The 235,644-nt window shown below is 44.1% G+C and overlaps 5 protein-coding genes across 20 annotated transcripts; 1 reads left to right on the top strand and 4 right to left on the bottom strand.

The window, feature by feature from the left end:
- Positions 1-14,191: 14,191 nt before the first annotated feature.
- Positions 14,192-46,784, bottom strand: EXOG (exo/endonuclease G). Of its 2 annotated transcripts, XM_001488144.5 has the most exons (6): positions 46,504-46,734; positions 45,156-45,305; positions 41,495-41,634; positions 39,930-40,006; positions 38,013-38,127; positions 14,192-16,069 (listed from the first exon to the last, which is right to left on the bottom strand). In XM_001488144.5, the coding sequence occupies exons 1-6, from the start codon at positions 46,706-46,708 to the stop codon at positions 15,608-15,610; spliced, it is 1,149 nt and encodes a 382-aa protein (XP_001488194.2). In that variant the 5' UTR covers positions 46,709-46,734; the 3' UTR covers positions 14,192-15,607. The 2 variants fall into 2 exon arrangements, with proteins under 2 accessions (XP_001488194.2, XP_003363185.2); XM_003363137.5 differs by lacking the exon at positions 45,156-45,305 and having other exon boundaries at positions 46,504-46,784.
- Positions 46,785-59,317: 12,533 nt separating this feature from the next.
- On the bottom strand, positions 59,318-89,582 carry ACVR2B (activin A receptor type 2B). 4 transcript variants are annotated; one of them, XM_023620727.2, is made up of 11 exons: positions 89,179-89,373; positions 65,978-66,185; positions 65,436-65,545; positions 65,126-65,277; positions 64,901-65,044; positions 64,222-64,365; positions 63,755-63,903; positions 62,090-62,204; positions 61,329-61,467; positions 61,106-61,236; positions 59,318-59,638 (listed from the first exon to the last, which is right to left on the bottom strand). In XM_023620727.2, the coding sequence occupies exons 1-11, from the start codon at positions 89,228-89,230 to the stop codon at positions 59,444-59,446; spliced, it is 1,539 nt and encodes a 512-aa protein (XP_023476495.1). In that variant the 5' UTR covers positions 89,231-89,373; the 3' UTR covers positions 59,318-59,443. The 4 variants fall into 4 exon arrangements, with proteins under 4 accessions (XP_023476495.1, XP_023476494.1, XP_023476493.1 ...); XM_023620726.2 differs by lacking the exon at positions 89,179-89,373 and adding an exon at positions 84,110-84,343 and having other exon boundaries at positions 65,126-65,253; XM_023620725.2 differs by lacking the exon at positions 89,179-89,373 and adding an exon at positions 84,110-84,343.
- A 741-nt stretch (positions 89,583-90,323) lies between these two features.
- XYLB (xylulokinase) lies at positions 90,324-168,587 on the bottom strand. 4 transcript variants are annotated; one of them, XM_070237966.1, is made up of 19 exons: positions 168,439-168,587; positions 166,996-167,078; positions 148,723-148,792; positions 146,846-146,926; positions 144,597-144,683; positions 143,834-143,962; positions 142,941-143,006; positions 141,511-141,583; positions 139,533-139,651; positions 137,835-137,916; positions 134,624-134,664; positions 133,902-134,017; positions 132,985-133,100; positions 132,212-132,285; positions 129,905-130,001; positions 120,432-120,490; positions 118,889-118,976; positions 116,393-116,487; positions 90,324-90,477 (listed from the first exon to the last, which is right to left on the bottom strand). In XM_070237966.1, exons 1-19 carry the CDS (start codon positions 168,493-168,495, stop codon positions 90,460-90,462), a joined length of 1,551 nt encoding a protein of 516 aa, XP_070094067.1. In that variant the 5' UTR covers positions 168,496-168,587; the 3' UTR covers positions 90,324-90,459. The 4 variants fall into 4 exon arrangements, 3 of the variants coding, with proteins under 3 accessions (XP_070094067.1, XP_001488317.2, XP_070094068.1); XR_011426972.1 differs by lacking the exon at positions 90,324-90,477 and adding an exon at positions 110,425-110,823 and having other exon boundaries at positions 111,370-116,487; XM_001488267.5 differs by lacking the exon at positions 90,324-90,477 and adding an exon at positions 110,425-110,823.
- On the top strand, positions 168,494-188,027 carry LOC111768380 (deleted in lung and esophageal cancer protein 1-like). Its single transcript, XM_023620731.2, has 4 exons — positions 168,494-168,715; positions 186,441-186,602; positions 187,476-187,629; positions 187,903-188,027. Exons 1-4 carry the CDS (start codon positions 168,494-168,496, stop codon positions 187,971-187,973), a joined length of 609 nt encoding a protein of 202 aa, XP_023476499.2. The 3' UTR covers positions 187,974-188,027.
- Positions 188,028-191,475: 3,448 nt separating this feature from the next.
- SLC22A14 (solute carrier family 22 member 14) lies at positions 191,476-233,192 on the bottom strand. Of its 9 annotated transcripts, none has more exons than XM_070237972.1 (13): positions 233,126-233,161; positions 232,923-233,010; positions 206,544-206,679; positions 206,164-206,402; positions 205,338-205,441; positions 204,975-205,129; positions 203,780-203,948; positions 198,924-199,044; positions 198,575-198,672; positions 198,090-198,304; positions 196,208-196,316; positions 195,376-195,579; positions 191,476-193,713 (listed from the first exon to the last, which is right to left on the bottom strand). In XM_070237972.1, exons 3-13 carry the CDS (start codon positions 206,677-206,679, stop codon positions 193,554-193,556), a joined length of 1,710 nt encoding a protein of 569 aa, XP_070094073.1. In that variant the 5' UTR covers positions 232,923-233,010; positions 233,126-233,161; the 3' UTR covers positions 191,476-193,553. The 9 variants fall into 9 exon arrangements, with proteins under 9 accessions (XP_070094073.1, XP_070094072.1, XP_070094074.1 ...); XM_070237971.1 differs by having other exon boundaries at positions 206,493-206,679; positions 233,126-233,150; XM_070237973.1 differs by having other exon boundaries at positions 232,923-233,015; positions 233,126-233,150.
- Positions 233,193-235,644: the final 2,452 nt, after the last annotated feature.

Consider the following 235,644-nt stretch of genomic DNA (forward strand, 5'->3'; position numbering starts at 1 on the left):
TAGAGAGTGGCGTGGCTCCCCTCCTTCCTCTTTCAAGTCTTCTCAAATGTCACCTTTGCAGTGAGGCAACCATGACCATCCAATTTCCTACCCTCTTCAGCCCACTGTTTCTATACTTAAATCGGGTGCAGTGAGGTATAATTTACATACAATAAAATTTACCCTTTTTAAATGCATGGTTTGATGAGTTTTGACAACTGTATAAGCAATATAACCACCACCAAAATCAAGATAGCAAACATTTCCATCACACGCCACGAAGTTCCCTCGTGCTCCTTTGTAGTCAACGTCTTCCTCGACCCTAGCTCCTGGCAACCAGTGGGCTGTTTTCCATTCCTATACATTTGCTTTTTCTGGAGAGATTATATAAATGGAATAATTATATAAATGAACTGCAGCCTTTTGTGTTTGGCTGCTGTCACTCAGCATAATGCATTTGAGACTCATCCATGCTGCTCCATGTGTTGGCTTGTCCCTTGTCATTGCTGAGTGATACTCCATTATATGGATGTACCATGTTTGTTTTCCATTCAATAGTGGATGGACATTTGGGTTGTGTACAGTTTTTTGCTATCATGAATAAAGCCACCATGAACATTTGTGTTCAGGTGTTTGTGTCGATATATGTTTTTATCTCTTGGGTAAATACCCAGGAATTGAATTTCAGAATTATATGATTAGTGTAGGTTTAACTTTTTTTTTTTTTGAGGATGATTAGCCCTGAGCTAACATCTTCTGCCAATCCTCTTTTTTGCTGAGGAAGACTGGCCCTGAGCTAACATCTGTGCCCATCTTCCGCTACTTTATATATGGGATGCCTACCACAGCATGGTTTGCCAAGCAGTGCCATGTCTGCACCCAGGATCTGAACTGGCGAACCCTGGGCTGCCGAAGCAGAACGTGCACACTTAACCACTGAGCCACCGGGCCAACCCCCAGTGTAGGTTTAATGTTAAGAAGCTGTCAAACGTTTTCCAAAGTGGTGTTCATTTTTCATTCCCACCAGCCATGAGAGTTCCAGTTGCTCTATGTCATGTCAGCATTTGATATTGTCAGTCTTTTTATTTTTCCTTTAATGTTAGCCATTTGAGTGGACATACCCCGTAATTTTAATTTACATATCCCTGATGACTAAGGATGTTGAACATCTTTTCATGTGCTTATTGGCCATTCTTACATCTTCTTTGGTGAAATGTATGCTACTGATTTTAAGGAGCTCGAAACAAATGCTTTATATACTTACATCATCATTTGAAGGACTAGGACTCCCTGTTCAGTATGAAAATATGCCATTGCTCTGCCATTGGCTTACTGTATGCTCTAAAGAAACTGATCTCCCTGTACTAGTCTCCATTTCCTCATCTGTAAAATGGGCATAACAATACTCACCTCCTAGGGTAGTGAAGGTGTGTAAATTAAGAGATGTAGAAAATTTACAATAATCCCTGATACATAGTAAATAAGTACTTAATAAATGTCCAGTGTGATGATGACAATTATTATTACTAACCCCTATGTGACTTGTTCCTGTCAATACCATTTCCCTCTTCAGAGCCCTGTGTTTCCAACTGTAAATGGTTGGGGACAATCTCTAAATCCCTTCTACAGTAACATCCACTATTTCTTGAATTGTTCTCTGTTTACTTACACAGCCCTTACAGGTCCCTTCTTCCACCTAGGGGCACCCCCCCTGACAGCCACCACCCCCAGGACACTAGTTATACATACAACAGCAGCAGAAAGCTCCCCTACAACTCCTGACCCAGCTCCTCAGTCACCAATGAGAGGGACCTGGAGAAACTAGAAGGACCAAGGGAGACAGAAGAGACTGAGGAAGAGTTGGGAAGGGCAGACGACACTAGGCAAGACCAATGGAAGCTGAAAGGCTGGACAAAGTAATGTGGTCCTGCAGGGACCCCATTCGCTGCCCCGCAGTGACTTGGCATTCTCCCCCTACTTCTCCCTCATGGCCTCCCCCAGCTCAGCTCCACAGCTTAGGGTGGGCCAGGCCCTCCATTAGCCCTACTCTCACCCTGCCTGACCTCTATAGGAAAGCTGGATCCCCAAGGGATCCCCTCCCCCAGCAGCAGTGGGGTAGGGAGGAGGACAGGAGTGTTGGGAAGTCAGTCCACGTGGATCTTGGGCTGGCGCCAGGGTACCACAGGGAGTGAGGAGGAACTGATGAAAGAAGGACAGGCCAACAGGGCCCAGGCCACTGACAGGATAGGCTAGGGGTGGTGACTAGGGGAGCTGAGGGGCAGGGAGGCTGGGAGAGCTGAGAGGGTTATAGGGGCTGGAGTCCTGGAGGTTCTAGAAGCCCAGAGCAGGGAGAATAGGAGGCACTGGGGGACCGAAGTACAGGAAGGGTGAGGGAGGTTAGAGGCAAGGAGAATCGCTAGGCCATCCCACACGCCCTGTCCTTCACTTCCACTAAGCATGCTCTTCACGCTCACTGCCTCCCCTCTGTTGTGGGCAGCTCCACCCAGCCTGCCCAGCCTCCGGGCCCCAGCAAGACTCCCTTGGCACCCTGACAGCCCATGCCTTCTCCCCAGGGCAAGCCACCACCTCAGTGCTGCCCTTACCACCCACCTGCTGCTAGGCCCCGGCCACACAGCTCCCCAAGCCAATTTCTCTACTCCTGTGTGCCCCAGCTGAAGACCACCCAGCCCCAAGGATAAACTCACTAGGAAGCCATGCACCTGCCCCCCCGCCAGCCCTACCTGCCACATCCGTGATCCAGCCACCTTCTCTCCTGTGGAGACTATGATGTTTGCAGGATAAATGAAAGCTGAGAAGTGGAGCCAAAGCCCAGTCAGCAGGGCTGACACCAGCGGTACACCCCAGGAGTGAGTGGGCATAGACCCCAGAGCCACAGGGGTCTCCTTCCTCACTCATTCCCACTAAGTGATGTCAGCCTACACATGGGACCAACTGGGGAAACTGAGGCATCTGTCCATTCTTCCTTTTGCAAACATGTATTGAGCATAAATTTCATGTATTGAGAATTACAGATTCTCGAGTTATAATAATGAGCAAAAACAGACAAAGTCCGTGCCCTCATGTAACTCACAGTCAAGTTGAGGAGACAGATATTAACATCTAAATCCACAGACAAGGGCTGTTTGTACTTAGAAAACTATGTGGGGGAAGTACCAAGTACAATGAGTAAGAATATGCAGGACTAGGGAAGACCTCTGTTGAAGATAGGGCATTTTTGTTGACCTTTGTTGAGGTGGGCATTTCCAGGCAAAGGGAAGAGCAGGTGTGAAGGTCCTGAGGTGGAAAGGACGTGGCCCATTCCAGAAGGGAATGTTGGCCCACGTAGCTGGACCCAGAGAGTGAGGGGGAGCCCAGCCTGGCGAGGCCCAGAAAAGGAGTCTGGACATGACCTTGAGACACTGTGGGGCTGTTGGAGAGGTTTATTGTTGTACGTACTTTTTTTATTTGTGGGGAGGGGCAGGGTTGCTAAATGAGTTTGTCCTTTAGAAAGATCCCACCTCCTGCTCTGAGGGGAATGTTTGTGGGGGATGAGAATGAATGAGGGGAAGCAAGTCAGGTGGCCTCTGTAGGGAGAGATGATGTTGGCTTGGACCAGGATGGGGACAGTGGAGAGTGAAAAAATTGGGAACTATTTAGGATGCAAAATGGTAGAGAGAACATCCAACAGTGCATGAGGAGGCTCCTCTGGTCTCTGGCTAGGACAGTGGGGAAGGTGCCACAAGAGGCCTCCTCAGGTCACTTCCCAGGCTGACCCTCAGACCTCCTACATCTGCCCCAAGAGCACTTGGCTAGCAGGATAGATGATCCAATGGGGAATAAATTCCAGGTCCCATCTCCCTTAATCCTTCCTCCTACATCTACCCTGGGCAGCACGAGCTCCGAAAGACAGCAAGTTCCAAGTACCTGCTGGAGGCCCTCCACACATGCGCTGGTGATGGGCAGGCACGGGCTTCTCTGGTCACTGGGAATGCAGCTGTATGAACTGTCCCCTGAGCACAGAGCACAAAGGCCACTTGTAATTTTTTCTATTAATCAAGTAAGAATTTACATACCACATCCAGTTCCTCCCTTGAGAGAACTTCACCTTCTGCTTGAATTGTTTAAAAAACAAAATAGGGGTTGGGGTCTGCATAGCACTGCCACGTCACTGTTGAGGACACTTGGACGCCTCAGAGTCCAGCCGAGGCTACCAGAAAACAGCACCATTCCTCAAAGTCAAGGGGCGCCTGGGGCCACCACTTGGACTCATTTCTAGGTGACAGTCCTGTGCAGAAATCACCACAGTCCCAGCCGAGAGCACAGGCAGTCGGTGCGGCTGAGTCTCTAGAACTGACACAGCCACCTTACTCTGCGCTAAAGTCAGCCTTGCCCCGGGAAACATACGGGGGCCCTCGCCGGAAAACTGTCACCACCCCAGACTCCTGTTTTCCTCAACATAATTTCAAATTTCATTTCAGAAGCCCTTGGTCCAAGGTCTTTATTGTGGCCAGCCCCCTCCGCGCCAACAGATCTCCTTCCCTTTACATCTCAGGAAGTGGCTGGATATTTTCTTCCCTCCCAGAGGCTCTCGGTGCCTTTTGTAAATTGATGCATTTCCTCCAGGGGCCAGCTTCACGTACCAGGGATCTTAGGGAGAGGAAGCCTTAGATTTAGTTTCAGTTAACCAGCTCCAAAGGGGGGACCAAGGCTACCCACTCACCCTATATTTGCATAACTAAGAAAGCCAGTCAAGTGGCCTTCACTGGACTCCAGGCATTTTCTTTTCAGATCGTCCCTGTACCTGCTACCTGTGGCCACGGCAAGCGGGCTGTCCTGGGCATGAATCCCCAGAGCCTTGAAGAGGCTTATTTGGAGAGCACACCTCTCACGGTGCCCCATCCCCAACCTCAACACAGGCTTTGGTATGAGTGCTTTTCATGTAGAAAAAGGAACGTTTCCAGGTGGAAATCTTCCAAATGTGTCTTCCCCAATCACCTTGTCACCAGATTGTTCTAAGCAAAAACTTTCTCATAAATTATCTTTGCCTTTGGCTGTTCACACACAAAGGTCACATAGTTGTCTGCCTCTGATATCACACATGTAGCTGGGGAAATGGTTTCAGAGGTTCCCACAGCTGGAATCTGCTGAGGAATTCTGACCAAGAAAGGGGAGATGAGGTCATGATGAAGAGGGAAAGGAAGGACAGAGAGAGCGGGAAAGAGCCAGAGAGCTAGAGAGGGAAAGGGGACTCTCTATCCAGGTCATCTCACTCCTTTTCCCCCTTCCATCTCTAAGCTGCAGTTTCTTCAGTGCTCCGCACACCATCACATCCAAGTGAACAGATATAAAATGGTCAACTAGAAGCACCAGAGTATATACATACCAGTATCAATGAGCACATGCAGCACCCAAATCTGGTCTCTAAATACCAATTGTTTCTAAATATCATTCTCCATTAAAAAAAAAAAATAAGTGAAATGACTCGGTGAAATGGCTGATTCATTGCTAGAGCAATACAAGAGAAAATACAAGATGAGCCTGGAACATCTTGTGCCAGAAAGTAAGAGAGTGCTCAAAGATTGATGAGACACGTCAAAAGACGCAGGAGCCAGCTTGAATGGGCCAACTGGTAAGTTTAGAAGGAATGATGGGGCCGAAAATCATCAATGGATGAAAACTAGTGGGTAAAAGTTTGATGAGGAACGTAGTCTCAAAGTATCTCCCCACAATTACTTCTTAATTGCAAAGAGAAGACAGCAATTGTACAGTGGGACAGGCCACCTAGCCCAAGTGATCAAAGACGACATCTCTAACAAATGGGAAAACGGACACTGTATGCCTCCTGATGTCACTCTGAGAAAGACGCAACATCACCTTTGTAGTGATCTTGCTGAAAACGCATAACCTGGAGCTAATAATGAGGAAACAGCAAACAGAATTTGAGCGACATCAGTCCATGAAATAACTGGCCTGAACTCTTCAAAAATGTCAAGTTCAAGAAATACAAAGAAAGGCTGAGGAATTATTCCAGATTAAAGGAGGCTAAAGGAACATGACAACTAAATGCAATGGGTGACCCTGGAACAGGGACAAATAAGACACAAAAGAAATGTGATTGGGGCGATCAATGAAATTTAAATACAGGTTGGGATAATAGTATTACATCAATGTTAAATTTCCTGATTTTGATAACTCTATTGTGGTTTTGTAAAACAATATCCTTGTCTTTACCAATACACATGGAAGTATTTAGGAGTAAAAAGGTAATGTCTTCAACTACTCTTAAGTGATTCAGAAAAAAAATAAGTGTGTGTGTATGTATATATATATGATGTATAGTATACATATAGAATATTGAACATAGAGTGTATTATACACACACATATGTAGAGAGAGAGAAATATAAAATAAATGGGAAAAATATAAATGGTGAATCTGCATAAAGGATGAGAATTGCTTGCAACTTTTCTGTAAGTTTGAAATTACATTAAAATAAAATTTACATAAATAATAATAATGCCCAACAATTACATGGAGCTTACTCTGTGCCAGGCACTATTCAAATAATTTACATGTATTAATTTAATGTAAATTAATTTAATTTACATGTGTTCGTTTAATATTTAAAACAATCCTACAAGGTATATGGTACTATCATCCACATTGTCATCTTCATTTACAGATGGAGAAACTGAGGCACAGAACAGTTAAGCAACTTGCCCATGCCCCCCTACCTGATAAAATGGCAGAGCTGGGATTTGACTCCAGGTTAATCTGCCTGGCTTAAGAGTCTGTGCTCTTAGCCAGTGTGTTCTGTTGCCTCATAAACTGTGCAGAGGCTGAGAATGGGCCCATGGACAAGAACACAGAGGATGAGCACACACTTACACCCACTGAATGGGCTGCCTGGTGCAGAATGGTTGCAGCCTGAGAATCAAAATAATCTTCAGATCTGAACACAGAAAAGAGACTGAGAAAGCAGGCAGTTGAGTTTAGTACCTTAGGTTTGGAGGCCTGGGCAAAGACTCTCCTCCCCAGGAGGTTTCCTATAGCCTCTGGTCCAGTGCTATTTATCCACCCCTCCCACTTCTCTAGAGCTCCAAACTGTTTCTCTTCCTCTCAGCCTTCCCTGCTCCCCCTACCCCCATGACCACAAACTCAGAATTAGGGGTTTCTGGCCTTGGCCTTCTGGTGAACAGTGGTTGGGGCATTAGAGAAAAGAAGTGGGCCCAGATGGAGCAATGGCCCCAAAGCCAGAGTTGAGGGAGGATGACTGAAAGCTGATGGCCACAGGGACTGGAGGAGATGGGGTGAGGAGAGGAGACGAGAGGACTGGCCTTGAGGTGTACCCAGTGGTAAGCAGTGGGTATGCCAGGCCCCAGCACCACAGTCACTGCAGGAGTAGGCTGGGATGGAGGGGCATCCTCCTCCTTGGCACTTTGCCAGAAGGGACTGAGGGAGGTCTGTTCCCTACCACCCCTAAGGAGGTTAAGGCCTCAGGAGCAGAGACAAAGTCTCAAATCCAGGGGCTGAGTGGCAGGGAGGATGTCCAGTTCGTTGGCCCTGTCCAATCCGATGGGAAATGGGGTAGGGGAGGAAGATGCTGACGTCTGAATTCAGAAGCGGAGTGGACCCCCACCATCCCCTCCCTGCTGAAGGGCCTGTCACAAGGCGGCCGTGGCTCACACCTGCTTATCAGGGCTGGGGTGTGGAGAGGGTGTCACAGACGGGAGATAGTGCTGGGACAGGGCTGTCCACACCGGCCTGCTCTGCCTTCCTCATTCACACCTCCTCAGAGGCCCCTCAGCCCACTTATCCCCTGCGGCCTCCACCCTGCTCCAGCATGCTTCCCCGGCAAACCACCCCTGCAGGCTGCCTTTCTTGAAGAGGTGATCTGCCCTGGACAGTTAAAAGACACCAAACAGGGAGTGACCCTGGAGACTGCCTAGCCCTACAACCCTCATGTTACAGATAGGGAAACTAGGAGTAAGGCGATGCCACTTTCCTAAAATCATATTGCAAGTACACATAGGAGCCCCAGCTAGGCTCTGAACCTAGACCAGAGCATGTAAGGGTCTCAGCCTCAGATTGGGGACCCCTGAGGCAGAGTCCCAGGGCCATAGTGAAGCAGGAGTGAGGGGGACATTGATCCCTGAGGAGCGCCAGTCTACTCAAGTTTCAGCCTCATGGAGGGAGAGAGTACACAAACACATCATATTGACCTGGGCTCCACTGACCTTAGATGAGATCCAAAGTCTCCTGCCAGCGTCTGAATGGTAAGATGGCAAGGGGTCAATGTTCCTTCTGAAGTGGTGGGCAGGGAGGGCAGAGAGGTGAGAGGGGCACAAAGCACATAAATCAGGAGGTTCGTGGGAGAAGTCAGCAGCCCATCATGGGTGGTGGTAGGCAACTAAAACATTTGTCCTGCCTAGTGGCCTGAGGAGGAGCCAGTTGGGCCCCAGCTGTGCTGAGGCCTCAGAGGGGCTGGGGAGGCTCAGCAAACTCAAGGCCACTGCCTGCCACTGTCCCCAGGTCCACAGCCACAGAGGTCATTTGGGTGGAAAGGACCTCGGCATTACCAAAGGCAGCACAGCTCATCCTGTGCCTGTGAAGGAACTGGGGCTGAGGGGGGAGGGGAACAGAAATAATTCCAAGATCCTGGTTGGGGGGAGGGGAGGGGGCGAGGTTCCACACCTGCACACAGCTGGAATACCTAATTTTAGCTCTGTTTCCCTGAGGGCCAAACACACAAAAGCCCCTGCTCAGCACTCTCTGCCTGCCACCTCCTTGTTCCCATCTTCGCACCAGGGCAGGCTGCCTCAGACCAGAAACCACACCCTGCAGAGTCTGATGAAGGGTGCTCTAGGGAAACTGCCCTGGAACTCAAGCCTGCTGGAAGCAATGCTCAGTGCCCCAGGGTTATCTGAGACACAGGACCTCTGGTACCGCTCTACTCATCCGGGCCCTACTCATCCGGGCCGGCCTACAAGGGCCCTAGCGGGACACTTACAGACCAACACATGCCTTCCTTCCTCCTCTGAGATGCCTTCCTCACAGCAGTTCTTACTCTGTCCTCAGCTGGTCTAAATGGTCCCTGTAGGGGGACTGAGCCACCAGCTGGGCCCTAGTCCCCATCTTTCCTGGGTCCCTCACAGGGACAATGAGTACATTGTGACTCAAGCAAGACAAGCTCAACTTTTCTGAATTGTTGGTAACTCCAAAACATTTTTTGAGCAAGTATTATTTACAGATCCCTCTGGAGGCCCCGGAAGGGAGTCAACTCCATTATTTCTCTGCCTCCAGGAAGTTAGCAGGGCCTTGTAAGGCTAAGATGAGTAAGTGCACGAATGACTGAATTACAAAGCAAATTAAAATAACTGCAACAACCTTGGCCAGTGGAGGGCAATTAGACTGGGAGCCAGGAAACCTTCATAAGTCATAAAGGCCTGGAGTTTGTTTCCTCATTTGTGAGACGGGATGAACAGCAGCAATTCAAATGGTGGACTGAATAAGCTCTGATGTGAAAGCACTTTGTAAACTACAAAACACTGACATGGTCAAAAGGTTAGTAGCAACAGATATAGTCTTAGGGTTGGGGAGAAACAGAATTGCTTCCACCTGGTCCTGTGCAGAGCTTTACACCATACTAAGATCAGGCTGTCCTTCTACTCAGGACAAGATGACCTTCGTCAGTCACCGTCTTAGTCAGTTCAGGCTACTATAACAAAATACCATAGACTGGGTGGCTTATAAACAGCATAAATTTATTTCCCAGTTCTGGACGTTGAGAAGTCCAAGATCAAGGCGCTGATCAAGATCTAGTTGTCTGCTGAGGGCCTGCTTTCTGATTCAGCCACCTTTCCGCAGTATCCTCACATGACACAAGGGGCAAAGGAGCGCTCTCAAGTCTCTTTTACAAGGGCACTAATCTATTCCTGAGGGCAGAGCTAATCACCTCCAAAAGGCCCCACCTCCTAACACCATCACACTGGAGAGTATGTTTCAACATTCGAATTTTAGGGGGACTTAAAGACTGTCGATGGTAGTCTCTGATAATGCTTCCCAAGAATTCACAGTAACTGGCTACCATTTATTAAGGGTTTGCCAAAGTGCATATGTTATTCAATCCTCAATCTTGCTGGTCATTCTTGACCTGCTCCCAGATGAGGAACCTTTCAGAAGTATGAAGTCAATTGCCCAAGGCTGCCTGGCTGGTAAGTAGGAAGGCAGGATGGGGACCCAAGTGTACCTCCCCACGTGCTGCAGGTGTTCAAACCGTTGGTCCAGCTATGCTATGTGGACCCAGAGATGCAACAAGCACTCTCCCTGTCCCAGAGTGACTTACAGGCAAATTGTGATGAAGACCTATTTCTGCATTGTGCAATCAATTTAGTGCTGTTTTCCATTTTAAAGAAATAGAGTTGAACTTAGAAAATATCAGAGCACATTATCACATGAAACTTTTTGCGTGAGTGTGTGAAGCAGGTTGCCATGTAAAATGAATTTTCTACCAAAGGGAAATTCTCTAGCTCTGTCTCAGACATTCCATGTTTTTAACAGATACAATGAAGGCTTGTTTATCCAATCTGCAACCTCAAAGCTGGGAGGCTTACCTAACATGTCAGATGGCCAAATCAGGATCATCAAGAACGTCAACTTACTTGAAGATGGGTAGAAACTATAATAAAATGAAATCTTAACAGTTGGGCATACACATAATCCCACATTTGTGTTCTACAAATTGACTACGTAAGAGCATGATGGGAAAGTGATGCGACAGTAGATCACGTGAAAAAGACCTAGAGCAGTTAGTTGGAGCAAGTTCCAGATGAACCAATGGTATAGTGAGCAAAGTAGAGTGTCCCTTACAAGGGAGGTCAACCCCTCCACTCAATTCAGCACTGCTATCACTGCATCCTGAGTGCTTTGCCCAGATGTAGCTGCCATACCACAAGGGCACATAAAATCACGAGGAAGGATCTGAAATCCATGAGTGCCTGAGCATGAAATGAGATGCCCTAATACCTTTATGAGCTTCCTATCTCTAAAGGACTATCAGGTGAAAGCAGCTGCAGCCAGTTCTGTGTAGCTTGGAATGGCCATCAGGACCTGTCATTGACAGGTAGGAGTCACTCGGAAGATTTCAGCCTAATTTTATGAAGCTCTATTATAAAGGAAATTGGGTACCTGGGGGCCCAAAGGAATGGGACAAAGTTCTCTCGATATTCACAAGCTCAAAGACCATCTTCTCCCCAGAGGACTCTTGTCTAGGCAACATGTGCTGTGGGAGAGTGAGGGCAAAGGAGGGCATGGTCTGGTTCCAAATCCTGGTTAATCAACAGAATTACCAGTGTTGCTTGCTTAAAAAATATAGATCCCAGTCTCAAATGAGACCTGCTGAATCAAAATCTTCAAGGGTGGGGTTGGAGAATCTATATTTTTTTGAAGCTTACCAGGCAGACTGTTCTAGATTAAGAGACTAGAAATAATAACAAAATAGACAATATGTGAACCTTGATTAAAACTTGGATTTTTTAAAAAAGGATGAAAGATATTTTGGGAACACCTAAGCAAGTTTTTTTTTTAAGGAGCAAACCCAGCTATAGCTGAATCAAAATCCTTTTTTGGCCAAGAAAGTCTAACCTCTGTTGCCAATCTTCCTTTTTTATTTTCTCCCCAAAGCCCCAGTATACAGTTGTATATTTTAGTTATAAGTCCTTCTAGTTCTTCTGTGTGAGCTGCCACTGCAGCACGGCTATTGACAGACAAGTGGTTGTGGTTCTCTGCCTGGGAACGGAACCTAGGCCACTGAAGCAGAGCGTGCCAAACTTTAACCTCTAGGCCATCAGGGCTGGTCAGCAAGTTTTAATAGAGATTTTTAGTACATGATATTCAATTCTTGATACTTTTCTTACATACGATAGTAGTATTCTGGAAATATAGGGTAATGTCTTTATTCTTAGGTGATACAGGTCAAAGTAATAAAAAGTGAAGCGTCATGTCTATAACTTTTTTTTAAATAATGAATTACTTTTAAATGGTTCAAGAAAAAAGAGAAAGCAAATAAGACAAAATATTGACAGAGAGTACATTCATTGTACTCTTCTTTCAACTTTTCTGTAGGTTTGAAATTTTTCGAAATAAAATGGGGGGGGGGGGAACTAAGCTATCTAGGCTATTCTGATGTGAGCCAAACATGAGGCCCACCAGACACGATAACCTCTGCTGTTCCATTGAGCCAAGAGCCTGGAGCCTGATGTCTGAGGCAGACTACGTCTTTTGCAGCTTACAGAGCTAGAGGTTGTGCTGAGGCGGGGTCACAGCTGAGATTCTGAGTCTTGCAGTGCGCCATTAGGCCACAGTGACCCCTAGAGGTACTGTGTACTCAGGGGCAGACCAGACACTAGGCCATGTTGGCATGTTCAAAAACACAAGAGAAGCCCCCCTACCACCATTTCCCCACTGCTATAAATTATATAGGCCCACGTCAAAGTGTGGTTCACCCTGCCTGGCCCTCTCTGATGACCTGAGGGTTGGTCCCTGGAAGTGGGCTGGACTGGAAAAAGAAGCTCTGGATACCCTGATGGATAATCTCCATGAATGATGACATCCAAAAGAGCAGGCTGTATTGAGAGGCTGGGCATGGAGGTAGGCAGGAGCAGGAATTCCAAGGCTGATATGAGCTCACCTCTGACCATCTCCACTAGAATTAATTAAGAGTGAGAATCAAGGAGGAAGGTGGAGTGTGCAGGACGGCGCAGAATGGGGAAGGGCACACAGGGTGGAGGAGTGAAGGAGTGAGCAGGGAACAGAAAAGCAGACCCTGGGTACAGAGATGGGGTCAGCGATGGGCTGCTGAAAGAAAGTTTGAGATTTGTGATGTTGATGTCAATGACATTTATGTAGTCACAAGAATGAGGCCAGGGAACACAGGTGACATGGCAATATTCAGGATCATTCTAAGAGCAGGGTCGCAGGCTGAGCCCAGCTCTGCAGGAAGCTATTCTCTCATGAATAGACTATGTTTCTCCAGCTGGCAGATATTCAAAGGCCTGAAGGAGCAACAGAGGTTTTCAGTTATTTGAAGGTCAAGGTGCCAAGGTGCCAGTGCTAGCAGGTATTTAAGGCACTAGCTCACCCATTCTACCTTTGCCACTTGCACAAGGTCCACCTTTGCTGCATACAATATTGGTGAAACAGCCTCAATCCAGAAACCAGAGCCTGGAGTCTCAAAATAAAGATGTCACCGGGGGTGGAAAGATATTAGGGAGTGAGCTCCCTCACCCACAGATGAGGGCTTCCAGCAGCACAGACCAGCCATTCTCGTACAGCAGCCTTTCTCTCGGACCAGGTACTCCCTGTGAGTAAACAGAACAGAAGGCAGAGTCCGAGGCTCAGCCTAAGAATTTGGCTGAACCCAGACCCAGGGAGGGACCAATTGGATGGTGATATGCTCAGGTTTGGTAATGAGGTGCTTGCATCTTTGATCAGAGGGACACACCTGATACTGCGGAGAGGCCTAGGGATCAGGTGCATCTGAGTCCAAATAACCAGCAGTCCCAGTAGGGGAGGCTGAAGTGATCTAAGCTCTACTCAATACTTACATTTTAAAGTTTGTTTTGGAAGAATTCTTAATGGAAGTGTTGAGACAACAATTCAAGCATCGCTAGTGTATACAAACAAAACGTTTACATATAAAGATTGGGAGACTGCATTTTTTTTTATTATGAGCAGTTATTTCTATTTTTCACAACGAGCAGGTAGCATTTTTCTTAGGAACTAAAAACATAAAACACTTTCAGTTATTGATCTAGAAATAAAGATTCTCCACCATCTAGGCAGAGAGGCAGGAGAGAGAAGGCTGTTGGAAATTCAGGTCAGAAAAAAGCACAGTGACAGGCCTGGGGGAAAGACGATGGGGGCGAGCCTCTAGAGATGGGTGGTAGGTACGCAGGACTTCTCCCACAGAGCCGCCCCCTCAGGCTCCTGGAGACACACTCAGGTCCCACCATCACAACTCCAATGAGGAGAGAAAGTAACAGATTTTTTGGTCACAGTGACATTTTGGTTCTTTGTCCCTGAGAAGGACTGGCACAAGCTAATGGGAAACAGAGTGATAAAACAGAATGGTACTAATCAGGCTACAGAGTTCTGACCCCACCCACCCAACTTTTTTTTTTTTTTACCCAAATAAAGGAGCAGAAGAGGTCAATCATTATCATCTTACCTTTATTGTAAAGCCTCAGCATTTCTGTGAGACAAACACAAAAACGCCACAAAAACTGTTCTTGTAATATCACTTGGAAAGAGAGCAGTGATGAGACACATTTCGACAAGTTCCTCTGACCTATTTAAGATATTTTACTGCTTATACTTATGATGGCCTATGAAAGGATTCTGCATAAACCTAAATCTAGAGATCTGGCTCAGAAAAACAGCCACTGCTTCCTCCAGACATAACTGTCATTGGGTCTTTGGTCCAAAGCACCACCTGCCCTATGCTCCCTGGGTAGCCAAGCAGGCAAAAAGCAAGCAAATCATGGGCTGGTGGATCTGTGGGCACAAACCCTTCTTAAGCTCCATAATCTTTGGAACAAAAAGCTCACTTGGGAAAAAAAGAATGCATCAATTTGGCACCTCTGGTCACTAAAAGAATTGCATCCCTGGAGGCAAGTAGGGCCTCTGATGAACCACACAAAGCACTGTCCTCTTCAAATGCCTGTTACTGTTTCTTCCTAAAGAGCTAAGGAGGCTTCAAGTCAGAGGACACTCTGGCTTGATAGGAGACAGGAAACCAGACCCCTCTAACCCAGCAGGCTCCGGGATCACAGATACCCACATAGGTGTGTTATTTCTGAGTCAGAAGTCTCTGTGTCAAGAAAGATTTGAATCTACCTCATGCTGTCTTTCTGCTCTTAGCCCTGCATGCCTCATACCTTGTGGGTTACTTCTCTGTAAAGGTGAACCTTGGGCAAGGTATCTAAGCCTCAATTTCCTCATGGGTACAGTAAGTACCCACGGTATTTACCTCAGAGGGTCACTGTAAGATAATACATTGAGCTCAGCATACAGAACACACTAAGTGAGAAGAAAACATAATTGTGAGTGCTTCTATATGACAGAAGTGGAGGAAAGGCAGGTCCACAAGAGGAGGAACAAGAAATAAATATATAATACATGTGGACAGGATAATGCATAGAGGATTTCTAAAAGCTCTAAGACCAACTCAGGAGCTAGGGAAAGAAAATGTACAATATTGGGTTCCAAGAAGGCTGACAGATACATCAAACACATGGTACAATTTGGAGACACAAAAATAAAATGCCTTCACATACCATACATCCAGAGGGACACAAACACAGTGTCAGCCTGTGGACACAGTCCTCCTGTTAACTTGACACAAGATCAGCCCTCCATCTGCAGGTGCGACAGTTTCCTTAATAATCAGTTCCCAGGTCAAATAAAATACTGACCAGAAAATTTTAGATTTTTCATCATTTAGGGAGAAATTTTATCTTAAATTTAGAGTTCCATCATTTCTTTAAAGCAAGCCCTCTAAAATACATTAGCTTGAAGAGGGCACGCCTGCTTCACCACAGATGATATCACACATCTTCTGAGATAAAAACTAAGATGGCTTTCTCTCCAGCATTCCTGACTGCTCCTTAGCTTTGAGTTCTTCCAGTTTCTTCTCATAGCGATTCATGAAGTAATCATCTGGTTCAATCCCTGCATTCTTCAAATTTTCCATGACCTTTTCCAGTTTGAGTACTGATCGGGCCCCTTCAATCTTTCTTGTGCTCAGGTACAGAGTAAACTCCTGGAAATCCAGGAGCTTACAGGTGTCTACAGAGCAGATATTCCTGATATCACTAGTTCTATCCAAATGAGGAAAAAACACCAGTCCTGACAACTTCTCCAGGTCCTGAAGGCTCACTTGGAATTCACTTAACTGAGGTTGGAAGCCAATGGCTTCATTGGGCACCACGAAGGCACCTAGTGCCAGAGGTTCAGTCGACACCGGGCTTCTGCGAGCCAGGATCACCTTATAAAGGTGTGAGGGGACTGCCACATTGTCCTCACCAATCACCTAGAAACAAAGCAGTCATATTAGCAATATTAATTTATGCTAGCCAGATCCCAAATTCTTCCCGAAAGACTTTAGATGCATTTCTGAAAATACACTTATAAGCTACCCCACTCCAGCCCAATGAATTTAAATTCAACTGCCAAAGGTAATAATAAACCAAAATATAGATTCACAGAGATGAGCACCTAACAAGTAGATTCTGATCATTCTTTAAAATAAAGCCATCCCAAAGAGCAGAGGTCACCTTCTCTGCTCTGTTTGCAGACAAAGAACAAAGGACTGCCATGAGTGAGTCCTGGATTTTTAATGGACAAGAAAAGCTGTCATTTTCTCTTCATCTCATAATCAGAACTTACGGTACTCTAAACATTCAAAGGTCAAACTGCCAGCTTGGGAACTCCCAGCTCTAGAAATAAAAATATGGCCTTAGTTTATCAAATTCACTAGGGAGCTAAACAAAGAGACTTTAGAGAAGCAGTCAGACACACCACATTGGTATTACTATCTCCAATATCACCTAGAATGTGGTTCATTTTTTAACTAAAGTAAATGTAAATGCTGTCTGCTCAGAGTTTTGCACACTCTTGGGCCTGCTATCAAACAGAGAACTTCTGAATGTGTCACCAAATCAAACACTCTGGAATGGTATCTACACAATGAAGAAGCCAGAGTCAGGGTGGGGCCTGAAAACAACTTGGTTGCCTGTGTAGGATGGCTGTAATAACGAAATAACATTGTTATAAAATCTTTTCAAATTTCCTTCCAATTGGCTTAAAAGCCGTATCTGTTTTCTGAAAAAGAAAAACTGAACATCCATTTCCTTAATGGTCTCCAGTAAAATGACACAATCCAACTACAACACGCTCTTAAGACTACTGCTCCTCCCTGGCCCTTCCTTGGGAAGAGTGGGCATTACTTCCTAATCAAACCTGCCTGCTACATGAAGTCCTGCTGGGAGCTCAGATAAGGCAGAGGAATGAGATCTGCAAAAGATTTTTTTCTGCTTTTCCCAAGCTGCTACCTACATGGCACACAGCCTAAGAACTCCGTGGCCATCTGCTATCTGGCATGCATGGAGGTCCCACTGCCAAGACCAACTAGAGGGATGCAGGGAAGACCGACTCATCCACAGGAATGATTTTCTATAACTGTCTTTGAAGTTAGTGAAAGTGGTTGGTCAGGGTGGAGTTTAAAGTATATGAAACTACCCAACTTACAGACATAAAATCCACCCCACCCCAATAAGCCATTTATGCAACTGGGAAAATAAACATACTCTTCCAGGTGAAAAATATACTGAAGGTGAACTCTATGGAGGTTCACAATTAGTCCACAGATCACTACCAGATGGTAATTCAACGGTGCAACTCAGAGGTCCTATGCCTGGCACTGCTGGAAATAGCCATGCGCTGCTTAACGACGGGGATATGTTGTGAGAAATGTGTCACTAGGCGATTTCATCATTGTGCAAACATCACAGAGAGTGTTTAGACAAACCTAGATTGTACAGCCTACTACATACCTAAGGTATACGGGACTAATCTCAAGGGACCGCTGTCGTATATGTGGTCTGTCATTGACCAAAACATCACTATACAGCACATAGCTGTAAAGAAGGGAAGACACTTTAAAGTGAATGCAGCTAGTGTCTGCTCTCAAGAAGCTTTCCATCTAGAGAAGGGGTCAAAACCCACAGCTTTCATTAGGCAGAATGTGGTCAGATGCCAAGACAGAGCACAAGCAACAGCATTAAAGGGGTGGGTACAGGGGAAGTCAAGGACCCGAAGTGAGGGTACAACTGTAGTCGAACCATAGTTCACAGGAAGGGAGAAGTTTAAATGGGCTCCATGTGTTCCAGGCACTAACTAGGGAGCCATAGTTAAGCAAATTCTTGGTGCCACCTGGTGGACATCCTCCATCATTGCAGCACAGTTCTCAGACACCAATTATGAGGCTTCGAGACCATTTACTTGATTATTTTCTCTCCTCATGGATTCTTTGTCTACAAACAAATAGCAATTTTCAAAAATAATTAATTGGTCATGTCCATTTGCTGCCAACCAGGGTTTCTAATCAGGTTCATTAAATTCCAGCCAATTTTGACATTTTAAGAGTCATGGCTTTACCTCATGGAAATGCACCATTTCTATTAGGTTTTCAAAAACTCTCACAATAGCTAGAGGACCTCCATTATTATTTTTGAGAAACCTCATGGACACAGAAATTCTAAGAACACAAGGTGTGATTCTTCCACCCATGACCTTCTCACAATATTTCAACAAAGAGGAGTAAAACACTATCCCTAGAAATAAAGAGAAAAATGAAAAGTTAGCCACTCACTATCTTCTCTGATTCAGTCTGTTTTGTTCTCAGGAAGTAAACATCTTTAACCTATCTAATACAGGGACCAGTCCTATTTGGAAATTCAGAAAACTGATTGTTTCTTACTTGAATTTAAGATTTAAAATAAAAATCCTAAAATATTTTAGAGCTATCTTCTTCTTTGTAGAAAACTCAACCTACATAATAAATTTTTCCCAATTTTGGGAAAACTGGAAGACTTTCAGCAAATGTTTCTAGAAACTACTATGATACTGAAGGAGAATGGGTCAGTGGATTGGAACCCCAGAGACGTGGTCAAGTCTGGCTTTACCACTAGGCTGCAAGTTACATTCACTGGTATCTTCTTTCTCCTTTCATAAAACAGGTAATAACAATCCCCATGCTGCCTATCTCATAGAAAAGTCAGGAAGATACAAAGACATATTAGTTACAAAAAAAAAAAAAGATTTAAAAATCTGCAAAACCTATGTAAAAAGCTATTTATGTGGTGAATGCCATTCAAAAGATAGGGATGCAATTTCACTTGGTACAAAAGACAGTTCTGCAGAGGGAGAGTATGGAAACATGAGATCAAGCAAGGCAGACAATAAAGTTTCAGGAAAAACCAGGTTGGACACAAAGCCCTGAACAAAGGATCTGAGGGCTTAACATGAACCAAGTCTTTAGTATCAGTAAAGCAACAACAATTCTTTTCATATAAGATTTAGGTATAAAAATACTTTACAAAGGAAATCCTCACTGCTGTTAAATTACCAAAAAGCACTGAACTCTTGTCAAGATTGTAACAAAAACTGGAAATCAACTGGGAGTGACTGGAAAATACAATATATGTAAGCCATAAAGCTGGCACTCATTTGTGACCTGAAGTTAGTTTTCGTATATGCTAGCCTGAGCTTGTTTCCTCCATCCAAGACACAGAAATGATGATTTGCTCCCCGCTTTCCCAACTCCGCACACACAGAGATGGGCCTTCATGCTGACTCAGTGCCAGAAGAGACTGGCAACAAACATACCCAGGCTAAGCCTGCCATTTGTCATGTCATATATACAGCAATTGTGCCTTAAATGAAACATGAAGCAGCATCATGAGGAAAAAATATGTACCTGCTGGAATCAGACAGATATATTTGGTGACATTCCCCTAGTAAGACAAAAAAGGAAATTCCAAAAATAAAACTATTGGACACATCAAGAGACCAAGCCCGTAAAATGTCATGCCAATCAAATGAAAGAAAGAAACCATGATGGTGTGATAAATAGGGAATCCATACCTGAGAGGACAGAGAAACAAGAAAAGTGAGGGAGTCATAAGGCATGGGAAGTCAAGAGCAATGTGGCCAGCCCCTTGTGTTAGCTATAAGGCCTCTGCAAGTGCTTGTGCAGCAGCGCAAACCCTGGGAGACAGTGCTTCTGGCACTGGGGTACCTGCTCTGGGCAAGGGGGGAGACTGCCAAGTCACAGTAAAACAAACACCATCTTCCCAGACAGTCGGTTCTACCTGGAGATTATCTACTGGTAAGGAGATACTTAACCAGTAAAATAACTTATTTTTCAACTGAAACAAGCAGATATGGAAATAAACAAAAGATCTGCCTAAAGACAAAACAGGAGCTTTCCAAAAAAATTACTCCCTGATCACTTCAGGTGATGCCTCAAGATCCCTGCTGGCATGTTTTCAATTTCCTTCCCCTCCAGGAACTGGTGGAAGTTTGGAAAGTAATGCCGTAGAAGGAAACACAGACTGTTAAGTACTTCTAACCTTATCACCACCACCACCACCAGGTTGTAAAATCTGAAGCTCACTTTCTTGTCAGGTCAATTATAATGTTCAGGCCAGAATCTTCAGGTATGTTTCACTTGTCTGGAATCAATATCTTCTTGAAACAGGCACATCAGGGAAAGCACATGGATGACCTCAGCTATAATAAAGGGGGTGATTCTGATTAGAGCTGTCAGATGACTCACTTCTGATAAAATCACTGCTACTAATCTTCCCTTAGGCTCACATTCACTCAAGTCCTATGATGCTGTGTTCCTTTCCTACATATTCTAACAGACATTTCTGCCTGGCTATAAGGAATACTCCTCTTGGCCCATTTTCTGTTCTTATTTTTGCATGCCAGCAAATATCACTTGTAACTGCCCTCCATCCAAACCATCTTCACCTCCTGGCCTTAAGCTTCTATATTTAAAGAGCACAGAATCCCTTTACTATAGACTTTTGAGAGCTTCAAAGAACAATGCTCTGAATGATTGGCAATTCTCAAACAAATCAGACAGACCAATGTTTGGATCTCCCCTTTGACAATTATTACATATATGACTTGGACTTGACCCCTCAAAACCTCAATTTCCTTCGTATAAAATAGAAGACTGCCACTACTTTTCTGTAAGGGCGGTTTCTGAGGACTGATTGAGATAGCATGTATAAAGCTACTGACATACTGTGTGGTATATATGGCTCTCAATAAACATCAGTTCATTTGCTTCACTTCCTCCAAAGTATGCACAAATATGCTTCAAAGCCTAGAGAGAAAACTAAATAAATACCCTTGTTTTTATTAGCTACATTCTCCTAAAATAAGGTTCAGGGTGTAGTTGTAAACAAGCAATAAATATTAAATGGCTGGACCTGAGAAAACAAAACACTTTCCAGGCATTCTGAACTGCCATATATAATTGCAAGACATTCCCTTGGAAACAGGAATTCACAATTCAAACATTTATTCCTTGAGAGGAACAAACTGGTCTCTAGGGCTGGATAAGGCTGTGTCCTCTTTCTCAGCATCACTAAGGACATGGATTTATCCGTAACTGTCTTATTATGAATTACTAGAAAACAGCCTGAACATTTTAGCTGGGCATTCAAGGTTTCTGCCACTGGGCCCCAACCACTTGTTCCTTTCATTTTTGTCTCCTTTCCCACATGAATGTTCTAATCCCACTATCTGAGGAACTTATCATTTCTCAGCACATATCCTACATTTTCCTATCTCCTCCCCTTGCCTAGCTTTGCCTCCCATGTTTATATGTGTTTATATGTGTATGCATACATATAAAATTTTTAGCCCACCTTCATTCTTAAAATGGCAAGCTCTGAGACAATGTTTTCAGTTTAATTTACTAAAGGATCATATTTTGCTTTCATGTTAATAGATATACCAAAGATTCTTAAGTTTAAAATTCCACCTGAAATCAAGTTTGATCTGAAAAATAATGCCAAATCTAACAAAAGCCATATTATTACAGAGAAACTGTTAGTGAAAAACATAAATATATAAAAGTAGATGTCACTTTGATGTGATTCCAAGAAAGATGAAAAACTATATGCCTCTCCAAGGATACAGATTCCTATCAACATTCAACCTTACATACACGTACACAACACACAAACACAGTTAATTGTTTTCTTATGACCAGGGTCTATAAATCTCCTTCTCAAAAAACACAGGAACATTGAAGATGGAGAAAAAATGCCTTCCTAACAGTGAGCCACTAAAGGCAATAGAATTTGTGTACTATGTTCCTTGGGGCTCTCCACCACTATAAAAGGCTAAAAATAAATGTGGTGAACACACATAACAAGCCAAACAGCAGACCGAGCTCTCAAGAATCAACTTGTCATCCAGATCTTGGTTTCTAAATACCAATCTCCCCACCAATAAAAGGAATCATGGCTCCTTAGAGAAATGGCTGACCTCAGAGTTTGGCCAAGATGAGTATGGAACATCACGTGTTATGTCAGGAAGCAGGAAGTGCTAAAAACATGATGAAGACGAGTCAAAAAGACACAGGAGACAGCTTGAAGGAGCTCCTGCTGGCTGAATCTGGGACAATTTGAGGATCAAAAGGAATACTCAGTAAACTGATTAGAACTCAGTGAATAAAATAAAAGCCCATGAGTTCACACTGATAATAAATAGGAAGGAAAAGCTCTTCCTTACAGTAGAATGTCAAGTAATAAATGTAGAAGGAGTAAGAATTAGAAGATCGTCACTTAGCAACTAAAGTAGCAATAGCTGATTCAGGCAAGAATCATCCATGGATGCTAAGACCTAGTGAGTAAAAGTTTGAAGAGGAAAAAAATACTTAGATGGTCTCAAAGTATTTCCACAGATTACTGATTAATTTCAAAGGGGAAAATGGTAACACAGCAGTGAAGAAATCTGGAGGACACCACCTTAATCAAGTGATCGAAGTTAATATCATCAATAACAGGACAAACTGACATCATGTGCATCCTGATGTGATACATTGAGAAGCACACAAGATCAGTGCTAAGGTGTTCTGCCAGAAACATAACTGAATTTAATAAAGAAACAACAGGCAGACCCAATTTGAAGAACATACTACAAAACAACTAGCCTGTATTCTTCAAAAATGTCAACGTCATTAAAGACAAAAAGGCTGAGGAACTAACTGTTCCAGATTAAAGGAGACTAAAGAGACATCACAACTAAATGCAATGCATGATCCTGGATTGCATCCTAAATCAGGGAAAAAAGATGGCATGAAGGACATTATTGGAGCAATTGGCAAAATCTGAATATGGACTGTATACTGCATAATATTCTTATATGTTGAATTTCATGAATTTGCTAATTATAGTGTGGTTATGTGAGAGAATGGAGTATTTAGCAGAAAAGGAACAAGATATCTGCAACTAACTCTCAAATGGTTCAGAAAATAATAAAAATAGGTGTATGCATGGGGGGTACAAATGCTGCAAAACGTTAACAACTAATGAATCTAAGAAAAGATATAGGGGAGTTCTTTCTATTGTTCTTGTAACATTTCTATAAATTTGAAATTATTTCAAAATAAAATGTTAAAAAGTATCAACTTGCTTTGCTAAGGCTGTGCAAAAAACTAATGAATAAAGATTAAAGTGAGTTTCCAGTTTAAGATGACAACCTGAGTCCAGGCTTTTGCTCTTCCCTCCCTTCAAGTAAAAAAATATATATACACAGGCAGTAAACAGGTATAAACACATTCATGAAAGTGCTGAGAATGACAGAGTAGTATATTACTGGACTAAGAAGAGCCCTGACCTTCCGGAAGATGGATATGATGACACTGTTAGACAAAACAAAGAGGAAGGAGCCAAAACTAAGACTTTCACAGCCCCTTAAGTTGTGCTCCACTAAGTAAAGGATGTCAAAAATCAAGATGAGACTGAAAAACCCATCTACAGAATTACTGTGCAACCAACAAAGGTAGCAGGCCTTTGTCCTGCCTCCAGGATGAAACTAAGAAAATTCTTTCTAAAGAAATGGTTTTCAAACCTTAAGGTGTCTACAAAATTGCTCTAGAGAGCCTGTCATACATGCAGATTCCTGAGTCTCACTGCCAGAGTTTTAGGACATTTTCAGACAAGCAAGGACTTAGACATTGCCATCCAATGACTCTTCCAGAAAGAATCTGAGGATGTACTCCAACAACAGGAAAAAAAGGAATCTAAGGAGGGGTGGTGTCAAGATAAAGTGTACCTAAGCTAGGAGTGTAATGAAAAGAAACAACGACAGACGCGCAGCTGACTTAAAACTAACACAGCTTACTGAGTTTGCCAATGATCAGCTCTCAGCTCATCATTCCTTCCTTGAAATGCTTTCTTCACTTGGCTTCCGGGACACCACTCTCCCCTGATTTTCCTCCTACCTCAAAGGTTGCTCCTTCTGTCTCCTTTGCTGGATCCTCCTGTTCTCAACCTCTAAATGTCGGAGTACCCCACGGTTCAGACCTCAGATCTATTCTCCCTTCTATAGTTACTTACATGATTTCATTACAGCATTAAACATCATCTTTGTGCTGACCACTCCCCTGCAAATCTCCACTTCCAACCTCTCCTCTGAGATCCAAACTCATAGCCTGCCTACTCCACTTGTAAGTATCTCCACTTGGACATCAAATAATCTCAAATTTACACAGCCAAAACACAGTCTGCTCCTCTCTGGTCTTCATCTCAGACTAAAAACCTAAGTTTTATCCTTGACTCTTCTTCTCTTACTCTACAACTAATCCATTAGGAAGTCCTATCAGTTCTACCTGCAAGGCACATGCTAAATCAGACCGTTTCTCACCATTTCTACCACCACTATCCTGTTCAAGTCATTATTATTTCTCATTTTGACTACTCCATTAACGCCTTAAGTAGTCTGCGTATTCTTCCATTCTTTACATCCAGCAGCCAAATTGGGCTTTAAAAATGTCATAGATTATACCATCGTCCTGATCCAAACCCTACAAGAGCATCTCATCTCAACACAACCCAGACTTCTTCCCATTGCCTCCCTCTCTGATTTACCTACTTCTCCTCAGTGCACACTCTGCTCTAGTCACACTGGCGTTCTTGCTGTTCCTTGAACATGCCAAGCTAAATCTCACCCGTGTCTTTGTGCTTGCTGGCAAACTCTTCAAACAGGTTACTCCTTCATTTCACTTAGGTTTCTGCTCATTGTCACTTCCCCTTAGTAGCCTACCTTATCTTTCTTTTCCACTCCCACCACAAGCCTTTACCATGTTTTATTTTTTTATATGGCATTTTGTTTATTGTATATCTACTCCACTATAATGTAAGCTCCACATAACATACAGCCTTGTTCACTGCTGTATCAGAAACACTCAGAACAGTGCCAAGTATACAGTGGGAACTTAATAAATATTTGTTGAATGAAAGGAAGAAGGGAGGGAGGAAAGAAGGGATGGAAGGGAGGAAACAAGTAGTCCAAATTAAAACAGAGACCAGAAGGCTCCAAGAATGATGTCTTCAAGACACTGATTTACCTTTTTAAAAAATAGTATGATGGTAAGGTTAAATGATCTGAATTAGAAAGTAAAAGCTTATCATTATGTTTTTCAAAATAGCAATTATAAGACACTGCCACCTTTATTTTCTACTTCTCAGTTTTTTGTTGCTTGTGGTTAATACTTCTCTCTCAAGTGGCAGAGACTTAATGATATAGTATTATATCTACTTCTTTACAGGCCCAAATATTCTACTTATACATTCATAATACTATAAATGCTGGTTTTATATTTTCAATAGACTCAGGATTATAAAACACAAAGACCAACAAGGGCTAGACAGGAAATGTAAAGGGATCAAATAGGCCAGATGAGGATTATGGGGAATTGAAGAACATGTGCTCAATCTATGGAGAAAGTTGCCAACTCTCACCTAGTGAATGGTGCCCATGGGAATATATCCAAGAGTGATCGAGTCATCTCATTTTTTTAAAAGAAGCTAAAATTTGGATTTATGTGAAATCTCCCAATTTAAACATTACCAACTAATTAAAAAACAAGATACTATGTGAACCAAATAAAATATCTCTATGGGCTAGATGTACCCTAGGAGGCCTATGTTTACAACCTTTGCTGTAGGCAAAGCTCAAACTAAAGTGTAGTTAGCAAATACAAATGTAAAAGCTATAAACCTTGATAATATATAAGTGATAGATCAAGAAGTAAAGGTTGAAGTATACTATGTAAAGTATATGATATACAGTTTACCAACAGAAGAACTAAAAATGTGACTAGCAGAGATTAGAACAGTGTGTGAAGTGAGCTAAACAAATTTCATATATTTCACAGAGAAAGCACCAAAAGAGACTGTTAAAAATTGTCAAATCAAAGTTAAGAAATATAGTTTAGCACCCATTACTCTGAGATATAGAAATAACCACCAGAAGAACTAGAAAACTAGCCAGTGGGATTGGGACCAGAAGCAGGAGATTTTAACTTTTCATCTTGTATCCTCTTATGCTATTTGAATTTCATTACGATGTCATGTAGTTCAATGTTTTAAGGTTTAACGGTTTCATTACCATGCACATATAGCTCCATAACAACAATTTTCTTTTTTTTTGAGGAAGATTAGCCCTGAGCTAACATCCCCTGCTAATCCTCCTCTTTTTGCTGAGGAAGATTGGCCTGAGCTAACATCTGTGCCCATCTTCCTCTATTTTATACGTGGGATGCCTGCTACAGAACAGCTTGATAAGCGGCGCATAGGTCTGCGCCCAGGATCTGAACCAGTGAACCCCAGGTTGCTGAAGCAGGGCGTGTGAACTTAACTGCTATACTACCAGGCTGGCCCCCATAACAATAAATTTTTAAAGTTTAAATTCAAGGCTCATTAAAAGATTGTTTGGCAATTACGGCTTCAATGCTATGGGGGAAAAAAAGCATCAAGATTAAACGATATTTAAGTATCTAATTTCACAACTTCTAACAAGATATAATTCATGAAAAATAGATTCAAAAGCTTTACAATTAATAGAAAGGCACCTATCTCTAAGTGTCTGTGGATGAGAAAGAGAAAAAAAAAGAACCTTAGAAATCATAGGTTCATGAGTGTATATAAACTCATGTTTTTTTATGTATAAACATACAAAACACCCTGATTGTCACTTCTCACACCCCCTATTAGCAAGTCCATGATAGTCAAAGCCAAAAGCTCAGAACAGAGATAGAAAGATTGGTGTCTGGGTCAGCATCTAACAACACCCATAAGTTAGGAATCAAAGAATGGCTCTGGTCCTTGCGAAGTCTGCTTAGGCAGCAGCCAGGCCTGGAGCTTAAGTTTTGTCTGCACAAATACAGGCACACCTCGTTTTATTGCACGTCTTTTACAAAATTGAAGGTTTGTGGCAACCCTGCGTCGAGTAATTCGATCAGCATTACTTTCCCAACAGCATTTGCTCATTTTGTGTCTGTGTCACATTTTGGTAATTCTCGCAATTTTTCAAACTTTTTCATTATTATTATATTTGTTATGGTGATCTGTGATCAGTGATCTTTGATGTTACTATTATTACTGTTTAGGGGCACCACGAACTGCACCAATATAAGACGGTGAACTTAAATAAATGTGTGTTCTGACTACTCTCCACCAACCAACCAGCCGTTCTCCTCCTTCTCTGCCCCTCCTCAGGCCTTCCTATTCCCTGAAACACAATATTGAAATTAGGCCAATTAATAACCTTACAATGGCCTCTAAGTGCTTAAGTGAAAGGAAGACTTGTACATCTCTCACTTTAAATCAAAGCTAGGGGCTAGCCTGGTGGCACAGCGGTTAAGTTCACATGCTCCGCTTCAGTGGCAGGGGGTTTGCTGGTTCAGATCCCGGATGTGGACCTATTCACCACTTGGCAAAGCCATGCTGTGGCAGGCGTCCCACATATAAAGTAGAGGAAGGTGGGCACGGATGTTAGCTCAGGGCCAGTCTTCCTCAGCAAAAAGAGGAGGATTGGCAGCAGATGTAAGCTCAGGGCTAACCTTCCTCAAAAAAAAAAAAATCAAAAGCTAGACATGAGTAAGCTTAATGGGGAAGGCATATCGAAAGCCGAGACAGGGCCTCATGCCAAAGAGATAGCCAAGTTGTAAATGTGAAGGAAAAGTTCTTGAAGGTAATTACAAGTGCTACTCCAGTGAACACACAAATGATGAGAAAGCAAAACAGCCTTATTGCTGATATGGAGAAAGTTCTAGTAGTCTGGATAGATCAAACTAGCTACAACTTTCCCTTAAGCCAAAGCCTAATCCAGAACAAGGCCCTAACTCTCTGCAATTCTCTGAAGGCTGAGAGAGGTGAGGAAGCTGAAGAAGACAACTCTGAAGCTAGCACAAATTGGTTCATGAGGTTTAAGGAAAGAAGCCCTCTCTATAACATAAAAGCACAAGGGGAAGCAGCAAGTGCTGATGTAGAAGCTGCAGCAAGTTATCCAGAAGAGCCAGCTAAGATAATTAATGAAGGGGCTACATCAAATAACAAAGTGGATTTTCAATGTAGATAAAACAGTCTTACATTAGAAGACGCCGCCATCTAGGACTTTCATAGCTAGAGACGAGAAATCAGTGTCTGGCTTCAAAGCTTTAAAGGACAGGCTGACTCTCTCAATACGGGCTTATGCAGCTGGTGAGTAAGTTGAAGCCAATGTTCATTTACCATTCCGAAAACCATAGGACTGTTAAGAATGATGCTAAATCTACTCTGCCTGTGCTCTATAAATGGAACAACAAAGCCTGGATAACAGCACATCTGTTTACAACATGGTTTACTGAGTATTTTAAGCCCACTGTTGAGACCTACTGCTCAGAAAAAAAGATGCCTTTCAAAATATTACTGTCCATTGACAATGCACCTGGTCACCCAAGAGCTCTGATGGAGATGTGTGAGATCAATGTTGTTTTCATGCCTGCTAACAACATCTAGTCTGCTGGGCAGGGAGCAAGGAGTAACGTCGACTTTTAAGTCTTATTATTTAAGAAATATATTTCATAAGGCTATTGCTGCATAGACAGTGATTGCTCCGATGGATCTGGGCAAAGTAAATTGAAAACCTGCTGGAAAGGAGTCACCATTCTAGATGTCATTAAGAACAGTTGTGACTCGTGGCAAGAGGTCAAAATAGCAACATTAACAGGAGTTTGGAAGAAGTTGAGTCCAAATCTCATGGATGACTTTGAGGGATTCAAGACTTCAGTGGAGGAACTACTGCAGATATAGTGGAAAGAGAAAGAGAACTAGAATTAGAAGTGGGGCCTGAAGATGTGGCTGAATTGTTACAATCTCATGACAAACCTTTAATGAATGAAGAGTTGCTTCACATGGATGAGAAAACAAGGTGATTTCTTTTTTATTTACTTTTTTGAGGAAGATTGGCCCTGAGCTAACATCTGTGCCTATCTTCCTCTATTCTATATGTGGGACACCTGCCACAGCATGGCTTGATAAGCAGTGCCATGTCCGCACCTTGGATCCAAACCAGTGAACCCCGGGCTGCTGAAGCACAGTGCATGAACTTAACCACTGCACCACAGAGCCAGACCCAAGAATCTAGTCCTGGTGATGATGCTCTGAAGATGGTTGAAATGACAACAAAGGATTTAGAATATTACATAAACTTAGTTGATAAAGTAGTGGCAGGGTTTGAGAGGACTGACGCCAATTTTGAAAGAAGTTCTACTGTGAGTAAAATGCTATCAAACAGCATCGCATGCTACAGAGAAATCATTCATGAAAGGAAGAGTTAACCAACGCGGCAAACTTCATTGTTGTCTTATTTTAAGACATTGCCACAGCTACCCCAACCTTCAGCAACCACCACCCTGATCAGTCAGCAGCCACCAGCATCGAGGCAAGACCCTCCACCAGCAAAAGGATTACAAATCTCTGAAGGCTCAGATGATGGTTAGCATTTTTTAGCAATAAAGTATTTTTTAATTAAGGTATGTACATGGTTTCTTTAGACATAATGCCATTGTACACTCAGCAGACTACAATATAGTGTAAACATAACTTTTATATGCCCTGGGAAACCAAAAAAGTTGTGACTCGCTTTATGGCCATATTCCAACTGTGGTGGTCTGGAACCAAATGTGCAGTATCTCCACGTATGCCTGTAGTCATTCAATAAACGCCTTCTGACAGCAAAAAGAGCAGTGTCTCCTAAATCCAGAAACATGTGGGCTTCTCTAGCAGATTCTTCAATCAGAAGACTTTCCTGATTAGTAGGATTATGATTAGGAAGTCTTTACTTCTCTCAAGATTTTAAAGAAAAAAACACACAAAGACACACAGTAAATGGTTGGGGAGTGAGAAATGAAGCAGAAGGTGAATACAAGAAATATAAAAATATCAAGAGAAATCTAATAGGAATCAATGACAATAATGTGCCATAAACTGAGTGTGATAACTCAGCAACCCTTTGCAACTGAGGTCCATAAAAAACCACAAAACAAAGGAAATCTCCCAAATTGGCCTCACTATTTCATGGAATTGTGTTGTAACGGGTAATCTACCAGCTAGATCACAGTCCAAAGAGCATAGTGACATATAACACTAATATACAGGGAAACTCAGACAGAGGTATTACCCTGAACATGGTACCAGTCTTACTAAGTAGAGTCCAAATCTACTAAGTTTATTCAAAGACAGGCTTCTGCCTAATCTTTGTCACCTTCTCTTCTATTCATTAATGCCCTTGCTCTGGCTACAAAACTCTGTGCCCCAGCTGAGGCTGAGGGCTATGCCAACTTCACAGTAAATGGGGCCATCAGGAATAATGCAACCTGGAGGCCCTGGCTCTAGCTACAGACAGCAATATAACAGCAATTCCTGAACTACTGGCAAAAGAGCCAAAACCAGGTAAGATATTTTAAAATTGCAAGAGTGGTTTAACATTAAGGCTCTATTTGTTCGTGGTAGGAATGTCAAATGGTACGTCCACTATGGAAAACAGTTCCTCAAAAAATTAAAACACAGAACTACCATATGATCCAGCAATTTCACTTCTGGGTATACACACCAAAGAACTGAAAGCAGGGACTCAAACACATATTTGTACATCAATGTTCATAGCAGCATTATTTACAACAGCCAAAAGGTGGAAAACATTCATCAAGAGATAAACAAAATTTGGTATATACATATAATGGAATACTGTTCAGCCTTACAAAGGAAGGAAATTCTCACACATTCTACAACATGGATGAACCCTGAAGGCATTATAAGCCAGACACGAAAGGACAAATACTGTACGATTCCACTTATGTGAGGTACCTAGAAGAGTTACATTCATGCAGATAGTAAGTAGATTTGTGGTTGCCAAGGGCCAGGAGGAAGGAGAATGAGGAGTTACTGTTTAACAAATACGGAGTTTCAGTTTGGGAAGATAAAAATGTTCTGGAGATGAATGGTGGTGATGATTGCACAACAATGTCAATGTACTTAATGCTGTGGAATTCTATAGTAAATTTTGTTATATATATTTTACATCACATAAAAAGACTATATGCATAATTCACTATAATAAAGATTAAATTGGAAAAACATACGATCTATCAATGTTTGACATCTAGATGTTTTAAAAGGCATTCGATAACAGTGAACATGCACAATAAGCTAGGAATAAGCCTAGGTCATTTCATCAGTGAAAGCCTTCCTGAAAGAGATAACTCCTATGCTACTTTACTTTTTGAAATTTGAGGCTTCTCTGTGGCCTGAAGTATGGACAATGTGTATAAATGAGTATTTTTCACCTAATATTTGTCCAAAACTGAAAGACGCTCATTGAAACCTCCCAATATTACTCTAATCCAGTTTCTTTTTGTAGTATTTACACCAGTACTTGCTTTTATGTACGCTGATGCTACGCAACTGCTTGCACACAAGCATAGCAGTTAGAACACAACACTGTGTAATAGTAATATAATAATCCCAGTTTACTTTTTGTTTTAGATTTGCTTGGTTTATCTTTACCCATTTTTTTAACTTTTAATCTTTCTGAGTTGATTAATTAGTTGGCTTTAATTTTCTGATCCAATCTGAGAGTTTTACTTTCAATAATGGAGTATCTTACATTTGCATTTATTGTTATATAATTGCCCTGTCATCTTATTTTAAAGTTTCTTAGTTTTCTATCTTTTGCTATACAGTCTTTGTTTTTGTTTTGCTTTGTTTTGTTAGGGGAGAGAATTGGTCCTACTAGTGTTCACTTTATAATTTTACATATGCACGCATCTTCTCTATTGCCACCAGCTTGATTTGAAACAGTGTGCAGACAGCCCCTATGGAAGACGAAGAAATCAGTCCACTTAGACTGCTGCTCCTCTCTCTCCACTTCCCCTGTAATCCTCTAGTTGCTGTTGGCACATTCTTTGATTTTTATCTTTGTCTATTATAAAATCATTACATTTCATACACTGGGTAGCTTTATTTCAAGAATAATGTCTATTGCAATGTTTTGTAAAAGTAATTATCAGACTTCACTCTATGTTTAAATGGATTCACTGTTTTATAGGCAGTACACTCCTTGACATCAGTTTCAAAAGAATCTTTTCGGACTCCGTAACTCCTCAGACGAGGGAAACAATAGAAAGAATAAACAAATGGGACTTCATCAGACTAAAGAGCTTCTTCAAGGCAAGGGAAAACAGGATTGAAACAAAAAAACAACCCACTAGTTGGGAAAAAATATTTACAAGTTATATATCCAACAAAGGGTTAATCTCCATAATATATAAAGAACTCACACAGCTCAACAACAAAAAAATCAAACAACCTGATCAAAAAGTGGGCAGGGGACATGAACAGACATTTCTCCAAAGAAGATATACGGATGGCCAATAGACACATGAAAAGATGCTCATCCTCACTAATCATCAGGGAAACGCAAATCCAAATTACACTAAGATATCACCTTATACCTGTTAGAATGGCAAAAATATCCAAAACAAAAAGTGACAAATGTTGGAGAGGTTGTGGAGAAAAAAGAACCCTCATACACTGTTGGTGGGAATGCAAACTGGTGCAGCCACTATGGAAGACAGTATGGAGATTTCTCAAAAAATTAAAAATAGAAATACCTTATGACCCAGCCATCCCACTACTGGGTATCTATTCAAAGAACCTGAAATCAGCAATTCCAAAAGTCCCATGCACCCCTATGTTCATCGCAGCATTATTTACAATAGCCAAGACATGGAAGCAACGTGAGTGCCCATCAACAGATGATTGGATAAAGAAGATATGGTATATATACACAATGGAATACTACTCAGCCATAAAAAAGGATAAAATCGTCCCATTCACAACAACATGGATGGACCTTGAGGGTATTATGTTAAGTGAAATAAGCCAGAGAGAGAAAGATGTACTCTGCACGACTCCACTCATAGGTGGAAGTTAAACATATAGACAAAGAGAACTGATTGGTGGTTACCAGGGGAAAGGGGAGGTGGGGGGAGTGCACAAAGGGTGAAGTGGTGCACCTACAACATGACTAACAATAATGTACAACTGAAATTTCACAAGACTGTAAACTATCATAATCTTAATAAAAATTTTTTTTAAAAAAAAAGACAATGCCATAAATGGATTCACTGTTTAAAGTTTTCCCATGTTGTGAATTCTTTATTATTTGTTTCATCTTTCAATTAACTGGATTACATCTAAAGTAACTTTCAGGAAGGGTACATAGGTAGCTATATTTCTGAAGTTTTAACATATTGAGAGATCACCTTTCTATCATTAACTTGATGTGTTAATGACAACAAATCTGAGTAATGAATTCTTGGGTCACATCTTTTTACCTCAACACTTTGTAGATGGCATTTCATTTTCTTCAGGGATCTAATCTTGCTGAGATTTTTTGAGTCAGCCTCCAAAAGAATAAAATAACAGCAGCTAACATTTACTGAACATTTACTATTTGCCAGGTACCAAGCAAACAATGGTCCTAATAACCCAATGAGGCAAATGTTATTATTATCCAAATTTTGCCAATAAAACTGACCAAATGCAAGTATTTATAAAAACAAAGATACGAGCCAGATCTGACATGAAATCTGTGCTTTTCATGACTACAATCACCTTGCCAGTCCTATTATTCTAAGGTAAAGGGATAAACTCCAAGTAGGGCACAAGAAGTTTCTCGTGTGACCTGCTACTGGTGGGACCCTTCTGCAACTTCCTTACTAACTCAAGTACCCTGCCCCATGCTTTGATAAGAGAAGACATGTCAAATTAATATCCTTTTATAATTTAGTCCAAAGGTACTGTATTTTTTAGATATTATTGGAAGTTCTTTGATATAAGAATACAGACATTTCCTGATTTCAGTATAAATGATGTTTCTTTTCCTGTTCTTTTGGTATTATTTCTGATGGTTTTGAAGATGAGAAAAGTAAAAATGTATACTTTCTCTGTCATGATTTCTGGACTCCAGATAGATTGGAACCAAAAGAATTGGAGGCAGAGACACTCACTGGAGGCCTCTGCAATGCTACAGGTGTTCAGAGCTTCAGTAAAATCTAAGTAAAAGTTAAGAAAGAGAATTGATAAAAGTTGTTGACTCAAAGAAATTGAGAGAAAGAGAGAGAGATGACTCCTAGAATGTAAAATACAGGAAAGAAGGGAGAAAGTAATCAAGAATGTAGTTTGAGGCATCTCATTTACAATTCTATATACATTCCTCCCACATGACAGGTGCTTGAAGATTTGCTGAATTAAAGATTTGCCAGTGTGAACATGAATAGATCCTATAAACTAACACAGACATAGAAAATTAATGATATAGGTTCAGAGGCCCAGAATCTGAAAGAAAAGACCTAAGACCAATAAAGCTGTAAAATAAAAACAAAAAACAAAACTATTACTATTCAAAGTATACTCTTCAGGAAGCTGATCTCGACAGCTCTCAACATTTCATCACCATGACACTAATTAGGGTAAGGAGAGCTGACAGGTCCCTTTTAAAACTCTCTTTAAGGCTACTTGAATATGCTTTAATATCATTTGCTGATAAACTATTTAGGAGAAGGTAAGGCTTTTTAGTGGTTAGTTTTATATATTCCAGTGTAAAAAGAATTCTAGCATAGAAAAGATATATTAAAATATATATATGTATTTGTTTCATTCTGAATTAATTGCAAATTTAGAATTTGCAAGAATAGCACAAAGAACACCTGTCTGCCCTGCACCCAGATTTGCCAACTGTTAACATTTTGCCCAACATGCTTTACCACTCTCTTTTGCTTTCCCTAAACCTTTTGAAACTAAGTCCTAGACACATCCTTCACGATGTATTTCCTAAAAGAGAAGACATTCACTTAAATAATCACAGTACGATTTTCAAAATCAGGAAATTTAACACTGATAAAATACAATTATCTCATCTACAGCCCTCAAATGCTGCCAATTGTCCCAATAACGTCCTTTTCAGCAACTTTTGTTTATTTGATCTAAGATCACACATTTTGTTTTCATGACTCTTTAGTCTCCATTAATCTGGAACAGTTAGCTTCTCGGCCTTTGTCCTTTACAACACTAACATTTTTGAAGAACACAAGTCAGCTGTTTCACAGAATGTCCCTCAACTGGAGTTTGTCTGCTATTTCTGCATGATGAGATTCAATGCTATGCTTTTTTGGCAGAAATATCACAGAAGCAATATCGTAGCCTTAGTGCATCACACCAGGAAGTGCAGCTTATCAGTAAGTCCCATTACTGGCAATATTAACCTTGATCACTTTGTTAAGGAGGAGTTTCTCCACTACAAAGTTATCATTTCTCGCTTTGTTACTAATAATTTGAGGGGAGATTCTTTTAACTACATAAATGTCCTATTCCTCATAAAACTTGCACTATTTTTAGCATGCACTGATAACTCTTGTCCGAATCACTTATTACCATGATGGTTGCAAAATGATTTAACTCTTTCATTATTATAAATCTATTAGTTGACATTCTATGGTAAGACGTAGAAGTTCCTTTACACCCATGTATTTATTTACTTATTAAATGTACGGATTCTTATTTAATTGAACAGGTTTATAGTCCATTTTATTTTGATACCAAATAGTCCCAGACACAGTAAGTTGGAGTTCCTTCAAGCTACTTTCTGTGTCCTTTTGACACGTCCCCACGATTTGTTTGAGCACTTCCTTGCTTTCTGGCACAAGATGTTCCATTTTGTAGTTCTCTGTACCATCCAGGGAATCAGCCACTTTTCCACATGCTGAGTTCTTTCAGCAGGAAACGTTTTTTTTAGAAACCAAGATCTGGTCTCAAGGTACACTCACTGCTAGTAACCTATCACCACTTCTAGGCCCTTTCAGCAGAACGAGCTGGCAGATATATAACATTTTTCTAAGTTATATTTTGAAAAATTATATCCAACTTAAGAAAAACAATATACTTTCCACTATAGCATTTGGCCAACACATATTTAACAGAAGTATCCACACAAAAAAACTGTTTAGTGAAATGCTCTTAATTTAATGATAGTTAATTTTTCCTTTTAAACTTTGTATGAATTTTCTTCTACACAGTAAGTTAGTCACATAAATTTTGCAATTTTATGAAAACAAGGCACACTCATAACTGTAATTTGATCACTTGACATTTAGAAGTCAAAGCTAGGAGAACCTCTTTTTCAATGGTAAGAGTAAAGAGAATTTAACAAAGCTCAAGAATAACTAATATTTGAAAAATAAGAGAATACAGGGAGCTTTAAGCTATTTTTTTCTTCTAACATTACAAAAAAATACTAAAATTAAGTTAGCAAGTTGATCAGAAGAGATAAATTAATCTTTTTAAAATACTGACTCCTTTGCCACTCCTTCCCTCCCATAAGAACTGCTGGAATATTCTGAGGGTGTGAGCACCTATGTGAACACTTTGGATACTTACATATCACTGCACATCTGATCCAGAGCGGTTGATAATAAGCAAGTTAAGTGGGACAGAATACACCTTAAAGTTGTTTTTGCTTTCTTAAATCTGTTTTCTCAGGTCACTCAATTTTATCACAGGCTTTCTTAAGTAATCATTTAACCTAACCAGCATCTATTAAATATCTACTTTATTCCTGGAGCTGAGCCAGGTGCTCCCTCCAAATACATCTTCTCTTTGACCTTACTGGGCAGTCCTTCAATCCCTCTCTTTTCACGTACGCTATCACCTGTTCCTCCTCACTTCACTTCATTTCCCACCCTATGTAGATCTCACAGTACATCAGTTCAGCCACCCTCTTGGCAGAATCCTCAATTTTAGACATCAACAATAGATGTCTAAAGCTCTCACACCACTAATTATACTCTCTTATATCTTTATTCTCTCTTTCCTTCAGTCTATAAAGTTCTCAAATATCTTGCATGTAAAAAATCTTCTTTTTAAAAAATCCAAGTATCTAAAAGTTTTCCTCCCCTTACTCATTGCAATCTGGATGTTATCCTTAACTTTTTCCTCTTCTTCATCCAACAAGTTAATTCATGGTTCCTCTTTCTTGTATTTCTCTATTCATCCTCACCGCAACTGCGTGAGTTCAGCCATGTCTGTTTCCACAGGACTGCTGCAGTAATGTCCCAATTCACCTCCGTGCCTCAAACCTCTCCTTCCAACATCCCCGTCCTCACCTACCTCTCTACATAGTGCTGCCAGAATACTTTTTATAAAACCCAAAACAAATAAATTGTCTCTCGTGTTTAAAACAAATCTATGACTTCTCAGTGTCTAAACATGAAAATTCAAGTCTTCATGGAATACAAAGCCCTCTATTATCTGGGCCCTGTCTTACTTGTTGTAGAAATCCTCATCCCTCCTGAGCCACCCATACTTTCTTGAACCATAAGCTCAAGTCTTTATCAACAATACCTAAACCCCAGAACTACGCTGTTGATGACGAATATCCTGTGCTCACACTGTTCCATCTTCTGGAATTTCCATGCTCCCCTCCTGACACATTTTACTCTTACTCACCTGTCAAGATCTAGCTCAAAAGTCTCTTCCTCTGTTAAGTCTTCCCAGCTCACACAAATAGAGCTAGTCAGCCTTTCGTCACTCCACTTCACTCATGTATTTCTCTCTATTACAGCATATCCCAATTTAAGGTAATTCATTAACAGCATGTCTATAAACTGTGAGCTCCTTGTAGGCAATGGTTGCTTTTTAATCCGTCACTATATCCTCTATGCCAATCATTCCAACAGGTGTTCAATAAATACTACTGAATAAATGAAATTAAAAACAGAATACAGAATGAGATTATAATCCCATAAAAACAACATAAGCCTGAATGTTAAAACATGTTCCTACCTGGTAACTAACTGTTTTCTTTCCATCACTTGCAGTGTGAGGTAAGGTCAATGGTCCAGAGACTATCCAAACATCTTCAAACCTCTCTGTCAGTTCTCGACAGTACATTTCTATTCTGAAAAACAAGGCAAAAATATGTATGATGTTCTCAGAAATATATGTAGAGAAGAAACAAACCATATCAACTTCCTAGGAAAGAAACCAAGAATAGTGAATTTAAGAAATTAACGTAAACAAGAGAATACTGCACAAACATTATAAGCACATAAGCAGTGACTGTCCCAGTTTCCTACTGCACAAAAAGACTTAAAAATCACACAATTAAGATAACTATCTACACTTTCCTATGTGCATTTAGCATGCATTTTAAAGCTGAAATTTTGTTTTATTTTCTCTTATTTTTCTATGTCATAGTTCTCAAATAAACTTTTTTCAAGAATTATATATCATTCCAATAAGTTGCTATACCTTATTTATTTAACCATTCCTATTGTGGGACAACTGGAGTTATCCTAACATTTCTTATATAATGTAACACTGTATTAATTCCTTAGGATAAATTTCAAGGGCCAAAATTACTTTATTGAATAAATATTTTAATGATGCTTGATTATATATCAAACTAATATTTTTAATGAGACTGTATCAATTTACTCTATAAACTCCAAAATATGACACAGCAGTTTCACAACAATCTTTACAACACTGGACTTATCACTTAAAAACTGTTTTTGCTAATTTACTAGATAAAAATGGCAAGTAGTTTTAATATGCACTTTCTTATACTGCAGTCGAAGAGATTTATGAGAGATAACAATGCATGTCATCATTCTTCAGTTTCTGTATCTAAAAAGTAAAATCAACATTATTATATCTTATAGTATGTATGCCCAATTATAAGGTAAATTTTTCCTCCCAAAAATATATCCCTTGGTAAAGGAAAATGTTAAATGTTTCCACAGGTATGCAATCAGCCAGAAGATGGAAAGGAAACTATAGGACAAACATCCTAGACCTTGAACAAATAATTTGCAAGGGGAAAAAAAAAGAGGAAGGTAAACCTACAGATTAAAAAAAAAATTAAAGACAATCAGGGAAATTTGAAGACTGATTGTAAAACTGCTAATAAGGAAGTACTATTAAACTGTTCGGGGGCAATAACAGTACTGGTGTTATATTTTAAAAGAGTCCTTATCTTCTAAAAATATTTACTTATGAAATACTTATGTATAAAATTATATATTTTTCACCTGCTTAAAATAATCTGAGCAGGGGAAAGGGAGCGTATGTAGATGAAATAAATGTGGGCCGTGACTAATAATCATTGAAGTCTCTTTTAGTGTGGGCTGCTCTCTTAATTACTTTAAACCACAAAGTACTGTGGGGAAAACACAATAGCCTGAAACAACCTCCAGCAGTACTCGTTTCAGATGCTTAGACAGTACCCCCTGACAGAAGTGCTTAAAAAGTATCCAAAAAACGCAGAAAGTCCAGATGAATTTACAGTTAGGTTTTATCAAAAACTGGTTAATGGTTATGTTTAATTGTACCAAAACTTTTTTTTTTTAAAAAAAAAAGCTCAGCAACTCTTGATTCTTGAAATAAGGAGGAGAGAAAAATATAGTGTTCTCTGGACATATTCAAAAATATTTTATTGCCTCAGTAATAATATTTTGAGTAGCTTCTTCCAGAACTTGACTTCTGATCAGTGGTAAACATGATCAAAATGGCTGGCTATGTTTTGAAGTCTGTACTCCCATAGAAAACCGTACTCCTGAAATATAGCAAAAGAAAAACCTAGTCCAAAGTACGTACCTTTAGTAGTTTAAGCTTTGGAAAAACAAAGACAGAAACAGTTGACGGACACACTAGTACATTCTCCCACAGAATCACATTTTAAAAACTCTCACCCCTCACCTGTTCCAATATCCAGCATTATTATCAAAATTCTGTGGCACAATATTAGAAAGGTAAAATGTTTCAGCCATGGCTTTCTGTGAAAAGAAATTAAAATAGTAACTTGCACTGAAATGTCCTCCTCTTTGAGAGATTTTACAAAGCAGACACAGAAAAACAGTTCCTTATTTATACTTTAGCTCTAGGCAATTACAGTGACTACTTGTTTTGATAAATGAAAGCCAGAGCCATTCCAGGACAGAAAGCTCAATAATGATTATTCAAAATAAGTAGTTTGGTATGCTAGCTTTCTTTATAATTTATAAAATTCAAACCTATGTAGTCTCGAAGAACTAAACATTTCCAATATAAAACTAAAGAGTAAATTCTGGTTTTAAGCCTCTGGCAAAGGGTTTCTTGGTAAAGGTCAACTTTCAAGAATTTTATTAAGTAGGAGAGTACAAACATATTAGTTCAAAAGCGGCAGAGAAAAATTTCTTGTTCTTCTGCATTTCTGGCCACTATGTGTTCATTTATTTCACACTTCTGACCCATAAATACAAGGCTCTATCATTGTATTTCCTTTCACCGATCTATACTGCCAAAGCTACCAATTACCTTCTCTTCAAGCAGTGGCTCTCAACCTTGAATGCATGGTGGAATAACTTAGGGCTTTAAAAATACTGATTCCAGGGTTCCACCCCCCCCAGTTTCTAATTTAATTGCTTTGGGTTACAGGTCTGGCCATTAGGATTTTTTAAAACTTCCCCAGGTGACTACTGAGTATCCAAGGTTGGGAACCACTATCTTAACATTAATAATCACCTACACTTCATGAAATAAATGTAAATGCCATAAAAGACATTTCTCTCCTTTTCTGGCAGATAAATTATCCTAAATTAAAGGAGACTAGAAAGATATGACAACTAAACATACTATGTGATTCATGACTGGATACTGGATCAAAAAAAAGCTGTAAAAGACATACTTGGGACAATTTGGCACACATGAATTGTATATTAGACAATATTATTGTACACATACAAAAATACTTTTGCACATATTTCTTGGTATAATGATACTCTCATCATATATATAAATATCTTCTTTCTTAGATGATACAATCCCTTGAGTGATCTATTTAGGAATGAAGTGTTATGATGTGTGCAATTTACTGTCCATGTTTTAAAAAAAATTAATATACATATATATGCATATGTAAGGTAAATGTATTAAAATGTGTTTGCCGTGCTATCTTCTCAACTTTCCTACAGGTCAAAATATTTCTGCTGTACTCTTTTCAACTTTTCTACATGTCTGAAATTTTTCAAAATAAAAATTAGTAGCTTTAGCTCCTAGTGGCTTTCCAGTTCCCTTTTACACAGCATTTAGTTTTCCTCACTCAACCTGTAACAATGTCTCAGCATCTGAACAAAAAACGGAATTAGAGTCAGGAAGAAAAATACAAAATAGAATATGGAAAGTCTCAAATTTTAAGGTTTGGCTCCTAAGTTCTTAATCTACAAGTCCCATGGGACGCATAATCCCAGCCCCACATTCCCATCCCTCCCCAAAAATATGCCTACAGATGAAAATTTGTTATTTCCTGCTGGAGCCATGTGTCCTCGTGACCACCCACTTCCAACATAGTCCTCGTTTAAGGCACTGAAGGTTGGAGGGATGTTGGGATCAGGCTTGAATTTACAATGTTTTCTGTCTGCATCACCTGAAGAAAAACACACAAAACGGGTAAGCTGTCAGTGGACAAACATCCCTCAAGATTCTCTAAGCAAGGCAAGCTGGTTGCTGCTGGCTGGTATCTCTCTAAGCAGCTAGTAGTTAGTGATTGCATGCATGTCTCAAGTTCCTGGGATAGTTCAGATACTTCATCTGAATTTAGCAAGGCCTAGTCTAGGAAAGAATGCTTTTCATACAGTGTAGCTATCTCATATACTTTTGTTTCTGGCCTTTTAAGTTAAAGGAAAAATGCCCTGGATAGGATTTAAGTAAAAACAATGACCAAATAGCTAAACTGTATAAAAAGCTCAGGTACTAAATAAACTCTTGCTTTTTAAAAAAGACCTCTATGTACTGTATTTTGTACAACTGTATTTGACAAGTTTGTATGTACTGAAATAATGGATATATATAGACACAAAACAATTTGTTCTGGGCAGGAATAGCCTAGGGCAGGGGGAGAGTGTCTCTGTTATCTTGCTTACTGCCTCTTAAGCCATGACAAAACAAACATTTAGGTTATGAGCTCAATCCAGAAATTCCTGAAATAAAACATCTGAGTACCACATGGGAGAGAAGAAATCTCAATTTTATTTATATTCTGATACCTCAAGAATAGTTTGCCACTGTAGACATCAGCAAATCCTAACACTACATTCTCCACTGTCATTAGGACAGATCTTGTTAAGCTACAAAAATTATGAGGAAAAATGGAATATACTCAGGCCGCTACTCAAAAAAGTGTAAATGGAGATCAATGAAGTCACTGATTCCAATGTCATTTCATTCACCCAAGGAAAATTTAAAATCATCAGATCCCCAGATTCAAAGTATCTAATATATAGCTTGTCAGAATCACTTCATAAAGAAAAAAATAACTGGGGGTCAGCCCGGTGGCACAGCGGTTAAGTTTGCATGTTCCACTTCTGCGGCCCAGGGTTCACTGGTTCGGATCCCAGGTCAAGCCATTCTGTGGCAGGTGTCCCACATATAAAGTAGAGGAAGATGGCCACGGATGTTAGCTCAGGGCCAGTCTTCCTCAGCAAAAAGGAGGATGGGCGGCAGATATTAGCTCTGGGCTAATCTTCCTCAAAAAAAGAAAAGAAAAGAAAAAAAGAACTGGTAACACAGCACAAGTATTAGTAAAGTTCTCTAAGTGTCATTACCATTGGAATCGCTTCCTTGTATGCCTGGTTATCTTTGCCTGGTGCTCACTGCCCTTGAAAAAACATTTGTAGGAATTTCCAAAGGTCTAGGATGAAGATGCCTTCCTTGAGAAAGGATGTAAATTTACTTCTGTCAAGTGTCTGGAGGCAAACCAGTGGGGGACAACATTAAACCAAGTTCAGGGCTTAAGGTTCCTTGATCTATTCAGGCTACATGGCTTTGGGCTACAAGTCTGCATCATAGCCAGTCTGTGGCCTCAACTTCTCTGGAATAAGCTTTTTATTTTCCTTTTGACCCTTCCCTGCTCAGTGCCAAGACAACCTTCTATAAGTCCCCTGTGGTAGACAGGCAGATTAATGCTGGTTCGTCCTTCCCCGAGGGTGCAGCTCTCTGGGGTTCCAGGTTAACATATGGGGAGGATATCTTAGACAGTCTACCTTGGTGAGCCTTGAGTCTGGCGTTCAGTCCCCCTCACCCTGTAAGGCTGCAGAACAAAAGAAACGCGGCTTTGGTTTGCCAGGACTGCCCTTACCTTTCTCGATGCTGGCCTTCACCCAGATATTGGCCTGGCAATTCACCACTATCATGCTGGCTCTCTTCCTCTTCTTTCTTAGAGATTTTTTTCTCTATACTTTTTACATACTGAGAATAACATTTCTCATTGTTTTTAGCAGGAGAGTAAGTCTGAATAATTTAGTCTGTCATTACTGAAAACAGAAGACTCTTTACACTGAAATCAAGTAATCACAGGTATCTTGCTCCTGTTCTCAAATAACATTATTTTACCGCCTCAAAAGTACACAGCTCACAGGATTTACAATAAGAAATGCAGTGCTTTCCTCATATGCCTCTGAAAATGATAACTTAAGAGCACGATAAAATTAGTAAAGCCAAAGTTCCTTATATCTTGGGAATATTTCTGTATTTAAAGGAAATTCATTAAACTTGAGACTAAATCAAGAATTTCTCTTGACGTAAACTTATAATCAACTCTCAGGTGCTATGATAAAGTTTACACCTGCATCAGTTTCCCTCCACCAGCAAGCACGTTCCAAACTTCCTGCTATTCTGCTGGTTGGTTTGCACTCTAGAAACGACACATTCACATTTTAACATCACCATTCTAATATACATAAGCATAGCATGAATTGTAAAGCAGAGAAGAAACAATTTGTGGGCCACACAGCAAACTAAAAGGCAAATAACAAAATGGGACTTAAACAACTATAACAAAAGGTAATATACTTAATATAGAAAAGAACTCTGATAAATCAATTCAAAAAAGAATTATCTCAACTGAAAACGGTAAGACTAATCTACAAAAAAACAGTAATTCACAAAATATTAACCCTCACCGGTAACCAATAAACACAAATGAAATCAGCTATTAAACTTGTAAAGCTCAATAATACTCATTATAGGTAAGGGTTGGGAGAGACGAGGACAAAGAGTGATGATGGGAGTGTAAATTGGAATAATCTATCTAGAAACCAATTTGACATTAAATATCAAGATCTGGTCATCTTAATTACAAGAATCTACCAAGACATAAGGACATATGAACAGACTTACACACCTGCCTACCTCTCCAGTCTCATTTCCTATCATATTCTCCCTTGCTCCAGCCACTCTGGCTTTCTTTTAGTTCCCTAAAGGAACAAAACTCGTCACATTGGGGCCTTCAAAGATGCAACGGTGCTTTTTTTTCTGCCTGGAATGCTCTTCTCCACATCTCATGGCCCACTCAACTCCTCTGCCTAGCCAGCCACCCCTTCAGGCTACTTTCTCAGAGAAGTCTCGCTAATCAAAATCAGGTTCTCCTGTTATAATCTCTTATCATATTCTTTACTGTTCCTTAATTACACTAATCCAACTTGCAATCACTTTTCCTTCAGAACAGTTATTATCAATAGTAATTATATATTCACAATTATTTGTTTGATAGGTCAACCCACCCCCTTCCCAACTCAAAGTGCCACAGCGGGATAGAGACCATCTACTCTGGTCACTGATATATCCCGAAGGCTTAGCACAGTGCCAGACACATGGTAGGCACTTAAAAAATATTTGTGGAGGTAATGAATGAATGGTGCTCACTGCAGCAATATTTATGACAGAGCCTCCAATTTGTGTGTGAAGATACAGATCCTCTCAGCCCCTGAGACAGCTGGGAAGGGTCTGGGGCTCCCTGGCTGCCAGGAAGGGTCTATTTATCTAGTAAGCCATACAAACATCATCATTTTCTAAATGCGCGGTAATGTGAAAAAAGGTTGAGATTATCAATAATCCCTGTTCTAAATTTGGAAACATCTTTCATCAATGCCTTTACTTCTAACCACCTACCCATTATCTTGCTTTTGGATATATGTTCAAGAACCCATCTAGGCACCCGCTTTGACTGATCATAAGACAAAGCATGATTAGTGTAACACCTAGTTTCTGTTCCAGTTAAAGGGAATCCAAATTGTTCCAAGAGAGCCTTTTCTGCAGAACCTAAAAATGGAAAAAAGGGGGAAAAGAACAAAAATAAGAAATAGCGACTATTATTAGAAACAAAAAATTCTAAGTAAAGGGAGAGGAGTGAGACTTAACAAAAGACTGACTCAAAAGTCTAATGGACCAGGACAACTCATTTTTGCAAACGCTTACAAAGCAGAGGAAAGACACAACAGGCAAAATACTGGCTTTGTCTATGATCAACTGCATAGTTACATCAAGATAAACTGCAGCTATCTCATTAACTTTTAAATAAGGACCTTATCTTACTGGTCTTTCACATAAAATTTCCAAATCTCTGCCCCACAAAGTACTGTGTATACCACAGAAGTAAAGGAAAAACTCCCGTCACTACTTGTCACTGATATGATTGAACAGGAAAGAGCCTACCTACTCATCACTTTTTAATAGCGAGGGGACAAAAGCACAGTCTTTTAAATTTTTTTTAAAAGATCATTATTCATTGACACTCTTCCTCAATGTTCTGGTACTGAAGCAGACGTGTGCTGCAGCAAGACAGTGGTAAAACTGGTACCGTTTTTCCTAGCGAGGGAAACCCAGCACGCGTTTAACTGGAAGTCAATTTCAGAATAATCCTCTCTTGATGCCTTCTCTAGTCTTCAAGCCATCAGAGGTGTCTTGCTAAATGCCCAGTATCAGAAGGAGCAAGTTAAACTAGCACGTCGGGGAAAGCGTAAAAAGGAGCGTGAATTCATTTTCTTTATCAAATATAAGGTATCCCCTGGTAACGTGATGACATATACTTTAAAGAAGGGCTGGCAGGTATTCTTCATCTGAACGATGACAAAATGAGGACAATTAACTAATCTGATAAAACTATGTTAACTTAGTCATTCATTCATACTTATTGAACGCAATTGTGTACCAAGTACCGTGCTGTGGACACGGTGGAGACTACATTGGACACAGTCCGAGCTCCTAAGGAGCTAACAATCTAGTGGAGGACCCAGACATTAAAACATACAAATCGTGATAAATACTCTGGGGGCAGAAGGAGAGAAAATGAAGATTCCACGGAAAGGAAGTGTACGTGAAGGAGGCAGGCGAGACTCAAGGTGGAGAGAGGAGGCCAAAGCCAGGCAGATGGAGAGCCGCCCGGCGAGGATCAAGATTCACGCCCGAGGAAGAAGTCGGGCCCTAAACCCCGGGAAAGAAAAGCCGGCCCCAGACTTACCGCCGGGCTCCCTCACCGCCAACGCCGCCTCAGCGCCCTGACTCCGGAGGAACTGAACAGCCGTGAACCCGGCTCCCGCGGCGCCCACTACAGCTCCGGCCACGAAGGCACTCAAAAGGTGCCGGGAGCCTCTGAGACGGGAAGCAAAACTTTTGGCAGCCATCTTAACCAAGGCAACGTGCCTTTTGCCACAGCGCATGCGCATACCAGGTCTGAGGTGTGAAGGCCAATCACAACAGCGGGACCAAGACACGCATGCGCAATCTGGAGTCGCCGTGGCCTGAGTCTCTCAGGAGACGCCGGAGGTCCAGAGCGCAAGCTCACGCGCCTCTCCGCTGAGGGCCTCGCGCGCCCCCTGGTGACAAACTTTGAGGCCCAGGAGCAATCCCACCTTCACCCCTGGTCCACTTGACTGGATGATGAGGGAGCATGACATCTTTAGGGCTCAGTAGTGTGCATACATATCCTGAGAAGAAAATACCTTTAGTCTAGGCCCACTTAAAAGGTGAGTAAACCACTTGCGCATGGTTACACTAAGGTCCCTGGAGCCAAGATTCCAACTCAGGTCTGATTCCAAAACCTGTGCCACATTGGCTATCTTGATGACACCTGTCTTTGAAGTCACATGTAATACAAATATTAACTTCTAAAAATAGCTTTGTACCTGCTAAGGAGTTTCTTGACAAGACAGTATGGTGACGAGCCATGGTGGCTTAGGACCCTGAGTGCAAGGGGTTTGGATCCTCACCCAACCACTGTCGGTCCACCTTGGATGTGTTGCTTCACTTTTGTAGGCTTCCGCTTCCTCTCTTTTAAATGGGGATAATCGACCATAGGGTTCTTGCGAGGATTAAAGGATATTAACCATATAAAAGCGTTTAGGGAAGAACCTGGGGCATGTTAAGTGCTCTCTAAATGTTAACCACTTTTGAGTCATTTTTACTTTATCTTGATAGGATATAAAATCCAGATGGCTGAATGCCTGCTGACAAAGGAAGGATATATGCACTCCCACTGACAAATAGATGGATCTTCTTCCTTTTGCAGCGCAATCTCCAGCATTCCATGTGGACTTAGGTCACTAAGCAAGAGGCCATTTCTAACAACCAACTGAAAAAGGGTAGACATTGTTTAGACAGCTTCATGGCTCCATACCCCTTTCCCAGGCATACCTCTCCAGAAGTCATCTTGTATAATCCCCTGGGCCTCTGACCCTAACTGGCTGAGCTAGGTCAACCCAAGTCTTTCCAGGGATTTTGGATCTGGAACTCTCTCCAGGTAGCAAAGGTGTAACATGAAACTCTGGCACTGTACAGCCTTGTTTCCTGCTAAGTAGACAAAGGAGCAGATGCATCTGGTCTTGCACTGAGCAACAGTGGAAGAAATGCTGAGACAGAGGTGAAGGCCTGCATTGCTGTCACCCCAGCTGTGACCCCAACTTCCAAGGCTTCTGAAGCCCAGGCACATCCTGCCTTTCCCTGAGGCTTCTCTGGCCACTTGCCACAGGATCCTTCCAGTAAAGCCCCCTCTTGTTTAATGGTTTCTGTCATTTGCAACCAAGAGTCCTGATAAATACAACCCGGCAACACTGGTATCTGTAGGTTTCAAAGCTACTTCAGCAGCTTCCACCAGAATTTACTAAATACACACATTCACTTAAGAGGTATTTCTCAAGGCCCTCCTAAGTGCCATGCCCCATGCCAAACACTAGAAAGAGAAAGATAAATGGTAGGTGACTCTTCCTCATCCAGATCCTGTACTTGGGAACAACAGTGAACCCCACATTTGGGCCTGAGGTCAAGAATTGGAAGGGCTGCCTGACTTTGTGTAAGTAGCTCCCTCTGGGCCTGTTTGCCCACCATAAAGTGAAGTGACTGGACCAGTAGTTTTAAAACTGTAATCAGGGGGAACCCTAGTGTTCCACAGGGGTACTTGAGGCAGGTTGAATGGCTCTTGTGCCCTCTTCTACTTGCTCACTTGGGCAAGCCTGGTTTTATGCAGCAGCTTCTGTGTCCAGTTTCTTTGGGTGAAAGCAGCCTTTGCTGAAGGAAACATTTTACCAGATGACCCCACGGTCCAAACTTCCAGTGTTTCTAGCTCCAAAGTCCTCATTCAAAAATGTTAGCCTTTTGCCTTTGTCTCCTTCTCTGTGCTCGTCATTAGGGGCACTCACTAATGAAAGGTGAACTTGCTAAATCTGAAAGAGCAAAAAGGGCCCAAAGCTGGACAACTGGTCCCTAAATCAAGGGCCCTTTCATCAAAAGTTGTTCCCCAAGAGCTCCAAGCAGGTTGTTTAATCCTCATAATAAAGGGTAAATAAAAGGCATTAAATAACCCCACTCGAAGGCTTCAAAGCTGGTGTTTCTTCACTTAGCAAATATTAGTCATGGGCCAAAAAAATCTTTTATGTTACTGCAGAAAGCGGTGAGGTGATTTCTGGGATTTTCCTATTTTCTTTGTCAGTTAGTAGAGACTATCATCATCATTTTATTAGCAGGGAACCATGTTTTCATTTCCTGAGATAAGTCAGGAACTCCAAAACATGAGCCCTGGCTTGCTGATTCAGATCTGGAGTGGTGCCCCATAAGTATATTTTTTAATAGCTCAGCAAGTGACCCTGGTACTCAGCCATGTTTGGAATGGCAGGGCTTGTATCCTGCAGGAGTCCTGAATATAACTTACTTTCTAGGCTTCTCTGCTCCACTTACAAAAATATTGCTCAGTCCTATAATTCTGCGAAGTATAGGACTGGGGGTGTGTGTGTGTGTGTGTGTGTGTGTGTGTGTGCAGGATCTTGGAGATCTGGAAAACAGACCCCTGCCCTGCAGGAACTTATCCAGAGTCCTCGTACAGGCCATTTAGGAGAAGCCCCATGTCTCCAACAAGGTCCTAAGCTTGGGAAGGGCAAAAATGGAGGCCTGTGCTGAGCTCCAGCCCTGCAGGATGGTGGGAGACTAGGCAGTCAACCATTAAGAACTGATGTGTACCAAGCACGAACTCACAGAAGTGTTCGAGTTGGCCCTGTAAGTCGGAAACAACATTTTATTTATTTGTAATTCCCATGAAAAGAAACATCAATCCTCTGCCATGTGATTAAGAAAGACAACAGGGTTTCATTATTATTATTATTTTATTTTCATATACAAAAAGATAAAACTTGAAATAGCTCTAGATTTTCCCTCCTATTCTGTTGGGGTGTGGCTGCTCCTTCACACAGGGGGAAAAAACTACATTCACATCGGTTTATTTGAGGACCCAGTGCAGAGTTCAAACAGCAAAACCCCAACTTAGCAGATCTAATTTCAAACTTGACACTCATTTCTAAAATTACCACAGTAAAAAGGAACAAAGATCCACTGCAAATGAATGAACCATATGATACAATGCTCTTTCCAAAATGTCTTCATTTTGCAACTGTAATTACACAGATGTCTGCTTTTGGCCATTTTAGATGTGTGCGTGTATATAATATATATATGTGTGTGTGTGTTATATATATATATATATATATATAAATCAGCACACCTTCAAATCCAGACAGGGTGACAGCAACAAGCTTAACTCTGTATATATATATATTTTAAAACATGATACTTTAGTATATCTTTTGTTAATTCAGTAGTACAAGCTATTTCTGTTCTACAAAATTTTTATTTTATAGCTACAAGGGTGAAAAGTGACCTATTACATATACAAACAATACTTACTGAATTTGAGCCAAAAACTTTAAGTCTTTAGTTTTAGCACTTGAAGAGCTTCCTCACTTCTACAGCCTTAAATCATATACTAGTCACATTTCCAGAGTTTGCAATTACTCATTTTTAAACCGCGAGAAACAGGTGAATCCAAACTTTTAATTACAATTTTTATATACAAGTTAGATAACACAGCTCAATAAGACTTCGCTATCCATCCTAAACCCAACACACACATTCTCCACTAAGTTAGACAAGTCTTAGGGTTTTCCTTCTTTTCCTTACAAATAATGTACAAATTTAGAAGTAGCTGGTAAAACTGATACAGAAGATGGAAAATGAGAGGTGACATTTTCTGTTAGTTCCAAAATTGGTCCTGCAAATTTCGTATTCTGCTGTGTTCTTTAACTGTGTGTCTGTTACATGCAGAAGCTCTTTTCACAAGAATTAACATCAAACTCGATGTAAGTTAAATTTACAGTACTGTATAAAGCTATTCAGATTCAAGGACAAATGTGGAAAAATATTAACAGGTGAAAAATTTGGCCTTTGACACTAACAGGATCACGTCAAATTCATAAGCAGATTCTTTTGTACAGTTGAAAAATGGCATTGTGTGGATTTGTGGTGTGGAACTGAAATCTAGAAGTATGTTTCTAATCTGCGGTAACCCTCACCCTCAATTCTCAAGTACCACTCAATTTTCTTTGCGTTTTTACAGAATTCTAGAAGAAATGGTGAAAAAAAGCCACTGGCATTTTAACAATTCTTCCCCTCACAGGAGTCTTAACACTTTCCCATGAGGTCTCCTAAGAATCTCTGTATGGTCACTGGCTCCCAGACAGCCTTTGACAATGACTTAGACACTTTCCAAATCAAGCCCCAGATGTTGCCTAATCTTTCCTACTCTCATCTCTGTCACTGCTGGTAAAATTTGGATGAGCGCGCTTTTCCCTTACGGAGAAATTATTTGGCTAAACATACACTTAACTCGTGGCAGTGCTCTGAGAAAACCCCACTTGGGCTAAAGCACTTGCAGGGACTGAAGTCAACAGTCCACTGAACAGGGCAGAGACCAAACACCCTGAGGGCTGAGTCCGGACCCACTGGACACACTGACCTTGGTGTCCACAGTCAGCGGGACAGTCCAGGCAGGCAGCCCACGCTTGTATGACTGAGTTACCACTTTTAATCTTGTTCTGCCATCTATGCCCCAGAGACAAAAATTCAGATGTGGTGACTGCTGGTTAATTAAACTTCTTGAACTGGTAAAAAAGGCTCTTTAAAAAATATATATATATTTATTTAAAATACATCAAAATGACAAACAGCCATATCCCGCAAGGCCTAATTTCACAGCAACATATGCTACAGACATCTTCCCAAAATGCACCATGGTAGATGGTGGGTTTTTCAATCCTGCCATTTAAAGGAATGTTCTACATTTGAGCTTTAGTGACTGGAAATGTGTTACAAAGAGCTCATCTTTGGAACTAACTTGTGTGCAAGACCAGCCAATTGAATCACTTTGCCTATTCAGACATGAGAATACTGAAAATGGCAGAATTCAAAGAGGAACATAGGAAGCACCGTTCAGATGACGCTCTAGACCCATCCCACCACAGTGCTGTTAAGAGCTTGCCAGAAGCCCCTTTGTCAGTCCTTGGGAAGAGTTTTACTTTAAAACAAAGAAGTGCCCATACTTGGCAGGGTTCCCGCGTATGTATGTTACAAGCCTGCAGTATTGAGAGGACCCAGATGGTGACATTGTTCAACATGAGGTCTGAGGTAACTGGTTCTTAAAATACCTGGAGCACAGAACTGCATCCAGAAATTACAGCTGGAAAAAAGCAAAAAGGTGGGGTTTGGGGCTAGAAAATACCAGTAGAAAAAAGCTTACAGCAGTTGCTTTTGTGGGGAGCCAGGTGACAAAAACAAAGGCACAACAGAATTACATTCCAAGATGTGGCTAGAGAGCAGAGAAATGTTCTTTCATGGGGAACAGGGAAAGGACCAATGGGCTGGTTCCCAGAGTGCTACTGGATCTGCTGAAACTAAATTTATTCCAAGTATAAAAGGGGTAAAGTGTAAAACTTTACTCTAAATCAGACTGAATAAAAAGCACAGCTGGTTTTAAATGACACATTAGGGATTCTCCTGACAAAACTGTCCCAACCAGTGCACCACTGGGCACAGCAGCCTGAAAAGCCAGCAGGCAGGGTCTGGGGGACAGGCCTTCAGCTGGACCTCCGGACTGGCAATTACAGATAGAAACAATCAGCTTCATTATCCACTTCCCTTAAATCCCCATCAAAAAGGTTCACCCAAATAACCACCCACTCTCTACCCCCAAATAAAAAGCTAACATGAAGGCCACCTTCCTATCATGGCAGTGATGCTGACCTTTGTAGGAAGAGCAGGAAAACCTGTGTCAACACTGCAAAGATGCTCTGCTGCTACAGGGTTCGGAGCTCCCTCAACGGGCTCCTGGCCAACCACCCTCACCTCCAAACTGCCCTGAGCAGAGAGGACAAAGGAGCTGGCAGCTCTCCATTTAATTTGACCACCATGTCCACATACTACCCATTCCACGCTCCCCCTTTCCAAATCATTTCTCAACTGGAAATTCTGTCCTGAAAACTAGATAAGTTGGTCCTAAATAGTTCAGTTTTGTGGATTACTCAAATCACTAAACCCTCATTTCAAATGTTTGTAGCCTATTTCTTATTCTAGTCCCAACCCACCCCAATCTGCACCCCCATACAATTTCTGTTCCCCAAAACACCCTCACACTACCACGTCCTAGGGCAGGAGCTTACAAACGACTTTTTAACCTGAGAACCCTTTATTCAAAAGAAATCTCAGAGGAAGCGCAAATGTAGAACATACTGCAGGCTCCTCTCGCCTCTCCCCATCCCCTCTTGTCCCAACCTGCAAGAGCCGAACTGAAGCATCACTGTCCTACACAGCCACAAGTGGAGTTTTGGCCAAACAAGACCCAGAAATGGACTCCAGTCTGTCAGTGTATCATGAGAATCCACATGGGCACTAAGTAGAAACGCCACACCACTCACACTCCAGTGTACGTTTATCTTGAAAGGTAAAGCTCGTTATTCTGGTTACAAAATCATTCTTATTCAAACTCACTAGACTTTATAAAAATAATCTGTGGTATAAAACAATCTCGACACTGTGCAGAACAATCTGTCAGGTGATATAACTAAATATATATGTAGAGCTATAGGTTTTTTTAAAGTAAAATTTCAAGTGTCGTATCTCTATTATATAACCTATTTTTTTATTTACAATGCTACCTAAAAACATTCCAATGCAAACGTGATTGGGACAGGCAGGGAACGAGCCCATGCCCAACCAACAGCAGAAATTCCCAGACTCAAGAAAGAACTCATCCATTTGCAAAAAAACCCATCCTCACCTGCCCAAAAAGCATTAGATAATGGGTCTTATTTTTCCTAACTGTGAGCTCAAAAATGTAAACTTTGCAAATGAATGTAACACTTTTCTGTAGATGTCCAGAAGAGCGCATGTTTGTATGATCCATTGCATACACACATATGTCCGTGTGTGCATTTCTTTAGCGTCCTGTAGTTGGCTTGCAGTAGCTCTCAGAATGGCCCAGGCCCCAGACAATCCAAAGACACTCCTGGAGACAAAAGGGGAGTGCAGGGCCATCAGCGCACACTGGCATGTAGAGAGTATGCCTTTTAATTCAAGAGGAAAAACCACTTCTGTTATCTCTACGAGCTGCCATAGGAGCAAATAAAATATCACTGGTTTGGGCACTACAGGGATATATGGAGTACCACAATCAAAAAGTCCTGCTTCACTCACACCTGGAAGATACTGTCACAAAGTGTAAAAGCTTGGTAAAAATTTAAATAGTGGTAAATCCTTTAAATTCAAAACCTCATCCAAACCATTACAGTGGACCCAAAATGAGTATAAAACAGGAATACTCAAAATATCCCTAGATAATTTGGACTTTGATGATAGTTTATGGGTCTCCTGGACCCACTCACTGTTTTTAAAATGTGGCTGAGTCAACTGAATTAAATTTAGGAAGGAGTGGTGTTCTAAACTTCCGATTTCTTTTTCCTACAAAACTAAATCATTATCTTAAAAAACTTTTCCAAGCCTTTTAAAGGTTTGGGATACATTCATATGTGGATTGCTGGTTACAAATCAACTACCAGGAATCTTACTTAAAGAACTATGTGTATAACCCTGAATTCATTTAACATTTGCAAATCTAGACTGAGAAGATAAACATCAAGTGAATTACTGGGCCACTTTCTTTACCTAAAAGATTACTGTTGATCAAGACCTAAACTCATCATTACTAGGTTGAACACATTAGCTGCTGAGTATTTTATTAGTTCAGCTTATGTAAACAGCCATTGACCGAGGAGAATTCATGTCACTCAAATGAGAAAAAGCCACCGTGCCCTTGCCTTTCTGGCTGCTCACCCTGTTTGAAGGGTAGATGAATAAATTCACTGTGCTTCTTGGAAAGGTCTAGTACCCCTGAAATGGGAACCATGCCTGGCCTCTCTCCAAAGATGAGCCATTAAGAACCCAACAGGTTACTGAAATAGCTGGTACTAACGATCAAACCAAGTTAACTCCTGGAAAATGCCTTCCAATTTAGATATCGTTCTAGTGAGCCAAGTTCTCAGGAATAATGCCTGACTATTTGACTTCTAGTACCAGTTCTAAAAACTTACATACTTATGTTTACCATAGTACTACAAAACATCAAATCCTTCTATTATCAATAGGTGCTGGGAATTTACAATGCATTCTAAAAAAGGCAAAATTCCATTTGCAAGGGGGCCACCCAGTCCTCCCACCCTGGATAGGATAGCCACTTCCCTGCCCTCATGGCTCAGAGCACAGTGGCCATGTAACAGGCTTTCAGAGCCACATACAGCACAGGGTGGACTTTGAATACACAGCTGGGCTTGCCACCAAGGAAACACCACACACACAGCCCAAGCACCCACTGCAGAGAGGCAGGATAGCAGGGAGCAAGAACATGGCCAATTGGAGAGAAAGGTGACAGAGCAGAAGTAAAAGATCACCTGCTTTGCTTTCTAAACCATGACATGAGAAGCCATGACAAGAGAGTTGGCCTGGACCCTAGGGGCAGTGGAAGAACTATCTCGGTGGCCTGGAGGTGAGAAGCCTTTCCCTTGGCTGAGAAAATGAGTGGGGGGCTCAAGCCTCCTGAAGATGTTCAAGGCTGGACAAGGTCCTTCTTGTTCTGTACAAATGCCCCAAGTCCAGATAAGGTGAATTCTAAGTCAGAAGCAGCTGGCACACACGGGGAAGCCCTCCTCAGGCAGGACTGATCCCTCCGGGCACCTACCAAGAGCCAAGAGGACAGGAAGGCCATGCTGAACAACAAAGGCTGCTGATGCTCACCACTTTCCCTCACAGCCAAGTCTCCTTTTCTCCTAAGATCGGTCCATCTGCAGCCCTCACCCTGAGTAACTCACTCAAAGAAGGACTCCTGATAGGGACCAACAGTCCCAGGAGAAAAGCCAGCTCGTGCCAGGCCCAGAATGTTCTAATGACTATGTCTACGGCCTCCTCTGGCCCCCTTGTCATTAAGAATCCTCTGTAGGACAGTGTGACACAGTGACCTCTGTCCCCACTTGCTTCCTCCTTCTCTTACTCATTCCTGGATTTCTTTGGCTAGGGATGTCTTCCCACAGTCATCATGAGTGTTTTCAAAGAGAACACATTCTCCCTGAAAGCCCATCCCACAGCCAGGAGGCTGCTTGGATGACAGTGCACTAGAAAGGAAGGAGCAAGGAGCCCTGGCCACTTTTCTCCCCCAGCTTGGCCACACTCCTACCCTAGATGCAGCAGCCTTTCCCATGGGCAGAGAAAATGATGCCAGACTCCATTCCCACCAGTCTTCCACCGAGTTTGGAGGAAACAAAAGCAGCAGTTATCTGAGCTTCTCCTAAGTGGATATCACATGAAACCTTTGTGGAGAAGAGCAAAGGCAGAGGCCCTACAACCCAATAAATACAAACCAGGGCTCTAGATGGTTTGCTCCCCAAAGAATACATGACAGCAAACAGCTGATCTGAGGCAAAAGACCCACTCAGGCTCCCAGGGGCATGCTTTGGAAAAAGATCACTCACCTTCTTCTAGCCATGAGCAGCAGTCAGGGATACTGCCTGACGGGTGCATTTTATACCACAGCACCTGGGGAAAGGGCAGCCTGAAGCCCAAAGAACTGGCACAGACTCCCCCGGACTCTCCCTTCTCCCTGGCCACACCAAACAGGTACCATTTCCTGATATGCCATTCTGGTGCCAAGGCCGCAAAGGGGTGCTACAGCAGCTGAGCACAGGGTCAGCAAGAAGGGAGCCCACCCAGATAAAAGGCATGCAGGCCGACAGGAAGGCCTGCCCTGTCTGTACTGCATCCTAACCAGCAGGTCCCACATCAGGGCCACAGCTCAACCCTTCACAGCCAGGCCAAAACTTGTTCTCACAAGAATCAAGCCAGCACACAAAAGAAAAATCACCCAGAGGAAATCTAAAACCAAACGGAGAGTCTGGGGTCTAGAATTCCACACTGGGTAGGACCAGTGGCCTGATCATTCCTGTGGTAAATCAGCTACATTTGTTAGTGCTTTATTTGTTTCTTCTGAGGGTGAAAAGTAGAGATGCCCAGTACTGCCTGAGGAGAAAGCTAAAGAAATTAGATATGGCACTTTTCAATAAATATTTTAAAGCTTCTTAAAGAAATATGTGGAAAAGAAAAGCAACTGCTGTAAGGCCTGTTTTGCTGTTAAAAATTATTCCAAGGGAAGAAAAATACCACAGCACAAAATAGTTAAAAAAAAAAAAAAAAGAAGAAGAAGAAAAAGACAACATACCAAAAACACAAAAACCTGTCCCTGTAACCACCTTGGCCAGCTCACATTTTGACCCACGACGCAAAAACTGAGTTCTGAGAGGGAGGAAAACTCACCTCCCACAGCACTCTGTGCCCAAACACACAGAGAAAAGGATACACCCAAGTGGCAGGCCCCAGACACCGCAGACAGCGTGCTGAGCGCGAAGCAGGCGGCTCAGGGTGCGTGCAGCGCTGAGACTGCAAACTCCAGGGCAGGGCTGAGAACTCCCCACTCCAGATACGCTACCCTAGCACAGACTGCCCGAGTCACAGTGCAGATTCACCAAGATACTACAGGTCTCTTCCACTATCGCTGCTACTAATTTGCTTAAGAAATTAAATCTCAAGTAAAATTACCTCATCCGGGTCTCTAAGGGCCACCGTTTTACCAAGTTAAAGTGGGGTTACCTGTCACTCTGAACATCGACCAGTCAAGTTGAGGGAAACATCTGAACCTCCAAATAACCCAAGAGGAGGCACCCCTCTCCCGTTCTCACCCAAGTCAGCCTCTCCCCATTGCCCACCAACTTGCCTACCTTCAAGATTAAGAGATCCAGTTTTTAAATAAAATCGTCTAAACAAACCAGAAGGAAAAGCCTTTACAAACAAGAGTGATGAATGCCCAGACTCGGCCCAGACAGCCAACCTACAAGTGATGACAATTATTTACAAGGGCGTGTTATCAAACAAACATGGTAGCACTCCCTAGAAGACTCCAACTTTTTCTCTTTTTCTCTATTTCTTTTAAACTTTCTTGTCATAAAAGCCAACTTACATTAAAATATACTTACTACAAGACAACACAACTAATAAAATATATAATAAAACTTACACAAGTAGAAAACTTTGAGGTATTTCTGGTTTGAGGTGGTCTGTGGTCGTGAAGTTTTAATTCTTTTACTTTTCAAAATTTAAACCTCGGAAGCCACATAGCAAAGCGTGTGTGTATATGTGGATGTGTGTGTTTTGTTTAAAAAAAAAAAAATTTGCGTGTTTCATAAATTAAAAAAAATTCAAATGTTGAAACAGCAGCATTAGGAACATTCACTGACTAGAGCAAGGTTATGGCATAATAGAGAAAGGGTTTTTAGAATATGCACCACTTTAAGGGGTCTGGAGAAAGCCGTGCCCATGAGCCACATATAGGGGACATTTATGTCACCACTTGGGGCAGAGCCAGTGCTGCAGGACTCTCAGCGTCTCCAGAGAGGCAGACCTTGCTAGGCCCCACCTAGGAAATCCTCTTACCCTGGCTGTGCAGGGGGCCCCCTGTGGGCATTTCCCTGAACTGCTCCAGGAGGAAGTAACATATTTCAACTTTTCCTCCATTACAGATATTTATAGCATTGAGTCTTATGAAGAATGTACTCACTAAACCATGATGATTTCTACCCTTATATAACCTTAAAATAGGGCAGAAAAATGTTTTGTCCTATGCCCAAGCCCAAGTTAGTGGAAAAAACTGGTCAGGGCCAGCAGGTGGGTGAGAGCCACCTGCTTTTGGACTTTCTCCAAACCTCTCCCTTGCCATTAATGCTCGGCCTCCACACGGTCCTTCCCCTCGATTCCTGGTTACCTGAGAAGTAGCCTCATAGCAAAGGATGCTGCTCCGAATGTGCCCGAGTCCAGTGTAGCTCTGTTCCAAACCCAACCCCCAGCTCCATCCTCCCCTTCCAGCTCCAGTCCAAACCATCCTCATCCTCATCCCAGTTTTTCCTCGGTCAGGACAACACCCGTTAATCCGTGAAAGACACATCTGCTGTTTCTTAAACTCACTGTCTAAAAAGGGAGAAAAACAGAATAAAAGGGAGGGAGGAGGGAGACAAGGGCAGAGGGAAACTCCTCTTTTGAGGAAGGTGTGTTCTTATGTAACAGTCTTCAAAGATTCCTCTAGGTAGAGTTTGCAGCATTAAGTTTCCTAAGACAGGAGATGGGTTTCTTTGTGTCACAGATTCTGAGACAACAAACAAAGAGAAAGCGGGAAAAATGAACCCCAAGAACAGGAGGTGGCTGAGGCTCTTCAGCATGGCGCTGGTTCTGCATTCACAGCTCAGCACCTCAACGCCTGCTGACGTGTCCGCTGTTTGCGATACAGTAGAGCAATGTGCTGGTAAAACTGATCCAATCCAAAAAATAATATTAATAATAATAATTATAATAATTATAATAATAATAAAAAGTCAAGGTAAAATAGCAGCTGCATTTTATGTGTTTGTTGGTGTTACGGGATTTCCAAAACAAAACACAACTTTTTTTCCTTTCCTCTTCAGATCCACTGAGTCTAGAGATCCACTTGTGTCCTGGGCTTAGATGCTCGACTCTTTAGGAGGCAGGTCCACATTGGTGACGGATGTCACCAGGGAGACAAGACAGTCCGAGGTAGTGCCGTTGACCGACCTCCGGATCAGGGACACCCGCTCCTCCACGCAGCCTGCAGACAGGCGAGCCTCCGCATCATGGTCCCAGCACTCCTCAATGGTCACACAGAGCTGGGCCAGGCCCTGCACAACAGGGTAGGGAGAGGAAAAAGACACCCTTGTTAGTGCCCCTCAGTGAGGACAAGCATGGGGACAACAAACTTGATGATGTTGCCAAGGATGAGGCAGAGCCCACCGGTCCCAACCCCAGCAGCAGGCCAATTAGCAGGAGACTGGGGAAAAATGCAGGAATGAGAATGCCTTCGCTTGTGGCACTCACCATCCTAAGCCCACTGGCCTTCCTCCACAGCCCCAAGAGAAGGTCCACTGAACCTCAACATAGGAAAAAGGAGGGGGGACCCAGGCCCCTCCTGGGGCAGACACAGCTGCTTGCCTTGGAGCAGTGATATTCAAACAAAATCTTATGCGAAGCCCAAATCCTGGGCCCAAAGTGCAGCAGTTCAGTCACAGTGGGGAGTGGAGCAGGGTTCTGTCCCCTACAATTTCCCACAGGCCATGGGACACCTCCTAGAGTCCAGGGAACATGGTGTGGCACCTTGTGCTGGAACCAACTGTGTGGAGCCAGGAAAGGCAGCAGAATGGGCAAAATGCACACACCCAGGAGCTCTCTGGCCTGCTCAGCACCAGGCCACACTGAGACCTCTCTGGACCTTGGACTCCTCCTCAAGGAACTGGACCAGCCACCCCAGCATCTCTGCCTTGGGAGACTGAGAAAGTCTGAGGCAGACGATACAGATTCTGGCCCAGCCTTCATCTCCCCATGCCTCAATTTTCTCCATTTGCAGCCCTGGGTCCCAGGGAGCAGCATGGCAGCTGAACTTAGCCTCCAAAGAGTGACCCCTGATGGTAGGTATGGTAGAGTGCTAGCCCCCAGTGGCCTCAAGCCTGTCCTTTTTCTGAGTTAACTCTGGGATGGGCAGGGGGAGGGGCTCAATGGAGCTGAAGGCAAATATCCTTTTAAGATAAGAAACAGTTTACACGGCTGGGGTCTTTAGTAGAGTATCCCCAGAGTGGAGGAGGCCAGATGCCACACAACTCAACCCACATCCAAAAAATGATGAAGGCAGAGAACAGAGAATATTTAATCAGAGCTAAGGCACATGAAGCATTTATGTGACAGGTATCCTGCCAAGCAATTTATTAAATCTATTACTACCCTGAGGAGATACAGGCTCAGAGAAATAAAGCAATTTGCCCAAAGTCACTCTGCTACTGATTGGCAAATCAGCATTCAAACCCAAATGCGTCAGCCCAGGACTAGTGGGCTCCACTGCACAAAGTGATCCACAGGGGGGCAACCTGGACCCTGAGGGAGCTGACTATCAGGCCCCATCACTCTGGGGCCAAACTCGAGGCCAGAGTACTGCAGAGCACTGAACCTCCCCAACACTTCCCTGGTGGGAGGGAGGTAGTGCACTCAGTGGCCTCTGACCTGGCTGCGGAGGAAGGCACTGTCTTGCTGCCTGACGCACCCTTTCTCTCTGCCCCACATCCCACTGGTCTTAGGTTCCTGCCACCCAGGCCCCTCACCGGGTGCTTCAGCCAGTGATCCTTAATGGCGGGCCGCATCTTCTTGTGCACAACCACCTCCTGCAGCTCCTCCAGTGACGGGTGTTGGCCAATCTCTTCCTCAAAGGGTAGCATGTATTCGTCCACCGGTCCTGGGGGTGAGAGAGGGCCCAGCAGGGTTACCCCAAGGTCCTGTTGCTCCCCACCCCACACCCAGGATGCTGAGGGCTCCTGTCCCACTCACCATCGGCAGCCTTGCAGCGGGACACGAGCTCCCACAGCACCAGCCCCATGGCATACATGTCAATGCGCAGGAAGGCGTCTCTCTGGAAGTTGATGGCTCCCTCAAGCACCTCAGGGGCCATGTACCGCCGTGTGCCCACCTACATGAGGACAGGGGAGGGTCTAAGAGTCACTGACCATGCACAAATGCACTCACAGCTGGACACGGAGCCCCATCCTGTGTGCGCCAGACAGGGCCAGAACGGCAGAGGTCAGAGCAGGACACCAACAACGACGGCAATCTTGATTCGCCACGTTCACGGAAGGGTCATGAGAAGTCACGGTGTAAATTATACCTCAATGATAATTTTAAAATATCACCCACTTGAGATAGCAGTAATCTAACACGGAACTGCTGCTTCTTTACTCGAGCAGCACCACAAGGGGCTCCACAGACAATGTGTATTTTACTGAGATTAAGACCAAAAACAAAAGGCAGAGGAGAATACTTAAAAATTAACAGTGAGAGAAAGACTGAGACTACAAAGATGAGCGGCCAAAACTCCAGTCAGGAATCTGGGCTTCTCAGCTGACTGGCCTGGAAGCTCTGCTGCCCTCCAGGCCTTGCTTTCCCCACTGGGAAGCGAGAGCATTGTTCTCAGAGGTCTCAGACAGCTCTGTGCTCACGTGGTGACCCTTGCCCCTGTGCCGTGCCAGCTGAGCAGAAGCGCAGTGTCTATCCCTGGACCCACCCCCCTTTTTGCACCCCCTGAGGCTTGTTACCTGCCCATGGGTGTCCCCCGGGGGTTTCCCTGGCTCAAACCGAACAGCGAGGCCAAAGTCAGCCAGCACGGCCGTGAGGTCACTCTTCAGCAATACATTCTTGCTTTTAAAGTCCCTGTGGAGACAGGTGGACCAAGACAAAGCTGAACATCATGGTGCAACCCACCCTACTCCTGGCTTCCCACCATGGCTCCCAAGATACTGGAGCCTGTGCTCTACAGCCCCCAGAGACCCCAGACCAGGCCATCCCACCCTATCTGGGGAGCAGCGTCGAGTCCAGGAAGCCACACAGGCAGGTAGCTTTAAGACACTCCCCCACACACTGGGGCGAGAATCCCTAACTGCACTTCCACCAGAGCTGTCCAAGAAACACCTGCCCTGCTGGCTGGGCAGACCCCATCCCAGTCCCCACAGAATCAAAGGCCAGCCCTTGCATTCTCAGAGGGGCTGAGGGCAGGCATACTGGCCTGGGATGTGAGTCTTCTGAGAAGAATTTACAATATTTGGAATGTGAGTGAGAACAGAAGTTTAAATAAACTTCCTTGGGTTTCTGTGCAGGCCCAAGGGGCTTGAGCCCACCAGGAAGGCAGGGGCAGAGCAGGGTGCTGGCGCGTGTGCTCAGCTCCACCTTCAACTAACAGAGCCACTTTGGGTCCTCAGTCTCCCCAGTGCCTGGCACAGCCTCGTTGTGAGGATTACACTGGGGACAATAAGCACAATGCCTAGGGCCACCCCTGGCACACTTACTATGAACTACCGTTAGGGTGAACGGTATGGAGAAGTCGACATTCAACCGTTTTTGACCTACAAAAATGGCAATTTCATAGTCATTCATTCTTTGTCATTCACGTTCTTACCATTAGGGGCCCTTCAGCTTTGAACTCTAGAATTCGAGACTCATTCCCCTCCCTCAGAGCCACAGAACCACACTAAACCAGATAAGGCTGAGTCACTTAACTTCGCTGCACTACTGTTCCTTCATCTGTAACACAGGGCTGAGCACCTACCTCACAGGGCAGTAAGGAGCTTAAATGAGCTGGTGTTTCTAAGTGTTAAGAGCAAGGCCTGCCATTTAGTAAGCAGTATGATGAGGAGGTAACACAGCGGCTCTCCAGGTGTAAGCCAAGGACCCCAAAGGGCCCCTGAGACTGTTTCAGGGGATCTGTAAGGTCAAAATTATTTTAATAATAATCCATTATTTGCCTTTTTTAAGCTCATTCTCTCAGGAGTACAGAGTTTTCCAGAGTTTATATACATGTGATGTCATCACTCCGACAGTTAATGGAATGTGTGTGCTCTGACACAGCAAATATCAACAGACATAACCCACATATACAAGTTCTTTTTAGGAGAGTAAAGAGATCCTAACCAAAAAGTTTGAGAACCACTGAGCCAAAGTAATCAAGTCAGCACTTCCTCAAGTGGCCACTAGAGGTCACCAAAACCCAAGATGGTGAGGCCAGGCCGTGCCCAGGACACAGGAAGGAGGGGAAGGGCAGCGCCAGGTGGGCCCAGGTTTTGTTCCCAGTCGCTTCTGACACACCACAGAGCAGCTAGGCATGTTTATGAAATTAGAACCCCCCCCCAACAGGCCTTGCTCTCACCCTCCAAACTCTCTCTGCACCTCCAGGTCAAGTACAGGGAGGGTAACTGCTAACCCAGTACCTGTGGGCGATAGACGGCTTATGGCCCTCACCACGGCACCAGGGCACGTCCTCATGCAGGTAAGAGAGACCTCTTGACATTGTCTCTGCAACATGACACAGTTCGTTCCACGTGATGATGTTCCCCTTGAGGTAATCCGTGAGGGAGCCCTAGAGGAGACAGCACAGAACTTGGGCACAGGGTCTGGGTACAGGACAGGACCCAGCCCAGCCCTGGGAGGGCTGCCTCTGTGGACCAATGGCTGGAAGGCTGGAATTGATATGGAAGGTATATGAGGCTAGGAGGGGTCAGGGGGTATTAATTATGAAGTCACTACTCTTATTCATAAGAACATATCCCAGGGTTAGGGGTTCTTACTGTAGACATTCATGTCCACACGTATGGCAGGGTCACCTTACTGTGGAAGGCCACCACCGGGACAGTGATCACCTCACCTTGGGAGTCTGTTTCCACGGGGCATGGCTCACCTTGTCGTGGAAGGCTGTGATGAGCCACAGTTCCACCTCGAGGTTGGAGCCTCGCTTCTCAGCGGCAATGAACTGCAGCAGGTTCTCGTGTTTCATGCCGGGCGTGCTGAAGATCTCCCGCTCACTCTGCCACGACTGCTTGTCCTGAGGCAGGGATGCAGCTAAACCCCACTGCAGCCACACCACCCGGCAGCAGAAGCACCACCCTCACCCCATTCCCCATCCCCACCCCATCCCCAGCCTTGGCATCTGTAAGGGAGGCAGGCAGAAGACGTGGACTGAGCCAGACGGTGGAGCACAAGCCAATAGTGATCCCTGAGATCACTTAAGGCCAGCACCTGCTTTATAAACGAGGCCACTGAGGAGAGTGAGTGGCCCAGTATCACCTAACAAACAAGAGGCAGAGCCCGGCCTGACATTGTTATGTGTCCTGGGCAACTGCTTGGGATAGACTGGCGTTCAGGGCCTCTAAGCAGAACCTGATGTCAAAACAAAACTTGGAAAATCAGAGCGGACTGAGGTTTGGCAAAGCCCTCCCCAAGTCCTATCATGAAATTTCACCAGCCCCAATGGGGCCCATTTCTCTCTCATCCCACCTATACAGGGCCTGGACAGCCCTGAGGTGGGAAAGCTCAGGCCACAGGAGGGGAGGAGGACCCAGAGCCCCTCACACACACACCTGGAGTGGGAAGATCTTGACAGCCACAAAGTCATTCATGAGCTGCGCCTTCCAAACACAGCCAAAGCGCCCCCGAGCCTTGATCTCCAACAGCTGCAGTGGCTTCAGGCCCACCAGAGGGGACGGGGGTGGAGGTCCAGGGTCCTGGGGGAGACCAGGGCTTAACAGAGTCTGGCCTGGCCTCCCCATCTCTACCCCCGCCCTGCCCCAAACCAGCCACCTTACCTCATGGATGTCCACGTGGCCATAGGGAGGTTTTCGATGCCGGTACATCCAGAAGGCCAGCAGGATGATGAGGGAGAGGCCCCCAATGGGCAGCAGCGAGTAGGCCAGCACCGTGAGCAGGGTGGGGGCTGTCGGGGGTGGCTCGTACGTGACTGGGGGACACACGGAGCCCTGGGTCACACAGCCCGCCCACTCCCGCACCTCCAGTGCCAGACCAGAGAGCCCTGCAGCCACTCTCCACCCAACTCAGGAGCTGAGAGCTCCAGGGCCAAGGAGAGACCCAAGTCTGCTCCTCCCACGGGCCCCTCACCTTCCGGGCCCCCAGCCTCTGGCAAGTGGGTGAAGCGCTCGTTGCAGAAGTTGCCTTCACAGCAGCAGAAGTATACCTGGGGGTTCTCCTCGGTGGCCACACACTCCTGCCTAGAAGCACATAATTTTCCATATACTCCCTCAACTGAAGGATGTGAGACTCTCTGGAGCCCACCCAGCCAAACCCCTGCCCACAGACCAAGAGCCTCACGGGGGAACCCTCGGGGGACAGTGTGAACCCACCTCCCCTAAAGTGGGACCCAAAGTCAGGAAGGGACAGCCAGGGTCAACATTCAGAGAGCCCTCCTCAGGACTGGGGCAGGGTAAAGACAGTTCCAGCAGGGCTGGGACGCTGGCACCATCCCTACTTGTCCAAGCTGTCTCAAGAACCCTTTGTCTTTTTCCTTCCGCCCTTAAATGCTTGGCTCAGTTTCATGGACATCCTGAGACCCACATGGCCCAGGGGGTGGTGTACAGTCCAGCGAGCCCCAGTGGACCTGAGAAGAGAGGTGGCCGGGCGGGGAGGGCACAGGCCACTGGTACCTGTCATAGCAGTTGAAGTCATCCAGCCAGCAGCCCTTCTTGACGAGCTCGATGGTGCCGGAGCTGTTGCGCCAGGAGGCATAGCAGTGCAGCCGCTTGTCCTGCTCGCCCTCGCAGCGCTCCAGGCCGCTCTGGTTGGTGCGCTCCAGCTCCCAGTTGGCGTTGTAGTAGATGCACTCCCGCGTCTCAGCCTCCCCACGCCCAGAACCTGTGCCCCCAGAAATGAGAGACTGCTGAGCACTGCGAAAACCCCTGCTCCCTGTCCTGGGTCCCAGGCCACCCAAGGGAGGCTGGGTGGCAGGTACCAGACCCCACATCACCCATCCATTCAGCACCTCTAAGCTTACTGTGTGCCAGCCAACACCAGCCCCCATCTTATTTTTCCCACTGCAACTGCCCCCAGGCCCAATTAAGAGGGAGAAAGCAGCAAACCTAACACCAAGGAAGGACGGATGGATATGCAACCAGACTGATGACTAGATGCACAAAAAGGGCCTCCACCAACGCCTGAGGCTCGTGGGTCGGGGCTGCTTCCCTGCATCAGCAATTAACGGAGGGACCCTCAAAACCCCAGTGCCCATCAGAGCCACTGTGTGTGTGTGGAGGGGGACCCAGCCCCAGACCTGTCCAGTAAGAATGGGGGCAGAATCTATGTTTTTAAGCACCCCTGTTTGTGTCAGGTGATTCTGATGCAGACCTCAGGCACCTCCGCCTCTGCTATTTCAGCCTCACCCCACACTCGCCACTGTGCCCACCAGGGTGACACTACTGGTGTGTCCCCCACATGCCCCTTCCTAGACTGGATGGGAAGCAAGGACACTCCAGTGCCCTTTCCATACCCAGCTACCACTCCTGGTGCTCTGCAGGGCTAGAGAAGGTCATGAAGAATCAGGCCCTCATGTTCAGGGTAAGGCTCCCAGAGTCACCTTAGGGAACATGTACCCCAAGCAAAATGAGTGCTAGCTGGTGGCTGAGCAGCGATAGCAGATGATCCTTCCAGCTGGGTGGCCCCCAAGAACCCCTGTGGACACTCTCTACCCACTCCTGTGCCCTCTTCCACCCCCTGCACCAGTGCCATCCAGGTGGCCGAACACCAGACCCCCAACTGCCCCTTCAAATATGACCTCAAACATTCACCAAATCCATCTTTCTCACCATCACCTCCAAAATAACCCCCAAGTCCCAGCCCCTAAATCTGCCCCATTGCCCCCAAGATCCTCACAGCCCTGTGAGGGGAAACGGGAAGGAGATGCCAAAGGAGGTTCCCAGGAAACAGATTCTGACTCCTAGACCTGAGGCCTGGGCTGAAGAGCTCCCAAGCCTCCATTTGGGAGTGCCCTGCCATCATTCCTTCACAGGGCATCCCTGATCAAGGGTGGCAGTGGCATTTACAACCTCGCTGCCAGAACTCCATGCACACACCCGAGAGGAAGCCAGCACCTCCAAAAAGCATCCTCCTGTCCTCTCCACACTTCTTGGGCACAGTGTGGGCTGGTGACCTGACACCATCCCTGGCTGGTCTCCCCTACAACTATTCCCATACTAGGAAGGAGGAAGAAGGGGTCAGATTCACCCCCACAGAAGGACAGTTAGCCAGCCCACCAAGAGCCAGGAGCCCTGTTTCACCATCAGCCTGAAAGGCCAGCTGGAGCAGCAAGAAGAAGGCCCTACCCTGACCGGGGGGGCAAAGTGCCCCAAATCCTGGAGGCGTCAAGACCTCCCTCACCCTCCACTCCACCTCTAACAGTGTCCATCATGAGCAAAGAGCTTGATATCCCATGGTACCCCCAGGGAGAAGGACAATGACTGGCTGTCAAGTGGGAGGGGGCCCCCCACCACAGGAGTGGCCATTCTCTAGTCAGACTCTACCCCTTCTGCATCTCCCTGGAGTGATGGGAGGCTCCTTCTAGAGGGACTAGCCAGTGGCAAGCAGCAAATCTCAAATCTCCAGGTAGAACCTAAGGGTTCAGAATCTCACCCAACCAGAATGCCAGTGTCCAGCCATGGCCCTAGCCATCTAATGCCATGGGACCTAGACTTAGACATTAGTAAGAAGAAAAAGAGTGTGGTCCTGCCCACCCAGGCAGCTGGGACCCAGCCTCATCCACAGGAAGGGCCTAAAGGGTCACAAAGGGGCTCATGCAGGGGTACACATGGGCTTCCGCCAGCCAGGCCCTTCATCCAGCATAAGGCTTAAGAGTTAAGAGAAGAACCTGACGGGACGGGGTAAGCATGGGAGACCAACAGCTGAGCAAGCACACCAGAGGCCAGGACCCAGGTTGGCACCTACAATGCCCAGAGGCCCCTTGTCCACTTGCAGCAGCATCCAATGACTAAGTTATGCAAAGCACCCAGTCCAGAATGCACAGGGCCTCCTCTCTCAGCAGGTGGCCCACTGCATCCACAGGAACAATTCTATTGGGAGTCCCTAGAGACTTGAGACTTGTGGGGCCAGACCCCCAAGCCAGGCTGCAGACAAGGGAATTGAGTGCTCTCCCCCGTTCCCTTCTTCAACGCAGTCACCCCACATTGCCAGGCCCTTGAATATGCTTGGCTTCTCGACTTAGCACAAGTGATTACCTCTCGCTGTAAGATGCTCCCCACTTTCTCCTTTAAATTTCAGCTCTTCCCTCTCCCCAGAGACCAGGCAACCCTCTACTTCCACAGGCCCCTGTAACTCCTCCATCACCTAACTTATCATTCTTGTCAACCTGCTGTTATATAAAGGAATATTTCAGACATTCAAAAAGTGTAAAAATAATGTAACCAAAGATAATCCCCAAGAGAAAATAACATAATGAACACTTACGGAAGAAACAAAACATTACAAATGTGCTTGACAACTGCTTTTTAAATGTCAGGCTTCCCCATAAGACTGCAGAGTTGATGAAGGCAGAAGCCTTGAGTGTCTTGAGTGCTAGTTCCGGACACATGATAGACAGACAGACAGATGATAGAAAGATCAATGGACGGACAGAAGAACACAGTCATCTCCTGGCTAGGGCAGGATTTTGAAGGGAGAGGACAACAGGAGGAATGAAATCAGCCTGCAGCCCAAGGCTTAGGGTCCTCAGAGGAGTTTCCACCTCCACCCAGACAACAAGCAACAAGCCCCCTGTGCAAGGCTAGGAGCCCGAACAAGGAAGGTTGACAGACATGGAGCGTGGCCCGAGGCTGGCCCAGCTCCTCTCCAGGCCACTGATCAGGCAGGGACCCCTCTGGCACCATGGGCAGGACCCAAGTGCACAGGGCTGGGAACTCCAAATCTCAAGGCTCTAGGTAGGACCCAAGGGTCCAGGATGTGACTGGACCCCCATCTGGCCAGATCCTCCTACAGGTGACCGAGAAAAAGTCAGTCACGAGTTGGCCAGACTGTTCAAATCCTGGCTCTAACAGTTCCTAGCTGTGTGACCCTGGGCAAGTTACCCAACCACTCCATGTCTCTCTTTCTCCACTTGTGAAAAGGGGATATTAACAGTACCTTTTCCAAGATCAAAATGAGTTAATGCATTTTAAGAGTGGTTAACATAATGGCTGGCATGTTAGCTGTTATATTAGAGCCATACCCATCCCCTGCCACCTATGACAACCCTTAACACAAGCCCCTCTGGAGGGCCCCTTGACCACCAAGTCGGGAGTATACATACCCACGCCTGCAAGAGCTTTGCATTTAGAGCCCAAGGCGGGACCTGGGGAGACTGAGAAACTCCATGCCGCTCCCATACCATACCGGGTTCTGCTGCCAGCTGGAGATGCTGGGGCCTCCCCACTTCCTCCCTCCTCCCTGGCGCTCTGCTTCTGCACACACTCAGCTATTTATAGCCTCTGGCTACACTCCAACCACAGGCTGCCTTTTAATAGACACAGGGCTCCTGCCTACACTCATGGAGCCAGGGCACCCATGCACAGGAGTACCCACTCCCCCGACCTCCAACCCACTCATCCATCTTGGCAAAGGAAGCTGTGCTCCTAAGACAGGGTGCTGCGTGCCCCCTCATACCTGCTGCCTCACAGCCCTGAGGGGAGCATGACTCCAGACACCTGGGCAAGGGGCTCGCTATATCCCTGAGCCACAGCTAACCCAACCACTGGCCTCTATAGGAACCAGGTATATAAGTGGCAGTGTCCCCAAGAGTCAGTCCCTATGTTCCAGGGGCCTACATTTTGGTGGAAAGAAGTCCCCAGTTCTCCCCAAGCCCTCAGTCCAGCCGGGAGAGAGAAACCTCACTCCTCAACATACACCACCACCAAAAAAAACACATGCAGATTCCACTCTAAACTGACATTCCAGGGAGCTGGACCTAAGTTTTGACACTCCAGGACAAGCACTCCGGAGGTCTGTTTCCCCAGTCCAGTCAGCCTTGGACACACCCCTCTATGCAGTGGGGAGAAAAGGGGGAAATCTGACCAGGGTCCTGCCTTTGAGGGACTCCAAGTGCAATGGGGAGAGGGAGGAGTGACGGATGGGTGGAAAAGTGAGGGGTGGTTAAGGCCGAGCCTTGGAGAGAGGATCTAAACCTGGAGTGGCCACGCCTCCCCTGGGGACCCAGGCTCTGGTCTTGGGGTGCGTCCAGCCCAGTCAGCATCTCCCAGAGGAACTGCAGACCCCAGCAGCCACTGGGCCATGGCACTCCACCCTTGGCTCCTGGAGGCCCCTGGGGAGCCCCTGCCCTCTCCAGGGGGGTAGGTACCCAGCCCCAGCCATGTAGGCAGTGTGGAGCACTGAGACAGAAATGCCACCCGCCACCTCAGGCCCCTTCTGCCAGCACACCGAGGAGCCCCCTCCCAGAAGCCTGTACACTGAGAGGTAGCCAAGTGAGAACGACAGAGGGAACCTGGCATTCTCCCTCACTGTCCAGCCTCCAGCTCTGCCCAGAGAGGAGGGGTAACCTCCCCGCAGACGGCAGCCAGGCTCCCTTCCTAGGAGGCTCCTTCCTTAAGCTCCCCAGCCCTCCCTGCTCAGAAGGCAGCCCTGCAGTTTGTTGAGCACCTGCCGCCCCAGCAGGTTCCCCCAGAGGAGCCAAGGAGGGCCTGGAGACCTAAAGGTTAGGGGTCCCAGTGACGGTATCCGTGTTAATGACTCCACCTCCCCCAATCCACACACCAGCATCTTCACCATCCTCCCCACAAGCAGAGTAAGGATGGTGGGGGGTCGGGGGGAGGCTGGGGGAACTCAGAGAATCTAAATGGAAGGGGAAGGGGATGAGCAGAAAGGCTGGTGTGTAAGAAAGACAGAGACACATACACACACTTGAATGTGAAGGCATTGTAGAGTGGAACATATGTACAACGGGGCAGCAAAGAATCCAAAACGTACCCACATTTTGTCTTCGAATTTCTTTTACACACACGAATAACTCGAGTATCTGTTTCTAGCAGCCAAACACAATCTCTGACACATCTGCTTTTTGCCCCCTCACCCATGTATTTGTGAGCCATCGAAATTGATACACACTGACTTAACAAACACCTAGCAAGCACTATAATAAGCATTTTACCAATAATAACTTATTTAATCCTCATGACAACCCTGTGAGGGTCCTTGTTTTACAGATGAGGAAACTGAGGCACAAAGAAGGGAAGTCACTTACCCAAGTCATTTATTAAGCGTCAAAACCAGGCATCAAGCCCAGGCAGCCTGGCTAGAGCACAGCCCTTTACGTGCTCTGCTGCCCCTCCAGCAGCTCTGCAGTGCATTCACACTCGGTGCTGTGCATCAGGCCATGGTACGACCTTACTACAACTTAAGTATCCATCGTCCTGTTGGACTTTCGGGTTATTTATAACGTTTCTGATTTAAGCACTGTCACTAAGAAGCCTCTCGAAGCCCCTTTTAGTGTTTTCTTGGGCTCGTGTGTGGGCATTTCTCTAGGATATACACCCAGAGGCTAGAGATGCTGGATCATAGGGTATGAGCATCTCCAACTCACTAGATGCCATCAAACTGTTCTCCAAAGTGGACGTATCAACTGATTTTCCCAACAGACTACAGCCCCACTGAGCCATGCCCTCACCCCTGACATTTGCTAACTGGATCAGTGTGAAATGGTGTATTATGGTTTTGAGCCCCATTTCCTCATGACTTGTGAGGCTGATCATCTTTTTGCATTCATCAGCCTCTCCTGAGAACTGTCTGTTCACCTCCTTTCCCATTTTTCTGTCAGGCTGCTTTTCCTTTGAGTCGTAGAAATTCTTTAAATATTCTTAATAATAAAACTTTCCTTACTATATAGTAACCCTCTTCATTTGTTCACTTGCTCTTTACCAAAAAGTCTACTTTATCTGATGCTAACATAGCTATATGACATTTCCTGAGGTTTGTATTCTCCCGATTTATCTTTCTCCAACTTTTACTTTAAATGTTTTTGTATTTTTGCCCCATTCAATCTAACACTGTCTTTGACCTAGAATTGAATCCCATCACATTTATGATTAATTCTATGTTTAAATTTGTTTTTTCTCTACTGCTACCACCAGTGGATTATCTTTTTTAACTCCATATCTGATCCTATTCTGGTCTAGAACTTACGCACTCTATTTCTATTCTACCCCTTTAAATTTTAATATGTACATTTATGCTAAAAGCCTAAAGTCAATCAACATCTCTAGCATCCCTCATAGAACTTTAATTGTTCTTACTCCACTACCCCCTTCTAATTTACATTTAATTAGTTTAAAATAATACTTGTGTTCAGTATTTAATCTGTTATTGTGGTTCTTCTTCTCTGCCTCCCAAAGCAGATATTATTTGTGTTTTATAGTCATATTTTCTTATGTGTCACATGTTTATCAGCTTGTCTGCTCACTCATTCCTCCTGCATCTCTCCTCTTCCTTCCAGGACTACTGTCCTTCCTGAAAGACGTCTTCCTTCAGTAAAGACCTTTAGGCAGAGAAGCCTTTGTTTGCTTTTCTGAAAATGTTATTTTGCCCTTTTTCCTAACTGACAATTTAGAAGAGCATGAACTTTTAGGTTGAGTTATATTCTCTCGGTAGTTTGAAAATATTATTCCACTATCTTCCGGCTTCTACTATTGTTGCTGAAAAGGCTGGTATTAGTTTAACTTTGTACATACTCTATGTACGAAGGCAGCCAGGGGGAAAAGACAATCTCTTTGCAGTTTCTCTACAAGCTATGTGTCTAAGCATGTGTTTAAATTTATTTATACTGCTTAGAAGAATATACTTTCAATCTGATGATTCACGTCTATTATCAATTCTGAAAAATTCCTGGCTTTTATCAATTTAACTATTGCACTTCCCCAATCTATGATTCCGAAATTTCTATCCCAAGTATATTAGACGTGCCCATTCCACCCGGTCCCTAAGTCTGCTTTCACATTCTCCAATTCCGTGCATAAGCACCATTGTAGATAATTCCATAGAGCCTAACTTCCAGTTCATTAATTCTCTCTTTAGCTGCGTCTAATTCCTTAGCTCTAAACACTGTTTAGCTCTTCTACTTAATTTATAAATTCAATTAATCTATTTTTTAACTTCTATAAGTTCTATTTTAAAAAACCTCTTGGTCAATTTTTGATATTTCTGTTCTTTGTTATACTTCCAAATCCCTATCTTATAATTCCACAATTTAACTTCTTGAACATCTATTTCCACCATTTGCTATTTCTGATAATTTTTACTCATGGTATCTTGTTTCCTTCTGTCTTTTGGAATTCTGGATACTGACCTTATGTTCAGTAGGGCCTTTCCTGTGGGACTATGTGAGGCCAAGTTTGAGGGGGCAACCGTCCAGAGATCATATATATTTTTGTTTCTGCCAAATTCACTAGGACATTACCAACCTGGAATCACTTTAATTGCTCAACTTTGAGGTTCCCAGAGAATAAAGATGGTATAAGCTTCAACTGCAAGCTCACGTAAGCACGGCACTATGGTTATAAATTCTCAGGGAAACTACTTGCTGCCCAGCAACCTAAGCCAAACAATTTCACTATCCATTTTGTCAGCAAAAGGATGCTTCTTCTAGTCCATACTTCACTGAGGGTATAACTTTGTGGAAGTCCCATCATGTGAGAGCCTCAGTCTCAATTCCACATCTTGTCTCCCGTGCCTTGCACACTGCTACTAAACTCGCATCTCTAAATTATGGAGAGAGGCAAAGTCCCCCCAGGAAGCAACACCTTTAGCTAGTGGAGGTGTACACCTCTAGTTTCCAGCTTCCTCTTGCTTTTCTCTTACTTCCTTATACATGCAGCTATGCATATGCACTTAAAAAGGATATTTATTATACTTTCTCCAGCATTTCTATGTGTCTTACATGGGGAGATTTTTCAGCTGTTTTGTTCACTACTATTGCCAGAAATGGAAGTCCAGGAGCACTTTCCAAGGGTGACAGGAGGAGCTCTATCTGCCTTCAGAAGTCCAGCCTAGGAACAAGGAATCAAGCCAGGTCCCCTCAAGGCACTTCCAACTTTGACTTTATAAACAAGTCCCTGGCACCATCCTCCCATACAAGGTGTGGGGTCCATTCTCTGGAATAATACTTGCCTTTCTCCAGACACCATCATTTTTGAAGAATATTGGAGAGAGAGCTTCTAGGTAAAGGTCAAGGGTTATACACAAATATTACTTTTTCTCCCTCCTGTAATCCCCCTAAAGCGACAGCAAAGAAGTTTTTAAGGCATAAACCCATAAGGACAAAGAGAACGGGAGAGAACCAGAAAAATAAAATTTTGGAGTTGGAAAGCAAACACTCAAGTGGTCAGTGATCATACAGACTCCTAAGCTGGCTGCAGAGAAAGGTGAGAAGCAGTATGATTTGCACAACAGAATCCTCCAAAACTCAGGAATTTGTGGCACCAGCTATCTTTGGAAGAGAGGGGTAAGATGAGTCAAAGACAGAAGGGTTGGTTGGTAAGGGGCAGCCAGATCCTCTGATCTTACTACCACTCACCATGGCTGCAGGCCACCCCTCCCTTGACCCTGCAGAGAGCAGAAGGTTATTTTCTACAGAAAATAAAACAGAGAACCTCTGGACAGGGAGGAGGAGGCACACTTGAGGGTACGGTACCACACTGAAACAAGAGAAATACAGAATACACCAAATATAGAAACCCCTAGCTCTCTTGCCCCTGTGGCTCCCAGAATTTTAGCAGCCAGGCCTATACACATCCCCACCCCCCACCACCAAATAGAAAACAGAAGATATTTCTCAAGAGAATCTAACTAGCTTCAAAAACAGCCCAATGGAATCATCCTACATTTGGCACATTCCACTCACGAGCTCAGAGCTTTCAATCAGTATTCAGGACCATCCCTAAACATGAACAAGTCTAGGAAAGTCAGTTACTTGAAAGACAGAGATAAAAACAGAAAAAAACCAACTTGGAGAAAACAGAGATTATTCAGGGAGATGAGCAACTTCAAAATTATATCAATATCCTCAGAGAGATAAAAGGCAATGCACCCATGAAAAATGAATAGGATGGCATTGTTAAAAGACTAGATAACAAAAGAGCTCTCAGGAAGTACAAATACATATATATGATGGCAGAAAAAATGAAAAGCAACAGAAGGATTAGAAGATAACATTAAAGGGGCTGGCCCAGTGTGGCGCAGCAGTTAAGTGCACACATTCTGCTTTGGCAGCCTGGGGTTCACCAGTTCAGATCCTGGGTACAGACATGGCACCACTTGGCAAGCCATGCTGTGGTAGGCATCCCACATATAAAGTAGAGGAAGATGGGCACGGATGTTGGCTCAGGGCCAGTCTTCCTCAGCAAAAAGAAGAGGATTGGCAGCAGATGTTAGCTCAGGGCTGATCTTCCTCAAAAAAAAAAAAAAAGAAGAAGAAAACATTAAAGAACCTCACAAGAAAGTAGAGCAAACACAGAAATATACAGAAAATAGGAGAAAAAAGAGAAAAGACAAAGAATTTAGAGGCCCAGTCCAGGAAGTCCAACACGTAAATAACAGGAGTTCCAGAAAGAGGAAACAAAAAGGAAGAAATCAAAGACAAGCACAGTGGATAAAAACAGGCCTCCCCACTAAGGAAAATCACTGTGCCTTCACAACACAGCGGGGACAAGAAAACACCCTACAACAAATGTCTAGCAAGAGAAAAATGTCAGCTATAAAGGATTAGGAATCAGAAGGGCTTTGAACTTCCAGTAGCCAACACTTGGATGCTAGAATACAATGGCACAGTGCTTCACAATTTGGAAGGAAAAAGACTTCCTATTTATAAATACCCATACCCAGTTAGCTATCAACGAAACATATAGGCTGTAGTGAGTAAAGCAAGATCACAAAAATGAACCTTCTATTCACCCTTTCTCAAAAGGTACTAAAGGATATGCTCCACAAAAATGAGGGAGTAAACAAAGAAAGAGGATACAAAAACCCAAAAGTCCAACACAGGAGCTAAGTGATAGGTATCTTCAAGATGATGAGTAAAAGACATACAGGGTGACAGCTGGTCCAGGATACAAGCCACAGTCTGCATGTAAACTCTGTTCAAATTTCTGGCTGACCCTTAACTACGCAGGCAGAGAATACATTCCAAGCACCCAAGTAAGCCTAAAAGAACTGAACAGATATTTCAGCAGCTGCCCATCACAGAAGAAAGATTTTTAATTCAGTCATTTTAACTATCTAATACAAAAACAAAGCAATGCTTTTGAGAGGAACATAAACATAACAGAATCCACTCTTTACAATTATCATTCACAACATTCAAATCTAATCTAAGAGTAGATGAAAAATAGGAAAATGTGTCTTATACTCAAGAAAATACATTCAATGGAGATTGACTCTAAGATGATTGGATGTCGCAATTAGCAAAGAGTTTAAAGTAACTATTAGAAGCATGCTCAAGGAAGTAAAGGAAAACATGCTCCAAAGAATGCACCAATAGGATATCTAAGCAGAGAAATAAAACCTGTAAAAAAAGAACCAAACGGAAATTCTAAAATTGAAAATCTGAAATAAAAAATTCACCAAAACAGGTTGAAAGTAAATAGATGGAAATAAGTGTATCACGCCAACATAAGCTAGAGTGGCTGTAAGATGAAATTCTACAACAGGGAGACACCAAAATGGATGACTTACTCCGCTGTTGAAGCCCCACCAATTAGTAGTATTCCCCAATATTGAAACAATTTCCCATAATCATGAAATATCACTTAAAAGAAAAAAACTGGGGGCTGGCCTGGAGACATAGTAGTTAAGTTCGCACACTCCGCTTTGGCGGCTCAAGGTTCACAGGTTCAGATCCTGAGCACAGACCCACACACCACTTGTCAAGCCATGTTGTGGTGGCATCCCACATACAAAATAGAGGAAGACTGGCAAGAGATGTTAGCTCAGGGCCAATCTTCCTCACAAAAAAACAAAAACAAAACTGAAATGCTTTGATTTTTATTGGAAAAACTGTCCACTTCTCAACTTGTGTTGTTTCTCCTGTCTCTTAAAGTAAGCATCCATATAGGCATGGATATATTTCTGGACTTTCTATTCTGTTCCATTGTCTATTTAGCTATCTTGCACCAACAGCTTACCATCTTAGTTACTGCAGCTTTACAATGAATCCTGAAATCCAGTAGGCACACCTTTATCCCCTCAAGACAACCTTGGCTTTTCTCGATCCTTTGCATTTCCAAATTGTTTTACTATGAGGATTAACTAAAGATTAAACCCTAAAGGCTTTTTCTGCACTCTACTGAGATAAGACTATAGCTTTTCTTTACTCTGTGAACATGCAGATTAGATTTTTCAATCATTATATCAACAACACATTTTTGGGATCAAAACATCATGATGTATTATTATTTGTACATATTGCTGGATTCTATTTGTGAATGTTTTAAGGATTTTTGCATCTTATGTCCATTAGGGATATTAGTTCTATTTATCTCTCCTACTCTATGTTCCCTTATCTCTCTTTTATTGTCTTCTTTTCAATTTGAGAATTCTCTATTATTCCATTTTTCCCCTTCATTAGCTTGAAAGTTATAATCTTTCTATCCTTTAGTGGTTATCCAGAGATTACAGCATGCCTTCTTGACTTATCAAAATCTCACATTAGCTGCTAGTTTCACCCTCTTTCCGAAGGACAACGTAAGAACTTTCAGAACAGTTAAATTCCATTTTTACTCCATTCCATATGCTCATATAGCACTGCCGTCATGTGGTTTGTTTTTAGGTGTATTCCAAACTCAGTAACACACTTCTCTCATAAAATAAATGTCTGAATATTTATAATTTTCATTGTTGCTCATTCCATTCTACACCTCTGACCTTCCACCTAGATCATTTTCCTTCTGCCTGAAGAACACCCTCTTTACTTGATATCCTCATTCTTGAATGACAGTTTCATTTGATACAGAACTTTAGATTGACAGTTATTTCTTTAGCACTTAAAGCTATCATTCCATTGTCTTCTGGGTTTCACAGTTTTTGATAACTTAGCTGTCAATACAACCATTGCTCCTTTGATAGCAATGCTTTTTTCTCTGATTGTTTTTTAAGATTCTCTGTCTTTAGTTTTAAGAAGTTTGGCTGTGATAGAAACAGATGTGGAATTTATATATCTTATCCAGGTTCACCAGAGCTTCTTGAATCTGTAGCTTAATATCTTTCATTCATTTTACAAAGTTCCCAGCTATAATGTCTTCTGCCTCATTCTCTGTCCTTTATTTCTGTGGCTCTGATTACATGAATCCTAGACCTTCTCTCTTCATCCTCTATGTGTCTTTCCTGCTCTTCTGTATTACCTTTTTGTCTCTCCATGGTTCAGTCTGTATATTATCTACTGATCTATCTTCCAGTTCACTAATTCTCTCTTCAGTTGCACCTAATCTCCTGATAAAATGATTCACTGAGTTCTTAATTTCTGTTGGTCTACAGGTCAGTTCTATAACAGATTTTTCATTTGCTTGCTTTATATATATATATAAGCTTGGTTTTTTTTTTACTGAGGAAGATTCACCCTGAGCTAATACTCATGCCAATCTTCCTCTATTTTTCAGTATGTGGCCCCTAGCACAGCATGGCTGCTAACAGAATGGTGTAGGTCCGTGCCCAGGAACCAAACCCAGGCTGGTGAAGTGGAGTGCACTGAACTTAAACACTAGGCCACCAGGGCTGGCTCAGTTGTTAGATGTCTTTATAGCTCTCTTCTGAAATTTCCACTTTCATTTCCTTGATTATAGTGAGCACTGCTATTTTTCAGTATGTGTATAACTCCAATCTGGAGCTCATCCAGGTCTACTTCAACTGTGATGTTTCTGCTGGCTATTTATTTTAAATGACCAGCCAGTTATTATATGTGCAAAATTGTTTGTAGAAATAATTTGAGGCCTAGAATGATGTAATATTCCTAGAATGATGTTACATGTGCTTTTGGCAGGCAGCTAAGGGCACCATTAATTCCAGAACATCTTAATCAAACTTTAGAGTGTGTCTTCTTTTGGCTCCCCCTCACCCCTATGCCTTTGGGTCCTAACCCAAAAGGAGGGGTTCACTACATCCACCCCCTGTTTAGAACTGCAATTCCTGTCTTCCTAGCCCCACAAGGCTATCGGATACAAGGCTCAGCCTCTCAGGTGCCCATATGGAAGGACTGAAAACAGACTCAAATGTCAAAGTCCCCACTCAGGGCTTCTGTTCTCACACAGATCCTGGCCTGGTAGGTCTTTACTATCTTCTTAGCTATACAATGCTTTCAACCAGAGAAGTTTTTTTAATTTGTCCATCTTTTCCAGATGCCTTCAGAAAGGTTGGTCCTGATAATCAAAAGAGGAAGTGTCCATATCTAGTTTTCACTCAGCTTTTAGACATACTTTCAGGACCCTAAACGACCCAAAGGGGTTACCTCTACATATACGTAGAAACTGCGCTCACCAGTGTAGATAAGACTGCCCATGGGAAGAGTTAACTGAGAACAACACAGACCCCAAAGCAGAGTCCTGAAAAAGGTAACTTCCATTTCAAAGTGTAACTCAAGAGGAAAACAGAATTTACTTTCAACCAACTTTATAACTTCAGACTGTTACGGCCTGAACTATGTCCCCCTCAAAATTCATAACCCCAGTGTGAACGTACTGGAAGACAAAGCCTTTAAAGAGATAATTAGGTCAAACAAAGTCATTAGGGGAGGCCATAATCCAATGGGACTGGTGTCCTTAAAAGAAGAGGAAGAGACAACAAGAATATACACACACAGAAAAAAGACCATGTGAGGACACAGCAAAGAAGGCAGCTATCTGCAAGCCAAGGAAAAAGGCCTGACTACAAACCAACGCTGCCAGCACCTTGATCTTGGACTTCCAGCATCCAAAACTGTGAGAAAATAAATTTCTGTTACTTAAGCCACCAAGTCTGTGATGTTCTGTTACGGTAGCCCTAGCAGACCAATACGCAGACAGTGCACATCACCTGTACAACGTAGGAAAGGGGACTGGGACATCAGTCATACTAGAAACAGTACCACAAATCCAGTGTCACCTAAATCGAAGAGCAGGACCTGCCAAGTGGGCTTACACAGGGAATCCCAGTAAAATAGTGGTGAAAGAGTAGATAGCATGCTGAAGAAGGAGTCTAGCAAAGCAGGCACCTTGGAGAACAAGTCAGCTCAAACTGTCTTCCCTAATTCTTCAGCCAGTCATGGCAGCAGGTTATGCAAGGGAACAAGGCACACCCTTCAGGCAGGAACTGAAGCTCACCAGAGCCCCTTCGGTCTTGAGAAACTTCTCACCAGACTAGAAATTCTTCTACAGGTTTCTCCGATACCCCCTACCACCACTATCATGACATGTGAAATCAGGATCCTGCCATGCCAAGATCTTGTCAAATACACTGGGCTCACCAGTAGTGGCCCTGTTAAACACAGCTCCTTAAAACCTTCAGCAAGTGCCTCAGTCTCTCTGGAGGGTGGAAGCAGAAAGGAGCATGGTGAGAGAGCACATACAGTCACACGCATGCACTTCCTTCCATCTCAAACCCAGACCAGCACATCCTGCTAGCCCACTGCTTACCCTCCTATGTAAGCAAAGTAACCAGGAGACTCAGACACGGGAAGCAGCCTCTCTGGCTCTCCTCAGACACTAGGCCAGAAGCAGCGAGCACTCTCCCTGTCCCTTCACGAAGTGGGCTATTCCTACATTCTGTAATCTAGCATTTCTAGAGGGGAAGAAGTGCTCAGAGATTGCTGCAGAGGGCCACCTGCCCTCTCAACTGGGTTCTGCCCCCACTGCCGTCACCTGGGTAGCCTCAAAAGAAACAAACAAACCACAGTATAGTCATTTTCCAGTATCTATTAAAATTTAAAACATACATGTCATATGACCCAGAAATTCCTCTTCTTGTCACCTATCCTTGAGAAACAATCTGTATAAACTATATACAATCAGGAAGCCCATCAATAGGAGACTAGATAAAATGGAGTCTATACTCAAACTTTGAAATTTCACACAGCTATTGAAAAGATCGAGGTAGATCCATATATAGATTGCCAAAACATATCTCTGAATTTAAAAAGCCATGCCATGCAACAGCACAGATGCAAGTCACAAACATGGTGAGAAAAGATGGACACAAAACAGTTCATTCTATAAGATTCCATTCACTTAAAGCACAAAAACAGGCAAAACTGACACATGCTGTTAGAAGTCTGGATAGTGGTTACCCTTAGGGGTTTAGGGGGTAGAGACTGGAATGGAGCAAGAGACTGCAGGGGGTGGGAGGGGAGTGGCTAGTTTCTGATTGTTGATCTGGATGCTGATTACATGAGCATATTCAATTCATGAAAATTCATCAAGCTGTCACTTATGGTAATCACACTGTTCTATAGATATTTTATTTTATACGTCACTTAAATGTTGAAAAGAGCAATACAATTTTAGGTAAAAAAAAAAAAAACCCTCTCTATTTCTCTAAATATTTCTATAGATGGTAAAATATCTAGAAGGATATCTACCAACCTGAGAAGGCTCACTTCTGGAAGAGGACTCAGAATGGGGCCAGGAGTGATAAAGGAGACCCCGGTTTTATCTGTAACATCTAAATTTCTGCAATTGAATTTATATATATTATTTGTAAAGCTAAAAATTAATAAAATTTAAAACGAGAAGAGCAGTGATGGCCAAAGTGAACTCTACTGCCCCAAGTACACCCCAGGTGGCTAACCAGGAGACCTGTGGGTGAGGGGAGTTTTGAGACCGGTTTTTCAGGGTAGGGTAGACAAGACTGCATTGCCATGGCTCTCTTTTCCCTGAGTGGCCCTGCAGGACACACTCTCACATGGGGGGTTCACAGGAGGGGCCAGCCAGGTGGGAAAGGAAACCAGAATTCACCTCTTTAAATTTTCTGCCCCTCTATTTTCTAAGCCCCAGAGCAGATGAACCCTGATCCCCTATGTCCTCAGAGCACAGAGATGCTGGACCTCCTTATGCGCCCTGCGCCACAGGGCTCCCCTCTAAGCCACCTACCGCCTAAGCCAGCAGTTCCAAGGGAGGCCCTGGTCTGCCTGGCTTGTGAGCACCTGAAGGGAATGTCAAAACTTACGTGAGAAGGAAATTTCCAAAAAGTACATAAAGTAAGGGTTTCTTAACCCATGGCTGCCAGCCAAGGGTTCTGAGAACTCATGCATGCTTTCTTAATCAATGGGGGGGAAGGGGAAAAGAGGGCTGTCAATGACGCTGAACATTAAAAGGCATTGTCCTCATACCTGAAAACATTGTACACCACTACATAAACCAGAAGAAAAAACATCCTGTCATCAACACTCAAGAAAGTCAGCTTCCAAGTCAGCCTCTTGCTTTCACTGGTTCAAGTCTAAGAGGCAAGGAGGGGCCCCACCCTCTCCTTGGATGGACAGACAACAGCTGGTCTGGTCACATCTTCCGAAACGCTCGGCCACAAATCCCGGGAAGCAGCCTCCTCCATCCTCCAGCCAAGAGCTTGGGTTTCCAACCAGCCTTCCTTTTCCTTCCCCGGAACTAATTTTAGACTCCTTGGTTGTCAGAGGGGAACTGAAATAGTCGGCAGAGGAACGTTTGCAAACAAGAACATGAGCTCACCTCACAAAACACCTCAGCTCCAGCCCAGAAACTGGTCAGAGAGAAGTCCCATTGATTGTACAGCAGGCCAAGCCCCAAGAGAAGGTCCCCCCAGGAGGACCATACATCTGCCCAGTGGGGCAGGATTCCTTTCCAACACCGTCTCAGCAATCACATGTCCATGAATGAAAACACTCAGCTAGGGCTGCCTAAGACACTCTGAACATGTATGTGTACAGCGAGATTGGAAGTACCAGGGCAAAGCACAGAGCAGTCCACAGGCAGGAAGCATGAGTGATTCTGGGCCAGGAGGAGGCATGGCTGGCCCCCAAACAATCCTGGCCTGCGTGACCATCCCAGCCTGCAGTGTCAGTTGGTTTCCAGTACCTATCATTGTCTCACACAGACATCACTCAGAAACAAACAACAAAGACTCAGAAGAAGGCAGCAGCATCTCCTCTCCCCCATCTTCAACACCACCCAGCAACCTGAGCATCCAGGAGCAGCACCACCAGCACCTCAAGGAACAGGGACCTCTTGGGCTGGGCTGGGCTGGGCCTGTGCGTCTGGTGAAGACCAAAAGGAAGCCCCAAACAAGGGGATGGGTGTCTATTCTGGAACAAAGGATGGTGATAGAAGGGGAGGGAAAGGAAAGAAGACAAAGAATTCTGAGAAGGCAACAAAGTTCCCTTTGGAAAGACCCCAAAGAGATGGAAACAGGAAGCCTCAACTCCAGCAAGAAACTCTTTAAAATAAGCACTTCACACAACAGTGATGTGGAGAACTGGGAAACTGAGGATTTCAGGGCAGCTTCCTCCAGCCTAAGAACCCAGTGCAGCAAGCTGTGTCTTGCTGAGTTCAAGATCAGACAAGAGCCCCTCAGAAGGCCGTTCCTAGCAGAGCTGGGTGTCGGTCAGAGGAGGAGTGGAGGACAAACACGGGTGCTGCCAGCCTGCCAGGCCCAACACACAGGCGCCCACAGAGATCACCCCTTCCGTCAGGGCCTGCAGCGCTGGCGCTGGCCGTTCTGCCCACCACACCTCCCCAGGACCCCAGGGAAGCGCGCCCTGCCCTCCAATTCCCTGGGGCCAGGGTAGAGACCGGTGCCCATACCTTTGCGGAGAGGCTGCCCCCCTGCCCTGGCGTCCCCGGGCTCGGGGCTCCAGGCCCACAGCCGCTGCGGCTCCTCGGGGCGCCGCGCGGCCGGCCCGCCCGGGGGAAAGGGCATGCCCGCGTCCTGCTACCACCGCCCGCGCTCCTGCAGGCCGCCGCGGACCGCCCCCACTCCGGCGGCTCCCGGCTCAGCAGACCGGGGCTGCGGGGCGCCGCGGAGGCCCCGGCAACAGGCACTTCCAGACATTCTGCGCGTGCGGGAGGGAGCGGCGCGAGCGCAGACCTCGCGGCGCGGGCGCGGGCAGCAGCGGGCGGGCGGGCTGCCCGGCCCACCCACAACCACCGCCTCCCTGAAACCCGAACCACTGCTGGGAAAACTCAAGGACGCCAGGATTGTACTCCGGGGCCAGCAGCGGGTACTCCCGAAGCACTAATTTCGAACCAAACTCTCACACGCTGAGCAGGTTTATCAGAGCAGGAATCTCCAGCTTCCCATCCCGAATCGGGTGGGAGGGGAGGGGTGCAGACAGTAGCCATTAACCCCGCCTCTCACAAGCGTCTCTTTAAACCGTGAGAACATTCTAGATCAGAAGTTCTCAACCTGAGGTGATTTTGCACGCCCTCTGCCTACGACATTTTTGGTTGTCACGATTAGAAGAGCTACAAGCATTTAGGTGGGTATGCGCCAGGGATGCTACTAAACATGCTGCAATGCACAAGACAGCTCTCACCACAACCCCACCACTCCACCACACCCACAAACACACCTAACAGAGAATCACTGGGTCCAAATTGTCCACAGTGTCAAGGCTGAGAAAGTCTGTTCTAGAACGAGGTCTACCCAGCCAGGACCTGCCTGAGGGCTGTCTATTCAGCGTCATTCTCAAAAGCAGTACCCAGGCCAGATCCCCCTCAGCCTCTAGATCCCAGACTGTGCTAACAGGCCATTATCTGCAAGTGGATCTAAACTCTGACCTGATGTCCCTTGGTTCCCACTTGCAGTATCCTGAGGTCCCAGGCAGGGGGCTGAATGCACAGGCACTCAGGTGACGGCTTCCTGGAGGAGGAGGGGATCAGGCCTGGAATGTGAACATTGGGCAGGATCACAAACAGCAGAAGTAAAGTAGAAGTCATGTCCAGTGGCTAGAACAGGGTAAGTAGAGGTATCAATGTGGTAACAAGCCCAGTGTACCCGCAAAGGCCAGCAAGGTGCCCCTCAGGACTGGTACAGCAGGTATGTGCAGGGCAGCCAGAACTTCACCGAGTCCAATCCAGGGGGCTACAGGTTCCTGGTATCAGCGCAAAACAGCAAGTGTGCATGCATAATGAATGCATGCACACACACAGTCTCTTATTAGTATTTTCCTGGGGAAAGGATCCACAGCTTTCATCAGACTCTCAGAGGGGCCAGTGATACAAAGGACCATGGTGTAGGATGGGGGCTCTTCACTGGGCTCCCTGTAAAGGAAGTTCCTTGGGTGAAGTGCCAGGGGAGGTCCAGGTACTGTTTGGGGATTCTTGATACCCAGAAAGACCCTGCAGGGTAGTACACCAGAGAGGCCTACCCAAGCTGTGGGAGGCCGTGGGGTTCTGGGTCTTATGTTTTCACCCAGCTGTAGGGCCTGGGAAGCTGGGTGAGTTTCTCACACCATCTACCTTGAAAGAGCCTCCAAGAGCTGAGGAGGGTGTCCACTCCTCCCAAAGGGCAGGCCAGCGCGCCAAAAAGGGAGAGCCTGGAGTGCCCAACAGGTACAAGGACAGGTAGCAGAGGACATCCTTCCCTGGGGAAGAGCATCAATGGCCTGTGGCTCTGTGGCCCGTGTCCTTGTCAGCTACCACCACACTGGGCCTGAGGATCACTTCACTCATCACACACACACTTCTCCTCCAAAGCAATGGACATCTCTGGGTCAGAGAGTAGCCAGCCTATGAGGACAGCTTAGGGCAGTTACGGCCTGAACTTCCTGATGGGACAGAAAGGAGGCAGGTCTTCCTTCTCTGCCCGTGGCTCCTGACATTCCACTCAGAACACCCTTCACTCTGCCCCCAAAGGCCCTGATCCGAACCCCAAGTACAGAGACAGATGTCAGGAGTTCTTGTGGGATACACAGATGTGTGTCTGGGATGTCCATTGCAAAGCAAGAGCCAAATGGCACCATGTACCATTATTACAGCACAAATTCCCCCTTTTCTTCGAGGACTGCACCATCCAATATGGTAGCCACTAGCCAAATGTGACTACTAAGCACCTGAAATGGGGAAAGTGTAAATTGAGATGTTCTGTTAAGTATAAAATACAGACTGGATTTCAATGACAATAAAAAAAAAAAGTAATGTAAAATCTCTCTTTTTTTTAAGATTGGCACTTGAGCTAACATTTGTTGCCAATCTTTTTTTTTTTCTTCTTCTTCCCAAAGCCCCCCCTCCCTGGTACATAGTTGTATATTCTAGTTGTAGGTCCTTCTGGTTCTGCTATGTGGGACGCCACCTCAGCATGGCTTGATGAGCAGTGCCATGTCCGCACCCAGGACCTGAACCAGTGAAACCCTGGGCCGCCAAAGTGGAGCACATGAACTCAACCACTCAGCCACGGGCCCGCCCCTCATTATTTTAATATTTATTTCATATTGAAAAGACTATTTTACATACATCAGGCTAAATAAAATATATCATTAAAGTTAATTTCACCTTGTTAGGGACTAAATGCTTATGTTCCCTCAACATTCATATGCTGAAACCCTAATACCCAGGATGAAGATATTTGCAGTTGAGAAGGCAGCCATCTGCAAGCTGGGAAGAGGGCCTCACCAGAACCCTGCTATGCTGGCACACTGATCTTGGACTTCCAGCCTCCAGAGCTATGAGAAAATAAATTCTACTGTTTGTCACCCAGTCTAAAGTATTTTGTTATAGCAACCCTAGAAAAAACAACTGTTTCTTTTTCCTTTTATTGACACGACTACTAGTAAGCTTTAAGTTATATACATGGTTCACACCATATTTCTTTCGGACAGGGCCATCCTAGATCTTCCTTCTACAAGGGCACCGTGTGCTGCAGGAGGTGGGGGTAATTCTAAATGGCAAGCCAGGAGCTTGAAGGACAGGCACTCACGAAGTCAAAGGAACAGGAGGGCCAGCTCTGCCCCGACCTGGGCCTGGAGCAGCTCTTCCCAAAATTCTCACAGGTCAGGGCAGTGGCCACCAGAAGACCAGCTAGGGTGACCACAAGAAATACCCGGTGACCTCAGGGCAAGAAAGCAGGTCGTGGGACTCCAGTCTAACCCCAGTTGCCCCACCTTGCAGGGTACACTGCTCAGCCCTGCCCAAGCCAGCAGCGGGGAGCAGAGAGAAGAGGAGGGGAAATATAGTCCTTCCAGGCGCCCAATCCAACCCTGCCCTGCCTAATCAGGGAGGGAGGTGAGACTGGCGAGGCCAGACTGAAACAATTAGGGAGAAGATTCCAGGTCCGAGGCTGTCCTGTCCTGGAGTCCCCCTCTGCAGGCCTGGGCTTAGAAGACCCCAGGCACCTCTAGGAGGGATCTAGAGACAGTCAGCTGGGCTGCTGCGTGCCTATCAAATCAGCTTGCTGCCACCACCCCCTAGAGACCAATGCCTTCCTTTCACTTCAGAGCTCTCAATCTTGGGAAAAAGCATCTCAAAGCAGCACTTAAAAGCAGAGAGAGGAAAGACTTCAACACCACCACCACTGCTTCTACCACACAGAAAATGGCTCCAAAAGAGCCACGATGTCCCCTCCTACATCGTTCCCAGGTAACAATAAGAAGGTCTCTGTCCTCTAGACCCTGCACTCAGGCTACGCAGCTCCAATCCCCACACCGAGAACTAGCTTGCTTTCTGTGTGGACAGCTGAGCGACGCCACATTGCAAACGACGCGGTTAGAGTAGGGGTAAGGATGGGCTGGAGATCCCGGATCCCCACCCCCGCCGCCGCGCGGGGATCCCAGCCCCGCCCCTGCACGCCCAGCCCCGCCCTTCGCGGGTTTCCCAGACTCCGCGCTGCTGCCACCGCGGGCGGCGGGGAACCCGCGCTGCATGTGTAATAGGGGCTGGGAACAAAGACGCGCAGGACTCCGCTCCCAGGCTGCCGCACACCCGCCGCCCCGACTGCCCCGGGCTTCTCCCTGGAGCTTCAACGCGCAGCTCCGCACGCTTCCCAGGGCTGCCCGGAGCCATCTAAACCGGAGCGCATAGCCCGCCCCTGCGCGCACACCTGCGCGGGGCGCGCCCCAGCACCGCTAGAAGAGGAAAATCAGTGCTTCGGCCTTGGGGGAAAAGCGCTTTTCCGGCGAAACTCCGCGTGCATACAGCTGCACCCACACACCCTCAACCACACACACACGAGCCAAACCCTAGCCCCGCGGGGTCAGCCACCCCCGCCACGTGCTTCCCAGAGGCCAGAAACATGTTGGCTTTTCTTCTCGCCCCACCTCCCTTCCCAGGCGCCCAAAACAAAGCGGTCCTGCGGGGCGGCCGCACCTCGTGTCCTGGGGCCCGCCGCAGGGAGAGCGGGCGCAGTTGGAAGCTGGTGCCAACGGCCCGCCTTTTGGGGAACACGACGCAGACGTCGGTGGGATGGGGTGCAAAGGACTCCGCCGGGCTCGGTGAAGCAGCCCCCTTCGCTTCGCAACACCTAGTGGCTCTGAGGGTCGCGCAGTTCTGCCCCCAGCCGCTGCTGAACCTACAATCCCGCCAACCTTGGATTAGATCTGCCCGCCCCGCTTGGCCACTTTGCCCACTTGGGTTTTCCTCTCTCTCTCTAGGCTCCACGCGCTCGCGTAGCCTGAACCCCGACCCTGGGGCTCCAGGTCCCGCCCCCATCGTGGGGTCGCCCCCGCAAACCCAAGCCCCGCAGGTCGCCGCACAGACAGGATCGTCCTCCCAAGATCCCCGAGCGGGGCGCCCAGTCCCCGCCCCGGGAGGTGTAAGCTGGGTGCAGGTGGCGCGGCGAGGAGGCCGCGGGGCCGCCCTTTGTTGGTAAACACCGCGCGGCGCCCGAGGCCGGCCCCGCGCGCCCTCCCCGCGTCCCCCACGCCGCGCCCCGTCCTTACCCGCGCACAGCGATCCCCAGAGGAGGGCGAGGGCCGCCCAGGGCGCCGTCATGTTCCGCGGCGCCGCCCCGCGGACACCCGGAGCCCGCGGACAGGGCCGCGCGGCGCTCCAGGGGCGCGCAGGGCCCGGCGGCGGCTGCGCTGTCCTTCCCGCTCCTTCCTTAGGTCTCTTCCCCACGCGCTTCCTGCGCCTTCGTCCCCGGGCAGCGTGCAGGCTCCAAGGGCCGGGCGGCGGGGCCGGGCTCAGGGCTGCTGCGGGCGGCGCAGGCTGCGGCCCGGGCTCCGGGGCGACGCAGGGGCCGGGGGGCGGCGGCGGGGCGCGGGCCGGGGCGCGCCCGACTTGGGCATAGCGCGGCGGGGCTGGGCCCGGGCCCCGGGCGCAGGGGCCGAGTCCGGAGGGGCCATGAACGGGGGGAGGGGTGGGGGGAGGGGATCTGAACCGAGTCCAAAATGGCTCCTGAGCCGCGGCCGCGGAGCCGAGCCAGCGGGGAAACCCGGATGTTGGATACAAAGAGGCGGGCGAGCTGGGCGGGGAGGGGGAGGGGGAGGGGAGGCGGGCCCTCCAGCCGCGTGGTCCGCGCCCCCCTCAGGGGCGGGGCCCCAGAGAAACAACAACAAGGAGGCCCCGCCCCCAGCGCGCGCCCTCTGGGAGGAGGCGTGCAAACCGCGGAGCTGCGGGGAGGGGTGGGCACGGGGTACCGCTTTGCCCCGGGACTCCGTGGCCGCCGCACTTGAGATTCTTGCTCGGCGCGCTGGAGCCCACGCTCCCGAACTCGTGCTGCCCTGCAACCCCGGAGTGGGTGGACAGCCCCCAGATTCTGGCCTGGATTCCTTTCTGCGCCTCCGTTAACCCACCTGTGAAATAAGGGCCACAATGAACCATAGGAGAGTCGTGTCTTTATTGATGAACGAACGAATCAGCAGAAAAAGGCTGACTTCTCTGAAATGACAAGTGGTCCCCGACGTCTGCAACCCCGCCCCCCACACACAAAGGGACAGCTGAGGATGCTGTAGTTGGAACCATCCGAGGGAGAGAGCGCGGAGCCCCGTCCAGCAGAGCAGCAGCAGGTGAAAAAGGGCCTCTGACAACTTGCTTCGCCATCCTTACCCCAAGTGGTCGTCAGAATTCCCACCCACCCCCCACTTCAATCTGCACCTCCAATTGTTCTCAATTGTCTCCAGTCCCCACAGTGGAAGATCTTGTCTAGCGAGTGGCCCGGCTTCCCTCCTCATCACCAGCTTCCTCTTTGGGGGCCCGTTGTTCTCCAGAGCTTGAGAGGGTCATGATGGGGCTCCCAGCTAAAAACAGAAAGCCCATCACAGTTCAGGGATGAGGTGCGGGATCCTTAGATACAGAAATTGTCTTCAGGCTTCTCCTGGCTTGCCACATCCTTTCTTGGAGTAGGGCAGGAGCAGGGCACAAGCAGCCGGGGGAAGTGGCGCCTAGAAATCTGAGTTATTTCACTTCTCTGAGCCTCAGTTTCCTCACACAGAAAGCGAAGACATTAGACTCCTGTGCTTTGCAGTTTTTAAATGGCAGAAATCTTCTTCAAACAAAAGCTATGTAAAAGTCCACCAAATAGAATGTATATTGCCTTGACTGAAGTTGAAATGAGTGTTCACCACCCCCAGTTTCCAAAGCACCAGAAACACCTCAGGGACCACACTTTGGAGTCACTACCCAGAAAGATTTCTGGGTCTCTAAAGGTCCTTTCTAGTTTAGGGACCAGCCCCATGGCCGAGTGGTTAAGTTCGTGGGCTCCGCTTGGGCAGCCCGGGGTTCATCAGTTTGGAATCTGGGCGCGGACATGGCACTGCTCATCAGGCCATGCTGGGCCTATGTCCCACAGAGCTGAACTAGAAGGACCTACAACTAGAATACACAACTATATACTGGGGGGCTTTGGGGAGAAGAAAAAAAAAGAGAAGATTGGAGAGAGATGTTAGGCCAGGTGCCAATCTTTAAAAAAAAAAAAAGAAAAGGACAGCCCCACCTTGCCACAACCCCTACAGGTGACCCATTCATTATATAGGCCTCCTAACACAGGATTGAATGCTACTGTGTGCGGAGCAAGAAGCACTGTAGTATGGGACACCTTGGCTGTGTATAAGATATTTGATAATCCCACAGGAGGCTATACTGATAGACACACAATGGCAGGGAAAGCAGCTCCATATCCAGACTGTATCTTTTCTATGGAAGATAAATCACTGCCTCCTCCCTACTGAAAGGTATCAACTATAATCCATGTGCCAACAATTAGATTTCCTGGTTCCTCTCTTCTACTCCACACCAGGTCAGGGATCACAGTAAGGGCTCCCTGTGGTCCAAGTTGCCAACACCCCTCTGTTTTCCACCCTGACATCTCTGGGAACTCCAAATTTGTATATCCAGTTGCCTACTTGACATCTGTATTTGGCAGCCTATCAGGCATCTTGAACTTGACCTAGCCAAAAGAGAATTCCTCATTTTCCCCATAAATCTACTCCTCCCCAAGTTGTCCCTGTCTTAATCAGTGGTACAACCAACTAACCAATTGCCCAAATCAGAACTTTGTGAGTCATTCTTGATTCCTCCCATATTCAGTCTATCAACAAGTTGGCTTCAAAAACATATCCACCCTCCAGCCACTTATTTCCACATATACTATCAGCACCCACATTTCTCATCTGGACCACTGAAACACCAGTGAACTGAAAGGGATCGTAACTGCTCACCTGCTTCCATTCTTGCCTGGCTATAATTCATCTTCCATACAGCAACTGAAATGATCTTTTTAAAATGGAACTCATATCATATTACTCCCTTTCTTAAAATCCTCCCGTGGTTTCCTGTTAGGATGGCTAACAAAACTCTACGTAATCAGCCTTTCCTCTCCCATCTCACCATTATCAGCCAGACACACTGGCCTGCTTTCTGTTCCTCAGACACATTAAAGTTGTTTCTGCTTTAGAGCCCCTGCAATCCCCATTGCCACTGCTGGAATACTCTTCCCCTGCTTCTCCTGGAGAGCTGAAATCCATGTTGTTGAGTTTATGGGATTAGCCTCTGTCTCTGCCAACATTTTGTTCATGAGCCCATTGAGCAAATACTAGGCTGGTTGAAAAAGGTGATGATGGATAGTGAAAAAGCAAGTTTGATTTGGGTTTTCTGTTCTTTTGAACTACAAGTATACTAAATATCAGATATGGGGGTGACTGGAAGCTGAAAGGCAAAAAACAAACAATTGTCCATATAGAACTTATGGCAGGGAGTTCTGCCGTTCAGGCATTCTGTGTGTTAGTGAGGCGGGGTCGGTGAGCCGAGGAGTCGAAAGAAAGATTTCTTAGACTCTCAAGATCTGGCAGTAGTGCTCTTTTATTTAGAGAATAGTGTGGAATAGCATGGGGACAGGGCCCAAGGGCAGTCAGAGCTGCTGCTGCTGCCACTTCTGCTGCCCCTGCTGGCATGGGGACAGGACCCATGGGCAGGCAGAGCCGCTGCTGCTGCCCTGAGTTGAGGTTTAGGGCTAATTTTATAAGGCATGGGTATGTGAGTCATCTCTTTACAAGACAAAGGAAAGAACATGAAAAAAAGTTAAAATGGTATCAGTGCAGGTGGGGTCTGGCCCTTGGGTGATCCCATGACTTTTAGACAAGAATCAAATCGGATTAAGTAAAGGTTAGAAAGGTTAGAAGCCACCACCCTAAGTCAGTTACATGAGATTGCCAGACAGCAACCAACTTAAGTTCTTGCCTTCCCCATTAAGAGTTTCTAGGGACAAGGTCATCTCCCTTCTTCTTCCTGGTATAGAGAGGGAGGCACCTTTTATAGGTAGAGATTTACCTTACAAATGTAAATGTGTCCCAACAAGGGCAAGTTCCACTCCCCAGAGCCTCCTTCCCTGTCCCTGTTATCAAAAGCAATCAGCCCCAAACAGTCCCGATGCCAAAGAGACATATCCTGGGGTGGCCAAATTCAGGTCCCTACAAGGTCATACCCCCCTTCCTTCACAAATGCAAATATCTCTCCAAGGGCAAGCAAATTCCAGTCCTCAGAGCCTGCTTCTCATCTGCAGTTTTTTAAAATTAACCAGCCTAAAATCCTCATCATTAGGACCACTCTTCCCCTACTCTCTCCCTTCCTCAGTGATCAAGGTCGGAAACCAAGGAATTGGGAAGAAACAATTGAGCATCGTACCCTTCAGTATCAAGCTAATGAAAGAAGATGGGAAACTACAGCCTTATAATATGACTTGATATCTGTATAATTAGAAGGCATTTTATTGTGAGAGTTAAATGCATTTATTTGGCAAGATAAACTCTTAAAGTAACCACAATTTGTAATTTTATCTGGAAACTTCTTCACTTAAAAAAATAGAAGTAGTTGAAACTCCCTCAGCTTCTGAGAGGCTCTGGTTAAGAGATATGCTGTAGTGGGTAACTGTGAGAAATATGGGATAATACATATAAACGTATATTAGTGGGTAATATAGGTACAGCAGTATCACGTTAAACTTCAGGGCGTTACCATTCACACTAATGGGGGGTGTGTGTGCAAGGTTTCTTTGGCAATACAATTTCCCCCAAATTTAGTAAACTATCTCTTTGTTTCCAATCTGTTCTATGTACCATCAACAACACTGAGAGTTATTTCCTAGACATAGTTCTCAAACTGTTTATTTCTTTTCTGCCTTGCCCCCATACTTCCTCTCCCCACCCCCTCTCTTTACTTAATGGTGGCTACCCTGAGGTCAACTAAATGAACTGGCTTGAGTGGAAAGGTGACACTCTCTAACTCTCAAGATAGATTAGATTATACTGTACTAATGGAAAATGCTCAAACCTCAATGGCTTAAAACAACAAAATTTATTTCTCACTCAATCCATTGTGGGTCACCAAGCAAGAAGTACTCATTGCAATAACTCAGGGGGAAAGGCTAATGGAGGCTACCTTTTTTTTTTTCCTGAGGAAGATTCGTCCTGAGCTAACATCTGTTGCCAATCTTCCTCTTTTTGCTTGAGGAAGACTGTCACTGAGCTAACATTTGTGCCAATCTTCCTCTATTTTATGTGGGACACTGCCACAGCATGGCCACTGACAGACAAATGGTGTAGGTCTGAGCCTAGGAACCAAACTGGGACTGTGGAAGTGGAATGTGCCAAAGTGAACTGAACCACTAGGCCACGGGGCCAGCCCCTGGAAACTACATGTTGATACATGCTTCTACTCTTGCAGAGACAGGGCGAAGAGAGCATGGTAAATTACCTGCTGGCTCTTAACACTTCTACCAGATTCTGAGATGATGGCAGCTAGGTTAGTGGCTGCATAGTTTTTTGAATACTCCAAAATTCTCACATCAAAACACAGAGCTATGTGAAAAATAAACCAACAAAAAGAAAGTCCATGTACATTTATAATAAAACTAGGTGACAAAGTTTCCCTCAAAATACAGGCAAATGGAGACAAACTATAAACTACCAACAACAACAAAAGCTTCATGGACTAGCATCTGTGTGAGGGGAAGCTGAGGAACATGACAGGGTGTATGAGGTACCCAAGAACCACAGAACCCCAAAATAGCTAAGAGATATTCATTGGAAAGCATAGCTCAATAACTTAAGAACAGTAGGTGAAACTGGGAGGGATTTTCCCCAATTCAATAGCAAGTGAATGCATTCTGTTTTTCTGGTAAAAAACAGAAAGAGCTGGAACCGTGTGCCCCTGTGAACTCTTAAAACTGACCAGCCAGGACTCCCTTTTAGGGCAGATTCCTACACTGAGGAAAAACTGCTTGAAGTAGAACCGAAATTGAGCTGGATAAGATTTTTTTTACTCCATACTTTCTGCCACAACAATAAGAATTCTGGATGAAATATAGGAGGCAACTATTTTTGGACATTGTACAATGCTGTAATCCCTGGGAGAAGAGAAACAAATGAAGTGAGCCTGAGGATTGCTCCTGCTTTCTGCCTGGAGACAAATTCCAGTTCACAAGGTATGGAGCATATCCCAAACAGAGGCTGGCAACCTTGTAAAGTTGAGGACAGGAAGAGAGACTGGAGGTCAGGAAGGCTGCAGCAAATTTAAGGAGCAGAGTACCAGAGGGGAGGGAGTTGCATAGAGAATGCTGCAGATCTGCAGAGGAGTCTCCTTGGGTCTTTTGCTGAATTCTATGTTTCACATACATAGAATGAAACTCCATGAGGTGAGGGAAAGAAAGACAGAAGCACTATAAGTTGAATAGCTCCAAGAACCCACACAGGATAGGGAAGTTCTTGGTTCTAAGCGGCCAGAGTGGAAAGTCCTCATTGAACACCCAGGACACTCAGAGTTGGGACTCAGAGGGTCACTCCATTGTAGTGGAGCTAAATTAGCCCTAGAATAAAGGATACTGTAAACCCACATTACCAAGCCTTGAAATGATCAAACTGAATATAAGTAACTTAAGTACCTACCAGACAAAAGTCTAACACTTTTTAAAGGAATTCAACAGATCTGGCACTCTATGATAAAAAACATACAGTGGCCAATATGTAGTAAAAAATTACTAGACATGAGAAGTAGTAGGAGAATGTGACCCATAAGCAGAAGAAAAATCAGTCAGAAACAGAAAGAAATGACAGAGATGATGGAACTATCAGTAAAAGATTTTTAAAAAGCTATTGTAATATGCTCAAATATTTAAGGGAAATATGAACATAATGAAGAGAGGATGAAAATATTTTAAAAATGGACTTTCTGGAGATAAAATATAATCATTTTTTTAAAAAAGATTAATTGGATGGAATTGATAGCGGATTAAACACTACATAAAAAGAAGATTCATGAATTTGAAGACACAGCAATAGGAACCAGCCCAAATTAAGTATGAAGAGAAAAAAAGACTGCAAAAAAGGGAACAGAGACTCTATGACCAGTGGAACAATATCAAATTGTCTAACACATCTAACTGAAATCCTGAGGAATAAAGAAAAAATATTTGAAGAAAGAATGGCCAAAATTTTTCTAAATTTGATGAAAACTGTAATTCCACAGACCAAAAAATCTCAATAAACCCCAAGGAAGATACACACACACATATACTCTCTCACACTCCCTTTCTATAGATAACATGCAGTGTTATAGCTAACATGCAGTTTATAGTTTAAAAAAAAACCTGTCTCCTAACATCAGGAACAAGGCAAGGATGGCTACTCTCCCCACTTCTATTCAACATTATACTGAATGTTCTAGCCATTGTAATAAGTCAGGAGAAAAAAAATAAAGATTGGAAAGGAAGAAGTAAAATAATCTCTTTTTCACAGATGACATATGTAGAAAATCCTACTTATTCTACTAGTACGAAATTCTACAAAAACTACTAAGTGAATTTAGTAAGATTATGAGATACAACATCAAACAAAAATCATTTTCTATATGCTAGAAATGATACCATAGAGTATTTCTATAAGCTAGCAATAAACCATTGAAAAGTGAAAAATTAAATATGCTTACGTCAGCATCAGAAAACATTAAGTATATAGAAATAGCCAATAAGCACATAAAAAGATGCTGAACATCACTAGTCATTGGAGTAATACAAATCAAAACATTGAGATACCACTTCACACCCATTAAGATGGTTATTATCAAAAACAAAAAACAGAAAACAGAAAATAACAACTGCTGACAAGGATGTGGAGAAATTGGATCCCCTGTGTGTTACTGGTGGGAATGTAAAACAGTGCAGCTGCTGAAAACAGTATGGCAGTTCCTCAAAAAGTTAAAAGAGAATTACCACATGATCCAACAATTCCACTTCTGGGTATACACCCAAAAGAATTGAAAGCGGGCACTGGGACATATATTTGTACAGCAGTGTTCATAGCAGCATTATTCACAATATCCAAAATGTGGAAACAACTGAAATGTCCATAAACGGATGAAGAGATAAATAAAATATGATGTATACATACAATGGAATATTATTCAGTCTTGCTACAACATGGATGAACCTTGAAAAAGTTATACTATGTGAAATAAACCAGACACCAAAGGACACGTGTTGTATAACTCCACTTACATGAGGTACCTTGTACAGGTAAATTCATAGAAACAGAAAGTAGAATAGTGGTTATCAGGGGTTGGGGTAGGAGGAATGGAAGTTGCAGTTTAATGGTTAGTTTGGGAAAAAAAGAGTTCCGGCAGGACATCGCATATGTACTTAATGCCACTGAACTGTACACTTAAAAATGGTTAAAATGGTAAGTTCTATGTTATTTATATTTCACCACAATTTTTTAATGTACTTAAATAACTAAGGAAGAATTTAACAAAACATGTATAGGATATGTACACTAAAAACTATAAAACTTTATGAGGGTAATTAAAGAACTAAACGGAAACCTGTCCCATGTTTGTGGAAATCACTCTACATCAGCACATAAAGATCTTCCTCATTCTTATTTATAGTGTGGATGTACCATAATCCATTCAAACAGTCCTATATTAATGAATATTTGCTTTTATCCAGATATTTTACTATTATTAATAATTTTTCAATAAGTAACCTTGTACAGATATTGCTTTATATGTTGTATTGGGTCTTTTTGCAGGTTCCTAGCAGAATTGTTAGATTGCCTTCCTATTTAGTTTTGTTAAGATGTTGCCAAATCCCCTCCACAAAGAGGAGTGTGTAAAGCTGCACTACTCTCAGCTTCACTATCTCGGTTAACAGAGTATTTTATCAAACTTTTGGATTTTTGTCAACTTTATAGTGAAAAATGGTATTATGAATGAGGTTCAGCATTAAATATGCTTTAAAAGTATTTGCATTTTTCTAGTAACTGTCCATATTTTGCTGCTGCTGTTTGTTTCTGACCATTTTTCTATTGGGCTTCTGCCTTTTTTCTTTTCTAAGAGCTTTTTATATCTTGGGAGGACTAGCCCTATGTCTTTGATGTAAATTGCAAATATTTTCTCCCAGGTTGCCATTTGTCCTTTGATTATTCTTATGGGTTTTTTACCATGACAAAAAAATTTTAATTTTTATGTAGTCAAATATATGAATCTTTATATTTTTGGCTTCTGGATTTTGAGACATGAGAGACGTCCCCACTCCCAGATTATAAATTAATTTATTTATCCATGTTTTCTTCTAGGACTTCTATGGTTTGATTTTTATATTTAGATTTCTGATCCATTTGGAATTTATTCTGGCATATATGAGGCATGATTCTAATTCTGTATTTTCCCATACAGCTATCCAGTTTTCATAACGTTATGTATTAAAAAGTCTATCTTTTCTCTGTGTTTTGAACTGGCATTTTCCTCATCTACTACATGTCCACACAATTATTTTTGTACTTACTATTCTATCCTATTTATCTGTCTATTCCTTAACCAATACCACATTTTAAAAAATAGAACCTTTAAAATATGTTTCATTACCTAACAGAGCCAGTGTGCCCTCACTGAAGACTTTTTTCAGAGTTTTCCTAGCACTTTCTGTTAGTATGTTTTTCCAAATGAACTTTAGCATCACCTTGTCTAGATTCGGGCAACTTGCCCCTCAAAGCTTGGTATTTTTATTTGGATCACATTAAATCTTTGTGATTCTGAGTATCCTTTTGCTCAAGTCTATTTATCTTTCAGGAATGTTTTAAAATCTTCTTCAGGGCCAATCCCAGTGGTTGTGTTAAGTGTGTAGTGGTTAAGTTTGGCATTTTCCACTTTGGCTGCCTGGGTTTGGTTCCCGGGTGCAGACCGACACCACTCATCTGTTAGCAGTCATGCTGTGGCGGTGGCTCACATAAAAAGAAAAAGAAAAAGAAAAGGAAGATTGGTAACAGATGTTAGGTCAGGGTGAATCTTCCTCAGCTAAAAAAAAAACAAAAAAACAAAAACAAAACTTCAAATGTTAGCTCTAAGTATTTTAACTTTTTTGTTACTATTGTAATTGGGCTCCTGTCCTTCACAACACATAGTTCTTATTGGTTGTATACGTGAACACTAATCCTTTTATATTAAAACTTCATATCCTGCCACTTTACTGAGTTTTCTTATTACATGCATTAGTTTTAGCACTGATTCTCTTAAGTATTCTCTCATCCTTTCCTATTATTATGCTTTGGTTCTCTCTGGTCTCATTGCATTGGCTGCTACATTTAATACACTATTTAATGGTAGTGGAGATGGTAGACTTCCTTGACTTATTCCTGAGTCTAGCAGGAATGACTCTAGTGTTTCCCCATTAAGTACATGCTGCTTTATATCATGTCTTTTAAAAAAATCAGAAATAAGTGTTAAATTTTGTCAAAGAACTTTTCAGCAGTTATAATCAAACTGTTTGTCTTCTAAGATCCACTAAAATGGAGAATTGTATTCACTGATTTCCGAAAACCGAAGCATTTGGGAATAAACTGTATTCAGTCATGATATAACATCTTCAATACCCTATTGGTTTCTGTTTGCTGATATTTTATTTGAGATTTTATTGATATTAATTAATCTGCTTATATTTGATAAATTTAATTGATAATTTCTTTGATATTAGTAAGAGATTGATATGTAGTTTCTTATTTTGTAAAGTCTTTATGAGATTAGGTACTGTATCAGTTATCTATTGTTACAATAATGGTATTTACTAAGCAACCACAAACCCTCAGAGGCTTACAGCAATAAAAGGTTTATTGCTCATGTAACTGAGGTGATTCTGATATTGGCTGAGCTAGCTTACATTTCTAGAGTTCAACTGACTGTTGACTGGAGCATCTGGAATGGCCAGGCTCTGCTCCATGTTTGCCATCCTCCCAGTCATACTATTATAGTAATGGTCCTCTTCCATGAAAGAGAAAACTCAACCATGCCAGCTATTTTCAAGCCTCGGCTTGCATCATGTTTACTACCACCCTATTGGCCAAAGCAAGTCACACTGCCAACCCAAGAGTCAGAACGGGAGAGCATGGCAAAGTTGTGCAACAAAGTGAATGGATACAATGAGGAAGGAAGCACCTGGGGCCATTCCTGCAAACTCTCTGTTTTCCCTCATGGCCATAATTATTCACAACAGATGTTAGCTCAGGGCCAATCTTCCTCAAAAAAACAAACAAACAACAACAACTAAAGCATAACTTTTATTCCTTTATTTTTATCAATGTTACACTTTTTTAAAGCTAAGTATATTTCACCTATCAATGCTTTAATTATGTCCCATATATTTCACTACCAACTACTTTCTTAGAAGCTCTGAAATTTTGGTTTATATTTCTCCTTTGCCCCAAGAACAGGTTCATAGAAAATCTTTCTCCAGGTGGGACTTTTAAAAAATGTTTTATTCATTTCTCATTCTATTGTATGTGATTAAAGAAGATCATACTTTTTCTATTTTGTGGAAATCTTTGTGGTATAATAAATGGTCAACATTTGTGAAGATAATAGGTGCTTTCTCTACTATCAAGGTGCAAAGTTCAATATATATTCAGAAGATACATTTTATAAATTCTGTTGGAATTTATAGGTGAGAGGGAAAGAATATCATTTAAAGTTGACAAACCAGTTGAGGCTCCAACATTCCTAACTCATATATCTTCATTGTGAATTTTGGCTTTTAGTATTATAGTGTCCTTCTTTGTCCTGTCTAGTTTTTTCCTGAATTCTACCTTGTCTGATATCAATATCAAATCTTTATGTCTTATGGTTTGTATTTTCCTGGTATATCTTTCCCCATCCCTTTAATTTTTAGCCCTTCTGGATACTTATTTTTGGTGTGGCTCTTGTAAATAACAGACAATAAGATGTTGGTTTGTGAGCCAATCTGAACTCTTTTTTTAAATAAATGAGTTGAGTCCTTTCATTTATTAATTTGACTCATATGCTTGGCCTTATATTTATTGTGTGTATGACACTACATTTACTGGGTTTTCCACTATGTGATCTATTGCCTTTATTATTCTGTCTTTGGGGATAGAGGGAGATTTGCATGTTTATTCTAGTGATTATCTTTATACTATTTATACTACCCTATTACATTTATATAATGCTTTCAGTCCCCCTTTTCCCTTATTTAAGCCTCAACTATTTGATTCATCAACTTTAAATGATATTCTTTGCCTTGCACATATTGGCTTTGCAACAAAGAGCTTTGTTCTGTTCTCTTCCTCTCCCTCTTCTTAATTTTAGTTATGCTACTTTTACCTTATCAAAGCATATACCATTTGATACTATTCCACCCTTGTCTCCACTTTCATTTTGGTCTTAAATCTATAACTAAAGATATTCAGTGCTCACCACTAGTCCTTTTGCTGAAGTTTCCCCAGTCACTTCCTACTTGGATGAAGCTCATCTTCTGGTAGAATCCTAAGAGGTCAGGAGTACAATATTTCCTGAGCACTTTTCTGATTAAACCTTTTTATATCCTTGATATTTAAAGGACAGCTTAGCTGGATACAAAATGCTTAGTTCATTCTTTTTCTTTGAGTTTCTCGAAAATGTTGCTCCATTGCTACCTGCTTTTTGAGAAGTCTGATGCACACCTAATCTTCTTTGCTTTGTAAGAAACTTGGTCTTTTTGGCCTAGTTTTTCTAAGCCAAAAAAAAAAAAACAAAAGTTTTTTTTCTTTACCTTCGAAGTGTAATAGTTTGCTAGGATATATCTCCGTTGGTCATCCTGGGTCAATTTTCTAAGTAATGAGATAGGCCCTTTCAAGATATAGACTCAGGTCTTCTTTTGTTTTCAGAAATTTCTCTTGGGGTACAATTTTAAATATTAACTCTGTTCATTATCTTATCTTTTGGCTTCAGGAGCTTCAATTTTACCTGTGTTAGCTTTTCTTTGCCTATCTTCTTTATCATTTTCTTTCTGGGCCTTTTCAGCTCTTCCTCTATATTGTTTTTGCTGTTTTTCATTCTTATCTTCTACAGGCTTTACTATACTTGCAGTCATTTCTATTTTCATTTGGATACATTGTAATTTAGTCTTCAGATCTATAAGGATTTTATCTTTTTGTTCAAAATCTTTCCCTAGTTTGGTTAAGTTCTCTTTTCACATATGCCTGTTGGTTTTTTAAGTTTTTGAATTTCTTACCTGTGGTACTCTTTCATATCCACAATTATTGGTTTCATCTATTTTAAAATTCATGTTCAAATGTTGTTAGTTTATTCTGTTTGTTCATTTTAAATTTGTAGCATTTTCATTAGCTGAAAGTTGTGATTCTTACTGTATTTTCTTTCAATATTGATACAGTGAGTTTCTTTTTTTCCCCGTTTTTATTGAGGTAACATTGGCTTATCACATTATATAAATTTCAGGTGTACATCATTATATTTCAACTTCGCTGGAGACTACGTTCTGTTCACCACCAAAGTCTAGCTGCCATCCATGACTGCACACATGCGCCTCTTTACCCTTTTGCCCTCCTCCCACCCCCTTCCCCTCTGGTAACCATCCATCTGTTCTCTGTATATGTGTGTTTGTTTATCTTCCATGTGAGTGAAATCATATGGAATTTGTCTTTTTCCATCTGACTTATTTCACTTAGCATAATACCCTTAAGGTCCATGCATGTTGTCACAAATAGCAAGATTTCACTTTTTTTTTTATGGCTGAGTAGCATTCCATTGTACATATATACCACATCATCTTTATCCATCCATCCACTGAGGGACACTTAGTTTGCATCCAAGTCTTGGCTATTGTAAATAATACTGAAATGAACACAGAGGGGTATATATCTTTTCTAGTTACTGTTTTCATGTTCTTTGAATAAATATACAGAAGTAGAATAGCTGGATCATATGGTAGTTCTATTTTTAATTTTTTGAGGAATCTCTATACTGTTTTCCATAGTGGCTGCACCACTTTGCATTCCCATCAGCAGTGAAGGGTTCCCTTTTCTCCACATCCTCTCCAACACTTGTTATTTCTTGCTTTTTTAATAATAGCCATCCTGACAGGCATTGTGGTTTTGATTTGCATTTCTCTAATAATTAGTGATATTGAACATCTTTCCAAGTGCCTGTTGGCCACCTGTATGTCTTCTTTGGAAAAATGTCTGTTCAGATCCTCTGCCCATTTTTTGATTGGCTTGTTTTTTTGTTGTTGCATTCTTTATATATTTTAGATACTAACCTCTTATCAGATATATGGTTTACAAATATCTTCTCCCAATTGGTAGGTTTTCTTTTCATTTTGTTGATGGTTTCCTTTGCTGTGCAGAAGATTTTTAGTTTGATGTAGTCCTATTTGTTTGTTTTTTCTTTTGTTTCCTTTGCTTGAGGAGACATATTTTTAAAAAAAGATACTGCTAAGACCAAAGTAAAGAGTGTACTGCCTATGTTTTCTTCTAGAAATTTTATGGTTTCAGGTCTTACATTCAAGTCTTTAATCCACTTTGAGCTAATTTTTGTGTATGGTATAAGATAATGGTCTACTTTCATTCTTTTGCATGTTTTCCCAACACCATTTATTGAAGAGACTTTCCTTTCTCCACTGTATGTTCTCGGCTCCTTTGTTGAAAATTAGCTGTCCATAAATGTGTGGGTTTGTTTCTGGACTCTCAGTTCTGTTCCATTGATCTGGGTGTGTCAGTTTTTCTGCCAGTACCATGCTGTCTTGTTTACTAAAGCTTTGTAGTACCTTTTGAAATCAGGGACTGTGATACATCCAGCTTTGTTCTTTTTTCTCAGGATTGCCTTGGCTATTTGTGGTCTTTTATTGTTACATATAAATTTTTAAGATTCTTTGTTCTATTTCCATGAAAAATGTCACTGGGATTATGATTGAGATTGCACTGAATCTGTAGATTGCTTTAGGTAATATGGGCATTTAACTATGTTAATTCTTCCAATCCATAAGCATGGAATATCTTCCCATTTCATTGTGTCTTTGATTTCTTTCAACAATGTCTTACAGTTTTCCAAGTACAGGTCTTTCACCTCCTTAGTTAAATTTATTCCTAGTTATTTTATTCTTTTTGTTGCAATTGTAAGTGGGATTGTTTCTTGATTTCTCTTTCTGCAAGTTTGTTAGTGTATAGAAATGCAACTGACTTTTGTATGTTGATTTTGTACCTTGCAACTTTCTGTATTTGTTAATTATTTCTAATAGGTTTTTCTGGATTCTTTAGGGTTTTCTGTATATAAAATCATGTCATCTGCAAATAGTGACAGTTTTACTTCTTCCTTTCCAACTTGGATACCTTTAATTTCTTTTTCTTGCCTAATTTCTCTGGTTAGGACTTCCAATATGATGTTGAATAAGAGTAGTGAGAGTGGGCCTCCTTGGCTTGTACCTGTTCTTAGAGGGAGAGCTTTCAGTTTCTCACCATTGAGTACATTAGCTGTGGGTTTGTTTTATGTGGCCTTTATTATGTTGAGGTACTTTCCTTCTGTGCCCATTTTATTCAGTTTTTAAAATCATAAATGGACGGAGAATCTTGTCAAATGTTTTCTCTGCATCTATTGAAAGGATTATGTGATTTTTATTCTTCATTTTGTTAATGTGGTATAGCACATTGATTTGTGGATGTTGAACCATCTTTGCATCCCTGGAATAAATCCCATTTGATTGTGGTGTACGATCCTTGTAATGTAGTGTCCTCTTCAATTTGCTAATATATTGTTGAGGATTTTTGCATCTATGTTCATTAGCAATACTGGCCCGTAATGTTCCCATTTTATGTTGTCTTTGTCTGGTTTCAGTAATGTTGGCCTCATAAAATGAGTTAGGAAGCAGCCTTTCCTCTTCTATTTTTTGGGAAAGTTTGAGAAGGATAATTATTAAATCTTCTTTGAATGTTCAGTTGAACTCACCAGAGAAGACATCTGGTCCTGGACTTTTGGTTTTTGGGAGGTTTTTAATTACTGTTTCAATCTCTTTACTAGTGGTTGCTCTATTCAAATTCTCTATGTCTTCTTGATTCAGTTTTGGTAGGTTCTATGACTCTAAGAATTTATCTATTTCTTCTAGGTTATCCAATTTGTGTACAGCTTTTCATAGTATTCTCTTATAATCCTTTGTATTTCTGTGGTATCCACTGTAATTTTTCCTCTTTTGTTTCTGATTCTATTTGAGCCTTATCGCTTTTTTTCTTAGTGAGTCTAGCTGAGAGTTTGTCAATTTTATCTTTTGAAAGGACCAGCTCTTACTTTCATTGATCTTTTCTATTGTTTTTAGCCTCTATTTCATTTATTTCCACTCTAATTTTTATTATTTCCTTCCTTCTACTGACTTTGGGCTTCATTTGTCCTTCTTTTTCTAGTTCTTTTAGGTGTAGTGCCAGACTGTTTGAGACTTTTCTTGTTTCTTGAGGTAGACCTGTATTGCTATATACTTTCTTCTTAGTACCACTTTTGCTGCATCCCATAGATCTTGGTATGTTTTCATTTTCATTTGTCTCCAAGTATTTTTTTATTTCTCTTTTGATCCAGTAGTTGTCCAGTAGCATGTTGTTTAGTTGCCACGTATTTGTGACTTTCCACCTTTCTTCTTATAGATAACTTCTTAATTACCTACTATTGTGGTCAGGAAAGATGTTTGATGATTTCAATCTCCTCAAATGTATTGATACTTGTTTTGTTTCCCAACATATGGTCTACCTTTGAGAATGTTCCATGTGCACTTGAGAAGAATGTATATTCCACTACTTTTGGATGGAATATTCTATATATTTCTATTAAGTCCATTTGGTCTAGTGTCTCATTTAAGGCCACTCTTCTTTGTGGGTTTTCTGTCTCGATGATCTATCCATTGATGTAAGTGGGATATTGCTGTGTTGCTGTCAATTTCTCCCTTTAGGTCTGTTTATAGGTGCTTCACCTACTTTGATGCTCCTATGTTACGGGCATATATATTAATAAATGTTATGTCTTCTTGATGGATTGTCCTTTTTATCATTATATAATGTCTATCTTTGTCTCTCATCTTTTTTAGCTTCAAGTCAATTTTGTCTGGTATAAGTATGGCTACATTCACTCTCTTTTGGTTGCCATTTGTTTGGCATATCATCTTCCACCCCTTCACTCTGAACCTCTGTTTGTCTTTAGAGCTGAGAAGGGTCTTTGGAGGCAGCATTCTGTTGGGTCTTGTTTTTTAATCCACTCAGCCACTCTGTGCCTCTTGATTGATGAATTCAATCCATTTACTTTTAGAGTGATTATTGATATATAAGGACTTAATACTGCCATTTTATCTTTTGTTTCCTGGTTGCTCTATGTTTTCCTTGTTTCTTTTCCCTGTGTTTCTGCCATTTCAGTTCATCAATTTCTGTAATGTTTCTCAGTTTCCTCTTTTTTTATGTTTCGTGACTCTGCTCCGAATTTTTGTTTTGTGGTTACCATGAGGTTTGTATAAAAACGATTTCATAGATGAGATAGTGCTTTTTCTGCTGATAGCATCTTATCTGCATACACCTATGAAGACCCCATCCTCTCCCTCTTCCCCTTCTATGTTTTTGTCACAAAGTATCCCTTTTTGTATTGTTTATTACCAAATTGAAGTGGCTATAGCTATTTTTAATGCTTTCTTTCCCTTGAACCTTTGTTATAATTGGTTTACTAACCTATTCTGATATAGAGAGTTGCAATTTTCTGATTCTATCTACTTATCATCTTGATTAAAGTTTTGCATACCTTTGCCTTTTTGTTTCAGGTAGAAGAGCTCTTTTCAAGATTTCTTGTGAGGCAGGTCTAGTGGTTATGAATTCCCTCAAGCTTTGGTTTGTCTGGGAGAGCCTATCTTTCTCCTACATATTTGAAAGATAATTTTGCTGGATAGAGTATTTTTGGCTGACAATTTTTATCTTTCAATATTTCGAATATATCATTTGATTCTCTCCTGGCCTGCAGAGTTTCTGCTGAGCAATCTGCTGATAGCCTAATGGGGGTTCTTTGGTAGGTTATTGTTTTTATCTCTCTGGCCACCCTTAATATTCTTTCTTTGTCACTGACTTTTGACAACTTTAATATAGTGTGCCTTGGAGAAGGTCTTTTTACACTGAGATAATTAGATGTTCTATTAGCTTCATGTACTTGTATATCCAGTTCCTTCTCCAGGGTTGGAAAGCTCTCAGTTATTATTTCTTTAAATAAGCTCTCTGTTCCATTCTCCCCCTCTTCTCCTGCAATACCCATTATGCTTATGTTGCTTTTCCCAATTGAGTCAGATATTTTTCATAGAATTTCTCCATTTTTAAAAAATCTTAGTTGTCTCTTCTTCCACCTAAGTCATTTCTAGATTTCTATCTTCGAGCTCACTAGTTCTCTCTTCCATATGGTCTCCTCTACTTCCAATGCTTTCTACTTTATTCTTCCTCTCTTTTATTGATTTCTTCAGCTCTAGAGTTTGTTTGGTTCTTTTTTAGAGTTCCAATCTCTTTGGTCAAGTAATCCTTCTGTTCATTAATTTTATTCCTGATCTCACTGAGCTGTCTTCCTGAGTTTTCTTGTAGCTCACTGAGCTTCTTCATGACGGCTATTTTGAATTCTCTATCAGTTAGATCACAATCTTCGATGACTTCAAGTTTGGTTTCTCAAAAATTGTCATTGTTTTTTGTGATATCAAGTTACTATAGTTTCTCATGGTGCTTGATGAATTGTTCCTCTGCCAGTGCACTTATAATAGCAAACACCTTTCTTATTTAGGTAAGGCTTTGTTTACTTTGATTCTGAGCTGCTTCTGGTTGTATTTAAGAGCCTGCACTTTCCACCCTCCACTGCCTCTGTCAAAGGTATCATCAGTGCCTTTGGTGTGCTTCACATGCCTCCAAGGTTGCTGATGCCTTACTGCTATGGTGTTGCTGCAATTGTGGGCATCGCCACTGGGGTCACCAGACTGGCAGGAACCTCTGCTGCTTCTGGGCTGCCTGGGTCACAGGTTTCCCCACTGTGGTAGGGAGAGGGGGAGGTTATGGCAGGAGCCAGGGTCACAGGCACCTCCACTATGTCCAGCTTTGGTGGGTCTGCAGGCACTGCTGCTATGAGTGCCACTGCAGCTAGGGGAACCATGGCTGTGGGCTCCACTGTTGTTACCAGGCTTACTGTAGCCTCAGCCACTGATGCTGCTGTGCCCTGCCTACACAGCTGCTCCTGGGTATTCTGGGGGTGCTGGCATCACCACTGCTGGGAGCATTGGGTTCATGGGTGTCACCACCACTGCTGGGGGTGCTGGGGTAGCAGATGCCACTGACATTGACAGTGCCACAGCAGGAGGGGTTCCTGGGGTCACGAGTGCCACCACAGTTCCTGGAGTCTCTAGTCTTGGGTGCCAGAGTGGTTCCTGGAACCTTAGGTCACAGGCACTGCCGTTGCTACCAGCAGCACTGGGGTCGTGGATGAAGCCCCCACTGCTGAGAGGGCCAGGGTCACAGGCACCACCGCTGGGGAAGGGGGAGGAGAGTGGGTCACAGGTACTGCTGTAGTTCCTGGAGCCTCCAGTCTCAGGAGCTGCCATCACTGCTTCTCTGGTTCCATTGCCCCCACAAGGTACAGTCCACCCACCTTCAGATGTATAGACATATGGATCTCTCAGGCATTCTGGTGTGCTGTGCAGAGTCCTTTGTTTGTCTAGGACTTTGTAGTTCTTAATGTCCTACTGGTTGTAACTTAGAGGGGAGAGACAGGGAGCAACTCACTCTGCCATGATGCTGATGTCACTACCCTCTTTTTCCATTTATGTTGATGTATAGGGGAAGCAACAACAGGCAACTCTGGGAGCAGAAGCAAAATGGGGAACAGATTCAGTAGCTGTTTCTTGGTCCAAGAGCGCCCTTTTCTGTTGGTCAATAATATAAAATTTCTTTAATAAGCAATGTCCAGCTAGTGGGTGGGGGGAGTTATCCATTTTCTTAGGAATCTTTGACTTGCTGTTGTATCTGATGGGTTGTCATCTTCAGCTTCTTGTTCCCTTTTTCCTATCACCCACAAAGCGTGCATGGGACACCACTCCCTTTCTAGACGACTTCGTATCTCTCAGAAGTGACGTCTCTGGTCCCACTCACCTTCTAAACTCCTTCCTTTTGACCTCCCACTAGCCACTGCTCTGATCCACCAGGTCTCATACCTGTTTGCAGCATTTTGCCACTATGGATGAGACCACAAGCAGTTTGGTTTAACCAGAGTCCCAACTTAGACAAGGTCTATGACAGAAGAAAAACCTGGAAGATTTGCAGGAAGTAGATCACAGAGGACTTCCTATGGAGGCTTTTGCAATGATTTGAGCAAGCAATAAGGGATCTAAAGTAAAACACGAGAGATGAAGAGAAAGGAATTGCTTTAAGAGAGATTTAGAAGGAAGAACCAAGATCACTTGGTGACTGATTTGAGGTGGGAAAGAGGGAAGATATCTGAACTTTGGGTTTGGGTTCCTGAATGAATGGATGGATGGTGGTGCTAATTCACTGAAAGAGGAACTCTGGAGGATGAGGTTTGGGGAAGGGCAAGGGAAGATAAGTGGAATCTGAAGTACCCTTGTGAGAATGCCAAGGAATGTTCTGGCTGGAGACACAGATCTGGGTGTTGTTGGTATATAAGTAGGAGTTGATGCCCAAGAATACATGAAATCATCCAACAAGGGAGGATAGACTGAGAGGGAAAGAGAGATGAGGACAGAGATTTGGGGCCTAGCAACAATTAAGGAGTAGACAGAGCGGAAGTATCACTGAAGAAGAAGAATGAATTAGAGATCAGGAAAGCAGGAGAAAAGCTGGAGACAATGGCTATCAAAAAGAAGACAGGCTAAGAATAACTACTACAATGGATTAAGACAAAATATTAAATGTACCATATTAATACTAAAAATAAAAATCTAGTTGCTATAAGAGGATGTTCGGGAACCAACTCATTATTTTGAAAACTGGTGAATCAAGAGGAAAGAATCCATCTATTCTGCCTTGCCTATATAAACAATACCAACTGGATAACTGGATGGGGGATGTTTCTCATATAGAAGAATCCCAGATAATAAATGAAGAATAACAAAATTATATCCTGAGTGAAGTAATGGAGCCAGTTCAACATCAAAAGAAAAAGAGAGAAAACGTGGCATTATGTGCCTCCTGATGGAAGAATATAACACCATGTATGAAGATGTCTTACATAAAAAGGAAAATAATCACATATGCATCTGATCAAGCCTCCAAGTCAGTGGTTCTCAACCAGTGGCAATTTTTCTCAGAGTGTGGGAGAGACACGGCTGAAGAGTCAGGGTGTGGGAGAGAGGATGGACAGTGGGGTCACGTTACGGGATGGGAGAAATGTGGGTCAGGGTATGGAGGAGGGCTTCAAAAGGGGAAAGTCATAGTTTTTATTGGACATATCCCAGACTCAGTGTTATCCTGCCTCCCAGGATAAAAGACAGGAAAAGAGAGATGGTTTCCACCTCTGGGCACAAGGGCCCAGGGATACAAGTAGCCTATTTATGTTCAGGAAGATGTGCTAAGGCGGACTTCAAGGTGGTCCCGCGCAGGGCTGCAACGCTGCAAGGAGTCAGGTGGGCAGACAGGGCCGCTTGGAACAAGGAAGAAGATCCCTACTGTCCAGGGCCTCATCTCCAAGTAGGATCAGTGAGTCTGGGCAGGCAGGGTTAACAGGGGTGCCTGGGCCTGTGGAATTCACTGCAGAGGCCCCCGGGTCTGGGACAGGATTCTCTGCTCGAGCTTGGCGTACTGTGGGAGGAGGGCCTCGTAGACCTGGGGGGTGGAAAGAACAGTTTAGAATGGGGAGAGGGAGGTGTCTCTTGCACATTTTTGCAACTTGCAATTTTAAAATTTTACATCCCATTTACTTGCAACTTAATTTTTTTGCTAGGCAAAAAAAGAAAAGAAGTGTCAATTCACAAAAGACAAAATGCTAGTAGTCCTCAAACCTATAGTTTAAGATTTTTTTTAATGCAAATTATGACAAGAAGCAAATTTTTGTTACCAAATCTACAAAATTACAAAAAATTCTGATGAAGGTACTTGGAAATGGCTGTCTTATTGCACAGCTGGTGGAAGTTGGTGGTGCAACCCTTTTGGAAATAAACTTGACTTTACATCTGCATTAAGAGGCTTGAAAAATTCCCATTGCCTTTGACCTAATTATGCTACTACTGCAAAGCTCTCCTAAGGAAATAATCCTAAATGTAGGGTGCTAGGCCAACCAAGGGCCTTCTTAGACACCATTAAACACTCAGACTCATAAGACTACCATGGGCCACACCTTGGCCCTCAAAAGGATACACTGGCGAAACATACCTGTTGGCACAGTAGCTGCAGGTGCTCCTCTTCAATGGGAGACCATGTAGTGGTCCCTATAGCAGTTTGCACAGGTGTCCAGGAAAGGGTCTCTTCATCTCCCTGCCTTCTCCCCTTCCTGCCCCCCAGGTTATAGCTCAGGTACAAGCAGACGAAATCCAGATTGAACAGGTGCAAGAACCACCTTGGCTTTGAAACTTTGTGTCTCACAGGTCTATCTCTTGTAACAACTCCATAAGCAAGAGACATGCCCATGAGACGTCACTGCACTCAGAAAAGCACTAAGTATGACTTCCCATCAGGTATTTATGGTTTTCCTACTCCAGCTGCAGTTTCCCAATTAAAGGCCATTTTTACATAAGTAATGTTGCCTGTGACATTCTTTATTAATTTTATGACATGTAATTAATTTTATTAATTTATTATCCATTTTTAATAAGTCCCAAAGGAAACCTAGTTTAAAAAGTTAACCAAAGGACAGCTAATCTTCGACAAAGGAGCTGAGGGCATACAATGGAGAAAAGAAAGTCTTTTCAACAAATGGTGCTGGGAAAACTGGAAAGCCACATGTAAAAGAATGAAAATTGACCATTCTTTCTCACCATTCACCAAAATAGACCAAAGACCTAAATAGATCATAGATCAAAGACCTAAAGGTGACACCTGAAACCATAAGGCTTCTAGAAGAAAATGTAGGCAGTACACTCTTTGACATCAGTATTAAAAGGATATTTTCAGACACCACGTCTTCTCAGACAAGGGAAACAATAGAATAAACAAATGGGACTTCATCAGATTAAAGAGCTTCTTCAAGGCAAATGAAAACAGGATTGAAACAAAAAAACAACCCACTAACTGGGAAAAAATATTTGCAAGTCATACATCTGACAAAGGCTTAATATCCATAATATATAAAGAACTCACACAACTCAACAACAAAAATCAAACAACCCGATCAAAAAATGGGCAGGAGACATGAACAGGCATTGCTCCAAAGAAGATATACGAATGGCCAATAGGCACATGAAAAGATGCTCATCATTGCTGATCATAAGGGAAATGCAAATCAAAACTACACTAAGATATCACCTTACTCCCATTAGAATGACATAAATACCTAAAACTAATAGTAACAAATGTTGAGAGGTTGTGGAGAAAAAGGAACCCTCATACACTGCTGGTGAGAATGCAAACTGGCACAGCCACTATGGAAAACAGTATGGAGATTCCTCAAAAAATTAAAAATAGAATTACCATACGATCCAGCCATTCCACTACTGGGTATCTATCCAAAGAGCTTGAAGTCAGCAATTCCAAAAGTCCTATGCACCCCAATGTTCACTGCAGCATTATTGACAATAGCCAAGACATGGAAACAACCTAAGTGCCCATCAACAGATGACTGGATAAAGAAGATGCGGTATATATATACAATGGAATACTACGCAGCTGTAAAAAAGAACAAAATCGTCCCATTTGCAACAACATGGATGGACCTCGAGGGAATTATGTTAAGTGAAATAAGCCAGATAGAGAAGGACAATCTCTGTATGACTCCACTCATATGAGGAATTTAAAAATGTAGACAAAGAGAACAGATTAGTGGCTACCAGGGGAAAGGTGAGGTGGGGGTGGGCACAAAGGGTGAAGGGGTGCACCTACAACACGACTGACAAACAATAATGTACAACTGAAATTTCACGAGATTGTAACTTATCATTAACTCAATAAAAATTTTTAAAAAAAGTTAAGCAAAGGTCAAATTCTCATGCAGAATAGGAAAAGGTTTTGTTAACCCTTTACCCACACGGGGTTAATTATAATAATTGAAAAACTGGAAGCAACCACTCTCAAATGGTCAAGTAAATTATGTTTCATTTGCCAGATCAAATATTACAGTCATAAAAAATAATGTGTATATGCATTTTTAAGATTGTAAATACTTATGTTGTAATGCAGAATTTTAAAAGAAATGGGATAAAAAATTATATATGCAGTGTGCTGTGTAATAAACCAAAACCAACAAGGGACAAAAGACCAGAAAGAAATACAACCTCACATTCTTATCCTTCATTCCTTTTTCTTTAAAGCTGCTTTTGCCTGTGGCTCTGTAGAAATGTAGGTACACTTCAGGTGAGCACATGTTGTCTTACAGACAAGATACACTTGAGACTGAGGGACTCAGATTTCCTTGGGACTCATAAACATCACTAGCAGCTCATGGCAATCCCATTGCTTCTTAATTTGGCTTAATTAGCTCCAACATCAAATACTTTAGTAACTGATTATGCAAGTAGGGCCACTCTTGGTGCAGCTGGAGCAGCTCTGCGAATGTCGTCAGAGGATGGAAGGGGTTTTGATTTTCTTCTCCAAGGAGGAAATTGCAACATTCAGCTGAGCTGAGAAAGAAAACACTCTTGCTGTTTTGAGTTTCCCCTTCAGCACAGCACTGCTGTAGCTGCCATAGACAGAAAGCAGAGATGCTGCCCTGCTCTGAAGAGTTTACAGTCCAGTCCTCAAATAGGTCACTTATGCCAAAAATGACAGAGTGTCACTGCTTGCAAACTGGTGTTGAGAAGGATTCCAAGGTTATACTTGGATATAATGGTAAAGAGTTTCATGAGCTGTGAGTGACTTTGGTCACGGGCAAGCCAGGGACAGTGGCGGTACATACACTGAGTATTTGCTATCTGTAATGTGGCAGATGCAGCCATTTGTTGCCCTAAAGCTCTCCCCAACTACCTTCTTCCTTGCTGGTCACCTTCCAGAAAGGACGAAAGAGCCAGACTCTACCGCAGCCTTTCTTACAGCCAAGGCTGACCAGATGACCAAGTGGTCGTCTGTGGGGGAGCTGAGGGTACAGACCCATCTGTCTCTCCCTGATGAGCAAGAAGTGTGTGAGGAGAGACTCTGCCAAGGCCATGCTCTGACTCCCACCAGTGAAGACAGTTGTGGGGAGACACGATGTCTGGAGCAGCTGCAGACATCCTGTGATCATTCTGGAAACATCTAGAGCTGCACTCTCCAATATGGCAGCCGCAAGCTACATATGCCTTTGAGCACTTGACACGTGACTAGTGCTATAGCACAAAATGCACACCAGATTTCAAAAGCTTCATACAAAAAAAAGAATGTAAAACATCACATTAGCAATTTTTCGTATTGATTACATGTTGAAATGACAATATTTTGCACATACTGAATGAAATAAAATATATTACTAAAATTAGTCATTTATTTTTACCTTTTCAAAAAATGAGACAACTGAAAAATTTAAAATGGCACATGTGGCTCTCCTGATGTTCCCACTGTCCACTGCTGACCTGGAGAACTTCAGGGAACATGACCCGGAGCCCTGACATTGTTAAACCACTGAACCAACACCGGCAACTACCTTCAGCCTTCCTGTTACATAATAAAGCCATTATAGTCAAGGATTCTTTTTAAGCCTCACAATTAGGTTAAAAGAAGGCAGGAGAGATGTTGTCCCCACCTCACAGATGAAGAAACAGAGGTTCAGAGATGAGGAGTGCTGCTCAAGGTCACATGAATGTCACATCGTGAGGGAGAGGCAGAATAAGAATCAGAACCCAAAGACCTTTTATCTCAATGTAGGATCTTTCCACTGCATTGAGCTGCATCAAACATAAGGACACACAACAGAAAATAATAGAAGCTTGGGCATACCTACATGTGGGTTATCTGGTCACCTGGAAAACATGAGCTTCTGCTTCCAAGATATGCTGGGAGATAATTCTCCATGGTGTTTCTATACCTCTGGTGACAGCTTTAGTTCCAGACTATCTTTTTAAGGATGTTTGTATAGCAAACAGTCTTGGAAGACAGAGATAGTGTTACCCTCTGGGGCAGAGAGAAAATTTGTTTGCTGACCAGGATAATAAAGATAATATCTCCTTTGGGGGCAAAGGTTGGGCAGGTTTGCAGCTCCTTTATAAGGCTGGGGGTTTCCTAAGCTTGGGGTCCCTCAGTTGTGACACAGACATAGCGTGTGCACATATCTACCTGGGCCCACTCCACATCATCCCATGCACTTCAGGGCCAAGGAAAACCGATGCAAGCATGAAGCTCACGCTGCCTGCTGTACTGTGAGTAATAAAGCGCTCTGTCTGTGCTGCCCCTGCGCCTGGGCTGCAAGAACCTTCCACAAACAGGAAGAGTGGTGTAGTGGATGTGTGGCGTACCACCCAGACTGCCTTTCAGAAAGGAAGAACTTATTCTCCCAGCCCTCAGCTGACAGCCCTCTTTGGGGATTGTTTCAGCTAAAGGAGAGCTGCCTTACCCCATCCTGAGGTAACCTGCATACAATGACTGATTGACATGGTACCCCATGGTGTAAAGGCCTGGCCCCCTCACCCAACAGGGTAAAACTCTAAAGGGTCATCCCAGCTTAAGAACTTCCTGCAGGATGGGCTGAGGGCTCCAGTGAGATTACACTGCAGGTCACCTCCTCCTGTGCTCAGTCCTGCCTCCTCCTTTTTCCTTCCACATATGTAGATCCCAAGAGCGCCCTCTAATAAATCTCCTGCATCCTAATCCACATCTCAGAGGCTGCTTTCTGGGAAATCCAACCCGTAATAAGTAGGATCTGACTTCATAGGTACTTCCTGGCCCGAGTGACTGCACAACTGTCTTGGATCCAGACTTCCAATCTGAGTGCTAGAAACCCAGCACGTCTTGTGCTTAGGTGAAGAGTGTTTCAGTGGCTTCTGTAACTGGGTGAAATGGAAGGGCCCACCCTGAGGCATTCGGAGCAATGAAGATATGCCCAGCAATCTATTTGACCCCTGGGGCTACAAAATCAGCAGGACCTGTGAATCTCAGTTGACAACCTGGCTTCTTTTCCTCTGCTTCCTTGACAATTAAAAAAAAAAGTAGAATTTCCCCTTTAGTTGAGCACATCAACTTCAAGGTAGGTAACAAAGAAAAACTTACCTTTTGGAAAAAAGAACCTAGTTGGTTTTCACAATGCAAATGCTATGACCAAATTCTGATGGTCTCTTACCTGAGAAGCTCCTGGGGTTGGGGTAGCAGCTAATCTGGGATTTGGGGCTAACTTCACAACCTCTGAAAAGGGGACATCTGTTTCAGCTGCAAGGCCTAGAAGGAAAGGCTCATTTCATATCAGTGCACCTTATGCAGGACATTAACTGGAAACAGCATTTTATCTCTGGGGCGACATAATGTTCTAAAAGTGGACCATGGTGATGGCTGCACAACTCAGTAAATTTACTAAAAATTACTGAATTGTACACAGAAAATTGGGTGATTTTTATGTCACATAAATTGTGCCTCAATAAAATGTTAAAAAAAAAAAAAAGACAGAGAAAGAAAAATTTCAAGTGCAAGCCTCGTCTGTCTCGCTCGCTGTGATAGTGCCTGTCAAGTAACCGGAGGCTAACGCCTGACATCTGACAGAACGGGAGAGTCCGCCTGCCGCTCCTCCCTCACGTTGCTCCACTCGCCCTGTCACTCACCGCATTCAAGCCACCCTGGGAGTGTTACAATTCCTTCTGCCTCAGAGCCTTTTCACTATGTAGAATGCTCTTCTCCCCTCCCTTCACATACCTATTCTCTTCTCCTCAGATAAGCTGAAGCTAAGAATATCACTTGTTCAGGAGGCTCCCTAACCCTCCAGCCCTAAGTACCATCTGCTTTCCTCTGGGGACTTCTCACAATTTCTGGCCACAGATTGGTTTAAGGTCCCTTCCTTGCTGAGCCAGAAGCTCTGTGAGGCCAGGGACTGAGTCTCCAGCAGAGCCCTGGTGCCTAGCACACTGCCTACATAAAGGAGGCACTCAATAAACACCAAGCAAATGAGTGGCAGGGCTGGAAAAGAGGGAAGCTTGCCAGAGGTAGACAAGAAACAGTGAGGAATTTCCAGGCAATTTAAGGATTAGCATCAGATTGACAGGGAAATGCAACACCACCAAGAGTGAAGGAGGGCCCCCTGAAGATGAGGGGCCCAGTTTTCTAACTGAACGATGGAATATCCCAGTTCAGAGCTGTTTGATGAACGGCTGGGGTGAGGGGAGGGGTGGCCAGCGGAAGACTCAGTCAAAAGACATAGTCCTCTCTTCACTCATCCACAGACTGGCTGCGTGTGAGATTTATCCCCAGATCTCCAAATAAAGTGGCTGATACGCCTCAGGGTGGGAACTGTTGTGCTAGGGCTTAGCCCAGGCTTTGGTTTTCTAAGGCAGAGCAGGGCAGTACCCCAGGCAACCTCTGACAACTAAATAGGCACAGAAAAGGGAAAATAAAAAAGAAACGCAGTGCAGCAGAGCAGTGGCATCCCTAAAGGGTCATTGCTTTCCTGCTTCAGCAGAAGGAGGAATAGGAAGTGGATCCCAGGCTTCTCATGGGCAACACTGAAGGCTGGAAGATTATGGAACAGTGCTTCCAAAGTTCTGAGAAAAAGTATTTTGAACTTAGAGTCCTTTGCTCAGCCAAGGTAGCATTCTTTGGGAGGGTGGAACAAAGCCCTCACTGCACATATAAGGCCTCAGAAAATGATCACCTACTGAATTCTCTCTTAAAAACTTACTTCGGTTGTATATTCCAGCAAAACTAGCATAGAAATGAAGAAGGAGAAACAAACTGCAGGGACTTAAAAAAAGAAAGAAAGAAAATCTCATCGGTAAATGCAAATAAAAGCCAATATGATGTAAAGTTTAACTGAAAACGCAACAATCTTGCCCAATGATCTTGGAGGTGATCCAGGAGGTGGCAGTGAGGTGGGGTGAGATGGAGAGCGTGGAGAGAGAGGGGAATAAAAGAGTAAGAGGTTAATTATTAAGAGAAGGCTATGGTCCTTAATTAATTCTCAATGTTGATAGAAAAATATAAGTTTAAATAAGTGTGTTAAAAAGTTAAGAGTAAACGCATGAAGAATGGAACTGCTAGAGGGAAAAGACAAAGCCCTGGATGTACACAGGCAGCCGAAGGAGCAGCCTGAACAGGCAGAGAACAGTAGGAGGAAGAACGCCCTTGTGGGCATGTGCTGCTCCGGCCAGAAGTCGCCTAGATGGGGGAGATTCCTGTGTTATCCGGAGTTTCAGCGAGGCCTCCTTGAGAGCAATGGGCCCCCATGGAGCTGTCCAAGGTCCTAGACTGCTTGGCTCTGAAGCCTTCGCCTTTGTCTCAACTTCCTGTTCTTGCTGAAAAGATGGCTCTGGACGTCATCCATCTCTCCTGCCCACCAGCTGTCCAGACCCATGCCTGTGTGCCCTCAAGCACGCCCTGTGTCCTTTCAAAATGTCCCTGTGCTACGCCTCAGTCTGACCAGGCCTCATTCAATTAGGACCCTGTCTCTCTTTCCCTACTTTAAGCAGAGAATAAAGGAACAGAGGATTTGGGTTGGAGAAAAATAAAGCTAATGTCCCCAAGACTCCAATGGCCCTAAAGAATGGGAATATCCCAATCTCCCCTTTTAGCCTCCTCAGCCCAGCCAGTGCTCCAACCTCTTCCAGAGGCCTCTGTCCCCCATCCATCGACCTACCATGAAAAGCTCGGTATGCAGAGCCCACACAGGCTGAGTTGGCGGTGTCTATGACATACACTGGGGCACCAAACACATCTGCAAGCACCTGGAAAGAATAGAGTTTTCCTCAGAGGGAACACGGACATTTTGGCATGCATTTTCCAGGCTCCTTCTTCGTATGTCTCCTGATGCCTTCCATTTCACCTCTACTGCCTTAAAGGAAATACACTTGGCCATGCCACCCCGGTGATAATAGGGTCAGGATGACCTGGGAGAAGTCTGTAGTGGAGGGCCACAGCTCTCCAACTTGTCCCTGCACTGTCTAACCATTTTATCACAGACAAGGAGGAAGACTTAGGAAGTATGTTTAGCAAAGGGTCAGAGTGGAGACGGCTAGGTATCAGACTAATATAACAAGCCCGAACAAACCCAAACTAACAAAGGCATGTTTTATGGGGATAAAAATAAACTTTTCCATTTAGCTTCCAAAAATGATTTGCATGAATTTAGAATGGAGGACCAGTACTAAGAGGAGGTCACATGGAAAAGATTTGGGAGTCTTAGTTGACCAGAGGTAGTGTAGTACTAGATGCCGTTGACGCTCCATCTGGATCCCCTTCATTGAACCAGTGTGCGCCCCTCCCCCAGATGCTGTGAGTATTGCTGATGGCTCACAGATGCCCTTCCTCAAAAGAATTGCTCTTGGATGAACAGAGGCTGCCTCTCACATGAAGTTATTCTCACCTCTCCCCAGGGCAGCCAGTTGGCCCCCTTACTCAACGTGGAACCAAGCCTGTGGTATAGTTCATGTTCCAGATATCCCCATGGGATGGAACTGAAGCTGACTCCAGCTAAAACCACATCCTTGTTTTTCCTTCTTCCCCTGCCCTACCTGCATCCATTTCTCCTGGCAGCACTCTCCAAGAAATCACTTGTATAAAAATTCCCATTTCAGGCTCTGCTTCTATAGAATCTTACCTAAGACAGGTATACTACAAGTCAACAGCTGATGCAGTTACTCAAACAGCTAAGACAGCATGAGGCTATATCCAAAAATGCTCAGTACTCCAATAAAATACTGACAGCCTCACGATGTGACAGCCTCATTGTCAGACATCTGCAGGTTGACTCCACCTTTGGTCATATATTTCCAGCATAACAGAGGACTAGAAAGACAGTGACAAAGTCTAGAAACTCTATTACAAGAGAAACGGAAAATTAGAGATGTTTACATTGGAAGGGAGAAACCTTGAGGTAGACAAGAATGCTGGCATTAGATATCAGAAGGTTTGCCATGTTGTAGGACAGGCACTTTCCTACCAGTGCTGGTATCAGAGAGTGGAGTTATACAGGGCAGTGGATTTCACCTGAGTATAAGAGAGAACCTGCTCACAGCGTGAGCTGTAAGGCAATAGAGCTGGCTTCCCGGGAGAGTGTGAGCTGTGAGCCCCCCATCTCTTCAGGAGTGGGAACATAGGCAATCCTTATTGCTGAGTGTCTGGCTCTTAGAGGTAATAGACGTGTAGGAGGCCCCAGTGCAGGGCTTGCTACCAGCACTTACTTGTAAGATGTCTCTGTTGTGAGATGCCCCTCCAGTGGCCAAAATCTTTGTCTTGGGCACTGCAAGAAAACAGAAAAAAACAGCTGTGACAAGTCTCCCAAGGCAGTAAAGGCTGTTTTCCAGAGTTCTTCAGCCACAGAGGGCTTGTGTTGGGCCAACGCCTCTTGCTTATCATTGGGACTGGGGGAGAGACTCAAAGCTGGCTCTGTCCATGCAGCCTTGTCACATATAATCTTCTGTAAAGCTGCTGCCCCACCCACCTCTTACTGTCTTCACTTTTTATAAATCATTAAACAACAAAATCTCTCAACAAACCAGGAATAAAAGGGAATTTACTTAAATTGATAAAGGCCATATATCCAAAATTTACAACGAACATCATTCTGAAGAGAAACATTTAGAAGCATTCTCTTTAAGACTGGTGTTCCTCCCAGACCCTAAAAATGGCCTCCAAATGACCCCTGACTTCCGATATTCATACCTTCATGCAGTTCCCCTTCACATTCAATTGGGCTTACTCGATACCAGTAGGATATTGTATAAATGATGGAGTGTGATTTCCAAGACTAGGTCATAAAAGACATTGAGGCTTCCGCCTTGCTCTGTTGTAGATCACTCTATCTTGGACCACTCACTTTGGGGGCAGCCAACTGCCATGTCATGAAGACACTCAAGTGGTCCTGTGGAGAGGCCTACAAGGTGAGGAACTGAGGCCTCTTGCTAATCGCCATGTGAACTGGCCCACCTTGGGGGCAGATCCTGCAGTCTTCGTCAAGCTTTCAGATGACATATTGACCTCAGTCTCAGGAGAGACCTCAGTCAGAACCACCGAACTTTGCTAATCCCAAATTCTTGACCCATAGAAACTGTGTAAGATAATAAATGTTCACTGTTGTTTTAAGCTGCTGAGTTTTGAGGTAATTTGTTACACAGCAATAGATAACTAATACTAGGAACAAAACAAAGAGTCATACTATTTAATACACTGTTACATAGTACTAGTTATACTAGTCAATGCTACAAGGTAACAAAAATAAGAAAATGTATAAAGACTGAAAGAAAAGATAAAACTTTACCATCATTTACAGACAATGAGCCATCTACTTAGAAAAATTAAAAATAGGCAAACTAATGAAAGTTTAATAAAGTTTCCAGACAGAAAATCAACTTACAATAATCAACGGCATTTCTAGCAATAATCGACTTGTAAATATGATAGAAAACAAGTTACCATTCACAACGGTAACCAGAAATGTAATGTAGCCAGGAAATACCTTAGCAAAGAATGTGAATTTGAATTCGAAGGTTTTTGAATTCAAAAAAATTCATTTTTTTCAAAGGAAGAAATTGAAACTGTTATTAAAGTACAAAAAAGAATATCTAAATAAATTAAAAGATATTCCATAGTTTTGGATGAGTATGAATTAACATTATAAAAGTGTCAATTTTTTCAAATTAACTTATAAATTCAATGCAACCTAAATAAAAATTCCAACTGGATTTTTACAGTACTGAACCAATGTATTATAAAATATTTACAGAAAAATAAAGACCCATAAACAGCTAAGACAATATTAAAAAAAGAAAAGTAGGAAGGGGTAAATTGCTATACTACATATTATTAATACATTGCTATGGGCTGAACTATGTCCCTCAAAAATTCATATGTTGCAGTTCTAACCCCTAGTACCTCAGAACGTGACCATATTTGGAGGTAAAGATAGATACCTCTTTAAAGAGGCAATGAACTTCAAATGAGGTCATTAGAGTGGGCTCTAATACCATATGGCTGGTGCTCTTCTAAGAAGAGTAAATTAGGACACACAGAGTGAAGACCATGTGAGGACACAGGGAGAAGACAGGCACCTACAAGCCAAGGACAGAGGCCTCAGGAGAAACCAACCCTGCTGATACCTTGATCTCAGACTCCCAGCCTCCATGAGTGTGAGAAAATAAGTTTCTGTTGTTTGATCCACCCGGTCTGTGGTACTTGGTTCATCAGCCCTAGTAGACTAACACAGACATACTGCAAAGTCATAGCAATACAGGTTGTCCCAAGAACAGACAAATAAACACAGGGAGTGAAAAAGGGGGTGCAGAGAGAGACCCAGGTATATATAGGAACTTGATAAACAATAAAGAGGGCACCACAAGTAATGGGGGAAAACAGAACTGGGTCACCATGGGGGAAAAAATTAAACTGGATCCCAATTTACACCATTCACAAAGGGGGACTCAAGATGGATCAAAGTCCTAAACAGAGAAGTTACAGTAAGAATAGAAAATGTAAAACAAAACTGCTGTGACACTGGAATAGGGGAAAACCTCTCACATAATATCTCAAAGGCATAAAATTGAAGCTGAAAAATTGGTGAATTTAACTTAATCAAAATTCTGTTCAGTTGCTGACACTATAAATAAGGTTAACAGACAAACTGATAGAAAATGCTTACAACACAGAAAACTGACAAGGATCTAATATTCGAAGTGTGCAATAAACTCCTGCAAATCAATAAGAAATCCAATATGGGAAAATGGGAAAGGATATAAACAGCCAATTCACAAAGGAAAAAAACCAAAGTTACAAAGAGCTGTTCAAACTCATTATTAAAAAAAGAAACACAGATTAAACCAACACTGAGATACCAGTTTACACCCACCAGATAAGCAAAAGATTCAAAGGTGCTTGATGGTAAGTGTTGATGGGGATGTGGGAACCCTCACGTATTGCTGCTGAGAGTAACCTAATGACTTCAGGATCCTAAGACTCTCAGCCTCTTCTCTCCACCCCCTCACACTGAGCAGAAGCAGCATCTGACCTCAAGCTAAAGACCTGCCCTCTAGTAAAAGTGAGCTACTAACTGGGGAGGACACCTGGAGGGCCTGAGAGAGAAGCAGAACTTGAAGTCACACTGAACTGCCATGGCAGACACGGAAAGACGCAGACTTGGAAGGTAACTCCGCCCATCAGATAAATAAGCTGGGTTCATCTTCCAACTAGAACAAAATCCTGCTGATTTTGGCATCTGGAGAGACTTTGTAGGAGGTCTCCAGCTTAAAAGCTTGTACAGTGCTCACAGGCCTCAAGTTACATCTCTCTGTTGTCTCCCATCTACTTAGGCAGCCTCTCCAAGCAGCCCTTCTGCTGGAGAGGTGTGGGGAGGCCCACTGGGAGAAGAGACCTTGCACCTGAAAAGGACACCGAGAGTTGCTGTCTACACTAGGAGACCCAGTTATTCATTCAGCACTATGAACTCACAGCCAAGATAACTGAGAAAAACCAAGAGCATGAAAGAGAAGGATCAATGTAAACAAACAGAATAGTTAAGAAAAAGAAATCAGGGAACAAATTTGAAAAAATTTTAAGATTTATCCTCAGATGTACAGAGTTCAATAAAACAAGAATAAACCATTATGAAAAAGAACCAAGACACAAGAAATAACAATCTATGATTACAAAGAATATATATAAATAAATGGAAAGGCTAAACAGTAGACTAAACTTGGCAAAATCTGACTAATAATCTGAAATATACAATCCAGGAAATTCCCTACCACTTAAAGTGATAAACAAAGAGACAGAATTAAGTTAGAAGACATAGTGATCACTCTCCATTTAACATTTATTCATTCTACAAAGACTTAGGGAGAGCCCAGCTATATCCCGGGAGCAGTTTAAGCACTGGCAGGAGGTGGTTTAACAAGACAGCTGTGATGCTTGCTCTCAGACAGCTCATATTCTAGTTGGGGAGTGACAGACAATCAACACACAGATAAATTAACAAAACAGGACGTGATGGTGACAAGTTCCATGATGAAATAAAGCACAGTGAAATTAGGACCAGAGGGCCAACATCTGGTTTAATACAGAATTTCTCAACCTCGGTATACAAGTGACACTTTGAGCCAGACAATTCTTTGTTGTGGAGGATTGTCCTGTGCATCGTAGGGTGTTTAACAGCATCCCTGGCCTCTACCCACCAGATGCCAGTAGCTCTCCCCACTTAGGACAACCAAAAACGTCTCCAAATACTATCAAATATCCTCTCGGGGGCAAAATTGCCACTGTTGAAAACCACCAATCTATATGAACTCTAGCAAAAAGAACAGAGAAAATAGAGGGGAAGACATAATGTAATAAATTCCCCCAGATGAAAGAGGCCAATGAGTGCTCAGCACAATGAATGAATAAGGCCTATGCCTAGATATTAATCAAGAAATTTTAGAATTCTAAGGAGAAAGAGAAGATTCTAGAAGATTCTATGGAGAAAAAAAATCATTCTGATGGGCATCAGGCTTCTCATTGGCAACACTAAAAGTCAGAAAACAATGAACATTATTTTCAAAGTTCTGAAATAATATTTTTCAACTCAGATATTTTTATCTCTATCATTTCCTTTACAAGAGCCTTTAAGTGTGAAGGCAAAACAAAAATATTTTCATACAGTCAGAGGTCTTTCCTCTACACGCTCCCATCTCTACATGAAAGAATTAGCCAAGGATGTTCTGAGGTGAAAGATGAAATACAAATTCAAAAAAAGTTAGATGCATGACATAATAAAAAGTACTGATCAAAGGAACCAGCCAAATGTGTAATTTACATAATTATTGATGTTAAATGCACACAAATCAGTAACATTCTGGAACCAGAAAAAGGGAGGTGAAGAAAGGAGAGAAGAGAGGGAACGTAATGTGTTGTTCTGGTGGAAAATATAATTACTGAACAGAACACAAATTCTAAATGTTGATCAAAAACTATACATTTCAGTATCTATGCTAAAATTTTAAGGGTAATTACTAGAAAAAGAAGTAGAGCCTTTAGGCCCAGGTGTCAACAATGGAGATGCCTTCAGGGGTGAGTAGGACAGTGTAACTGAGTGGACCAGGCTAGTGTATGACAACAGAGGGTGACGTCGTGGCACCCAAGTGAGCAGGCACTACCTAAAGGTATTTGATTTAAAAAATTGAACATCATGCTAGACAAACACGACAAATTCTAAAAATAGAATCTGTACTCAGATTGTCAGTTTACTACCAATGTTTGTTAAAAGGAAAAGAGATGAAATTAAGAAAAATCAGCCAAGGACATTTACAAGATTGTTCATAGCAGCATTATTCATAATAGTGACCTGGAAAGACCAAATGTATATCACAGAAGGATGGATAAATAAGTCGTAGTATAATCTTGTGATGGAATACCATAGTGCTGTGGAGTTAAGAGCTAACAGCCACACTAATTCACATGATGGATTCATACACATAACACTGTTATAGAAAGCAAGTCACATAAGAACACATACAGTATAATTCCATATATCATGAAGTTCACATGCAGGCAAACAAAATGAGGTAATTTTAGGGATGCATACATAACTAGGAAAACCATAAAGAACCTCAGGAGAATGACAATACAAAAATCAGGAGAGAAATTACCTCTAGGGTCAGATGGGCCTGCAATTGAAGATGGGCTTGCAATTCTAAGGTCTGGCAAATGTTCTATTTCTTAACCAAAGTGCTCAAGAAACAGGTGTTTGACTTACTAGTATGTTTTACAATTAGCTGTATGATGCATAGACTCGACAGTATGCATGATATTTTTCACAATAAAAAATAATAAACATATAGTTCCACCTCCACTTAAAATGGAGATAGTCAAGAAAGAACATCCCTTATGCTCTAACAGTGAGAGAATGCTGAATCAACAAACAAACAAACATTCTTATTTAAAGTTATCAAAAAGCTGTGAATGCAAAGAATTCTAAATAAATTAAATCCGGGGATGAGATGAGCCCTATACTACCTGACTTACCCAGGTAGTGTAAGTTAACAGGTGGAGTTAAGACTCTAGAGGCCAGGAAACTTTGGCATGAGAGACAGAAACCTCTCAAACATTTAGCAACTGTGTTTTGGCTAGTGCAGTGGACCTGAACCTGGAGGAGCCCCAAATGCAGACCAGTCCTGCCTACCCCTCCACGGCTGGCCACTGTGTAAGTGGCGATGCAGAGGCCAGGGGCAGGGCAGGAAAGCAGAGGGAGACCTCTGGAGTCTCACAGTGCTTAGATCTGTCTATTTCTGTATTGCATGACTCTTTCACAACAAAAAGGCAGTCCTTTACTACACGAGTATTTAAAAACAAATAAATGTTGTAAGCCCCTGCAGCTGCCTCCCAGCCTGCCCCATCTTCACCCTCGGCCTTTAAGAGAGTGTCTGGACTGGAAAAGGGGAAGGAATGTCAGCCCCCTAAGGAAACGATCCAGGACATGGGAGGATGTTCTAGTGTGATTCCACGTTGGAAAATCAAAGACATCCTCTGTGTCCAACTGTAGGGAAAGTCAGCTGGGCATGAAGTGAAGCACCACAAAGAAAATTTTTTTTTGAGGAAGATTAGCCCTGAGCTAACATCTGCTGCCAATCCTCCTCTTTTTGCTGAGGAAGACTGGCCCTGAGCTAACATCCATGGCCATCTTCCTCTACTTTGTATGTGGGACGCCTGCCACAGCATGGCTTGACAAGCAGTGTGTAGGTGTGCACCCAGGATCCGAACAGGCAAATCCCTGGCTGCCAAAGCAGAACGTGCGAACTTAACTGCTGCATCACCAGGCCAGTCCCTAAGAAGACTTTTGACGAACTTTTGGGTTTGTATGTACAAAGGAAATAGGACTATGGTTATGCAAAAATAAGCTCGTAAAGGAGACTGGATGAACTCCCAGATGGTACGAGTGGTTGGGGAGCGGAGATGGGATTATAAGTACATGTAGGTTTCTTCTCTTTATTTTCCAAACTTGATATCATAAGGTTTTACTGATTTTACAAACCAACACAAACAAAATGAAATATACATAGAAATACAAGCTGAGACGGACCATGGCTTTAGCCCAGCCCAGCTGGTGCATGTGTCTCATGGTGTCTAAACACTGAGAGAGCAATCACTCCTTACATAAAGCAGATGTAGCCCGGTGGTTAAGAACCCAGAGTCTGGAGCCAGACTGGCTTGGTTCAGAAGCTCTGCCAGCCTCGAGCAAGTGACTTAACACTTTGGGTCTTGGTTTCCTACTTTGTGAAGCAGCAGTAATACCAGTACCCATCTCAGAGGCACTGTTGTTAATAAGGACGAAGTGCTTAGGAACCAGGCTGGGCACACAATAGGCACTCAATAAATGTTGGCAGCTATTATTATCATGATCACCAGTCTTACTTCAAGCTGGCAAGACAGGTTTGATTCTGCCTTTAAGCTTGCTAAGAGGACAAGTAACTTTATGCTGTTTTGCATGAGAAATACTTTAGAGGCTGGGAATGATGACATAATCACATTGCCCCTCCGAGCCCAGGAGGGCCTCTCTGTTCTCACTGCCTCTGCCTACACAGGGGGCTGTCAGGGACAGCCGCCCCCTAGGGTGTCCCCTCCTGATGGCTGGAGGCCCCTTCATACCAGGCACTCAGGGCCGACCTCAGCACCATCCCTGCCCTGCACACCCAACTGCATTTCTTGGAGAACTCTGAAGTCTTTGGAGACCTTTGGGGAATTTTTCTTGCGTGTTTTTTGTTTTTTTTGAGGAAGATCAGCCCTCAGCTAACATCTGCAGCCAATCCTCCTCTTTTTGCTGAGGAAGACTGGCCCTGAGCTAACATCCGTGCCCATCTTCCTCTACTTTATATGTGGGACGCCTGCCACAGAACGGCTTGAAAGGCAGTGTGCAGGTCCACACCTAGGATCCGAACCGGCGAACCCCACGCCACCGAAGCAGAGTGTGCGAACTTAACTGCTGCACCACCAGGCCAGCCCCTGGGGAATTTTTTTTACACTTTGAGTGGTGGGATGGAGAGGAATGAGAATTCTTATAAAGCTCATTTTATTTATTTAAAAATTTTTCTTGAGCACACACACATCCTGAAAAACATACATACACATCGTAAGCTGACAGCTTGACAAATTTTCACAAACTAAACACCTGTGTAATCCAGGAAACAGAACATCGTCAGCACCCCAGAGGCCCTCTCAGGTCCCCTCCTGAAAGGCAACAGTTAACTGTCCTGACTTCCAACAACAGGAAATAGTTTCGTCTGTTCTTGAATTTGATGTACACGGAATCCTGCCATACGTACTTTTGTGTTTGGCTCAAAGTTACATTTGTAAGATACATCCATTTTGTTGCGAGTGGTAGGGGCTGGTTCGTTTTCATTTCTGTGTAGTATCAGGTTGCATGAACGCCCCACAATGCATTTATCCTATCTACTATCAGTGGGCCTTGGGCTGTTCCCAGTGTGGAGCTACTGGGCACAACGCCATGATGAGTGTTCTCTCGCACGTCTTTAGAGAACATGTATACATACTTCTGTTATGCGTTCCCTGAGCAGTGAGATTGCTGGGTAAGTGTGCATGTAGTTTTAGTACCTGCTGCCTAACAGGTTTTCAAAAAGGTTTACCCAATGCGATTTTTTTTGGTGAGGAAGATTGGCCTGAGCTAACAGCTATAGCCAACCTTCCTCTATTTTGTATGTGGGAGACTGCCTCAGCACGGCTTAACGAGTGGTGCATAAGTCAGCGCCCAGGATCCTAACCTGTGAAACCCAGGCCACCAAAGCAGAGTGCATGAACTTAACCACTGCACCACCGGGCCAGCCCCCCTAATGCTCACTTTTGTAGTATCCTTTTCCTTGGTTGGTCCGAAGACACGAAACATACCCTATATAGAACCTGGGTGGTCCTGAAAGTATCATGAGGAGGCCCTCAAGCAAAGAGGCTTCAGGGGTTTCTACCTTCTCTAGTGATAACTGCTCTGGCCCAAAGAGACAAACACATCTTAGAAACCTGAACTCCAACCTCCCTGCAGACCCCCGAGACCATTCCAACATCATCTGTAAGAGGAACTCACGGACCTCCTAAAGCTGCCCATCCCAGAGCTCAAGCTCTTAGAAATCCCCTTCTCCCCCTAAGCACCTCCCGGCCCTGGTTCCGCCCCTCCCTTCCAGACCTCTCAGCTTTGACAGTGGCTCTACATCCCCACTCTTCCCTGTCTACACTGAAATGTCCAGAACTCTGCCCTCCAGGTAGATGGGGCCTGGCCAGGCCAGAAGGCCAAGGTCCAGTCATGGCCCCAGCCCAGACCTTTCCTACCGGCACTGCCCATGTCCTTAGACATGGCCAGAGCTTGGGACATTTAGTCTGCAGGTTGGAGGTTAGGGTTACAGACAGATCTCTAAGTCCTACAGTTCTTGGTCAGGAGATCAGGCTCCTGGGACAGAGCAGAGAAGCAGGAGCAACCTGCTCCTGGGCTATGTTTGCCCACAAGTGACCCTTCAACTCACTTTCTCACCTCACCACCAGGGGCCAGGCTCCATCTCCCTCCTGCACGGGGCCCCAGTAATGCAGCCTTAACGGATAGAGCCCCACTAGGCCCAGCCTGAAGGATCTCACGCACCCAAAGATGTGAGGGCCCCCACCCCAGAACACAGCCCACCGGCAGCTCACTTACTGACTCGATATCCCAGGCCCTCGGCATGAATCCTCTTGGCCATGAACTGTCCTTCGATCAGTGCTCGAATCTCCACATCCCAGGGGAATGCTGACACCTGTCTCCAGAAGAAAGTGGGCACAGAGTGAAGAACTTTCGTTGTCCATTCACGCATGTGTCTGTTGTGTGTATATGTGTGTGTGCATTTGTGTGTGTGTTGTCTTTTTAAACAACAGCCCAGATTGGGAATTCATGACTCAGGCCTCTAATGGAGCTCATGCATAGCTGGGCTCTTGTCTGTCATACACACTCACACAAACACACAACTCACATACACATGCTCACAGCTTCACGTATAGATCACTGTGGGGAGTCAGAGCATCAGAGAGCTCAGTCTCAGGCTGCTGAGGGTTCAAGTTCTGCCTCAGTTATTCAGCTCTGCAACCTTGAATAAGTTACCTAAATCTTGCTGAACCTCATTTTCTTTGTTAACAAAACTGAAGTGATAGTGGTACCTGTGTTTTAGGGTTATAATATTTGAATCAGACAACGGAGCCTAGTCTATGTCATGGATACTCACTCAATGACAGCCAGGAGCTTATGCTGAGAACCCCCAACCATGGAGTGTCTTTCAGGCTGACAATGATAGAGATCAACTCTACCCTTGCCTGTTTCTCCAGCCCCTGAGACCAGTGATGGATGCTGTCACTCCCTCTCTCACGAACTACTCCAACCTGACACACCTACTTTCATATCGTCAACCTGCTCCCTCTGCCTGGAAGTCTACCCACTCTTCCCATGGTGGGATCCTTCTCATCCTTCAAGCCTCGATCTCAAGGCCACCTCCTCAGGGAGGCCGCACCTGGTAACCCCATCTAGGGCAAGTCCCCCAGCCCACCACTCACTTCTTCTCTGGCGCTTTGTTCTTTCCCTTCCTAGCCACGTCACCCACCGTAATCATATGTGTGTTCATTCACTTGTTCACTGCCCATCTACCTCCTAGACAATGAGCTCCGTGGAGTGGGGACCACATGTGTCCCCACTGCCTGGCACCAATCATACATATCTGTTGATCAAAGGAACAAATGAACAAAACTACCCTCTCCTTGACAAACCTAGATGGGTTTATGTAAAAGAGAACAGGCATATCTTCTATGACAACAGAAACCAAACTGATCCTCCATCAGAAGACCAAGATGAACCCCCTACACTTTATATAAAGCTTTCCATTTATAGGGGGCTGGCCCCGTGGCCGAGTGGTTAAGTTCGCGCGCTCCGCTGCAGGCGGCCCAGTGTTTCGGCGGTTCGAATCCTGGGCGCGGACATGGCACTGCTCGTCAGACCACGCTGAGGCAGCGTCCCACATGCCACAGCTAGAGGAACCCACAACGAAGAATACACAACTATGTACCGGGGGGCTTTGGGGAGAAAAAGGAAAAAATAAAATCTTTAAAAAAAAAAAAAAAAAGCTTTCCATTTATAATCCAATATCTAACGTCATCATCAGCCATATAATCAAATGCCAACTCTAACTGGTACAGTTACTAGACAGAGTGACTTACTGAAGTTGCCCAGACATTTATTAGGGTCAGAAACATCTCTCAGATCCACTCCAAAATGTGGTGATGACTCTCTGATAACTATTTCACAGAAAAGTCAATCAAAGCAGCGGGTGTGGACCGAGTACCTCCTGGGAAAGGTCACATGGTGGAGGGGAAATAAAACAGCGGCTTAGGGCCAGAGAAGACTGGGTTTGACCCCCTTCACCACCTAGGCCCTCGTGACTTGGGTGCATTATTTAGCCTCTCTAGGCCTCAATTTCTCCATCTATTAAGAGGACGACAATACCTACGTCATAGAGTTGCTTTGAGAAGTAAATGAGGAAGATACAGAAAACCACCAAAAGAGTGCCTAGAACTAAACAGCACTCAATAAATACTGGCAAATGTGAGTGCCTCCCATCCCAGAGCCTTTATCAATCGGGAAGAAATTCATGATCTGGAGATCTGTGAGTTTCAGGAGGTGAAGGATAAAGCTCGCCAAGGAAACGGGCTCTGTGACGCTCAGTGGCAGTCACTGTGAGCACGTTAGCTCAGGGAGAACCCGTAGGTGTTCTGACTTCTCTCTGTGAGAAAGGATGGTGCCTGTCTCAGATCCTGCTGATTCCCCAGCATCTAAAATGCACCCTGGCACATCAAAAGTGTTTGTTTTATCAATGGCAGAGTGAATAAATGAGATCCCTAAAAGTAGCATAATTTGATAGGCAATTGTTAAATTTAATCCTCAAAAATGGAGCCAATGCAGCTCCAATACCAGTAACACACATACCTCACGGTTTTCTGCACTAAACCTATGACGTCCAACAATTTCAGGGGTGATCTCCATTACGTCAAAATAAAAACCTGAAATAAGACCAGGAAGAGATTAGCTGTCAGTGGTCAAAAACAAAAGATAAGCTTCTCAAAGACTTAGAAAAGAGCTGGGTGAAATGACCCCATATCCCTGTCCCCAGGGCCCCTCTTGTCTGCCATGAGACCTGTGAATACTCTCAGTTCCTTTTCTCCAGCAGCACCTGAAAGCTTGGGCTAGATTTTCCTAGAGGGAACTCTTCCTAGCCTCACCTGGCAGCCCAGGCTAGGAGGCAGCCACCAAACTAACCCTTACATACCAGCACGGGTTTGATCAAGGGAGGTGCACCCCCTCCCTGCTCACCAAGGCCTGCCCCCGATGCTGGGCACTTTTCCTAACAGAACTCTGTGTCCGGGGCAGAAAGCTGCATATGGGGATTCACCAGGGTAAAGTAGGCGCTGTGACTGCCATCTCTGATGTTATCACCAGGGGCTTCGAAGGGAACAGAAGATGCAACTCTGGCCTGATCTTCCACTTGGAGCAGCAGTCAAGAGTAGCCTCTTGGCCCGACCTCACTCAGATCATGGCGTCTCACACTAGTTTATAAGGCCCATGGAGCAGAAGCGTAGACAGACAGGGCTCCCTTTGGCTTCTCCACAGCCCTCAGCCTCTACTCATGGGACCCTCAGCCTTGTCCCTCTCACCAGCAGCTGCTGCCCCTCCACAGGCCTGGGCATCACCAAACAGCCTACCGAGGTTTCCACCATTCCCCATCTCCGTGGACTGCAGTGCCTTAGAGAACTCGCTCCAGGAACGGGAAGCCGACTCATCGCGGATCTTCTCTCTCATGAGGGAGCCATTTTTAAAGCTGCAGAAGTGCACACAATGCTGAGAGAGGGACCTAGTGCTTGCTGACTGGATCCACGTGTTTCAGTGAAGAGTCCCTTTTAGAGAGGCTGCAGGTCAGGCTGGACCACAACCCCCAGCCAGTGCACGGCAGGGATCTGAGGTTCTCCCTCAGGTATCAGACCCAGCACACATGCCTGGGAGTCACTGCAAAACATACTTGTCTTGGGCACTGTTTACAGAGAAGGTTACCACAAAGGAGCCCCAGGGAGACACAAGGAGCTGTGGTTTCTACATACTGTACTACCTGGACAATGGAAGGGGGCTGGCTGTATTTACTAAACCTATGTATCCTCCAATGGTTCCTGGGGCTTGGAGGCTCAGAAACCACCCTCAGTAGCTTCCAGTAGGTCTCCAAAGGCCTGTGGTCAGGACACAGAGCACACCCCTTCCATGAGAACTGTCAGGAAGCAAGACGTGCTTACTACAATTTGTTGAAGGTCTATCTACCATGTGCCAGACATGTGATAACAACACTATAAAGTAAATCTCTTATTCTCTCAACTTTATGAGCAAAGTGTGGTTCAGATACGCTATGGGGCCTGCCCCAGGCCACAGAGGATATAGGCGTTGGGGATGTGATTTGGATCTGGGTTTGGGGGGAATTCCAGTTCCTGGGTTCTTCCTCACCCAGCTCTGTGGTCAGCAAGACCCAAAGAGTCCATGGGGTCTCAGCCACCCACAAGATCCTCAGTGGTAGAATGACAGGGTGCTCCAGATGGTGCCAGATGTGCCTGCACCTCCTCCTCCCCACTTAGCCTACCATAGGAGCGCCATGTAGTGCTGGGTGTCAACCGGGTTGCAGAAGATGTGGCCTTCCAGGGCGGGCGTGGGCTCCTGGAGCCAGAGAAACAGGGTATCACTGGTGCCTAGGCTGACCTGGGGAGAGACGGGCAGAGGTGAGGCCTCAGTCTCTGCCCCGCTCCACCCACCCGGACCCCCACTGCTTCACTCCTCATGCTGCAGACCTCCAGATTAAATGCCACTTCCTCGGAGAAAATTCTTCTGACCCTCCTACACCAGATGAGTCCAAAGTCAGCTCCTGGGATTCAGGCTCTCATGGATCCTGTGGGCCGATTTTCTAGAACTTACCAAAACTGCACCTAACTAATGGTTTAAGTGACAACTGGTTCCCCAAATGACTTTCCCACTAGACCCAGCAGGGTATGGGTTATGTCTTCTTTATTTATCTGAGGACTTCACAATCCTCTGGCCCAATGTCTGACCCTTCTGCCACTGTACCCACCAAGACTGGCCACTGTCAAGGCAGGCAGGGAACCTGCTTGCTCGGCAAAGGCAAGTGACCTTCTAAGAGAGGAGATGTGGGCAGGTCTTGGGGCCTGGGTCTCCCTATCCTCTCCCTCAGCTGCCTTTTGGGACCAGCAGACCCTCTGATAGGCAGCAAAGATGCTGCCAAGACCCAGGACCGTTGTCCTCAGGGCAGAGAGAGCTGACTCCATCTGTGAGTGTGAGAAGTCTCCTTACCGCAATGTCACCTTCCTCCAGCCTCATGCCTGCCAGCGACGCTGAGAATGGAAGGGAGCCTCTGGTTAGGTGGAGGTCACATGGCAACCACAAAGCAAACCACAGTCACCCTCTAGATGGCAGCGCAACCCCCACCTCTCACCCCCACCCACATATTAGGTTAGAGGCAGGAACAGGGTAAGCTGAGGCTCAGGAGGCCCCAAGGGAAAGTCCCAGGGGTGAGAAGGTGGGGTCCCTATGGTCAGGACCTCTGATTTGGACTGGGAAGCCTCTCCTAAAGGGGTCCAAACTCCCTACCGTCAGACACTCCCAGGAGTGCAGAGAACCAAGGGGGCCAAGCTAAGACAGCAGGATGCACATGGTAGAGAAAGACAAAGGCGAGGCAGGAGTGAGGGGCTGCCCTCCACCCCAGCGGAATGGAAGGGACGAGGTTATGTTGGCTATCTGTGCCCCTGAGACATCAGGCCCACAACAGCGACCTTTATCTGCCTTGTTCTCTGAGGTCCTCTGGAACTGAAAGAAGGCCTAGCATACAGCAGATGCTCACTAAACATCGAGTGAACGAATGAATGACTGAGCAGAAGAAGTGTGGGCAAAAACAGGTGTACTGACATTGCTGGTGAGGTACAATCAGCAGTGTGTATCAGAGCCCTGGCTCCAGGAACCCTAACTCTGGTAATCAACCTACAGGAACAAGGCACAAGACACGATGTGCATCTCAACACTGTTTGCATCGTCCAAACATGGAAGCCATGCTAACCTCCATCCACAGGAGACTGGAAGCAAAAATGCCAGGACAAGTGAACCCTAGACAACCATTAAAATGATGCTGTACAAAAATACTGCCTGGGTTGGTTAAAATAAAACATGTTTATTTATGAGCACAGAAAGAGAGCTGGAAGAAGAGCCATCAAAATTGTAACTGTAGCTCTTTCTGGGTTAAGGGATTATGGATGATTTTTTATAACCGTCTTTTAGTTTGTCAGTATTTAAAATTTTTTTCTGAAGTATCCCTTGTGAATAAGAAAAAAAGCATGATGAGGCTTCGTTAGTCTGTGTGCTTGTTATTGCTCTTGTTTTAATGAAGGAGAAACTAATGCATTATTTAAGGCAGCAGCAAACTGAAGGTCAGACTTAGGGAGGGACCAGCTGAGGGCTACCTGCCTGGTATATCCAACACTCAGCCTGAAACCAAAGTCCAAGAGAAAGGATTAGAAAGCTGCTTCCTTGTTGTTCCTGCTCAAACATGCCCAGAAGCTCACAGTTCAGTGGTTAAAAAGCAGGCCCACTATTCTCCCTGACATTCTTCTAGTTGATGGAGCAGGTAAGAAGAGACGTTTTCCTAATGAGATTTAACAAAGTTATTTTCATTTTGAAAGGAAGACAGACGTAGCCCACAAAATGTAGAAATTTTCCTGAATTGGTGTTTTTACACTGATTATTCTTTTCTGAGGGAAGCTGGACCTCCCAGTCATTAGGGCTGACAGGAACCGGTGCCTGAGGGTCTCCTGGGAGCCTGGGGCACCAGAACATGCACACTGTCTGGAGCTGTCTCTCAAATGCAGGCACCCAGGCGACAGAGCAATGGGCTGCATATCTTGCCATGCTGAAACCTGGCCATGTGTCCAGCAGTCCCCATCTCCCTTTCACCTCTGGCCCAGGATCACTGGGGACCCTCCTCCCAAACCTGCTCTGTGTTTGGGTTTGGGCTTTGACAACAGGGCTCTGCGTGACAGTCTAGAGAAACTGTCAGGGACAGAGAGGGCCCTCGTCCGGCTCCTGGGGGTTCCCTCAAGATGCCAGAGCCAGGCCATCCCAAGAGGGAGGGGTCACAGCCAGGACACTGATGCAACCACAGGTGTGCCAGGGAAGTCCTAACCGTGCCCTCAGCTCCAAAGCAGACAGGCCCAAAGCAGACCTAGGAGCACCACGAGCATTATTCGAAGTGGTGGCAGGGATAGAAGCAGCGACTTAAATGTTTCTCCCTGGTCACAAAGGTATACATAGACACTGCAGAAAATACAGAGTATAATAGTCACCATCATCATTATAATGATGATGATGATGATGGATGAGTCTTAACAAAGACCTTCAGCTCCATTTCTAGGCAGACAACTCCACTCCTAGACACATGCATCTCTCTCTCTCATTGACTTATTTTTGATGTTCATGCCCTCCAATAGGAGGTAAGTACAGGGAGGCTAATGGATGTGGAAAGTGGAAGAAAGGCTGAAGTCACAAAATAACCAAAAATAAATGTTTTTAAAAGGAGGGGTAAATAGAAGAAAGAGAGTCCCACGTTCCCTGCCCACAGAGAGAAGCAGGATGGTTCAGACAGGAAGGTAGCCTCCCAACGGCACAGACCCGGACTCCACCCCTGCAGCAGCCCAAACCTCTTACACGCCCCTGAGATTCTCTGCCTTGGGGTAGGGACCGCTGCTTAGGATGGCAGTTTAGGGTAGAGTTGCCAGACAAACTACAGGACGCTCAGCTAAATCTGAATTTCAGAGAAACAATATTTGGGACATACACTGAAAAATCATCTGTTAGCTGAAATTCATAAATATTGCATGGGACACACTTACACTACATAATTATTCATCATTCCTGTGAAGTTCAAATTTCGCCGTGTGTCCCATATTTGTAGCTACTGTATCTGGCAACCCTGATTGGTGGCTCATTAGGAAAAGGGCTGCAGGGTGGGGTCCAGGCGCAGAAGCCTGGGGGTATCAGCGTGGCCACCAGGCCTTTCTTCAGAGACCTGATGGTCCCTCCAGGCTCGAGCCTCAGGAACCCCTAAAGCAGAAGGAGGAAGAGGAGAGGCCAGGGAAGGGGATAAGGCATGTGGATGAGGAATGTTATACCTACAGATCAAAGACCGGGTGGAGACTCAAAACTGTGTTCTAGGAGAAGGGACAGAGGAACTGAGCTGTTTAGCTTGGAAGAGAAAAGGCAGTTAAGGAGGGGTGGGCACAACTGCCTTCCTTAATCGCTGATCAGTTTTCACCTGGAGGGCAGTCCTCAGTGGCTCCCGAGGGCAGTCAGGGCCGAGGTGAGGCAGGTGGGAGGAGTCTGATTTCAGTGGGGCAGGCAGCCAGGAGGAGGGGCCCCACCACAGACGGGCTTCACCAAGAGGCCAGACTGGCATCTTCAAATGTCCAGCATGGACCACATCAGGCTGCTCAGGGAGTGAAATTCTCAAGCTACTCACCTGGGTTGTCCCCAGTGAAGGCCACCACTTTGCATCCTGGAGGAAATCCATAGCGCTGGACGTAGTAGGAAGAAACGGCTCCCTGAGGAGAAAAAGCAAGCACACTCTGCTGAGGCAAACCTCCTGCCCGGCACAGCCAGCCACGGGAATGCCGCCAGCTCCAGGTCACTGAGCCTGGAGTCCCAGCACGCCCTGTTGCAAACCAGGGAGGTCCCTCCTGTTCACAAAACGCCAGAGGAGCCCAGCACAGGTTTGAAACCGCAAACATGAGGTCGCCCACCACCTCAAAGACCACTAGCTTCTGAGATTCAAGGCAGCTAGAACAAAGCAATCCCCAACCTGAACTTGCTTTGAGACCTCCAAATTCTGGATATAGCATGAAAAATAAACACATAAATAACAAGAGGACACCAGTCTGCAAACTCACGGAAGCAGACAATGCCTGACAGGCACACTGTATCAGCCCAGCAATTGGATTAAGAGAAATGGGACACGCAAGTGCAGACATCAACGCTCCAAGCAAAATAAACGAAAAAAAGCAGTGTAGGGGAGGGGACTCCAGGGCCACAGAGCAAACTTCTCTTCCCTTAAGGATGCCCTTCCTCCAGCTCTGTGAGCTGACTGCCAGGCACACTCTGGAAGATGATGGTGTGGCACTGAGGTTCTGCTCATGGTGACAAAGGCTGTTTTCAGCATGTCAGTGTTGACCTCAGAAAAGTGCTTCTGTGGCTGGGACTCCCAAAAGGGACTACTCGCCATAGCCAGGTCCTCCTCCTGGCCCAGCCCTCCCAGCTCCACGACTCTCCCCAGGCCTCAGGGACCCTTCTTGCTTCACAGCCAACACTCTGTCCAACCCAGGATTTCCGGTTGTTCTGGCTGTGTGGCATGTGCTCCCCACCAAAGGGCCCTGAGGGCAGAGCTCTGGTCTCTCTCTACTCCATTTCCCCCACAGAACAGCCAAGAACTTAGCCAGTCAACAAGGGGAAACCAGGTCGTTCAGAGCCAGTGTCTACTCTGAATGGGAGCACCAGGCCAATAGTTACACGTTTTTAATATTACCGTGGGACCGGGCACTCTCTTAAGCACTTTAAATATATGAATTCATTTATTCCGTAGAACATCCCAATGAGATAGAAAGCATTAATGCTCCCATTGTTCCAGGAGCAATGGAAATGATGAGGAAACTGAGGCACAGAGGAAAGTCACAGAGCCGGTTAGTGGTAGAACCAGGATTCCACCCCAAGCAGTCTGGCTCCAGGGCCTGTGCCTGCCAGGCTCGCTGGTATTTCTTTTTACTTCCTCCAGCTGCTTCAAGCTTCGGTGGTCATCCCTAGACCTAAAATTTTAACATTCTGTGCATTTTTATTTAGGGTGTGCAATCACCCAGAACTTACGACTTCAGTGTTTTTCCTATTCTAATAAATTTCTAGTGGAATCTTCCAAAGTCCCCGCCCGCCCCCTGCCATGAGGCAGTAAGCTATATACGTACCCCAGTGCCTACTAAGTGCAAGGCACTGATCCAGACATTTTGCTTTGACTACGTCAAACGCTTGTCTTATACTAGACTGAAAATCCCATGTGTAAATGGATGAATGAGTGTGAGCATATGTGTGTGTGTGTGTGTGTGTGTGTGTACTGCACTGCTTCCCTAGTAGCTGTTGACTCTTAAATGAGCCACATCACTGGAAAGGGACCTACCACAACTGAGCATGATGGTACTGGTGAGCCAAGCTTTTCCTCTAAATGAGGTGCGCAGGCACCAAGGCAAGCCTGTGACCAGACTTTGCCCTGGATCTGCAACAAATTCATTCCAGAACCTAAGGAAGCAAGAAAACAAGAAACAGAAACATCTTGAAAAGGGACTTTTTGTAAAAATCAAAACTCTGGCAGAGAGCAGATCATTCTCTTGCAGCAAACTTGTACCTGGAGCTCTTTCCCAATGCAATGTGTACAATGTGCCTCGGTCATTCTGGAACCTGAGAACCAGAGGCTGGCAGGGCCCTTGGAAACACATGGCCCCACCACCTCCTCCAAATACTCCCCACAGGCTCAAACATCACAGCTAGTCTGGAAATCTGCTGTCTAAGGCCTGGAAGTCGGGGCACTATGTTGACTAGGACCCGCTCTTCGTGTCCCCGGGGGTTCAAGGTGTTTACTTGGAGGCAGCCCTGGTGCTGATATGGGTCAGCCCTCAGGGACTCCCCGATCACATCTCACTTTTCAAGGAAAGCCCACAGATGCCTCTAAACCTCCTCATGCTCCTCACTAAGATCAGCTCGCTAAGTCTTTCCTGTGACGATCTACTTCTCGCAAGGTTTTCCTGAGAACGGGAAAGGGGAGAGAACTCAGAGCACAGGTGGAGGGGCCTCCTCCTCCACTGGGCCAAGGTGGAAGCAGACAGAGCTGGGCTGGGACGCTGATGGAGTCACGTGCCCATGTGAGGAGGCTGGACAGCTGGTAACTTAGGAGGTGACTTCTCAGTTGAGACTGAGGGGAGCGGAGTGGAGGGCCCAGCTGAGGCTAAAGAACGTGAACCTCTGGAATGCCTACTGGAGCGGCGGTGGGACTTTCCCCAGCAGCACTTAACTGCCCCGGGGTAGACACAGGCGATTTCAGGTTTAGGGTTCTGCTAGTCTGAGTTCTTCGGAGCTAGCTGTAGGAAACCTTTCTTCTCTAGACCTTGAGTGAAACTTGGGGACCACTCCTTAGTCACCTTACTTTCTCTCCCTGAAAACTAGAATAACGTCTGGCATACGGTAGCACTCAAAAACTTCAGGTGAATTCCCAGGAGCCCCAAAACATTCCAAGACCCTTCTCTGAAGCCACTTTCACAGGTCTGGGCTCTTGCTCTGCCCTCTGCTCTCCTCTTCTACTCAAAAACCTTTTAGTCTAGCCTCATCCAAGAATTCCTTCAGCAACCTCCTCCCAGCTTTCCTTCCTCACTGGGATCGTTCACGTTTATTTCTGACAGGGTTCGGATTCCAGAAGCTCACAACTCTCATGAGTTCCTCAAATGTGAACAAGAACTTCAATAAATAACTCCTTGTGGGAGCCAGGCTCCAAGATGGCCCCTGCGCATCCCTGAGTCCTGGTGTTCACACCTTGTGAGGTCCCTGCCTCCCTGTATTTAGGTAGCTTGGTGTGACCGGTAGGATGGAGCAGCAGTGATGGTATGTTACCTTCAAGATTAGGGTGTAAAAGACTCTGCAGGCTCTGCTTAGCCACTCTCTCCTTCTCTCATCCCTCGCTTGGGGGAAACCCAGCTGCATTGTCATTAACAGTCCCACAGGAGGCCCACATGGTGAGGACCTGAGGCATCCAGCTCTGGAAGTGGATCCTCAAGCCTCAGTTGAGCCTTCAGATGACTGCAGTCCTGGTTGCCAGCTTGACTGTCAACTCATGAGAGATCCTGAGCCAGAACACCCGGCTAAGCTACTCCCAGATTACTGACCTTCAGAAACCCTGTGAGATAATGAACATTTGTGGTCTTCAGCTGCTAAGCGTTGGGGTCACTTGTTACACAGCAAAAGATAACTAATACGCTCCCTTTTAGGCAATAGATGATAGAGCTGGAAGACTGGCACCCACCCAGGGTGGATGAGGCTCACACTGCTCGCACACCCACAGGCCCACACACCCGCTTTACAGGCACACACCCAGGATTCTGAAGGCTCACCATCACTGTAGTCAATTGGGGAGTAAGAGCCAAGGAAGAGGGAGGCAGCAAAACTACTGACCAAAGAAATTCTCTGTAAAAGAAAGAAATACAGTGAGATATGACTCACTTCCGTGTATCCTAAGAACTGAATACTTTGGACACATACACACAACATGAGAAGACTTTTAAATTGGGGAGGGAAGTGGAAACTTGGAGCAAGATGCCCCCATAATGCCAGGGACTGAGTGTCCCCAGTAAGAGCATTCTGAGCAGCTGGAATACCAAGAACCGACTCTCTGGGAGAGCACCTCACTCTGCAGCTTCTGACGGGCCATCAAACTGCAATTTCAACTAAGACAAAAAACAAGCAGCCCTGTGAAAAACTCATGCTTAGGAAAGTGAGTCTTCCACCCGGACTCCACACGCTGGGGTGCCCTGACTTCCTTCCTCTATTTCTGTGGTGTTTATAACCAGTCACAAAGGAAGAGGGATGTGTGGCCACAGGACTCAGAACCGACAAAGATACTCTCGAGGGTTCAGAAGAATGTAAATGAAAGCTGGCTCCTCGGAAGCCAGAGACCCCAGACATGAGCTGGGGGAACTGATAACGGATTTCAAATGTCAGCCCGAGGGTCTGCGCGTCCACATGGGAATCATGGCCCTTGGACAGGGGAGAAAATGCCATCACTTCCTGTGCCCCTCAGGCCACCTCTGTTGCACACACAGAATGTGGAGTGAGTTTTTCATTGTCCTTGGCCCCCAAAACTGACATTAATGGCTACTGCTGCAGAGTAATCTGGAATCTTGAATCATTCAATAATAAACTGCATGTTAACTTCCAAGATTAAAAAGGCACTTTGGTTTAACATGCGCTGATCATTTTCTAATTATTCTGAGATAAAAATCACTAGCCAGGGTGTCAAGCTGCTTCTCAGGAGGCATTAAGTGCTGGCTTTCAGCAATGGTGGATCGGGGAAGGAATCTGGGTTCCTGGGACGCAGGCTCTGATTGAAGGGCCACAGCTAGGGACACGTCGGTCCAGATGTCCACATCTCCGAAGAAAACAATGACCCCACGCCAATCAAGTGCCTGGTAGCCATGTGCATTAACCATACAGGAAACCAAGTGGACAGAGCCTAACGGGCAGCCAGACCTCCCTCTCTGGGGGACCCAGGAAGACCCCAGTCCCCGCTGCTCCCACCCTGATCCTGGCCTCCATCCCCTTCTGAACAGGAAAGCCCCTGACTTCTTTTTCCCACAATTCCACTCCTTCCCTCCTCTTTGGAAATAACCTAACAAGGAGAAAATAAGAAAACTGAATATATCATTTTTAACGTCTGCTAATCAACGTTTTTAGCCAACGCCTACGAGATGTATTTTTGCTAAAAGTAAGCATTATAAAAGGAATTCACCTGTGCCTTTTAACCAAATGGGAAAGTTTAACCAACCTCTGTGTGTGAGTAGGCCTCAGGGTTCTGCTGGTAAATCTTTGCGATTTGGTTTCCTGTAAAACGCTGGAAAAAGAGTGAAAATTGTAAAAAACCCAAATGGTAAGTGGAATGATCAACTCCCTCAAGTGGCTTTAGTGTGGCACGCTTTAGGTATTAGTTAGTATAATGAAAGCTTTTAAAAAGCCTCCAATCTGGGGATGTTTGCTACCTCCCGAACACTCCTGAACAAGCCCTGCTCCTCACACAGCGCCGTCAGTGACCGACAAGGGCACCCGTGAGGGGCCTCGGGCACTTTCCTCACCCACACTCTTCTTACCTCAGGTGGCCCAAGTAGGGTTGGCCCTATCCCCCAAACCTCCACTCCAGTGAGGAGTTGCACAACCCGAGCTGGGCCAGTCACAGCCACCCCTGGGACCGTGGCTGAAGCCAGCAGGAAAGAGGCACTCTTTTCTTTTTTTTAAAACTTTGCCAGGAGCTGCACTAAGTGTCTTACATGCATTGACTCCTTTCAGCTTCAAAGCTATGCAAAATGTCAGTCCTATTTTTACCCCCAGCTTAGAGAGGCTGAAACCGAGGTGCCATCATTACCCCCACACATAGCAGTTTGATGCGAGGAGCACAGTCGTGTTCACACCTCAGCTCCGACCTGGGAACACACAAGAGGAGGCCTGCCCTTGCTCGATGGGCGGCACAGGGAGGCAGGATGGCCTTGATCAGAACCTGGGGCCAGAGTGCCTAGTCCTGGGCTCCAACCAGCCTCATGCGATCCCCATAGGGGTAGGTCACCAGCTGTGTCCTCCTAGACACCCAGGAGAAGGGACCAGAGACAGCAACCAGACCTTCCTCCCCGGACGTGCCCCAGTCCCCAGCCCATGGTGGGCGCTGCCCACCTCATAGGCGCGGGACCCAGTGAGGCAGCTGAGAGCCTGGGCCCCACCCACAGCGGCCTCCAGCTGGCGGCACTGGGCTGTGGTGCTGGAGTCCATCCACACTGGGCAGTCACTGATGGAGAAACAGGCCTGGAGAGAAGAGACAAAAGCGCAGGCTTGAGCTCTGCCTGCTGATTCTGGGGGCCACCCCAGCACTGGCAGTGACACGGCCCATCACAGCAGGTGTGAGCGCCTCTTTCTTAGATGTGACCTTGGGAGATGCATGGACAAGCTCTGCATGCCCAAACCTCGGCCTGGCTCAGTGGGGTGTCTCCCCAGAAAGGTCGAGGTTGAAGGTTCTGGTGAGGGGGCCGGAGCACTGCAGGTGACACTACAGATGGGCATGGAAGGAAGACAGCTGCAGCAAAGGGAAGCTCTGCTGGGCCATCTAGAGCCCAGGAGAAAAGGAGAGACCAGAGCCTGGCTTCCCAGCATCCCTGGGAGGCATCATGTCCCAGGGGGAGATTCGTGAGGGCAGAACCTGCCCGAGTCATGCTGGGCAGGAGGGGATCCGTGTGATAAGGACTGTTAGCCCTCTGTCTAGACACCAGGTAAGTCCATCACAGGGAGGCAGCGCAGACCATGCTTACAGGACTACTGCCCAAGCCACCTGCCTACACACCTGACAATGCAAAAAAGCCCCAGACTTCAGGGCCCACAGGGCTCGGGGCCCTTGTCCCCCGTCTACAGAAGTTTCCCTGACTCCTGCAGCATGCCCAGTTACCTGCAGCTGCTCATGCAACGGGAGGTTTGGCGACAGGCTTGTCAGCACCTGGCTGGCCCCAGTCTTCCAGTATACACTTCCGTGTTGCTGTCAAGGAAAAACCCAAGCACATGTTCACGTGGTCACACAATGGTGTCACAGCCTCCTGGAGACCCAGAAAGACCTTAGACCACACGCCAAAGAACTGGGCTCCAAACCTGCCTCTACCACTTCTCAGTCACAGAGCTCATCACCTTTATCAGACTTGGGTCTCATTTCTACAGAATGGGGAGGAACTCTGCCCTGTCCACCGCAAAACTTGGAGTAAGGGTCCAAGAAACAATTATTGGTCTGGATTTTGGTGCCTTTGTAAAATAGCATTTAAATATATTACTCATAATATGACCTGAAATTCACTCATTCAGTCACTTATTCATTCATTCAACAACATTTATTTAGCACCTAGATCATGACAGGCATGGGACAGATGAATAAGGTAGTCTTGTCCCTATTCTGCAGGATATTGGAGTTGAGTCTGGGAAAAAGACACAAATGTATAATTACAAAACCCTGGAGGTGCAGTGACAGGGCCGTGGGAACACAGAGCATGGGCATCTAACCAGCTCGGGGTATAGATGGAGAGGTGGAAGTGATGATCAGGAAAGGATCCCAGAGTTGAGTGTGTGGGCACTCCATGCAGACAGTAACCTGAGGTGTCTGGCAGGTACAAGGAAGGGTGGTATTCTAAGCAGCAGGCCTGAGGCTGGGGCAGGAGGTAGGTGATGGGGCTGGAGTGGGTGGTGGCAGCCTGAGCACCAGGGCCTTGACATCCATGCTTAGAAGGTTGGGGTTTATATTGGAGATGGTGGGAACTCTAGATTAGCAGGGGAGTGACGTGGCCAGGGATGAATGTATGAAAGAGCCTGTGGGAGTCATGGAGAAGTAGGCTGGAGGCAAGGAGGCTGCAGCAGAGTCCAGAGGAAAATGATGGGTACTAGGCCTGGGGCAACAGAAACAGAGGTGGAGAAGAGATGGTAGATGCATTGTCATGTACAAATCAACGTGGGGAACCCCTAGATGGATGAGGGGATGGAAGACGGAAGAGTCAAGAATGACGCTTGGGTCGTGGTCCTGGGTGAATAGAGAGAATTCCCCAAGAAAGGGAAGCCAAGGAGGAGGAGCTCTGGGGGTAGACAGAGCGCTCAGTCTGGGACATAAGTTTGAGGTGTTCATGGGACGCTGGGCCATAGGGAGAGGGGGGCAATGCCTAGGAGGGAGAGGATGTCTAGGCCTAGGGTTCAGGTGAGAGAAGCGGAAAAGATCCCCCAGGGAATCTGTCCAGTTTACCAAGGACAGGAGCAATAAATTCCTGTTAGGTCAGGGGAAGAAGAGGCATCTCCAGAAAAATTAGCAAGTGCTCTCTAACAAGGATGTGAAAATGAACTAATCCAGCATGGAGCAAAGTGATTCAGAGGACGAGACTGCACTTGGGTCCTGACTCTCCCTCCTAGCAGCTATGTGACCTTGGGCAAGTGACATCATCTCTCTGTGCCTCAGTTTCCCCATGTAAATGGCAATGATAATAAAAACCGTAGCTAAAACTTAAATAAAATTTTATGCACTGTTCTACCTATTTAACACTCACATTGACCCTATGGCAGATGAAGGTATGGAGGTAAGAGAAATCTGGATGATGAGCCCAGGCCACTGCTTGTAAATGGCAGGGCTGGGGATCAAACCAGGCAGCCTGACCAGAACCCCTGTGCTAACCACTCCACGATACCACCTCGTAGAATCGTTATAAGGATTAAGTTAGATAGTGGCATACACTAAGTAGGCTCAGTCAATGTTCTTTGTTATTATTATTACTAATATCTATACTACTAAATCTACTATCATTATTAGCATAATTTTTGACTTTGCTTTTACTTCCATGAAATAGAAAACAATTTTAGTGCCCCCAAACAATCATAATAAATTCATGTCAGATGCTTCCTCCATCCCCTTAGATGACCTCTATCCAGTCTCTCCTCACCCAGTGTCCTATTTGCACGGTGCTTAATTGTAAGAACTGTCTCAGATCTTTTTGCAAGGAGCCAAGCTATACATCCTCCAAGGTCAAACGGCTGTAGTGATTTTTACTAACAGAATGTGTGCAGTGGTTCTCAAGAGCGAGCACCTTCCCTCCAGGGGAGCCGTCTCCTCAGCACCGGCACCACTGCCCGAGACAGCTGCCCTCATGTGGTGGATGGATGCTGCTGCAAACACACCTGGCCTGCCCCAGACAAGGCGAGGACTTGAGAGAAGTCAAAGCCCGAAGTCTTCATCTTCTCCAAGATGATATCCAAAGCCTGGGAAGAAAAACAGGATCCACCGTGACTGTGATGAACCACTGAATTAGGCAAACAAGCCTTGAAATTGCAATGTAAGTGCTTGCCATTATGGCGGAGATGAGAAAGAGGAACTGATGCTGGGGATTTGTAAGCATCAGAATACATTCACTAAACAGGCAGGCATCAATCAAACGCAAAGGTGAACTATGCTAAATATATTTTAAATAAATAGAATCATAAACCATCAATGCTCCAACTTTGCTTCTCCAATTTGTGACTTCCAAGCACTCAGGAAGAGCAAAAACAAGGTGACTCAAATTTTGGTTTCTTTTCTTTGCATTTCCAATGCACTATATTAGTGACATGACTTCACTGCAATGGAGAAATGAAGAGTGAAGCAGAGGGCTCCCATCAGAAGGGGGATCCAGGCCTAGACTCCCTGTGTCCAAGAGTGCAAGGTTGGAGGGAGCAGGTAGAAATGGTGGCCATTTGTACCAACCCCTCATTCCACCCTCCACCATCTGTTTGGAATCTCCTTTCTAGCAAGACCCCATGGGTGCGATGGATGGTGCTGCCCAGCAGAGCTTGATACTTCCTCTAGGATTTCACATCAGGAATTAGAGTCATTGCAGGTTGGGTTTTCCTTGAGGGTAAAGAAGCCACTGGAACTTTGGCCTGACCCGCCATCCCCACCATATGCTAGGAGGGCACCTTTCACAGCCTTGGCTGTGGCTGCCAACTTGGCTCTGCTGCCAAACCTCAGGCGAGGAGGGGCGCACAGCTGCAGCAGGGAATGGCAAAGCTAGGAGAGGTCCAGTCCTGGGGGGATGCTCAGGATCAGAAATCACCCTGGCCCCAATACCAAGTCTGGCTCTGTACCCACGTGCTACCTCCCCAGAGTTAAGGCTTTGTCTTATCAGAAGCACTTGATGTCATCACTGGGACTCTAGACACCAACTCGTGCCTATCATCCCTATCCCCACCACTACTTCCCCTTGGTATAGCTCAGCCCTATCAAGTACATTCTGGCCAGCCTGTCTGGTGGAAATTCATCCTTTACCCCATTCTTCCAGTATGAGTCAGGGTCAGGCTGACAAAAAAGAAATCACACTAGTTACCTTAACAGAAAGACAGGGAATTGTTAAGCAGTTATTGGAGGACTGGAAAAGCTTTTGGCAGACACATTAAGTGCTACCTTTGGCTGACCTCTAGTTTCAGGGTCTTGGGTCCTGTGTGGCATATGAGGCAGCCTCTGGCCCTCTCATGCCTGTCTGTGTTGTCTACACCCCTGATCCTGTGGCCCCATGGGTCACCTAGATTTGGTAATAGGCATCTTCCTTTCTTGTTGGTCCTGAGCAGACAGGCCTGGCTTCAGATTGGTCTGAGCCTGACTGGTCAGGTCATATGCCACCATTCTGAGTATCTCTGCCCCTGGAGCTGAATGAAGGTTCTGGGGCTGAGCACTAAGACCCCTAGGGCTGTATTTGGATCTCAGGGTACAAGGGTGGCCACAGGGCCCGACTGCAGAGTGTCTGGGAAAGGTTTGCTCTGTGGTATTTTAAAGATGGTTACTGGCAGGGCTTTCCAGCTGCTATGGCTCTGGACCTGGAAGCCCTTTGTGAATCCTCTCAGCTCAGGAGCAGTGACACCAGCTGAGGCTGAGTCTGGCCCTAGGAACCATGCAGACTCCACTTCCCCATGAGGACCTGGTCTCAAGAGATGTCTCATGAGCTGCCATGTTCAGGCTTCCTAGAAAATTTCCAGTGATCCAGGTCTGCTGGGGACGGGAGAGGGACAGGACTCCCTGTGCTTACCTTGACCCACATCAGGACAGGAGAAGTCACTGTCAGCCCATTCTCATGAACATGAACTCCACCCTGAGTCCTACAAGGACAACAAGAGACAAGATGGAACAGAGCCTCAGGCAGGCTGAGTACTGCAAAGCCAGCAGGTGCACAGTGGTGGCAGATCCTGGATACCCCCAGTGGAAGGAGAAACGCCCCCACCCCCAACCTCAAGCAGGAACTCCAGATTGAACAGGCATGACTGCTGGGTAAGAGGGAAAGAGAAGGCATGGAAATTGGCCAGAGTGGCCCAGAGCTAGCAATTCTCAGAAAGCACCAACAAAAACAAGCCTTAATGTAAGCGGTCACCCTGGAAGGAAGCAAGGTGTCACTTGGTTCAGTGACCAGGAATGGACCTGGGGAGCATGGGGTTGGATTAGAGGCATTCCCAAACTCACTGGGTTTGGGGAGGTAGAAGAGGTGTGGCTACAGAGACGTGCTGTGTCTGTGGCAAAAGTTCTTGGCTATCAGACCAGGGAGTCCTTGGGTTACAAGCCCTGGAAGGTTACCCGACCCCTCTCCCTACCCTCCTCTTTCCTACAAGACCCTCATGCAAATAGCTGATTTGATAAAATCCAAGCCTTTCAACTATGAGTTTAAAAAACCCAGGCTCAGAATCCATACCAAGATGCTATTAGATAACCATGCGACACCGCCATTCTATTTCAAAGTATCCAGCCAAAAGAAATGAAAGCGTAAGTCCATAGAAAGATGTGTACACAAATGTTCATAGCAGTCTTATTTGTAATAACAAAAACTGGAGTCAATTCAGCTGTCCCTAAGCAGGTGAAGAGATAAGTTGTGGTATATACGTCACAGAGTACTACAGAGCAGTAAAACACCTAACTATTGATACACACACTAACGTGGATGAATCTCAACTGATCACTCTGAGCAAAGGAATCAGACTCAAAAGAGTCCATATTCCATGATGCCATTTATATAACATGTTAGAAAACGCAGATCCACCTGTTGTGAAAAAGCAGATCAGTGGTTTCCCACGTCCAGTGGGGAGGAAGGGACAGACTGCAAAGGGGCACAAAGAATCTTTTGAGGGTGATGCAAAGAGTCTGTATGTTGATTGTGGTGGTGGTTTCACAGGTCTAGGTCTGCCTCTGTCAAATGCATAGAATTGTACATTTTAATGGATGCTTCTTTTCATACATAAATTGTACTCAATAATACTGATATTTTTTTAAAGACACTATTAGGAAAAAGGTGGAAAGGAGCAGTAAACTTACCTACAGAAAATAAAAACTCATCAGAGTTTTGCCTTTACAAAACACACAAAAATTGCAACCAAACATTCCACGATGTATTTAACAACTGAAAATTGGCAATTCCTGCTAAGAAGGAAGACTGGAGCTACCCCATATCACCAAAAGCATCAGGCCTAAATGGCTTCACAGAAAAATTCTACCAAACCTTTAAAGGACAAATACTTCTAATACTATTTAAATTGTTCCAGAGCACCTAAAAGAAGAAAAATTTTCCAATTCTGTTTATAAAATAAATATAAAACTAACACCAAAACCTAAAAAATACTATACCAAAAGTACAAGGAACAAAAGAAAAAATAGATTAATTATACTTTATCAAAATTAAAAACTCTTGTTTCAAAAGACCATCAAGAAAGTGAAAACACATTCCACAGAATGGGAAAAAGTTTTGAAATCATATACATGATAAGAGATTTGTATCCAGAATATGTAAAGAACTTTTACAACTCAATAATAAAGACAAATAATGCAGTTTCAAAATAGGTAACGGGTCTGAATAGACATTTCTCCAAAGAAGATATACAAATGGTCAAAGATACTCAACACCATGAGTCATTGGAAAGATGCAAATCAAAACCACCATGAGATACCATTTCGCACCCGCCAGGATAGCTATGACCTATAAGCAAAGAGATAGTTAAAAACAAATGTTGGCAAGGACATGGAGAAATTGGAACCCTCATATGCCACTAGTGGGAATGTAAAATGGTATAGTTGCTTTGGAAAAGTCTGTTAGTTCCTCAGAATGTTGAACATAGAGTTACCATATGACTCATCAATTCCATACCCAACAGAAGTGAAATGAAATGAATAGAAATGCAAACAAGTCCACACAAAAACGTGTACACTATGTTAGTCTGCTTGGGCTGCCATAACAAAATACCACAGACTGAGTGGCTTAAACGATGAATATTTATTTTCTCACAGTTCTGGAGGCTGGAAGTCCAAGATCAACGTGCCAGCAAACTCAGCTTCTGGTGAGACCTCTCTTCTTGGCTTGCAGATGGCTGCCTTCTCGCTGTGTCCTCACATGGCCTTTCCTCTGTGCACACTCAGGAAGAGAGGGGAGAGAGTTCTGGTGTCTCTTCCTCTTCTTCTAAGGACACCAGTCCTATTGGAGGAGGGCTCCACCCTTATGATCTCATTTAACCTTAATTACTTCCCCAAAAGCCCCAACTCCAAATAGTCACATTTGGGGGTTGGGGTTTCAACATGGTTTTTTTAGGGAGACACAATTCAGTCTGTAACATACATGAATGTTCATAGCAGCACTACTCCTAACAGCCAAAAAGTGGAACCACCCAAATATCCATCAACTGAGGAACAGATGAACAAAATGTAGTATTATCCATACAATGAAATATTATCGAGCTTATTATAAAAAGGAATGAAGTACTGATACATGCTAAGACATGGATGAACTCTGAAAACACGCTAAGTGAAAGAACCTTGTCAAAAAACACCACATATTATATAAATTCATTTATATGAAATGTCCAGAATAGGTAAATCCATAGAGATAGAGTAGATTTTGGTTGCCTGGGCTGGGAGAGGGGGAATATGGAATGACTGCTATTGAATATGGGATTTCTTTCTTTTTTTTTTCAAAGATTGGCACCTGAGCTAACATCTGTTGCCAATCTTCTTTCTTTCCTCTTCCTCTTCCTCTTCCTCTTCCTCTTCTTCCTCCTCTTCTTCCTCCTCCTCCTCCTCCTCCTCCTCTTCCTCTTCCTCTTCCTCTTCCTCTTCTTCTTCTTCTTCTCCTCCTCCTCCTCCTCAAAGCACCCCCAGGACATAGTTATATATTCTAGTTGTGAGTGCCTCTGGTTGTGCTATGTGGGACACGGCCTTAGCATGGCCTGATGAGTGGTACCATGTCCACGCCCAGGATCCGAACCCGTGAAACCCTGGGCCACTGAAGTGGAGTGCATGAACTTAACCACTCGGCCACAGGGCCGGCCCCAAGGATTTCTTTTTGAGGTGATGAAAATGTTCTAAAATTACACAGCAGTGATGGTTACACAGTTCTGTAAATATATTAAAAACCACTGAATTGTACATTTTAAAAGAATGAATTTTATGGTATGTGAATTATATCTTGATAGAGCTGTTTTGTTTTTTTTTAAGATATGATGGGGGAAAAAAACCTGTATTAACGTGTATTAAGGAAAAAAAAATTTCCATGGCTCAACACAGTTGAAGTTTATTTCTCACTCATAATCATGGGGTGGTGGGGACCGGGAATGGAGAGCAGGGAAATCTGTTCCATGCAGTTATTCAGGGAGCCAGGAGGATGGTGGCTCTGTCATCTTCCAAGTGGCTTCCACGGCTGCTCTGGACACTCACATCCAGCCACAGAGCAGAGGAAGCGACAGGGCAGAGGATGGCAAGGAGGTTCATATGGACTAGGTCTGGCAGAGGCTGTTCACTTTCTCCCACATTCTGCTGGTTAGGGCGCAGTCACATTTAACACAACTGCAGGGAAGACAGGAGTGTGCCCAGGAGGAAGAGGAAATGGGCTTAGAGGATAGTTGGTCTGTTCTGCCATAAAACCCCTCTTTTACAATAGTAAAAAGATACAACAGTTAGAAATAAGCTTAAAAAGAATTATGTGCACCAGGTAGTTTTTGCCTTGTTACAAACTACTTCAGATCTTAGCGGCTTGAAAGTACTCACTTAGCTGACAATTCTGTTGGTCAGTTACTCACTTAGCTGACAATTCTGTTGGTCAGTTACTGGGCTGGGCTCAGCTGGGTGGTCCTTCTGGGCTCACCTGGGCTCACTCACATATTTGTGGTCAGCTATCAGTAGCTAGGGGGGTCCGCTTCTGGAGGCTGGCTTCTGCTTCTCTGAGCTGGGGAAATGTGGGCAACTAGGCCACACGTCTCTCACTCACTAGCAGGCTAGCCTTAGCTTGCTCATGTGGCGGCTGGACAGGGTTCCAAGAGCGAGAGCAGAAGTGCACAAGGCCTCTTGAGGCCTGGGTTTACAACTGGCACAGTGTCACCTCCCCCACATTCTACTGGTTAAAATCAACAGGTCAGGAAATGACTCCATCTCTTGATGGAAGGAGCTGGAAAGTCACATTGCAGAGGGCAGGGGTACAGGGAGGGGTGGAGAATTGTGGTCATTTTTGCAGTATACTACAATGTACAAAATCCATATGTCAAACATATTAAAACACACGTGGCATACTCAAAAGAAGACTTGAGCAAATGGAAAGACACAGCAGATGCTTAGCAGGAAGACTCAGTCTCATAAATACACCAATTCTCCCCAAGTTAATCTATAAATGTAAAATGATCCCAATAAAAATATTAACAATTTTGCTTCCTGGAACCTTAAAAGCTAATTCTAAGGTACATATCAAAAAAGAACAAGAAAGAATAGCCATGGAAACTGAAATAGAAGAACAATGAGAGGGGACCAACAATTCCAGATATTAATGATATTAGAAAGCTGGAATAATTAAAACTGTGTGTTACTGGCTCATGAACAGACCTGCTAACCAATGGAATAAAAGAAAATGCCCAGAAATAGATCTAAATGTGCATACACATTCAGCATATGATAGAGCTGGTGCTTCAAATCAGAGAGGTAAAGATGGACTTCTAAAAAAAATGGTGTTAAAACAACTGGAGAGTCATCTGGAAAAAAACTAAAGTTGGATATAAATGCCATGCGATGTACCTAGATAAACTTCAAATATTTTTATGTAAGAAAACTGAAATCCTACAAGAATTGGACGAAAACACAGGTGAATTAATTCATAATCGTGGAATAAGGAAGGCCTTTTAAACTGACTCAAAATCTAGAAGCAATAGAAGAGATGGAGAAATTCGATGGCATAAGAAACAAAAACCCATGTATGGCAACATCAACCATCACCCACACACAAGTCAAAAACAAACAAAACTCTGAGAAGCACATTTGCAATTAATTTAACAACCAAGAGATAATTATCCTAATATATAAAGAGTTGCTGGTTGTCTAGTGGTTAAGATTTGGTGCTCTTACCACTGTGGCCTGGGTTCATTTCTCGGTCTGGGAACCACATCACCCATCTGTTGGTTGTCATACTGTGGTGGCTGTGTGTTGCAGTGATGCTGAAAGCTATATCATTGGTATTTCAAATACCAGCAGGGTCACCCGTGGTGGACAGGTGTCAGCAGAGCTTCCAGATTAGACAGACTAGGAAGAAGGACCTGGCCACCCACTCCTGAGAAAACTGGCCATGAAAACCCTAAGAAGAGCAGCAGAGCATTATCTGATACACCGCTGAAAAATGAAAGGATGGCGCAAGAGCCCGGGCAGAGTTCTGCCCTGCTGTACACAGGGTCTCTAGGAGTGGGAATCGACTCGACGGCACCAACAACAAAAAGATTTGCTAAGAACTAGATAACCAATCCAACAGAAAAATGGGCAAAGGACATGAAAACAACTTCACAGGAAAAAAAATTCAAGTAGCTCTTCAACATAAGAAAAGATGCTCAACTTCATTCATGAGAGACATGCAAAGTAAACCTACACAGAGATACCATTTTTCACCTCTCTGATGGTCAAAGAACCGAAAACTCTTTTATGACCAGACTGAATTGGCAGCACTGTAGGAAAACGGGCACTGCCATGTGTTGTTGGGGGGTGAAATCAATACAATCCCTAAGGGAGGCAATTTGGCCACATCTTCCAAAATTATAAATCTATTTGCTCTTTGATCCAGCAATTCTATTTCCAAAGTTTATCTTACAGATAAACTGGCACATGTATGTAATGGCATATGTAAGGTAATTTACCGCATCATTTTTCACTGAAAACAATTCAATGTCCTTTGATAGGAGATGGTCCACCTACACAATGGAATACTATGTACCTATAAAAAGAACACAGAAGCTCTACGTACTGACATGGAAACATAGACCAAATTACTGTGAAATGAACAAAGCAAAGTACAGAATGGTGTGTACAGTATGGTTTTTTGTGTAAGAAAGGGAGAAAATAAAAATATTCCTATCTGCTTTTATTTTCATTTATATGGAACATTGGAAGGACACACAACAAACCAACTAAAGAAGTTATCTGTAGAGGAGGGGAGGAGAAGAGAGATGAGACTGATGTGGATTAAGGCTGCCCCAGCTAGAGAAGCCCAAGGTGACCTGGCCTACATGCCAAACTATACGACCCAGTGGACTTTTTTTATGGTATGAATTAGGACCGCCCCAGGGAGAGAAGCCCAGGGCATCCTCACCTACATGCCGATCTATATGGCCAGATTCGTATCTAAAGTTATATGACCGCACAATAACCAGACCCCATCTGCACTGAAATCATTTAATGACTTTTTACATCATCTTTTCTTTTCTCCAGTAAAAATAAGTCACGTACCCATGCCTTATAAAATTAGCCCTAACCCTCAACTCGGGGCAACAGCAGGAGCTCTGACTGCCCGTGGGTCTTGTCCCCACACACCAGCTCTGCCTGCCCATGGGTCCTGTCCCCATGCGCAGCAGCAGGAGCTCTGACTGCCCGTGGGTCTTGTCCCCACACACCAGCTCTGCCTGCCCATGGGTCCTGCCCCCATGCTATTCCACACTATTCTCTAAATAAAAGAGCACCACTGCCAGATCTTGAGAGTCTAAGAAATCTTTCTTTTGACTCCTCGGCTCACAGACCCCGCATCATTTCTGGTGGCCCGTACGGGGAATTGCTTCATCGGCTTGTGAGCTCGAGTTCTGGTAAGTGCCCTTTTCTTCCTTGTGCCTTTCTCTTTTTCAAGGATGGATCTAAATTCACTTCTCCATCGGGAACTTTCTTGGATGGCTGTATGAATCCACGTTTGCTGCCCATGGCTACTCTATGGTGCAAACTGTGGCATTCAGCTTGAAGAGAATCAGTACCTTAAGCCTCAGGGTGATGAAGAATGAATTAATCCATTCCTTCCTGACTCTATCTCTAATAGACAAATTTTACGTGGGCGCAGGTCGGCCACTTAAGTCATTAGGACGGTCGCCAATCTCCAAGACTCCCGTGGAAGGTTTCTTTTCCTAAGGCTGGATTGGGATCCCTCCCTCTGGCACCTGACCACGCTCTGAACTGCGAGGAAAGTCCCACTCGGGACTCCAGTTCAAGGAAAGTACCAATCTCTAACCTTTGGTGGAGTATGGGAACCCCTTCTTGGGAGAATGGCTCCAGGATGCAATTGGGTAGAATGTCCCCCAGACTGGCGGAAAATTCCTCACTGTTTTTCTCTATCCTTTATCCTGGGGACCATTCGCCAGGCACCTATTACTGCCAGGCAGAATAGGGAAGATGTTCAAGGGATGCCCCCATCATCCCTTGCTACAGGAACCCCAATGGGGGGATTTTCAAGGTAATGGCTCCTTTTCTTTCTCCTTTTCTCTCGGGGACCATTCACCAGGCCTATGCTGTCAGGCAGAATAGGCACCAGGCACCTGTTACTGCCAGGCATAACAGGGAAGGTATACAAGGGATGCAATGCCGGGGGATGCCCCCATCACCCCTTGCTATAGGAACCCCACAGTAGGAACAATGGGTAGGACGCTGCCCTAGGTTCAGGGGGGATTTTTCACGGTAATGGACCCGTTTCTTTTGTCTCTCTTGGAGTTACAATGGCCATTTTCGTCTCCGTTTGAGCTTTGCAACCGGGAAACAAAGAAATCTTTAAAGAGTAAAAGGCTCCACCTCTGGGAGCCCCAACTTTGGGTTTCTGGGCCTGATCACCCCAGCAACCCTAAGTGGGGGTGCCCTTTCTTCCTTCGGGAAGAAAGGCCCCGGGCCATGGTTCCTCATAAAGCTTTGTTTAATTTTCTCTTGCGATTCTGTCTCATGTGAATTTAATTCGTTCTCCAGCCAGACGAACCCCCATTTGGGGAGAGGAAATGTCCTCCTCCCCTACAGTTTTGGCGTAGTCAGCAGGATGAAATTTCACTGGCTGGACACTGCTTGCTCCTGGACTGCTGCGGCCCCTGATGAGAGCTGGCAAGAGGTAAGAGTTCTTACCACGTCAGTCTCCCGGATCTCTGCCGGCAGAGTCCAATGGAAGCAAGAGTGGTGAGTTTTTTGCTCTTCTAAATTTAGATTAGCAGGAGAAAATGTTGGTGAGGCTAGCTTCTTGGATTCAGTGACTCTAGGATTTGAGTACTCACTGGTCGTAGATCCTTTTCCTCCCAGAGATAGACTTTTCCTTGTCTCTGTCTTTTTGTTTGTCATAAGACACAGGCGTCTCTATAAGCCTGTTGTCTGGGCCTTTTGTCTTGTTCTATGTCTTGAGAGCTTGGTTTTGTGACCTTTCTGGTCTCCGCCATCGGAGGATGCATGTACCGGCATGCATCTTGGCGGCCAGTCACATAGACTGAGGCTCCGGGAAACTTGACACTCTTTGTCCGGCTGTGTAAGCTCTCGGGGAAGTTTGTCATAAGAGGTCCCAACTGCTTTCATAAGGGGCCTTTGTCGTCTCTTGCCTTTACTTTCTTAGGCTATTTTTGGGAGTGAATTTTCTGGATCTCTTTTGGGGACACCTCTTTGTCCTTGGTTAAGCTTTGGTTGAGTCGCTGTTAAGATCCTACTCGTCAATTCGGCCTGATCACCCCAGCAACCCTAAGTGGGGGTGCCCTCTCTTGACAGTTGACTCATTGAGTATTTTAGTCACCTACTGAGTCGGTTATGAGGGTAGGAGACCTGTGATCTAGTCTGTGAACTGTCGTGCTAGCGTAGTGTGCCCCAGCACGGGAACTGTTGTGTGACTCTTATCTTGATAACCCTCTGGAAAAGGCCATGAGGGTGAGGTCTGATCTCTTCTTTTCCTTTCTTTGTCTGTTTTGCTCATCATCTCTTCTGTTGTCACCAAGTCGAGGTTAAGTTCAGGCTAGACCTGAGCAGAACCTTGACCTTCTGTAAAATTGGAAAAATAAGCCTTTTGCCAGGGATTTAACTCTCAAACCTGGCTCTGGGAGCCCCAGCCTCCAGCCAGTTCCAGGCCTTTGCCTCCTGCTTCCCTACCTCAACTTTGCTGGCTCAGAGACAAAGTGCCCAGGCTGAGCGGGACTTGACTAAATCTTATAACTATGTCAACACCCGCAATCGGCCTCTGCACCCCCGCAATCGGCCTCTGCACCCTTTCTCCAGCTGCTGTCAGTCAGACACTGGCTTTACTGCCACAGGGAAGGCCCCTAAGCATCCCCAGAGACCCACCCTGTGGATGAATTCTAACTCCATCTGGGAGAAAATTTGAGGGGTTTCTCTGTGCCTTTGTGATGCAGTTGGACAGGTAGATCAACCTGGAATGTAATCTGAGTTACAATCCAGTTTCTGGGAAATCAAGAGCAACTGTCCTTAGAAAATCCTTGCAAGACTGGAAATACTGCTCTAGAGGCAGTTCAGATTTCACCTAGTTCCTTTATCACGAAAAGGATTATCATCTCCCCTCTCCAGGAACTACTATCTAGCCCATCACTAATTCCTAAGACTGAAGGAAAAAAAAGAGGAGGGGAGAGGAAAAACGGCCATAAGCGTGCCCTTGCCCAAAAAATCTAGCATCTTGAGTATCTTCTTCACAAATATTGGTAAAAAACAATAGCTGTGCAGTCTCTGTGTACATGTGTCTACGTGTACGTTCTATGTGTGATATTTTACCTCCGGATGGTATGGCCAAAATTAAGAGCTCTGTTTAATTGGCTTAAAGTAAGCCCTTACATAAATTCTAAATGTAGTAGAAATTAATCCAATGTCTTTCAAGTTAACTTGATGTGAATTAACCTTTGGTAAATGAAAGCTTGTTTCAGTTTGTTGGTTTGATTGAAAATAGTCTTGTCAGAGTTGTCAGTATTTGCATATGATGCAGGCATGCAGCCTGGGTTTACTAGTCAAATAAGTTCACATTGTCTGTTAAATTCGTCAGCAAAATAATAGCTTTAAATGATGACCAGTTTTGTCTAATGTCTCATGAAGTTTTTGTGGGTACAATAACTGTTTTATGGTCTGTATACTTGAAAAAAAAAAAAACAGCTTCCAAATTGTTTTGATAACAATCTTGAGTTTTGCCAAGTTAAGTTAAATGATCAAAATCTGAGCATCTGGGTCATTTTTGGATTGGATAGCACACAAGCATTACAGCTAAACTTATCTAAGTTATCTACTTTTGGCTTCTTATTGCAGAGAGGCTAAAAGTCTTTGGGTCTGTTATTGTAAAGCAGCATGCTTCTAGAAATTGTGAAGTGTTTAGAATGCTGGTATAAAAGACAATTCGTAATTGCTTACCTTTTTTAGTGTTTACTATGGTCTGCTAAGGATTAAAAGTTCTTATTAACCTATATAATTAAAGCTACTGGAAATTAATAAGGAAAACAGCTCTGTATTCAAGGAAAGTTAAAATGTATGTTTTCAGTAAAGAGGGTATAAAGAATGGAAGTATTTTTGTTTGATGGGTTAAGAAAGAGAAATTTGTCCTAAAGTACTAGAAAGGAAAAAAGAAAGACTTTGGGACAAATTCTGAAGGCAAAAAGAAAGTTGCAGAAGGTTTGTGAAGGAGAAATTCTGAAAGGAGTTTTATGACTGGTGAAGCAGACTAAGATTAAAGTAAATCCAATTAAGTGAATGAGTTTCAATGTTAAAAATAAGCTGGTACAGAAATTAAAGTTTGGTTTTCTCTCAAAGGATAATTTTCTTGAACTTTTGGCCTGCTCTAACTCTACCTAAAAGACAAATCTGTTTTGTTAAAATAATGACTGAGGTCACTCTTAAGATTTTTGACTCTTTCTGTTATCACTTTGAATAGATACCTGAGCATTGTTTCACAGTGAGCGTTGTCTGAACAAGTGTTTTAAAGTCTTTTGGTATTTTTGACAAGCTTCTCGTCAAAAATATTCAAGTCCTGAATAAAAGGGTTTCTTTTGAAAATACTAAATTACATGGGAAGCATTGTCAAATAAGTGATGATAAACTTTCTCAGGTGTTATTATGTGGGTAAATGCTATTAATATAGGCGTCTTAAAATTATATAGCATTCCTAAAATTTTGATCTGTCCTGGTTATCGGTTGTAATTCCAATTGTTATCTTGAAGTGTTGTATGTCACAGAAGTAGTCAAGTTTCTTTATCAATTGCCCTTTTGAGTCTTTTGTCCATTTTCAGATAGTTGCTGTTTTACTGTGATGCTTTCTGCTTTTGCAAATATGTTTCATCTCCAGAGAAATTCCTGGAAAGGATTCTGACACAAGGGTTCTAAACTACAGGTTTCTGATAAACTTTCAGATTGTAAAACTGAACTGGGTAAGAAATTACAGAATTCTAACAGAAACTAAGCTCATAGATCTGCTAACAGAAGATTAAGCTCAAGAACTGATTATACAGGACTGTGTGAACTGATGAGGATGATTATAATTTTTTATGACTTCTGTTTGAAATATTGCTGAGTTTTGATGTTTTGTTTTGTTTTCTCATGTTTAAGGAAATCTTTCTTTCTTTTCTCTTATGCTAACCATGACTTACAGCAATTTAGTGAAATACATCTTTATGAGCAAAACTGAAACATTTGTCTTTTTCTCCCGACCTTATCCCTCCAGAATTTGGAAACTCTTTGTGAGTATGTTATTTCATGGCAATATTTGCAAAAGTTCAATAAGAATCTGTTCTCCTTATAACAGGACACATTGGTTATCTTACCAAGGCTTTGACTGGAATGTCATATTTGAGAGAAATATACAGGCTCAGATATGACAACACAGCTTTTCAGGAACAAAGATTGGACTTTCTGAAACTAAAGCCACTTGGAAACATGGGCCTGGTACCTTGTTTACAGAGATTCTGGCAATCTTACCCGGTAAGTAAGGAAGCTTGCTTGTCTGGCAGGTGCAAGGAACCTCAAAATGTTTTGGGGGACCTCGAGAAGAGAGGAGTCCACCCAAATCTGGAGGTACTGCAGGCAAAATCTGATGGCAAGTCCTTGGCTTGGCTTTTCTGGCCTCAAGAGGCCTTTACAGTTCAATCTGAGATTCCTCATAAAAAAAAAAAAAAATTCCAGTAAAGCAGATTTTAAAAAGCCTGTATAATCAATCGGTATTCTTGCTGCACTTATGTAAATAATTGGCAGACCAGTTAATCTTAATTTGGCTATCTTTTATAAAAATGAGGGTGATTTTAGAGAGAAAAAAATTATGTTTCAGTAGAAGGTATAGTACACATTCATGGATATTAGATTCTAGCTCTTCTCTTCTGCAAGATTCATCTGTTACTGATCATAATGTTTCCTTGTGGCCATCCATCTCTGATACCTGGGAGTTCCCTGGCCACAAGCAAACCTTTTCCTTCAACACTACTGCCCAAATACTAACTAGATTTGCCTTGTCACAGGTGGATCATAAAAGACAAGTTCCAAAAGTAAAATCCCCAACTTATTGATACACACAGGATGGACTATATCAAATTTGGGACGAATATATTTGGCTCACTCCTACTAGTGGTCAACTCAGTCAAAAGGCCACTATATGTTGGGAACAAACCAATCACACCTGTGATACGTGGCCTAATAGCACCCGACCTATGGGACAAATTCCCCATCATATGTGTTCTCATATCATAAGCTTAAAAAATACTGATTGGTTTGGGACTGACTGGGCTGGACGGCCCAGCACACGTTGGTTAGCCCCTAATGGCACTCAGTGGCTATGTGGCTCCGACTTATGGCCTAGGCTGCCACCTGGATGGATTGGACGATGCACTCTAGGCTTTGTCTGGATGCAAGGTAGAACTACATTTACTATATCTCCTCCTGCTAACCTACCCAACCTGCAACAGTGCTGGACCTGCTCTGCCTTCCACTGGTATGACCACGTTGCCTCAATTTTCCTTCCCCAGTTAGGAATCGAAAGTGTCATCTGGCCCATGGAAGCTCTAAACAAATTTACTTTGAAAGCATTAAATGATACGCAACACAGCCTTTCGCTGCTTGATTTAGAAGTGTCCCAAATGCGTAAGGCAGTCCTCCAAAACCAAATGGCACTGGATGTCTTGACAGCAGCACAGGGGGGCACCTGTGCCATTATAAAAACTGAATGTTGTGTCTATATTCCTGACTACCATCGGAATATCTCTGGCTTCCTATCTGATATGAGCCACCAAATTAAGTCCTGGTCTGACCCTCCCCTATCTCTAAATGACTGGTTGAACTCTTGGTCAGGTCCAGGTTTCTGGACTGCTATCAAAACCTTATTCATTGGGTTAATCATACTGCTTGTATTTCTTATTATAATTTGTTGTCTGTTTCGTTGTTTGTCTTCCGCGTGTCAACAAAGTTTCACCTCCTGGACCACCTCTCGTCAAATGATTCTCTCGTCTCCAGAGGCTCTGGATGCCTTCTCAGCCTTGGACTCCACGGGTGCAGTCTTCCGGTCCGCTGAACCTCCTACCTATACCTATGGCCCCATTTAGGGACAGCTCTACGACCTTGTACAGCTGGAAGCAGTTACAGAAGACTGACCGTCGTCCATATCCCCAAAAGATTTCGGGGCCAAATGGGTTCAGGGGGGGTTATGATGTGGATTAAGGCTGCCCCAGCTAGAGAAGCCCAAGGTGACCTGGCCTACATGCCAAACTATACGACCCAGTGGACTTTTTTTATGGTATGAATTAGGACCGCCCCAGGGAGAGAAGCCCAGGGCATCCTCACCTACATGCCGATCTATATGGCCAGATTCGTATCTAAAGTTATATGACCGCACAATAACCAGACCCCATCTGCACTGAAATCATTTAATGACTTTTTACATCATCTTTTCTTTTCTCCAGTAAAAATAAGTCACGTACCCATGCCTTATAAAATTAGCCCTAACCCTCAACTCGGGGCAGCAGCAGGAGCTCTGACTGCCCGTGGGTCTTGTCCCCACACACCAGCTCTGCCTGCCCATGGGTCCTGTCCCCATGCACAGCAGCAGGAGCTCTGACTGCCCGTGGGTCTTGTCCCCACACACCAGCTCTGCCTGCCCATGGGTCCTGTCCCCATGCCAGCGGGGGCAGCAGCAGGAGCTCTGACTGCCCGTGGGTCTTGTCCCCACACACCAGCTCTGCCTGCCCATGGGCCCTGTCCCCATGCCAGCGGGGGCAGCAGAAGTGGCGGCAGCAGAAGCTCTGACTGCCCATGGGTCCTGTCCCCATGCTATTCCACACTATTCTCTAAATAAAAGAGCACCACTGCCAGATCTTGAGAGTCTAAGAAATCTTTCTTTTGACTCCTCAGCTCACCGACCCCGCATCAAGACCACAGAGAGATTAAGACTTTTCACTATCTACTTTTTCTTTCTTTTGAATTACATACCAAGTACATTAAGGCCTATTAACAATAATTCTTTTTTTAAGGAAGATTAGCCCTAAGCTAACATCTGCACCAATCCTCTTTTTTTTTGCTGTGGAAGACTGGCCCTAGGCTAACATCAGGCCCATCTTCCTCTATTTTATATGTGGGACACCTGCCACAACATGGCTTGATCAGTGGTGCGTAGGTCCGCACCCAGGATCCGAACCGGTGAACGCTAGGCTGCTGAAGCCGAGTGCATGAACTCAACCACTACACCACTGGGCCGGTCCCACAATAAAATATTTTTTATTAAAATAACTACTTTGGAAGAGAATTTGGCTGTTTCTTAAAAACTTAAACACATATCCACCATACAACTTAGCCATTCCACTCTTGGGTATTTCACTTTCAAGAGAAATGACAGCTTATGTCCATACCAAGACTTGTATGTGAATTCCATAGCTTTTTTATTTGTAATAATGAAAAACTGGAAACAACCTAAATGTCCCTCATCAGGTGAATGGATAAACCAATTGTGGTCCATTCATACAATGGAATACTACTCAGCAATAAAAAGAACAAACTACTGATACATGTAATAACATGAACGAATCTCAAAATGATTATGATGAGTAAAAAGAATCAGATTAAAAAAAGAGTATATAATTTTGATTCCCTTTATATAAAACTCTACAAAATGAAAATTAATCTATAGTGATCAAAAGCATATCAGTGCTTGCCAGGGGTTGGGGGTGGGGAAGAGGGATGGATTGCAGGGGGGCATAAGGAAACCTTTGGGGATGGAAATGTTTACTTTCTTGATTTTGGTGATAGTTTCATGGAGGAACACGTGTCAAAACTTATCATACTGTACCCTTTATACATGTACAGTTTATTGTATATCAGTTACACCTCAACAAACTCTAAAAAGAACCCACCAAGGCCCAAAATGATAGGGGAGGAATGAACTAGATCTTACATATCTGGTTTAAAAGATCTTAAAGGGGCTGGCCTGTTGGCACAGTGGTTAAGTTCTTACATTCTGCTTTGGTGGTCCAGGGTTTGCAGGTTTGATCCTGCTCGTTAAGCCATACTATGGCAGTGTCCCATGTACAAAATAGAAGGAGACTGGCACAGATGTTCACTCAGGGACAATCTTCCTCAAGCAAAAAGTAGAAGATTGGCAACAGATTTTAGCTCAGGGCCAATCTTCCTCATCAAAAAAAAAGATCTTAAAAATGTAACTTTGAGATAAAAAGCAATACTGTATCTTGGTTATGGAGACTTTTTTCTCAAAGATGTCTAATGGAGAGGACTGACTAGCTCACTGAATGGAAGAGAGTGAGGGAGAGGGAATTTAAAAATTTAAAATAGAAATCACATAAAGTATGTTCTCAGACCATAACAGAATTAAACTAGAAATCAACAACAGAAAGATAGCTGTAAAACTTGGAGATTAATCAATACATTTATAAATAACATAAGAGTCAAAGAAGTCTCAAGAGAAACTTAAAAATATTTCAAACTAAATAAAAATACAACTTATCAAAATTTGTGGGATGCAGCAAAAGCAGTGCTTAGAGGGAAATTTATAGTATTAAATGCACAGATTAGAAAAGAAGAGCTAAAATCAATAATCTAAGCTTCCACATCAGGAAACTAGAGAAAGAAGAGCAATTTAAGTGTAAAGCAAGCAGAAGAACAGAAACAGTGAAAGTTAGATCACAAGTCAGTGAAAATGAAAAGAGGAAAACAGTAGAGAAAAATCAATGAAACTAAAAGCTGATTCTTTGAAGAGATTAATAAAATTGATAAACCTCTAGCCCAACTAAGAAAAAGATATAAATTACCAATATCAGAAATGATAAAATGGCCATCACTACTGATCCCATAGACATCAAAGGACAATAAAGGAATATGATGAACAACCCTAGGCCACAATTTCATAGCTTAGATGAAATGGGCCAGTTCCTTGAAAGACACAAACTACCAAAAGTCCGACATAACGCGCCCTGCAGTAATATAAAATATGAAAGCAAGGTGGCTTCCAACCTCAGCTCAAAGGAGGCACATTTATGGACTGAATTTTGTCCCCTTCGAACTCTTATGTTGAAGTCCTAACCCCTAGTACCTCAGAATGTGACTATATTTGGAGATGGGGCTTTTAAAGAAGTAATTAAGTTACAGAGAGGTGGTTACAGTGGGCCCTAATCCAGTATGACTGGCATCCTTATAAGGAAAGGAGATTAAGACACAGAAAACAGACAGAAGAGACACCAGGGCGAGCAGGCCCAAAGGGACAACCATGTGAAATGCAGCGACAAGGCAGCCATCTGCAAGCCAAAGAGAGAAGCCTCAAAGGAGACTAACCCTGCCAGCACCTTGATCTTAGACTTCCAGAGTTCAGAATTGTGAGAAAATAAATTTCTATTGTTAAAACCACCAGTCTGGGGGCTGGCCCCATGGCCGAGTGGTTAAGTTCGCGCGCTCCGCTGCAGGCGGCCCAGTGTTTCGTTGGTTCGAATCCTGGGCGCAGACATGGCACTGCTCATCAGACCACGCTGAGGCAGCGTCCCATATGTCACAACTAGAAGGACCCACAACGAAGAATATACAACTATGTACTGGGGGGGCTTTGGGGAGAAAAAGGAAAAAATAAAATCTTTAAAAAAAACCAGGAGTCTGTGGTATTTTGTTCTAGCAGTCCTACTAAACTAATACAACAGCTAAACTCATGTCTTTTCCCCCCAAACCAATTCTCTTCCACAGCGTACCATCCATCCTGAAGGCAAGTCAGAAACCTCACCTTCACATCTCACATTTAATTCTGCACCAAGACCTGTCAATTCTACCACCCAACTCTCTCTCCTTCAAGACACCATCACTTCTTATCCAGATGATCTGCCAAAACCTCCTCAATGGTCTCCCAACATGCACTCCTGCCAGATTCCATCTGCTCTCCTACTGCACTCAGAGATCTTCTCAAAATACAAACATAATCACGTCACATCTCCTCCTCACTCCTCATGACCCTTCACTGGACAGCCATGTCGGCCTTCTTCAACTCTGTGAATGGGCAGTGCTGTTTTTTGCCACAGGGCCTTTGCTCACACTGTTTCTTCTGCCTGGAATGTTCTTTCCCTTCCATCAACTGGTTAACCTCACTCACTCAGATCTTGGCTTAAGTACTACTTCCTTAGGGACCCTCCCTAACTCCTCCTTCCAAGTGTGGGTCACATTTCTTCATAATAAGCACTTGTAGAAGTGAGTTCCTTCTCTTCCCTTATCTGGGTTTATAATTAAATATTCTTTTGTGAGAGTCCTTGATATCAGTCTCCCCCACTTAACAGGAAACTCTGAGAGCAAGGACCATGTCTTTTTTTGGTTCCCCACCAAACACCAGCACCCAGCACAATGCCAGGCACAAAGTCTCCACTGATACCTGCTGCATATATGAATGAATGAATGAATGAATGAATGGATAGAATTGGGAAACAATGGAGGCGAGCACACTCCAGGCACTGGAAAAAGGATGCTGAGGGTTCTACCAAGACCACCACTCCTGCAGTGTGATGAAGCTGGAACAATGTTGTCTATTAATGTAAAAGTTTGAAGGAAAACCCCAAAACCAACCCCCCCCCCATGCATACTAGGTACATACCCAAATTCTAGAAGGTCTCTGTCAAAGTGCACACTGTCCTCATAGAAGACATTCAGCTCTGCATCAACAGCAACAACTTTCACCTGGAAGGAATTTTAAAAAATGGTGTATAGAATTTTCCTCAGTCTCTACACTGCCCCTGGGGTACTAACATCACTAGGTGAAGCCCAGCACCCCAGAAGTGAGTGGTTCATCGTGCAGACCTCCTGGAAGGCTGGGGAGCATCACTGTAACCATGGCAACACAGGCCTCATCGGGCGACATACCGAAAGATTAGTAAAATGAAGATGCTGAGGCTAAGTAGAAACACACATGCAGGGCAAGAAATCTTTGTCTCCTAAACAGCCAACGCCAAGGCCCTCTAGAGACAGATGTTCACAGATGAGCCAGTTCCTGCTCCCAGCAAGGAAGCCTGGGAAAGTGCTACAGGGGAAGGAATGGGAGCAGGGTTTGGAGATGTCTCTGAGTGTCTGCATCTGCAGGGATGTGAGACACCAGGCAAGGCCCCTGGGCTGTTCCCATAGGCCGTGATCATGGTCCTGAGACATGTAGGGTCCCAGTGGGGCAGACCTCCAAACTCGGGAGTACAACTCCTTTCCAGGACAGGTGGGGAAAGTGAGTTCTAGCAAGGCAATCTAACTTCTCGCGGGTCCCACAGGACTTTCTGGTTAGGGACCGGCTGAGGCCTGCCTCCCTTGACCCACTTGAGGAGAGGGGTTGGACTGCAACTGTGTTGATTGCCCAAGCTAAGGAGAAGGAGCACTTGGCACCCACATCCAGTTTTAAGACAAATTTCGACCTTGCCTGTCTGCGGGGCCCTGGGAGCAGTACAGCCCATCCTCTGGCCAGCAGTGCCGCGCACATTGACCTGAGCACACTGGCGCCAACCAAGGGCTGTCACAGGGTAGAACAAAGTTCATGTGTACCCTGAGGCCATTTCACTAAAAAAAAAAAAAAAAAAAAAAAAGGTTTCAGGCGGTGATCTGGTTCCAGGTCACTGGTTACGCCTGTGTGCACGTCTACCCGTCTGTCAGTTCCTCTGTCTTACAGCAGCTGAGCTCCTTCGGGTCCCTGTCACTTGGTGCCCACGACGGCGCGCGAGCCCTTCCGGTCCCCTGGCCCCTCTGGCCACCTCCCCGCCACGCGCCGCAGGATGCCGCCGGGGTGGGGGCGGGGACGGGGACCGAGACGGGGGCGGGGATGGGGGCGAGGCGTCTCCCCTTCCCGCGAGGGCCGGCGTCCAGGCCCGGTGGCGGTCGCACTTTGCGGGCGGCGGCAGTGGGAGGCACTGCCGGGCAGGGGGCGCCCGATCCCCGGGAAGCCCAGGAGAGAGGCGCGCCCGAGGCTCGGCCCCGGGTTCGCGGCGCCCGGGTCCCCGCCAGCCCGCCCGGCGTCGCGGAGGAGGCGGCCTCGGCCCGCCGGGACCCGGGGCTTCCACGGTACCTGCTGCGTGCTGAAGTCCCAGCCCAGGCAGCAGCGGCGAGCGGCGGGCTCGGCCATGGCCGTGGAGGGGCAGCGGCGCGTGCGTCCGTCCTTCCCGCGGCGTGACTGTCGCCGCGCTCCAACGCCCGCAGACGCCGGGGCCCGCCCCTCGCCCCGCCCGGCCGGACTCCCGGACCCGAGCCACAGGCGGGCTCGGGCTCTGGCGCCGCCTGCCGGGGGACCGGGGAGGGGACGCGTCGGGCCTCGACCTCGGCCTCGGCTGGCACCTGCAACAGATGTGTGCCCTCTGCGCAGCCCGCTCCCTCTTAACCCCACCCTACCCTTCCTGGCCATCCAGATGTGCTCTCTGCACAGGCCTTGGCCTAACGCGACCTAGCTTCCCTCGGAGGACACCTGGGCCAGAGGTTTCAACTTCAAGCCGACTTGCCCCTGGTTGTTTCTCTAGCGGCTCTGGGCCTGCAGACCTCTATGGCTGTCTCTTGGGTACCGGAGCAGCTATCCACTCATGGTGGTGACTCAGGGCTCACAGGAAATGTGCACCAGGCTTGGAGGCACTGGGCTCCAACAGGCGGTGTCTTGACCCAGCAAATCTGAGTGGTTCCCCATCTCTGACATGGGCCACATCCCACCTCCGTATTTAAAATCAGAACTCCTGATGCTCCCACAGAGGGGCTTATCCGTTCTTGCAGTCAGCTAGGGTTGATGGTCTAAGGTGTGCCACGCATGGGGAAGGGAGATAAGAACCAAAATCAGAACCACTCCCTTTCTTCACGGAGCTGAGGACACTTTCCTTGCCCTCCTTCCTTCTTGCCCCTAGGTCTGACTTCTTCCCAGAAGCCCTCCAGACACCCACCTAGGTGAGATGCCCCTCCCGGAAGCTTCCTGGCCCATTGGACCCCCTGATGCAATGGTCTGATTACCTATCTCTCTCTTGCTGAACTTGAGCTGCTTGGAGCTCAGCTCTTCCTCTTGGCCCAAGGTCCCAAGAACAGTAGCAGAGCTGGGCCAAAAGCCAGCAAGTTTGACTCCAGAATCCACATATTTAACCACTAAACAAGACAGTTTGCTAGGAAGCCTTGTGAGAAGCCCTGTGGCAATCCATAAATGTCTCCTGAAGGCCAAGGCCACTGGCTGTTTCTCAAGCTGTCTCACAGGGAGGCCTTGTCTTGTTCAGGGGTGCCTTTCTCTATTGGCTGTGGCACCTACCCCATTCTGGTAACTCATCCTTTCTTTTGGTGTAACAGCCCTTTCACAGAGAAGACTGGAGGTCTGAAAGCCCATTTACCTCCATAAGGAGACTACACATCCATGGCTTGATCCATTACCAAGGAATTTAAACAGAAATCTTAATTCCAAGTTGTTGATGCCTCTCTTGTTGTCCTCTCTGTCAATGCCCTGAAAAAGCACACCCAGTAGCAGAGGGGTTTCTGGGAAACCCTTGGGAAGTGCTGGTGCGTGGCCTGAGGCTGATCCTTTGCTTGTCATGCTCAGAGCTGAGCTCCAACCTGGCTCCCTGCACAGAACGTGTTAAAGAACCCCTTCACTGACTCGGGAACAAAGCAGAACTGCCCTGGAGGTGTCTCTTCACAGTGACCAGGATGCCCACAGTCCCCAGCAGGGCTCCTTCCCTTATCCAGGCCCTAACTGATATCCCAGCCTGAGGGCCAGATGACCCAGAGGAGTCACATGATTAGGTTTGCATATTAGGAGGATGGCTCAGGATGCTGTGTGGAGAATGGGAGCAAAGAGAAGGAAGGGAAAATCAATTAAATGTGGTTGCAGGAGGCCTGAAATAGAGCAAAGGTGCTGAGGATGGAGAGAAGTAAATGGATTCAAGAGATATTTAGGAAGCTCCGGGGACCTCGTGGACTGAGAGAGGGAGAAGTCGAAGGCAATGCCCAGGTTTCTGGTTTAGGTGACCTGGTTGGTTAACTGTTGATGCATAACAAAACCCCCCAACCTTGGTGGCTTAAACAGTGGTCTTTTATTGCCCCTCACATGTCAGCAGGTCAGATGGGGGTCAGCTGATCCAGACTAGGATCAGCTAGAGTGGCTCTGCTCCAAGTGTTTCTCATCCTTCTCTTCCTGGGACCTACAGAGTACTCTGGGCCTACTTCTTCTCATGAAAGCAGCACAGCAGACGAGGGCAAAAGCAAACATATGAGGCTTCTGAAGGTCTAGGCTTGGAACTGGCATACTACACTTCTGCTTCTATGCCGCTGGCCAAGGTCACACAGCCAGCCCAAAGTCAAGTGGTGGGGATGAGGCCATGCAAGGCTGTGGATGCAGGGAGGGGTGAAGAATTGGGACCACCAATGCAATCTTCCACAGGCCACTATCAGGTGGAAGGTGGTTCCATTCTCTGAGTTAGGAAACATGGGAGGAGAAACAGGCTTGGGAGGAAGGTGGTGAGCTTAGTCAGGACATGGTAGGTTTGCAGTGCCTGTGGGACGTCTGAGCAGAGATATCGAACACGCAGTTGGATGTGTGGCCTCCAGCTCAGGAAAGAGGTCTGGGCTGAAGACAGTGATTTGGGAGTTATCAGCTGCCAATGGGAGGAGGCTAGATTGGGCAGAAAGGACTCAGAGTGGGGCAGGTGGAGACCCCCAGGGGGAACTTCAAAGCACAAGTCAAAGACGCGGGAAGAGACCATGAGAGAGGGGTGTGGTGGAAGCCAATGGAAGAACCTTCCTGGGAGGTGGGGTGATATGCTGCATGAAAATCTGTCCCTCAGTTTAGCAGTGAGGTGGCAGGTCATTGAACCCTCATCAAGAGCAGACTTGGCGGAGCCCCAGAGGCCTTCGTTTTTAAGTACTTTTTTCATTCAGCGCTGTTTCTACAGTTTATTCATATTGTTATATGTATATCTAAGTCTGTGGTTCCCAAACTGTGTGCCAAGGTGCTCTGAGAAGCTGCAAGGAACCCATGGGGTGCAGGGGGATATTTTTACATCTCTGGGGAAACACAGTGAAACTCAACATCTGTCAGACACCAAGTGAACCGCTAACCATGGGGTGGTTCACAGCTCCAACATTAGACTGTGCTACATTCCTTTCTATGATAGAACATCATATCTTTGCAAAGCTGTGTTTTCAGCAGTCACCGTGCTAAGGCAGTACTGCAGGAAACTCAAGGTGAAACACATGAGGATGGCAGTGTCCAACCTGATCCCAGCGTTTGAGAAGTTATTCAGTGCCCAACAGGCACACACATCCCCTTAGCAATTCTGTTCATTTGAAATGAAATATTTTATCCTCCTATTTATGTGCATTATTTTCTTCAAACAGCTACTGAATTGTTAGGACATAAATTTATGTTAAGCTATTTGGACCCAACTACTACTTAATAAATAGGACTGTTAGCCATTTCTTTTGGCTCAGGGGCACCATGAAAAATTGTTGAGATTCTAAAGCTGCCATGAAGTGTGAACATTTGGGAACCCCTGATCTAGTTGATTGTTTCTAATGCTCCGTCATATTCACTAATGTGCCAGCCTCACATTTTACTGTCCACGTTCCCTCTGAGGGACACATGGGTGGACTCCAGTTCCCCACTAATGCAAATAGCACTGCAGGGAATGTCCTCGTCCGTGGCTCTATAGACCTGCGTGAGGGAATTTTTCTGGGTTTTATTTTCAAGAGTCGGATTTATACTACGTGTGCAGAACCAGTTTGATCAGAGTGCTGGCTTACTCCTGAGGATGGCTGTGCCAGTCTGAACTCCCACCTGGAATGCACAAGGGTACCTCTATCCCCACATCCTACATATAGTACCTGGCATTTCCAACCTTCTAATTTTTGCCAGTCTAATAGGTGAGGAATGATTTCTCTTTCTTGTTTTAATTTGCATTTCTCTCATTATTGACAAAATAGAGCATCTCTTCACGTAGCCGTTTGGGATTTCCCATTCAGTGAGTTCCCTGCTTATGTCCTTTGCCCATTTTTCAGTTGGAAAGTTTTGTCTTTTTCTTATGGATTTGCAGGAGTTTCTTATATTTCAAAATATTAGTTCCCTGTCAGTTTTAGATGTCGCAAATATCTTCTCCCAATATGTCATTTATCTGCTAACTTCATCCATCTTGCCCTTTGTGGACTGAAATCTTCAATTTGAATACAATAAAATCCATCAATTTTTCTCCTTGTTGTCTAAGCTATTTGAACTTGTTTAAGAAGTGTTTCCCACTCTCAGGCCACTAAGCTATTATTCGACATTTTCTACAAGGATATTAGCCTACATTTTTTCTATTAGCAATGTCTTTGATTGAATCATTGAGTTTTCTTTGAATCTAGGTGTTTGTCAGCTGAATGAATTACGTTATAACACAGAAGTCACTAAGAAGTAATCCATCTGAGGGTAAGCACTAGATGTAAGCTTTTCAAAGAAAAAACTTTTCATTTAGTAAATATAATCATGGAAACTCATTGTAAAATAGGAAAATAGAGACAAACAAAAATTCAGTTCTTATACTCTGGTCTCCAGTGAAGTGACACCAAAATACTTCTTCATGCCTTGAAATTTGTAGCCACAATATGGATTTTTCTCAAAGTAAACCTTTTTCTTTCAGAAAAATCCTGAAGAAAATATGCTTTCTTCATAAGGATGCATTGTTTTAAAATTCCAATATGTAATCTGTTCGTGTAAAAATAGCAGACTTGTTTTTATCCCACCCAGCATACAGCTCTGTTCATTACCACTGATAATTGTTGAAACCCCCCAGGCTTATGTGTATTTTTCTAAATGAGTTTTAAGAGTGAAAAGTTAGGAGTATATCCCTTCTACTTCTAAGATGAGATAAAAATCACTGAAGCAAAAATAATCAGAAATTATCACTAATTGGGGAAGGAAATAGACAAATCAATTAAAGTTCAGATTCACTAATATATTATATCTGTCCGAAATTTTATAGACAATTTCATCTTGGGCTACATTAGAAATTAAGTCATTCTTCTGTCTGTTCTCTCTCAAAGGTAGGACAAATTCTTTGTAAGATCAGTGGGAAGTTGTTATGAGTGAAAATCAATGTTTTGAACCATACGCCCTAGCAGGGTGAGCATCACACAGGCTTGTTTGTCCAAGTTTGAGGGTAAGGGGTGGGTCCTGCCTCCACGTAAATAAGTAACTAGTGCAGCAGAGGTTTAGATTTTTTTAAAGCTGATTTTGTGTTTATGCCTGGAGAAAATTTGATGGACATCGGTGTTTAAGCAAACAGATTCTAATGAGGAGAAAGGTGCTTATTTTCACCCAAATGTGAATATGCCTGCTGTTGATGTGTTTGTACTCACTTTAAAAGCAAATATGATTTAGGACAGTTAAATGTTGGTGTGAACATTTTCCATTTTTTTGGTTTTATTGCATTCGTCCCATGGGATCTGTCTTTCTTCCCCTCAGTGAGCGTTTGAGGCAGATAATTAAACCCGGCAGTTCTCTATACACGAAAGAAAGGTCTGGAAAGACACACTCCAAGATATTAACAATTATCTGTCAGAGTGGAATTTAGAAACCAGTAGTTAGGGGGTGACTTTTGCATTTTAATTAACTCTGTATTGTTGAACTTTTGACTTTTGGACTAAAAGAATAAAGAAAAAGAAAACAAGCAGACAAAATAGTAAATATGGTGGAGGGGGGTGCAGAGAATCTCAAGCTGCTTACACTTTTAAATCATTCTCTTAAACAATTAGTGGGTTAAAGAGGAAATCAAAATACAACGCACTATTGAGAAAACAGGAAAATGGAAACATCCTTATCAGAACCTTTGGGATATGCTCAGAGGTTGGAGCATATTCTTGAATGCTTTCTTTAAAGAGTGAAAAGAAATTAACTAACCCCATGTAGCGAGTAGAACTGTGTACTCCAAAAATGTAAGTTCAGGTTCTAACTCCCAGTACCGTGAATATGACCTTATTTGGAAATAAGGTTTTTGCAGATGTAATCAAATTAAAATGAGATCAGATTGGATTAGGGTGGGGCCTAATCCAATGACTGGTGACCTTATAAGAAGAGGGAAATTTGGGCACAGACACAGACACACAGGGGAGAAGTCTATATGAAGATGGAAGCACCGAATGGAGTGATGCATATACAAGCCAAGAAACCCCAAGAATTGCTGGCAACCACCAGTAAAAACACAAGAATGGTAAATAATCCAAGAGCTAGTCTTTGAAGCTGGAGAAAAAGACAAACTTCTTGAAAAAGCAAAATCAGAAACTGAAAAAAAAAACCCCTTATGAAAAAATAAAACCACAATGTTGAACCAGGCCCTGTTGTCACAGCACTCAGGCCCCATCACCAGGTAGGTCTTCAGAGGGGACAAGAACAGCTGGTGGCCTCCAGTAGGGTTGCAGCATCCAGTCTAAAGTAACACGGAGACCAGGCATCCAGAACCTGGCCCACCAGGTCTTGTCAAGGTTCTGGACAGTGGAGCAGCTCCCTGGGGTCACTCTGAGTCTCCACATGGGACGCTGGGTCCAATGCCATGTGAGAACTTGTCCTTCACTCTTTCATCCAAGACATGTTTTAAAGCATCCAAATGGATGAGAGAGATGAACAGCAGAGCCACTGGTCCCTTCCTCAGAGGGAGTGTCAGTGGCTGAGGACAAAAGGAAACTATTGAAAGAGCTAAGCAGGGGAACGATGTGGCCAGGTTGTGGGTTTTTTTCTTTTTTTAACTGGGAATTTATTTTGAAAAATGATACTAAAGCTATGAAAAGATATTAATTTTACAGCATTTAACCACATAAAATTGTATGTACGTGCTAATTCTTATAATAAGTAAAGTGTGAATAAATGTCAATTTTGCTGGCCTCACTTTTCTGACAAACTGTAGGATAGAAAACAACACTTTACATTTGATGTTTGCTGCACAATTATAAAGAGGGTTAGTGTGGCAAAAAATATTTCATCTGTTTTCCCAAGGAAAACTATTCCCAAACTATTCTCTCTTTTTTAACATCATTAAAATTTTAAAATCTTTTTAAGGGAGAGCTTTGAAAATCCACGAAAGTAGATAGAATGGTCTAATGAGCCCCCATGGACCCAGCACCAAGCTCCAAAATCATCAACCCTGGGCCCATCCTGCCCCATCCACACGCCCCCACCCATCCATCTCCCCCACTTTATTACTATTTTGAAGTAAATCCAAGATGTCATATCATTTCAACAGTATGTATTTTTTTTTAAAAAGGACCTTTTTTAAAAAAAAAAAACCCAAGATCATTATGAAACCTAAAAGAAAATTTAAAATAATTTCTTAGTATTATCAAGTCAGTATTCAAATTTCCAGTTGTCTCATTAAATGCTACCGATATTTGTTTGAATCTGGATCCAAAAACGTGCAGACCTTGTGATTGGCTGACATGCCTTTAAGTCTCCTTCCATCTTTTTTTCCCTTGCAAATTATCTGTTGCAGAAAATGGGTTGTTTGTTCCACGGGGTTTCTTACGATACGGATTTGCTGAATGCACTCCCGGAGTGTCACTTAACGTGTTCCCCTGTCCCCTATCTTTCCTGTAAGCTGATGCTTTTACACCTAGAGGCTTGATCATAGGGAGGTGGCAACAAGAATGGAAGAACAGATCAAAACTAAGTAGTATTTTGGAAGGAAGAATCAAGAAGTCTTAGAGACTGGGTGTGGAAATACGAGGGAGAGGAAGATGCTGAATGGAGCTCACTCACGCTCCCTCTCAGGGTCGGGGGTAAAGGTGTCCCATGCTTTGGGGATGGCGTCCCTGCTCACCTTGCTCCATCAAGGAGCTTTCTCGTCTCTTCAACAACTTCATTTAATGTTGAGCTCTTAACAACTCTTAGTGAAGTTTTGTAATCCTTTCTAAGGTCTCCATCTTTGTGCCTTGGAATTAAGGCCTCTTCTCACACTCTTTGCCCTTCCAGAAATTCCCTAATAAGGACACTGCTTGGTGTTGACATCTGGTGAAAGGCCAGCTCCTTAGTCTGGGTATCAGCTGGGGCCTGCACGTGGAAAAGGAGGCTTGCCTCCTTGGCTGACGTGCTCCCAAGAACTTCACAAGCAGTGTGTGAATTCACACTGAAAATCTGCTCGGAGACCAGCTAGCTCTATCTTTCATTTTATTTATTTGCAGAGTTTTAAAAATTTTCCACACAGACCTTCATATTGTCTGCACATATAGTGATAATATCTTAACATCCTGCCTTATACTTGTATTTTCTTTTCTTGTCTCACTGCATTGGCTTGGTTGTCTAGAACTTACTGAATAGAGGTAGTGAGAGCACAGACTTTCTTGTACCTGATCTTAAAGAAAATACTTTCAACATTTTAACATTAAGTATAATCTTTGCTGAACAATTTTATATAGGTGCTGTATTAGTCAGGATTCTCCAGAGAAACAGAACCAATAGGACATATATAGATACATATAAGAGGAGATTTATTGCAGGAATTGGCTCATGCGGTTTTGGAGGCCAGGAAGTTTCTCAATCTGCTGTCTGCAAGCTGGAGAACGGGGAAAGCCGTGGCGCAGTGCAGTCCAAGTCTGAAGGTCTGAGAATTGGGGGGCTGAGGATGTGAGTCCCATCTGAGTCTGAAAGTCTGAAAACCCACATGCCAATGTCAGAGGGCAGGAGATAGATGTCTCAGCTTAAGCAGAAGGCGAATTCGCTGTTCCTCTACCTTTTTGTTCTATTCAAGTGCTCGTTGGAATGGATAAGGCCCACTCACAACTGGGGAGGGCCATCTGCTGTACTCAGTTCCCTAAGTCAAATGCTTATCTCTTCTGGAAACACCCTCTCGGACACACCCAGAAGTAATGTCTTACCAGCTGTCCGGGCATCCTTTGGTCCAGTCAAGTTGACACATAAAATTAACCATCACAGATGCCCTTCATTAGGTTTAAAGAAATTCTCTCACCTTCTTGAGTTTTTGTTAAGAGTTTAAAAAAATTAATGTACGTTGAATTTTTAAATGGTAATTTAAAAACCTGTTAATGTGGTCAAATATATTAATCTATTTTATAAAGTTCAGCCAATCCTGCATTTCAGGAATAAACTCAACGTTGTCAAATTGTATTTCCATTTTGTTATATTTTGCTAGATTTGCTTTATAATATGCCGTTTAAAGTTTTTACATCTACATTCACGAATGAGATGGACATGCAATTATCCTTTTTTAAACTGTCCTAATCTGTGTGTGTGTTTTAATCAAGGTTTTGCAAGTCTCAAAAATTAGTTCAGAAGTATTTTCTCTTCTACTATCTTCTGAAAAAATTTGTGTAAGTTTGGATTATATATTCCTTGACCAGTGGAACTTAACTTTTTGTCCTCTTTCCTTAAAAAGAAATATTTTTTTTAATGTTTCTCCTCTTTAGGAATAGCTTTAATGTCTTTGTAAACACCACGCATCTAGATATTTTAAAATTCCAACATTACAGAAAAATAGAAATAAGAAAAAAATTTAAGTATTTCCTTAAAACCTTCTATCCAAAGGAAATCACTCAACATTTTGATGAACAATCTTTGGTGTATAAATAAATGTCTAAATTTTACATAACTGGATATATTACACATGGTTCCGTAACCTGCTCACTTCCCACAACATCATGTCACGGACATCTTTTCATGTCAGTAAATACAGAGCTTTAGCCTAAATTGTATTGATTACTGAGTCCAAACAGTAGTGTCTCCTAGTGATGACCTACAGGTTGCTTTAAAAAAAATTGTCTATTTTTGTTTTGTGTTTTTTTTTTTTTTTTGAGGAAGATTAGCCCTGAGCTAACTGCTGCCAATCCTCCTCTTTTTGCTGAGGAAGATTGGCCCTGAGCTAACATCCATGCCCATCCTTCTCTACTTTATACATGGGACGCCTACCACAGCATGGCTTGCCAAGCGGTGCCATGTCTGCACCCGGGATTCGGGCCGGCGAACCCCAGGCTGCCGAGAAGTGGAATGTGCGAACTTTAACCTCTGTGCCACCAGGCCAGCCCCACAATTGTCTATTTTTAATGTCACAAAGCTGTAATGAGCATCCTTGTGTACACGTATTTTCATATTTGAGTAATTATCTCCTCCGGGTAAATCCTAGAAGAGATTACTGAGCTGAAGGGTGTACAAATTTTACATGTTTGTACATATTGCCAAACTCCCCTCCAGAAATGCTGCACAGTTTGTGTGAGTGTCCACAGTGCGGGAGAGCAGCTCGCTCTGTTTCTTCACCACTCTGCCTTCTGCTAACTTCCTTTTTTTTTTTTCTCCCGGAAGATTAGCCCTGAGCTAACATCTGCTGCCAATCCTTCTCTTTTTTTTTGCTGAGGAAGACTGGCCCTGAGCTAGCATCCATGTCTATCTTCTTCTACTTTGTATGTGGGATGCCTACCACAGCATGGCTTGATGAGCGGTGCACAGTCTGCACCCCGGATCCGAACCGGCGAACCCCAGGCCACCAAAGCAGAACGTGCGAATTTAACTGCTGCACCACCAGGCCGGCCCTAACTTTTCTTTTTAAAACACTAACATCCTTATTGATATATAATTCACGTACCATACAATTAACCTATTTAGAGTATACTGTTTTAGTGTATTCACAGAGTTGTGCAATTATCACCATTGCCATTTTTAGGACATTTTCATCACCCCCCGAATAAATCCCATTCTCTACTCTTTCCCATTTCTCCCCAAACCCCAGCCCTAGGCAACTGCTAATCTACTTTCTCTGTCTATGGACGTGCCTATTCTGGGCATTTCAAATAAACGGAATCGTACAACACGTAGTCTTTTTTTTTTTTTTAATTGAGTTATTGATAGGTTACAATCTTGTGAAATTTCAGTTGTACCTTAATGTTTGTCAGTCATGTTGTAGGTGCACCACTTCACCCTTTGTGCCCACCCCCCCACCCCACCTCTCCCCTGGTATCCACTAAACTGTTCTTAGTCCATAATTTTAAATTCCTCATATGAGTGGAGTCATACACAGATTGTCCTTCTCTCGCTGGCTTATTTCATTTAACATAATTCCCTCAAGGTCCATCCATGTTATTGCAAATGGAATGATTTTGTTCTGTTTTGCAGCTGAGTAGTATTCCATTGTATATATGTACCACATCTTCTTTATCCATTCGTCTGTTGCTGGACACTTAAGTTGCTTCCACGTCTTGGCTATTGTGAACAGTGCTGCAGTAAACATTGGGGTGCATAGGACTTTTGGAATTGCTGACTTCAAGCTCTTTGGATAAATACCCAGTAGTGGGATGACTGGATCGTATGGTAGTTCTATTTTTAATTTTTTGAGGAATCTCCATACTGTTTTCCATAGTGGCTGCACCAGTTTGCATTCCCACCAGCAGTGTATGAGGGTTCCTTTTTCTCTGCACCTCTTCAACATTTGTTGCTATTAGTTTTAGATATTTTTGTCATTCTAACGGGTGTAAGGTGATATCTTAGTGTAGCTTTGATTTGCATTTCCCTGATGATCAGCGATGATGAGCATCTTTTCATGTGCCTATTGGCCATCAGTATATCTTCTTTGGAGAAATGTCTGTTCATGTCTCCAGCCCATTTTTTGATTGGGTTGTTTGGATGTTTTGTTGTTGAGTTGCGAGAGTTCTTTATATATTATGGATATTAAGCCTTTGTCAGATACATGACTTGCAAATATTTTTTCCCAGTTAGTGGGTTGTTTTTTTGCTTCAATCTTGTTTTCATTTGACTTGAAGAAGCTCTTTAATCTGATGAAGTCCCATTTGTTTATTCTTTCTATTGTTTCCCTTCTCTGAGAAGGCATGGTGTCCGAAAAGATCCTTTTAATACTGATGTCAAAGAGTGTACTGCCTATGTTTTCTTCCAGAAGCCTTATGGTTTCAGGTCTCACCTTTAGGTCTTTAATCCATTTTGAGTTTATTTTGGTGAATGGTGAAAAAGAATGGTCAATTTTCATTCTTTTACATGTGGCTTTCCAGTTTTCCCAGCACCATTTGTTGAAAAGACTTTCTTTTCTCCATTGGATGCCCTCAGCTCCTTTGTCAAAGATAAGCTGTCCATAGATGTGTGGTTTTATTTCTGGGCTTTCAATTCTGTTCCATTGATCTGTGCACCTGCTTTTGTACCAGTACCATGCTGTTTTGATTACTGTAGCTTTGTAGTATGTTTTGAAGTCAGGGATTGTGATGCCTCCCATTTTGTTCTTTTTTCTCAGGATTGCTTTAGAAATTCGGGGTCTTTTGTTGCCCCATGTGAATTTTAGGATTCTTTGTTCTAATTCTGTGAAGAATGTCATTGGGATTCTGATTGGGATGGCGTTGAATCTGTAGATTGCTTTAGGTAGAACGGACATTTTAACTATGTTTATTCTTCCAAGCCATGTACATGGAATGTCTTTCCATCTCCTTATGTCGTCATCCAATTCTCTCAGAAAGGCCTTGTAATTTTCATTATATAGGTCCTTCACTTCCTTAGTTAAATTTACCCCAAGGTATTTTATTCTTTTTGTTGCAATTGTGAATGGTATTGTGTTCTTGAGTTCTTTTTCTGTTGGTTCATTACTGGAGTATAGAAATGCTACTGATTTATGCAAATTGATTTTATACCCTGCAACTTTGCTGTAGTTGTTGATTACTTCTAACAGTTTTCCAATGGATTCTTTGGGGTTTTCTATATATAAGATCATGTCGTCTGCAAACAGCGAGAGTTTCACTTCTTCCCTCCCTATTTTGATTCCTTTTATTCCTTTTTCTTGCCTGATTGCTCTGGCCAGGACCTCCAGTGCTATGTTAAATAAGAGTGGTGATAGAGGGCGTCCTTTTTTCAGGGGGATGGCGTTCAGTTTTTGCCCATTGAGTATGTTGTTGGCTATGGGTTTGTCGTATATGGCCTTTATTATGTTGAGGTAGTTTCCTTCTATGCCCATTTTGTTCAGAGTTTTTATCATAAATGGCTGTTGGATCTTGTCAAATGCCTTCTCTGCATCTATTGAGATGATCATGTGGTTTTTATTCCTCAGTTTGTTGATGTGGTGTATCACATTGATTGATTTGCGGATGTTGAACCATCCCTGTGTCCCTGGTATGAATCCCACCTGATCCTGATGTATGATTCTTTTGATGAATTGCTGAATTCTGGTTGCCAAAATTTTGTTTAGAATTTTTGCATCTGTGTTCATCAGTGATATTGGCCTGTAGTTCTCTTTTTTCGTGGTGTCCTTATCAGGTTTTGGTATCAGCGTGATGTTGGCCTCATAGAATGTGTTAGGAAGTGTTCCATCTTTCCTAATTTTTTGGAATAGCTTGAAAAGGATAGGTATTAAATCCTCTCTGAAAGTTTGGTAGAATTCCCCAGGAAAGCCATCTGGTCCTGGGGTTTTATTCTTTGGGATGTTTTTGATTGCTGTTTCAATCTCTTTCCTTGTGATTGGTCTGTTCAAATTGTCTGCCTCTTCTTGAGAGAGCTTTGGGAGATTGTAGGAGTCCAAGAATTTATCCATTTCCTCTAGGTTAGCCATTCTGTTGGCATATAGTTTTTTGTAGTATTCTCCCATAAGCTGTTGTATTTCTGCAGAGTCTGTTGTTATTTCTCCTCGCTCATTTCTGATTTTGTTTATTTGAGCTTTCTCCCTTTTTTTCTTTGTAAGTCTGGCTAGTGGTTTGTCAGTTATATTTATCTTCTCAAAACACCAGCTGTTTGTCTCATTGATCCTTTCTACTGCCTTTTTCATTTCAATAGTATTTATTTCTGCTCTGATTTTTATTATTTCTCTCCTTCTGCTGGCTTTGGGCTTCATTTGTTCTTTTTTCTCTAGTTCAGTTAGGTGTGCTTTAAGGTTGCTCATTTGGGATTTTTCTTGTTTGTTGAGATGTGCCTGTATTGCGATGAATTTTCCTCTTAATACAGCTTTTGCTATATCCCATATGAGTTGGTATGGCATGCTATCATTTTCATTTGTTTCCAGGTATTTTTTTATTTCTTTAATTTCTTCAATGATCCATTGCTTGTTCAGTAGTGTGTTGTTTAGTCTCCATCTTTGTGCCTTTCTCAGCTTTTTTCTTGTAATTAATTTCTAGCCTTATAGCACTATGATCTGAGAAGATGCTTGTTATTATTTCCATTTTTTTAAATTTGTAGAGGCTTGCCTTGTTTCCCAACATATGGTCTATCCTAGAGAATGTTCCATGTGCACTTGAGAAGAATGTGTATTCAGCTCTTTCAGGGTGGAGTGATCTATATATGTCTATTAAGTCCAATTGTTTTAGTTTTTCATTTAGCTCCACTATTTCCTTGTTGATTTTCTGTCTGGATGATCTGTGCATTGATGTGAGTGGGGTGTTGAGGTCCCCTACTATTATTGTGTTGTTTTTAACATCTTCCTTTAGGTCTGTTAATAGTTGCTTTATGAATCTTGGTGCTCCTGTGTTGGGTGCATAGATATTTATAAGCGTTATTTCTTCTTGATGAAGTGTCCCTTTGATCATTATATATTGTCCCTCTGTGTCTCTCTTTACCTGTCTTATTTTGAAATCCACTTGGTCTGATATGAGAATTGCAACACCTGCCTTTTTTTCCTTGCTATTTGCTTGAAGTATTGTCCTCCACCCCTTCACCCTGAGTCTGAGTTTGTCCTTGGGGCTGAGGTGTGTTTCCTGGAGGCAACAAATTGTTGGATCCTGTTCTTTAATCCATTTTGCCACTCTGTGTCTTTTTATTGGAGAGTTCAATCCGTTCACATTGAGAGTGATTATTGATGCATGTGGACTTAGTGCTGTTAATCTGTCACTCATTATCTTGTTTTGCTGCGTTTCTTTTCCTGTTTGCTTTAGACTACCCATTTAATACTGCAATTTCGTATGCTGGGTTTCTTAGATTTTTCCTTATTTATGATTTGTGACTCTGTTCTGTACTTTATTTTAGTGTCTACCTTGACGTTTGTATTTAGAATCTCATGTATAATATAGTCTATTCTCTGCTGGTTTCTTACTTACTTGACCAATACTGATTTAGACCCTTTGCTCTTCCCCTCCTAAATAATTATTTTCATTTTTTATTCCAACTCTTCTTATTAATTGGTAGTTAGAGTGCTAAGATCGTCCTTGTTTTGGTAGTTTCCTTACCTTTACCCTAATGCTATAATTGAATATTTGCTATCCTGTTCTGGTTCTATCCATCAGTCTCCCTAGTCTGTGGATTGTGTCACCTTTCTCCCTCTTTTCTTTTTTCAGGTATGAGAGCCTTCTTGAGGATTTCTGGTAATGGAGGGCTTTTAGTTACAAATTCCCTTAACTTTTGTTTGTCTGGAAAAGATTTAATTTCTCCCTCATATCTGAAGGAAATTCTTGCTGGATAGGGTATTCTTGGCTGAAGATTTTAATCCTTTAAAGCTTTGAAAATGTCACTCCATTCTCTCCTAGCTTGTAGGGTTTCTGTAGAGAAATCCGCTGACAGTCTGATAGGGGCTCCTTTATAGGTTATTCTCTTTTTTTTCCTTACTTCCCTGAGTATTCTTTCCTTATCATTCCTTTTTGCCAACTTTACTACTATGTGCCTTGTGGTAGCTCTTTTTACATTGACAAATCTAGGAGATCTAAAACCCTCCTCTACACACATTTCTCCGTCGATCCCTAGATTTGGGAAGTTCTCTTCAATAATTTCATTAAGCACACTTTCTGCTCCATTTTCCTTTTCCATATTCTCAGGAATTCCTATGATCCTTATGTTCTTACTCCTCATTGAATCCATTATCTCTCGGAGATTTTCCTCATTTTTTTTAATTCTTAGTTCTCTTTCTTCCTCTGTCTGGTGCCATTCAGCCTGTCTATCTTCGGTTATGCTAATTTTCTCCTCTATGTTATCTACACGGGCATTCAGGGAATCCGTATTCTGTTTTATCTGGTCCATTGTGTTTTTCATCTCAAGTAATTCTGTTTGATTTTTCTTTATGATTTGAATCTCTTTTGTGAAGTAACTCCAGAACTCGGCTTGTTTCTCTATCTTCCTCTCTACCTCATTGAGTTTTTTGATTATAGCTGCTCTGAACTCATTATCACTTAGTTTACCTAATTCCAAGTCCTCAGGACTTAATTCTATGTTTTATTGTTTTCCTTCTGGTCTGGGGCTTTTATAAATTGCTGGATGGTAGAGGAGCGGTTTTTTTGCATGGTGGTAGAATTCAGTTGCAGTTACAGCCTGTCGCCACTAGATGGTGGGGGTTTGAGAGCCGCGTGTTATGAGCTCTCTGCCTTGGGGCAAGATGGCTGTGCCCACTGGCTTTGCTGGGGGGGGAGGGGCTGTTACTCACACACGCCGGTCTGGGTTCAGATCAGTTCTGTTTTCTGGTCTCCCAAGGCCCTTGATTTATGGGGTCCCCACGGACGGAAGCTTTCCCCCATCAGCGGGTTTCCACTGAATCAGCGGCAGGAGTCCTGGATGATTCCCCGGTCAGGCAGCCCCTCCCCCGCTCCTTCCCGACCCGCGCTGCAGCGATCGCAGACTCTAGGGGAGGGAGCGATGTTCTCTCCTACCGTTCCAGTGCCTCCGAGGCTGTAAGTAGGGTTTATGATCTCCGCCTTCTTGGTACTGTAGGTCTCTAACGAGCTGGCATTATGTTTATTCTCTGAAATTCAGTTCTTCCAATCTTTTGTTGTATTTTGGAGGGGAGAGAATCCCAGGTCAGCTCACCCCGCCATTTTGCTCCACCTTTTGTGCTTCACAACACGTAGTCTTTTGTGACTGATTTCTTTCACTCAGTGTACTGTTCAAGGTTCATCCGTGTTGGAGCAAGTTTAAGTACTTTGGGGTTTTTTTGGCCAAAAAATATTCTATCATATGGATTTACCACGTTTTATTTATCCATTCATCGGCTGATGGATGTTGGGTTGTTTCCACTTTTAGGCTCTTATAAATAATGCTGCCATGGACATTCCTGTGCAAGTTTTTGTGTGGATGTATATTTTCACTTCTCTTGGGTATGTACCTAGGAGGGGAATTGCTGGGCCATGTGACAATTCTATGTTTGACTTTTATTTCTGGGCCCCATTCCCAGAGTTTCTGATTCAGTATGTCTGAGTGGGGCTTGTCATTACAGTAGCCGCTAGCTACAAGTGGCTATTTGAATTTAATTTAACTTAAAATTAAAAATTGAGTTCCTGAATTTAAAAATTCAGTCATGTTATCCATATTTCAAGTGCTCAGTAGCCACATGTGGCTACAGGCTACTGTATCCGATAGCCTACACACAAAACGTTGCACAGAAGCTTCTGTTAAACAGGACTGGTCTACTTGAAAGAGTCTAGGAGGCACAGCCTTATATCTTTTGAAGGTCTTAATAAAGGGTCTTACAGTTGGCTGCATTCTTGACTTGCTCTTGACCCTGAGGCCCAGGAATCTGTATTTCTAACAGGTGACTTGGGTAAATTTGTTGAGCTAGGTCCACAGACTTGTGTCTGGGAGCCACACATCCAAGCCCCATCCTGTTGGGCCTAAGTTACACCTCGGCCCCCTAATGATGTCCTCACACCCACTCGTGCTCCCCAGCCCACCTCCCCACAGCAGCCAGTGACCTCTGAGGAAGGCAAAGCTGACTTGGACATCCTCCTGATCAAAGTCCATTGGAGGCTCCTCACTGTCCTCAGGATAAAGACACAGGCCTTCCCTGGGCCCACGGGCTGCCCACAGCCCTGGTCATGCCAGGGGGAAAAGGGCAGCTTGCTCGTTGTCTCCTCCCCTGTCGCCCCTCGGCTCCTAAGGGCCGGCACAGCCTCATCCTAAGGGCGGGCACAGCCTCGTCCCTGTACTAATGGGTGTTGGGCACAGACGGTGTTTATGGAATGAACGCACCAGACAGGGGCGCTGGGCGGTGTGGGGGAGGCGTGCTGCTGGGCTGTTTGCTGGGCAGGGCTGGGTCAGTCTGGGCCCTGCAAGCCATGCTGGGTCCTGGCTGAGCTGGGAGCTGGCCAGGCCTGAGGGGCCGTGGGAGGGGAGGAAGATGGAGATCCGGGTGGGGAAGGTGCTGCCTGCCTTCGGCAGCCTGAGGTGACGGCTCGTCTCCCTGTGCTCAGGTGGACGTGTCCTTCTCACTGTCCCTGGAGCTGCTCTCCTATCAGAAGCTCCCAGCTGACCAGATGCTGCCCAGAGTGGACATCCAGCAGAACGCGAGTGGGGAGAAGGCGATGGTGTTTACTCAGAATCTGCTCCTGGAGTACACCAACCACACCACTCAGGTGAGTCCCAGGCCTGCGCCACACCCCGAGGACAGTGGAACCGGGCTGGACTCTTGTTCTGGTGGGATCACAGGAGGACAAACCCCGACAAGGCCCTCAGAAATAAGAGGAGCCCTGGCCCTTGCCCTGAGGGCCCAGTCTGCCCTGGAAGAGGCGTTGCCCTGAGGACACACATGGAGAAATTTGTGTCATCCTTCCTCAGTTGTCTCAGGAGCTCAGAACCAGGTGAGGTGTTGCAGGGTGGAAAATCAGGGAAGGCTTCCTGCAGGAGGCAGCATGTGAAGCCTGCACACTGTTTAATGAAGAGAGAAGGGAAACCACACTGAAAGTCAAACCAAGAGAATGGCTTAATGGCTGGGGACAGTGAGCGCCTGAGGCAGCTGAGGGACGCCTCTAGGGCTCTAGTGAATTTCAGGCTTGTGTGGGGATTCAAGCACCAGGGTGAGCACCACAGGCCCAGTTCCGTGGACTGTGACAAAGTCATGGGACTATGGTGTAGAGCTGAGCTGAAGAGGCCAAGGGAAAAGGCAAGACGGCCCAGAACCCACGAGGCGCAGACGGCTGGACAAGAGGTAGGAAGGCTGGAGGGCGGCCCAACCAGGGAGCAGAGGCCACCGAGCTCGATCGCGGCATGGGTGATGGGGAGCAGATGGTGCCTTCCTGGCCCTTTCCCTGTGCAGAACCCCAGCAGCCTCAGGCTTTCAGTGCCAGGCCTGGCCCCTTTCCACCCGCCATGGAGCTGCCTGTGTGCTCCTGAGAAGCTTGAGTACTTGGGATTGGTAGGCTCCTGTGTCCCTGAGACCCTAGCTCAGGGCCCAGCCGGCCTGGGCAAGGTCGCCTGGTCCCCACCAAGCAAAAGGCTCTGCCCTCTAGGTGGTGCCCCTGCGGGCCATCGTGGCCATGCCCGAGCTGCAGCTCTCCACCAGCTGGGTGGACTTCAGCACCCGCTTTGTGAACCAGAAGCAGGTCTGCGAGGTCTATCTGATGAACCTGAGTGGCTGCCGGAGCTACTGGACTGTGCTGACGGGTATGTCAGGCCCTCCTGGCTGCGCACTGCTCCCTGCACAGCTGGGCCAAGAGCCCCAGGACGGCACCTGGGTGCCCTGTCCCTGCAGGCTGGCTCCCCAGGGCTGGCACCACCTGGGAATCCCTGCAGAGGTGGCCAGTTCCCCAGTCCCTAGTGATCCCAGGGTTGCCCTGCCCTGTGGGGCTGGGCAAGGCCAGGGGTGCACACCTGAGATGTGAGGCAGTGCGTGGAGCTGCCTGCACTCATGTGTGTGCTTCCTTCCCCTCGGTGCAGGCCAACAGGAGCCAGACAAGGGCCCTGTGGCCTTCGGGGTCTCCCCAGGCAGTGGACTGCTGGAGGCATGACCAGTCAATGCGCCCCCATCCTCTGTCACCCTCCAGGTTTTCTTCACTGCCAGGTACAGTCCCCCCAAACCCCAGCACTGCCTACAGGCCTGGAGCCCAGGGCCCCCTCCTAACCTTAGCCCTCGTCTCCCCCAGGAACAGTGAGCTGTATGAATCCATGCTGGTGGTAGAAGGTATGTACCCTCCAAGGCCACGTCTCTACCAGCTCTGAGGCTCTGCCCCACATCCCAGCCCCAGGCTCCCAGCTGTAGAAATAAAATGGCACAGAGCTAAGGAACAGGTCTGCTGGGCAGGGGGCTGGACCATGCCACAGACTGGGGTGGTGGAGTGGACAGTGGGGAGTAGAGGAGCTAGTACCTCTGACCTCCAACTGCTCTGAACAGCTCCTAGAATGGAGGGGCCCCCTTTCCAAAAGGGCAATTTAAGATCCAAAGGAGGAAAAGAAAAAAACTCCTAGAAAAATAGAAGTAGTAAGGCACTTAATCTGATTAAGGCTATCTACAACAAATTTACAACAAACATCACACGTAATTTTGAAATGTTTGTTGAATGCTTTCTCTAAAATCAGTAGTAAGACAAGGATGCCAGCCCACACCACTTCTTTTCCATTGTGTACTGGAGGAACTAGCTAGTCCAGGAAGACAAGAAAGAGAAATATAAGACATAAACATTAAAAAGGAAGAGAAAATTTATTTAACAAGGCCGTGGATATAAAATCAATATGCAACAGTCAATTGCACTTCTATATACCAGCAGCTAAGGGAAAGTGAAATTAAAACACAAAAGCAAAAGATAACGTTTACAATAGCTTAAAAAATATCAAGTACCCAGGAATAAATAAAAACATACAAGGGCCGTATGGATAAAACCATAAAATTATAAAACATTACTGAAGACCTTTGAAGAAGATCTAAATAAATGGAGAGACGATCTAGCATGTTCTTGGATTGGAAGACTCAGTATTGTAAACGTTCCACAGATTCTCCACAGTCCCAGTCAAAACCCCAACAAGTGTTTTTCATTTTTGTTGTGGAACTTAATGAGCTGACGCCAAGATTTATATGGAAAGGCAGAAGGACGAGAAAAGAAAAACAACATGGGAGAACGTGCTCTCCCGGATACCAAGACTTTAAGATATCAGAATACCCAAGAAAATGTGATATGGACACAGAAATGACAGACAGGCCAATGAAACAGAAATGAGAACCCAGAATCAAACCCACATATTTGGTCATTTGATTTATGATGTCACTGAGAACAGTGGGGGAAAGATCATCTTTTCAACAGGGATCCTGCAAAATTAGGCGTCCATTGTAAAAATAAATAAATAAATAAAGCTGTAAAAAATTTTTAAATAAAGTGAAATCACAAACCAAAGGGGGAGAAGATAGCTGCAACACATGTAACTCACAATGGACTCATCAAAAATGTGTAGAGTACCCGCAAATCTGCAAGAGTGAGAGCAGACAGCCCAATACAAAAATGGCAAAAAACTTGACTAGGTACTTCACAAAACAGGGAATCCAAGCGGCTGATAAATTTATGAAAAGGTATTCAACCTACTCAGGAATGAGAGAAATGTAAATTTAAACCTAAGAGATATCACTACATAACCACAAGATTGGATAAAATAAAAAAAAATTCTGAAAATATCAATTATTATCAAAGAGGTCTTCTACCTTGCTTTTAAAAAGTGTAAATTGAAACAACTACTTTGGATAATGGCTTGACTTACCTATTAAGGTCGAAGTATACTCTATGACAAGCAATCTTGCTCGCAAGTAAAGAGCCTAGAGCAACTGGTATTTCTGTGCTCCAGCATATAGTTACAAGAAGGTTCATAGAGGCTGTCTTAGTCTGTTGGGCTGCTATAAGAACACGCCATAGACTAGGTGGCTTATAAGCAACAGACGTTTCTCAAGTTCTGGAGGCTGGGAAGTCCAAGATCATGGCGCCAGCAGATTCAGTGTCTGGTGAGAGCCATTTTCCAGGTTGCAGATGGCCACCTTCTCACTGTGTCCTCACATGAGGGAAGGGACAAGCTAGCTCCTGGGGGCCTCTTTTATAAGGCTATTAATCTCCCCGCCTCCTAATACCATCATCTTGGGCATTAGGTTTTTGACACATTATTTTGGGGGACACAAACATTCAGCCCATAGCAGAAGCATTATTCATCATAGCACATTTCCACCATTTGGAAACAACCAAAATGTTTATCACTACTAGAACGGATGGGTAAGTTGTGGTCAGTTCACACAATGGAACACTCTACAGCATAAAAACAATCACTGTGTGTAAAAACATGGATGAATCTCTGAGTGAAAAAAGTCAAACACAAGAGTTGAAACTGTGCCTCCTCTTATAAGGTTCAAAACCCTGCAAAACTAACCTATGTTGTTAGAGGTGAGTAGTTGCCTTGGAGGAAGGAGAGGTGGTGACTGGGAGAGGCAGGAGGGAACTTGATGGTGCTTATAATTTTCCCCTTCTTGATATGAGTGATGGATACTGACTATGTGCTTGTGATGATTCATAAAACAGTACCTTAAGTGATTCACACACTTCTCTATATAATTGAAAAGTTTCCAAGATTGGAGTAGAAATAATTTCAGGCAAAATAGAATTTATGGCAAAAAGCATTAACAGAAACAGAGGGATGATATTTCATGATAAAAGAAACAACCCACAAAAAACTTCGCTAATTCACTCTTTGGCTCTTTCCATTCTAATTTCGCTTCCCTATTGTGTTTTTAATACTTCAGTTGCTGTATTGTTCATTTTAAGAGTTATGGGTGTCTTTTCCAAGTTCAAGTCTTGGAGTTATATTACTTCATCACTTTGAACGTTTTAAACAAATGTGAAGTCCTTTTCAGAGAGCTCTATCACCACTAGATGGTACTCTGATGGTAAATCCTCCAGTTTATTGCTTCTGCCTGTATGCCATTTTGTTTCCTCATGTGCTCAGTAATTTTTGCTTACAAGTCTATCTTCGGTGAGATTCGTCTTCCCTAGAAAGCCCTATGAGTTTTGGGCTGTTGCGGCAATATCTCTACAAACTTGTTTAGTGTTTGCTTCTGCCAGGCCCTTACAAGACTTTACAAGTTTTTAAAATCATTTCTGGGCTTGGGGCTTGCATCCACGGGGCTGGGTTTTCACCCGTGGTCCAGGGGCTGCACCCATTTCTGAGCTGCTTCGCTCTCGCCTCATACAGCCCCTCACCATCGGCTTGACTCTTTGGTAAACTGTGAGCAGCATCTCATGTGGGAGTGGCAATGGAAGGGGTAACTTAGGATGAGAGACTGGGTCCCACATTTAGGTCAATTCCCGGGCAGCGGTAGAAACACACGAGCAGCTGAAAGATGCAGGTAAGATGAGAATTCCACATAAGCAGTAGTCAGTGACGAGGCCAACGAGAGCCCAGGATTCAGAGGCACCATAAGTTTGCAGGAGACCTCGCTGACATGTTTGGTACATATCATATCTATTGTATCATAAAGACATCAGATTTGTGAGAAAAGGAGTTTATTGACAATGTGTAACCTCACACAATTTTAGCATTTAATTTTTTAGTATTACACTAAACAAGTGTGTGATAAGAATGATGTGTGAAAACAATAAAAGGAATGTTCTAGTCCAATACTGTCTAATAAAAATATGATGTGAGCCACAAATGCAAGTCCTGTGTATAGTTTTATATTTTCTGCCAGTCACATTAAAAAAGTTTTAAAAAAACAATGCAATTAATTTTAATATTTTATTAACTCAGTATATCCAAAATATTATCATTTTTATACATAATCAGTATAAAAATACTGATACGTTTTGTTTTGTTTTGTTTCTGTACTAAGTCTTTGAAATCCAGTGTGTCTTTTACACTCACCGCACATCTCAATTCCAACTGTCCACATTTCAAGCCCTCAATAGCCAAATCTGGCTGGTGGCTATTGTATGGGACAGCATAGGTCTAGTTTGTTAAAATATATAATGTCAAACTCTAGGCAATATTAGCCATCGATTAGATAGACAAACCAGGGAGGTCCTATCTGGAACTGACTGACAAATCTTGGCCACCTAGGGAATGTCTAAGCCATGTACGCGTGCACTGGGTCTTGCTGACAGCCACATCCTCCCACCACCAGCTCCTTCATACCAACACTGCCCCATCGGTTTTCTGTCCTGACCCTTCTCCTCCTCCTGTTCCTTGAAGCACCAGCTGAATCCTTCTAGCAGAGTAATTTGAGGTGACGTGTTTAACCGTGGCTAATACATTGGCCATCACAGCTCGCAGATAGGTGTCCCCCAGAAAAGACGGGGAAGGCCTTTTAAGCATCCTGTCATCTTGTGAGCAGATAGTTTGCAAGACTTCTTTTTCTGGGCCCTTCAAATCCCACTTTGGAGGCAGTCCTGGGAAACTTGGTAAGGAACAGAGGGACCAGAAAATGACACTCAAAGGGGGAGTTTCAGGCACCAGTTTCTTTCTGTCCCAAAGCTTGAAGTGCACACCCAAAGCAGTGTGCTGGGACCAGGGGGCCAGAAGCCACTCTGCTGCACCACACTCCACCCCTGCTTGGGAGAACCAGGGCCTCGCTGCCCTTGCTTTGTGAACCCGGACATTCTTTTCTGCCCTTCTCTCAGAAGCTCCAGAGAGTTCGCTCTTCCCTGCAAGTTGATGATCTTCCAATAAACTGAGCAGAGAGGAGAAGAGCCAGCCCCTGCCCTCAGCAACTCCTGTCCCAGGGAGAGAGGAGGTGGGGCCTGACCCAAAGGTGTCCAGGTCTGGCTAATGGATGAGGAGTCCTGGCCCCTGCCTGGGGAAGCTCCCACGCTGGCTGGGAAGGGCAGACTCACCCTCAGGGCATTTGGGACTGTGAGCTGGGGTTTGGAAGTTATCCTCAGGGTGGTGAAGGTCAGCCAGGCTGGAGCCATCAGGGAAGGCACCCCCAAGGATGAGGGTGAGATGGGTAATCCCCAAAGCCAGGCTTACTTGGGAGCATCAAAGGGGAAACCAAGTGAGAAAGCCCTGTGCAACAGTACAAATGGGAGACATTCTCATTATTCCTTTACATTCCACCCCTGCCTTGACAGGTGCCCATTGTGGATCTGTGAAATCTGTCCTCAGCCTGCACTTGAGCTGGAAGTCCAATCACACTAGCAGATGCCTGAGCTAAAGGATGTGCGCAGTGGGAAGGTGCAGTCCTGCCTTCACCACCTCCTGGCCCTCGGGGACATGGCCCACCCCCACACCCCATCCAGAGAGCTCCTCGCTGTCCCTGAGGGTTAGCCAAGGACATTAAAGACTCTAGGGAGCCTGTCTGACCCACGATCCTCCAGGCCTGGGTCTCTGGGTTCTCCAGACACAACCAATTTTGACCTAGCCATCTCAAGTCCAATATGGTACCTTTATTGGAATGAATTACACCGAGGCTCCCCAAGAAGGGGCCATTTTTGGATCTCAAGGGCTGGCCTCAAGCAGGACCCACCCTGCCTGCCAAGCTGGACTGGGCCCAGAACTTGTGGCCTGGAATCCATGGCCCCATACCCAGTCACTCAACTCCAACCCGAGATCATCTGGGGGCCTAGCCCTCAGTCATCCTTTCTGTCTGCTTCTGTGGGCTGTGATGAGGAGGGGAGGATGTCTGTGTCCAATTTCATCACCGAGGCATTGAGAATGGTGTTCTTCACCACTTCCTCAGCCGCATCATCATATAATGTATCGTCAGACATTGTATCCTCGCCTGTGTTCCTGAAGAAGCCATGGGAGAACAAGTCATGAGCTGCATCATTTTGGGAGCTGAGAAAGGCAGCTCGAGCTGTGCCCAGCTCTGCACTCCTGAGAAGTGGGCTTTCCCATGCCTGCGGGTCCCCAGCCAAGCTTCGCGGGAGCTGGGGAGGAACCCTCACCTCCAGGATGAGGTCTATTCCATCTCCCAACCCTAGCCAGACCCTTCACTCTTCTGCATCTTTGGGGTTCTGTCTGCCATCCTCATCACTGGCATTTACTGAGCCCTTGCAACCTGCCAGACCCTGTGCCAACTACCTCATGTGGGTTTACTTCCCCCAAAAGACCTATGAGAGAGGAAGGCTAGGCTACATGTCTTTACCTATCTGTGCCTCAGTTTCCCCATCTGTAAAATGGGGATAGTGTCAGGACTCCCTTGCATGTGATTGTTGTTAGGACGAAGTACGAAAAGGCAAGTATAGAACAGGACCCGGCACGTGGTAAATGCTCCATAAATGCTAGCTACAGTTATTACTATTTTATCAATCCATTTTGCAAATGAAGAAACTGAGTCTCAGAGGTATTCAGTAACTTCCCTGTGCACATGCTAGGAAGCAGTAGCCAAGATAGAAATCCAGGCCCCAGCTCCAGAGCCTGTGTTCTTAACTACTACACTGTGATCCTGCTGCACTGAACATTGCACCCTCTCTACAATGCAGCAAACACCTATTCATCCTTCAAAGCCTACTCAAATGTCACTTCCTCTGTGAAGGCTGCCCCAACTCCCCAAACTAAAGTTCCTCCCTCCTGGGACTCCTTATAGGTCCTGTACATCCCTCTGCCAGAGCCCATCAGTGATAACTGTTTGCATATCTGTCTCTGCATAAATGATGGTTTGCTTAAGGCTGGGGACCTCTTACCTCTGACAGTCCAACCCTGATACAATGCCTAGCACAGATGGTGCCAGTGAGAGTTTGATGAGGGAGGGAAGGAGGAGGATGGTGGGGAGGAGGGCAGAGGAAGGCCAGAGGCAGTGACCCCTGTGGTATGAGCAGAGGGCACTGGAGGACGTCAGGCAGCCTCTGCCCTTCGTTGTTGCTTGGGTTCTCTCAGGTCCAGGAAGACAGTGATGGGCTTTCTTGGCCCAAATCCCAGAAGGGATGGTTCTGCCAACCATGATAAGTCTTCTGCAGGGGGCACTTAGGAGACCAGAGGCCAGAAGTGCCCATGAAGCAGTTAGGGTGGAACCCAATTCCCAAATGGGGTCCTAGGTTGCTGGGGCCAAGAGGTCAGAGTCATGAATCAAGTCTGGATCCTTTTTGAGGAACTGGGAATTCAGATGGGAAGGAGAGGTATTCAGACAGTTGGTTCCAAGTCAGTCTCCTGTGCCCTGGGAGCGGAGAGAGCCCAGGGCATCTCCAAGGGCAGCAGCTCAATCCCGACAGGCAGCCAGGGGGCTAAGAGGGAGAAGATCCGGCCCAGGATGGGTCAGGAGAACCAGGCAGGATGAGAGCTGGCAGAGGCTGGGCTGGTAGCAGCGTCAAGGAGACTGCCACAGAGTGGCCCTAGTGTCACATGTCCTCCTGACAAAGGGGCAGGCATGGACCGTGCTTGACATCCTCTCAGTGCCAGGGCTTGAGAACCAGGCCCTGTAGCGGCCAGAGCCCAGGAGCCTCACACACCTACCTGAACTGCAGGGGATAGCTCTCCAGGCTATCAGAGAGGGGCTGATCTTGTGTTTCCGGCAGCAGGGAGCAGAGGGACAGGGCCAAGATGGCTGAGGTGAGGCAGAGAAAGACGGGTAGGAGAGTGAGGCTCTGGCTGATGAGCACCAGGGACGAGATGGCTCCAGCCGCCCAGGCCAGGGACACCAGCCCCAGACCTGTGGCCCTGCAAGGGGAGATGAGAACTTGTCTGGGGGGCCTTGTGGGCCCAGAGGCTGAGTGAGGTGGAAGAAGCAGCTCTCCAAAATCCACACCCTCCAATCTCTACCCCGTCCCAACTCAGTGTGCGACCTCAAAGAATTCAGTTCTCCATTGATTCAAAGTAGGTAGTAATTTCTTCTGGGCCTACTTCATGGGGTCAGAGGTGGGAGAAGTAAGACCGACACAGCACTGTGTAGGTGTGTGGGGAGAAGACACGGACAGCGAAGCTGAGTGGGGAGGAGGCTGCTGCCGCCATCACCAAGGGCTCCTGTGGTGAAGGGCCCGAGCATCGACGCGTTCTGCACGCATTCCTGGGAGCCATTGGAGTCAGGCTGCTGGGGTCCATATCCTAGTTCTGCCAGTTGCTATGTCTGACCCTGAGCCAGTGCCCTTGTCTCTGATTTCACGTCTGAAATAGGGCTAATGATGGTGTATGGGAGATTTTTTTGAGAGGGTTAAATGCGGTAATCCATGCAAACCACTTGGCATGGTGCTTGTCACCAGGTGAATGCCCAGTTTTAGCTGCTGCTATTCCTCTTGTTATCGTCCTGCCCTCCCCACACCCCCACGGCCCTTGCCCGCCAGGCCCATACCTGAGGACAGTGGGCAGGAGCTCGGCAGTGTAGATGAAGAACACGGTGACCGAGGCAGCCATGCTGAACTCTCCGAACACGACCATCAAGACCAACGCGGATTTCAATTCTGTGGTCAGAAAACGTGGCCGCCTGAGTCTGGGGACATCCTCCCCTTGGGGCAGGTGGGGAGGGCCAACCCATCAGCTCTCCCTCGTTCCCTCTCAGAAGGCATCTGAAGAGTCCACCCCCACCACCTGGTCAACTAGTCAGCAGACTCAGGCATTTGGTCAGCAGAGGATCAGTCTGCTAGAGGCCCAGCCAAGCCTGGGGAGCTAGTACCTCTGCAGTGGGGGAGTTGGTCAGCAGGGCAGGAGGCTCCACTGGGACCCCCATGGCCTCTCAGGCCACCGTCTACCACACTGGATTCAGACCCCACCCCTCTGCCTCTGGACTTTCTCATCTTCCACATCCTCACCCAGAGGCAGCTTCCCCACCCCACCACCTGCTCCTTCTTGGGCCTCCACTGAGCACCAGGCCTGCGTCCTGCGTGCCAGACTCCCTGTCCAGGGCTCTCTCACCTTCCCCTTCATCCTCTGCAAGGTGAACAGGGGCAGGAGGTGTTTGGTCCCTGGGGCATTTACGGCTAGACACTCTAGGATGTCTGACTCTGGGCAGCCAGACAGGTGCATTGGAGGAGGAAGAAAAGATCCAGGGAAACACCATTCCTCAGGCATGGGGGGCCAGAGCAGATCCCTGGCTCGCTGACCTGGAGCCGGGAGCTTGCAGCTGCTACCTCCTCAGCCTCTGCTGGATCCTGCCCCAGCCCCATTCCCCACTCTGGTTCCTCCTTTTCTTGGCTCTGGGATGAAACTAGAAATTCAGTTCTATCTACGGGGGATTGTATTCCTAGTTTCTCTCACATATTTGAGAGTTTTAAATATTTCTACTTGACTCAGGGTAGATCTACTTTAAAAAAAAAAAAAAAAAACCCAAGCAATAGAAATGTAATAATGAATTTGCCTCCCCATTTTGTCTTAGCCAGTCAATGCTGCAACATATGGGAGAGGAAGGGTCCAGGTCAAGAAACACAATTACAACCCCCAGAGAAACACAGGAAGCCACTTGAGGCAGACCCTGGATGCAGCCTTCCCAGCCCAGGCCCTGCCCCAGCAGCCAACAGGGCTCTCGTAGTTAGCAGTTCTGATTGGGTGGATGCTGACATCTTAATGTCCACACCCTCACCCCTGCCACTCTCTAGCCCTCTGACCTGGGGCATATTCATGGTCGTAGGTTCTTTGAAATTTTGAAAATATTCCCAGCCACCCACCCGCCGCCATTTCCTTCTCTAGTTCTGAGCCCACAGGGCGCAGGGCACTGTGCCCCCTGCGAAGGAGAGGCCTCCATGCAGGAATTGCTCCTAAAGGATAGCCCAACGTTATGCTCAGTTTTCAGTTTCAGTGAGCAGGTTATTTTTTCCTGGTGAAGTTACAGATAACCCACATTTCCCAGTCAGAGGCTACAGACAAGAGCTAGGGCCTGGGGTCGCAGTTGAAGGACTTTTTGCTGCATCTGTTCACATTTAACCATCAGACCTGATGTGGATTGGAAGCAGGTGGAAGAAGGCTGGCCACTCTCTCACACAAGGACAATTCCTCTGGACAGCACACCTTCCTCTCCCACGCCCCTGAGAGCTGCATGCACCCTGTCTGGGGGCTTCGCCCTGGGGAGGGCAGTGCTCCTGCTCAGGAGGTGCCGGGGCCTCGGCAGGGTAGGTGGGCCATGGCTGCAGGAGGCTGACTCCCAGGTGTCTTGTTGGCTGGACAGGGCAAGAGGCACGAGGGAGGGAGGGGGTCGAGGAAGGAGGAAGGCTGGAGGGTGCGTCCAGGAGGGTGGGCTGTACCTGAGGGGATGATAAGGATGAGCAGGCACATCATGGTGCCTTGGAAGAGAGTGGCAATCAGGCTCCACTTCCTCCCCATCTGTTCCAGGAGAAAAATGCAGCACAGCCGGGCGGGCACCTCCATGATGCTAGGGATCACCTGTCGGAAGTAGATGTTCACACCAAAATCCTTCAACTTGAAGCTCAGTGTAAAATAGCTGTAACCGACAGTAAACCTGGAATGAAGCCAGGAGAGAGTCACTCAGAGAGAGACACACACACAGATGCACAGAAATGGATGGGGCAAGGAATAAAGTCAGAGGCAGAGCAGAGAGGGGCAGGGTGGGAATGGACAGAGAAATAAGCACAGAGATCTGGGAGCCGTGGGCCAAGCCAGGGTCCTTAGGCCTCACCCCGCCTTGCAGCCTGACCATGCCCCATTCCCTCATCAAATTCTGGCATGCACATCTGTTTGCAGTCCCTGCCCACCAGTCCTGGGTACTCACCACACACAGCCCATCACCAAGGTCACCTTGCGGAGGTGCCTATTGTTATAGAAGTCCAGGACAGAGGCCTTATCCATCTTCTTTCCAGGCAGCTGCAGCTACAGGATAAGCAGGACCAGCCAGAGGCAGGGTGGAGATCCCAGCTTGCTCCCCACTCCCACAAGACCTGCAAGGCCAGCCTGCCCCCCACAGCACCAGCTGGGCCTCTGGCCCTCCCCTGGCAGGATTTGATTTTGCCATCACCATTCTCCTCAAGCAGTGGGGCCGAGGTGGCACCTAAAAGGATGAGGAGGAAAGAGGCCCTTCCACAGCGCCCTACCTGGCTCACTGCAGGCCTGAGGCCTCTTACCTTGTCCAGCAGACTTAAGGGGATGGTCTTCTTGTTCACACCAGCTGCATAACACAGCACCTGCTTGGCCTCCTCCACCTTCCCTTTCATCATCAGCCACCGGGGGGACTCCGGGAGAATCCTGCATGGCCATCTCTCTCTTATCCATCATTCCAAGATGGCCCAGAGTCCCAAGTTGGTCCTATCCCAGTCTCAGCTGTGGCCATCCTGCTCCAGCATGAGATGACTCTGATGTCAGGGGCCTTGAAGGTGACCATCAACCTCGGGATGCCCTCTGTCCCTCTCTGGCAGTCAGCCTTTCCCCTGCCCAAGCCACTACAGCCCCCACTGCTGCTTGGGGTCACTCCAGACACTCACTGACCCCCTCTAAGAGCTCTCTACTTTTCTATCTCAGGGGTCATCCCCACCTACCTGGGCATACTGACTGCACCATCCTCCACGCCCACACCCTCTATTACAGTCCCATTTTCATAAGTGGGATTTCTCCTGTCCCCTCTCTGTCTCCTAACAGCCTGGGGAGTATGAGGGCAGGTTATTTTTTCCTGGGGAAGTTACAGATAACCTGCATTTCCCAGTCAGAGGCTACAGATGAGAGTCAGGGCCCGGGTCTGACCCCAGGACTCAGCCCCTGCCTGGGTGAATAGAGTTCTCCACCCTGTCCCCGTTCCTCCCTGTCACATCACCCATTGCCTTTGACCTCAGAATAACTGTAGTCCCGCTGTTCTTCCCAAAGCTCCCAGGCTCTAGAATCTACACAGATTAACATTTCAAGTACTTATTATGCGCCAGGAATTGTGCTCAGTGCCCTCACATATATTACCTGATTTAACCCCCGCCCAACCCTGGACCTGGTAGGATTATCCCATTTTATTCCCAGCCTCGGGGAGTAAGGGCTTGCCCAAGGTCACAGAGGGGGAGCTAGTATGAAGCTCGGGGCTCCGATAAGGCATTCTCAACAAAACTGTGCCATCAGCCCCTGCTGATTTCTGGCAACCCTCCTTCTCCCTCCCCAGCCTGGACTCTGTGGCTGGTGTCTGTAAACACATGCATGGGACACCAGAGACAATTTCATTCCCTCTACCTGCCCCTGCTCCTGCCTGCTTCCCACAGGGGCCGCAATGAGTTGTCTGTCATCCTTCTCCACTCTGCAGCTGTGGCTGCAGAACCATCCTAAGGGAAGCCATCAAGTGGGGACTTTTTCCAGAAAGATAGGAGATTGACCACATGCCCACTAAAAAATAGGGGAATGAAAAAAGATATCCACTCTCAAGGACAAAGAGAGTGGGAGAGATGACATGGTGAGAGAAAGATTTAACAAATGGATGCAGCCCGAAAGCGATGGAGGAGTACTGCTACTGAGCGGGCAGGCAAACCCGTGCGCACAGGCACGTAGGAGCGAGATAAAGGAGAACTGTCCTCCTGGGTCCAGAGGAGCCTGGACACCCCAGTCCTCAGATATGGGACTCCAGTTCCCCCTGTAGTTTGCACCTAGAGCACAGAGGAAGTAGGGATTCATATACAGCAGGGGCAAGGCTGAGGAAAAACACAGGGAAACCACGGGAGTGGAAGTCCCTGTGATGACAAGAGTCCCAGCTCCAGTTCCAGCCCCACCCAGGAGCACAAGAGCTTGAGCCTGGCAACTCTCTGGCTTTGGGATCCCTTAGGGAAAAGGCACCCGCCATTTTCCTCTCCCATAGTAGCGGTTCTCAAATTGTGGTCAGCGGATCAGTCACATCAGCATCACCTGGGAACTTGTTAGAAACACAGCTTCTTGGGCCCCATCCCAGTCCTGTTGATTCAGAAACTCTGCAGGCAGAGCCCAGTCGTTGATGTTTTAACGAGCCCCACGTGACTCTGATGCTCACATAAATTTGAGCTCCTGCTCATACAGTTTCCTGTTAGCTTCTTAGTGACTTGCTCTTAACTATGAAGGGATGACCAAAGGTCACTAACTATTAAAGAAGACCTCCCAAATGAAAAAGTGTCCAAAATAATCGAGCAGGGAAAAAAATGACCCCACTAGACACAAATAATGTAGGGAACAGGAGAGAAAAAGAGAAAACTCTAACGTGTATCCTCAAAAACACGTGAAAATACTTTGCAATTTTATTTACATAAAACAAGCTCCAACTGCTATTGAGAAAAATATTAAATCGGAGAAGAAGAGTAGTATGACCGGATGTTACGTGGAACTTTTTTGTTCCGGAAGTTCAGTTGAAGTCCCAAAGCTGGCAACCAAGGGTGATAACCTCACATTCTAAGAGAGGTGGTGCTACCACATTAAGGACAGGACTCACCAAAAAAAAAAAAAAAAAAAAAAAAACAGCCCAGTGGCCACCTCCCCCAGCCACCTAGAGAGGTTGGGAAATTTCCAGTTCGTGGAGGTGAGAGGGTCTTGAATCTCTTCCCCTCCCCATGTTGCTCCCATCTACTCACTCCTGGACAAGGGGACTGCCTTGTAGAAAGGGGGTCTGCCCTCCCATCCTCTGGCTGAAGCTTGCTGATTCAGAAACTTGAGGGCTTGCCGTGGGGCTCCAGACGGTTTGTGGCAGAGTTAATGGTGTCTCCTGAAGTTGGAGGTCTACGCAAACCCGGAGACTGGGGTCCCTCTCTCCCCTGGATATGATTAGGTAGGAGACTGGTGGGAACAGCCCACAATGGCAGGCTGAGGGTGGGAGGACAATGAGATTTTTAGCCAAGTGGACCCTGTTGTCTTGAAGGTACCCCACAAGCCAGGGTGAAGAGATTTCTGCAGAAAGAGGCTGTGGGGTGAATGGCCAGGGACGGGAGCAGGAGAGGTCACAAGACAGTGCCTGGAGCATTAGGAAATGCCAACACTCTGAAGACTCACAAGGGGGCCAGAGGCACCGGCATGGGAACGTCTGCCCTACAGAGGATACAGCCCCTGCCCGCACATCTTTCGTCCCTTTTCTCTGATGCCCGTATCCCCTGCCTAGAACCTGGAAGATCAGAGCAGGGAGACAGAAGAGGAAGAGCAAAAGTCAGAACAGACCTCATCCCCTCAGGCCACTAGCCCAAGCTATCTAGCCACCCGGGAGATGCTGTGAATTGGATGTAAGATTGAGTTTTAAATTGGACTGGACTGGATTTTTTTTTTTTAAGAATTTATTTTTCCTTTTTCTCCCCAAAGCCCTCTGGTACATAGTTGTGTATTTTTAGTTGTGAGTGCCTCTGGTTGTGCTATGTGGGATGCCGCCTCAGCATGACCTGATGAGCGGTGCCATGTCCACGCCCAGGACCCAAACCAGTGAAACCCTGGGCCACCGAAGCAGAGCGCGTGAACTTAACCACTTGGCCACGGGGCTGGCCCCATGGACTGGATTTTTTAATGACTGAAATTCAGTCTTAATTATCAAAATGAGACTTTTTCTTACAACTAAGGATGCCTGGAAGGAGATGGAACCTGCTCAAGATATTGTCAAGTGTCAGGGAAGGAACAGTTGACAGGATATGTCTGAATCCAGTGGCTGAAGAAAAATAGACCCCATTCAGTAAGCTGTCTACTCAGTGTATGTAGAACTATGTAGACATCTATTGGGAGAAAGAGCTAAAAGAGTTCAGTGTGATGATGGCTTCTGAGAAAGGAACTGGGGTTGAGGGGACCTGAAATTGGTGACTTATTTTTCAACACAAACATGTTGTACTACTCAATTTTTAACCACATGCATCTACTGCATTAATAACATTTTTAAAAAATGTTCTAAGGTCAAGCCATGAAACGCTATTTGCCAGCTACATGACAGAGTCATGCCACCTGGTATCAGCTGGGTCCCCACACTCACTTGGGTATCTCAGTGGCCATCAAAGCTGGCCTCCAGCTTCTGCAGCATTTGGAAGGTCTCCTAATCACCTAGATGTCCTCCCTATGAACTGGTAACCCACCTCTGACAATCCATATTGTATATGGTGCAGGGGATTAGAAAGCAGCCAGGCTGAGTCAAATCCCAGATGTCCCACTCTTTAGCTGTGTGACCTTGGGCAAGTTATTTCAACCCTTTGAAGCCTCAGTTCTCCCCCTCCCCCACCCCTGCAGCCCCCATGACATTAGACTCACACCCACCCTTTAAGGTTGTAAAGATTAAATGTGGTAATGTCAAGAGTAAATATAGTCATTTCTTCCCACAGAATTGCCTAACCTGTAACAAGGTGATTTCAGCTCTCTTCCTCTCCCCCTCATCTGCCTTCTCTTCTCTTCCTCTCCTTTTGTCACCTGCCCACAATTAGCAGTGCCATCTCGCTATTGTTCCCAGTCCCTCCTCCTTACTCCTCCAAGTTTTGCTCCATCAATTGTCCCTTCATAGCTTCAATCTCTCAGGTGATTGTGAGTATGACTCCCCTACGATTAAAAACATCAGATACCCTTCCCTGACTCCATCTTTGCTGCCCATACATGGCATCACTTTCCCCTGCCCACCTCAGCCCAACACTGAAAGGATCATCTCCTGGATGACTCCATTTTTCAGCCCCTCCTCACTCCTCAAGCTCCTGCCACTCCACTGAAGCCACCTCAAGGTCACCAAGGCCAGCAGACCCTTCCCTGGCCTCGCCTTTCTTGCCTTCAACCCTGACCATTCCCTTGTCCTTGAACTCTTGCCTTTCGAGACTTTCCCTTCTGGTTTTCTGACCACCTCTCTGACATCTCTTTGAGGGTCTCCTCTGAGGGGGGTTAATGCTGGGGTTCCAGAGGCTCTGCCCTTGGCTGTTTCTCATCTCATCCATATGCACTTTCTCCCAGGGAAAATTCTACCCACTCAAGCCCTTCAAGGACCCCCCACGCCCCTCAATCTCCAGCCCATCAGACCCATTCCTGTGATGCCCTGTACTTGTTTGCTCACCAGATATAGAAGATGAAGGAGAATACAGGTGCCCCGCCCAACAGAAACAGCATCCGCCAGTGGGGAAGGCTGTAGGCAAGCCCGGTCAGGAACATGACACCCACAGCGAAAAAGCAGTGTTCCAGGATGATGGCATGGGCCCGGTGGTCACCCACTAGCCACTCAGTGGCTGTGCAGAGGCCGAGAGGACAAAATCATGGTCAGCTCAGGGTCCCCAAGGCTACCCCTGCACTCAGCCTTTTGAGATGCCCCAGCCCTGCTTGGGATGGTTCAGAACTGGCAAAAGTTCTTTGGCCTACTCATGATCTGCCCTAGGTCCAGAGACAGCCCTTCAAAGCCAGAGTGCCTCTGTGCCCCCAGGGCACACCCTAGACCTCTTGCCTGACCTCCCAATCACATGTATAGCCTCCAGTCCCTTCTCAACCTGGCTGTTCCCTCTGAACACCTCCTGCCTGACCACATGCCTCTCATGGAGAAGGCCTGGCTCTGGGCACAGCACCTCACACGTAGCCTGAGACATGGTAAGGCAAGGAATTACTGTCTTTGTCTTTGCTCTTAGTGCATCAGTGCTTTGGCCGCCTGGGCCTAGGGTTCTGGGGAGGACCCAGTTTCCTCGGGCTCCACTCTGGCAGGCTCCCAATGAGAAGAGGTCTCCTGCCAGGGAACCCTGAGCACACCAAGTGAGGGCAGCTGTAAGGCTGAATGAGTGTGTGGGCGCTTGGAGCTTTCGCATCACACAGGCCTGGGGTGAAATCACAGCTCCTTTGCTTAGCTGCTGTGTGACTCTGAGCAAGTTGGTTAACTTCCTGAGGCTCCAGTATCATCCTCAGCTAAAGGAATGATAGGATACTACCTACTGAATAGAGTGTTGTCATGATAAAGTGAGATGATACATATAAAGGGCTTAGCAGCATCCCTGGTCCTTCTTAAGGGCTCAATAAATGTAAGCCACATCAGGGGTATGCAAGGGATATGAGACAGGAATGTGCAGAGGACAAGGGGGCTAGGATAGAGGATGAAAGCAGAAGGGCAGTCTGGGCACAGACTCTCTGGCATCTCCAAGTAGCCAGGTGTGGAAGCTCCTTCCTCCACTGCCTGCCCAATTGGGCTGGAATTCTCTCTGTTCTGCAGGCTCCGATGGGGGATGCACCAGCCCCATCCCTACCAGCCCCACACTGACTCGGCCTGGCCTCACCTAAAGACGTGCTGCTGATGGAGTAGCCCACCAACGCCTGGGACACGGCGAATCGGAAGAACAGATACTGATGAAAGCTGTTGACAAAAGCTGTCCCGAAGCCGAAGACGATCAGCCCCAGCAGTGACAGCAGGATGGTGGGGTATCGGCCCAGCCTGCAGGCATTGATGGGAGGCTGCACCAAGCGCAAGGCCTGCCATGGCTGGGCCCATCCGACATCCCCAGGTCAGGTCCTGAGCCGTCCACGGGTCTCCAGAATGCCCCTCCCCTTGCCTCCCTCAGCTTGAGACTCTTGAGCTCTCACTGCCCATGAGGAGGAGGCAGGGGAGTCACAGGGACCAGAGGGAACTCCGGGAGACTCACCTGTCACTTATGAAGCCAAAGATGAGAGATCCTATTAGGAGGCCCGCCATGAACATGGTCTGCACGGTCTCTGTGCTTGTTTCTTTGCCACACACCAAGTCAAACTGGAGGGTTACATGCAGGGATTGGCCACAGGCCTCTACCCAGGGTCAGCCTTCTGGGTCCAGAGACTGAGCCTCCCCTCCCTGGTGGGCCTTTAGGCAGAAAGGACCTGGGACAGAGGAAGATAACTGTGTGTGCAGCATGTCTCAACTGTGTTACCTCTGCCCCCCATCTTGTATCTGGCAGACTGGGAGTTAGGCCTGGAGAGAGGGACCAGAGGCACAGGCCAAGATGGAGAATAGGTGGACAGATAACTGAACAAAGGCCGGAATCACCGAAGACCTTTCCCAAATACAGATGCTGGGCCCCAGCCTAGAGATTCAAATTGGGTAAGTCTGAGCTGTGAAGGGCCCGGGTTGCAGCTTAGGCTGAGAAACCCTGTAAGAGAGGTACCTGTTCAAAGCTGCGTCTTCCCCCAATTCCCTGTCTTCTATGAGTTCTGAGGGCAGAGCCACCACTGAAGAAGCAACTCCCTGGACAGATGGCCACCCTGCCATCTGACAGCTGCCCCATCCTTAAATCCACTGTAGCTTCCTGGCTAAGACAGGTGAGGCCAGTGCTGGGCAGCAGGAATCCTGTTTCTGCCCTGGCCCTGCCTCTGCAGGGTGACCTTGGGCCAATTGCTTCCCCTCCATGAGCCTCAGTTTCCCCAATTGTTCAGTGAAGGTGAGGACAAATCTCTGGGCCTACAGGGTAGCTACAGAAAACTCAGGACAAGGCTCACCTCATTGATCAGTGATCGCTGCTTGGTCTCAGGATAGATCCACCCATCATGGCATGACTCTGTGTGGTTGAGGCCATATTGGATTATAGAAGCCAGATCCCAGGCCACAGGCAAGTACATGAGGCATGTAAGGAAACTGCCATTGGGTGCTCGGGGCAGGGTCAGATTCAACTGCTCAGCCTCTGACAGGTTGGGGCCCACTGCCAGTATCCAGCTGGCATTGCAATAGGGCTTCTGGGCTGTGAACATGAAGAGGTCAGCAAACATGAATACGGCCGACAGGACATTGGGGATGAAGGTGAGGGCCACCAGCCTCCGCTGGAATGTACCAAACTCCCCCACTGCATCCAGGATGTTGGAAAACTTGTCATCCTTCTTGCCTTCTGTGGCTCTCAATCTGCGTAACAGCATGTTCAGAGACCAGGAATTGTGACGTGGTGCTGTCTCATGCTGGTTCAAGATCTTGGAAGAAGGCTGAGTTTGGAGCTCTACCTTGAAGTTGCTTTCCCTTGCCATCTGTTCAAAGAAAGGATGCAGCTCAATCTCTATTGACACCACTTCATAGATATCAGAGTCTGGCCTGAGAGCCACTGACCAGAAATTGGCCTCTCTGGCTTGGCACAATTTGCATTCCAAACTTGATGTTCTGTGTAGTTTCCTCTTTTGCTTCTGAAGGTTCTTAGTTAACATAATTTGTCCCCCATTGGCCCACCCATCTGGGATTTTTAGTAGACTTAAGATTTTGTAGAGTTTTAGAGAATGCTATGCTTGTGTTGTCATGGATGACTAAGTTCTGAGGGGCTCTCTCTCCTACAACATCTCCATAACTGAAACTTTGTTGACACACACACTGAGGCACCACCAGTCTTGCAAAAGGTAGAAGAGGTCTCCAGGGGCCATTCCTTCAAAACAAACAAACAAAAGCCAAAAACATACCTGGATTGGGAATGGCCAGGAACTGAAGCCAAGGTGGGTGGCTGGAAGGCTTCACCATGGAGGTTGAAGCCAGGCCTTGGGGAGTGGGCCAAGAAAAGGGTGAGGTGACATACAGCAGCATAGAGGCAAACTGGAAAGGCAAGTAAGGGTGAGGAGTAAGGTAGCAATATTGACTGTAAAGATATCACCTTGGAACAGCCGCAAGAAGGGGAAACTAAGCTTAAAATTGAAAGAGTTGACAAGGCTGAAGAGGTCCTTGGCTATTAGCAGAAGCAGAAGCAAGCCTTCTCTGAAGGAAAATTTCTCCAAGTGAAGCCTGCAAGACTCCCACAGATTCAGATCAAGCAAAGAGCTCAAAACAAAAATCATCAAACACGAGGAGTGACATCAGCATCATGGAGTGCGCTCTTCCCTCAGACTCTCCCCCAAAGATACAATGAAAAGGACATTCATATACCAACAGAGGACATTCACACAGAACAGAAGACATCTGAGAGACCCAGGCAGCTATACCTCTGAAGGTGGAGGTGCTGGACACCCTGGAGGAAGTTGAAGGAGGTAAGGGGATCTCCTTTTCCTCCTGAATGGCAGCAATCCAGGGTGCAGGACCACATGCGGCTCCGAGAGGAGGGGGAGAGGGGTAGTGCTCCACAGGAACACCTTCACTCTCCAAGTTCCCTCACAGCCTGTGGGAAAGCCCCACACAGAGGTTGGGCTAAGCTATTTCAGGGATGTCTCCATCAAGCTAGTACCCCAAGAGGGCAGATAGCAAGGGCAGAGTGAGAACACCCCAGGGATTTTGCAGGTAAAAGAAAGTGCCCCTCCCCACCTGGCACACCAGCTCAGTGGGTCAGCCAGAGCACCCGCGCATACAATAGAAAAGCAGCAGCTGTGAGCAAGCAAGCCACAGATCACAGTGGGCTCAGAATACATGGCTCTTGACCTCCACCCAGTGGCAGAAGGTGGAAGCTGTGACCAAATACTATCACAAAGCAGATGCACAAATCTATGCCATCAAACAGTATGAAAAGATATATTAATACTCCAGACCAGAAGGGAAATGACAAGCACCCAGAAATAAATCCTGAAGGCACAGAAGTTTATAATCTAAATGACAGAGAATTCAAAGTAGCTGTCATAAAAAAAAATCAATGGGTTACAAGAAAATACAGATAGTTCAGTGAAATCAGGAACTTATTTACAAAAGAGATTGAAACTATAAAGAAAAACCAATCAGAGATGTTGGAGGTGGAAAAACACAATAGATGGGATAAAGAAAAATCGCACTCCCTCCACAATAGAGCTGATATTATGGAGGAGAGAATCAGCAGTCTGGAGGACAGAAATATAGAAATGCTTCAGATGGAGAAGGAGAGAGAACTAAGACTAAAAAGACAGGAAGAAATTCTCGGAGAAGCATCCAACTCAATTAGGAAATACAAAATAAGGATTCTAGGTATTCCAGAGGAAGAAGAGGAGGAGAATGGAGCAGAAAGCTTGTTCAAACAGGTAACAGCTGAGAACTTCCCAAACCTGGGGAAGGAGCTGGAAATACAAGAGAAAGAAGCTATCATAACTCCTAATTGTATCAATGTAAAAAGACCTTCTCTGAGGCATATAGTAGTAAAGCTGGCAAAAGTCAATGACAAAGAAAAATATTAAGGGTAGCAAAGCAGAATAAAATAACTTATAAAGGAACTCCTATCAGGCATTCAGCAGATTTCTCAGCAGAAACCTTATAGTCTAGGAGAGAGTGGAATTTTGATATATCCAAAATTCTGAAAGACAAAAACTTTCAGCCAAGAATAGTCTATCCAGTGAAAATATCCTTCAGATATGGTGGAGAAATAAAAACTTTCCTAGATAAACAAAAGCTAATGGAGCTCATCACCAAAAGACCCCATCCGCATGAGAAATGCTCAAGGAGGAAAAGAAAGGAGTTACAAAGCCTTGAGAAGGGAGATAAATAGGTAGACAAAATCAGAAAATTGCAGCTCTTTATCACAACAGATTAGCAAACACTTAATTATAACATTAAGGATAAAGGGGAGGAAAACATCAAAAATAAATATAATCTCATCATTTTAAGCACAAACCACAATACAAGATGGAATAAGTTGTGACAATAATAACTTAGAAGGGGAAGGGGAAAGGGATGGAATTGGCTTAGTCAAAGGAAATAAGAGGCTATCAGAAAATGGACTATCTCATCTATGAGATTTTTTATACAAACCTCATGGTAACCACTAAACAAATCATCAGAACAGAGACATAAATGATAAATAAAGAGAAAACTAAGAAAACCATCATAGAGAACTATCAAGCTGAATTGGTAGTCTGAAATACATGGGACAAGAAAAAAGGGAAATGAAGAAGAACCAGAAAATGAGTGATGAAATGGCAGCATTAAACCCTCGCACATCAATAACCACCCCAATATAAATGGATTGAATTCTCCTATCAAAAGACACAGAGTGGTGGCCTGGATTAAAAAACAAGAATAACAATATGCTGCCTCCAGGAAACACATCTCAGCTCTAAAGACAAACACAGGCTCAGAGTGAAGGGATGGAAGATGATACTCCAAGCTAATGGCAAACGAGAAAGCAAGTGTTGCTCTACTTGTATCAGACAAAGTAGATTTCAAGACAAAACAGATAATGAGAAACAAAGAGGAGCAGTATATAGTGATAAAAGGGACACTCCACCAAGATGACATAACACTTATAAATATATATGCACCTAACACAGGAGCACCTAAGTACATAAAGCAACTATTAACAAACCTAAAAGGAGATATTAACAATAACATAATAATAGTAGAGGAGCTTAACACCCCACTTACATCAATGGAGAGGTCATCCAGACAGAAAGTCAACAAGGAAATAGTGGATTTTAACAAAAAAACTCTAGATGGACTTAATAGATATATAGAGAACACTCTGTCCAGAACCAGAAGAATACACATTCTTCTCAAGTGCACATGGAACATTCTTTTTTCTTTTTCCTTTTTCTCCCCAAAGCCCCCTGGTACATAGCTGTATATTCTTTGTTGTGGGTGCTTCTAGTTGTGGCATGTGGGATGCTGCCTCAGCATGGTTTGATGAGCAGTGCCACGTCTGCGCCCAGGATTCGAACTAACGAAACACTGGGCCGCCTGCAGTGGAGTGCGTGAACTTAACCACTTGGCCACAGGGCCAGCCCCGGGAACATTCTTAAGGATAGACCATATGTTGGGAAACAAAGCAAGCCTCAATAAATTTAAGAAGATTGAAATCATATCAAGCACCTTTTCCAACCATAATTCTGTGAAACTAGAGATCAACTACAAGAAAGAAGCTGGGAAAGTGACAAATATGTGGAGACTAAACAACATGCTACTGAACAACCAATGGATCTTTGAAAAAATTATCGGAGAAATCAAAAAATTTCTGGAGACATTCAACGTAATCCTTATCAAAGTTCCAACAACATTTTTTACAGAAATAGAACAAAGAATCCTAAAATTTATATGGAACAACAAAAGACCCCAAATAGCCAAAGGATTCCTGAGAAAAAAGAACAAAGCTGGAGGTATCACACTCCCTGATTTCAAAACATACTACAAAGCCATAGTAACCAAAACAGCATGGTACTGGCACAAAAACAGACACACAGATCAATGGAACAGAACTGAGAGCCTAGAACCACACGTTTATGGACAGCTAATATTCAACAAGGGAGCCAAGAGCATAAGATGGAGAAAGGAGAGTCTCTTCAATAAATGGTGTTGGGAAAACTGGACAGCCACATGCAAAAGGATGAAAGTAGACCATTCCCTTACACCATGCACAAAAATCAACTCAAAATGGATTAAAGACTTGAATGTAAGATCCAAAACCATGAAACTTCTAGAAGAAAACATAGGCAGTACACTCTTTGACATCAGTCTGAGCAGCATATCAAGTCCCATGTCTGACTGGGCAAGGGAAACAAAAGAAAAAATGAACAAATGGGACTACATCAAACTAAAAAGCTTCTGCACAGCAAAGGAAACCACCAACAAAATGAAAAGACAACCTAACAATTGGGAGAAGATATTTGCAAATCATATATCAGATAAGGGGTTAATATCCAAAATATACAAAGAACTCATACAGCTCAACAACAAAAAACCCAACAATCCAATTAGAAAGTGGGCAAAAGATCTGAACAGAGATTTCTCCAAAGAAGATATATGGATGGCCAACAGGCATATGAAAAGATGCTCAACATCATTAGCTATCAGGGAAATGCAAATCAAAACTACAATGAGGTATCACCTCACTCCGGTCAGAATGGCTGTAATTAACAAGACAGGAAACAACAAATTTTGGAGAGGATGTGGAGAGAAGGGAACCTTTGTTCACTGCTGGTGGGAGTGCAAACTGGTGCAACCACTATGGAAAGCAGTATGCAGTATCCTCAGAAAATTAAGGATAGATCTACCATATGATCCAGCTATCCCACTGCTGGGTATTTATCCAAAGAACTTGAAGACACAAAGGCATAAAGATACTTGCACCCCTATGTTCATTGCAGCATTATACACAATAACCAAGACATGGAAGCAACCTAGGTGCCCATCAAGGGACGAATGGATAAAGAAGATGTGGTATTTATACATGATGGACTACTACTCAGCCATAAGAAATGATGAAATCCAGCCACTTGTGACAACATGGATGGACCTTGAGGGTATTATGCTGAGTGAAATAAGTCAGAGGGAGAAAGTCAAATACCATATGATCTCGATCATAAGTAGAAGATAAAAACAATGACCAAAAAAACACATAGCAATGGAGATTGGATTGGTGGTTACCAGAGGGGAAGGGGGAGGGAGAAGGGCAAAAGGGGTGATTAGACTCACATGTGAGGGGATGGACTATAATTAGTTTTTGGGTGGTGAACAAGATGCAATGTACACAGAATTCGAAATATGATGTTCATCTGAAAATAAACTAATTAAAAAAAAGAAAAATGTTAATTGTAAAATGTAGGTGCTGGGTATATGATACATTCAACTTTTCTGTGTGTTTGAAAATGCTTATAATAAAATATTGAAAAAAAATTTCTGGAGACAAATGAGAGTGAAAATACACCCTACCAACTCATATGGGATGCAGCACAAGCAGTCCTAAGAGGGAAATTCATAACAATACAGGCCCGCCCTAACAAACAAGAAAAATCTCAAATAAGCAATCTTAAACTACACCTAACAGAATTAGAAAAAGAAGAACAAAGCCTGAAGTCAGCAGACGGAGAGAAGTAATAAAAATTAGAGCAGAAGTAAATGAAATTGAAACAAAAAGAAAACAGTAGAAAGGATCAATGAAATAAAGAGCTAGTTCTTTGAGAAAAGAAGAAAACTGACAAACCCTTAGCCAGACTCACTAAGAAGAAAAGAGAGAAATCTCAAATAAATAAAATTAGAAATGGAAGAGGAGAAATTACAATGGATATCGCAGAAATACAAAAGATTATAAGAGAATACTATGAAAAACTATATGCTAACAAATTGGACAATCTAGAAGAAATGGATAAATTCTTAGATTCATACAACCCCCCAAAACTGAACCAAGAAGAAATAGAGAATCTGAATAGACCAATCACAAGTAAAGAGATTGAAACAGTAATCAAAAACCTCCCCCAAAATGAAAATCCAGGACCAGATGGCTTCTGTGGACAATTCTATCAAACACTTAAAGATTTAATACCTATCCTTCTCAAACTATTCCAAAAAACTGAGGAAGGTGGAACACTTCCTAACACATTCCATGAGGCCAACATCACCCTGATACCAAAGCCAAACGAGGAAGGAAAACTACAGGCCAATATCTCTGATGAACATAGATGCAAAAGTCCTCAACAAAATAATGGCAAACTGAATACAGCAATACATTAAGATCATACACCACAATCAAGTGGGATGTACACGAGGCACACAGGGGTAGTTCAACATCTGCAAATCAATCAATGTGATACACCACATTAACAAAATGAGGAATAAAAACCACATGATCATCTCAATAGATGCAGAGAAAGCATTTGACAAGATCCAACAGCCATTTATGATCAAAACTATCAACAAAATGGGTATAGAAGGAAATTATCTCAACATAATAAAGGCCATATATGACAAACCCACAGCCAACATCATACTCAATGGGGAAAAACTGAACGCCATCCCCCGAGAACAGGAACAAGACAAGGGTGCCCACTCTCACAACTCCTATTCAACATACTACTAGAGGTTTTGGCCATAACAATTAGGCAAGAAAAGAAATAAAAAGTAGCCAAATTGTCAAGGAAGAAGTGAAACTGTTTCTATTTGTGGATGACATGACTCCATATATAGAAAATGGTAAATAATTCATCAGAAAACTATCAGAAATAATCAACAACTACAGCAAAGTTGCAGGGTACAAAATAAACATGCAAAAATCAGTTGCATTTCTGTACTCTAATAAACTGACAGAAAGAGAACTCAAGGATACAATACCATTTACACTTGTAACAAAAAAAATAAATCCAGGAATAAATTTAACCAAGGAGGTGAAAGACATACAATGAAAACCATAAGACATTATTGAAGAAATCAATGATGACATAAAGAAATGGCAAGATATTCCATGCACATGGATTGGAAGAATATAGTTAAAATGTCCATAATATCTAAAGCAATTTACAGATTCAATGCAATCGCAGTCAGAATCCCAATGATATTCTTTGCGGAAATAGAGCAAAGACTCCTAAAATTTGTATGGGGCAACAAAAGACCCTGAATAGCTAAAGCAATCCTGAGAAAAAAGAACAACACTGGAGGCGTCACACTCCCTGACTTCAAAATATACTACAAAGCTATAGAAATCAAAACAGCATGGTACTGGCACAAAAACAGACACACAGATCAACGGGACAGAATTGAAAGCCCAGAAATAAACCCACACACCTATGGACAGCTAATCTTTGACAAAGGAGCTAAGAACATACAATGGAGAAAGGAAAGTCTCTTCAATAAATGGTGTTGGGAAACCTGGACAGCACCATGCAAAAGATTGAAAGTAGATCATTATCTTACACCATTCACAAAAATTAACTCAAAATGGATCAAAGACTTGAAGGTAAGACTTGAAACCATAAAACTCCTTGAAGAAAATACAGGCAGGACCCTTCGACATCGGTCTTAGGAGGATCTTTTCAAATACCATGCCTACTCAGACAAGGGAAACAAAAGAAAAAATAAAGTGAGACTTCATCAGACTAAAGAGCTTCTCCAAGGCAAAGGAAATCAAGAACAAAACAAAAAGACAACCCGCCAACTGGGAGAAAACGTTTGCAAATTATATATCTGATAAGGGGTTAACCTCCAAAACATACAAAGAACTCACACAACTCAACACCACTGACAAAACAACCCGATCAAAACATGGGCAGAGGATCTGAACAGACATTTTTCCAAAGGAGATATACAGATGGCCAATAGGCACATGAAAAGATGTTCAACAGCACTAATCATCAGGGAAATGCAAATGAAAACTACACTAAGATATCACCTTACACCTGTTAGAATGGTTATAATCACCAAGACAAAGAATAACAGATGTTGGAGAGGATTTGGAGAAAAGGGAACGCTCATACACTGTTGGTGGGAATGCAAACTGGTGCAGCCGCTATGGAAAACAGTATGGAGATTTCTCAAAAAATTAAAAATAGAAATACCATACGACCCAGCCATCCCACGACTGGGTGTTTATCCAAAGAACTTGAAATCAACAATTCAAAGAGACTTATGCACCCCTATGTTCTTTGCAGCATTATTCACAATAGCTAAGAAATTGAAGCAACCCAAGTGCCTATCAACTGATGATTGGATAAAGAAGACATGGTGTATACATATACAATGGAATACTACTCAGCCATCAAAAACCCACGAAATTGTCCCATTCACAATGACACGGATGCACCTTGAGAGAATTATGCTAAGCGAAATAAGCCAGACAGAGAAAGACAAACACCATATGATTTCACTCATATGTGGAAGATAAACAAACACATGGACAAAGAGAACAGATTAGTGGTTACCACAGGGGAAAGGGGTTGGGAGGTGGGCACAAGGGGTAAAGGGGCACATTTATATGGTGACTGACAAATAACAATGTACAACTGAAATTTCACAGTTATAAACTATTATGACCTCAACATAAAAAATTATCAAACACATGAGAAGACAAGCCATTCTGAGTCAACAGAAAAAACAAACAGCACATTCAGAGTGCAGATGTTGAAATTGTCAGATAGAGAATACAGAACAATATCACGTATGCAAACATTTTAAAGAAATAAAAGTTGTAATTACAAAGATTAACTTACAACAAGAATCAGCAAAAAGTAGACACCTTTGAAGGGAAGACACTGAACTTCTAAAAATAAAAACTTGTGGATAACAAATTGTTGTTGAGGTACAAACACTACTAGGAGGATTAAACAGATTCGACACAAAGAATAAGTAAACTGGAATATACAGTTGAAATGTGAAAGAGATGTAAAGAGACTTGGAAGATAGAAGATTTAACATGCATCTAGTTGGAGGCCCAATATGAGAAACAGAAAAGAGATATTCAAAGAGATAAAAGCAATAAATTTCTAAAACTAGAAAAACATGAATCCTTAAATTCAGGATACAGTATATCCCAAACAGGATAAATAAAAAAGAAAGCTAAGGCTAGACACATTGCAATGAAACGTAGAACACCAGCGACAAAAGAAAAGATCTTCAAAAACATCTAGAGAAAAGACAGATCATGAACAAATGAGTAGTGTCCACAGTCGTCTGTTAAGAAACAAAAGTGGTTAAGCAATAGGAAATCAGAAGAGAGTGAAGAACACCTTCAAAATGTCGATAGAAGATAATAGCCAACCTAGAATTGTCTACTCAGTAAAATTATCTGTCAAGAACTACTGTAAAATAAAGAGTTATAGATAGTCAAAAATTGAGGGAGCATACGTGCAAGAGACCTGATTAATGAAACTTGTAAAGGATAAGAAGGAGGAAAATTATCTCAGGAGGACAGTCTGAGATGCAATAATGAGCAATCAAAATGGTAAAGATGTAAGCAAATCCAAATACGGATTGTATTAAATAATAAAAATTTGTCCAAATTGTAGAGTTAAAAAAAAAAAAGATCAAATGATGGGCAACAATACTATGTCAGGAGGGGACACCAGAGCCAGAGTGTCCCAGAACCTTTCTATTGTTTGGGGTGTAGGAGAGGAAAGGCAAGACTTCAGAGTTACATTTGCACGATAAAACTTCAATGATAACCAGGACAATTATATAGCCAGGAAACAGTAATGGAAAAACGTAGACTAATGGGAAAAACAAAAACAAAATCTCAATCCAGAAAAAAATCAAGGAAAGAGAAAAAAACAAAGGAAACACAGAAAAAGTGGATTGCAATAATTGTGATTGGAGAAATGAGTCAAAGTATATTGATTATCACTAGTTAAAGGAGATGGTTGGATTGAGCTTTTGAAAAATAAAATTAATATGCTGTTTTTAAATAGGGTGGCCAAGCTTTCCCAGTTTTCCCAGAACATACCCAATTTATGTCTTTTGTGCTAGTGTGGTGATTCATAGTGTCCCTTTCCCTCTCATACGGGTTTTGATTTGGGTGACCACTTGGTCACCCTGTAAGATGGCACACCCAAAGCGTAAAGACAGGAAAAGACCGAGAGTAAAAGGATGGAAAACGTTACAGTAGGCAAACATCAATCAAAAGAAAGCTGATTTAGCTATGTTACTACCAAACAACATAAAGATGAAGCATCATTTGGAATAGAGACTTCACCTAAAAACAAAAGTTTCAGTACACCAAAAATATTAATTTTAAATATATATGAACCTAATAAATGTCTTCAAATACACAAAATAATGGGTATAACAAACAGGAGAAATTGACAGCTCCAATAACATAATGAGAAATATCAATGCCTCTTTTTCAGGGGGTCAAATTATAGAAATTTAGCAAAGACAGAGAATATTTGAACAACAAACACAATTAGCAAGCTTTATGGAATGGCCATTTATAAAATTCTACATCTAACAATTAGAGAATACGCATTTTTCTCAAGCCTACTTGGGGCATTTGTGAAAGTTTACCATGTACTCGGCAATAATGTAAGCCTCAACAAATTTCAAAGAATAGGTACCATGTAGACCTGTCTTCTGACTATAATGCAATTAAATCAAACAGCTTAATTTAAAATTCCAGTGTATTTTTCATATATTTCTAATACAGTTATATTCACTTATCACAGTTGCATTCCATCCTGGGATCCCCTAATCTCCTAAATTATTATTTTTTAATTTGTATACATTAAGGTTCACTCTTTGTGCTGTAAAGTCCTATGGTTTTTGACAAATGCATAGGCACATGTACCCGACATTAGAGTGCCACAGAAGTTTCACCACCCTAAAAAATCTCCTGTGCTCTATTTATTGAACACTCCTCTCTCCTCTCAAACACCTGGCAACCACTGATCTTTTTATTGTATATCTTGCCTTTTCCCGAATGTCATATAGCTGGAAACATACAGTATACATCCTTTTCATATTGGCTTCTTTCGCTTAGCAATATGCACTTAAGGGTCATTCACATCTTTTCATGGCTTAATAACTCATCTTTTAAAAAAATCACTGAATAATATTCCACTATATCCACATACCACAGTTTATCCGTTCACCTCTTGAAGGACATTTTGGTTGCTTCCAGTGTTTGGCAATTGTGAATAAAGCTGGTATAAACATTTGCATGCAGGTTTCTGTGTAGACATAGTTTTCAAACCAGTTGGGTAAATACCTAGAACACAAATGCTGGATCATATGGTAAAGCTATGTTTAGCTGTGTGAGAAACTGCCAAACTGTCTTCCAACGTTGCTGTGCCATTTTGCACTCCCACCAGCAATGACTGAGAATCCTTGTCGTTCTGCATCCTTGCTAGCAATCGGTACTGTCAGTTTATTGGATTTTAGCCATTCTAATAGACATGCAGTGTATCTCATTCTTTCATTTTTTCTCATTCTTTTAAATTGTAATTCCTCAGTGACAAATAATGTTGAGCATCTTTTCTCATGCTTATTTGCCATCTGTATATCTTCTTTGGTGAATTATCTCTCTGGATCTTTTTCTCTTTTTTTAATTGGGATGCTTATTTTCTTGTTAAGCTTTGAGTTCTTTGTATATTTTGGATACAAGTGTTTTATGAGATATATGTTTTGCAAACATTTTCTCCAGTCTGTGGCTTGCCTTTTTGTTCTAACAGCATCTTTTGCAGAGCAGAAGTTTTTAATTTTAATAAAGTCCAACTTATCAATTTTTTTCTCTCATAGATTTTGCTTTTGGTGTTGTATCTAAAACTTCATTGCCAAACCTAAGGTCATCTAGATTTTCTCCTGTTTTTTTCTAGAAGTTTTGTAGGTTTTTTTTTTTTTGCCAATACCGTGCTATTTTGATTATAGTAGCTTTACAGTAAGTCTTGGAATCAGGTAGTGTGAGTCCTCCAGTTCTGCTCTTCTTCACTATCGTGTTGGCTATCCTAGGTCTTTTGCCTTTCCATGTGAACCTCAGAATCAGTTTGCTGATGTCTGTAAAACAGCTTGCTGTGCTTTTGATTGAGATTGTACTGAATCTATAGGTCAAGTTGGGAAGAATTGACGTCTTAAAAATAATACGGAGTCTTCTAACCCATGAACAAGGAATATATATAATTTTAAGTTTATTTTCATAAATATTCATATCTTTTAAGTTAAAAAAATGTCAGAAGTCAAAGAAGAGATCATAATGGAAACAAAAATATTTATAAATGGGAGGAGGGGCGGAGCAAAATGGCGGGGTGAGCTGACCTGGGATTCTCTCCCCTCCAAAATACAACAAAAGATTGGAAGAACTGAATTTCAGAGAATAAACATAATGCCAGCTTGTTAGAGACCTACAATACCAAGAAGGCGGAGATCATAAACCCTACTTACAGCCTCGGAGGCGCTGGAATGGTAGGAGAGAACATCGCTCCCTCCCCTAGAGTCTGCGATCGCTGGGGCATGGGTCAGGAAGGAGTGGGGGAGGGGCCGCGCGACCGGGGGATCATCCAGGACTCCTGCCGCTGGTTCAGTGGAAACCCACTGACGGGGGGAAAGCTTCCGTATGCGGGGACCCCATAAACCAAGGGCCTTGGGAGACCAGAGAACAGAACTGATCTGAACCCAGACCTGCACGTGTAACAGCCCCTCCCCCCAGGCAAAGCCAGTGGGCGCAGCCATCTTGCCCCAACGCGGAGAGCTCATAACACGTGGCTCTCGACCGCCATCTAGTGGCGACAGGCTGTAACTGCAACCGAATTCTACCACCATGCGAAAAAACCACTCCTCTACCATCCAGCAATTTATAAAAGCCCCAGACCAGAAGGAAAACAATAAAAACATAGAATTAAGTCCTGAGGACTTGGAATTAGGTAAACTAAGTGATAATGACTTCAGAGCAGCTATAATCAAAAAACTCAATGAGGTAGAGAGGAAGATAGAGAAACAAGCCGAGTTCTGGAGTTACTTCACAAAAGAGATTCAAATCATAAAGAAAAATCAAACAGAATTACTTGAGATGAAAAACACAATGGACCAGATAAAACAGAATACGGATTCCCTGAATGCCTGTGTAGATAACATAGAGGAGAAAATTAGCATAATCGAAGATACACAGGCTGAATGGCGCCAGAGAGAGGAAGAAAGAGAACTAAGAATTAAAAAAAATGAGGAAAATCTCCGAGAGATAATGGATTCAATGAGGAGTAAGAACATAAGGATCATAGGAATTCCCGAGAATATGGAAAAGGAAAATGGAGCAGAAAGTGTGCTTAATGAAATTATTGAAGAGAACTTCCCAAATCTAGGGATCGACGGAGAAATGTGTGTAGAGGAGGGTTTTAGATCTCCTAGATTTGTCAATGTAAAAAGAGCTACCCCAAGGCACATAGTAGTAAAGTTGGCAAAAAGGAATGATAAGGAAAGAATACTCAGGGAAGTAAGGAAAAAAAAGAGAATAACCTATAAAGGAGCCCCTGTCAGACTGTCAGCGGATTTCTCTACAGAAACCCTACAAGCTAGGAGAGAATGGAGTGACATTTTCAAAGCTTTAAAGGATAAAAATCTTAAGCCAAGAATACTCTATCCAGCTAGAATTTCCTTCAGATATGAGGGAGAAATTAAATCTTTTCCAGACAAACGAAAGTTAAGGGAATTTGTAACTAAAAGCCCTCCATTACCAGAAATCCTCAAGAAGGCTCTCATACCTGAAAAAAGAAAAAAGGGAGAAAGGGGACACAATCCACAGACTAGGGAGACTGATGGATAGAACCAGAACAGGATAGCAAATATTGAATTATAGCATTAGGGTAAAGGTAAGGAAACTACCAAAACAAGGACAATCTTAGCACACTAACTACCAATTAATAAGAAGAGTTGGAATAAAAAATGAAAATAATTATTTGGGAGGGGAAGAGCAAATGTCTAAATCAGTATTGGTCAAGTAAGTAAGAGACCACCAGAGAATAGACTATATTATACACGAGATTCTAAATACAAACATCAAGGTAGACACTAAAATAAAGTACAGAACAGAGTGACAAATCATAAATAAGGAAAAATCTAAGAAACCCAGCATACGAAATTGCAGTATTAAATGGGTAGTCTAAAGCAAACAGGAAAAGAAACGCAGCAAAACAAGATAATGAGTGACAGATTAATAGCACTAAGTCCACATGCATCAATAATCACTCTCAATGTGAACGGATTGAACTCTCCAATAAAAAGACACAGAGTGGCAAAATGGATTAAAGAACACGATCCAACAATTTGTTGCCTCCAGGAAACACACCTCAGCCCCAAGGACAAACACAGACCCAGGGTGAAGGGGTGGAGGACAATACTTCAAGCAAATAGCAAGGAAAAAAGGCAGGTGTTGCAATTCTCATATCAGACCAAGTGGATTTCAAAATAAGACAGGTAAAGAGAGACACAGAGGGACAATATATTGTGATCAAAGGGACACTTCATCAAGAAGAAATAACACTTATAAATATCTATGCACCCAACACAGGAGCACCAAGATTCATAAAGCAACTATTAACAGACCTAAAGGAAGATGTTAAAAACAACACAATAATAGTAGGGGACCTCAACACCCCACTCACATCAATGCACAGATCATCCAGACAGAAAATCAACAAGGAAATAGTGGAGCTAAATGAAAAACTAAAACAATTGGACTTAATAGACATATATAGATCACTCCACCCTGAAAGAGCTGAATACACATTCTTCTCAAGTGCACATGGAACATTCTCTAGGATAGACCATATGTTGGGAAACAAGGCAAGCCTCTACAAATTTAAAAAAATGGAAATAATAACAAGCATCTTCTCAGATCATAGTGCTATAAGGCTAGAAATTAATTACAAGAAAAAAGCTGAGAAAGGCACAAAGATGTGGAGACTAAACAACACACTACTGAACAAGCAATGGATCATTGAAGAAATTAAAGAAGAAATAAAAAAATACCTGGAAACAAATGAAAATGATAGCATGCCATACCAACTCATATGGGATACAGCAAAAGCTGTATTAAGAGGAAAATTCATCGCAATACAGGCACATCTCAACAAACAAGAAAAATCCCAAATGAGCAACCTTAAAGCACACCTAACTGAACTAGAGAAAAAAGAACAAATGAAGCCCAAAGGGAGCAGAAGGAGAGAAATAATAAAAATCAGAGCAGAAATAAATACTATTGAAACGAAAAAGGCAGTAGAAAGGAGCAATGAGACAAACAGCTGGTTTTTTGAGAAGATAAATATAACTGACAAACCACTAGCCAGACTTACAAAGAAAACAAGGGAGAAAGCTCAATAAACAAAATCAGAAATGAGCAAGGAGAAATAACAGCAGACTCTGCAGAAATACAACAGATTATGAGAGAATACTACAAAAAACTATATGCCAACAGAATGGCTAACCTAGAGGAAATGGATAAATTCTTGGACTCCTACAATCTCCCAAAGCTCACTCAAGAAGAGGCAGACAATTTGAACAGACCAATCACAAGGAAAGAGATTGAAACAGCAATCAAAAACATCCCAAAGAATAAAACCCCAGGACCAGATGGCTTTCCTGGGGAATTCTACCAAACTTTCAGAGAGGATTTAATACCTATCCTTTTCAAGCTATTCCAAAAAATTAGGGAAGATGGAACACTTCCTAACACATTCTATGAGGCCAACATCACGCTGATACCAAAACCTGATAAGGACACCACGAAAAAAGAGAACTACAGGCCAATATCACTGATGAACATAGATGCAAAAATTCTAAACAAAATTTTGGCAACCAGAATTCAGCAATTCATCAAAAGAATCATACATCAGGATCAGGTGGGATTCATACCAGGGACACAGGGATGGTTCAACATCCGCAAATCAATCAACGTGATACACCACATCAACAAACTGAGGAATAAAAACCACATGATCATCTCAATAGATGCAGAGAAGGCATTTGACAAGATCCAACAGCCATTTATGATAAAAACTCTGAACAAAATGGGCATAGAAGGAAACTACCTCAACATAATAAAGGCCATATACGACAAACCCATAGCCAACAACATACTCAATGGGCAAAAACTGAACGCCATCCCCCTGAAAACAGGAACGAGACAAGGATGCCCTCTATCACCACTCTTATTTAACATAGTACTGGAGGTCCTGGCCAGAGCAATCAGGCAAGAAAAAGGAATAAAAGGAATCCAAATAGGGAGGGAAGAAGTGAAACTCTCCCTGTTTGCAGATGACGTGATCTTATATATAGAAAACCCCAAAGAATCCATTGGAAAACTGTTAGAAGTAATCAACAACTACAGCAAAGTTGCAGGGTATAAAATCAATTTGCATAAATCAGTAGCATTTCTATACTCCAGTAATGAACCAACAGAAAAAGAACTCAAGAACACAATACCATTCACAATCGCAACAAAAAGAATAAAATACCTTGGGGTAAATTTAACTAAGGAAGTGAAGGACCTATATAATGAAAATTACAAGGCCTTTCTGAGAGAATTGGATGACGACATAAGGAGATGGAAAGACATTCCATGTACATGGATTGGAAGAATAAACATAGTTAAAATGTCCGTTCTACCTAAAGCAATCTACAGATTCAACGCCATCCCAATCAGAATCCCAATGACATTCTTTACAGAATTAGAACAAAGAATCCCAAAATTCACATGGGGCAACAAAAGACCCCGAATTTCTAAAGCAATCCTGAGAAAAAAGAACAAAATGGGAGGCATCACAATCCCTGACTTCAAAACATACTACAAAGCTACAGTAATGAAAACAGCATGGTACTGGTACAAAAGCAGGTGCACAGATCAATGGAACAGAATTGAAAGCCCAGAAATAAAACCACACATCTATGGACAGCTTATCTTTGACAAAGGAGCTGAGGGCATCCAATGGAGAAAAGAAAGTCTTTTCAACAAATGGTGCTGGGAAAACTGGAAAGCCACATGTAAAAGAATGAAAATTGACCATTCTTTTTCACCATTCACCAAAATAAACTCAAAATGGATCAAAGACCTAAAGGTGAGACCTGAAACCATAAGGCTTCTGGAAGAAAACGTAGGCAGTACACTCTTTGACATCAGTATTAAAAGGATCTTTTCGGACACCATGCCTTCTCAGAGAAGGGAAACAATAGAAAGAATAAACAAATGGGACTTCATCAGATTAAAGAGCTTCTTCAAGTCAAATGAAAACAAGATTGAAGCAAAAAAACAACCCACTAACTGGGAAAAAATATTTGCAAGTCATGTATCTGACAAAGGCTTAATATCCATCATATATAAAGAACTCTCGCAACTCAACAACAAAACATCAAACAACCCAATCAAAAAATGGGCTGAAGACATGAACAGACAGTTCTCTAAAGAAGATATACTGATGGCCAATAGGCACATGAAAAGATGCTCATCATCGCTGATCATCAGGGAAATGCAAATCAAAACTAAACTAAGATATCACCTTACACCCATTAGAATGACAAAAATATTTAAAACTAATAGTAACAAATGTTGGAGAGGTTGCGGAGAAAAAGGAACCCTCATACACTGCTGGTGGGAATGCAAACTGGTGCAGCCACTATGGAAAACAGTATGGAGATTCCTCAAAAAATTAAAAATAGAACTACCATACGATCCAGCCATCCCACTACTGGGTATTTATCCAAAGAGCTTGAAGTCAGCAATCCCAAAAGTCCTGTGCACCCAATGTTTATTGCAGCATTATTTACAATAGCCAAGACATGGAAGCAACCTAAGTGCCCAGCAACAGACGAATGGATAAAGAAGATGTGGTACATATATACAATGGAATACTACTCAGCTGTAAAACAGAACAAAATCATTCCATTTGCAATAACATGGATGGACCTTGAGGGAATTATGTTAAGTGAAATAAGCCAGCGAGAGCAGGATAATCTGTGTATGACTCCACTCATATAGGAATTTAAAATTATGGACTAAGAACAGTTTAGTGGATACCAGGGGAAAGGTGGAGTGGGGGGTGGGCACAAAGGGTGAAGTGGTGCACCTACAACATGACTGACAAACATTAATGTACAACTGAAATTTCACAAGATTGTAACCTCTCATTAACTCAATAAAAAAAATTTATAAATGACTGATAATGAAAACTATAACATATCAAAACTTGTAGGTGGTACAAATAGTGGTACTTTATGGGAAATTTATAGCTTTAACTGCTTTATAATAGAAAATCAGAAAGATTGAAATTAATAAAGTAAATATACATCATAAGAAGTGAAAAAGAATAGAATAAATTCAAATAAGTAAAGGAGGGAGACAATAAAGTTAAGACAGAAATAAAGGAAATAGAAAACAAAAATATAAGAAGAGAATCAACAAAGCCCAAAATTGTTGCTTCGAACAGATGAGTAAGTTAGACAAACCTCTGGTGAAATTAAATAAAAAATGAAAAAGACAAAAAGTACAAATAAGTCTTTTATATATGCAAAAATGATTATAAAGATACAGGAAGATTAAAAATATTAACTAAATACTAACATCAACTTTATGTTAATGATTTTGAAACATAGATGAACTAAATTCCTAAAACAAAATGAATCAATATAGACTTAAGAATAAAGAGAAAGCCTTAAAAGTTCTATAGTGATTAAAGAAATGAAAGCAGAAGTTAAGAATCTTTCTACAAAGAAAACACCAGACCCAAACCATTTTATAGGTCTACCAAACTTTTATGGAACAGATCATTCCAGTTTGTACAAATTGTTTCAGAGAATAGGAAAAGAGATACATTCCCAAATCATTCTAACTTTGATAATAAAACTAGAAAATTACAGTACAGAAAGGAAATTACAGATGCATTTCATTCATAAAAATCGATGGAAAAAGCCTAAATACGATATTAGTAAATCAAATTTGATAGTGCATAAATAGGAAGAATATACCATGGTCAAGGTAATTTTAACCTCGAAATGCAAAGATTGTTTTACTATCAGAAAATATACAAATCTTTATCATGTTTAATAGATTAAAGGAGAAAAACCATATGATCATGTTTATAAATACAGAAAATGCATTTGATAACATTCAACACTGATTTGTGATTTTTAAAAAAATGGAAAAATTGGAACTTCTTTGATCTAATACAGAGAATCTATGCCCTACCCATTCAAAAAAAAATCCTAAGAGGGAAACATTAGAATTATTCCTTTAAAATTCCAAGACAAAGATGCCCACAGTCACCCATTCAGCATTGTACTGGCGGCCCCAGCCAACGCAATGAGATAAAGAGAAACAAAAAGCACAAAGATTGGAAAGAAGAAACCAAACTCAAAAGACTCTACAAATAATTAGAAACAATAGGAGACCTTAGCGAGCTGGCTGGCTATAATGTGAATATATAAGTCAATTACATGTCTGTAAACCCAAAACAATTAAGTTTGTAAAAATATACCATTTAATGGAACAGTGTTCAAATTCACTTGACATTAGAGAGATGCAAATTACAACAATACTAAGAAACACTTCTTAACTGTTGTATCGACAAAAATTAAAATTATGACAACCCATTTTGTTGGTGAGGCTGTGAGGAAACAAGCTCTTTCCTACATTGTTGGCGAGAATGTGAACTGGTACAACCCTTCTGAAGGCCAATTTGGCAATATCTTCTGGGAAGTTATTCCTTCCTGGCTTCTGGGAATTGAGCTCGTGGAGTGTGCCCTGTGCTACTAACTGATGAGTGTTCTGCATGCTTGGAGCTTAGAACCACTGTGTACCAGCCTGTCTAGGTGGTTTGTGCCTTATGGCGAACATTTCCTTTCCTTCTTGAGGGCTGAAGTCGGGTAGTGAAGTTTCGGTTACTGCAGTTCATTGTGAAGTCATTAGGTAGAGCCCCAGTAAAAACCCTGGACTCCTAGGCTCAAGGAAGGCTCCCTGGCAGAAAAGACTTGACACGCGTTGCTGGAGATGTAAGGGCGTCCTGTGTAATTCCACGGAGAGAGTACTATTGGAAGCTGGTGCCTGGTATCCTCTAGACTCCACCCAATACCTATTTTCCCTTTATTGACCTTGCTTGATATCCTGTTGCTGTAATAAATTTTAGCTGTGAGTATATCAACTTCTGAGGTCTCTGAGTGCTTCAAGTGAATCACAGAACCTGGGGGTGGTCTTAGAGACCAACGATAAGAAAATAAATATACACAAGATTATTCACGGCAGTACTGATTGTATTACAAAATGTTGGGAACAACCTAAATGTCCATATTATAGGAGGACGGTAGAATAGTGGTGGTACATCCACATAATGGAATATCATGCAGCTGTAAAAAAGAATGAGGAAAATTTGTATGAACTGATATGGAATGATTTTCAGGCCATAAGAGGTAAGTGAAAAAAGCAATATGCTCAAGAGTATCCGTAGTATGCTACTCTTCATATAACAAAAGGGACATAAGAGAATATACAGGTATATGCTCATTTGTGGGAAAAAATACAGGAAGGATATGTCAAAAACTACTGAGATTGGTTATCTATGAGAGTGAGTGGGTGGGAACAGGTGAAAAGAATGAGGGAATGGAATGGGGAGGAAGGGCTGGGGGGGATACTTCTCTGAGTGTAGCTTTTGTATAATTCTGACTTTTAGAACCATAGCAATGTTTCACATGCAGCCAGGCCCCCAATAAAAAATTAATTGGATTCAATCAGGATGAGGAGGAAACCAAAACAGTAACAAGTCAACCTAACTGTATTACAATAAATAGCATAGCCACGTTGAAGGGAATAGGGAAGAAAAGAACTAACCTAAGAAATTTGAAAAACAGTATGTTGACTATATATTATAAAGCTGAAGATAAGAATTGTACAAAAATATCGCACTCTTGTTAGTGAATTTGTTTTTCACAGGGATATGAATTTGCAATTCTGAAACTACTTCATGTGTGTACTGGATTTAAGCAAATAAGCAACTGTACTGTCAATAATAACAGCTTCATTTCTCTCTGTTAGAAAAAGAAGCTACAACTAAGGACGGGGGAGACTGGAATGAAGACGGTGTTCGATAGGAATCAAAGGTAGCAATATGAACTCGTGATGACATAGAGATGGAGATAGCAGTAAGTGTGTAGATATATTTTCTAGCTCTGTCCACTGAGATGGCCTAGAAGCAATAACCCCTGAGTAGAAATGATCACACCTAGTACTCAGATCTTGGTTTCTAAATAAAAGAACCAGAGTTCTTTGGAGAAATGGTTGATTCCAGGGCTGGGGCAGGGAAAGCACAGGACGAGTGAGAAATGTCTTGTGGTACCAGAAAGTAAGGTCATGCCCCCCAAATGATGGAACATGTCAAAAGGGCACAGGAGCCAAACAGAAAGAGCCTCTAATGACCAAGTCTGGGACAATTTTAGCAACAAAATAATAATGTTAGTAATAGATTATAATCTATAGAATAAATATACCTGATATAAATGAGTAATTGAATAAACAAACGGGGGGAAAAGGACAGCTATTCACAATAGAATTCTACATTAATGAATATAGAAGGAATGATGAAAACAGAAAATCACCACTTGGCAAGCACGTCAGTTAATTGTTGCAGACAGGAATCATTGTTCAGTATTAAAATTAGAGGATGAAAATATGAGAAGCAAATATTTGCACAGTCTCAAGTTATCTCCCCACAAGATGCTTACCTATTACAAAGAGAAAGACAGTGACTTTATAGTGAAGAAACTTGGCAGACACCACTTCAACTGTATGATTGAAGTTAAAATGACCAGTAATGGGATATGTTGACATCATGTACCCCTTGATATCATGCAGTAAGAAGGGCACATGATCACTTCTGAGGTATTTTTGCCAAAAATGCATAACTAACTGTGCAAAAATGCATAATTAATATAATCATGCAAAAACACCAAACAAATTTAGGGACATTCTACGAAATAACTGACTAGTACTTTTGAAAGTGTCGAAGCGTAAAGGAAGAAGTGTTAGGAACCTTTCCAGATTGGAGAGATGAAGACGACATGCCAGCTAAATGGAGCGAGAGAGCCTAGATTGGATTCCAGACCAGGAAAACATTAGTGGGATGATTTGCAAAATTCAAGTAAGATCTCTAGATTAGTTAATAGTATTGTGTCAACACTAATTTCCTGGTTTAGATAATTGTACTATGGTTATGTAAGATGCTAACATTAGGGGAAGTTGGGCAAAGGATAAATGGGAATTCTGTGTACTATTTTTGCAATTTTTTTAACTCTAAAATTATTTCAAACTAAAAATATTTTTTAAAACGTGGAAATTGAGAAAAGATGCCATTTATATTATTAAGAAAATATAAACTAGGAACAAATCTAAAAAAATACATACAAGACATCCATTAGGATGGCTATTATTTAAAAAATCAGAAAACTAGTGTTAGCAACGAAGTGGAGAAATTGGAACCCTTGTGCATTGAGAATTGGAATGTGAAATGCAGCCACTGTGGAAAACAGTATGGCAGTTCCTCAAAAAATTAAAAATAGAGTTACCCATTTGATCTAGTAATTCCACTTCTGGGTATAAATCCAAAATATTTGTAAGCAGGGACTCAAGCAGATATCCGTACGCCAGTGTTCATAGCAGCACCATTCCCAACAGCCAAAAGGTGGAAGCAACCCAAGTGCCCACTGATGGATGAATAGATAAGCAAAATGTGGTTTATATACACAAGGGAATATTATTCAGCCCTAAAAAGGAATGAAATTCTGATACATGCTACAACATTGAACCTTGAAGACCTTATGTTAAGTGAAACAAGCCAATTACAAAAGAACAAATATTGTATGATTCCACATATATGACGTACCTAGAGCAGTAAAATAAATAAAGACATAAAGCAGCATGGCGGTTGCCAAGGGCTTGTGGGGAGAGGGCATAGGGGGTATTGTTAAATAGGTACAGAGTTTCAGTTGGGGAAAATGAAAAAGTCTGGAGATGGATGATGGTGACAGTTGTACAACAGTGTAAGTGTACTTAATGCCTCTGAACTGTAAAAAATGGTTAAAAAGAAAGAACTTCTACAACTCATTAGCAAAAAACAAACACTCCAAATAAAAAATGGGCAGAAAAAGTCAATAGACATTTTTCCAAAGAAGACACACAAATGGCCAACAGGTACATGAAAAGGTGCTCGACATCACTAATCATCAGAGAAATGCAAATCAAAATTATAACAAGATATCACCTCACATCTGTTAGAATGACTATTACCACAAAGGCAAGAGAAGGGCTAGCCTGGGGGTGTAGTGGTTAAGCTTGTGTGCTCTACTTCAGCAGCCTCAAGCAAAAAGAGGAAGATTGTCAACAGCTGTTAGCTCGGGGCCAATCTCCCTCACCCCCCCAAAAAAATAAAAGGCAAGAGATAACAAGTGTTGGTGAGAATGTGGAGAAAAGGGAACTCTTATTCACTGTTGATAGAGACATAAATTGGTACAGCCACTGTGGAAAACAATATGGAGGTTCCTTAAAAATTAGAAGTAAGACTATCATATGATCCAAGAATCCCACTTCTGGGTATATTTTCAAAGAAATGAAAACAGAATATTGAAGAGATATCTGTACCCCCATGTTCATAGCAGCATTATTCACAATAGCGAAGACTTGGAAGCAACCTAAGTGTCCATCCATGAATGAGTAGATAAAGAAGATGTAGTATATACATACAATGGAATATTGTTCAGCCGTGAGAAAGAAGGAAATCCTGCCATTTGCCACAACATGGATGGAGCTTGAGGGCATTATGCTGAGTGAAATAAGCCAGACAGGGAAAGACAAAAACTGCATGGTATCACTTATTTGTGGAATCTTAAAAAATAAAAACGGAAAAGTCAAACTCATAGAAACAGAAAGTAGAAAAGGGGTTGCCAGGGGCTGGGGGGTGGGGGAAATAGGGAGAAGCTGGTAAAAGGGTGCAGACTTTCAACTGTAAGATGAATAAGATCTGAGGATCTAATGTAAATCATGGTGACTATAGCTAACAATACTGTATTGTGTAATTGAAGCTTGCTGAGAGTAGAACTTAAATATACTCACCAAAAAAAAAAGAGAAAGGGAAATATGCAAGGTGATGGATGTGTTCATTAACTAGATGGGGGGAATCCTTTCACAATGTACAATTTAAATATCTTATCAGTTTAATTGTCAATTATACCTCAACAAAGCTAAACATTTTTTAAAATGGTTAAAATGATCAATTTTATGGTATGTATATTTTACCACAATAAAAAATGGTTTAAACATATGTGCAAGACCTGTGTGTAAAACAATTATAAAATTTACAGAAGTATGTTAAGGAAGAAAAATAAACGGACATTTCATGGTCATGAAGAAAAGTTGTCAATTCTTCCCTGTATCAATCTGTAGATTCAGTACAACTCCAGTCAAAATCCAAAACGTATTTTTCGTGAAATCTGTCAAGATGATTCTAAAACTAATATGGAAGAACAAAGGGCAGAAATACTTAAGACAGTTCTGAAGAATAACAAGGAGAAATGATTTGTCCTGCCAAATATCAAATTTAGTATAAAGTTATATTCATTAAAGGCAAGGTGGTGTCAACACAGAAATAGCTAAATAGCAAGCCCAGAATAGATCTACGCAAATAAAGTTTTGATACATGAGAGAGAGTAGGAGAGTAACATGACAGATCAGTAAACAGACAAAAATTAACATTGGATTTCTGTTGCACACCATGAACAAAAATACCAGTCTTACGAAGGATTTATATTTCAAAGACAAAACTTTTAGTAGAAAAAATCAGGAATATATTTTTTACTTTCGGGTGAGGAATGATTTCTTAATCAGGACACAAAAGCTATGCTATTTTATGCTAACCATAAATTTAAAAATTATAAATTTGACTACTTAAAAATGAAAATCTTAAAGTAAAAAAATCACATCACAAGTGGGAGTCTAATATTTGTAAACGTATTACAGAAAAAAGTTTAGGATCAAGAATATGTAAAGAACCCCACAAATCAATAGGAAAAAAACAATCGAAAAATGAGCAAAAGACATGAATGGGCATTTCAAGAAGAAGAAATTCATGTGGCCCACCGACATATGAAGAGATGTTCAACCTCTTTAATAATGAGGAAAATGCAAATCAAGACCATAATGAGATGTTTACACTCATTTGCTTGACAAAACTTAAAAAGTCTGACCATACCAAGTGCTGGAGACGGTCTATCTTTCATACATTTCTGGCAGGATTATTCCTAGTTCCACTTTGGAAAACAAGTTGACATTGTCTTATAAAGTTGAATATTCCCATATTTTATGACCCAGCAATTCTACTCCCAGGTACTCTGAGGAAATATTTGTACATATGATGCAGGAAATTAGTACCAAAATGTTCATGACAACACACTTCAAATATGAAAAAAAAGAGTCCAAATGTCCATCAGTAGAAGAAGGGATAAACTGGTATATGTATATAGTGAAATACAATACAGCAGTGAAAATGAATCAACTTTAGCTCCGTCCATTAACACTTGACCAGCCATTGCTGGCCTTGAAGATGGAAGGGGACCATGAGCCAAGGAATGTGGGCAGCCTCTTAAAGGTGGAAAAGCAAGAACATGGGTTCTCCCCCAGAGCCTCTGGAAAGGAACGCAGCCCTATGGACACCTTGATTTTAGCCCAGTGAGACCCAGTTTGGACTTCTGACCTCCAGAACCATGAGGTAATAAATGTCTTGTTTAAGCCACTAAGTTTGTGGCAATTTTTTACAGCAGCAATAGGAAACTAACACAGTGGGGAAGGTTAGAGGGGGAGAAGGGTGGACGGAGGAGACGTCCCAGGGAGGGCGGAAGGGAAACTTTGCTCTCCTCACAGAGATTTGGCTTTCAGGCCTGGAGCCAGCTGTACCAGCCTTCCTCAGCAGGACCCCTCCTAGTCTCCCCCCAGCATCACCTGAATGCCCACAGGGGGCTAATAGCCTACTCGGCCCTAGAGCCTTTGCTCCTCTACTGATCCCAAAGGTCCCCTGCCAAGTGGACAGGCCCCAGACAATTGGTTCTCAGTGTACAAAAGAGGAAACTGAGGCCCGGAAAAGGGACATAGCCAGGAGCAGCGCTCCATATGAGGGCAGGAAATGGCCAGATGCCACACCTGAGAACTCACGCTTCCTGTGAGGGCAGCCTGCTCCTTCCACAGACTCCCCACAGCCGAATGGGCCCCGGCAGGCTCCTGTCCACACCTGTGCTGATAACGTGGCCCCACAATTGCCGAGTGTCATCATAATTTGCCACCCTCCACACCCTCCCAGTCCCTCCTCCCTGGAGACAGGACCACAAGCCAAAGCCAGGGCCCACCTGACCACAATCCAGGCCCAGCCAGACTCTTGGAAGCAGAACTCTTGGGTTCCATTGGTGGCCGGGTAGTAGTGTCACAATGGGGCAGGGAGGTCCTCATGATGGGGTAGGAGCAGCATTCTACTCCAGGGGCACAACTGGCTACAGACACTAGGGACAGAATGGGGCAAGGCAGATTGGGGAAATCTCCCCGTGAGCCAGCCCTGGGCCTTTGTGCAGACTCTCCCCAGCACCTGGAGCACCTGTGCTCCCCGTAAGGGCCTCACCTCCACTGAGGGAAATTCTCCCACCCTTCCAGATACAACTTGCCCATCCCCAGTCTCCACTCCTGAGGTGGGGGGGATGGAGAGGAGACATCAGACAAAGAGCAGACCCTACCTTCAGCTGCTCCCAGATCTGGGGGCAGAGGTGGAGCAGAGCTAAGGGACTAGCCTTCCATCTACCATCTGCTGGCGGCTTCCATCTACCATCTCTGTGCAGGACACTTGTTTCGCTGAAGGGGAGGAGAGGGTGTAGGTTAAAGATTTGGTGGTAGAAGTTTTGGGGAGCTGCCATATGATGGCTTCTCCTTTCTCCAAACGGAGGAGAAGTGATCTGTTAGGAGGTAGGAGGAAGGGAGGAATGCAGAGTGGAGGTTAGAAATAGCCACTGGTGAGAGTTGGAAAATAAGCTGAGTAGCAAAAGCTGGTAGGAGTGCTGGGTGCTGTGAAAGACCCAGTTTGAGGCTGGCGACTGCGAATTCACAGTACAGGTTTCCTGGGCATGCGACTCTCAAGCAGTGACCAGCAGTCTAGGGTACAGGGAGAGAGAAGACCGACAATCAGGCTCATTCGCTGCTACTGTTTTGCTAGTTGAATACAATCAAAGGGTGAAAGGGGTAAAGTGGAGGGTGTTGGCAAGAGAAAGAAATGCTCTCTCTCTCAATAGAAATTAAAATGATGGCTTACATCCTCTAATCTGAGAAGACAGAGCTGGGGAGAAAGTAGTAAGGTTGACAGACCATAAGGCCTAATGAGGCTAAGGATGGTATATGGACTGATGTTTGTGTCCCCCCAGATTGATATATTGAAGCCCTGACTCCCAATGTGATGATATTTGGAGATGGGTCTTTGGGAGGTAATTTGGGTTAGATTAGGTCATGAGGGTGGAGCCCTCATGATGGAATTAGAGGTCTTATAAGAGAGAGAGATCTTTCTCCCTCCACATGCATGCCAAGGAAAGGCCATGTGAGGACACAGCAAGAAGGCAGCCATCGGCAAGGCAGAAAGAGGCCCTCCCCGGAACCTGACCCTGCTGGCAACTTGATCTTGGACTTCCAGCCTCCAGAACTGTGAGAAAACAAATTTCTGCTTTTAAGCCACCCAGTCTGTGGTACTTTCTTAATTGCAGCCTGGGCAGACTAAGGCAGATAGGAATGATGGAGCAAACAAGCCGGAAGGATGGGATGCTGTGGTCAGAGAATGGGACGTCTGAATTAGAGATTCATTCATTTATTCACTTAGATGTCAGAAATTTTTGAGATTTTGGAGGTGGAGATGAATTTTCCCAGGATGATGGCAGGAGCTAGAGTGGAAGGGACAACCAGGAACTGAGTAGTTTTAGATGAATGAGGCTTTGTAAGCTGGAGGTCAGGAGGTGGAAGCAAGGAAGAGACAGGTTTCTACAAGAGAAAGTTTTTGGGTTTTTTTTTTGGTTAAACTTTTTATTAAGATTATGATAGTTTACATCCTTATGAAATTTCAGTTGTACATTATTGTTAGTCATGTTGTAGGTGCACCACTTCACCCTTTGTGCCCTCCCCCCACCCCGCCTTTCCCCTGGTAACCACCAATCAGTTCTCTTTGTCTATATGTTTAACTTCCACCTATGAGTGGAGTCATACAGAGTACGTCTTTTTCTCTATCTGGCTTATTTCACTTAACATAATACCCTCAAGGTCCATCCATGTTGTTGTGAATGGGAGGATTTTATCCTTTTTTATGGCTGAGTTGTATTCCATTGTATGTATATACCATATCTTCTTTATCCATTCATCAGTTGATGGGCACTTAGGTTGCTTCCACATCTTGGCTATTGTAAATAATGCTGCGATGAACATAGGGGTGCATGGGACTTTTGGAATTGCTGATTTCAAGTTCTTTGGATAGATACCCAGTAGTGGGATGGCTGGGTCATAAGGTATTTCTATTTTTAATTTTTTGAGAAATCTCCATGCTGTTTTCCATAGTGGCTGCACCAGTTTGCATTCCCACCAACAGTGTATGAGGGTTCCTTTTTCTCCACAACCTCTCCAACATTTGTCACTTTTTGTTTTGGATATTTTTGCCATTCTAACAGGTGTAAGGTGATATCTTAGTGTAGTTTTGATTTGCATTTCCCTGATGATTAGTGATGAGGAGCATCTTTTCATGTGTCTATTGGCCATCCGTATATCTTCTTTGGAGAAATGCCTGTTCATGTCCCCTGCCCATTTTTTGATCAGCTTGTTTGATTTTTTGTTGTTGAGCTTTGTGAGTTCT

The sequence above is a fragment of the Equus caballus genome, chromosome 16 (genome assembly GCF_041296265.1).
Source record: "Equus caballus isolate H_3958 breed thoroughbred chromosome 16, TB-T2T, whole genome shotgun sequence".
Lineage (NCBI taxonomy): Eukaryota > Metazoa > Chordata > Mammalia > Perissodactyla > Equidae > Equus > Equus caballus.

Bases quoted from the DNA above. Each gene is read 5' to 3' on its own strand.
- EXOG (XM_001488144.5), bottom strand. From the start codon at position 46,708: ATGCGCATGCGCTGTGGCAAAAGGCACGTTGCCTTGGTTAAGATGGCT. The intron at 45,306-46,503 runs GTAAGTCTGGGG...TTCCATTTTTAG, and splicing joins GGCGGTGAGGGAGCCCGGCG to GTTCTGCAGAAAAGGCTCTC. The intron at 38,128-39,929 runs GTGAGGGGTGAG...CTTGTTTTTCAG, and splicing joins AATGCTGGATATTGGAACAG to AATAGAAATGTACTGTCGAG.
- ACVR2B (XM_023620724.2), bottom strand. From the start codon at position 89,230: ATGACGGCGCCCTGGGCGGCCCTCGCCCTCCTCTGGGGATCGCTGTGC. The intron at 66,186-89,178 runs GTAAGGACGGGG...CTGGGGGCACAG, and splicing joins CTGGGGATCGCTGTGCGCGG to GTTCTGGGCGTGGGGAGGCT. The intron at 59,639-61,105 runs GTGAGGGGCCTG...CCTGTTGTGCAG, and splicing joins ATCACTGGCTGAAGCACCCG to GGCCTGGCCCAGCTCTGTGT.
- LOC111768380 (XM_023620731.2), top strand. From the start codon at position 168,494: ATGGCCGTGGAGGGGCAGCGGCGCGTGCGTCCGTCCTTCCCGCGGCGT. The intron at 186,603-187,475 runs GTGAGTCCCAGG...TCTGCCCTCTAG, and splicing joins ACACCAACCACACCACTCAG to GTGGTGCCCCTGCGGGCCAT. The intron at 187,630-187,902 runs GTATGTCAGGCC...CCCTCGGTGCAG, and splicing joins CTACTGGACTGTGCTGACGG to GCCAACAGGAGCCAGACAAG.
- XYLB (XM_001488267.5), bottom strand. From the start codon at position 168,495: ATGGCCGAGCCCGCCGCTCGCCGCTGCTGCCTGGGCTGGGACTTCAGC. The intron at 167,079-168,438 runs GTACCGTGGAAG...AATTCCTTCCAG, and splicing joins GGGACTTCAGCACGCAGCAG to GTGAAAGTTGTTGCTGTTGA. The intron at 143,007-143,833 runs GTGGGCAGCGCC...CTCTTTTTCCAG, and splicing joins CTGGGTCCCGCGCCTATGAG to CGTTTTACAGGAAACCAAAT.
- SLC22A14 (XM_070237969.1), bottom strand. From the start codon at position 206,679: ATGGCAAGGGAAAGCAACTTCAAGGTAGAGCTCCAAACTCAGCCTTCT. The intron at 203,949-204,974 runs GTGAGGCCAGGC...GCCTCTGCACAG, and splicing joins CATCAGCAGCACGTCTTTAG to CCACTGAGTGGCTAGTGGGT. The intron at 198,673-198,923 runs GTAAGAGGCCTC...CTTATCCTGTAG, and splicing joins CCTTAAGTCTGCTGGACAAG to CTGCAGCTGCCTGGAAAGAA.